This window comes from Mus musculus, chromosome 4 (assembly GCF_000001635.26).
Source record: "Mus musculus strain C57BL/6J chromosome 4, GRCm38.p6 C57BL/6J".
In the NCBI taxonomy this organism is placed as follows: Eukaryota; Metazoa; Chordata; class Mammalia; order Rodentia; family Muridae; genus Mus; species Mus musculus.
In genome coordinates, this window is record NC_000070.6 from 50,724,526 (window position 1) to 51,012,883 (window position 288,358).

The window sequence follows — 288,358 nt, forward strand, 5'->3', positions numbered from 1 at the left end:
TGGTCTTCCTTCTGGATTTTCTTGTGTTTTGGAAGTTATATCTTGACTATTCTTGGTTTTGGGGCTAATATCCACTTATCAGTGAGTGCATATCAAGTGTCTTCTTTTGTGATTGGGTTACCTCACTCAGGATGATATCCTCCAGATACATCCATTTGCCCAAGAATTCCATAAATTCATTGTTTTTAATAGCTGAGTAGTACTCCATTCTGTAAATGTACCAAATTTTCTGTATCCATTCCTTTGTTGAAGGACATCTGGGTTCTTTCCAGCTTCTGGCTATTATAAATAGGGATGCTATGAACATAGTGGAGCATGTGTCCTTATTACCAGTTGGAACATCTTTTGGGTATGTGCCGAAGAGAGATATTGCTGAATCTACTGGTAGTACTATGTCTAGTTTTCTGAGGAACTGCCAGACTGACTTCCAGAGTGGTTGGCTTGCAATCCCACCAGCAATGGAGGAGTGTTCCTCTTTCTCCACATCCTCACCAGCATCTGCTGTTGCCTGAGTTATTGATCCTAGCCATTCTGACTGGTGTGAGGTGGAATCTCAGGGTTGTTTTGATTTGCATTTCCCTGATGATTAAGGATGTTGAACATTTTTTCAAGTGCTTCTCAGCCTTTCAGTATTCCTGGTTGAGAATTCTTTATTTAGCTCTGTAGCCCATTTTTAATGGGGTTATTTGAATTCCTGGAGTTCAGCTTCTTGAGCTCTTTGTATATATTGGATATTAGTCCCCTACCAGATTTAGGATTGGTAAAAATTCTTTCCCAATCTGTTGGTGGCCTTTTTTTTCTTACTGACAGTATCTTTTGCCTTACTCAAGCTTTGGAATTTTATGAGGTCCCATTTGTTGATTCTTGATCTTACAGCACCGGCAATTGCTGTTCTGTTTAGGAATTTTTCCCCTGTGCCCATATCTTCGACAGTTTTCCCCACTTTCTCCTCTATAAATATCAGTGTCTCTGGTTTTATGTGGAAGTCTTTGATCCATTTAGACTTGAGCTTTATACAAGGAGATAAGAATGGATCAATTCACATTTTTCTACATGATAACTGTCAGTTGTGCCAGTTGAAAATCCTGTCCTTTTTCTACTGGATTGTTTTAGCTCCCTTGTCAAAGATCATTTCATTTCTGGGTCTTCAATTCTTTTCCATTGATCTACCTGTATGTCGTTGTACCAGTACCATGAAGTTTTTAATTAAAATTGCTGTGTAGTACAGCTTGAGATCAGGCATGGTGATTCCCCCAGAGGTTGTGTTATTGTTGAGAAGAGTTTTTGCTATCCTAAGTTTTTTGTTATTCCAGATGAATTTGCAAATTGCCCTTTCTAACTCAGTGAAGAATTGAGTTGGAATTTTGATGAGGATTGCATTGAATCTGTAGATTGCTTTCAGCAGGATAGCCATTTTGACTATATTAATCCTGCCAATCCATGAGCATGGGAGATCTTTCCATCTTCTGAGATCTTTAATTTCTTTCTTTAGAGACTTGAAGTTCTTGCCATACAGATCTTTCACTTCCTTAGTTAGAGTCACACCAAGGTATTTTATATTATTTGTGACTATTGTGAAGGGTGCTGTTTCCCTAATTTCGTTCTCAGCCTGTTTATCCTTTGTGTCGAGAAAGGCCACTGATTTATTTTTTTGAGTTAATTTTATATCCAGCTACTGTGCTGAAGCTGTTTATCTTGTTTAGGAGTTCTCTGGTTTAATTTTTAGGGTCACTTATATATGCTATCATAGCATCTGCAAATAGTGATATTTTGACTTCTTCCTTTCCAATTTGTATCCCCTTGATCTCCTTTTGTTGTCGAATTGCTCTAGCTAGGACTTCAAGTACTATATTGAATAGCTAGGGAGGAAGTGGGCAGCCATGTCTAATCCCTAGAAATAAATTTCTAAAGAGTCTTATAATGAAAAAAAAATAAATTTTTTTGATAATTAGTGAGAACTGTACTTGTCTGTAAGTATAAGGATGTTAGAGTGTGTCCCGTCCAGAATGACGGTTATTCCGTGGGTCGAGGAGGACCGAGGCCTGCAAGAGAAGCCGGCAGAGAAAGGGGATCGAGACCAAGCAAAGAGTTGTCAAGTTATGTTTAATGGAGGTTGGGAGCCTGATTATAAGCACACAGTGAGAGAAAATAGGGAGGGGCTGAGGGGGTATAATAAAGTACAGAGAAAGGGATGGAGATCCAGGGCGAATGCTAATTACAGGCTTCTCGTAGCTTATCTTGGAATGTAGGCCCCCTAACAGTCCAGGGCAGCCTTCAAACATTCTGCAGTTTATCTTGGAGTGCTATAAACAGTCCCAGGCACCAATGGAGACATGGAGGAGGAGGTGAAGCTGCCTTAATCTAAGCAGTTCTAGGCGCCAAGTGAAGGAGGGAGTGAAGCTGGCAGTCTCAGGTGCCAGGTGGAGGCAATGAAGGAGGGGGTGACATAATTCCCTTCAAAGGGTCAGCGGATCTTCAGGGTGAGACTTACTGAGGACCTAGTTTCCCACAGTTTGGTCTCTCACAAGAGTGCTCTTAGAAATTACATGGTTTAAGAAAATTGTAGTCATAAATTATAGAGGAATTTTATTCCAGCACCATTGCTTCTCTGGCAAGAGATCACATCCAAAGACCCATTTCTGTGTGATCTGACTGGAATGAAGGCACACACTTAGTACACAGCTTTACCTTAAAATTAGCTTTTAGGAGGAAGCAGCCATGTTTGAAAGTGACATATCAATGAGGGGCAGACAAAGTGACAAATCAGAGAACCATTTCACAGAATGAGTCAGAGATAGGATACACCCAACCCTTATAATAACAGAGATAACAGCACAGGCAAGAGAAGCTATGGAGGAGCATCAGAGGGAGGGAGGGAGGGAGGGAGGGAGGGAGGGAGGGAGGGAGGGAGGGAGGGAAGGGAGGGAAGGAGGGAAGGAAAGAGAGAGAGAGAGGTGAGAAAGGACCAAGTTCTATAGCCACAAAATTAGAACAAAATTCTAGATCTAGATTGAGGCCAAGCAGAAAAATTCATTGAGAAGCTAAGAGAATCCAGATTGAATCTTTCAGTTTAGAGGGGGATTTTCTTAAACAACTTATTCAGCAGTTAACCTCTGACACAACTAACACATTTGGTGAATAAAAGGTATTTTTACAATTTGTTCTCCTCTAAGTTCCAGAACCTCAAAAGCTAGGTTATTATTATAGTTCATAGACATCACAGATATGTAAGACTAATGGTTTCTTTCCTTCCCTAACTTTTTGAATAATATTCTTGGCTATTATTACAACTACTCCCTATTAACCATATCAGTCTTGTTTGATTCTTCCAAGACTTATGTCCAAATATGTTGTAAAAGTAACTTTTATTCAACAGATATAATTTATTATCTCAGAGATTGACTGCTGAATAATTTCAAACTTTCTAGTTCTCTCTGATCTCTGGATGTATTGTTGAACTTGGCTGTTTTTTCTCAAACTCCTCTCCAAGCTGATTGATTCAAACTAGCTTTTCTTATCTTCTGACTGAATTGCTCAGCTTGGCCTCAAATGAACTCTGGCTATCTGTTCTAATCTTCTGGCTTCTAATTCTCTAGCTCATGCTGTCTTCACCTGCAACCTATTTCTGTAAAACTACCTCCCCCCTCTTTCTTCTAGCTGTTATTGTGTGACTTTGTTTTATTTTATCTCTGATACAATTTTTTCAAATCTTACTGTGATTCATCATGTTGTCTAAAGCCCAATTATATCGTACTTTTAAATATGGCTGCTTCCTTCTAAAAACTAATTATACCTACATTGTTAAAGATCTATACTAAGACCATGTTTGCATTCTAGTCAGATCACATGTTTGGATGTGTGCCCTTGCCATCAAACCCATGTTGCTAGATTAAAATTCTTCTCCAGTATGAGGTGTCCAAGTATGTGTTCTCTTAAGTAATGAGATAACTTTCAAGTATTAGGAGTTAACCAAAGGCAGTGATAATAGCTTCCATTATTTTAGTAGCAGTTTCAACTTCCTGACCAACAACTCAAAGAGATATATGATGTACATATGAATATTTGTAAATATATTGTTAGATATACTCTTTATATTTTTAAAGTAAGCAGCCATATTTTTCCAATTTTCCCCATGTTTTGTCAAACATCCCTAGTGTTTTTCATCTCTGTTATTTCCCTTACTCTCCGTATTGGCCTTCCTCTCCTCTTTGTAGTTAAATATCCCCATCCGTTAATCTCACTTTCCATTTCATAGCATCTATATCTTCCTAAACCCCTCTCTAGAGCTCTCTCTCTTCCCCAGGCCTGGTCTCTTCTTGGATTTGGCAGTTAATCCAAACTATATATTTATACCTAAAATTTTGATACTTGGATTCACAAATAAGATAGCACATAGCATTTTTTTGTGAGTCTGAGTTACCTCATGCTATATATTACTTTCTTGTTTGATCCATTTACTCACAAATTTCATGCTCATTTCTCTTTAGAGCTTTATATCACCCCATTGTGTATATGTATCTCATTTTAATTCTCCATACATTAGCTGAAAGACATTTCTAATGTTTCTATTTACAATTATTGTGACTAGAGCTTCAATGAACACAGCTAAGCATGTGTCTGTAAAATATGCTATTAAGTTCTTGGCATTTGCCAAGTAGGGTTATAGCTGAGTCATATACAGATTTATATTTAGATTTTTGATAATTGTCCATACTAATTTCCATAATATTCCACCAGCAGGCAATACTACCAACTGGGAATATGGGTTTTCCTGTTTCCATATCCTAGCTAACATTTTTAAATTTATATTATCCATTCTACCTGGGGAATCCCTCAAATCAGATGTTGCCATTTGTAACTTCCTAGGCCTAACTTGGGACACACAGCTCCTGTACCAGCTTTTCCTTGTTTGCACAGAACAAGGCTTATTCATGACATCTCCATATTCAAAAATGTTCTTATTAGCATACCCAGTTCTATAATATTATTTCTACTATCCATGAGCATAGGAAGTCTTTCCATCTTCTAATATCCTGAATTTCTTTCTTTATGATCATAAATTTTGTTATAAATATGTGTCAGTTTATTGGGTAGGTCAATTATGAGTCAGTATATGGGTAAATAGCGATGAGATTGCTTTTTTATTTCTTGGTGTGTTTGTTATTTACACATAGGAAGGGTATGTTTGTTAGGAATGCTATACATGTTATTCCAATTTAGGAATGACTTTGTATATTAACTTTGTATCCTGGTGTGTGTGTGTGTGTGTGTGTGTGTGTGTGTGTGTGTGTGTGTATATATATATATATATATATAAGCATTTATCAGCTTTAAGAGTTTTGGGCATCGTCTATAGGATCACTCATACAGAGAGACATACATTCTTCACATGGGAAGAGCACATTGGCATCAGTTTTTCCTGTGTCACCTCAAATTAAGATATGAGCTTTTGAATCAGGAAAGAGGAAAGTATTCATTTATTGATTGTGTTATTTCAAAGTCCTGATTAAGATAAGGGTTTTCACATCAAATATTAGTCAATAAAGTAAAATAAATCCTAAAAAGCTAATCTGGAAACTCAAGCCGAAGTGGACCAATGACTTTAACATAGAACCAGATAAGTAGATCCAATAGAACAGAAAAAGTACTTTAAGCTGAGACAGTTAGCATTGAGGGATATGGATCATGAAGTGACCACTCCCTATAGTTAGACAGGATTTCCAGAGGAGAAAAGAGGACAGCAACCCACACACAAAACCGTTGACCCAAAATGTGTCCTGATGTAACATGTACAGGGAAAAAGATAGAGCAGTGATTGACGGGAGAATGGGGGGAAGAATTATGTGATGGGTAGTAGGGGAAAAGAAGGGGTGGGATGATATTGAGAAGAAAAGTGAATGTAAAAAAATCAATAAAAATTAAAAAGTAAATAATGTTCAGTTGTATTAAAACTAGAGTAAAAGTTTATAAAGAGGCACTTTGGAAGCAGAAAAAGGATTAAAGTTTCCTTCATTAGATGTTGCATGTCTCTTATTAAGTAGAATATATAAAATCATACCCAAAAAAACCCTATTAAATATAGGTTTTACTTAATCTCTCCATCATTAAGTAGTCATATGTGACATATCTCAAAACAATTGAAGAAATAATAATGGAAAAAGATTGAAAATAAAGTGATCATTTATTACTGTGTCATATTCTAATATTAATCATCATCTTTTGAGGACTAATTCTCATAAATTATTGATCATATCCATGGATTATTTTGTAATTCAAATTCTTCCTATTGCAATATTTCTCTAGCTCAATATATGGTAGCCAGAATTGTGTTTTTCATGTAAGTAAGTATATTCATCATTGGTGATTTAATTTTATGATGTAACTTGATTGGGATTTAGGATCACCATGAAAACAAAAATAGGCATGTGTGTGAAAGATTACCTAGATCAGATTAATTGAAGTGGAAAATTTCCTACATGTGAGCAATATCATTCCTTGGGCTAGATTATTAAAAGAGATGGAAAAGAGCAATGAGGTGAAGTATAAACCTTTATTGCGCTTTGCTCTTGAGCATGGGTGCAGCTACCTCCTAACACTACTACCATGCTTCTCCTGATAGAATGGACTATACCTTTGGAGACATAAGCCAAAACCAACTTTGTCTTCCGTAACATCCTTTGTGTACAGAAAGGCAAGTGACAAACACAGGGACCTTAAGCAAATGAACCATGATGTAATTTTCTGGAGCCATAAGCTAAAGATATAATCCTGGGAAGCCTAATTGACAACTGAGTATTATGTGTCAGTTCACTCACCTGAAATAAACTGGAATTATAACAACACATTTATGATTTTTATATGAACTTATCATAAAGTTGCTCTGTTTTATTTTCCTCTTTTGATTTCTACGTGCAATACAACATGCTTAGACTTCCTCAGGAAGGTTTTGTCTTTAAGAGCTTAAGCTGAATTGAAAATTCAAAGAAATGAAAAAGTCATAAAATTAACATGATCAAAGTATCTTAGATGCATACAAAATTGAATATTGTTGATCTTAGGCATTGAGAAATGTTATCAATCTGGGAAATCTATGGTTAGTAACTTCATAATGAAAAACAGTGTTCAACCTTTTTGAATTAAAAATTAACATTTTATTTGTAATATGCATCAGTTATTGGAGAGACCCATAACTGTTCAAGGTGCTAAAACTAAGTGATTCTAAAATGCGTTTACCTAAACAGAACAACTATTGACTCCTCTAGTCCTTGGAAACAGCATGAAGGAGGGGACAAAGGGACAAAAAGACTGTAAGAACTGGACCATGTGGATGAGTGGTATTAAATGTGGTATTTGGAATTGTACATGGTTGTTGCAATCATAACAACATGGCTGTTGTGCCTAACTCTACAAATCCTGCATAAAAATAAAAACTTTAAAGGAAGAAAGAGCTTAATTGGGAAGAATAAGGCTATCAGAAGTGGCAAGAGGAAACAAATAATAATGGGTTAAATAAAGCTCATACATGTACCAAAGAATTAATCGATATAAAGCTAAAAAAAAAAAAAACACACCATTTAGAACATAATACAGTTAAGTAAAGATATGTATTACTTACCGATGGGATCACACATGTTCTGAGGCGTGCATAGTAAGACAATAAGTGTTGGTCCACTCTTATAGTATATATTTCATAATCTTATATATTTAGCACATTACTAGATAATGTAATCTTATAAGATGACTAATACATATTTCACCCAGTATATATCTTGAACCTATATATGATATAAGATTGCATATTAACAATATGTATGAATCCTTATGAGTATATGCACAATGAAATATGTAAAGATAGCAAACATCAATGTCCCCCAGACAATGATAAAGTTTAAGCCAAAACTAAAAGGAAAAAAGAACTGCAAAGATAGCGTTTAGAAGCCGGTGCAGACTGAAGGGTAGAATTAAACCTCTAGTCTTTTCTGCCCCAATTCCCTAAATGGAATATGAATAACATGATTTTCTTAGTAAAGTCCTTAGAACAGTGCTGGGGCCATAATAAATGTGTAGCCACACTTCCTTCACTTTGGTGCTTATAGAATGTTTAGCTTTCTTAGTTGAAAGTAAGATGATCTCATGAAGTAATATACCAAAAGCCATGGATTCTTTGCTACACCTGTAAGATTTTGCTTTATCTTTGGATTTACTCACAGGTGCTCAAATTTACAAACAACATCAAGATTAGTTATTTTTTAAGGTTTCTCAGTTTATTAACAAAAAAGAGAGTCATGACAGTAGTTGTAGAGAGTGAGAAAAGTCCATTCAGGATGCTTATCATCAACCTACCACCTTGTCATTTCAAGGTCATCTGAGACAATGCCTACAAATAGAGAATGTACCTCCTGTCAGGTTACTATATACTTATCCAATTAAAAATATTTCAAATGCAAATACTTATTCTGTTCACTTGCGGAATAACTAACGCATACTTCTTCACACCAGCTTTTGGTTAGAATAATATCATCAGTGGTTTCTGTCTAATCACCAGATTGAGTGTAGACATTCTATTGAACTATCCTCAAATTAAATTCTATTGTGTTACTTAGGTTCTCTGAAACAATAAATAATATATGTGCACAGACAGAAATATGGAATTTACATTTGTATGAAATAAAGTTTGAATGAGACCCATACAAATAAATAATGTGGCTTTAAGTAATATATTTGTAGATACCCACTTACATTCTGAAACCCCTCACATATTTCCAAGTATTAGTAAATGTATAATTATGTAGCAGCATTAATAGGAAGTATTTAGAGTAAGTTGGATATGATTATGGGCATGGTTGTTTCATAACCTAAATTTTCATAACATTGTTTCTGAAATACACTATGTCTTATTCTGTTTTAAATACCATGTTGGGAATTTGTATTCACAGGGGCAGAGATTTATTCTCATGAATTTTGAATACAAGAGAAAATTGGAAGGAAATTTCAAATGGAACCAGACCAACTGACCAGAGCTTTATAAGATATCACTGTGAAAACAAGAGATTAGCCGGGCATGGTGGCACTCACCTTTAATCCCACTCGGGAGGCAGAGGCAGGCGGATTTCTGAGTTCGAGGCCAGCCTGGTCTACAAAGTAAGTTCCAGGACAGCCAGGGCTATAAAAGCAAGAGATTATAATGTATGGACTTCAGGAACAAGTCAAGTAAAGAGCATTATGTGGAATAAATTCTGTGTATTATTACTGTTTCTTTCCTATGCATTGTGCTCAGGTCTTCTCTTAATGAATTCTTGTTGTGTTTTAAAATAACATAAATTGCCAGGCAGTGGTGGTACACACCTTTAATCCCAGCACTTGGGAGGCAGGCAGATTTCTGAGTTCGAGGCCAGCCTGGTCTACAGAGTGAGTTCCAGGATAGCCACACAGAAAAACCCTGTCTCGAAAAACGAAAAAAAAAAAAAAAACAAAACAAAAAAAAAAACCATAAGTAATAATTCATATGAATAATCCAGAAAATGAATATAGTCATTAAAATAAAGTGATGATTTTTAGCTTTCCACTTACCATTTTGTGTTCTCAAGAGATTCAGCACAAGAACACAAAGAACACATTTTTTTAAAGAATGCTTCTCCTTTTAATCATGAACTTATCTTCTGTCTGTTTTTACAAACAAGGACTTAAAGCACTTTAAAAGCATGCAATGCACGGTAAAGTTACTATGTCAACAGAGTTCTTATAGGATTTCATTCCTAATGTCTTTTATGCTTCACATTTCATCAAAGCAAAGATCCATGTTTCATTTTCTTTGAAGAAGACAGAAGTGTGTCTGATTTTTAGTGAAATGACTTTTGGTAAAATAAGCATAACTGCATGTTCATTCTATGAGACAGTCTTTCATTGTGAGATTGCTCTGGATATAACATACCCTAAAATCATTCTTTACTTTTTGTTTGTCAATTAATGATCTCACCTCGGAGGCAGATGACATGCACTATTAGTAGCTAAAAAATACAATTTGAGACCAATTTGGAATGAATTATTTGAAATCTTAAGAAAGGTCATTGGTTCTATAAAACTATTTCCATGAAAAAAAATTGTATATTTTAGACCAGATATTAGTTTATACTTCTCTTCTGAGGAGACTTAATAATACAGATAAAATGCAGGCATGATTAAAGAAAAGAAATTTCACTCATTTATGAGGAAAACAAATCTGTTTAAAATGGTCAGGAAGTATAGCTGTAGAAATAATTTTCCTGTCATGAGTATTATTTCTTTCATGTATTCGTTTCTGGATAATATTTTTCTTGTTTGACTAAAATCATATGGAAGATGGAACATGTAAAGAATAAAATGTAACTATAAATATGCCTCATCCTTGTCTGGTTTTCAATTCAAACCCAAGATCTAATGATCAGGAACCTTCATTTGAGATGATAGATTTGGACAATAACTTTGTAAGGTTCCAGAGCAAGTAAAAGCAACAGCTTTGAACTTGACAATTATAAATAATGCATGGGAGACATGACCAAGATTAAGAAATACAAAAGTTGCGAACATAAGCTAGGATGCAGTTACAAGTAATTCATTTCTAACATATCTTTTTTCATTATTAATTTATTCACTTTATATCCCTATTCTAGCCTTGCGTTACCCATTCCTAACTCACACAGCTTCATCCCTTTCCCTGTCCCCTACTCCTATTCGATAGGAGAAGCTCTCCCCCCCCTGCATATCAACCCAATAGGGAACATCAAGTCACTGCAGAACTAAGTACCTCCTCTCCCACTAAGGCCAGACAAGGCAGCCTATTTAGGAGAACCAAATCTGCAGATAGGCAACAAATTATATGACAGTCCCTCCTCAGTTGTTAGGGGAACCTCATGATTGCCAAGCTGCACATCTGATACAAATGTACCAGGGTGCAGGTCCAGCCCATGCTTGTTCTTTGGTTGGTGATTCAGTTAATGCTAGCCCCAAAGGGTCCAGGTTAGCTGACTCTGTTGGTCTTCTTATAGACTCCCAACTCTCCTCTGGTTCCTCAGTCCTTCCCCCTACACTTTGACAAGATTCTCTGAGCTCCATCTACTGTTTGCCTGTGAGTCTCTCTATCATTGGTCACCAGCTGGATGGAGCCTCTCAGAGGAGAGTTATGCTAGGCTCCTGACTGCAAGCAAAACAGAGCATCATTCTTGCCCATGGGATGAGCCTCACGTTGGGCCAGTCATTTTTTGGCCATTCCCTCACCCTCTGCTTTTATCTTTATTCGTGCATATCTTGTATGAAGGACACACTTTGGGTTGAAGGTTTTGTGAATGGGTTGTTGGCCCTCTCCCTCCAGTGGAAGTCCTGATTGGCTACAAGGGGTGACCACTTCCAGTTCCATATTCCTCACTGCAAGGTGTCTCACTAGAGTTACCACCATAGACTACCTGTGGCTTCTAACTGTCTCAGATCTCTGGCATATCCTGGAGATGTACTCCCCAACTCCAGTGCACAGCTCATCCCCCCAACCTTCCTACTCCTGATTACTCCATGCTGTTCCCCTTCCAATGCCCTGTTCCACTCAGGTCCCTCCCTCTACCCACCTCTGATGTCTATTTTATTTCCCCTTCTGAGTAAGATTAAATCATCATTCCTTGGGTCTTTCTTGTTATTTGGCTTCTTTGAGTCTGTGGACAGTACTGTGGTAACCCTGTACTTTACAGCTAATGTCCATTTACCATCGTGAGTACATACCACCATGTCCTTTTGGGTCTGGGTTACCTCACTCAGAGTGATAGTTTTTACTGCCTTCCAATTGCCTGCATACTTCATGATGACTGATTTTTAATAGCTGAATAGTATTCCCTTGTGCAAATGGATATTTTCTTTATTGTATTTCAGTTGAGAAACATCTAGGTTGTTTACAGTTTCTGACTATTAAAAATATAGCTGTTATGCACATACTTGAGCAAGTGCCATTGTGTAATGGTAGAACATCTTTTGGGTATATGCCCAGAAGTGGTATAGCTGGGTCTTGAGGTAGAACTATTCCCAACCTTCTGAGAAACAACCACATTGATTTCCAGAGTGGTTGTATCAATTTTTACTCTCAGTAACAATGGAAGAGTGTTCTCTTTGTTCGAAATCCTTGCCAAGATGTGCTGTAGCTTAAGTGTTTGATCTTACCCATTCTGTTGGGTATAAAGTATAGTCTCATGAAATGAAAACTTAAGAGTTCTTTGGAAAGTCTGTTGAATGGTGGGTTTTTTTTTCTGGGACAAATACATGAAGGAAAAATTTGTTAAAGTGGATACAGGGATAAAAGTCTAAGGCAGAGTCATGAAGGAATGTTTCATTGAAGTAGACACACAGGAGAGGATGTTCATCTAAAACAAGCACTTAAAAGGACAATTATGAAGTATTCTTTGCTAATGGCACGTATGTATTGGTCTACCTCACATTGTGGAGTTGAGCTGCATTTCTTGAGACTCCATAGAGAGAAATGCACAAAAACTTCTGGTGGTGTGCTGTAGTTTATTGCCACTTCCTCAGACTTGGACTGATTGGCAGAGTAATCTCAGTTGATACAGACACATGTGCTGAGGAAAGACACATGGAGGACATGTGATGTTTGGAGAAAGTAAAAAAAAAAATACTCAATAGACAGTGATTGGGACTGAGCTTGGTTTGCTTATAGATCTAGCTGTGCAAAGCTTGTGGGTCTCAAGTCTTCACTGATCTTGGCTTTCCTGAGAAAGGCGCTGCCAAGAACTTCTGGCAATCCTCTGGGTCTCTTCCTACTGACTTGAGCCAAGACTGAAGCCTGGCTTTCTCTGCTAGGTAGTGCCACAGCTGCTGATTCCTGTTTGCTATCCCTATTCTACCGAACTGGACGACTGGTGTATTTGTGAAGTATGCATGCAGTTTTATATTGAGGTCTTTGATCAACTTCAATTTAAATTTTGTGTAGAGTAATTAATATGGTTCTATTTGCCTTCTTATACATCAAGACATCCAGTTACAACAATACTATTTGTTGTTGGAGATGGCTTTTTTTTTCATTGTATGGTTTTGGATTTTTTTCAAAAATCATGTGTCTTTAGGGATGTATGCATTTGTTTATGGCTCTTTAGTTCAGTTCATTGATCCACCTGTCTATTCCTATACCAATATCATGCATTCTTTTTTGTTATTATTGCTCTTTAGTACCTCTTGTGATCAGGGATGATGATACCTCTGGAAGTTCTTTTAATGTTCAGAATTGTTTTAGCTATCCTGGATTTTTTTTTTTTGTTTTTTCATATGAAGTTGAAAATTGCTCTTTCAAATTCTATAAAGAATTGTGTTGGATTTTTGATGGATATATAATCATTTTAGTCCTACCAATCCATGAGCAAGGGGGGTATTTCCATCTTCTGATATCTCCTTCAATATCTTTCTCCAGAGTTCTTGGCATACATGTCTTGCTGGGTTAGCATTACAACAAGATATTTTAAATTACTTGTGGCTATTGTCCCTATAATGTTTTTCTCAGCCCATTTATTGTTTGTATAAAGGAGGACTACTGACTTCTTTGAGTTAATATTTTTTTCCAGATACCTTTTTTGAAGGTGTTTATCAGCTGCTAGAGTTCTCTCCTAGATTTTTGGGGTCACTTATGAATACTATCATATGATCTGTGAATAGTGATACTTTGATCGCTTCCTTTCCAATTTTATCTCCTTGATGTCTTGTAGCTGTCTTATTGATCTAGCTAGAACTTCGAGTACTATATTGAAGAGAGAGGGTGAGAATGGACAGCTTTGTCTTTTCTCTAATTTTAGTAAAATTGCTTTATGTTTTGCTCTATTTAATTTGCTCTATTTGCTTTCTGTATAGTATGTTTATTGTGTTTCTGTATGTGCCTTATATTCCTGATCTCTCCAAGACTTTTATCATGAAGTGGTGTTGGATTTCATCAAAGGTGTTTTCCAACAACAAAAAATGTTTAATTCTCTAATTATCCAGAATGTAGGCAAAAGCCTAACATCTTCAATAGTTTATGTAATTTACACTGTAGATACCTAGCTTGGCAGCCTGAGTAACAAAAATCTAACAGATGTATTGTTCCTTATTTTTCCCTGTATGATTATTATTTTTCTCATTTAATGAAAGATATTTTGTAAGATTACACACATATGAGAGTCTGTTAATAATTCTTTGTGTAACTATATATTTTAGTATCTATCAATAATTTTTGTGCAACTGTAAATAACATTTGTTTTGGACCATATTTATCTTGATAGTAGTGATATCATTGCTTTGTTACCCTTATATTCCATTATTCAGTCTTTTGATAAGAATAAAAGATTATAATAACAATTTAAGTTTAGCTACAATATTGACCATGTTAGATAAGGACTAAAATAATGTTATGTCGGAGTTTTATATTCCTGAGAACATTAATTGTTCTATCAACTTTTGTGATAGTTCATCTCATATATACATGGCTATGTATATCTTAACAGATAATTTATTAAGATAGTCATCCTATATTGTATTATATAAAATATATAAATATAGATATCTATATCTTTTTATAAATGGTGTGCATTATCTCTAAATGCTCACTCTGTCTGGTATAAGGTGTACAATTGGTCTTGGACATCTGAGAGCATTCTGAAAAAGAAACATTTACAAGGCTACACATAGCAAGAGAAGACCCAATCACTACTATCATTATTTTTTTTTTAATTAAATTAGAGGCACATTGCATTTATTAAACACTATCACAGTTAACTCTCAAACCAACTTTTATTTGCTATGAGCCACTCAGCACCTGTGTCATAGAAAGATGTTGTATGGCTCCTTTGCCTCTTTCCATACCCAATAACCTCTGGAAAGCTGATTTAGGCTCTTACCCTGGCTATGAATGAGGGAGAAACAGAATGCTCCTCTAGGTTGCTATGTCTGCCACTATAACTACACTATAACTTGGCTTTAACTGCATCCAAGCTGGCTCTCAAATAGACACAGGACTAAGCTATTTATGGGAACAAATGAACCCAATAGACACACTATTTTAAATTTTAAAATTTTTCCAATTTGCTAGTATCTTCTCCATTTTGTCAATATCATGTCCCTGTAAAGCAAATAAGATCTAATACTAGAACCGTGGTTCCTGACAAATTAACATGGCACATCATATATTTCTTCTTTCTGGTCTTCCCTTTGCAATGTGTCTTTCCTATCTTGTCCCTAAGTCCCTGATATTCAGACTGTCCCCAAACCATAATGGCACATCATTCTTAGTGATTCCCATGAACTTGTCCATCAGGAACAGATTTCTTCTGTATTGCATCAAGCTATGTTGTCATTGCCTAAATGAATAATTAGTTACAGTACAGATGTTTCTCTAATTCTACTGAAATCAGGATGATCCCATCTACCCCTACATATAGCAAAGATCCCCAAGCAAGGTATTGGCAGGATTTTTATTTCTTATTTAAAATTAATCTCTAATTAAAGTAATTCAGAGTCAGAATATTGCCTTGTTGTTTATTTTCCTAACTTAGTCATTATAAATGTTCCTGTATTCATAGTGAGCCATAGATTTTTCTCATCCTATGTGTAAGAATCAGACTTGTATGATAGAAGAAAACTTCCCTAACCTAAAGAAAGAGATGCCCATGAACATACAAGAAGCCTACAAAACTCCAAATAGACTCGTCCAGAAAAGAAATTCCTCCTGTCATGTAATAGTCAAAAAACCAAATGCACTAAACACAGAAAGAATTTTTAAAGCAGTAAGGGAAAAAGGTAAAGTAACATATAAAGGCAGACCTATCAGATTTACACCAGACTTCTCACCAGAGACTATCTTGCAAACATCCTGGGCAAATGCCACACAGACCCTAAGAGAACACAAATGCCAGCCCAGGCTATGATACCCAGCAAAACTCTCAGTCACCATAGACTGAGAAAACAAGATATTCCATGACAAAACCAAATTTACACAGTATCTTTTCACAGATCCAGCCCTACAAAGGATAATAGATGGAAAATACCAACACAATGAGTGAAACTACACCCTAGAAGAAAGGCAGAAAATACTCTTTCAACAAACCCACACAAACATAATTCCATCTCTAACAAAAAAATTGACAGGAAGTAACAATCATTTTTCCTTAATATCTCTTAATATGAAAATTAATATTACCAACATATCCTAATGGACTGAAATTCAAAAAAATGAGAAATTATAAATTTGTCGGATGTCATCTCATGGTCTCTCTAATTTGGGAATAGGAGAAATAGATCCAATACTGTACAATCCATATACACTTTCTGCTTGTTTGCACATGACAGCGTCTTGCTGTGTGCCACATAATGGTCTTGAAATCATGCCTCTCCTATCTCAGCCTCTCTAGTGGTAGGATTGTTTATTGTTTGATGTTTTTACACTGTACTATGGTTTTCAGAACAGCTTACGTATGTCAAAATTATTTATACAGCCAAAAGAAATATAGACAATTAATTTCAGAGGTGGCTTGTAAGAGAACAGCAAAGAGTGAGACTGAAGGCTTTGTTTGATATTTATAATTATTATATCAATTTTGAAGAAAATGACTTTAAAAGCTACTCTTATTCTGAGATGAATGCTTTTCAAAATCATCACAGCCAATGAACCAGAATCTTACCCTCACCTAACATCTGTGCCACCCTCCAAGCAGAACCATTGTTCATTGAAAGAGTTGATGAAAGACTTCATGGATAGACCATCTTAATACACACACCATTTCTTAAATGAATGTAACTTGTTCCTTGTGGGCTGAGAATGATGACAATCACTCAAGTCAAATAGCTTTGATCATAGCAGGAACTATGTATCCAAAAATCATGCCTACAATTCATTACTGAGCAGAGCAGCACTGTCAACTCTTAGCTTATCTACTATGGAGGTAAAATCCTTTGGTGATATGAGGGACATTCAAATACAGCCTTATTACAATGAACTCAATGTCCAAAAACTGTTCTTATTTTGTGTTTGCACCACAGTAAAAGCCAAGATTTTAAGCTCTACTAAAAACAAAACAAAACAAACAAACAAAAAGACTTTATCTATTTATGTTTGTTAAAACAACTAATAGTGGTATGTTATTTTAAAACATCATATAGTTAATATATTTGGAGTTATTTAAAATTTATATTGAGGAAAACGTACATATTTTCAGTATTGCTGTACACAAATATCTACATAAGACTGTTCAATTGATTGTTGTTTTATATCAAACAACTTTTATAATACTCATTTTTATTGTTACAATATTTTATTAATTTAAAAAATATATGATTAAAAAATGAAAGGTATTGCAGGGTTTGAAGGGAGGAATACTCTGGAAGGAGTTGGGGTACAAAAGGGAAAGAAAAATGTAATATAAGTCTATTTACTCAAAATATGTTTTTAAATGCTAATGAATTTAGATAAATTGAAATTATCTAACTTTACTCATCATAATGCAATAAAATATAAATCAAAGGAAAAAACAAACTACACATACAAAAAAATTTTGAGTACCTTTAAATCAACTTCTTGTAAAATATTTGTTTTATGAACTTGGATTAATTTGTAGCATCTCATTTTATTTGCCATTTACTACTAAATACAGCTTATCAGTGGATTCTACTCAGTGGATCACGACTTTAGATGCTTTCTTTATTTTGTGATCATCTTGGACTATATTAACACAAATCAGGTTGTTCATAATATAACTAGTCACTAAATCTTTTATAATCACTTCTGCACTCATAGACTGTTATTAAATAAAACAAACTTTTACAACATTTTTATTATTGCATTAACTTTTTAAAAATATTTTCATTAGGTATTTTCCTCGTTTACATTTCCAATGCTATCCCAAAAGTCCCCCATAACCTCCCTCCCCAACCCCCTACTCACCCACTCCCACTTTTTGGCCCTGGTGTTCCCCTGTACTGGGGCATATAAAGTTTGCAAGTCCAATGGGCCTCTCTTTCCAGTGATGGCCGACAAGGCCATCTTTTGATACATACGCAGCTAGAGTCAAGAGCTCCTGGGTACTGGTTAGTTCATAATGTTGTTGCACCTATAGGGTTGCAGATCCCTTTAGCTCCTTGGGTACTTTCTCTAGCTCCTCCATTGGGGGCCGTGTGATCCATCCAATAGCTGACTGTGATCATCCACTTCTGTGTTTGCTAGGCCCCGGCATAGTCTCACAAGAGACAGCTATATCTGGATCCTTTTTGCAAAATCTTGCTAGTGTATGCAATGGTGTCAGCGTTTGGAAGCTGATTATGGGATGGATCCCCGGATACGGCAGTCTCTAGATGGTCCATCCTTTCGTCTCAGCTCCAAACTTTGTCTCTGTAACTCCTTCCATGGGTGTTTTGTTCCCATATACATTCAAAGATATAAATGACAAAGCATAAAATTAAAGTTGGTAATTATAAGATTCAGTGAACTTTGATATATTTCTTTAATATATTTACCTAATCATGATAATCTTGTCATCACTTTTTTTCAAATTTAGCTGTCGCAGGAGAATTTTAGTTGGTCTTTCACATGTGCTTTCATTCTTTTATATTTAAAACACATATGGGATTCAATAGAAAGCTCTTGAAGATTTTGTAAACTACACATAAAGCCTCTGTTAATAATTTAGCATAATATGATTACATGCTTTCAATTTTCCTTCATACATACCTTAGGATATATTTTCAAACTAATAAAGTGCTTACAATTCCATAAATAAACTCTCCAAATTATAATAGTGCCATAAGTTCATTAAATTGCATCTTATATATTTTTAAACTTTCTCATCGCCAATGCTAATGTCTATACAAATTTTAACTTGCATTTTTTTGTTGTTTTTTGTTTGTTTTTGTTTGTTTGTTTGTTTTTTGTTTTTGTTTTTGTTTTTGTTTTTGTTTTTTTCGAGACAGGGTTTCTCTGTGCAGTTCTGGCTGTCCTGGAACTCACTCTGTAGACTAGTCTGGCCTCGAACTCAGAAATTCGCCTGCCCCTGCCTCCCAAGTGCTGGGATTAAAGGCATGTGCCACCATGCCTGGCTAATTTGCATTTTCTTGATGACCAAAGATATGTAATAACTTTAAGCCTGTTGGTAATCTCTTTACTTTCAGGAATTATGTGTGGAAAAACAGTTGTTATTTTTTGAGGCTTATCATTATTATTAATTCTTCTTCTTCTTCTTCTTCTTCTTCTTCTTCTTATTATTATTATTATTATTATTATTATTATTATTATTTTAGATTTCAGCACAGAATAAGCCAGTTTTGAATTAGACTCTGCAGGTGAGAGATGTTGAGCCTGCCACAAAGAACAGTTTTCTTGTATTTGTCAAACTCTTGAAGATGAATCCAAAAGAAATGGCTAGCTAGATTTTGGAAGCTAGAGTAAAGTATGCTATAACACAAAATTGATTTAGGTAATAATTATAAGTTATTTTAAAGAATATGTGAAGGGTTATGCTTAGTCACATTGTTTTGATGTAATGAAATCTAAATACTCCCTTCAATCCTTTTATTAGGTATACAGTTTTTTTTTTTTTTACTGTTTATCTACCAATAAGTTTGAGCAATGTGTTATAAACAGTAATTGTTTGAATGTACACTTGGAATTATAAAGCCTAAATTTGATTACTCTCTGTGATATACAACTGAGTATCTGAATGTACAGTGTAAAAACGTTTGATTATTTATTAATTCACATCAAACATATAAAATATAATGATCACCAAAGGATTATAACATATATAGAAGATGCAATAATCTTCAGAAGTCAAGAACATTGATAAGTAAATTAAATAAGAAAAATTGGACCTCTGCAATAAATCAGTGTAGTCTCTTTATATAACACATGGCCAAATACATATTGTTCATACTGATTAAAGCAAATAAAACATTATATTAATAGTTGTACTCTATTGTTTATGGAATAATGATGCTAAAATATTTCCTCATTTACTATTGGTGCAATTTCTTTTCATATATTTTGATCCATGATTGCTTAACAAAATGTAATAAACAGGATTTACTTATATTTCCCAAAAAACTTTAGCATTATAAATTCGTGAAGAATTCTAATTTGTTGTATTGAATTTTAATTGCTAATATCAAAAAAAAAAACTATTGGTGAATTGTGAGATGATTTTAAATAATTTTAAATACTTGATATATTGTATCAAAAACAAATGTGAAAAATAATGAAAGTCAGAAAAAATATCACCAGCAAAAAGTTCTCTTTGTAATAGAAAAGAAAAAAAATTAAGATGCAGAGGAAAGATAAATGATATTTTACTGAAGATATATTTTATTTCTATGTTTTTATATGAAAAATCACAAAAGAACACAAAATACAAACGACAATTCAGCTTTATCATAAATAGGTTAATATAGTAAACCCTATTATAGACATAGAAATGTATCAATAGACCTGGGGGAGACATCTTGCATTCCAGATCACTCAGAGACTAGTCTGCACAGGTGAGAGTGGGGTCTACAGAAGCAACACAGCCTCTGAGACAGGCAGAAGTGACACAGATTCTGGGATAGACCCCTTTTAGGGCTCCAGATTTCAGGGCACCTTCCCCGCCAGGGGAGAGGTGTCTGCCTGGGAGGGCTCTGCCTGAGCATGTGGGGGAGCCATCTTGGGTCCCAGATCCCTCAGAGACTAGTCTGTGCAGGTGAGAGTGCAGACTACAGAAGCTACATAGCTTCTGGGGAAGGCCCTGTTTCGGACTTTTATCTTCAGCCAGGAGGTAGGACCAAATGCCAGATATCAGCATCTTTCCTGCAAGAGGAGAGCTTGCATGAAGAGAGTACTCTGAACACTGAGACTCAGGAGAGATCTAGACTCCCAGGTCTGCTGACAGAGGCTAACAGAATCAACCAGAGACAACTATAACAACCAACTCCAGAGATGACCAGATGGCAAAAGGCAAATGTAAGAATCTTACTACCAGAAACCAAGACCACTCTCCATCATCAGAAACCAGCACTCCCACCTGAGCCAGCCCTGGATACCCCAACACATATGAAAAGTAAGATTCAAATTTAAAATCATATCTCATGATGCTGGTAAAGAACATCAAGAAGGACTTTAATAACTCACTTAAAGAAATACAGGAGAACACTGCTAAAGAGGTAGACATTCTTAAAGAAATATAGGAAAATACAACCAAACAGGTGATAGAATTGAACAAAACCATCCAAGACCTAAAAAGAGAAGTAGAAACAATAAATAAAAATGAAAGTGAGACAACACTGGAGATAGAAACTCTAGGAAAGAAATCTGGACCCATAGATGCGAGCATCAGCAACAGAATACAAGAGATGGAAGAGAGAATCTCAGGTGCAGAAGATTCCATAGAGAATATGGGCACAACAATCAAAGAAAATGCAAAATGCAAAAAGATCCTAACTCAAAACATCCAGGAAGTCCAGGACAAAATGAGAAGACCAAACCTACAGATAATAGGAGTAGATGAGAATGAAGATTTTCAATTTAAAGGGCCAACAAATTATCTTCAACAAAATTATAGAAGAAAACTTCCCAAACCTAAAGAAAGAGATGCCCATGAACATACAAGAAGCCTACAGAACTCCAAATAGACTCTACCAGAAAAGAAATTCCTCCTGACACATAATAATCAGAACAACAAATGCACTAAATAAAGATAGAATATTAAAAGCAGTTAGGGGAAATGGTCAAGAAACAAATAAAGGCAGGCCTATTAGAATTACACCAGACTTCTCACCAGAGACTATGAAAGCCAGAAGATCCTGGACAGATGTTATGCAGACCCTAAGAGAACACAAATGGCAGCCCAGGCTACTATACCCAGCAAGATTCTCAATTACCACAGATGGAGAAAACAAAGTATTCCATGATAAAACCAAATTCACACAATATCTTTCCACTAATCCAGCCCTTCAGAGGATAATAAAGGGAAAACACCAACACAAGGATGGAAACTACACCCTAGAAAAAGCAAGAAAGTAATCCTTCAACAAACCTAAAAGAAGACAACCGCAAGAACAGAATCCAAACTTTAACAACAACAACAACAACAACAAAAAACAGAAAGCAACAATTACTTTTCTTTAATTTCTCTTAACATCAATGGACTCAATTCCCCAATAAAAAGACATAGACTAATAAAATGGCTACACAAACAGGACCCAACATTTTGTTGCTTATAGGAAACCCACTTCAGGGAAAAGGACAGACACTAACTTAGAGTGAAAGGCTGGAAAACAATTTTCCAAGCAAATGGTCCAAAGAAACAAGTTGGAGTAGCCATTATAATATCGAATAAAATTGACTTCCAACCCAAAGTTATCAAAAAAGACAAGGAGGGGCACTTCACACTCATCAAAGTTAAACTCTACCAAGACGAATTCTCAATTCTGAATATCTATGCTCCAAATACAAGGGCAGCCACATTCATTAAAGAAACTTTAGTAAAGATCAAAGTACACATTGTACCTCACACAATAATAGTGGGAGACTTCAACTCCCCACTCTCACCAATGGACAGATCATGGAAACAGAAACTAAATAAAGACACATGGACACTAACAGAAATTATGAAACAAATTTGTCAGAGACCATACCATGAGAAATCGAGCCCTTCACACTCTCCCACCCTGACAAGCCAAATGGCCTCGTGATAGGAGCCCGTTGTTACTCCCTCCTCCCTGTTCCTGTCCTGGCACCTGAGGCTGTAAAAGCTTAGTTATAGTCCCCTCTTCTTTATCTCTTCCTGAATTTCCATGACTTCCAAGGACATGAGTTATGCCTCAGCCTGGCCTGACACCCCAAGGCTGTTGAGGAGGATATATGTTCCGGAGATAAGAAGCAAAGTGCCCACCACCTGGAGCCTAACTTCAGCCCTCATGTCAGCAGATGCCCACTTCTTTGTTCTTTGTTAAATTCCCCCTCGACCCCTCTCCTACACCCCACAATGTGTGCTTTAAAACCAGGTGTCTCAGCCTAATAGACGGAGACCTTGATAGGCACCCTTCTTGTTCTCTGCTTCTACTTCCCTTCCTCCCATTTTCTTCCAGTTTTGCGGTCCCCCTCGGACCCACGAATAAATGAATCCCACGGGATGGGACAAATTAAATTATGGGGAAAATAAAATATGGGGTTCAGAGCTAAACAAAGAATTCTCAACTGAAGAATACCGAATGGCAGAGAAGCACATGAAAAAAATGTTCAACATCCTTAATCATCAGGGAAAAGCAAATCAAAACAACCTTGAGATTCCACCTCACACCAGTCAGAATGGCTAAGATCAAAAATTCAGGTGACAGCAGTTGCTGTTGAGGATGTGGAAAAAGAGGAACACTTCTCCACTGCTGGTGGGATTACAAGCTTGTACAACCACTGTGGAAGTCAGTCTGGAGGTTCCTCAGAAAATTGGACATAATACTACCGAAAGATCCAGCAATACCTCTCCTGGGCATATACCCAGAAGAAGTTCCAACTGGTAATAAGAACACATGCTCCACTATGTTCATAGCCTTATTTATAATAGCCAGAAGCTGAAAAGAACACAGATGCCCCTCAACAGAAGAATGGATACAGAAAATGTGGTACATTTACACAATGGAGTACTACTCAGCTATTAAAAACAATGGATTTATGAAATTCCTGGACAAATGGCTGTATCTGGAGATATCATCCTTAGTGAGGTAACCCAATCACAAAAGAAGTCATTAGATATGCACTCACTGATAAGTGGACATTAGCCCAGAAACATAGAACACCCAAGATACAATTTGCAAAACACAAGAAAATTAAGAAAAGGGAGACCAATGGGTAGATACTTCATTCTGCCTTAGAATAGGGAACAAAATACCCGAGAAAGGAGTTACAGAGACAAAATTTGGAGCTAAGACGAAAGGATGAGTATCCAGAGACTACCCCACCCAGGGATCCATCCCATAATCAGCCACCAAACCCAGACACTATTGCATACAGCAGCAAGATTTTGCTGAAGGGACCCAGTTATAGCTGTCTCATATGAGGCTATGCCAGTGCCTGGCAAATACAGATGTGGATGCTCACAGTCATCTATAAGATGGAACACAGGGCCCCCAATGGAGAAGCTAGAGAAAGCAACCAAGGAGCTGAAGGGGTCTGCAACGCTATAGGTGGAACAACAGTATGAACTAACCAGTACCCCCAGAGCTCATGTCTCTAGCTGCATATGTAGCAGAAGATGGCCTAGTCAGCCATCACTGGGAAGAGAGGCCCCTTGGTATTGCAAACTTTATATACCCTAGTACAAGAAAATGTCAGGGCCAACAAGGGGGAGTGGGTGGGTAGGGGAGCAGTGTGGAGGGAAGGTATAGGGAACTTTCAGGATAGTATTTGAAATGTATACAAAGAAAATATCAATAAAAAGAAATGTATCAATCAAATATGTATTTCAGATAATTTAAAAAGCAAATTTGTGAGTAAATGTCATTATTAGTGCATATTTTACTTGAATTTATTATTTTGTTTCAGAATGATGAAAGGTAATGAGAAGGTGTGTGAGAGATAGTCAGAGAGAGACAGAGAGACAGAGTACTTTAGAGAATGAATCTGACTGATATAACCTCAGGATAGTATCAGATTTTAACATAGATTATGATGGAAGTAGTAATATGATCCTAAATTAGATCTTGTTCTGAACAAATGACCACAACAACCAAATGATGGAAATAAAAAATACTAAGATGTTACAAACACCTCATCATTTAAGTATCTTTCTCTTTAGCAACCATTGTAGAAACATAAATGAAAAGAAAATGAAGGATAATCCATACAACAAAGATAACACAAGTCACATGTGAAGATCTATGAAATTTTAAAAAACATATTCCAGACATATCCTCAAAGTAAGAAAAATTATGATTATATTCATTGAATCAGATATATAGAGTCTAGCACTTAGTACTATATAGAATTGAAATATAAATTTATGTGAAAAATTATTAAAAATAATATTGCTGTTGAAGTGAGTTTCAGAAAATACAACAAATCCTTTCACAAGCATAGTGTTACATGCACAATGAAATATTACTGACTAATCCATAAGGTGTAGTTAAGATAGATTATTCATATACTAATTAATTTGAAATAGGTTAATAGCAATGGGAAATTCAGAAAAGTAAGACAGACAATTGAGCATGATATAAATGTTAATGATGAGTTTAAAAATTTTGAATTCCTTGTATGTATCTCTAGGTACATTGTATTATTACTGTTAAAAGATCCAAGAACAATAAATACATGTACAGACTCAAAATTTCTACCCTTAGTCAAGGCATTGGTAACTGTTAACTCCTAAAAGATGGAGAAATGTTTTTTCAAAGAGGTTGTGGTGGTTTGAGTATGCTGTGGGACATGGCATTATTAGAAGAGGTGTGGCCTCTTTACAGAAAATGTGTCACTGTCGGGATGAGCTTTGAGGATCCTATGCTGTAGCTCCATCCAGTGTGCAATTCCAGTTTACCCCTCACTGCCTAGGGAAAAGCAGTCTGCTTCTGATACCCATGGATCAAGATGTAGAACTATGAGATACTCCATCACCATGTCTGCATACACACGGCCCTGCTTCCTGCCATGATGGTAATGGACTAAACCTCTGAAACTGTAAGCCAGCCTTAATTAAATGTTGTTCTTTATAAGAGTTGCCTTGGTCATGATATCTATTTCAAGAAAAATACACAGATCCTGGTAAGTCAACCATCTTCCAATAAGACATCAAATATCCAAGTATACATAGTAGCACAATTTGACATTGAAGGATCAGATTTCTTTAAATAAAAACACAGTGTGTGGGGAATTAAATGAATATGAATAAAATGTTGCATTAAACTCTAAGAGAACTAATGTAGGTTTAAATTCATAGATAGTAATATAGCCTTTGAGTATACAATGTAATTTTATATTGTAAAATCATCTAAATTAGTAGCTAGTATATTAAACAAGTTAAGATTTTTTCCTAAGTAAAACAAAAACATGAACAAAACGTAGAGAAATAAATGAACAACAAAATATATCATACTAGAATTTTTGCTATGTTGTTACATGTTTCTTAAGGAAAGTAAATAGTCCTAAATAGCTTAATCTTACCACAAAACACTTGCTCAACCATGCTTTTTTCTGCTTAATGCATAATAGCGAGAAATTAGAAACAACCTAAATGTTCCTCAAGAGATGAATGGATAAGGAAAATATGATACATTCATATAATGGAATAAAAAATGACATCATGAAATTTGCGGGTAAATGGATAGAACTAGGAAAAAATCTTCCTGAGTAAAGTATCCCAAACCCAGAAAGACAAATATGGTATATATTTGTTTATATGTGAATGTTAGCTGTTAATTCAATGATAATCAAGCTAAAACCCATAGAGATGCAGTAGTTAGGTATAGAATAATGTACTTTGTGATATACACAGATCTCATTATGAATGAGAAAGCAAATAGTGACTTTGGCAGGCTAGTGTGAGTGGGCAAAATGGGAGGATCAAGTGGAAATGGAGAAGGAAGTTGAGGGAGGAAACATAGGCGAAAGACAGCTATAATTTCTCACCCACCTCCTGACCCTCCTTTTCCCTCCCCCTCCTCTCTCCCTCCCAGGTCCACCTGTCTCTATGTCCTGCAATTATTTTGTCCTCCCTTCTAAGTAGAACTGAAGCATCCACACTTTGGTCTCCCTTCTTGTTGAACTTCATATGGCCTGTAAGTTGTATTGTGGGTATTCCAAGTGTTTTGCCTAATACCCACTTATCAGTGAATAGATACCATGTGTGTTCTTTTATGACTGGGTTACCTCACTCAAGATGATATTTTCTACTTCCATCCATTAGACTGTGAATTTCATGAAGTCATTGCTTTTAATAGCTGAATAGCACTCCATTGTGTAAATGTGCCACATTTTCTGTATCCATTCATCTGTTGAAGAACATCTGGGTTGTTTCCAGCTTCTATCTATTATAATTAAACCTGCTATGAACATAGTGGAGCATGTGTCCTTATTATATTTTGGAGCATTTTGGGGTTATATGCTCAGGAGTGATATACCTGGGTCCTCAGGTAGTACTTTGTCCAATTTTTGAGGAACAACTGGATTGATTTGGATTGATTTGCATACTGGTAGTATCAGTTTGCAATCCCACCAACAAGAGGGTCAGGAAATTGAACAGAAGTATGTAGCAGTGGGGAACGGGGAACTGGGGTAGCCACTAGACAGTCCCAAATGGCAGCCAGGAAAGCAAGAGGACACCAGAACCCAACAGGGAGGACATTAACTCAAATACCTAACAAATGGGAGAAAGAACCTGTAGAGATCATATCCAGAGGTTAGGCATGGCCCCTGGTTGAGGGAGGGGGCCACCCACCCATCTCAAAAATATTAATCTAGAACTACTACTATCTAAAGGAAATGCAGGGAAAAAGAGTGGAGCAGAGACTGAAGAAAAGGCCATCCAGAAACTGCCCCACCTAGTGACCCATCCCATCTGCAGATACCAAACCCAGACACTATTGCTGATGCCAAGAAGTGCTTGCTGACAGGAGGTTGGTTATAGCTGTCTCCAGAGAGGCTCTGCCAGAATCTGACCAATACAGATGCAAATGCCCACAGCCAACTATTGGACTGAGCACAAGGACACCAATGGAAGAGTTAGGGGAAGTTCTAAATGAACTGAAGGGTTTTGCAATCCAGAAGGATGAACAACAATATCAACTAACCAGACTCCCCACCTCCACCTCCAGAACTCTCAAGGACTAAACCACCAATCAAAGAGTACACATGAAGGGACACATGGCTCCAGCTGCATATGTAGTAGAGGATGGCCTTATCAGGCATCAATGGGAGGGGAAGTCTTTGATATTGTGAAGTCTCAATGCCCCAGTGTAGGGGAATGCCAGGGCAGGGAAGTGGGAGTGGTTGTTTGGTGGGGAGCATAAAAGCAGGGGAAAGGGGATGGAACATAGGGCTTCTGGAGGAGAAACTGGGAAAAGGGATAACATTTGAAAAGTAAATAAATAAAATATGATTGCTTAAATTAAGGAGCATTTGAGAGGCAGCATGGAAACCTAGTACAATAGAAACTTTCTAAAATATATACATATATGAAACTAATCTAAATGAAATTAGCAAAAAACATGGGTGATCCGGAATCTCAAATGGCTATTTCTTGTTACCATACAAAGCTTCCAGTACTTGGATTGGGTTCATCTAATTGAGCCAATCAGCCAAAGGGCCCCAGTGGAAATCTCCAAACAACCCATATTGCTATTATTGTAATAGAATGCTGTCTACAAACTGATAATAAAGCTTCATTACTGAAGAGAACACCTACACTACTCTTAGAACATTGGGAAGTTGAGATGGTGCTTATATAGAGCCATCATCCCTATGTTCTATTGCCTTTGGTACACAAAGATACTCTGCATGCACCCAGAAGAAAAATGTAAACAATAAACCAGCCACAAACTCTTTGATCTGCAATAGTGTTCTGCCTGTAAGATATGCTAGGGCAATCTTGACACAAAGCTTGTGAGAGTAACCAAGCAACAATTGATTTAACTTAAGGCCTCTTTCACAAGATTCAATTCACTACTTGGGTGGCCAAAATCCAGAGATCAAAAAGTCCAGGGACCTATGGCAAAATCAAATAATACTCTTAAAAACAAACAAACAGAAGAAAATCAAAAATAAACAAATACAACATAGTGATAAAATGAAGCCTGCAAATATTTTGTTATACTCATAGATCAGTGTCTGTCTCAGCCATCATCAAAGAAATATCCTCTTGCAGCCTATGGGGACATATAGAGACCCACAGCCAGAAATTATGGAAAGTGAGAAACATTTATACAGCCACCTGTAAATGTGATATCTACATAAGTCTGCTCCTTGAGTGCTTAGAAACCCTGTAAAGAAGAGGCAGAAAAAAAAAAGATTGTAAGAACTTGAGGGGCTGGAGGATAAGAAGAAAACAAGGCCTTCTAAAGGAACATGAGCAAAACTTAAATGATCTCCCAGGGACTGAGGTACAGGGTCTGCACAGATCTGCATCAGGTCCTCTGAGTATATAAAATGGCTTCCAGTTTAGTGCATTTATGAGATTGCTGAGTGTGTAAATGAGTGAGTCTCTGATTCATGTGCCTTCCCTGGGGCTCTTTTTTCTTTTGTTGGTTTGCTTTGTCCAAGTTTGATGTGACAGTTCCTTTTTTATCTGTTTATATTTTATTTTGTTATATTTAATTATTATCTCTTAGAAACACGTTCTTTTTTATCGAGAGACATACAGAGACCGAATCCAGATGGGAGGGGAGGTAAACAGGAGCTGGGGAGAGTAGAGGAATGAGGACTCTTAGTCAAGATAGATTATGTGTGAAATGAATTCATTTTCAACAAAGAAACAAACAGAAAGAATAAAATAAATCTTAAAACACTGATTAAATACTACGAAAGAACACATTCAAACAATATTTCTTCCTCTAGTTGTAAAATGCACAGGACTTTGATATCATCCTTTACCACCTCCTTAATAATAAAAGAAGTTAAAAGGTGTATAAAATGAAAAGATTTTTTGAATATTCATCATAAAGCTTAGTGCATAATGCACATAGCTAGTCCCTGAACTTGTAAGAAATAAAAAAATATTCAATTCAGGGTTGATACTAATTATAGAAAAACATATGTCACCACTATAATAAGACTCTTTATAACAGAAGATCACAGCTAAGATCCACACTTAAATTAAAAAGTAAAAACAGTAGCAAAGATTAAAACAATTAACATGTATGAATAAATAAAAAATGAGTTTTAAAATACAAGATATAAAATACATACACACATAATAAACTAATAGCAATGATCACATGTTAAATGCAAACTATGGAGAAATATCACTGAAATACAATCTGAGCTTAGGAGGTGGCTTAGTGCCTGAGAACACAGGTTCTGTAAGAAGACAAGAGTTCAAGTTCCAGGCACAGTATCCAGTGCTGCACACTTTCCATAAATCCAACACATTCTTTCAGTTTCTAAGGACTCCTGAACACATGTGCACAGACACACTCACATTATACACACATTAAAATAAAATAACTTTTGAATGTACAAGAGACAGAGCTTTTAATACAGTGGCACAAATTGAAGAAAGAATTTTGGTAAAAAAATAGTATATTAAGAAAATTTGAATGGTTACATTGTTTTCAGACTGTAAGAAAGTAACAGTCAGGGATAAAGAGATACAGCTTATGGAAATGTTCCAGGTTCACAGAATATATAAGAATCTTTAATTTCTGCATACCTAATAATAGAAAGTCAAAATAAATGAGACACTACAGAAAGAACTGCAGGACAAATAAGCAGATCAGTTACAGCCAGCCACGAATTTGACATCCACCCACAGCTGAAAAATCCAGCAGGCAATAAATCACTGAGAATATAGTTGAAACAAGCAGCAGCATCCATCAATGAGTTCTAATTGACATTTAGAAAAGATCTATCCAAGAATCATCCAAAAGCTTCCTCTTAAGCTTACACAGGACATTCACATTCATTGTTCACATTCTGCAATATAAAACATAAAAATCATATAAAACAAGCTCATCAGAATTAAAATTGAAATACAAAAGAAAAATGAGGGGTCAGAGAGACATACCATAGGTCACCATTGTGCTTTCTACACAAGCATAGGGATGTGGGTTTAACTTCAGGGTGCAGGCTGGTAATCTCAAAGCAGGTTAGGGCTAACAAGTTCATAATTGGAGTTTGGCTACTGACATATAACTGTTGAGGTTGTTCTCTGCTCTCCACAAAGTCACATGCACACACACACACACACACACACACACACAAAAGCACACACACAAAAGCATGCACATATGCATATATACGTGCACCTCCCCACATACATGTCTATGTGCATAGCAGTGTGTGTGCATGTGTGTGTATGATATATGTGTGTGTGTGTGTGTGTGTGTGTGTGTGTCTGTATATGTGCATGGTTTCAGGTATTGGTGGGAGGGGAACAATGAAACCTAAAAATTAAATGCACAAAGGAAAAAAATAACAAAAGTTGGAGTAGAAATCATTAACTTTAAAACAGAAAAATCACAGAAAAAAATAAAAAGTTGAATTCATTGAAAATTTGTGATACATGAGGTTGATGAAATTTTAGTCAAGCTAATGATGGGAACATGACATGATGTCAGTTATTAATATCTTACACACAAAAGAAGAAATCATTACTGACTATATAGTCATTTGAAGAAATTTAAAGGGCTATTATAAGGAAAGACAGAATTTTACCTAAGGGTAATAATAATCTAGGTGAATCAGAAAAGAGTTTTTGAAAACAAACTAAAATCTCTGCAATTGGAAACAATGTCAGTAAAACATCATTGCTGCTTCTCATGCTCTTGCAGCTCTTCTCACAGTAGCCTAGATATAGACCTGACTGTCTCTCAATGGAGAGACATGATTAATGGAAATGGGATAAAATGCTGTCTTAGAAATATCTGTCATTAGTGACCATACTAAGTGAATTGTTTATCGTTGTGTTGAAGGAAAGAACCCAGGCACAATGGGACAAACAACGCATGACCTTGTTCACACAAAAAAAAAAAATAGAAAAGAAAAATTAATTTAGGAGAAATTGGAGGTAGACTAGAGGTTACCAGAAAGGAAGGAGATTTGAAGATGGGAACAGATAAAACATAATCTCAGAAATATAGAAATGATGAATTATAGAGCACTTTTAAATTAATAAACTACCATTGATACATAAAATAACTCCTAAATAAATTGATTAAAATTTCAAAAATAAATATTAAAACTTTATATAAAGGAGTAATTGGAGATTGAAAGGGATTGAAAATATTCTTGAAAATCTTGCAAAATTCATGAAATTCAAAGCTTGAATAAGTAGTATCCAGAAAACATGATTTTACTAATAGGTTTGAAAATTTAGAATATATAAAGAGACAGAAATGAAAAAAGATGAAATATTCATGAACGTTTCAGGGTTGTGCATCTAAAATAAATTACATGATAAACAAAGCAAAGCAAAAGCAGAATGCAGAAGAGAGGGCTGACATTCCTGCAGCCTGCCCCAGCCACTCCTTTGGGAATGAATGATAGTACCTGGCAGATGTCTGGAGTCTGAAAAAGTCCACCAAACTGTGTCTGAGTCATGTTGATATCTCTGTTGGAGAAGAGATCAGACTTTTTAAACATCCAGAATAATGAGCTAGCTACTGATCTCTCTATCTCCTCCTCAAACAGACATAAATTTTAAATTGTGTGGAGGGGAAAATAAAAACGTTGTTGCATTGATATGATAGAATATTTCTTGAACTATGTTCACCTGCTAATTATTTGTTAGTTTATGATTTTAAAAACTGGGTTCTCTATGCACGACAAAAATACAAAACATGATACTTTATTCATTTTATTGATAAATTATGAAATACATACATTTGGAAATTTAAATGTACTGCTTTAATTATCAAATAAGAACCTATTATTTCATATATTGAGAACTACATGAAGACAGTAATAGATTACTTAACATGAATGATTAGAAAACAGATGAATCTTCCCTCCCCAATGGCAAAACTCTGGCCTGGAGGGATGGTACTTGATGCTCTTGCAGAGAATCTTAATTCGGTTCACAGCACCCATGTTGACCAATTGATAACTGCCTATAACTCCAGCTCCAGGGGATCCAATGCCCTCTTCTGTCATCCATAGGTACCTGAACAAATGTGACAGATACTCACAGTGACATATACTCCTGCATTCAAATAGAAACAAGAAAAAGTTAAGTATTTAAAAAAATGAATATAAAATCAACCCATTACAGAAATAGAAACTCTAAAGACAACCTTATAGATAAAAACATGATAAAAATTCATCAGTAAGTATAAACATAAACTTCACAAACAAAATTAGAAACTACAAAACTACTGAATAACATCATCCATACATGCAGTTATGTAAGTTACTCATCAATTTGTAGTTAACTCAGATCACTCCTTATTTATATGTTATTGTAAAGTTGTAAATCTTAATATAAACGATATTTGCACACACACACACACACACACACACACACACACACACATCTATATATCGGAAGTGCTTTTTTCCAAGGAGGCTTAATATGTTCTCTCTGTTTTTTCTTACTTTTAAACATATTATATTGGTTAACTTTCTACATGGCTTATTCATGCCTATTTTTTCTTTTTGATTAAACTTCATCTTGTTTCTTATCTAGCAATTCAACTATGTTTGAACCATTCTCCCCTACAATTATCACTCTGTCCTTTCATAGTTCCCTCCCCTTAAAGCATTTCCCTTCAAGTAGCCACTTTGTCATTCCTTTTTGATGCCCAACAGAGATAGGTGGTAGAGCTATTGCTAAAGACATCATGCATGTTAATTACATGAAATACCAAAATTAAATTGGAAGGAAGCTCCAAGTTTCCTCCCTATGAGCTAATTTTCCTGAACAGTAATATACTATGAAGACTGCTGAGAGAGGGATAAAATATCAGTGCTCTTATCCACCTGTGACCCCTGTGAACTATGTAATCAACCATCCACATGAGATGTGGCCACTTGTGCAATTTTGGCACAATTGTTGTAAGTTACTTAAATGTACACAGTTGGAATTTGAGGATAACCTGCATAAGGGAATCCAAACCTGTGACTATAAAGCTACTCAAATGCCATTGGGTAAAGGTTTTTATGCTTATCTTAATCACCAAGTAACCACTATTAATGCCCTTCTCCTTTATAGACACATCTGTGCATTAGAAATTAAGCCTATCCAAGTGGCACACAGACATCAGCAGCCTCCAACACAAGCAAACATCCAGACTACCAGACTTTAAGGCCACAGCGACATCAGGCCAGCAATAACATGTCCATGTCTCACAAATCATCATCATTGTCTGTAACTAGTGGATAGTTTTCTGGCTTACCTTTGTAAACTCATATTATATTTATTCACATATTAACCCAGGCTAAAGGATGTCTGAATATTTTAGCAACAAGTCAACCAGCCAGCTCTCTCAGAATCGATGGATGGTCATCTGGGTGGAACTACACAATGACAGAAATATTGGTAGAGTATGACTTTGCATGTATCAGCTTTAATAATAGAGAAATCATCATCATAAAGTCAATGATCAGTGAAATTTTACAATTTTAATTCAATAGATAGGCAAAATACCAAAGTAGATGCTATTGTTAGTATGCTTTTGCCAAATGACAGAATCTAGAATCACCCTGGAGATGAGATTTTTAACTTGCCTATGAAGAATTATATTGTTTTGCTTGATTGAGGTGGGGGAGGCTCACTACTATATTCCGTGCCTCTTCATGGCTCAGATTATTGACTGTGAAAATCGAGAAAGGGAATCGAGCAGGAACATGTGTTCAGTGTTTTGTTTCTGATCATGGAGACATGGGACCAGGTGCTTCATACTCCTGGTATGTTAATTGCTTCACAATTATAAATTGCAATAAGCCCTGTTCTCCTGAATTGGCTTTATTTGGGCATATATCCAAAGAAGGAATATCAGTGGGCAACATAAACATACAAAATGCAGTTTGGGTACATGAACCTCTTTGAAAATATAAAGCAAAGCTAAAATGAGTTATTACTGGGGAGTTTATTTAAAAAAAACCCAGCTACTGCTGGTAATATTGAATACAATTTGGAACATGCCAGAAGATTTGAGACCACAAGGTTTGGAAATTACTCTGCTGTGGACTCAGATGTCACCCCTTAAATCTGTTTTTCAATTTTTTTTTAACCTCCAAATTTTGGATGTTGGTGATAGAATGTAGGAAGAGATAAAGATAGAGCTAGAGCTAGAGCTAGAGCTAGAGCTAGAGCTAGAGCTAGAGCTAGAGCTAGAGCTAGAGATAGAGATAGAGATAGAGATAGAGATAGAGATAGAGATAGAGATAGAGATAGAGATGATATAGAGATTATATATATATGTGTATATATACATATATATATATATATACACACACACACGATATAGATGATATAGATATATAGACATATATATAGATGTGTATGTGTGTGTGTGTGTTTGTAGATTACTCAAAAATTGAAGAGGGTTTCATTGAGCATTAATTAATTAATTAGTTAATCAAACATATTAAAGCTAGTGCCTAGTTTCTTTAGAATTTTCATTCCTGGGTTTGGATAGTGCTTGGCAATGGAACCTAATATTGTTTTTTGTCATATTTGAAAATTTTACTTAAATCCTTGATTAGCATGATTCAAGCATTGATGGATAAATTTAACATTATGATGATATACTTAGGAATACATCTTTTCTAAAATATGCTACAAATATATTACAAACACATTAAATAGGCATTTTACTTTTAAAGAAAAATTCAAGATTATGATGATCTGGGGAAGGAACCATTCTGAGTTTACCGAACATATCAAGGTATTTATCTGCTTTATGTTTTGAGACTTAACTTTTAAATTTTAATCACTTATTTATTTCTTTACTTTACACTCCAGATTTTATTACTCTCCTGGTCTATCCCACAACTGTTCCACATCCCATACCTACTCTCCTCTCTACCCCATAACCCCACCCCCCTTCTCCACGAGAATGTCCCCATCCCCCATCCACCACCTTAGCAGTTCTCTAAACTCCCTGGGGTCTCCAGTCTCTTGAGGGTTAGGTGCATCCTCTCTGATTAAACCCAGACTGGACAGTCCTCTGCTGTATATCTGTTGGGGTCCTCATATCAACTGCTGTAAGCTGACTGGTTGGTGGTCCACTGTCAGAGATATCTCGGGGGTCCAGGATAATTGGGACTGTTGATCCTCCTACAGGGTTGCCCTCCTTCTCAGCTTCTTCCAGCTTTTCTCTAATTCAACCACAGGAGTCAGCAGCTTCTGTCCATTGATTGGGTACAAATATCTGCATCTGACGTTTTTAGCTTCTTGTTGGGTCTTCTGGAGTAAGGTCATGCTAGGTCCCTTTTTGTAAGCATTCCATAGCCTCAGTAATAGTGTCAGAACTTGGGACCTTCCTTGAGCTGGATCCCACTTAGGACCTGTCACTGGAACTTCTTTCCTCAGTCTCTTCTCCATTTCTATCCATGAAGTTCTTTCAGACAGGAGAAATTACGGGTCAGAGTTTTGACTGTGGAATGGCAACCCCCTCACTCACTTGATGCACTGTCTTCCTGCTTGAGGTAGGCTCTATAAGTTCCCTCTCCCTTCTTTTGGGCATTTCATCTAAGGTTTCTCCCTTTGAGTCCTGAGAGTCTTTCACCTCCCAGGTCTCTGGTGCATTCTGGAGGGTCCCTCCAATCACCTACCTCCTGATGTTGCCTGTTTTCATTTTTTTCTACTGGCCCTCAGGGCTTCAGTCCTTTTCCCTCACCCAATACCAGATCATGTTCACCTCTTCGCCCCTCCCCCCATCCATTTTCTCTTCTAGGTCCCTCCATCTTTCTCCACTTGTGATTGCTTCTTCTTCTTCCCAAGTGGGACTGAGGTGTCCTCACTTGGGCTCTTCAGCTTTGACCTTTCTGAGTTCTGTGGACTGTATCTTGGGTATTCTGTACTTTTTTCCCCCTAATGTCCACTTATTAGAGAGTACATAGCATGCATGTCCTTTTGGGTCTGATTTGCCTTACTGAGGATGATATTTTCTAGTTCCATCTATTTGCCTGCAAAACTCAGGATGTCCTCGTTCTTAATAGCTGAGTAGTATTACATTGTGTAATTATACACATTGCTGTATCCATTCTTCTGTTGTGGGACATCTAGGTTGTTTCCAGCTTCTTGCTACCACGAACAAGGCTGCTATGAACATAGTGGAATACATGTCCCTGTGTCATGGTGGAGCTTTTTGGGGATATATTCCCAAGACTGGTATTGCGGGATCTTCAGGTAGATCTACCTCAAATTTTCTGAGGGACCTCCAGATTGATTTCCAGAATGACTCTGCCAGTTTTCAATCCTGCCAGCAATGGAGGAGTGTTCCTCTTTCTCCACATTCTCGCCAACATGTGTTGTCACTGGAACACTCACATTCAAAATTAGAAGTTAAGAAAAATAAATTAGAAAAACTTATGTGAGCGGTGATGTTTGTATCCACAGCGGTGTGATTATCAAAGCTTGTGTTTTCAAGTTTGTTGGTATCTCCTGTCATCATGGGAAGGTTGTAGGAGTTTTGTTTTTTGGTTTTTTTTTTGTTGTTGTTGTTTTGTTTTTGCAAGTGCAAAATAGTTATGTGAGCACACAATATTCTAAGAAACTGAAGACACTAACAGCCTTCTAAAAATATGTAGGTTTCAAGTCACTCTAGAGATTAGCCTATGGCAGCTAGTCTGTCTGACATGCCATGGTTATTAATGGCACTAATAAAAGAGAAGTGAAGCAGATTTTCTCCACAGTGGTTGAGGAGAAAGGGCAACTGAGCATGATCTCTCCTTTGACAATGAAAAGGATTTCTCACATATTGCTTCTTTCCTTCTTTCTGGGGAGAAAACTTAAAATAGATTGTATTTGTGTCTGGAAGATGGTTTTCATTGTAACAGAGCATTAGCAGGATTAAAAGAAATTGAAGATTTGCTTCCATAATAATTCTTTCATTGTTTGTCATAAGTTGTTGTTAAAAAAAAAGTATGTAACTTTGAAAAATATTAGCCCAAAACCAGGAAACCAAACTCATGCACATTTTGGTTCATGTACATAGACAGCATAGTATGTCTCTAAAATATAATAATATAATCTATCTCTCTCTCTTTCTCTCTCTCTCTCTCTCTCTCTCTCTCTCTCTCTCTCTCTCTCATAGAGATTTCAGATCCCTTATAATGAAAAGAAATTTACTTATTTTCAATTAAACAGACATTTTAAAGACTAAACTACTCTTCATGTTTTTCATTCACTATTCATTATTCAAAAAATAATATGTAAGCCAAATGAGTGAATTTTGAAATTTATTTTGGAAATTTAGATAATTTTTTTAACATTCATGAGTCTTTCTCAATTGATTTCAGAGTGTTGCCCACCAAATAAAATTCTGTTGAGTATTACACAAACAAAACTTGCTAAAATATGTCCAGTTAAAAGAAATTTTTTTACAATTACTTAAATGAAATATATGTACAGGGAGAGAAAGAGAGGCAGACTGGGAAAGGCAGGAAATGAAAAGGTGAACAAAAACAAAACCAGGATATTCCATTCTTCCTAATCACCATTTTGTGATAGGTAAGACTATGATTTCTGACATTTTTTAAACCATGAGGTTTATTTCAACAGGACTTTCTTGAAGAGGAAATAAGTCTTCTGGGTATGAAAAAAAGCAGAAGTAAACACACAAGACCTCTACTTTAATCCAAATTTATAGCATCAGTGCATGTGGTCACAGTACAAATGTTTTCCAAAGCAGGAAAATGTGTTTGAACAGCCATATCTATACGGCCTCAGAATTCCAGAAACATTTACTTGTAAGTGGTCAAATCCTGTTTAATTCCTCTATTGACACCAATATCTAACCATGAAGTTAAAGTCCAAATCAATTCCTTTCGAGAAAATGATCTCTCTAAACTTGGAATCTTTATACATCTTTGTGTAATAGAGTATAAATCAAGAACCCACAAGGAGATAAGACTGAGTTCCAATTACATCAAAGCTTTAGAAGCAAATGTTTTCCTTAGCCTAGGATAATAAAATTTCAGATGTGTTTTGAATGAAAGAACTAATTTGAATGAAAGAGCCCTGAGTCTTGCAAAGAAGAAAACAAGACATAATCTTCTCCTTCAGCTGTTTTAAAGGCAGACCAGGAGAGACAGCAGGAAACTAGAGATCTGTACTTTGTTCAGTAACAATCGGTTTCTATGGTTTCTATTCCAAGTTTTCCTTTGACAGATATTCTTTCACTTGAACACAAGTCCACTTCCATTAATTATGGCTGATATTTACCATCCAGGAGCTTTCTCAGTCTCCCTCTTGTTGTGGAAGACTAAAGTACTTAAGACCTATTTTCAGTTTGAGTCACCTCAAGCTTCAGTTTGGGAAAAAAAAAAAAGTTTCTGTGCCTTACTTAAAAAAAAAAAATTCTTTAATCGTCTTTCCTTATCTTTAATCATATTTCCTTATTTACTCTTTTTAGGAATTAACAATATCAGTGAGCCATTTGCTATATCTAAGAAATAATTTAGTTAAGTGTGGAAGTATTAGATATCAACCTGTTATATTTGTGCAGTCAAGATGTTTATTTATTGTTCCGACAGCTTGCCACAGTGTTGTTTTATCCCTGGTAATAAAAGCCTCATCACTATTTACTAGCATTCCTGAGACAGTCTATATACTATTTTATTTTTTACTTTTTAATCCTACTTTTACAGTCCAGTCATTATCCACCTCCCAGTCTGCCCTCTGGCTGTTCCTCATCCTCTCCCCACCCCCTTATCTCCAAGAGGATGTCCCTATCTCCATCCCCCACCACATCAGACCTCCTGACTCTCTGGGGCCTCAAACTCTGGAGGGTTGGCTGCTTCTTCTCTAGTGAGGCCAGACCAGTCAGTCCTCTGCTGTCTATGTGTCAGGGGTTTTAGACCAGCTCATGCGTTCTGCCTGGTTAGTGGCTCGCTATCAGACAGAGACCTTGTGGGCCCAGGTTACTTGAGACTGCTGGTCTTCCTATGGGGAGGCTCTCTTCCTCAGCGTCACCCAGCTTCTTCCTGATTCAACCACAGGGGTCCCTGGCTTCTGTCCATTGGGTGAATATAAGTGTCTGCCTTCTAAATGCATAGTCTTGTTTTGTTTGTTGTTCTTGTTAAAATTTGGGTACTAGTGAGATCGTTAAGTGATTAAAGGAGGCTCTTGCCTCCAAATTTGATGGCCTGAGTCTAGCCAGTCTCTGAAAATCACATAGTACAGAGAGAAAACTTACTCCCACAAGTTGTCTTCCAAATTCCAGGGGCATGCTGTGGCACTCTTGGACACACACACACACACACACACACACACACACACACACACACACACAGAGAGAGAGAGAGAGAGAGAGAGAGAGAGAGAGAGAGAGAGAGAGAGAATCAATAGAACAATGTTCAAGTGAAAACAACATTAATAGGTGGATTTGACTAAATTATGGATGGGGGAGTAAATAATCTGTGTTCTTAGATAGTTGAAAATGTGTCACAGTAAGGGCATACCTGTGAAATCGGAGAGGAATATTTGGAGGAATGAAAGAAGTTAAGCAGAGGTGGTAGAGGAATTGAGAAGAGCAGTGGGAGGATGGGATGAATTAGAATGAAGCATAACAGGGGCCCCAATGAAGGAGCTAGAGAAAGTACCCAAGCTGAAAGGGTTTGCAGCCCCATAAAAGGAACAACAATATGAACTAACCAGTACCCCCAGAGTTCTCTGGAACTAAACCACCAACCAAACAAAACACATGGTGGGATTCATGGTGCTAGCGGCATATGTAGAGGATGGCCTAGTCAGTCATCAATGGAAGGTTCTGTGGCCCAGTATAGGGGAATGTTAGGCCCAGGAAGCAGAAGTGGTTGTGTTGGTGAGCAGGGGTAGGAGATAGGAGATAGGGGAGAGGGGTTTCAGAGGGGAAACTAGGAAAGGGGATAACATTTGAAATGTAAATAAAGAAAATATCAATTAAAAAATAGAATGAAGCACAATCTCTCTCATACACACAGATATACACAAACACACATACATACAGACAAGCACACACACACACACACACACACACACACACACACACACACACACACCTGATATTGTACCTCTATACCACAGATGCTGACTTTAAATAAATTAAAGCATAACTGATCTTTTAAAAAAGTGAAAAAATGGGAAAAATAAAGAGCCACAGCTGCCCAAGTGATAATCTTTTCAAACACCCATACTTAGAATTGCAGAAAGAAATGTTAAGGACAAAGCAGAAATATTCAAAAGAATCATGTTTAAACAGTTTGGAAATACAATGAGATCTATTGGCTGAATGAACTGAGACACTCAGTGACTCCAAAGCAAACCATACAAAGAATGCTGCAGTCAGCTAGAGCACAGTGTAGCAAAAACACTCAACATGAAGCATGAAAGATACAGAGAAGATCTTAGAAATATTTGCTCTTTTTATTTCCTCTTGTTTCCCATGTGGCATATGGGGGAGATTGTCCAAAATCCCTTGCTCAATGTTTTGATCTTGAGGTTTTACTTTTTAACTCTTTATTCCATTAGAGATGGCCTGTAAGTTGTGATGTAGCTTTATTCACCAGCTGTGGATATCCCATTCATTCCCCAACATTTATTGAAATAATGAAATCCCTACAATGGTTTCAACCACCATAGTTGAAGGTGAGTTTTCTACTGGTGTGAGTTCCTGTCAGAGTCTCTGTTCCACTCCATGTTTCTTTTAACTCTAATACTGTGCTGTTTTGATTCCAGGGTTTATAATATGTTTTGAAATCGGGTTATATAATGTTCCTTTGTTATTCTTGCTCAAGATGACTTCAGATATGAAGGATTGTAGGATTGTATTTATTGATTTAATATAAATGGTATTTTAATAAGCTTTGAATCTTTAATATTTAGTTGTGCCTTACCTAATTTTTTGTTTTCAATTTCTTTTCTAGCTGTTTTACAATTTCCATGGTAGTGAGCCTTCACTTCTTTACTTAATTGTATCTGTGGATACTGTATGTTGTATAACTATTACTGAAAACCTTGATTGACATGTAACATTGCTACAGATTTTGTTATAATGGCTTTGAATCCTATACTTTGCTGACTTTCTTGTTAGTACTAACGTGATTCTTTCTTTTTGAAGTTTTATTTTTTTCTCTAAAGTATGCAACTTGAAACCAATAATAATCCAAATTTTATTCTAATGTGGATACTCCTTTTTTGGTTGTGCTTTTGTTGTTGTTGTTGTTGTTGTTTTTGTTTGTTTGTTTTTCTTATGTGTTGGTTGCCTGACAAGGAATTTTAGGACAATGCTGGAGAAAAGGCATGAAAGTAAGCACCCTTGTCTTCTTCCACATTTGGAAAGATGTTTGCTTTATATTTCCATAAGAACTTTGGTCTCTTGTGGTCTATTTGTTCTATAATTAATTTTAATTTTTGTTGTGATGAATTTGTAAAGCCTAACATGCATCTTTTGGAAAATGGAAATGAAAATTATTTAGCCTAGAGTCATTTGGAAAGTCCAATGACGTACTTAGTATAGACATTTAACATAGTCTCTGGAACAGGGTAACCATTTAATAATTAAATAAAATCTGTTATTACAGACTAACCTTTAATTTTTCAGAACAAATAGCAACTTGAACTTGAGATGTGTTTTAAGCCTTTGTTGCTGATATCCGCAGTATAACAATCCCTGCATACAGGCAGTAAGGAAGGCTATCTTCCATCTATATGGCTCACTTGGTTATTAGACACAATGTATTTTTACTTGGGTAGTTTTTTAAACTAACACTCATTGTATAATAATATAAAAATGTGCTAAATCACATTGATTCATAAGATGACTTGATATAAGTTGGATGTATAGAATATGTACATATGCCCATGTATTGCTTCAGAAAAAAAGACTATTTGTAAAATCCTTTTGATATGAAGAGATTTATGAATAAGAAAAAAACAGGTCAGTTTTCTTTTACTGGTAACTTTAATCATTCGAGAAATTTGGTAAGTAGCAGAGTAAAATAATCAATATGTCATTGTGTTTACACTGTCATCTTCCCTTAATTATTGTCAAGGAAAAAGAAAAGCTGTTGAAGATGACAGTTTCCTATCACCTGAGCCCTCAGCCCTAGAGAGATGGAGAGATGGAGACATGAACAGGCCAACCTGAGTCACATACTGAAACGCTATTGGAGATGGGAGAGCACTATTAATCATCACCTAAAACAAGCAAAAAGATGAAAAATGTAAGCAAGGAACTCAGATGAGAAGAATAATATTTTCCTTTAATTATTCATCAGATATTTTACTTTGAAAACAGTGACTCCACTGTTCTTACAGCTTATTAAATCTAAGCAATACAAACTTCACAATGCTAGAGCCAGAGAAACAGCACTTCCAAAAATCAATCGTTTCCCTAGATACAAATATATCTTGTTTTTTTTTTTCCTGTGAACAGATAAAACTCAAATTGTTATGTGCCTAGAAATTCACATTGGTCTTGAACAAAAGATGGAAGTGTGTGTCACAGCTAGCTTCAGGGAAGGAGAAGACACACCAGGAGCAAATTCCTCCACACTGGCAGATCCCTGCAGAGACACAAACTGCTCAGACTGAAGGGAAAACTGCCTTCAGATCAGATCAGCAGGGGCATTGTGCAGTGCCCCAACACTTCACACGTATTTTGCTGTCTATTGTATGCAATAGACTGTGCAGCCCCTTGGTTTTTTTTTTACGAGTTTATAAGGACTTTCATTTTCTAAAATCCCATGTATAAGTAATATCATACATTGTTATGTTAAAACCACACTATATTTTTAGATTTTCAAACAGCATAACTCAGAAATTTATGACTTAGAGGAATTTGATAAGAATTTAAATAAATATAATATTTTAATTTATTTTTTAATTAAAATGTAATGACATCATTTCTCTCTTCCCTTCCCTTTCCTCCCTCCACACTTCCCATAAACCTCTCTGTTCTTTTTCTGATTCAGTCTTGTCTTCTTTTTACATTAATTGTCATTACCTGCATATGTGGAAATATATATACATATATTCCTAAATTAACCTAGTCAGTCTTTATATTTTTATTTACAATGAACATTTAAAATTAAAAAGAATTCTTTGTACAATTCAGTTTTCATCCGCCAGGACTGATCAGTTCATTTTGTTGTTTTTAATCTCTTATTTTCTTCTTCCTTTGGCTTTGTTTTCTTGAGTTTTCCTTAATTTTTCAGAAATTCAAGGTTAATGAGTAGCTATGTAGCATTTTGTAACTTCGTGAGTTACAATAAGGGAGTCATTGTTTTCTTGGACACAGTGTTTCAAGAAAGATGATTGCAGTTAGTCATTTATGATTATGAAGAGAGATTGCTGCATTTACTCCACAGCAGACAAAACAATAAAGAATTATTATTATCATATAGCTTTTAATATTACATTATTTTTAAACTCCTTCAGAAAAATATACTGTCTCTTTCATTATTAATATGAGATCAATAGAAAAATATTTATTGCTGGATTTTTTTTTCTTGTCTGCCCTCACGGAAACTCTATTTTGGAAAGGCGATTTTTCTCTGTCACTAAAATTTCCCCTGCATCACTTCAGTACATTTTAGTTGCTATGTTGACTTATGGAATGAGAATGTAATACAGAAACAACAAAGGTTATAGGAATGACTGTGTCGTTGAACCATGATAATATTTGCTGTAGAACCTTTGAGCTTGATGTTGAAGTTGTGGTGATTGACACTACAAAAGTACTGTTTCTCTCCTTGTCTTTCAAGAAAGATTTGTCTGTTTCTGGAGAATTTACACCAAGGCAGGCTATATACTTACATTTATATAACATTTGAAGTGTTCTAGCCCCCATTAAGTGTACAAAAACATTAGATTCTTTAAGATACCTAATTGGCTAGAACGTGTGTGTGTGTGTATCTGTGTGTGTTCTTGAGTATATATACCAAATCATATTTGTAGAAAGCAATTAATCTGTTTCATCTTTGAATCTAAATGAATAGTCTTTCTAACCTGTAAGCAATCATGATAAATTAATTCTTTACTAGATTACAGGTTTTGTTGTCTTTGTTTGTTTGCTTTGGTTTGGATTCTTGCATTTCTTTTATTTTTATGCTAGTGCAGGAATTTTTCTTCCAGAGTTGTTTTGTATTATGCTCTTAGATTTTGGGTTGTAACCACTAGGTTTATACTGTTTTATGTAGTAAATTGTAAATACATGTCATCTATATTTAAAAGACATCAAATATTATGTTTTATAAGTTCTTCAAAGTTGCTTATTTGAATCCACTTCTCTTTCTAAACAGAATCCTTAAGTGAGACAGAGTGAATAAAAAATAAATCCTACCATACTTGAGGCTGGATATTCTAAACTTAATTTGCAAACAGGATCTGTGTCCCTGTGATGTCTGTCCATTGTTAAAACCACTAACTTCCACCATAAAACGTATCCATTGTTTTCTCAAAATTAGTATAAGTTAAGATGTTTTTAGATAGGAATCAGCATTCCCTAACTACCAATAAAACATATAGAATAGTTTTTTGTTTTCTTTTTTTTTTTGGGGGGGGGGTTTGGTTTATTTTTTTGTTTTGTTTTTTGAGACAGGGTTTCTCTGTGTAGCCCTGGCTGTCCTGGAACTCACTTTGTAGACCAGGCTGGCCTCGCACTCAGAAATCCATCTGCCTCTGCCTCCCAAGTGCTGGTATTAAAGGCATGTGCCACCACCGCCTGGCTTATTATTATTATTTTTTTTTGGTATAGTATATTTTTTTTCCATTTTTTATTAGGTATTTAACTCATTTACATTTCCAATGCTATACCAAAAGTCCCCCATATCCACCCACCCCCACTCCCCTGCCCACCCACTCCCCCTTTTTGGCCCTGGTATTCCCCTGTACTGGGGCATATAAAGTTTGCAAGTCCAATGGGCCTCTCTTTCCAGTGATGGCCGACTAGGCCATCTTTTGATATATATGCAGCTAGAGTCAAGAGCTCCGGGGTACTGGTTAGCTCATAATGTTGTTCCACCTATAGGGTTGCAGATCCCTTTAGCTCCTTGGCTACTTTCTCTAGCTCCTCCATTGGGAGCCCTATGATCCATCCATTAGCTGACTGTGAGCATCCACTTCTGTGTTTGCTGGGCCCCGGCATAGTCTCACAAGAGACAGCTACATCTGCGTCCTTTCAATAAAATCTATTTTATATTTAACCAAATTATTTATCTATCAATATGTGCTGTCATTGCTTTGATATTCCTGGGGTGTTTTTTTTTTACCTTTTTATTAAATATTTGTGAATTTCACATCATGCACCCCACCTCTACTCATCTTCTGTCCCTCCATATCTGCTCCCTGCCCTTGCCACCCTTCCTGAAAGAGAGCAAAATCAATAAACAAACAAACAACAAAACAACAACAACATCTCAATGTTAAACTGAGGTATGCTACATAGTATACTTTTATCCAACCCATTCACTCCTGCTTCTGGTCCTGGCATTCCCCTACACTGGGGCATAGAGCCTTCAGAGGACCAAGAGCCTCTCCTCCCATTGAAATTTAACTTTTCCCTGCAAAGGAACATAGTAAAGTTTTTATAGTAATAGATAAAATATTTCATTATTTTTGAGTGATGACTAAGTTTTTAACCCAACATTTAAATAATATAGACCTTTATAGAATTTAAAGTATATAAAAAAATTCTGTGCTGTATTATTTTATTAAAAAAGAAAAGAAAAAAATGAGAAAAATGTTCACAGTTCTTATTCATTAGGAAAATGAAAATCTTAAAGAATCAAATGTATTACTAGTATGAATTAAAACAGGAACAAAAAGTTGTTATTTAATGCATTTATGAACAAATTTATATACATAATATATGTACTCATAAATATTGAAGAATGCTAAATAAATTCAAACTAATTAATTTTAATTAAAAAGTCAAATTTGATCTAAAACTTCAGAATAAATCTGTTTTTGACATAACCTAGGTGACAAGAGCAGTATATAAAATACAACTACTGTTATTTTTAAATTTAATTTAATTTTTAAGATTAATATGATTTTTAATCAAAATATAAGTATACTATTTCCACTATTCCCTCCTTTCCTCACCATTTTCTATCAAAAGTATTTTCTCTTTCTTCAGACTGCGTGTAGTACTGTCTATATGTATCCATATTTATAGCTGTCTACGAGATTTGATAATGAATTAGGAGCACCATCCCTTGAGATGACTATGTCTCCCTGTCTCAGCTGTCATGTGGCTCTTACTCTAGGGTTAGGATTCTGCTCTGTCTCCCACTATCGTGTCATCTGGTTTTGTCAGTTTTAGGTCTGATGTAAGCACACATTGTAGGAAGTTCATGGATGTCATATTTAGATGATTACTACGTTTTCATCATTCCCATCATCTAGAAGCATCAGTGTGGCTTTTTAAATCTTGAATAAATATTTCTCAGTGATACTTGCAAACTGAAAGGAGTAGATCAGAATTCTTGACTTGATAAAGCTCTTTATTATCATAATTAACTCCTTTTAATTTTTATATCATGCTCTTTTTTCTTTGTACTGACCTCTCTGGCTTGGAAAAATTATTGTGACCATTGAATATATTTTGGAATGAGCAAGATTTATTGAGCACATGCCACATGGTAAGAGTAGAATTAATCATGCAGAAAACCATTATGTTTTCTTCAGCTCTCCCCAAGTCTTTAAGTCATTCATCCTCATATTACTGATATCCTTTAATATTCTATGCAAAGATGACCTTTTAATTCCTTACTATCCACACTTTTTTCAGGCCAAATGACAGTTCCCATAAATATACTTGTGGGTGTTGAGGAAAGCATAATATAAAGAGGTGTTGATTTGTATAGATGTATAACACTAAGCTTTTTAATTTAAAAATATCAAGTGAAATCCTTTTCCTCATTGGTCGACAAACTGAAAAGATCTCTAAAATCTACAAGAAAATATTTCTTCCATCTCATGGTGTTGTATCTCTCTTAATCAAAAATGGAATAAAACAACCACAGACTCTATCTCTTATAAAAATCTTAGTTAAACCCTTCCTATATTTACTCTTGATTCATTGTAGTTTTATAAAGAGAATTTTGAAATATTTTGTAGGAACAGGACATACTGGATTTTCTGATTCCAACTTATTTATGCATTCTTATAAAACTAGCAATTCAGTTAAGGAAAGTTATTGGGTAAAAGTTTCTACTTGTTTTGGTAATTGCAACTTCACTCCTGAGGATATGAACTTCCAGCTGTCATGTGCATGTGATTAATTGGATCCTTTCCCAGCCATTAAGGAAGCCCCACCATGTTTCTATGTTTCCTGGCAAAAACAGAAGTTAGCTCTACTCAACATCTTGGCAAAGATTGCTGGCATACAATAGAAAAACACTCAAATTGGCAAGAAAAAAATACCTTGTGTACAAAACTGTTTCCAAAAACAGCAGGTGCAAAGCCAAATTCACCTTACCAGGTTCTTTAATATGCACAAACTTATGTACAAAAACTTAAGTACTTGTCTAACTAATATTATTTTTTGGATCAATGTTTAAACTTCTTGTTTTCATTTTCTGAGAACAAATGTCTTTTATATTTGGTGTGCCTAATAGTTTTGTGTATAAAATACATATTTATAAGAATATCCCTAATAATTCTGTCATGAAATCAATTTATCATCTACTTATACATTTAGAAAGATATGGATATTTGCTTGTGTGTATACAACTACTATATTAATTTTATGTATCAAGTTGACTGAGTTACAAGGTGCTCAGATACTGAGGCAAGCAGATGAAGAAAAAAAATTCACACTACCTGATTGGTTTAGTTGAAACATAAAATAATTTTTTTCCAGCCTTCAGACTATCCTGAGTTACCAGATCTTCATGAGAGACCTACTTGCCTGTTTTAATACTGCAACATATCACAAGCTCTGTTCATTTTCAGAAATTCACACAAGGACTGGGGATATACCTTTGACTTAGCCAGGCATGCAGCATACTGACCATATGCTTTGATACAATTCAGCTTCTAAAATAATATAAGCCAGTTCCTTGGAGTAGTCAATTTTATAAGGCGTGAATTCAGTTGTTACATTATTTAAAAATCCCAAATTCACAGTTTATGTACGTTGATACTATATATGTATATATTATCCTATTTTTCTGTTTATTTAATAAAGAATCAAAATTTGACAATGTGGCATTGCTCCAGGAAAATGGGAATTCATCTACCTTAAGACCCAACAATACCATTCCTGTGCATATACCTAAAGGACGCTCCATCCTACAACAAGGGCACTTTATCATCTATGTTAATAGCAGCTTTATTCATGATAGTCAGAAACTGGAAACAACCTAGATATCCTTCAAGTAAATAAAAGGTAAAGAAAATATAGTTCATTTATACAATGGAGTATTACTCATGACAAAATTTGCAGGCAAATGGCAAGAAGTAGAAAATATCATCCTGAGTGAGGTAAAACACAACAGAAAGATGAACATGGTATTTCCTCACGTGTAAGTGGGTATTATTTGCAAAATAAATGATAATCATACTATAATCCACAGATACAGAGATGCTAAATAGCAAGAAATGCTCAGCCAGAGAATGGACCCATGGATCTCCCTGGAAAGGGGAAATAGAATAGAGTTGTAGGTGAACCTGGGCCAAGTAGAGATGGGACCATGAAGAAATAGGCAGGGCGTGGTTAGGAGTGGAGGGAAAGTGAACATGGAGAGACAACTAGAATTGAGGGGGTAATTTTTGGAGACACTGATGAAACCTAATGCAATTTAAAGTTCATGGAGTCTATGACTGTGACTCTAGTGAAGATTCTTAGTAATTGGGGGTATGAAACCTGAACTTTACCCAACATGGCTTCTAGTGGTGGGTGGGATTCTAGTACTGGATAGTTTTGTGTCAACTTGACACAGCTGGAGTTACCACAGAGAAAGGAGCTTCAGTTGAGGAAATGCTTCCATGAGCTCCAACTGAAAGGCATATTCTCAATTAGTGATCAAGGGGGAAAGGCCCCTTGTGGGTGGGACCATCTCTGGGGTGGTTATCTTGGTTCTATAAGAGAGCAGGCTGAGCAAGCCAGGGGAATCAAGCCAGTAAGGAACATTCCTCCATGGCCTCTGCATCAGCTCCTGCTTCCTGACTGCTTCAGTTCCAGTCCTGATTTCCTTGGTGATAAACAGCAGTATGGAATTGTAAGCTGAATAAACCTTTTCCTTCTCAACTTGCTTCTTGGTCATGATGTTTGTGCAGGAATAGAAACCCTGACTAAGACAGGTACCAATGCACACACACACACTATTCAACCTACGATTTGTCCTGCCTACACAATGTGCCAGGGTAATACTGGTTCAATTTTAGCTCATGCCATGAGATGTCATCTATACCTGACACTGCCTGGATGGCCAAACCAAAAGATAGATAGCCCAGAGACCTAGGATAGAATGAAACAGAATTTGGCAAAAAAGTCAATGAAATAGTTCCCAATGCTCTGCAGTCTTTATACCTGGAGATCAGAGCCTAGTATAACTGTCATCAGAGAGGCTTTATCCAGCAACTGATGGGTGTAGATAAGGAGACCAATAGCCAGGCAATAGTTAGTGCTCAAAAATCAAGCCATAAAGAGGGAGAAAACATTGTAGGTTCCAGAGGAATGAAGGATACTACAAGAACATGACCAAAGTTAGTTAATCAGTGATCACAGGGGCTCATAGAGACTGAAGGAACAATCAGGGAGCTTTCACTGATCTGAGCTAGGTCCTCTATGTTATATTTAAGCAGCTTGGTGTTCTTTTGGGACTCCTAACAGTGGAAGTGGGGTTGTTTCTGACTCTTGCCTGCTTCGGGGTACCCTTTTCCTCCTACTTGATTCCCTTGTCCAGCCTTGCTATGTGGGTCTGACCCTGAGTTTATTTAAATGTTATGCCATTTTTGATTCATATCCTCAGGAGGCCTGTTCTTTGATATCTAGCAACCACTAAAATGAGAATATTGTGTATTCTCATGAATGAAATATTACTTGATTTTTTTCATGTTTTGCAGGAAACATGATGTTTTGGTAAATCTTGAGACTTATTCTATCTGCAGAGTAGCTTTGGACAAGTCCTGGGAGTCATGACCTTTGTGGTTCACATATCAGGTATTTATATTACAATTAATAACAGTAGTTAAATTATACTTATGAAGTAGCAATGAAATAATTTTATTCTTGAGAGTCACCAAGAACAATATTAAATGGTCAAAGCATTAGGAAGGTTAAGAACCACTCTTCGAGAGATTCTAGGAATGAGGTGAAGTTGTCAGCATGAGAAATCTCTCTCTCTTTTTAAAGTTGGTAATTAGGGACTTGTTGGCTGAGGGTTCCCATGGGAATTCCCAAGTAATTCAAGACTGCTACAAACCATAGCTTGCATTCCACCAACTGACAGCATTGCCAAAGACAATGCCTGAAAATATTGAGTCAATGCATATCTAAGGCATTCACCTGTGTATTCCAGCATCTTTGATATAGGAAGACACTTGCAAGCTCTAAAAAGAAAAAGAAAACAACAAACAACAAAAACAACAACAACAAAACCCAATAAACCTGTCAAAAACAGTGAGAAAACTTTTACCTGTACCAGTTTATTCCTGAAAGATATACTTGCACAAGGGTCACACACACACACACACACACACACACACACACACACACACCAAAAAAAAAAAAAACTTGTAGGAGTAACCAACTAATGTCTGATTTGTCTTAGGTCTAAGCCCATGAAATGAAGCTGTACTTGACACTTTTGGAGTAATCAAGAATCTAGACTAGATATCCTAGAAATTTGAAGTAAAACCAAATAATACTGTTCAAAACAAAGAAAATAATAGTGAGAAAATGATTCCTAATGATATTTTGCTATACTTACAGATCAATGCTTTTCTCAGCCATGATAAAAGAAGCTCCTTCTTGTACTAGACTGGAAAAAACACAGAGAGCCATAGACAGACAATATAGAGAGAGTGAGAGACCTTAGAGCACTCAGCAATAAAAGGATATCTTTACCAAATTTCTGCCCTTGGAGCTCAGAAATCCACACAGAAGAGACAAAGGGTTTGAAAAACTTCTAGGAAATAAATCCATTTAAATTAGGATGAGCAAAGATCATATGAACTCAAGCAGATTGTAGCCACATGCACAAGACCTGGTAAAGTCAGTTTCAGGTTCTCAGGATGTATATTAAGGTTCCTAATTTAATATTTTATGGGACTCCTCGTGAGTGTTCAAACAAGTAGGTTTTCAATTCTTTTGCCATTTTTTGGTTCTTTTTCATTTATTACTTTGTCTTCTCCAATGTAATATAGTAGTATCTGTCTTACCTTAAATTTTTTCTTTTTAATGAATTAATAAATGAAAACCTAGCCACTAAGGTAAAAGTTAACAATGGAACTGTCTAGCATACCTGCTGGGAGAGTAAAAATCAGTTTTCTCCAACAGAGTAGCTCTGAGCATGTCCAACACTCTGGGTCAGACTGATGCCACAGGATGCCACAGTTCCAGGGGACTAATTTTCCATGAACTTTTCATCTCAGCACCACGCCCAGGCTTTTCGGCCTATCAGGCGGGTCACTACTGGAGTGGATGTAGCAATATTCTTTGGGGACACAATTTCTATGCAAGATAGGCAATAGGATATGCGGTCCTTGATGGAAATCCCAGAGTTAGAGGATCAATATACTGAATGCAACAAAGTAACACACAAGAATGTAAGACCAAGATTATCAAGAATTGTCAAGAATGAATGTAGTCAGAAGAAGCAATATCTTTTTTAAAAAGTCATTGCATTCTTGTTACATGGCTTTCTTATATAACCTCCATTACAATGTGATTATGTATGGATTTTTACAACTAAGGATATTTACCTATCCTTAGAGATACAATTTGTAAGATCAAGATTGAACTAATATCAAAGTGATTTTAAGCCCAAAGACAAGGCCACTGTCCTTTATATATTCCAAATAGTTACTGTTAGAGAACAGTTTGACAGTATGCAAATTCTTATCAAATGGGAACTAACAATGCCAAACATAAAACTGTCACGAACTGTTGTGAGCAACTACTGCACACTGTTAGCATATAATACTCATTGATCACTGTCTAGCTCAGTTATCATCAGAGAGTCTTCATCCAGAAACTGATGGGAGCTAATACAGAGGCCCACACACAAACAATAAGCAGAGCTCAGGGAACCTTATAGAAGAGGAGGAAGAAGAATTGTCAGAACCAGAGGAATTGAGGATACCATGAGAACACAGCCCACAGAATCAACTAACCAGGACTTATAGGCCCTCACAGAGACCAAAGAGACAAAACATGGAGCCTGTATGGGGCAGAGCCAGGGCGTCTGCATTTATGTTTGTTTACTTAGGTGTTCTAATGGGACTTCTAACAGTAGAAGGTGGAGCTCTTTTTGACCCTTTTGCTTGCTCTTGTGGGAACCTTTTACTCTTATTAGATTGGCTCGTCCAGCCCTGATAGGAGGGTGTGTACCTAGTCTTATTGTAATTTGTTAGGCTATGTTTGGTTGATATCCCTAAGAGGCCTGTTCTTTTCTAAAGGGAAATGGAGAAGGATCTGGGGGAGAGGAAAAGTACTGGTGGGGAACTGGGAGAAGTGGAATAAGGGGAAGCTGGGGTTGGTGTATATTATATGAATATAATAAAAATTAATAGTTAATTAAAACCAATGTAATCAAATTGATCAAAACATAAAAACATTAATAAAATGCATTGTTAACTTATAATATAATCATTAAATATTATTTTTGAAAATATTAGAAATATATAATTCTAAAAACTGTGTAAACTAAAGACAAATTGACAGAATTTTGTTGTCTTGGACCATCATTGAAAGTATTTGAAAAAGTCGCAATCAGCATAGTTACAGTTATATAAATGTAAGTGGAGAATTCAAAAGTTGTACAAAATCGTGATTGCTGTTTAATGGCATTTTCCCTTGCTTTCTCTTTGTTGACTCTTATAATCAAACAAGAAGAAGAAAATTTGAGAAATCAGAGGCAAGATAATCTTTGTTAGGCTGAGCCTAGACTGCTCTCCACTGTGAATTCCCTTCAATTAGAAACCATAGAAATAGACCCTGAAACAATACAACCAAACAGAATAATTAGCAATTAATTAAATTATCTAAGGTGATTTATTATGCCTTCAGTATTACCAGAATTGGATTCCTTGAATCTCTAACCTCAATGTTACCTGTTTCACAACCAAACTGGTATAAGTCTTTCTAGTTCTTTTTGAGCAAATTCGTTGTTTAAGGAACTGGCAAGGTTCTCTACTGAAGCATTTGCTATATGAAACAATCAAAAGCTCACATATCATAAATTTGCTTTTAGAACTAGACTAGCCATATATGACCTGAATTTTCTAATATAAATGAGAAGAAACAAAAAGAATGGATGTTAAGTATTTGAGAATAATAATGTCAGGCCATATTATTGATATTACCACACTCAGGAAAGTTATGAATTTAGAGTGATTCTCAGTAAATTGTAAAGTCTTTAGTATTCTTTACTACTTCCCTAAAGTATAAATCAAAATATTTCCTATCACTAGAACTAGGGAAAGGTAATTAAAGGTTGTTATGTAAGCTATCCTTTTCTATCCAATTATTAAACCTTCTGTGTGTTGTTGACATTTATATCATACATTTTAAATTTTGAGATATATACATATAAATCAAATAGAAACACAAAACCAGAAGCTACAGTGTATACCTAAACAACCTGTAAGATTTAAAAAAAAATGCTTTGACATAACACTATGAGACAAAACTCCAGCAAAGGTGCCAGTGATTTTGTGTTTACCATTTACTGTTGACAATGAGAATGACCTGTTTTCAAGAGAGTTTGTTTCTATATGCTATGAGACTCCCTTTGAGGAGAGAACTAGCTTTTCATTCATGAGTGTCAGATAGAAATAGGTTCTCAGTTTACATTTCTTGTGCTTTCTTTGTCCTTTTTTATTCTTTCTGTTCTGTCCTATTTTGCCTGCTTATTTTTGTCTTATAATATTTTATTATTATCCTTTAGATACATTTTTATCAAACAAGAGACAGTGTGGATTCAGATAGAAGGGAAGTAGCTAGGATCACTGAGAAGTTGTGGAAGAAGTAATTGTACAGAGAATATACTATATTAAAATCTCTTTTCAATAAGAGAGAAAATATATTAATATAATTATATAATTTTCCCTTCCCTTTCCTTCTCTCCTCTCCATCACATGTTTAGTTTGACCTTGTTGACTCACTTGTGTGTGTTCATGATCATAAATAAGAGTTTGCTTACTGGAGCCTGGCAACCTTCACAGGTACACCACTGAAGAAAACGTCTCCCATTCTCCTATAAACCATTAATTACTTATGTATCATGCCCTCTCCATAAAAGAATATTGGTGGGCTCAACTGTGTATCATTCCCATTACTGTGCTGCAAGTTCAAGGTTTCAACAACTCTGTAATACCCACAAGACAATGTCTTCCCGACTACTCCCCAGGAATCTGCTTTCTGCCCTTATTCTTCCATGCCCCCAGGTTTTAGGGAGGTGATTCAGGTGTGTCATTTATGGTGACAATAATTCTTCTCTCTACATTGTCCACTTGAGTCTCTGAAGTCATTTCTGACCATTCCACAGAAAAGCTATTCCAACCAAAGCTGGAAGCAGCATTGATCTGTTTGTTGGCTTCCTTCACCCTTCCTTGGCTCCTAGAATCTGATTTCATTCTTAGGGATGAATGAAATTGCAGTGGGTGTGTGTGGGGGGGGAGCGCAATGGGCTATGCACAGACAGGCTGGTCTCCAGTTGAGTTGAGAACCTGGTGGTGATTATTTTCACCTACATGGGACAGAAGGCGTTCCTTCATGTCTCCAGGACCCATGGCTCCTGTCTAAGTTACCACCCCCACAGCCCCCACAGCCCCCACAGGAGAGGTTCATGGCTTTTAGTTCTGTAGACAATGTTGCAAGCTTCTGAATTCCAGGCTAGACTCCTCCCAGTTACCTAGCAACAGCAAAATAACAAGCCCACTATAAGAGGGGCTGTTTGGACCCTCCTCACTCTCTTAAGCTTTTACTTTCCTTACTCTCCCTCTTACTCTCTATGCTTCTCTCTCTCTGTCTCTGTCTCTGTCTCTGTCTCTGTCTCTCTCTGTCTCTCTGTCTCTCTGTCTCTCTGTCTCTCTGTCTGTCTCTCTCTCTCTCTCTCTCTCTCTCTCTCTCTCTCTCTCTCTCTCTCTCTCTCTCTCTCTCTCTTCTCTTCTCTTCTCTCTTTCCCCCTGCCTTTCTACAATAAAGCTCTAAAACCATAGACTGTCTCTGTTCATCAAGGCCCACTGTGCTTGGACAATGGGATAGGCTTTCTCCTAAGGAGGCATGCCTAATCTCCCATCAGAAGGCCTCCTTGTGCCCCAGACATGGACCAGATTAAGGACTCTTACCTGTGTGTGAATGTCTCTCCCTATGCCCTCTTCCCTTGTCTCTGGGGCTGAGAGTATAGGGGCTATTACTGGGGGCTGCCCCTTGTCCAACCACTGCCATGTGGGGTCAGGGCTTCACACAGCCAGATGTCCATCCTGGTCTGAGTGGAAAGTGTCCAGAAGTTCTCCCATGTCCACCTGCCCAGAGCACAGGAACTCTGGAGGGACATGGGCTCTCTCCCTCCCCCCTCTTCTCCTACACCCACAGCCACATGTGTGTGAGTATGTGTGTGTGTGTGTACTACATTTTCCTTTTTTATTGGATACTTTATTTACATTTCAAATGTTATCCCCTTTCCCTTTTTCCCTCACCTCCCCCAAACCTCCTATCCCATCACTCCTCCCTCTGCTTCTCTGTATTTGGAAGGCTCTCGAAGGACCTCTTAGGAGACAGTTATATCAGGGTCCTTTCAGCATGCATTACTTGGCATCCACAATAGTGTTGGGGTTTGGTGACTGTATATGGGACAAATTCCCAGGTGGGACAGTCTCTGGATGGTCTTTCCTTAAGTCTATGCTCTACACTTTGTCTCTGTATTTGCTCCTGTAAGTATTTTGTCCCCTTTCTAAGAAGGACTAAAGTACCCACACTTTGGTGTTCCTTCTACATTAGCTTCATGTAGTCTGTGAATTATATCTTGGGTATTCAGAGCTTTTGAGATAATATGTTACATTTTTTCTATCTATTCAAATATTGATAAACATCTAGGGTGACACCTTTTCCTACATGCTATAAACAATATACAATAAATATAGATTTGTATGTATCTGTGCTATATTGTCTTAGTATATTTTATGCATATGCCTATGTCTTCTAAACTTTGTGAGAAAACTTCATGCTAATTTCCACAGTGACTATACCATTTATGCTCCAACTTACCAGCAGCTAAGAGGGTTCTTCTTTATTCTTACCCTAACAAGACTTGCTGCTCTTCATATATTCTATTGAAAGCCAATTCTATAATTTCACTATTATAAGAACTAACAAACTAGATTTATTTATATAGCTATTTCTATAGTAAACTGACTTTTCACTCTTTACCTCTCAGGCACTGTATTTCTGCATCTTCTTAATGTTCTACATTTAATTTTTCAAACAGCCTTCATATAAATTTCCATATTGGCTAAACTAATTTACATAATCACTCATGTGAATAGAGATATTTTCCCACCATCATCACCAGCATTTGGATTTGCTTAGTTCTTCATGAAAGCTATTCTGACCAGAATAAAGTAAAATATCAATAAAATTTTATTTAAGTGTTCTTGACCTTTGAGAGTGTTGAACATTTTTTTCATGTATATGGTGCCCATTTTTATTTCCTCATTCAAATAGGGTCTGTTTATTTACTTTCATATTTATTGATTAGATTGTTTTCCATTTGGTGGTTTGTATTTAAGTTATTTACATAGTCTATAGGTTTCTGCTCTATTGCGTGAATACATAGCAAAGCTTTTCTATTATTATATTTTTGGGATATTCTTTTGTTCTAATAGTTATTCTTTATTGAAAAGTTTTTACTAATTTGCAATAAAAATATTAAGTAATGGATAAATTCACACTTATTATAGTTTTGCACTCCCAAGTGAGGAATCAGCAGTGTGGTAGAAGTTGCAGCATGTATCCATTGAACAAAGCAGAAATAAATCATAGAACAATGAAAACTTTATATATAGGTGTCCAAAGATGGTTATGATTCCAGAATAGTCAAGGGCTTTGGAAACTACTTTTATTTATTGTTGTATTATGAATTTACAAAGTCCTCACTGATATAAATAATAAACCCTTATTTATAAATTTTTATACACTGACAAGAGACTCTATGTAACCTCAGTGTTCCGGGTACTAGGAGTGTCTGAGAAAAGAAGCAAGAAAACTTGTATAGTAAAATAAGATTTGAAAATAGGAAACATTCTATTAAATAAGGTTTCAGAAATGTTTGTCAATAACTTTGGCAAAACTAATATACATTTTTAAAAATTAAGAAATTCTATAGATTTAGCTTGAATAGGAGTTTCTCAATAAATATAATTGTGTGGTTGAAATTAACTAATTATAGTTTCAAAATTGAGGAATACATTTTGAGTGCCACCTAATTTTAAAGTATTTACATTTTGTCTATTTGTCAATAAGCATTTAAAAAAAGGTGTTTTGGGTTTTTTTTTCCAAATCAGGAAATCTTGGGCTTGGTTAAGAGTCTGACACTTCAGTTCTACATCACAGGTTTGTCTCAGAAATAGTATATAGCTTTGATAGAGTTGGCTAACATGTATTTATATTTATTCTTATTTATAAAACTATCCATTAGAAAATTTATTCCATGGTATTGTTATTTGCATTATATTGAATTTACAGTTAAAATGTGAATTTTGCACTCAGAAGTTCTGCTATTATAATGTTCTCAGAGTATCAACTCATCTGAGCATTCCCTTCAGTACAGCATAGAGAAAAAATAGAAGTGTTCACATAAAAAATAAAGAGTTTATAAGGTAGGTAGAGATTGTGCCATTGATAAGAACACTTGCTGTGTTTGTGTAGATTTTGGTTTTATTCTAAGTGCCTTTAAGATACCTCCCAACCACCTGTAACTACAGTTCTGGGGATGACTCTAACAACTTTTTCTGCAAGCCCAAGTCAAACACTTGTTGCATATAATCCATTCATTTATTTACATATGCACTTGAAAAATCAATTAAAAATAGTGGAACTTGTTGTGTAGGATATAAAAAGGCATGTTGTCACTAAACCATGTGAGAACTTCTTCTCTAGGGAACATGTCAAGGTTATAAGTTACTTAATCAGTGATGCAGTTTTACAAGTTCAGGTAGTGGAGTGATAATCCTGTTGTTTTTCTTGACATTATTTGGCACATTATACATTGTAAAAATGATAGTTTCATAATTATGGTGACATTTCTGATGTATTTTGAAACCCCAACCTCAGTGGTACTGCCTCAAATGCTTAATAAGATGTGACTCATAAAGCAAGGGCCCAAAAAGCAAGAAGAAGGATGTTTCTTTGTTCTTTCAAACATGTTTTGAAGTTTCTTTTCATGTGAAACAGGTACATCCAGCAGAAATGGTGAGGAAAGTGGCTTTTAGAGAAAAAAAATGACAGTCAATGCTAAAGAAAATACATATTGGAAAATGAGTTTAATTTCAGGAACTCTACTGGCTAAATATTTTTGGACTGTATACAAACTAGGTATTACTTTAAGATCCGATACTATTGCTGTTCAGTTTCACATATATCTTAAAAACAAAACTGTGATATACACCATTTTTTAAGTCCAGACTGCCTGCATACTGTCAGTGAGTTTTTAATAGCAATGAGTGCAGCTTGCTCACAACAAATAGCTGTCTTTTATGTTCTTTTAATTAGAGTACGTGTTTCTCCCTTGGTATTTCATATTATAGATAATACTTGAAGTTGGAAAGTCATAATGAATTTGCAATGACAGTTGAGAGTGTGAGATCTTGGGAGTAGATGATCTGAGCAAGGAAGACAAAATTGAGTGGCTGTAAGTAACATAATTTTACGTATTCTTCATGGTATTATTACTACCCAGCCATAAAAACCTTGTTAGAAATTCACAGTGTGTGAAAAATTTAAAAGATTTTATGGTTCTACATAACACAGTCACATTTATGTTTTATTTACATTTGCACAAGTATTTTCTAAGCACCCTTCTTCTATTGGTTTAAATTATGAATGAAATATTATGTTATCTTCATATAAGTGGCTAAGAATTAGGTGGTGCTGACAAAAAATGCTTTCTTTCTGTATTGTACCACACATAAATAAAATTTTCACAATTTAATTTTATTCCAAACTAGAAAGGAGATGCCTATTTTACTTTCACTGAGATGACTTCTGTGACTGATAAATGGGGAAAATACCTAATTCTCTCAAGGGAGACAATCCCATGATGTACACTGGTTTGCAAGTGATGAGTGATTTGCTTTCTTTAGTCAGCACTATTCTTGATTGTCCATGGTCACATGATTTAAATTCATTCACTTATTTTACTTCCCATATTTCATTTATATGACTATAAACAATATATACATTAGTTTATTTATGTAAGTACTTGATTCTATTACTTCAATGATTAAAAATGTAGTAACTTAATGGTTACATATAGTTATTAACATATGATATTCATTGAAACAGAGAATATATTTAAACAAAATTATAGTACCTGGATATCTCCTTCCATAATTCTAAAAAATATAATTATTTTTCTGTTTGTTCACATGATGACAAAGTATGGTAAGGTCAAATTTTCTGACTGCCCCCAATAAATTTCATATAAGGTTATTATGTTGTTGATTCAATGAGCATTTTTCTATTGCTAGTCATATAGCATTATTTGTTTTCAATACATACTCTCACTATGTAGGTCTGCATGCCCTCAAACTCACTATGTACAACAAACTTGCATTGAACTCACAGAGATCTGTCTACCTCTGTTTCCTAAGTACTAGAAATAAAGACACATGCCACTATACACATCTATCATATAGCATTTTCAATTGCAATTTCAATAGCAATTTACTTTTGTTTAGCAGAAATTGAGTTCCTGCAATTATTAACCATATTGTTGAAAGCATGGACATTTTTGTCCATTCACAGAAATAATGTATGCATCATGTATTAATTTTATTCAGTTAAATCTCCTTTCTAATGTGTGACTTGTATTTTGAATTCAATTACTTACTCTTACATTGTATTGTCATTTTCTTCCATTTGAAGAAATGTGTCTCGTTACATAAAAATTCTATATAAAAAATAAAATGAAAAAAATTGCAAGAGGATCATTCATGCATTCATCAATTATAGAAATGGCTCCACATCACACTCACAGATTACTAGTCTAAACCAAGAACACTATTTTTTTTAAGTCTTTAAAGAAGCTTTTGTTTATTTTTTTAGTATATGCATTACAGGAAACAAGAAAGCAAGAACAAAGTCACCCAGTCACAAGCAGCTCAGCTCGATGTGTATTAAATACTAGTTTAAAAAAGCAGTCTTGATGCTCAAGGAGAAGTAAGACCAAAGTGTGGATATTTCAGTTCTTCTTAGAAGGGGGAACAAAATGACCTTGTAAGGAGTTACAGAAGCAAAGTGAAGAGCAGAGAGTGAGGAAAAGGCCATCCGGAGGTTGCCCCCCTGGGGATCTGTCCCATGTGAAGTCACCCAACACAGACACTATTGTGCATGCCAACAAGTGCTTGCTGACAGAAGCCTGGTATATCTGTCTCTTGAGAGATTCTTCCAGTGCCTGACAGATGCAGAGGTGGATGTTCTCTGCCAAGCATTGGACTGAGCACAGGGTCCCCAGTGGAGGAGGTGGGTAGGGGGATCTGTGGAGCTGAAGATGTTTGCAGTTCATAGTAGGAACAACAATATGAACCAACCAGTACCACCAGAGCTCCCAGGGACTAAAGCACCAGCCAAAGAGTACACATGGAGGACTCATGGCTCCAGTTACATATGTAGCAGAGGATGGCCTTGTTGGTCATCAATGGGAGGAGAGGAGCTTGGTCCTGTGGGGGCTCTATGCCCCAGTGTGGAGTAATGTCATGGCTGGGAAGCAGGAGTGGGTGGGTTGGTGAGCAGGGAGAGAGTGGAATGGATGGGGGGGGGGGTTGGAGGGGAGACTGGGAAAGAGGATGTCATTTGAAATGTGAATAAAGAAACTATCTATTTAAAAAAAAAAGCAGTCTCACTTGTTGCTGACACCTCCACCGTAGCCACAATTTACCATTTTCTTAATTCTAATGTATCGAGTACAATTACTGCATGATCAATATTATACCAGCCGACTCTAAGGATAGCTATTAAAAGGTCATGTAAAGAAGACATTTTCATGAGAGGTAGCATCATCCAACCATGTGCAATTAAACCATTTCAAGGTATAATTAATATGTAATGTTTATACTATAATAAGATGTTCAAGGTTTGCGCTGTAAACATTTTATAAGTCAAAATCTCTCAAAAAGGGTTTTTACTGTAATTTCACAGTATGGAATTCTGGAGTGGTGACATACACCCCAGCAATAGTTTACTCTTTATTGTCAATGGTACTTGAAGTCATTTTTTATATGTAAAACTCACTTTTTGATAATTCAATCAATGCAACCAGACTTTTAAAGTAAATTATTCATTGCCACAAAATTGTGCACTCTGCTACCACAATCAATTTTGGGACTAAATTTTATAACGAAATATATTTTAAATTCATGTATTTATTTTATCAATTCTCTAATCTGTAGAAACTCTTTAATTATTAATTTTTCTATATGTTTGTTCTTTTAAAGAAAGTGATTCATCACACTTATGAATTGCTGGAGAGAGCAGAAACTAGTAAAGACATTTCAGAAATCGGCACGATAGTTCCAAAGAAAACTAGGAATTGATCTACCTCAAGATTCAGCAATACCATTCTTGTACATAAATACCTAAAGAATGCTTCATCCTACTATTGACACTATTAATTGCTCTATACATAATAGTCAGAAATTGAAAGCAACCTAGATTTTTGCCAGTAGATAAATTGATAAATAACATGCAGGATGTTTGCACAGCGAAATATTGCTCAGCCATCAATTTTTTTTTAAAGGATACCATAAAAATTTCAGGTAAATGGATGGAGCTGAAGCAACACAGAAAAAAAATGGTATTTATTTACTTATATGTAGATTTTAGCTGTTAAAACATTGCTAAGCAAGCTATAATAAGTAGAATAAAAAAGTGTTGATGGGAAGTCTGTGACTACAAAGAGTGGTCAAAACTTCCTAAAAAGGAGAAATAGACTGTATATGGGATGTATCCCAAGGTTGGGCATTCTCTGGATGGTCATTCCTTCAGACACTATTGTGGATGCCAACTATTGCTTGCTAACAAGAGCCTGATATGGCTGTCTCCTGAGAGGCTTTATCAGTGCCTGACATATTCAGAGGTGGATGTTCTCAGCCAACCATTGGACTGAGCAAAAGGTCCCCAGTGGAGTAGCTAGAGAAAGGACTGAAGGAGCAAAAGGGGCTTGCAGCCCCATAGGAGAAACACCGATATGAACCAAGCAGTACTCCCAGAGCTCCCAGGGTCTAAACCACCAACCAAAGAATACACATGGAGGGACCCATGGCTCCAGCTACATATGTAGAAGAGAATGGCCTTGTTGGACATCAATGGGAGGAGAGGCCCTTGGTCCTGAGAAGACTTGATGCCCCAGTGTAGGTAAATGCCAGGACAGGGAAGTAGGAGTGGGTGGGTTGGTGAGCAGGGGCAGGGGAGATGGGATAGGGGTTTTCAAAGGGGAAACCAGGAAAGGGGATAACATTTGAAATGTAAATAAAGAAAATATCTAATAAAAAAGGAGAACTAGAATTGATAGTTATATATGGATAACTATTTTGCATGACTTGAAATTGGTAGATCAAATGGAGGTGGGTAGAGAAGAGGTAAGGAAAGGAATACAGTCAGGGGTTCTCTGGAAGCATAATGGAGTAGAAATGTTTTACAATAAATGCATATATGAGGGTGATCTACACAAAATTGTCAAATAGCAAAAGAGATAGTGCCCCAACTGGACATGATTTGTCACCAACTGAATTTTACAAAACCAGAAATGGGTTGCCTCAATTGAGTTGTTGATCAGAAAGGATCCCATGGAAACTCTCAAACAGACAAGGCTGTTGGTAAGGATATTGGCTATTCTTCACAAGCTGTGGGCAAGGCACTATTTCTGGAAAACACCTCCATACCTCATTCAACACAGAGAATTTGAGATGGCACCTGTATAGAGACTTTCACATCTATAATGTCCAAAGTACTGGGAGGTGCTCCTGCTAGCAAAGGAGAAAAGTAAATACTAACCCATCTATAAACCCATTGCTTTACAATGTTGACCTTTCTGCAAGAAACAATGGTTCCACAAGCAAGCTGGAATAATCAAGCTTGGCTCGCTGGAAGCTCTGGGGTTACTGGTTAGTTCATATTGATTTGAGTCCCACTCTATGAAATAGAACCCATACTCAGCACTTCTAGAGTGGCCAAAAACCTGATCTTGATTGTTCAGAGACCCAAGGGTAATTCCAAGATTACTATTTGCTATAGGAAGATGGCAATAAAATGACTCCTAGACTCTTAACAGTATACTGTGCTCCTAGATCAGTGCCTTACTCGGTTACCATCACAGGAGCTCTTGCAGCAAATGGGAACATAACACCCACAGCCAGGCAATGCTCCAAAAGTGAGAGTCCTTGGAACTCTTAGATAAAATGGGATGGCTCCATGAAATCCCTCTCCTCACGGCTCAAGGAACCCTGCAAAAGAGGAAGCAGAAATTGTATGAAAACAGAGGGAGTGAAGAACAGTAAGACTCAAAGACTTTTAAACACAGCAGGACTGGTATTCATGTGGACTCAAGAGACTGTGACATCAGGATCAGGGCCTGCAAGGATCTGCAACAAATGATGTCATTGTTCTGAGATGAGAAGTGGACAAACTCGTTCATCCTTAACCCAAAAAAATATCTCCAATTGATAACAACTTTCAAGTGAAAATTTAGTATCCCCCAAGAAAGTCTCACTGGGGAGACAACTCCTTAGGATAGGTCCAATGTCCAGCTGTAGACAATCAGAAGATAATGAAATCAATGGAATATTGGGAGGTTCTTTGTCTCATTATGTTGTCAGGGCATTTAGAATTGTGTTTGTTTGCTTACCATACAGGATCTCTGCATATAACTAATGGCTTCTGCTTTTGTATTTTTATGAGATTTCTGTGTATGTGGAAACAGGTCTGTCTTACAGGTATGTATCTCATACTTTTTCTTTTAGGTCATTTTCTTCTCTTTGTTTTGCACTATTATGACTTGCTTGTTTTGTGTTGTTTTGTTTTGTTTGTTTTGTTTCATTCCTTAGATGTCTGCTTGTTTACTAAGAGACAGAAAGAATGTGGATCAGGATGGGAGGGGACATGGGCGGGAACTTGGAGGAGTAGGGTCAGGGGAACAGTTATAAAAATATATTTTATGAAAAAATTCATTTTTAATAAGAGAAAAGCAGTGACCCATCATTTTATATACATAGTGAGTTTTATTGCTTGATAATGCCATATAATATATCGTAATCTATCTTTTTTTCAATTCCAATTCTCTCCCTATCCATCCTACTTTACCCTCCAGAGTTTAAGATTTTTATCTTTAATGTATCTTTAATTGACCTATGTTGTGGCATGTATATATTTATACTTAGCTAAACATGTGGATTAGTTTTTATTTCACTTTTATTAAAAAAATGTTTCTTAGATATATTTTAAGTACATATACTATGTATGTCCCTCAGTTTTAGACTTGGGAGTGTTCCTGATATTGTAGTGACTCTAGTTTGAAATTTTCAAGAAATAAAACAAAAAAACAAACAAACAAACAAACAAAAAAAAACAAGACACAACTTTCCAAATTAACTGGCCCATTTATCTCCCACATGCTTATCAATGTTATAACCTCAGTTTTTGACTGTTGCCATCCTAGGGGGTGTTAATTCTGTGTCATCATGGTTTTGGTTTGCGTTAAACAGGTGATTGCTGACTTACTTTTGGCATATTTTTTTTTTGTCTTTGCTTGTTGGGCATTCATTTGAGAATGTCTTATTATTCTCTGCTGAATTTTAGAATGTAGGAATTTTCTTATTTGGCTATTATTCTAATTTAGCTATTATTCTATTTTCTTATTTAGTTATTACTCTAAACACAGTCCCCTAGTTACTTAATTTGTAAATATTTCTCATGTTCTGTATGTTATAATTTTCAGTTGTATAATATCTATTCAAAGTTTAATCTGTTATATTACACTATATGTGTGTGTGTGTGTGTGTGTGTTTATAGTATTTGGAGATTTGGCCTAACTCATGATAATAAAGGAATACTCATAATGTTTTTTTTTTAGGAGCTTTGTCTTTTATTTCTTTCATTTGAGTTCTTTTATCTAGTATATATTTTGGCTGTGACATAAACCAAGGGTCATATGTTATCTGTTGGTGTTATAATATCCAGTATAACATTTCCATCTATTAGATTATTTCCAGTTAATTGATAAAAATCAAATTATTATTATTCTATAGCTCTACTTTATTTTTGCATATCTGTATGGTCAATTTGCAATGTGCATGTGTCAGTGGAGGCGAAAAGGTGATGTTAAATATCCCGGAGCTATAACTACAGGTGTTTGTCAGCTACCATTTATGAGAGCAGAACACTGAACTTAGTTTCTCTGCAAGAGCACTATTTATATTTAACTGCCTTTCTAATGTATCGCTCTAGCCAATACTGTATAGATGGGAGCATTTATTTTACAATCTTCAATTTCATTTTATTTATCCAAATGATTGACTTTAGACATTATATCACAATTTTTATCAGTACTATTTTTTTCCATTTTTATTAGGTATTTAGCTCATTTACATTTCCAATGCTATACCAAAAGTCCCCCATAGCCACCCACCCCCACTCCCCTCCCACCCACTCCCCTTTTTTGGCCCTGGCATTCCCCTGTACTGGGGCATATAAAGTTTGTGTGTCCAATGGGCCTCTCTTTCCAGTGATGGCCGCCTAGGCCATCTTTTGATACGTATGCAGCTAGAGTCAAGAGCTCCGGGGTACTGGTTAGTTCATAATGTTGTTCCACCTATAGAGTTGCAGATCCCTTTAGCTTCTTGGGTACTTTCTCTAGCTCCTTCATTGGGGGCCATGTGATCCATCCAATAGCCGACTGTGAGCATCCACTTCTATGTTTGCTAGGCCCAGGCATACTCTGACAAGAGACAGCTATATCAGGGTCCTTTCAGCATAATCTTGCTAGTGTATGCATGGTGTCAGCATTTGGAAGCTGATTATGGGATGGATCCCCGGATATGGCAGTCTCTACATGGTCCATCTTTTTATCTCAGCTCCAAACTTTGTCTCTGTACCTCCTTCCAAGGGTGTTTTGTTCCCACTTCTAAGGAGGGGCATAGTGTCCACACTTCAGTCGTCATTTTTCTTGAGTTTCATGTGTTTAGGAAATTGTATCTTATATCTTGGATATCCTAGATTTTGGGCTAATATCCACTTATCAGTGAGTACATATTGTGTGAGTTCCTTTGTGAATGTGTTACCTCACTCAGGATGATGCCCTCCAGGTCCATCCATTTGGCTAGGAATTTCATAAATTCATTCATTTTAATAGCTGAGTAGTACTCCATTGTGTAGATGTACCACATTTTCTGTATCCATTCCTCTGTTGAGGGGCATCTGGGTTCCTTCCAGCTTCTGGCTATTATAAATAAGGCTGCTATGAACATAGTGGAGCATGTGTCCTTCTTACCAGTTGGGGCATCTTCTGGATATATGCCCAGGAGAGGTATTGCTGGATCCTCCGGTAGTACTATATCCAGTTTTCTGAGGAACCGCCAGACTGATTTCCAGAGTGGTTGTACAAGCCTGCAATCCCACCAACAATGGAGGAGTGTTCCTCTTTCTCCACATCCTCACCAGCATCTGCTGTCACCTGAATTTTTGATCTTAGCCATTCTGACTGGTGTGAGGTGGAATCTCAGGGTTGTTTTGATTTGCATTTCCCTGATGATTAAGGATGTTGAACATTTTTATCAGTACTATTTTATAATAACTTATAGAACTGTAATACATTTAGTATTACAATTTTATCTTCTCTTTTCAAGATTGCCTTAGCTCTTCTTGATCCTTTGAATTTCAAGTGAATTTTACAATTTGGCTTGCCAATTTCTGCAAAATATTAGATGATACTTCCTTATAATCTGTGTTAATTTTATACCAATTTAAAGGATATTGTGCAGTTTTAACAATACTGAGTCTGGATTTATGAACATGAGTGAGGTATTTTTATTCAAGTTTTCATAACTTATTTTAAATTATTTTGTCATTTTCGGGGATATGTTTTGTCTACATTTCATTCCATTTATTCTTCACCACATTCTTAAATTAGTATCACGGAAACAGAATTGCTTACTTTTAATTTTAGATACTTCATTGTTATTGTATCCAGAAGAGTTTTGTACATTGGTACCTTGGCTTGCAACCTCATTCAGCTCATTTCTTAGACTTTGTAACCTTCAGTGAATTCTTTAGGATTTTCTACATATACAGGTTTCAATGATTCATGGAGAGGAAACATGAATAGAATTTTCATAACAATGTTTTCTACACAGAAGTTGTTCTTATTAATAACAGTATAAACCACTGCCATTAAATCATTTTCTGGATGTGTTGTAACAATATTCAAAAGTCTGCTGTGAGATGATATACTTTTTAGATTCTATAGTTGAAAAATACCTGACAATTTGAATGTGAGTTTTAAATATAAAATGGTAAAAATACATCCTGTCACATGAACAAAGACTTCAGTCAAGAAATGAAAATAAAATCTCTTATTGCAGGCTGTTTTTAAATCTTTCGCTATACCTTTAATGAGAAACCTATAATCAGTGTTTGTAAATGCATGTGCATTCTTTCCTTAATTTATGTGATTGTGTATATTACACTGCTATAATTTCACTTACTTAAAATTTCAAAATTAAAGCATTACAACATATACCATACTTACTATTATATAAGCAGTTTTCTAGTTGAACAATTTAAACCTAAATCCATAGACTAATTTTATTTACAGCTTTCCAAACATATCAATTTTCCTGATAAAATTTATCTTAAATCCAATAACAATTAGAATTTGGTACATGATAGGAACAAGTTTACAATACTTTCAAAATATGAGAAACTATCAAAACAGTATTTTTAGTATAAAAATTTTAAATTGATTGTAAAACAAAAATATTTTCAAATATATAAATATTAATATAGAAATTTTTCTCTCAAAGTAATACCAATATTCTGTTTTACCCAGAAGAAAACAAATTTTTAAAAAGCTCAAATAAAAGGAATGAAGTGGATAATATGCTATTGATCTCATTTTAAAAACATATATATTTGTGACCATGGCAGTGAATTTGATACTACTACTACTACTACCAACAACAACAATAAAGAGGACAACTTGTATTGTTTGCATCCAAAGGGAGACCTTATGAGCTCATAGCAACAATCATTTAATGTTTTTTTTTTTAATTAGATGTTTACTTTATTTACATTTCAAATGTTGTCCGCTTTCCTGGTTTCCCCTCCGAAACCCCATGATCCCCTTGTGCCTCCCCCTACTCACCAACCCACCCACCCACACTTCCTAGCCCTAGCATTTCCCTACACTCAGACACAGAGCCTTCACAGGACCAAGGGCTTCTCCTCCCATTAATGACCAACTAGTCCATCCTCTGTTACATATGCAGTTGGAGCCATGAGTTCCACCATGTGTACTCTTTGGTTGGTGATTTAGTCTCTGGGAGCTCTGGGGCTACTGGTTAGTTCATATTGTTGTTCCTCCTATGGGGCAGCTAACCCCTTCAGCTCCTTGGGTCCTTTCTCTAGCTTCTTCACTGGGTAACTTGTCCTCAGTCCAATGGTTGGCTGTGAGGATCCACCTCTGTATTTGTTAGGCACTGGTGGAGCCTCTCTGGAGATGGCTATTACTAGCTTCTGTCAGTAAACACTTGGCATCCACAAAAGTGTCTAGGTCTAGATTTGGTGATTGTATATGGGATGGATCCCCGGAATACCCAAGGTACAATTCGCAAACCACATGAAACTCAAGAAGAAGGAAGATCAATGTGTGGATACTTCGATCCTTCTTAGAAGGGGGAACAAAATACCCATGGAAGGAGTTACAGAGACAAAGTTTGGAGCAGAGAGACAAAGTTTGGAGCAGAGTGTGAAGGAATGACCATTTAATGTTTTTTAATGTTAAGGCTTGAAAACAGGTGCGTTTAAAAATGCATACAAGATTGTATTAAATTCCTGATGAACAAGAAACTATAGTAACCCATATTGGGAAATCCTGTAATAAAAGTAAATCACTTTATTTAATAAATAATTATAATTTTAACTAAAGCATTTTTCAAGATTAAAATCATTGAAGGCTAAAACAATCTAATGTAACTTCATGACACATTTGATTCACGTTTTGAACTCAATAATACAAGGCAGGTAAGTGAGTGATGTCACTGGAAATATGTAGGATGATATTTTTGTATTTCAGAGAGAAATACTTATCTCCTCAGTCTGTGAACTCCAACTTGTTTATATGTTTGTATACTCACCCACTCATTCCAGTATTTATAGTACCATACTATTTAACTTATAGAATTAAATGTCTATGGTTTGCCTTATTCTTAGGGGCTGATGCTCCCAGCCAACCACTGGACTGAGCACGGAGTCCCTGATTGAGGAATTGAAGAAGGGACTAGAGGCTAAGGGGGTTTGCAGCCCCATGGGGGGACCAATCGTGTCAACTGGCCAGACTCCCCTCCCCATGGAGCTCCCGGGGACTGGACCACCAACCAAAGAGTACACATGGAAGGACACATGGCTCTGGCTGCATATGTGGCAGAGGATGGCCTTGTTGGACATCAGCATTCCCCTACACTGGGGCTCAATGCTGATGCCCAATGCCCCAGTGTAGGGGAATGCTGGGGCACAGGAAAACTGGAGTGGTTGGGTGGGTGGGGGAGGACCCACATAGAGGCAAGGGAAGAGAGGTAAGGAAAGACCTGGAAGGGTAAACATTTAAAATATAAATCAAGAAAATTTCCAATAAAAAAGGAAAAAGTAAAGGAAAAAAACCCAAAAACCAAAAACCAAAACATCCTATAGATGACTGTGAGCACTCACTTCTGTATTTGCCAGACACTGGCATAGCCTCATACAAGACAGCTATATCAGGGTCCCTTCAGCAAAATCTTCCTGGTATATGCAATAGTGTCTGCATTTGGTGGCTGATTATGGGATGGATCCCCGGTTGGGCTTCCAATGGAGAAGCTAGAGAAAGCACCCAAGGAGCTGAAGGTGTCTGCAACCCTATAGGTGGAATAACAATATGAGCTAACCAGTACCCCCCAGAGCTCATGTCTCTAGCTGTATGTGTAGCAGAAGATGGCTTAGTCGGCCATCATTGGGAAGAGAGACCCCTTGGTATTGCAAACTTTATATGCCTCAGTACAGGGGAATGCCAGGGCCAAGAAGTGGGAGTGGGTGGGTAGGGGAGCAGGGCAGGGGGAGGGTATAGGGGACTTTCAGGATAGCATTTGAAATGTAAATAATGAAAATATCTAATAATAATGATAATAAAACTTATTCTTAGACCTAACCTTTCAATATTTGGACACTTGTTAAATATTGGTGAGCACTTTATGAAAGTCATCAGATTTTCTCACAAGATGTTGACAGAGATTGTTAATAAATCTCCTGATGATGATTAATTAAGGAAGTTATTACTTCAATGTTCTCAGAAAACCTGGCTTTAAATGGGGAAAAAAAAAACTCAGGACAGAAAATGAGTAAGCAGAGACTGAGCCAGATGCACAGTTCACAACCATTCTTGTCTCTATCTCTCCCCAAAGGACTCACCATCAACTTCAGCCATAGGATTTCATGAGTCAACCATTTGTCCTCATAGACATCTGTGCTTTTGAATTTCTAAGTGTGCAAACCCCTTTTAGTTAGTGACAACTTCTATCGTCTACGTCACCATTTTATAAATGAATAATTCTCAAATCAATAGTTTTTAGGAAAATGCTTCCTAAATGCTCTACACTGTGATGTGATGAAAGAAGATTAAAAAAAAAATTCCCATTATTTAGAATTCTAACCAAGTTTGTAAAAGGTAAAATATTCTCAGAGTAAAACATAATCTTTCTGATAAACCATCTTCATTAGGTTTTAATAATTAGACTGTTCTGAGTGGATGGATGCTCAATTTCAAAGAGTTGGTATATTTTCTTTCTGGCTTGCTTTACATCCTTTGATTCGGCATGATTAATAACAGTGTCACTAAGTTCCACAGACATAGAGGGGCAAAATTAACCAGAGGATATCTGTGAGATTCTTTGAACTGGCACACAGAATAAATCATGTTGGCGCTTAGGCAGTAGTGAAAATTGTCTGCTTACAAGAGTACTTTGTGGAGAGAAAGTAAAACATGAAGACAGTCTAAACTTCACTCTGGGAAGTAATAGAAGGCTTCTGCTTGCTTTTGTCAGACATTTGTTATTTAAATATAATTTCTTTCATTGGCATTTAAGAAAATTTCTATTTTTTAGAACATATTTAAAAGTACTGATTTCCAAGGTATGTAACGTGGAATGATGTTTAGACATAACCTAAACCATCACCTTCTTCAAAAGTGGAGAGTTATTTTTTTCATATCACAGAAATTACAAATGCATTTAGAATTTAGACATTTTAATACCACAAATAGCATGAACTACCACTAATCAGTTAGTAGATAAACCATGCTTTTCAATTTAATACATCTTAATCCCTTGGATAGTTTCTGAATTTACCAGGAGTACTAAACATGGCCATTATTTTCCAGGGTACAAAAGTAGCTATAGAGACTTAGAGACTCAAATCTCATAGGCAAAACCCTGTTACCCAGAGAGATATCAACAGCAAACTCCCATAGGCAACCTAGTAATTAAATAGAAAGCTCACAATGGCTGGAGCTTCAGAGGGCACGTTCATGAAAGGAACTCTTGGCTATGCTTTAGGGTTTATTTTGTGATTTGCACAGTTGAAAAGGAAAAGCATAGCCTCAATAGTTGGTACTTGAATGGGTACATCTCTGGTGATACTGGAATTCTCTTCAGTAAACTCTCCACATTATCTGTTTCTCTACATAAATATCTATGTAGCTTAGGGTTTCAATTACTGTGAAGACACACCATGACCAAATTATCTCTTATGAAGGACAGCATTTAGTTGGAGTTGCCTTATACTTTCAGAGATTGACTCCATTATCATCATGACAGGAAGCATAACAGCATCTAGGCTAGCAGACATGAAGTTGGAGGATCCCAGAGTTCTACATCTTCCTTCCTTCCTTCCTTCCTTCCTTCCTTCCTTCCTTCCTTCCTTCCTTCCTTCCTTCCTTTCTTCCTTCCTTCCTTCCTTCCTTCCTTCTTTCCTTCCTTCCTTCCTTCCTTCCTTCCTTCCTTCCTTCCTTCCTTCCTTCCTTTCTTTCTTTCTTTCTTTCTTTCTTTCTTTCTTTCTTTCTTTCTTTCTTTCTTTCTTTCTTTCTTTCTTTCTTTCTTCCTCTTCCTTCCATTATTTATTTTGGAATTAATTTATGTATTTATTCTTTAATTTTTTGTTTACAGTCCTCCTGGTCCACCCTCTGACTGTTCTACATGCCATACCTTTCCTCCATCTCCAAGAGGATATCCACACCTCCCAACCCCCACACATATACCAGACCTACCCATTACCTGGGGCCTCAAGTCTCTTGAGGGTTAGGTGCATCTTCTCTATTGAATTCAGACCAAGCAGTCATTTTCTGGATATGTGTTTGGAGCCTCATATCAGCTGGTATATGCTACCTGGTTGGTGGCTCAGTGTCTGAGAGATCTTGGGGTCCTGGTTAGTCGAGTCTGCTGGTCTTCCTATGGGGTCACCCTATTCCTCCTCTTCTTCTAGATTTTCCCTAATTCAACCACAGGGGGCACCAGACTCTTTTCATTGGTTGGATGTAAATATCTACATCTGACTCTTTCAGCTGCTTGTTGGATCTTTCAGAGGGCAGTTATAATAGGCCCCTTTTATGAGAACACCATAGCATTTGTAATAGTGTCAGCCCTTGGGGCCTCCGCTTGAGCTGGATCCAAATTTGGGGCTGTCACTTGACCTCATTTTCCTCAGTCTCTTCCCTATCCCACAGTCAAAACCTCTGATCCAGAATTGTCCCTGTCTGAAAGAACTGCAGGGACAAAAATGGAGAGTTCTCCATCTTGATCAGAAGGCAATCTCTAACAGATTGACTTATAGTCATCTAGAAGGAGGATTGCTTTCAAACTGAATAGAACTTCAAAGTCCACACCCACAGTGATGCAATTCCTTGCACAAAACCACATCTCCTAATAGTGTCCCTTCCTCTAGGCCAAGCATATTCAAATCACTACAATATGCAAGTGTGAATCTTTGTATCTATCTACTTGAAAGAAATATTAAAAAGAGTGATTTGATTTTAATATGCTTTTACATAACATATTTGAGGGGAAATGATTAAATATGACTTTTGCAATAATTGAAGTTAGTAACAGGAAAATTCCCCTTCACATTATGATTCTTTGCTTCTAATCTCACACTTGTAGAAATATGGTATACACAAATGATGCACAGGTACCAACACATCATAATAACCAAGAAAAATAAAAGCAGAGTAGGTTGAAGAGATAAAAGTTACCAATGTACTTTTTGATGCAAATTAAACATCATATTTATTGTTATTATTATTATTATCTGAAATTAGATTCTTCTCTCACACAGTACATCCTAACCACAGTTTTGCCTCTCTCTACTCCTCCTAGTTCTTTAGGACCTCCCCTCTCTCTGAGAGCCACTCTCTTTCAGTTACATCTTCAGAAAAACAAAGGCTTCCAAGAGACAACAGCTAAATAAGACCAAATGAGACACAATAAGACTAGGCAAGATCTTTCATTTCAAAGGTGAACCAGTAACCTGATTAAAGAAAAGGAATATCAAGGGTTGACAAAAGAGTCAGAGACACGTCCATTCCCACTGTTAGTCATCCCACAAAAACATCAACCTAGCATTCATGGCATACATGCAGAAGACTTTGTGCAGACCCATGCAAACACTGTGGTTGCCATTTCAGTATATATGAGCCCATATGTACCCAGTTTCATTTATCCTGTGGGGCATGTCCTCCTGGTAACCCCCATTTTCTCTGACTCCTAAAGTCTTTCTCTACAACTTCAGTTGGGTTCTCCAATCTCCTATAAGAGAGACCCTAGGGGAGAGCCCTAATAGAGATCTCTTATTTAGACCTTCTCGAAGGAAAGGGCATCCAGACCTTGCCCCATGTGGGGATCCATTCCACATATAGTCACCAAATCCAGACACTACTGTGGATGCCAAGAAGTGCTTGCTGACAGGAGCCTGATATAGCTGTCTTCTGAGAGGCTCTGCCAGACCCTGACAAATACAGAGGCTCACAGACAACCATTGGACTGAACACAAGGTTCCCAAAGAGGGAGTTAGAGAAAAGACTGAAGGAGCTGAAGGGGTTTGAAACCTCAAAGGAAGAGCAATAATATCAACCAACCAGACACGTCTGAGCCCCCAGGGACTAAACTACCAACCAAGGAGTATACATTGAGGGACCCATGGCTCTAGCCACATATGTAGGAGGTGATGGCCCTTGTTGGTCATCAATGGGAGGAGAGAACCTTGGTCCTATAAAGGCTCTGTGCCCCAGTGTAGGGAAATGACAGGGTGGGGAAGCAGAAGTGTGTGGATGGAAGGGGGAGCACCCTCATAGAAGAAGGGGAAAGGGGAAAAGGATAGGGGCTGTAGGGAGTGGGGAAGGGGATAACATTTGGAATGTAAATAAAGAAAATATCCAATAAAAAAGAGAAATGTAAATAAAGAAATAGACCTTCTCTCTTCCTATTGTCTTGCTGTGGTATCTGCCCCTGATCACATTTACCACTAGAGAAATGCTCTCTAATGACAACTGAACAATACATCTATCAGTATAAAAGAGTAACATTACAAATTATTTCATGTCATTATTTTGTTGTTGTTTCGCTTTTGTTGTTTGTTTATTTGTTGGGTTGGTTGGTTGGTAGGTTTAGTTTTATTTTGTGGTTCTGTCTTAGGGTTCTCAAGTCCCTGGTTTTTGGCGAACCAGGCAGTGTATGGCATGGGCTCCCTCTAGTGTCATTGGTGTTAGTTAAGCCAAACATTGGTTAACTAATTCCACAAATTCTGCACCACTATTGGATCAGCATATACCCTGCACCAAATTTAAATCCAAGTGGATCAAAGACTTCAACTTAGAATCAAACACGTTATACCTGAATGGAGAGAGGGTTGGGAACAGCCTTGAGTGCATTTGCACAAGAGAGAACATCCTGAACAGAACATAGAATGTTGATCTTGGCCCAGGTACTAAGATCAAAAATTAATAAATGAGAAAGTATGGAACTGAAAAGCTTCTATAATGGGAAGGAAATTGTAAATTTTACAAAAAGGTAGACTATAAAATTGGAAAATATTTTCTTCCCAACTTCACATCGGTGAGAGGTCTAATTTCCAAAATATTTTAAAAAACTAAAGAAAGCAAATATTTAAGAATTACAAATAATCCAGTTAAAAAATAGGGTTTAGATCCAAACATTATTCTCAATCAAGGAATCTCAAATGTATGAGAAACATTTAAAACTGTTGAACATCCTTAGCCATCAGTGAACTCAAATCTACATTGACATTCAATCCATTCCAACTGTCAGAATAAAATCAAAAACACAAGAGACAACTCATATTTTTGAGGATGTGGAGCAAAGGCAACACCACTCTATTACTGGTGGGAGTCAAACTTGTATAACCACTATAGAAATCAGTGTGGTGATTCCTCAGAACATCATATTACTCTTTAAATGTATGTTTTCTCTTAAGGTTTTCATTAAGTGTCCTTATTTCTTGATTCACATTCCACAAGTTAAATTAAACCATAATTCATTAAGTCTGTGAAATTCTTAAGACACAAAATAAAGTTAATAGGGACTAATTATTTTTTCTGACTCCCTACTCCTGTATTGACTTTACCACTCATTGAGTTGAGAGCTAACAGTCACATCTAGGGTACAGTGTCAGATTTTTTTTGGGTGGGGGGAGAGGTCATAACATTTGATACTGGTCATGCCCAAGTTTATAAGGACAATGTCCACTAGGACACATAATGTTTCCATATATTGTCAGTATTTAGTGAAAATATTACTATGATCACCTATTTCCCACATTTCTTGGACAGCCAAGTAGCTTAGCCTACAGTTTGAATGTTGACAGTACCGAAGCTCATACATCCGATTGCAGTTTCTTTGGATGCAACATATCCTATTAATACTACTTCCAAGTCCAACTACCTGCAGTGTTCATTTTACATTTGTTCCCTAATTGTTCCTGGATAGTTAAACTATCTATGGACACACCAGACTGCTTTTTTGAAAAACATTTTTAAAATATTTCATTAGTTCTTTGAGACGATGTATGATGTTTTTGATCATATTTATTCTCTTCCCCAACTCTACCCAAACCTATCACAACCCATTCCTATTCAACTTCATGACTTTTTTTTAACATATGAAGATCAGTTTGTGCTATACAAATATTCACGGATGTATGAAGTCCTCCCATTGTGTCATAACTTGTTATGCACTTATAGAAAAATTACCCTTCATTTACCAGTAGCTAGCAATTGACACTACCAGTTTACTTAGAGGTGAAACTTGATATTCAAATATATCCTCCATATTAAGATTTGGTCTGGTTTGGGCTTAAACAGGTCTTATGAATGCTGCCATAATTGTTGTGTGTTTATATGTGAGGCTACCCTACTGTGTTCAGAAGACACTGTTTCCTTGCATACATCCACGAATTTCGGACCATAAACCCTTTCTGCCCCTCCTTTCACAACGATTACTGCTTTTGGAGAATAAGATGCAGTATATATGTTCTGTTTACTGATTAACATTCTGTAGTCTCTTATTCTCTACACTTTGGCTATTTATTTATCTTTGTGTTGCGTTGATTATCATCATCTACATTCTATTCTTGTGAAATATACTTGAGTGCATGTTGATTAGCATCGTCTATATTCTATTCTTGTGAAATATACTTGAGTGCATGTATATGCATTACGTCAAGTGTCCATGGACCAGAAGTGAGCATTAGATCCACTGGAATTGGAAGGTAGAAGAATAATTGTGAGCCAGTCTGTATAGATACTAGGAACTGAAGCTAAGTCCTACTCAAGAGCGAGCAAACACTCTTAACTGCTGAGCCATCCCACCAGCCAACAAATGTGTTTTATGATGAGCAACCTTATTAAGAATAACTTGGTTCAAGTTAGGGGCAATGGGTCATTTGGGAAAATGTTTACCTTCCAAGCACAACAACCTGAGCTTAATTCCCATAACACAGAGATAAAACTTGGGAGTGGTAATGTTCTTCTGAAGTCATCTCTAGCAAGAATAAGGCGGATGATTCCCTTGGGGCACTGACCAAAAATATCTATCTGAATGGGTGATATTCAAGCCAGTAAAAGAGCAGTATCAAACAAAAACAATCAAAACCAAAAGGAAACAAGCAAGCAAGCAAACAAACAAAGGAAATAAAACAAACAAAAATTAGGTGAATAGTTCCTGAGGAATGACACCTGAAATTGCTTTCTCACTTCTAATGTATGTATAAATGCATAGCATCACACTTATACACACACACACACACACACACACACACACATCTTTCTTGAGCTCCAGCAGTTTATATAATGGGGTGGGTATCTAAGAATGAGATGGATAGTTTTTTTGATGAATAATCTTAAAAACATGAAAATGAATGAAATGAATCTTTTCAAATTAAAAAGTTCACATCAGCTTTATGGGCATGTATTTACTGGAATTAAGGCTTTTACTCCTTTGAATTGATTAATAAGATATAAAAAAGTAATTTTTGAAATAAAATGGTAAAAAGTCATTATGAGTAACACATAAGTCTACATTGACATCTTCCATCTATTAAGCATGATATACTGAGTATTCATCTAATGTTTTAAACCAAATATTGATACTAGTTTTATTAGTAACTAATAGAATGCTTGAAAATCAGAATATTTATAAATGAAGATGAAGATACACCTTAAAACACTGGTTGATTTTACACACGGCTGCAGCAGCATCTTGTAGATTTCAATTAAAATAATGTATTTTTTGTTTGATTTGGAGTTATGTGAGACATGGTCTCTCTATGTTGCCCTGGCTGTTCAATTGTCCTGGAACTTTCTATGTAGCCCAGGCTGGTTTCACACTCACAGGGATGTGCCTGAGTCTGTTTCCAGAAAGCTAGAATTTAAACTGTGCCCATCACCCAAAGCAAAGGATAGGCATTTAAAGGGAATTCTAATTTTAATGTTGTACAATTTATTTCTGCTAGGTTCTATTAGACAAGGTACACTCTCCGTGAGTTAAAGATAAAGAGCCTTTTAATTTGGTAAATTTTTGGTTTCCTCTTCCCTTTCAAGGGGATGCCTTCTGGGATTGAAGATATATTCTACCATTGCTTCCCCACTCTCCTTTGTGCTTCTTAATTATGCATAATGTCTTATACCTATTTTCATTGTAGAAATATAAAACTCAGTTTCTGAGGAAGATTTACTTAAAAATTATCAAAGCATAATATGAAATTTTCCTTTTCACCAAGCTTTTCTGAGCTCTGACACTTCATGGTGCATTCAAACAAACCAAGTGAAAAAACATTTTTGGTTTCTCATTTAATTATTCTTAAAAGTGCGTCTGCGTACATGTTATAAAGTTTGAGGAAATAAATAAAAAGTCGAGATTATTCATTACTATATTTTACATAACAAAAAGTTCTTCCTATATAACTTCTATTCTTATCTGAGAAATACAAAGAGTATAACCTCATTAAAATCATAAAATGCTGGTTACTTATAAATGTGTCACCGTAATAGCAGATATTACCATGAACATCATTAGCACTTATAAACTGGAATTATACATGCTATTAAATTAAAGATCTCTCTCTCTTTCTCTCTCCCCCCTCCTCTCTCTCTCTCTCTCTCTCTTTCTCTCTCTCTCTCTCTCACACACACACACACACACACACACACACACACACACTGGCCTCGCTTATTTGTCCTTCCTTCATTATTTCCTATTTGCCTGCTATTTGGCATATGTAACTAATTTTGTTGCAAAGAATGTTGACTTGATTGAAAGGGATGCTGGGTAACCTGACAAACTTACATTGTCTTAGACACAGACATATTTATTGCTCCTGTATTCTACAGAGTACACCCAACTATTTATTTATTTTTTCCCTTCTGTGACTAACTTTCATTTTGTTTCTTTAGTCTGCTCAGTATAGAATCATAGTACTATGGATGTTAATAATATACAAAGGGCTCTTTTATGGACAATTTTATGTTAATTGTGGTTTTATTGATTTCATAAATAATAACAAACTAATAATTATTTAATGTCTACTGTGTGCTTGTATATGTGATGGTTAAATAATAAATTTAAAGTTTTAGTATTAAAGTTTCACTCTCTCTCTCTAATGACATATATATATATATATAATTTCCATAAAGTATTCTACTTCTAAATAAAATTTCTATTTGCATATGTCAATGCTTTTTTATTATAATAAGTATTTGCTCTTTACGTAGGGATACATTCACTAGAATTGGCAGATAAATTGTTTCCTCATTCCATAATTCCTTATCTTTATAGAAGTACTTTACAATTAGAAGCATCTTACAGCACACTTTCCTCTTAAACATAAAGTGAATTAAAACATCATCCCAGTTACATACCTTTTTTTTAGAAATTTTATTATTTCGGTTTTCTAGCAGATGGGCAACCATTTAAAGTGAGGTAACCCAGAATTAGAAAGGCAAACATCATATTTTCTGTCATATGTAGCTGCTTTCTAGTAAAGTTTACTTATAATTTTTTTCAAATGATGTCAAAGGATGTTTGATATTACGTGGTATAAAGTAGGACAAGGAAATACTGGAGTAAGGAATTAAGGAAGAGCTGTGGAGATTGTAAAGACAGGATAGAGGACGGTTTGTGAGAGGATGATTATCAGTAACAATGTATGAAAAAGACACAGGAAACCTGTTACCTTAGAAGACTTATAATGTATATGCATATATAAAACAATTTATATTGACTTACCCTCTAAATAAAATTATAAACTATGCCTTCCTATACACCATAACCTATTAAATAATAGTTCAGTGCCAGAACTGAAACAATCCAATGTCTTTAATATTCTACCAGTGCCAGGGGCCTCAAACTGGTCTGTGTAAGCTCCTGATTGGTGGCTCAGTATCTGGGAACTCCCTAGGGTCTGGGTAAGTTGAGACTGCTAGTCTTCCTATGGGGTCACTCTCCTCTTCAGCTTCTTCAATCCTTCCATTATTTCAACCATAGGGGTGCCTGACTTCAGTTCAATGGTTGGGTGTAAGTATCTGCTTCTGTCTCAGTCAGATGCTCTTAGCACCTCACAGGGGACAGTCATGCCAGGCTCCTGTCTCTAAGCACATCATAACATCAGTAATAGTGTCAGACCTTGGTGCCCTCCCATAAGATGGATCCCAAGTTGGGCCAGGTCATTTCCTTCAGCTGCTTCCCGATTTTCATCCCTGCAGTATTTTTAGACAGAAGAGTTCTGGGTCAGAAATTTTGACAGAGGGTTAGTAATCCTATCTCTCTGCTTGAGGCCCTGTCTGTCTATTGGAGGTGACCACTTTGAGTTCCTTCTTCTCAATGTTGGGCATTTTGGCTAAGGTCTTCCCCACTGAGTCCTTAGAGTCCCTCACCTCTCATGTCTCTGGTACTTCCTAGAGGGTCCCCCTCACTCCCCTCCCCATGTTGTTTATCTCCATTCAATATCCTGGGCCTTGGGACTTCTCTCCTGCCCCACTCCATACCTGATCCTTTTTCCCCTTTCCCTTCCCACTCCCCCCTCTCACCCAGATCCCTTCCTCCCTCTGCCTCCCAATATTATTTCCTTCCCCCTGCTAAGTGGAGTTGAAACTTCCTCCCTTGGACCAGTAGTTCCTCATACCATGAGGTTGGATGTCTCAACTCTTCTCCAGTACATGCTCTAATTCCAAAATTGTAGGCTCTAATGCCAGTGAAGGAATGCACTTGCTAATGAGGTGAGAGCAAGCAGGCAAAGAGCAAAAGTTTCCTTATTCCATGTCCTTATACAGGCTTCCAGTAGGAAGTGTGGACAACATTAAATAGAATAAAGGTGTGTTTTCCTAACTCAAAGGTCTGGATTAAATGTAGATCTTCCTGTTGCAGATTAGACCCCTTACAGGTACGCCTTTTTATCTTAGAGGTTTGATTGATTCCAGAAGTAATCAAGTTGACAATTGAGAATATTCATTATATTTCTATAGCCATTCACCTACTCTTACACATGGTTATTCTTTTGACATTTGTACATACAATGAACCTATACTAAATATTAAGAAAGAAAAAATAAGAAAATATGCATTACACATAAAGGATAAGTAAATAAAGGAATTCATAGAGCTTTTTAAATACAATATTTGTTGTTTAGGCTTGTGGAGGGGAGAGGTGGAAGGGGGTAACATTGGAAATGTAAATAAGTAAAATAACCAATATAAAAGAAGAAGAGGCAAAAAGAATTTCTTACAATACATTTTGATCCTACTGTACTGGCAAGTATTATGTCAATTTGACACAAAGACTAGAGTTATCTGAGAGGAGGGAATCTCAACAGAAAAAAAAATGCCTTCATGAAATCTGGTTATAGACAAGCTGTAATGTATTTTCTTAGTGAATTTTGGGGGAGCACTCAGCACAGTGTTTATGGTGCCACCCATGTGCTGGTGTTTTGTGTTTTATAAAAATGCATGCTCAACAATCCATTTTTATCATTTCTTAACACTTATTTTCTGTATTCTGATCTGTTGTAAATTCCCGAATTAGCTGCAATTAACTGCACATAGAAACTTCTTTAATGATTACTCCATGATACATCATTCTTTGTGCATAAAGATAGGAATTTAGAAAGCAGTTTGAAATGAGCCTCACTTAGGAAAATGCTTGTAGTAAGGTTCTCACCTGGGGCCAGGGAGCATCCTAGCCATGAGTTATTGGCCAGGTTTATAGTACTAAAACTGTATTTCCTCTCATGGAGGAAATCTAATTTTCAATTAGAAAGTAATTAGTTTCCCATATAACATTCAAGCTACCCCTGTATCCATAGGCATATCTTGCCACACCAGACAATTCAAAGATACAATTCTTATTAAATTTATTGATGGCATTCAACCCCAACAGCCTACATAGCACCTTTCACTACTCTGAAACTCTAGAACTATAAATCTACTGATTTCTCCAAGCCATATTACCAAATTACATGTTGTCTTCAGCAACATCCTTAGTGTCAAATTCAGATGAGCAACCCAGAGAAGTGACTAAAACCTGTAAATGGGGTGTGTGGGGGTGTGCCTCCAAAAACGATATGCCTACTTTATGATAATCTTACTTCTGACACTGGGATCTTTATTTAGCAATCTAAGGGTTCTGAGAGGGATAATAACTCCTGTATTGGGTAATTTCAAATACTAACTTTTAACTTATCTATGTAAAGTTAGGGAGTTGACACATGAGTTGATATCTCTATGAATTTCCCAAACATTCCTATTTTTAACTGCCTCTCCCCCACCCAGTCTTTTTTGTCATCCTCTCATCTCTCTCTGCAGATAAACCTCCCTCCCCTTGTCATTTTCTCATTCATTATATTCTGTGTTCTACTACCCACTATCACTGAAATCCTCTCCTCCTTTCACACTAATAGTTCCTTTCTTGTTTCCTGGATTCTTCAGTATTTCAAGTTAAGCACACAAATATAAACATTTATAACTAACATCTGATATCAGCGAGAATATTCAATGTTTGTTTTTCTAAGTATAAATGTATTTGTGTTTCATTCTTTTATCTGCAATTCCATAATTTGATTTTTTTTCAAAGTTAAATAAAATTCTATTATGTATTGAGTTCTTTAAAAGAGTTTTCTGGTATGAATTCAGCTAGCCATCTGCTTTTTATACATGTTAATTCTAAACACTTTATTAGATGATGATTATATTAATCATTAGATAAGTCTTACTGAAATTTCATTTGGGATTAAAAACTAATTAAAAGGATAATTAAAACTACATATATACAGTAATTACATAATTCATGCTTGCAAAAATGCATTATTTACTGGAAAAGATAAGATAAGGGTCTTTAATATTACTTCACTATACAATACATCTCACCCTGTTGTCAAATCTGTGATGTCTGAAATAGCACACTAAAAGTCTCAATCTTCTTTGACAGTGGCAGAAAATAAAATGCCCAACTGTGAAGTTACACCAAATTTTGGGATCTGTGACTAACAATACTTCTAAAGAAATATCTTATTTTTGAATTAAAATTTTATTTTTGTTAGATGACATGTGGGTATTATGAATTTCCCTGGAGGACTTCCAACTTAAAATATCTATGAATATTCTCTTCAAATATCCAGAAGATTAACTAAAATGAGTGTGGGTGACTACTATATAGAAGGAATTAAAACTGGGAAGTCACACTGAAGTTCATGTAAGATTTATTTTCTTGAAAATGATATTTCATAATTAGTCCATTTTATTCTGTCCATTATTTTCTTTCATAAACTTGGCAAATTTGTAGGATAGTTTTACATTAAATGATTTCAATTTATCTAATAAGATTTTTCAGTTAGGTAGTCACCTTTATCATAGATTATTTAATTCAGTATGTGATCAATTGTCTCTTGTGAACCAACGAAGTTACTCAGTTCCCAAGTACAACAGTGGAGTTTCAATACGTGTAAATAAGTTCACCTGAAAGTAATTGACAACTGTGTAGGAATGAAGTATTTCTATGAGAGGCAAAACAAACAAACAAACAAACAAACAAACAAACAGCTCAGTGCAACTGACTATCCTACTGAACATCCTAGTAGATGTTGAAACCTCATGTCTCAGGGATATTAGTTATACAATGTAACTGCTTAACACTTTATACAGTGTTTGGATGTATTCAATAGTTATTATATTGTGAATGTTATCTATAAAAGTAAAAGCAAGAGGCTGATATTGACATTACCATTCAGATAGTGGGGGGACCCTTTAGAATGTATCAGAGACCTGGGAGATAAGAGACTCTTCAAGATTCAAAGTGTGGGACCTTAGATGAAATGGCCTACAGTGGGGAGAGGGAACTCGTAGAGTCCACCTCCAGTAGAAAGACAGGGCATCAAGTGGAAGGATGGGATTGCCATCCCACAGTCAAAAACTCTGACCCAGAATTGTTTCTGTCTGAATGAACTGCAGGGTTAAAATGGAGAAGAGCCTGAGGGGAAGGAGGTCCAGTTACAGGCCCAAATTGGGATCCATCTCAAGGGGAGGTCTGAGTCCTTACACTATTTCCCATACTATGGTGTTTTTACATACAGAAACCTAGCATGACTGCCCTCTGCAGCTAAAAGAGTCAGATGCAGATATTTACACCCAACCAATGGACAGAATCTGGTGACCCCTGCCCTGTGGTTGAAGCATTGAAAAGCTTGAAGAAGCTGAGGAGGAGGGTGGTCTTATAGGAAGACCAATATTCTCAACTAACCTGGACCTTGGAGATGTCTCTGACACTGATCCACCAACAGACAGCATACACCAGCTGATATGAGGCCACCAAGACATATACTGTGGAGGACTCCTGGGTCTTGACTCAATGAGAGAAGATGCACCTAACCCTCAAGAGACTTGAGGCCCCAGGGAGTGGGGAAGTCTAGTGAGGTTGAAGTTGTGGGGTGGGTATATCCTCTCTCTTTGAGACAGGGGTGGGTGGGGGTGGGGAGGAGGTATGAGATCTGGAATAGTCAGAGGGCAGACCAGGAAGACTGGACAGACTGGACCGTAATAAAAGATTAAAAAATTTAAAAAAAATTAAAAATCTTAAGAATTTAAGTTAATAAAAATATTATGAAAAATTTCATGTTTTAATCCTATGTATATGTGCATATGTATATATACACTTACATTTACACATACTCATACACACATATACACACACACTTTTGTATGTATGTATGTTGTATGTATGTATAAAGAAAAAGTCTGGTAGATTAGATTCCATGTCCTGGTTAGGAGTCTACTCGGTGAGGTCACAAGTAGCATAAGTATTACATGTCTGAGCCGACTAAAACTTGCTCTTCCTATATAGATTTTTATCAAATTGAAGTCTTCCAGATAAATTGTGACTCATGAAGTGCATATTATTATTATAATAATATACTATTGAATAAAATTTTTAGTGTTCAATGGTCAATGATGAATTCTATATTTTTACATATATATGAGAATTTTAATTTAACTTTGAATAAGATAATTTAAAAGCCCAGTGCAGATTCTTGACTATGATGCACTGTTAATTACTAGGTGTTTTAAAGTCTGTTTGTAAGGATGACATTAGTGTAATATACAGCCCCAAGGAAATGTAAGTATATTAACATTTTAAAAGCTCAATGAAATCACCAATGACAAGTTGAAAAGCATAATTGAAACAGTAAAGTTCCACATGTGAAATTAAAAGGATATGCCCTTCCATTTGATTATCTTTAAGATTCTATTCATACATATGCAGCTAGAGCCATGAGTCCCTCCATGAGTTTTCTTTGATTGGAGGTTTAGTCCCAGGGAGCTCTGGGGACACTGGTTAGTTCATATTGTTTTTCCTCCTATGGGGCTGCAAAACCCTTCAGCAGAGGATGGCCTAGTCAGTCATCAATAGAAGGAGAGGCCCTTGGTTCTGTGAAGATTCTTTGCCCCACTATAGGGGAATGTCTGGGCCAGGAAGCAGGAGTGGGTGGATTGGGGAGCAGGGAGACGGGGGAAGAAATAGGGGATTTTCAGGGGGGAAACTAGGAAAGGGATAACTTTTGAAATATAAATAAAGAAAATATCTAATAAAAAATTGCTCCATGTTTGGAGATGCTAAAATAAATAAATTAAATTAAATTGCAATGATTTATATATAGAAAATCATCATTTATAATCAGCCAGAACCTAAGTAAATTGCAAAAAGCCACTTCACATAAAGTGATTAATGTAGAGTCAAACTGGCCAGAAGCAAAACTTAAACCAGAAGACAGTGAATTTTAGCGGGTGTGGTAGCACACAACTGCACTCTCAGAAATTAAGAGGAAAAACAGAAATGAGTTGAAGGCAAACCTGGGTTATAAAGTAAATCTGAGACCAGCTTTATCTTCTACATTTATATCTCTTTATTAAAAAATGTTCCAAACATTAAATAAAACATTTGATAAAAAATTCTATTTTTAAATGACATGCAACTAAAAAGAATGATGCTCAAGCCATGTCTAAAATTATGACTGGTAAAATAAATATTTAAGAGTTAAAAACTATTAACTATCAGGAATTTTAGTTAAATATAATATCAAGAATTTAATACTTTATTTCTATAATTTCAAATAAAATTAGAGCTTAATTTTCTACAAAAAAATGAAAAAAAGCAGTAGCATATATATTCTTCACAGAAGGATAGATTTTTTAAAAATATTTTTAATTAGGTATTTTCTTCATTTACATTTAAAATGTTATCCCTAAAGTCCCCCATACCTACCCCCCCACCGACTCCCATACCACACACTCCCACTTCTTGGCCCTGGTGTTCCCCTGTACTGAAGCATATAAAGTTTGCAAGACCAAGGGGCCTCTCTTCCCAATGATGGCCGACTAGGCCATCTTCTGCTACATATGCAGCTAGAGACACGAACTCTGGGGGGCACTGGTTAGTTCATATTGTTGTTCCACCTATAGGGTTGCAGACCCCTTTAGTTCTTTGGGTACTTTCTCTAGCTCCTCCATTGGGGGCCCTGTGTTCCATCCAATAGCTGACTGTGAACATCCACTTCTGTGTTTGCCAGGCACCGACATAGCCTCACAAGAGAAAGCTATATCAGGGTTCTTTCAGCAAAATCTTGCTGGCATATGCGATGGTGTCTGTGTTTGGAGGCTGATTATGGGATGGATCCCCAGGTGAGGCAGTCTCCAGATGGTCTATCCTTTCCTCTCAGCTCCAAACTTTGTCTCTGTCACTCCTTTCATCGGTGTTTTATTCCCAATTCTAAGGGGCACTTTGGCCTTCATTCTTCTTAAGTTTCATGTGTTTTGCAAATTGTAACTTGGGTATTCTGAGTTTCTGGGCTAATATCCACTTATCAGTGAGTACATATCATTTGAGTTCTTTTGTGATTGGGTTACCTCGCTCAGGATGATACCCTCCAGGTCCGTACATTTGCCTAGGTATTTCATAAATTCATTCTTTTTAATAGCTAAGTAGTACTCCATTGTGTAAATGTACCCCATTTTCTGTATCCATTCCTCTGTTGAGGGGCATATGGATTCTTTCCAGCTTCTGGCTATTATAAATAAGGCTGCTATGAACATAGTGGAGCATGTGTCTTTCTTACCAGTTGGAACATCTTCTGGATATATGCCCAGGAGAGGTATTGCGGGATCCTCCAGTAGTACTATGTCCAATTTTCTGAGGAATTGCCCGACTGATTTCCAGAGTGGTTGTACAAGTCCTTTGTTGGTTGAAATCCCACCAACAATGGAGGAGTGTTCCTCTTTCTTCACATCCTTGCCAGCATCTGCTGACATGTGAATTTTTGACCTTAGCCATTCTGACTGGTGTGAGGTGGAATCTCAGGGTTGTTTTGATTTGCATTTCCCTGATGATTAAGGATGCTGAACATTTTTTCAGGTGCTTCTCAGCCATTCAGTATTCCTCAGGTGAGAATTCTTTGTTTAGTTTTGAGACCCATAGTTTTGAGACCCATTTTTTAATGGGGTTATTTGATTTTCTCTAGTGTTAACCTCAGTCCACTACACAAAGACCTTTCTCTGATGAGTTGTGAGAGCTGCACTAATCTACAACTAGGAGGAAACAAATTGAGAAGACAGTTTCATACTAAGTTCATTTAGTAAAAGTATCAGCACAGATTCATCTCTGGGAAAGTTCTTTCTTTAATGTTCTGAGAAACCTCCGTATTGACTTTCTTAATATCTGAACTAATTTGTATCCTACCAAGACTATAAAGTTCATTTTTCTTTTGTACTCCGTCCAATATCTGCTGAATTTCTTTTTGTGTTGATAGACATTATCATTTTGGTGAGATGGTATCAGCTTTCATCATGAGTACAGTGCAAATATACAATACAAGTCCCTCTAGATTTAAAAGAGCTAATTTTGCACATCACAACATAATAGAAGGAACTGTTTCAAAGATAATGTTTGTGTTTCTACTTGCATGTTGCCAATTCTTGCATTGATTGACAGTTTCATTTTATTTATATATTTATTTGCTCATACTAACCTTATCACATTTCTTCAAATCTACCTTTCTTATTAGAAATTACTTCCTTGTACTTTATTCTTTCTGGTCAAAAGGTGATATGCTCTTGCTGACCAAGTGAAGTATAAAGCAAATTTAAAAAAATGTTTCTAGTAGGAAAGTTTAAAATTTACAAATTACTGGACAAAAGTACTGAAATATGACCTAAATCCATGACAAGTGATGTCCATCTATTAGACTGGAGCTAATGTAATACTCATGGAAATTTTCAACAGTAGAAGTCATATCCACTGTCATATTCAAACAAGTAAGTCTATTAAGTGAACTCAAAAAATTTAACTTGACAAGAGTTTAAGCATTTATGTAAAGATTACTTGATAATCTGGGTCAGAGAAAGGAAATGAAACAATTGGAAAATATATCATTTTCACTCTGACCTATCTCCCCCCACTTAAGGTCTCCCCTAGAAAACTTGTCCTGTCCATTTATAAATCATTACTAGCTATCGTTCTCTTTAAATCTCATGTGAGTTGGAATTTTGGAGAGAAAATTATAGTTATGATTGGTTTTTGGCTTTTTGAGATGATATTTTCTTCACTTACTCCATTTTTCTCAACTTGGGGTACTCAAGTTTTGAAATTTCTCCCATCATCCTAGGCTCTCTATGATAAATTGGGCCACTGTTTCTCACTACTTTTTGTTTTCGGATCTACTAGTATGCATTTGCAAATTTACAAATTCTAGTTGTTTAAACCCATATATTCTTATTTTTAAATATATCATAGAATACAAGTATATTATATATTCAATAGTTCTTCCTATACATGTGTGTATGTATTGTAGAAATATCTGTATTGAATACAATTTTATATAAATATAAAATAATATGTTTCTTCATTTAGATTGTTTCTAGTTCTAAGTTATGGTAAACAGGGAAGCATAAACATAGCTGAGCAAGTATCTGTGGTGTAGGATATCTTATCCTTTGAGCATATGCCAAGATTTGTATAGCTGGGTCATGTAGTAGCTTTATTTTTAGGTTTTTAAAGACTCTCCATCAGCTCCTTGGGTCCTTTCTCTAGCTCCTCTATTGGGGACCCTGTGCTCAGTCCAATGGTTGGCTAATGGAGGATCTGTAAAAAGGAGGAGCAACAATATGAACCGACCAGTACCTACAGAGCTCCCAGAGACTAAACCATCAACCAAAGAGAGGAGAGACTCATGACTTCAACTGCATATATAGCAGAGGATGGCCTTGTTGTTCATCAATGTGAGGAGAGGCCCTTGGTCCTGTGAAGGCTCTATGCCCCAGTATAGGGTGATGCCAGGGCCAGAAGTGGGAGTGGGTGGGTTGGTAAATAGGTGGATGGGAAAGGGGACAGGGGATAACATTTGAAATGTAAATAAAGAAATATAATAAAAATAAATATAAATAAATAAAGATTCTCCACACTATTATCAGTGTGAAGCTGAATCAACTACATTTTCATCTACAGTGAACATATACTCCTTGTTTCCTTCAACTTTGCCAACAGTTTTTGGTCTGTTTTGTTGACTGGCATGGCTAAGAATAATGATAAGGCTAGTCCAAATTATTCTCAAACAATATGTATTATCAATGTAGCTCTTAGTTGCCATTTAGAGGTTGGAGTGGACCCCTAATACTGATGAAACCGTGTGTGTGTGTGTGTGTGTGTGTGTGTGTGTGTGTGTGTGTGTTTGAGTCAACCTAATAGAGTCACTTGTTTGAACACGACAGTGGATATGACTCCCACTGTAGAAAATTGCCATGAGCATTATATTAACTCCAGTCTAATAGATGGATATCACTTCTCATGGATTTATTTCATATAGTGTGTGTGTGCATGTGTGTGTGCGTGTGTGTGTGTGTGTGTGTGTGTGCGTGTGTGTGTGCGTGTTTGTGTGTGTGTGTGTCTGTGTGTGTGTGTGTTTGTGTGTGTGTGTGTGTGTGTGTGTGTGTGTGTGTGTGTGTATGACAAATAATTGAGATGATTCAAGCTGGATCTGACCTGAAAGTTTCTTTCCTGCAGTCTAGATTATATTGTTCCAGAAACAATATAATTGTTTATAATATTGTCAGGAGAAGGGAGCAAGTAAATAATCTTTTCCAGCTCCAATGCCTATGAACCATGACAAATAAAGACATGGCAAGATATTCATAAAGGTGGAATAAATAACAGTCATGTGTTGGTGGCAAACAAGAGCTTTCTAATTGGAATTAAAAATCTTCTACTCAATAAAAGGGAAATGCCCAGTACTGGAAAATAAGCTAGCTTCCAAGGGATACTGAGATAATGAACCCTAGAAAAATTTCTGAAGACCCACGTATATCACCCCTGGGCATATACCCAAAAAATGCTTGACCATAACACAAGAACTTGTGCTCCAGTATGTTCATAGCAGCCTTATTCATAAAAGCCAGAATCTGGAAAACACACAGATGTCCCTCATCTGAAGAATAGATACAGAAAATGTGGTTCATTACAATAGTTTTACGCAATACTATTCAGCTATTGAAAATGAGGCTATCATGTGCTTTGCAGGCAATTGGATGGAACTAGAAAATATCACTCTGAGACAGGTAACCCAAAACCAAAAGGACATGCATGTTATCTAGTCACTGATAAGTAGATATTAGACAAAAAAGTACAGAATACCCATGATACAACTCACAGACCATAAGAGATTTAACAAAAGGAAGGCCCAAGTGAGGATGCTTCAATCCCACTTGCAATGGGGAAGAAAATAATCACTGCAGGCAATTGACAGGGAGGGACCTGGGTGGGGAGGAGAGAGGAAGGGGAAAGGGGGGGCAGGAGAAGGTATGGGAGAAGACAGGAGAGAAGCCAATAGGGCCAGGAGAATGAATGGATTTATCTTGGGTCAGGGCCTGGGAGGATCCTCTAGAAAGTCCCAGAGACCTAGTGTAAGAGACTCTCAGGACTTGATGGGGGGGTGACCTTAGCTGAAATACTCAACAGTCAGAAGATAGAACCCAAAGAGACCACCTCCATGGATAGACAAGGCCCCAAGTCGAGGGATGGGTACACCCAAGTACCTTCAAAAATTTTGATCCAGAATTGGTCCTGTGTAAAGGAAATGCAGGGACAAAAATGGAGCAAAGTTTAAGGAAAGGAGATCCAGTGACTGCCCCAACCTGGGATCCATCCCATGGGCAGGCATCAAACTTACACTATTACTGATGCCATGTTGTGATTGCAAACAGGGGTTAGCATAGATGTCCTCTGAGAGGCTGTAATAGCTGATGACTAAGACAGATCCGGATACTAATAGCCAACAATTGGACTGAGGTAAGAGAACACTATGGAAGAGCTAGCAAAAGGATTGAAGGAGTTGAAGGGATTGGTAACCCCATAGGAAGAACAAGAGCATCAACTAACCCAGATACCTGAGAGCTGTCAGGGACTAAGCCACCAACCCAAGAGCATACATTTGCTAGTCTGTGGCCCCTGGCACATATGTAGCAGAAGACTGCCTTGTCTGGCCTCAGTGGGAGAGTGTGCTTAATTCTGTAGAGTCTTGATGCCCCAGGGAAGGGGGACACTGGTGGGAGTGGAGAGGGTAGAGGATGCAGGTGAGGGTGGTGGGGAGGTGGGTGAGCACTCTCTCAGACCCAAATCAGAGGAGTTTGGGATGAAGAACTCTAGGAGGGGGAGCAGGAAAGAGGGCAGCATTTGGAAAAAAATAAATAAAATAATTTAATACAAATAATAAATATGAAAAAATTATATACTACATTTACTTTGCTTGCCCAGCATAATTCCTCAATGAATTCTAAATCTAATCCTTATATGCACACATGTCAATGTAGCCATCATTCCTGATTAAAAGAAGCCTCTCTTCAAAGCAAATGGAGACCACCACAAAAACAAGCAAGCAAACAAACAAAAACAAAAACAAAAACAAAAACAAAACACCCTAAATGAACTGAAGGAAGAGATTCACTGATGTAGGGAGCCCAGTATCAATGGATGAATCTACACCATAGATTTTTGTATCTATGTCTCAGGGAACATTGGGGAAGTGGTGGTAAATACTTGTAAGTGTAAGAATATAAGGAGTTTGCTGTAAAACAGTCTCTTAGAAATTGATGCATTAACAAGGATGAAACAATAGCGATCATGGACATGTTAACATGGAAAGAAACACTATTATTATTATCATTATTATTATTAATTATTATTATTATTTCTTCTTCTTCTTCTTCTTCTTCTTCTTCTTCTTCTTCTTCTTCTTCTTCCTCTTCTTTTTCTTTTTGGGTGGTTTTTTTGTTGTAGATTTATTCTCTCACATATAACATCCCTACCACAGTTTTCCCCTCCCTCTGTAAAGCATCTCCTCCACCTCTCCACTACCTCCCCATACCCCCATCCACTCCTTCTCCATCTCCTTTCAGTAAATGGCTTGCTTCTGAGGGATCAGGGAAGTGGCATAGGTGTTTTGTGGGACTCCTAAGAAAGGAAGCAGGGGCTGTCTCTGATCCTTTTACCTGCTTTGGAGGTCCTTGTCCTCCTGCTGGGTTGCCTTGTCTACTCTTAATATGAGGAGAGGTATCTAATCTTATTGTAGCTTGATATGCCATGGGAAGAGAAAAGTTTTGTGGGATCATACTCCTACATAAAGAACTATAGGCAACTAGTGACTGCAGAGAAACTAAAACTTAGCATGTTGATGGGAGTTGGTCTGTTATTCTATATGCAAATGTTAAATTCTGAACCCAAAGACCTGCATGGCCTCAGACAAGAGAATTTACACATAAGCCAGCCCTTTTTATGTAAACATTGTTCCTCAATTTAAAGTTAATTAATTAATAAAATACTCGAGCTTTCAATTGGGTGATTGGGCAATAGAAAGAGAAAGGTGGGCATTGAGGATCAAGTGATGGATCTCAGGAGAAAAAAAGAGGAGAAAGAAAAGTGATCAAGAGGTCATTTTTAGACATGATGGACCAGGAGCAAGTATCCAAGTGAAATGCACCCCCTGGACAGACTGCTGTAGTAGAAGTAACCCAAGTGAGATTCAAACATCAAGCAACTGTAGTGTAGCTGGGAAGTAGACAGTCTAGCATTTAGAAAAATATGTACTGCTCTTTCAGAGAACTTAAGTTCAGTCCCCAGCACCAACACTGTTCAGCTAACAAGTGACTTTAACTCCAATTCTAAGATATGTGCTATTCTCTTTCTTTTAGTCTTAACAGAATATCATTTATACAGAAATTTTAAAAAATTAAATCAAATATATATGTATATATAAAACTTACACATATGATTTAATATATATGCAATTATTTATAGATGACAATAAATTGGATAAAAGGTGGGCATATACATCTAGTCTAATTTTAATTCTAAATAAAATAAAGTCCAGTGATCATATATATTAAATAAATCCTTGGTATTATGTGTTTTCTGATTGTCTTAAACTTTATTTATATCTACTTACTCTAGAAATTGTTGGAAATATCTCCAGGCTGGATTTGAACATTAACACCTGCTCTTTCAGAACTTCATTGTAATATGAGTCAGACTCCAATTTAATTGCTCCTTTTTTTGTTTGTTTTACTTTTTATTTTTATTTAATTAAAAGCAAGGCCCAACCATATATCCAAAGGTAATTTGAAATGTATAGCCTAAAGATTGCGGTTGTACGATACCATAGCAAACTTCATGTCTCAACTTCCCAAATGGTTGGATTATGGATGTACATCAACATACCCGGCTCATGATTTTCTCTTATTCACAATGTTCTAATTTTCTTTCCTTTAAAATTAATCATCTTCTTGGAGACATGGGGGAGGAGGAACAGGATGAGGAGCAATCAGGGGTCAGATCTGGAGGGGATAATAACAGGACTGTAAAAAAAGATCAATGATAATTATTAAAATAATAATAAATAAATGTGTAATATATATTAATTATGATAACTTAGATACTTTAAAAATTTATTTGTCTATCTGATATCTATCTATGTATCTACTTATGTATCTATCTAATTATTTACATACCAAATGTTTCCCCTCTCTTGGTAACTTCTCCCTTCACTTTTGAGAAGGCAGCCTGCACTCCCTGTAATTGCCCCACCCTGGTGCATCAAGTCTCTGCAGGATTAGCCTCAGCCTCCCCTACGGAGGCCAGACATGACACCCTCTGCTACAGGTGTCAGGGGCCTCAGACTAGCTGATGTATGTACTTTGGTTGGTGGCTCAATCTCCAGGAGCTCCCAGGAGTTCAGGTTACTTGATGCTGTTTGTTTTCCTGAAATGTTGCCATCTCTTGAGGGTCTTAAACCTTTCCACCTAATTCACCCTTCTCCTGCAATGTCTTTCTGTGGGTATCTGCATCTGTCTCAGTCAGCTGCTTGGTAGAGCCTCTCAGAGGTTTGCTATGCTAGGCTCTTGGCTATAAGCAAAACATGCCATCATTTTTTAAAAAATGTTTTTATTAACTATTTTCCTTATTTATATTTGAAATGTTATACCCTTTTGTCATTTCCCCTCCATAAAGACCTTATTCTATTCCCTCTCCTCCTGCTCACCAACCATCCCATTCCCACTTCCCTGTCCTGGCATTCCCCTATACTGGGGCATCAAACCTTCACAGGACCAAGGGCCTCTACTTGCATTGATGTCTGACAAGACAATCCTCTGCTACATATGTAGCTGGAGCCAGGAGTCCCTCCATGTGTACTCTTTGGTTGGTGGTTTAGTCTGTGGGAACTCTGGGGGTTACTGGTTGGTTCATATTATTGTTCCTCCTATGAGACAGCAAATCCCTTCAGCTCCTTGGGTTCTTTCTCTAGCTCCTTCTTTGGGGACCCTGTGCTTTGGTTAGTGGTTTAGTCCATGGGAACTCTGGGGGTACTAGTTGATTCATATTATTATTGTTCCTCCTATGGGACAGCAAATCCCTTCAGCTCCTTGGGTCCTTTCTCTAGTTCCTTCATTGGGGACCCTGTGCTCACTCTAATGGGTGCCTTAGAGCATCCACCTCTGTATTTGTCAGGCACTGGGAGAGCCTCTCAGGAGACAGCTATATCAGGCTCCTGTCAGCAAGCACTTGTTGGCATCTGCCATAGTGTCTGGGTTTGGTAACTCTATATGGGATAGATCACATCCTGAGTTAGGTAACCCAATCACAACAGAACACACATGATACATACTCACTGATAAGTGGATATTAGCACAGAAGCTCAGAATTCCCAAGATACAATTCACAGACCACATAAAACTCAAGAAGGAAGACCAAAATGTGGATATTTTGGTCCTCTTAGAAGGGGAACAAAGTACCCATGGGAGGAAATACAGAGACAAAGTGTGGAGCAGAGACTGAAGGAAAAACATGGCATCATTAATAGTGTGAGGAATTGGTGCCTTCGCATGGGATTGGTCTTCAAATGGGCCGATCACTGGTCAGTCAGTCCTTCAGTCTGCTCCATTTTGCTCCTGTATTTCTTTTAGATAGGAGAAATTCAAGATTGTGGGCAAGTACAGACATGGGTAGAGACAGAATAGAGTCCCAGGGGGCCAGAAGAATAAATGGAAAAATGCAGCTGTCATGGGTCAGAGATAAGAGCACTCGGGAGGCAGAGGCAGATGGATTTCTGAGTTTGAGGCCAGCCTGGTCTACAAAGTGAGTTCTAGGACAATCAGGGCTATACAGAGAAAACCTGTCTTGAAAAACCAGGGGGGGGGGATCTCTAGAAGTCCTAGAGACCTGGGATGAGGGAGACTCCCAGGAGTCAATGCAGGTGACTTTAGCAGAAATGCTGATCTGTTGGGATATGGAACCTGAAGAGATCACCTCCAGTAGCCAGACCCCAGTGGAGGGATGGGGGTACAAACCACTTAAAAAACTTTGAAACCAAAATTGCTATGGTCACAGAGTATTTTCTACTTTCTCAGCTTACATTGTATTTATCAGTACAGAGAAAGAAAATGCCTGTAATGATGGAACACACCTCCATCTCTATTCTTTATTCCACGAGGAATGTCCAACACAGAGGATGGAGTAGTCATAGTTATGGTGAGTATATGAAAATACCCTCAGAAATATATCCAGAGCTGTGACTTATTAATCTCAAAGTGCTTGTTAGTGGAGTCAGGTCAATGAGGCATAACTATCATGCAACCATGTCTTAATAAAGCCATTTCTCCAAGTAATACATTTGTGAATTGTACTTCTAAAGTGTATCTCAAAAGCTTCTAGAAGAAATGATTCACCTTGATTATATTAATTTTTAAAATATATTTTATTCTCTTCTTTCTAACAATAAACAGTACTAAGCTGGAAAATCACCAGTTTTATATAAAATAGTTTTGAAATAAAAAGAAAACATGGATGCCTATATTGTCTCTTTATAGAAGAAAATTCAGAAGGTACCAGTTGTCTCACAAGTCCAAACAGATGATTGAAATAACAAATTTGTTCATTTTACTAAATGTATAATTGGGCATAATGGTAAAAGTAACTTTTATTTGCTAGATATGTCATCTTGGAGGGTTACTGCTGAATATGCTCGCCCTTTCTAGTTCTTTCTGCACTCTGGCTGGCTGGTTCAGCACAGCCGATCTGGCTCAGACTCTTCTCCATGGTAACTGAACTCAACTGCACTCAGTTGAATTGAACTGAACTGAACTGATTGGATCTCACTGAACTCCACTGCATGGACTCAATGAACAGAATTCAAACTGGACTCAACTGATGAACTGACTCTTGACCCTGAAATCTCTCTTTGCTGTATTTAAATAGTTTTTCTTTCCTCTCCTTGTGAGAGTTGGGCATAACCTATCTCTAATACATTCTATCAAATCTTTTTCTGATTTGTCACTCTGTCTAACCCTCTATTAGATAACATTGTTTGGGAATAAAGGTGTAATAAGGGCATGTATGTATTCCAGCAAGAGCGTACAGACCTAGGTTTTCAGATGTAATTTCTTCCCCAAAAAGCCATATTGATAGATTAAATTTCCTCTACCCATACCTCCTGTTATTTTTGGCCATGACTGTGTAATAATAATAATTCCTGCATTATTTCTTTTTCAAATATCTGTTAATATTGTACATCCATTTTTTTTGTTTGTTTACAGGTTCCATAAGTAAACTGACCACACCTATTAAAAACCTATTTGAACCTATTTTTTCTAAGTTTAAGGAAATATATCAATTACCTGTTTAATAAAGTGTAGGTATTGTTAGGATCTAGAGATGGAACGTATTAAGCTAATTTAAGTACTATTCAGCTTTATCACAGATAAACAGATGAAATTGCCATTAAAAAATTACTTCCATTTAAACTTACATTTCATTTGATGTTTTTCAGCTTTGTCAGTGATAGAAAATACTTCCTAAGAGACAATATTTCCTGTTGACAATAGGCTAGGCTTTTTTACCTTTCAGCTCTTAGCACCAGTCCAATTGGTGTGTAAATAGAGAAAATGGGAAGTTTGGATATCTTACTTTGCTTTCCATGCTAAAGTAGATGTAATTACTATGTTCCACGAACGTAACCAAAGTTATTTTCCTTAACATACAGAATTTGTTTTTCTTGTATTCTACTATAATATTGCCCAGGAAGCTATTTGTCTAGTACCTAATAGGCCATTAGTTATTGTTATGGTATGACTGTCTTCCTCACTAGCTGGCTGGCTCGAAGATGGATGGATAGCTAAATAAGAAATAATGAACATTCATTCAACATGTTGAAAGTGTGCATATTTCCCTACAACCATGAACACTTTCCTCAAATTCTTATTTCATTTCCAACCTCTCCATATTTCATATCTTATTTTTTTGAACCTTCATTAATACTATTTTCATTTTCCATTTTTTCTTTTTGGTACTTTCGTTTTAGGGAAAAATCATAACTATTTCCATGTATTTCAGATAAGTAGAAAATAAAAATTAACTATTTATAAGATAGATATAGCATGCTGAACACACAAAAAAATATTTTGGCAATGTTAGACTGTAATAAACCTCAGGAGATAATGATGAATATAAATACCCTATGTTGTTACTTCTATCACCTTTTTATGAATTGAAGATTAATATCAGATAAAATAAGTTGTTAGTTGCATTCATTGTTTTTCCATGTCATTATATTTTACGCAAATGTAGCTCAGTGGTGAAGAAATTTACTGTACTCTACATAAGGAGACATATATCCTTTAATCAACACTCTTTTATGTAAACTACCTTCATGTATATATCTAAGTATAGGTGTATTTATATAAAATAAATACTTAGTGAATATGTTCAGTAAGTGATATAATTTACGTAGAGCATTTTACTATGGGTACTACTCAATTTCTGTGACTTTTAATTATGTGTACATTCTTATAGGTCTTGGGAGATATTTTTCAACATTTATAGCAAGTGAAATTGCTAACTCATAAGACAAATACAAGAGTAGTTGAGATAATTAATTTTGATAAACTTATGGCAGGCTGAATTTTATCTGCTTGTACTTTTGGAGTAAATTGGAGATTTCTTTATCCATACCTACTTTACAAAGCTTGCTGGTGTACTCTGATGTAACATTTCTTGTACTAGAATATAATAAGTTCTGCTTCTTTTCAGACTTGATGAACAATACATTCCTTTGTTTTAAGCCATTAAGAGCTGTGTTGATTACTAAAGAATATCCTGGTCTTTTTGATTCAAGGTCTCTTCATGATTTTATTGTGAAATACTTTGAGCTGCACCAGTTTGGTCTCTGAGCTTGTGGAGCTCAATTTTATTTTGGCAATTTTAACACATAAAACCACTTTGTATAATTCCACCTTGTCAGCACCATGGGCCGATAAGTAAAATATGTGATGGAGTAGAGTACCAAAGAATTATGAATGTAAAATATCTAATATTCTATGGAATCTTTAAAATTATTTATCACAAATACCAATTTGGGAATTGTTCAACTATGGGTTTTTTAATACATGTTTCTTTAATTCTTCAGTAAAGCAGAATTTTTTCCTGCATAGATTTTGCATAAAATGATCAGTTTTTGCTTTTGTAATGGCTGATTTAGGTACACAGAAAGCTTGATTAGGAGAACAGCAATCAAAGCAATGGTCATTGCAAAAATAAAATTACCATCATCTTAGGTAGCTGCATAAATAGTTGCAATCCACTTTATTCTGCCACTTGTAATTTAATCAGAGAGGAATAAGCTGTCACAATTTTAATTAATCATGCCCTTAATTAAGCATAGCAATGGAAGAACTACATACTTAAAATAATTAAGATGGATGATAATCAGTGCACTAGAAACAATACAAGGCAATTTATTTGCTGGCCAAAAAAGAAAGAAAAAATACTGAGATTTTGGGGAGGGATATATTTTATTCTTTACAATAAAAATTGTGTAAAATATAATTTCATGATCTCTAGTCTCCCATTGATAGAGAGATACTGACTGACACTTCTTGGATTCCTCACTGGGACAACAGGCATTATAAATACCCATGTTATATACAGTTGTGAAGTAATAATATTACTATGTATTGGTATTCAGGACTCTCTATTGATTATAGAACACAGATACCTAAATAAACATGCCATTAAATATCAAAAGGATTGTTTTAGAATTAAACTTAATATATAGGAAAATGAAGATGTTGTGATACTTGGAATAAAAATTTGAAAACCAGTAGACCTTTCCTTTTTGTGAGTTTTCTTCTTAAGATATTTACTAGGTCACTAAGGACTGGAAAAGGGACAATTAGTTTGCTTTTGTAGAATCCAGATATTAAGAACATTCTAGAAAGGAGGTATCACTCATTATATAATGGATAAAATCTTAAACAGGCCATGGGAACCTGATCTCAAAGGAAAGCAAGGAAAAAATCTAGGAAATCAGCTATTCTCAAAACTAAAAGAAAACAGTTACTTGGGAATCACATAGTTAAAATAAATACTGTAACCCTATAGGAGGAACAACAATATGAACTAACCAGTAACCCTGCCCCCCCCCCCCCCGCGTAGAACTTGTGCCTCTAGTTGCATGTGTAGAAGAGGATGGCCTAGTAGGCCATCAATGGGAGGAGAGGCCCTTCGTCTTGAGAAGCTTTAATTAAATGCTAAGCATTCTAACAATCAAATGTAATATAGAGTCTTTATAAGAAAGAATACCAGGTAGGATAGAGGTAAAGCTAGAATACTGTGCATTTTAAGAATTTTAGTAAAATATTTCAAACCAAACTGAAGCAAGAAAAAGGAAAATGAAAATGAAAGCACACATCAAAATCATTTGAGGACTGTAGCTTAGGTCAACACATTCAATCCATGAATAGTTCCAGGAATAGCAACGATAATGGGAGGAAGAAAGCCTTTAGGAGATAAAAGTTACTTTCTCCCAAAGAAGATAAAAGATATCTAACAAGGAAGCCAATCTTGATGACTACAAAGACAATTTAACTGCATTAGAGATGCGGGAAAGCAGAGTTATAGAGAATATTTAAATCTACAGCAGAAAAGAGAAAAGAAAAGAAAGAAACATTTGACTTAAAGGAATGAAATGTAATTCATAGTAAATATCAAATCAAAGACTTTTGGAAAGAAAGACAATAGCATGATGCCAACAAAGTATTTGAAAGAAAGACAATACGAAAAAAACTGACTTTCTTTTTAACTAAATGAAAAGTTTATATACATATATACTTTTATAATATATACTTTTATAATATATATATATACATATATATATGAATCTGAAGATGCTATTGCTGTCAGACATACATAGTGCACAATATAGAATAGTGTCTTTCAATTAGAAAAAAATAAAAACAAATTAAAATAGGTACTTGTGTGAAGAAACAAGGATTACCAGAAAAAATAAAATCTGTCCCTGTTACTTATGTATGATTTTCAAATTACCTTTTGGAAGACCACAGTGTGGAAACTTCAGTGCTTCTTAGAAGGGGATCAAAATACCCACAGGAGGAGATACAGAGGCAAAGTTTGGAGCAGAACCTGAAGGAAACGTAATCCAGTGACTGTCCCACATGGGGATCCATCTCACACAGTCACCAAATCCAGACACTATTGTGGATGCCAACAAGAGCTTGCTGACAGGAGCCTGATATAGCTGTCTCCTGAGAGGCTCTGCCAGTACATGACAAATACAGAAGTGTAGGCTCACAGTCATAAATTGGAGTGAATCCAGGGTCCCCAATGGAGGAGCTAGAGAAAGAACCCAAAGAGGCTGAAGGAGATTGCAGCTCCATAGGAGGAACAACAATATGAACCAGCCAGTATACCCAGAACTTCAGGGACTAAACTACCAACCAAAGAGTACACATGGAAGGACCCAAGGCTCCAGCTGCATATGTAGCAGAGGATGGCCTTGTGTGACATCAGTGAGAGGAGAGACCCTTGGCCTTGTGAAGGCTTGATGCCCCAGTGTAGGGGAATGCCAGGGAAGGGAAGCAGGAGTGTGTGGGTTAGCCAGCAGGGGGAGGGGGATAGGATAGCAGGTTTTCAGAGGTGAAATGAGAAAAAGAATAAAAATTGAAATGTAAATAAGGAAAATATCTAATAAAAATAAAGAAAAATGTAATAATGATATTACATGTCAAATATGGAAAAAAGGAAGATAAACTATTCCAAAAGCTGTTAACCAACTAAAGGATCAAAAATATTTTAAAATACATCACCAGATCTAGGGAGATTACTCAGTAAGTAAGAATCTTGGTGGGCAAACATAAAGACCCAAGTTTATATCCTAGCATGTGAGTGACAAATGCTGGAAGCTGCAGTGAGCCTTTAGCCATGCACTGCAGGTGCAGAGTGTTTTGCAGAGAATATTGCAAGAGTTTAGCAGCCACGAGGCTAGTTTCTGTTTCAGAGAGAGATCATCATACCTGAGGTATTTCTCTGGCATCTGTATACACATATATACCATAAATTCAGGTGCATACACAAATGCACACAATCACACACACACATGAGAGAGAGAGAGAGAGAGAGAGAGAGAGAGAGAGAGAGAGAGAGAGAGAGAGAGAGAGCAGATTCAATTCAACAGCTCTCCAAATTTAAATCAATTGATTTGTCATGCAAGATGCCCCCCCACAGTACAATGGAGAAAGTTTTTGAATATATATGGTAGAAATAGTAATCCTGACTTCTTAGTTATATATTCAGTATGACATTCAATCATAGAAACTGAATGATATAATTATATATAAATATTTTATTATATGTTTATAATTATGTATGTATATGTGTATAAACAGTTTAAGGATTAAAAAGTTACAACAATTTATGTATGATCATTGAATAACCAAACCTTTCATATACAGAGTGAAAAGTCCAAATTCTGAGTGAAAAGTTAAAAGAGGGTATAAAAAGGCAACTCAGCAAAAAAATCACTGGATAATAAAACAAAAATGCAATTTTCACAGATTGAAAAAATTAGTATGCATTATGGAAGAAGATTTTTATATAAATATAGAGAAAATTTCAATGAATGGGCAATAAGTTAAATGGCCCAATTAGAAGTGAGCTAAACACTCTAGCAGACCCTTCACAAAAAATTCACATAAGCTTTATGGTAGAGCTATGGGAAATGTTCCTAGAATTTCACATTGACTTCAGATCATCTGTTTCTTATCATTGGTTTCAATGAAGCATTTTGTGTTTGAAGGAACACTTCTATGACCATACCAAAAAAAAAAAAAAAAAAAAAAAAAGAAAAAGGCAGATGAATAATTGGAAGTCGAAACAGTTTTTTATAACATTTTTTATACTCCATATGTTAGTCCCATACTGCCCCCTCCCCGATCCACCCTCAGACTGTTTCATATCCCATACATCCTCCCCACCCCCTGTCTCTGTGGATGCCTACACCTCCCACCCCACCTGACCTCTAAACTCCCTGGGGCCTCCAGTCTCTTGAGGGTTAGGTGCCTCATCTCTGAATGAACACAGACCCGGAAGTCCTCTGCTGAATGTGTGTTGAGGACCTCCTATCAGCTGGTGTATGCTGTCTGTTTGGTGGTCCAGTGTTTGAGAGATCTCATGGGTTCAAATTAAATGAGTCTGCTGGTCCTCCTACAGGATCACCCTTCTCCTCAGCTTCTTTCAGCCTTCCCTAATTCAACAACAGGGGTCATCTACTTCTGTCCATTGGTTGGGTACAAATATCTGCACCTGACTCTTTTAGCTACTTGTTGGGTCTTTTGGAGGGCAGTCCTGATAGGTCCCTTTTTTGTGTGTGTGTTATTGAGATATAATTTTTATTACCCACAATTTACCCCTTTAAAATAAACAATGTAATGTCTTGTTATTCATGGGCATCCATTACTACACTCAATCTTGGACTGTTCTTATTACTAACACTTCAAACACAACATCATTTCACATATCCATCCCTCTTTAAGAGTCCCATCACTCCAGCCTTAAGAGACCTCAAGCATATGTCTTATCACTCTATATTCCCATGCTGTTGACATTTTATGTGGATGAAGGATATAGCTTGTCCCTGTGATCACCTTCTGTAAACACACTTTTTCTTTCAGTTGCCAAATAAAACTCCAATTGCTTGTGGGTACCTCATTCTTCCATCTATTTATCACCTGATAAAAACTTTGGTTGCTTCCAATTTCTTTTGCCATTAGAACATGTCCCGAAAACTGATGTTTGGTGAGTATGTATGTATGTAAACACACACACACACACACACACACACACACACACACACACACACACACACAATCTTTATTATTTTTAATCTCTTTAGATATTTTTTATTTACATTTCAAATGTTATACCCTTTCCTAGTTTTGCCTCCAAAATCCTCTATCTCCTCCTTACTCCCCCTGCTCTGTGAGCACTCCATAGTCTCAGTAATAGTGTCAGAACTTGGGACCTCCCCTTGATCTGGATCCAACTTTTGGCCTGTCAGTGGACCTTCTTTTCCTCAGGCTCCTCTCCATTTTCATCCCTGTAATTCTTTCAGACAGGAAAAATTATTATTCAGAAATGTGACTGTGGTATGGTAACCCCATCCCTCACTTGATGTCCTGTCTTCCTGCTAGAGGTGAGCTCTATAATTTTCCTCTTCCTACTGTTGGGCATTTTAAAAACATTGTGTGTGTAAATGTGCAGATATCTTTGTTTTTATTTTGGCAATCTTTATTTTTAAATTGATAGTCCCCAGGTAGCAAACTATTTATAAAAGCATGGGAAATATTATGTATCCTTACTATTGTATTATGAAACATGCTAGATTAGAAAGAATATAAAAACAAACATATGTGCATAAAATTACTTATGCTTCTTCCTTGACCTCCAGAACAAAATACACAGCAGATATTAACATTCTTGAGGGTGCTTGTTTGTGATAACTTAGTTTCCTTTCTCACTTCCCGCTTTTATTTGTTCAATTATAACAAAATTATAATTCTCTGACATTTATAAGCAGTACATAATAGATAAGTTTATTTTTATTAACACAGAAAAGTATATAATTTGTCAATGGGACCCAGAAATTTAAAAATTCAGATTTATTACTCTGTGAAACGGTGAGAAATTAGTTTATATTATTGGCAAAAATTGGAATGTTCTGCCTGGACCTCATAAGAAAAAAGTCAATAAATATGACCATTTTCTGATAGATAAGAAGAAGGATGGGGGTTAGAAACAACTGTCTTTGGACATGTGTGATTTCTTACCAGAAGAGACATGTTACTGGATTAAAACTCTTCTGTACCTCTTCTTGCAGCTCTCTCCCTTTCATTTTCTTCCCCCTTCTCTTTTTCCTATTGTGATGATGAACTATTTATTCTGTTAGGTATGGAAGAACAGACTCAAGAATACCTTGTGGAAAGAAGTCACTGCAAAAGGGAGATATGAAATCAAACTGAAAATGATGTATGTCATAAGAACATTTCAGTCATTGCAATAAAAATCAAAGAAATTCTTGAGTTCATATGGTATTTGATTAAGACAAAGCCATTTCATTTTTAAAAAATATCTAATCAAATCCAAGAGAAAGTAAGGAAATGTCTAGCTGCATTAGTATGACATAACAAAAATTATGATATATTTCTCAATCTTAGTTTTATAAATTGACATATAGATTTATATATTTTTAAATGCTCCAACAGATAATTTCAATATGCCAAATAAAGTTTGTGGTAATTTTGTATGCTTATTTTTGTTGTTATGATACTTTATTTTACATTAATAAATTTATTTATTTTTAGAGTGAAAAGCTGTCAGCCATATTACAAATTTAGTGAGCTGTTTCGAAAGTTGTATTCATTATTATAAATGGAGGGTTGTTTTTTGTTTCTTTGTTTTTTGGTTTTGTGTGTATGTTTTTTGTTTTCTTGGATTTTTTTGTTTTTTTTGTTTTTTTTTTTTTTTATTTTTGTAATTCTCATGTCAGAATATAACAGTGTAAAAAAGTAATGTGGGTATATGGCAGAGTACTTTCCTAGCATGTGCGAGACTTATGCTAGTCCTAAACTCAGTCTGGAACCAAAGAAAACCTTTAATTTTCCATCTTTCTGCCTCAACTTCTGAAGAGTTAGGATTATAAGCATACCACTACAGACATGGGAATATTGATGTTGTTATTTTTCTCTCTTTTGGATAAGATTATGTTGCTGATGTACAGGTATTAAGAATCATCTTCAAAGCCAAACTGAAAGCCTACAAGTTTTGGTAGTAAAATGTAAACTAAAAGATTAACAAGACTTTGTTTAGAGTATTCCATTAAGGAAGTGTAGCTTGTTTTCTGTCTTTACATTTTTTTAAAAGACTCTGAAAGAAAGTGTATTTATATCATTTGCATACAGTCTGTTTATATTTTTAATGAAAAATAATAATGAGCTTCTAGTGGTGAGAAAAGAGCTCAGTAGAAATTACATTAAAATCTGGTGATGTTATACTCTTAACAATTAAGAGTCATGTTCCATAACTGAATGTGATCACTTCATTATAATAGAACTTTAGCCTTGGAGATTAATCAGTGACTTGTTTCTGTGATGTTTATTATTAAAGATCTTCTATTTGTATGTGGCTGAACCCTGTTGGGAGATCTGAGATATTGTACTTTTGAAGAAAAAGTAGCCATGTGCTAATGAGGACAAGTACCATGGAGACAGAGAGAGAGAGAGAACAAATCCTCTGCTGGGTTTTGTGATGCACACAGTAGATTTTACATTGCAAAAGGCTGAGAAATAGTTACCTTTTCCTCTCTCTAAAGACATACAGAAATCATTAGGATTTGACCTTTTGCACTGCTTACTTGAAGCTCACACAATTAAAAGTCAACACATCTCTTCTCTTACTTTGAGTCTTCTTATCTAATGACACTGACTAAAACTCCAATCTACTTTAAAGTTAAATCACATCAAATTTTTCCTTGCTCTACTCTTTCTTTCTCATTTTTTACCACATTTCTTTCTCATTTTTACCACACTTTTAGCATACATTTTATGTGAGAATAGGTTAATTCTGATAGTTTAATAAATTTGCAGAAAGTTTTGTTGTCATCCATCTTTGTAACTAACTATCACCTTTCTATTTCTGTGTGTGTGTGTGTGTGTGTGTGTGTGTGTGTAAATGTGTGAGTACATGTGTGTGCAAGTATGAGACTCTGTATATGAATGTATGAGTGTGTGAAATATATGTGTGTGTGTAAATGAAAATGTGAGAGTTTGTATGATTGTGTGTGAATGGGTTCATGTGTGTGTGTGTCCAGGAAGTTTGTGTGTTCAAGAGTCTGTGTTCCTTTATGTGAGAATATGTCTGTAATTGTGTGGTTGTATAATTGTTTGTATAGGTGTATATGAGTGTATGTGGATGTATGTGGATGTGAATATGTGAGTCTGTAAGTATGTGTGCATGAGTGTGTGTGTATGAATATGTGTGAGTGTGTATGTATATGTGTGTGTGAGTGTGTGTGTGTGTGTGTGTGTGTGTGTGTGTGTGTGTGTTTAACTGAGTTTCATTAGTATTGTTTATAGCAGCATTACTGTGTGGTTGTTTACAGGAGCATGGCACTTTACCAGTTTCTACAAAACAAAGGAAAATATTCCTTCCATTGTTTGTAATCAAATACATATCCTAGGTGATGTGGAAACCCACGAAGTTCTCCACATCCCATAACAGGATGTTGCTTAGCTAAGACTTATAAAGACCTTAAACAGATTCTTTGAGTTAGAACACAATAGCCATGTCATGTCAGAAAAACAGGATTCCACAACATGCCACCCCATAATCCACCAAAATTCTTTTCTCTGTCGCCTCTGTGATATTGTTTGAGGATTACAAGGTTAAAATTAAATGCCCGGGTTATGACTGAGCATCAACAATTACTTATTCTCAGTATATCCCAGGTATGACCTTGCAGCTCTCCTTGCCAATTGCAACAACTATTATTATTGTTATTTTTATTATTATTATTATTACTTTGATGACCAGTGAACAGCACTAATTGCTACAAAGATAAATATTGAGAATTAACTGGATGCAAATAATGTACATTCAGTCAAACAACATCAGCAGCTTCCACACTAGGTCCTTTGTTGTCCTCAGAGACAGGTTTTTGGCCAAGTGCACATGCTCCATGTGAGCATCTAATGCACTTGGGTGTATTCACAGTATATTTCCATGCTCTTCTCCTCTTCTCCCTCCCTTCCAGTCGTCCACTGCCTCCACATAGACAGTTTAACTTCTACTTTCAAGTTTTATACATACATTTTAATGGTTCATTGTAAAGCATAGGATGCACAGATGAAAGAAACTGTACAATATATATCTCTCTGCACCTAAATTATTTTGATTATTCAGATGATCACTACTTGAATCTACTTTTTGCAAATGGCATGTTTGATTCTTTCTATCTGTAAAAATGCCATAGTACTGTAAAAAGTACTTATTACCTAATCTCATATCAAGATGAGCAAATTAGAATAACATAAAATTTTATTGTTGCTATCTTTCAAATTATTGTTGAAACACGGGCACACTTGTCCTTTCTTTTAAAAGACTATGCTTCTCCATAGCAAATGTGCTTTATTCTTACCTATATTGATTGAACCATAGGTTGTCTGTAACTTAGTTCTTGTGAACAGTGTTGCAATTTATATGGGCATGCTACTGTTGTGTAATGTGCTGACTTCAAGTCATTAGGTAAATGCACAGGAGTGGTCATACTGTATTTCTGTGTTTCTGGACCACACAATAGACAATAGGTCTAATATTTATCATCAATACTTTTCGGTGTCACTCATAGCTAGTTGTTGGTGGTTTTTTTTTTTTTGCCTGAATCCTGAAATGATCATCAGTTTAAAGTCTGAATTTTATCTAAGTATTATATTATAATCTTCTAAACTAACTATCTTAAGCATCTGTATGCTCCAAGTATTTCTTTGCATTAAGAACTTTGCAATACCACCAAGAAGGGGAAACAAAATAATCATTAGAGGCAGAGAGAGGGCAGAACTTGGGTGGGAGGAGGGAGGGGAAAAGGGGGGGAGTGTCAGGATTAGGTATGGGACAAGACAGAAGAGAAGCCCAGAGGGCCAGGAGAATGAATTTAAATACACAGCAGCAGGGGGTGGGGGGAGGTGGGGGTAACTTCTAGAAAGTCTCTGAGACCTGATCTCCCATGACTCAATGGGGCTCACTTTACCAGAAATGCCCAACAGTGGGGAGATGGTAACCTGAAGAGACCTCCTCCAGTAAATAGATATGGCCCCCAGTTAAGGCTGGGGGCCACCTACTCATCTTCAAAATTTTTGTTCCAGAATTATTCCTGTCTAAAGGAAATGCAGGGATAAAACTGGAGCAGAGATTGAAAGAAAAGTCACCCAGAGACAGACCCAACTTGGGATCTATCCAATGGGCACACACCAAACCCTGACACTATTACTGATGCCATGTTGTGTATGCAAATAGGAGCGGAGCATGACTATCCATGCTCTACCACCTGCTGACTGAGACTGATGCAGATACTTACAGCTAACCATTGGACTGAAGTCTGGGGCCTCTAGGGAAGATTTAGTGGAAGGATTGAAGGAAATAAAGAGGATTGCAACCCCATACAAAGAACAACAGTATCAATTAACCCAGATCCCCTCAGACCTCCCAGAGACTAAGCCACCAACCAAAGATGCATACATGGGCTGGTCATGGCCCCTGGCATACATGTAGCAGAGGACTGCCTTGTCTGGGGTTCAAGAGAGAGGATGTGCCTAATCCTGTACAAATTTGATATGCCAGGGAAGGAGGATGCTGATAGGGTGAGATAGGGGTGGGGTGAGCACCTTCTCAGAAGCAAAGGGGAGGAAGAATGAGGTAAAGAACTTGAGAAGGGGAGAGTAGGAAGGGAGCAACATTTGGTATGTAAATAAATACAATAATTTAATTTAAAAACCTTAATAAAAAGACTTCTCTCTAATAACTTTTCTCCTTCAAGCTGCTAGAAAATCTGTGCCCCTTCTTTCCAGTTATTCTTGTTATCATTTCTCTTTGATGGCACTCATCTCATGGTTTCCAGCACTGTCTTGTTTGGATACTTGTATATTGATAGTGAATCACCAATGCTATTTGATTCCTTCCATCTTCCTTATTTACTTTCCCACAGAACATTTGAAAATTCTTGGAGAAAAACATCTGGTTTGAATAGCTTATATCAGTAACTTTTAAGTGAAGTGAACATCAAAGCTATGCAGCTATCCTAGTATTAAATTTCTATAAAACAATTATTTTCTAATTCCATATGAAGACAATCAAATTAGAATTAACTAATAAAATTATATTGTTACTAGCCTTCAGATTCTCATTGGAACACAGAATACATGTGCTCACTTCATGATTTTTAAGTTGCTTTGCCAACGCTATGATCATGATTCTCCATAGCAACCTATTTACTTATTTATTTATTAGGTATTTATTTATTCATTATGTGCATTGCTTCTCTCAGTTACGCCAGTTGAGAAGGCATAAGATATGCCATCTGCAAGCTCAAGATCCAAAATGTCAAATTTGTTTTTGTTTTTCTTTAAGATTGGGATTTTAAAGTGAAGAGAATATGAGTAACTCTACTGTTATATTTACTGTACGTAAAAATCCAGTGGAAGATAGATTTAGTGTCATTTTATGGATCTATAGGTTTCATTCAGTTAACAATTGGCAGTACTAAACATTTCTCCCATCTCTTTCTATATATTGTAGTCATTTTAAAAGTCAGTACATTTACACAATACATAAGAAAATAAAGGAAAGTCTAAAGAGAGAGACTGAATCTAAAATATAACTATATTGTTGTTGTAGGAACACAGGGCCCATAATGAAGGAGCTAGAGAAAGTATCCAAGGAGCTAAAGGGGTCTGCAACCCTATAGGAGGAACAACAATTTGAACTAACCAGTACCCCTCAGAGCATGTGTCTCTAGTTGCATATGTAGCAGAGGATGGCCTAGTCGGCCATCAATGGGAGAAGAGACCCTTGGTCTTGCAAAGATCATATGCCCCAGTACAGGGGAATTCCAGGGCCAGGAAGCAGGAGTGGGTGGGTTGGGGAGCAGGGCGGGGGGAGGGTATAGGGGGTTTTGGGGATAGCATTTGAAATGTAAATGAAGAAAATATCTAATAAAAAATCCAAAATAAAAAAAATTAAACAGAACCTTGTCCCCCCTCTCCCCAAAAAAGGAAGAGAAAGCACATTGAAAAGTCATATTTGAATGTGTAATTTCCACATTCACATTCCACAGATTTATATATTTGAACACTTGATTTTCTTTGGAAGGCAGCAGATGATTTAGTGAGAGGCTATAAGTCACTGTGGCAAATGTAGCCTATTAGGGTGTGGGTTTGAAGGTTATTGCAGCTTTGGATTGAACTGTTGCTTACAAGGTCATCAGTATATGAACAGAGCATACCACTAGAACCAGGCTCCTTTATTCTCTATGTTAACTTTATGGCTTGAAACAATGAGCCAAAATACTCTTCTCCTCCTCCAAGTTGTTCATGACAGTTATTTCATAATAAGAACATGAAAGTAGAAGTGGGACTGGGAGCAGGGGGAGGGGGAGGGGAAAGGGGGTTTCAAAGGGCAAACCAGGAAAGGCAAAACTTTTCAAATGTAAAGAAAATATATAATAAAAAAGTACCACAGTAACTTTCTCTCTCTTCTCTCTCTCTCTTTCTCTCTCTCTCTTTCTCTCTCTCTCTCATTTCCATTTAAGATTGAACTTTGACTTTATAAATAACCCCATTATTTAGCTTATTATTGTCATTTACTATGAGAAAGTGTGCAGACATTCACTTTGAAGAATAAAATAATCACTTTAATTTTTTTATTTGTCTCTCTTGAACTAAAAAGTTCCTTGTGCCTATCACAGTGTGAGATTTCTATCATTCTCTTAATGATTATCTTTAACTTTTTTGGTAAGCATCTTCTCTGCATGTTCCTCCTCATCATCAGTAGTAGCTGATGAGCTAAGAGTAAGTTGTAAAGAGGTAGCAGTAATAATTAAAAGAGACATTTTCAGGAAGCAAGTGTGTTAATTCAAAGCGAAGAATTTTAATTGAATGGGCTTCTCCAGTGGAGTTGTGAGTGTGACTCACCAGCAACTCGTGCTTGGTGCTAACATGGAATATTGAATTTAACAAGACCTCGACCCCATAAAAATAATGAAGCAACTTGAAATTTTATAACATCATATAATTTTACATAGTATTTCTGCATACATTTTATTAAATTCAAGAGCATTATAATAGGGTTATTTGTAATAGTCAAAGTTCAATCTTAAATGGAAATAATTCCCCCTGATAGTAATAACTGTTATAATTATTATTACTATAATGATAACTGGACTTTATTGAATTCAAATGGATCAGGCATAATTTCATTCACCATATACTACACAGGAAGTTTTTTAGTCCTTAAAAAATTGCACAAAGTGGAAATGTTCTTTTAATCTTCCCATTTTACAGATGTGGAAAGCATATGTCGTTATTTATCTAATAACACAGTGAATGAGAGGAAATTTTTTTGGGTTTCTACAAAATGTCTGGCGATGTCGTCTACTGTGTCTAAATAAAATGAACCTCTAATTTTCAATCTAGAATAGTAATTCAAGTTTAATATAACTGCAACTTAATTAAAACAATAGTTCTACCGGGAACACTGAGGGCTCATTTTTACTCTTGGCATTTACAAGGTTTTTACATTATGCTTTGGTCAGGTTAATTGGTGACGGCCCCAAAGTTATTTAGTTTCAGAAAATAATGTAAATATATGTTTTATGACTACGAACCTTTTGCCTTGAATAGATATTACATGTCTTTTGATTATGTTTTTGAAACAACAGAGTGTTCTGTGGCTGTTTTCAAGATAGACATGGCAGACCAGTTATTTATTCCCTGTCTTTGAAAACAAATGTATATGCGTACTCCTTTGAGTTTGCTTTTATTTTCTTAGAATGGATTACATTAAATCAGAGTTTGGTACAAGACTGAGATAGTAATTCAATACATTTTGTTAGTAATTTCAATTAAGATATTGGAGATGCTTACAAAATAATATGAAAAATTATTTTTAAAATAACATTTGAAGCTAACAAGTAATGAGAAATAAAAATTATGATTAAATTGATACATGCAACATTTGCTAGGGACTTTCTGAATATTTCTTTTTGATCTGAGAAACTTAAATTAAATTTGAACCCAACTTTAATTTAATGAGGATATCGTGAAGTTAGTCATATCTCTATCTGAACTTTTAGAAATGCAATTTTCAGCTCTATTGACATTGAATGCTTCTTCTAAAAGTCCCAAAAGTATTTCAGCTCTGTTTAAAATCAGGATCTCAAGTACCTATGGTTAATATAATTTTGGGCATGATGTATGCTGCAGTACTTCTGAAAGAAAAAGAAAGCATAACATATTTTACAGAAGGTTTCAAATTTAAGAAACTACATTTCTTTGGTGCTGACTGAATGGGTCCCAGAAGCATGTAATTGGCAGACAATTCTGCTAGTCTTCTCATCCTTGATTATCATGAAGTAAAGAGATTCCTGAAAAGTGGGCTAAGTGAATCTCCACCTGACATATATGTTCTATAAAAATATTGAAGACCTAATACTAAAGTGTGTTTCAGTTACGAAGGAATAAAATGTTAATGTACTACAGAAAATTCAAGAATACTACTCTAGCACACTTATTTCATACATGTACATCCAGTAGCAGGCATTCTTTTGTAGATATCTAATAACTCACATTTCAAAGCAATATATATTTTGTTATATAAAAGTAAGTGAAATTATGATACTTGATGTATAGAGTAAAAAACTCAAGGCAAAGAAATGTTGTTAAAGCACACATAATACACACATGTACCACACACACACACACACACGCGCACACACACACACACACACACACACACACACACACACACACAGGGTGTGGTGGCAAATGCCTTTAATCGCAGCACTCAGGAAGCAGAGGCAGGTGACATTCTCTGTGCTTGAGGTCTACAGAACAACTCCAGGACAGAGAGGATACATAGAGAAATTCTATTACAAAAAGAAACCAAAAACAAACAAACAAAGACTTAACTAAGAGTAGAATATTTAAACATAACAACTTTTCTTTTTTTATTTCCTATATAATTGATATGCCAACATTGTTATGCAAAGTTTTACTAAATTACATAAAAGGTTTGTCATCACTAAAATTATACAAAATGTTTTCCCAAAAATGTGTCAAAAATGAAATATCACTGTTATTGACATACATAAAGTGATTTGGGAGGTTAAAATTATATCATGTAAATGCATTCAATATTTAATTTAAATTATTTCATGTATTATCTCTATGTAATTTATTTTATCTATTGTTTACTACATAATACACTATGTGTATAAATGAATGTTAATAGTTATTTATGTTCATATATTAGTTTGTTAACAATTAATAGTTTGTTAATCATATATATTATATATTACATTATATAATATGTAATATGCAACATGTAATATGTAATGTGCAATGTCTAATATGCAATATATAATATGTAATATATAATATGTAATATAAAATATGTAACATATAATATGTAATATGTAATTCATAATGCATACTGTATAATGTATACTGTATAATGTAATGCATGATGTATGGTGTATAATGTATAATATAATATATGATGTATTATGTATGATGTATGACGTACGACATACGACATATGACGTATGACATATGACATATGACATATAACATAAATAGTTTGTTAATACAAATATAAAATATTCAAAAATTAATTGAAAACAGTTAATTAATTGCAAATAGTTGCCTGATTTTGTCTGAGTTAAGTCTTGTCATAAGTACAACAAGGAAACATCAGTTTGTATATCTCTAATTTGGTTTTGAACAATTGGATTCATATTACTTAGAAGGAATTTTTGAGATACTTTTATAATAATATCACATGAGTAGAATCCATTTTTCATGTTTAAATACTTCTGCCATATATTTTCTCATATTTTAAGAGACTTCACAGTAGAAATCATAAATCAATTGAAAGATCCTTTTGTTTAACAGATCTTTCACTTGTCTAAATGAATGGTTAAAATATTATTGCTCCAAAAGTAGACAACTATTATTTACTCTTCAATAAAGCACTAACTACTGACAATTTTTATTAACAGACCAACATTCTAGCAATTATTTACTAGTGTATATAATTAAAATCCAATGATTTCTGTCATATTGAAACCATTAGTTGTCACTTCAACAGAACATTATACTCAGTCATCGTGTGCCACTTACAAGTAGAAATATTGAGATAGGTAAATCAGATTTTTGTAGTAGCATGGGGATTACATACATCTTAACAATTAAGAACTTCATTTCTGAGAGGTGAGGTTCCATGCTTCATTATCCTATTAAAGGTCTATTGAATGTCCATGAGAACTTGCCTTTTAATTTCTAAGTTTTTCTTTTGAGTCATTTTTGTTTTTGCAGACATTTATCCTACTGGATAATTTAGACAACAACATCTAGTGTGCGAAGGAACACAGACCTGCAACTTCAGATGGCATTGCCCAGGATTATATCCTTGCATCAGACTCTTCAGCAGAGAATTCCCTGCTAAAATATCTTGGTCTCACAGGATGTTTTCCACAAAAATGGAGCGTTTCTATAACCACACCTCTGTCTATCTTGTATATCTATAAAATGAGTATGCGTAAGACTGTATGTTCTAAAATAGAGCATAGGGCCTTTTGATCATGACCACAGTGATCTCTGAAATACTACATAAGTGAAGCATGGTATATATTTTCCTAGGGACCACATTTTGCTAAGCTTTATTTTATAAAAAAACAAAAAACAAACAAAAAAAACAAACAAACAAAAAAAAAAACAAAGCACAACTAGAACACCTTCCCTTTTCAGAGACTCTCCAAATAAACTGGAATTTTTTATACCATGGAACCTTGACTGCATGAGTTTTTACCTTCAAATCAACTTTACTATTTTCCATTGTAACATTTGTGGCACCATTAATGGTGCTGATTTCTTTAAATTCTCCAGTGGTGATGTCTGCATCGACTTTGTCTGCAACTCTGAATTAATCATGTTTTTCACCTTGTCACACTGCACACATTTATAGTTTCCTGTTCTCTCTCATTGCCACTCTGGTGAAAACCAGCTGGCAGTACACATGTTACAACCTGGTTGATGCATTCTCACTAAATATTTCTGTCCATTAAACTTGATTCAGACTTAGTCAAAATTTCTAGTAATGGGAAAAGCATAACACTTTTTGTCAGAATGTTAACAATATTTAACATTGTTAAAAAATGTTAACAATGCTGCAAGTAGTCTCTTGCAAACTTCTGATGAGTCCTTATTCATATTTGAAACCTTATAAATAAATGTATCTCTATTCTCTAGATTTCTATTGACACTATGGTTATAAGAACTCTTTACATAGTGGCCAACTAACCTCTTCTCAAAGCATTCTAGGATCCCTGCAAACCAGAGCTCTTCAAAATTCCTTTCAACAGGCACATGTAAGTCCCATTGACCACATGATAGTTCTTGCCACAGAACTGACCTCAATTCTCAGTACCAATTTTTCTGTATGTGTTGCTTTTCACATCGCAGTAACAAAATCTTTGACTGAAATGGGTTTAGAAGGAAAGATGTATGGTCATGGGAGCATATATGTGACACTCCTATTGATGAATGGAGAAACGTAAACTTAGAGGTAAAATCATCCCTTAACTTTTATGTCTGCCTCTGTGGACTTATGTCTGTCACTAAGCTCGATTTCGGAAAGTTCCAAAACTAAACAGTCAAAGAACAAGTGTTTATATACAGGCATATCAGCTTGCAGGTGACATTTCACACTTAAGAATAACATCTATCCCAGTAATAATTAAAGTGTTATGGACAAGAATGAGATTTGTGGGAAGAGGAGGAGGGAAATAATATCAATATAACACTCACATATAAAAGTTTCAAAAATAAGGTGAAGATAATTTCCACCTGTTTTTCCCCTAGCTAAAACCCAGAGTGCATCCAACTATTGTTTATCAATTTGGGTATTTAAATAGAGAATATTACTGATAAATTTAAGATGACAAATACTCATAACATGAATCATATTAATTACTCCAGTTAACTTCATACATCATGATTACATAATAAAAGTGTCTTCCACATACAAACCCTCTCAAGGATTCCAGTAATTACCAACTACTCAGTGTAATCCAGGAAATCTTAAAGATGTTCTGTTCTGTTCACCTCTCTGAATCCTTAATGCCCCTCCAAAGACAGAAAGTAAATGATGAAGGAAGGAATACTAGAAGAAACTATTCACAAGAACTGTAAAGTGCCCATAGCAAGTATAAGTTCTAGACTAGGTATAAAATTTCTGTCTCCTTAGAAGCATAACTATGCCATATATTTCAACTTCTCTTCCTTCTTTCCTTCCCTTCTCTTTCCTTTCCTTCTTTCTTTCTTTTTTTCTTTTTTCATTTTTCTTTTCTTTTTTCTTTTTTTTTTCTTTTTTTTTTTTTTTTTTTTTTTTTTGAGACAGGGTTTCTCTGTGTAGTCCTGGCTGTCCTGGAACTCACTTTGTAGACCAGGCTGGCCTCAAACTCATAAATCCGCCTGCCTTTGCCTCCCAAGTGCTGTCATTAAAGGCGTGTGCCACCATTGCCCGGTCTTTCCTTCCCTTTCATTCCCTTTCCTTCTCTTCTCTTCTCTTCTCTTCTCTTCTCTTCTCTTCTCTTCTCTTCCTTCCTTCCTTCCTTCCTTCCTTCCTTCCTTCCTTCCTTTTACTTGCAAAGAATGGTCTCATGTAACTTAGACTTGCTTTAGATTTGCCATGAAGCTGACCATGAACTTGAATTTCCTATCCTTTTTCTTCAACCCCCTAAAAGGGTAGAATTGTACTACACCTAACACTGGATTTCAGGTAATTCTGGGCTGTGTATCAATCTAGGGGGTAGGCAAACATCTACCAACTGAGATAAATCCCCAGGTCCAGGCTTTCACAATGATCATTTATAATATCACGGAAACCTAGATATCTCCTTAGTCAATCAGCATTGCAAAATGAGATGGGCATGTGCTGAATGTTCTTACATATGGAAGCTAGCAAAAGTGATTTCATAGCAAAGCAGAGCACAGAATAACATTTGAGAGTTTCTGAAAGTTATCAGAAATAGGAGCTGTTATTGTTAATGTGCTAAGTTATTGTCAGAAGAAAGTATGACTTCTAATGGTCTATAGAATGGGAAAGTAACTTGATTATTATCCATTTAAAAATGTCATGTGGAAAGAATTTGAGGGCTCTGAAATGCAGTGAGATCAACAATGTTGGTGGTCATAGAGTTATTTATCTTCTATTATCATTATTATAAAAATATACAAGCTTTGAAATACCATGTTGTCCCCATGAACTTGTATAACTAATATGCAACAATTAAAATAAAAGCATGTACTTGAAAATACTTATGATTACACAGCACAGTCTTATAGTATATTGTTGTGTATTCTGTTGAATATGTTGCTATAGTTACTGGAATAATCAGAGATATAGACTCTTTGCAGATGAACAATATGGACCTTGCCTCTTCAATAACCCCCTTTGCATTCAAGCCCGTTAGATCTCCCAATGAAACATTTTTTGCACCTGGTTGGCAGGATTATGTAGCTTCTTCAGCCTGTGCCATTCTCATGGTTTTTCTGATAGATGCTCTTGACATTACTATAATATTGCTAAAACAGATATCTTCAATTAAATTATTTAGAGAATCTATTATCAATAATTAGTGTGTAGATTTTTAGCTTAGAGTTTAAATTTAAACTCTAAAATTGAGGTAGTTCTTTTTTAATATAGTCCTCATAATCCTACATATTTGCATGTATGATTATGACAGTGGGTTAGAATTATTTTTACCTTTAGTAAATTGGATATAGTATAAGTGGATTGAGAGACTGAGTGAGAACTATCTAACTATCTAGCTGCATTCAACTGTTCATCTATAACTTTCTGACTTTTTCAGTCTCAGATTCTACATGGGATAATAAGTTTTTGTTTTTGTTTTTTTATACATTGGAGGTACCAAGTTGAGGGTCAAATAACCAGGAATAAGCAACTGATTAAAGTAATTAATCAAAATCATAAAAGTTAAATTGTTTTATAAATAGAAAGAGAGACTATTTATATTTAAATGGGCCAGATATATTTCTAGGTACAAATGCATTTTAGGAAATATTGTACACTATCATGTTGATATTTCATTTTACTGATCATTTTGCTATGTCTTTCATCTTAGTTTATCTAGACATGGCATTATTGTAATCAAGCTTTGGATCTTGATATGTGCAGGAATCAGAAAGTAACCAGAAATAAGATTGCACTTTCTATAATCTTGCAGCAATGGAATCTTGCCACCTCTAAAGACATATCCTGTGTCCCTTAGTGAAAACAGCAGAGCAAGCATAGCTGGCTTGGAATTTAAGCTGTCTCACCAGTCATTTATATGTCCAAAAGCAATGTATTCTGTCATTTTTGATCATCAAAGCTGAGATTTCAACTGAAAGATTCTAATTCAGTTAATAATTATAAAAAATAATACATTTTAAGATACATTATTTCTACTAGTGAATATGATACAATCAAACATGAAATTATTTTTTAAACTTTTTCTTTTAATTTTTGACATCACAGTATTTCTCGCTTCCTTTTCTTGTTCCAAAAGTTCCCATACATCTGCTTAGCTCTCTTTCAAATGTGTAGTCTGGTTTATTTTTACTGTTAGTACACACGTATGTTTATACATGTGTACATATATCCCTAAATGTAACCTGCTCAGACTATATAGTTTTATTTATGTATGTTTTTAGGCTTACCATAACATTTTTTTTGGATTTGTGTTGGTGTATCAAATGTATGCATGTCAGTGTATGTGTATAAATGACAAAGGTCAACCTTGGGTTTTGTAGTCAGGTAAAATTTGTCTTGTTTTTATAAAATAGTTTCTAATTGGCTTGGAGCTTATCAATTAGGCTTGACTTCCTGGCTAGTGAACCCTGAAATCCTCTGTTTATTTCATTAACATATTGAGATTACAAATTAAAGCCAGATCTTCCTACCTTTGTTCTTACCTTCCTTCCCTTCTTTCTCCCCACCCCTCCCCTCCCCCTCCCTCTCTTCTTTATTTTGCTTTCTCTCCTTTTATGTGAGTTCTAACATTGATTTGAAGCCCCATGTTTCATATATATAAATTTACCTCCTTTGCACAGAATTAATTATAAAAAGGCTCCAGTCATGATGTAAAACTTGGAACAACCTTCACTTCACTTCTAACTAGAAAATGCTCTGGTAGCTGCAAGTTCTTGTGTCCAGGAGAGTTAACTTTCAAAATTGCATGATTAGAAGCATATACTTCTCATAACTTCCATTTCCTGTATTCTGCCTTTCAGTTTCACATAGCAAAGAAGATTTCTTCAAGATGGAAACTTGACATGAGTATCACAGTTGCCTGAAGGTCTGCCAGGAAGCATCTAGAAAAGCTAAAGACATACAAGTGGCATTCTGGAAATGACACATCATATTGTATGTTCTGTGATGGATAATTCTAAATTGCAAGACTTTTAGAAACCTCATCTCAGGTTGTTGCAAGTAATATGCATTTCCTGTCTTTATAAAATTAACCTAAAAATCTCTGGGTATTAGTCCACTCTATTGGGCAAATTTTCTGCAGATCAAATTTTCTATAAGATCCTGACTTATAGTTATATTATGTACACAAATAGATGGTTTCTTAATTCCTGAAATTTCTATAGAATTCCTAAATTTATACTAGTAATTTTTGAGCCCTTTATAGGGAGGGCAATTAGGACTCTGCAAACATTCATGTGTCACAAGATAATTGCACTAAGACAGAAAGCAGGTATGAAGCAGATATATCACCAAGGAAAACATTCCTTTCAGGTTAGCTGTAAAACCATTATTCTGTTAACTAAGGTCATAAACTGAGAATGAACAATTTAATGTATGTGCAAGGGCAAAAGATAAATTATTGACTGGATTTATCTATACAAAATTTCAATATTAACGAGACACTAAACAGATGATTTGCCTCTTGACAAAACCGTGCTGACTTAGACATAAGAAGCTGAGGAGAAGGGCGATCCTGTAGGAGGACCAGCAGTATCAATTAATCTAGATCCCTGAAAACTCTCAAACACTGGACCACCAAACAGGCAGCATACACCAACTGATATGAGGCCCCCAACGCACATACAGTAGAGGACTTCTGAGTCTGTGTTCATTCAGAGATGATGCACCTAACCCTTAAGAGACTGGAGGCCCTAGAGTGTTTACAGGTCAGGTATGGTGGGGGTGGGGTCATCCACATGGAGACAGGGGGAGGGGATGAGGTGTGGGATGTGGATGGTGGAAGGGGGGTGAGGTGAATGGAATATGGAGTGTAAAAATAAATTAATTAAAAAAGTCTTTGAATGAACATGTGGAGCTAGTGGTGGATAATGAGGGTTTAGTTCAATAACTATTCTTAATGGAAACACAGGTAAATATTATTTTCTAAATTTGTAATGGACCTGTTGAACCTGTGGCAGATAACTATTCTTAATGGAAACACATGTAAATATCTATATTTTAACTCCTTATTCAATTTATGATTTACATTTATGCTTGAACTTGTTATGAACTGTGGAAAAGCATTTTGGGAATGCCATGTAACCATGTATCTTGAGAACATACAAGAACTAGGAACAATGACAATAAGAGAGCAAAGATAAAGGACAATGGAAGCTGAATAAGGGGCAGAGCCTGCAGAAGAGATCAGGGAAGAGCAGAGCAGATCTGAGCAGAGCTGAGCAGATCTGGGCAAAATTTGGCAGAGCAGAAAGAGTAGAGAGAGAAGTCAGGTTTTCTCTTACCATGAGATGGCAGCTGACTCAGACAGATGCAGACACCCATAGCCAAACAGTGGGAGGAGTTTGGGAATTCTTATGGAGGAATAGGAGGAAAGATTGGGGGCACCAAAGGGGACAGGAACTCCACAGGAAGTCCAGCCGAGCCAACTAACCGGGGAAACAGGCTTTCTATTAACAGCAAGTTTGTTTTACAGACAAGGGCATGGCTTTTTTATACTCATTAATAAGGTGTGTGTTTTTCTTTCTCTAAGCAATAAATGTTAGAATGTAGTTTTTATTTAGAATGAGTGAGTTATTTCCATGCTGGCACTTGCACTATGAAATGTACTTGTGCAAGCTTTTGCTCCATCCACCAAATATACATACATACATGCATATATATGCATATATATGCACTTGTAAGTATAGGTGTGTGTGTGTGTGTGTGTGTGTGTGTGTGTGTGTGTGTGTGTGTGTGTGTGTGTACAGGCATGCACTCCTGTGTATGCATGTTTGTAATTTGACAGATGGTTGGGGCCAACAAAAATGTCAGTGTGTATGTGTATGTATGTGTGTGGCCGTAAGTGTATCTATGCATATTTTCTTGTGTAAAAGTTTTATTTCTGAGAACATGTCTTTTTTTTATTTATTTATTTTTTTACTGGTTCAATAGAAACTAATTGCTCCAAACCTTCCTCTTGCCTGGCCAACTAGAGGTGAAGCTTCCAGAAGAAGGAAAGGACTTCTAGCAATAAATCCTTTACCTAATCCCCTGCTGGTAAACAACAGGTGTTAAATCTTTCAAAATCATTGGCTTCTGGACCCAGAATCAAGGAAAGTCAATATTCATAAGAGCCAACCTTTTCTCTTGCCACACCGAATTTTGCCCCCAGAATCACCAACTCTGACCCCAATGGCTTATTTCCAGAGAGCCTGTGCTTGGACAGGGTCCAGGTAGAGGTTTTTCTTTTCTCTTTGTTACAGACATGTCCTTGTCCACTGACAAACATTCAAACTGGAGAAATTTCTCAAAGTCAAAGAAAAAAAGTGTAATTGCTCTTTCTATGTAAACTATCAAGTATTTGGCAGATGTCTGGGACCCGGGGTTTTTGTAGGTATTTTTTTAAGCTTTTATTCTTTTGTTTTTGTTGTTGTTGCTGAAAGAGTGTCTTCAGAATAAATTCAAAGTGATTTAGACAGGATATTAATGACCTCAGTGCAAAATCTAGCAGCATTATTATAAAGGAAAACGTGCAAACTAATGTTAACACATAACACATGTATTACATATATGTATTAGAATTAAAGGAATTAGAGAGACAAAATTTGGAGCTGTGACAAAAGGATGGACCATCTAGTGATTGCCATATGCAGGGATCCATCCCATAATCAGCTTCCAAATGCTGACACCATTGCATACACTAGCAAGATTTTGCTGAAAGGACCCAGATATAGCTCTCTCTTGTGAGACTATGCCGGGACCTAGCAAACACAGAAGTGGATGATCACAGTCAGCTATTGGATGGGTCACACAGCCCCCAATGGAGGAGCTAGAGAAATTACCCAAGGAGCTAAAGGGAACTGCAACCCTATAAGTGGAACAACAATATGAACTAACCCGTACCCCGGAGCTCTTGTCTCTAGCTGCATATGTACCAAAAGATGGCTTAGTCGGCCATCACTGTAAAGAGAGGCCCATTGGACTTGCAAACTTTATATGCCCCAGTACAGGGGAACGCCAGGGCCAAAAAGGGGGAGTGGGTGGGTAGGGGATTGGGGGGGTGGGTATGGGGGACCTTTGGGATAGCATTGAAAATGTAAATGAGGAAAATACCTAATTAAAAAAAGGAATTAAAACGTATAGTTTTTAGAATTATCTCTCTTTCAACCTTCTTGGCTGCTTTCTACCAAGAAAAATATTTTTAAATTGAAATAAGTCCATTTAATTCTTGTGTTGAGTATATAAAATTAACTACTAAATGTTCTGAAAATATTTCTGTTTACATGTCTCTAAATAAAAAATATAAAAATAAAAATGTAGCAGTCAACGAAAAAGGGAACCCCTTGATTAAAAGAAAGGGAGAGGAGATTGTATGCTAAAAAGATACAAAATGTAGAAAGTTATATCATTTTCTCCGGGAGCAAAAGCATAACAAATCTGCTACCAAAGGGAATGATAGTTCCGTCACTACGGCATATTATTGTGTTGTGTCTAACTAGCATATGTCACTACAGCACTTCCCTGTTTCATAGCCTTGGGGATGATAAACATTGATGACTTTAACAGAAGCCCTGGCATTGTTCATACATCTGGAGTAAGCCAGCATTAGCACACTGCTCTATAAAGTACTGAGGAACCATAATCTCTCCCTATAAACACAAAACCTTGTTTTCTAAAGAGTAGAGGCTAATATTTTGTATAAATTTACACCAGAATCACAACAAAAAAAAGTTACTAGAGTCTTTTACTTTGTTCTTAACCATAGGACTTATGGATTACTAATGAAAAAGATCTTTACAGGTTCATTGTAGTTTGATATTTTTTTATTTTTTATTTATATTTTTATTTTCTCTTTCTAAATGGCCTAGGGTTCCCCAATATGTCCCCTGTCCTAAACTCAACTTTGTTTCTACTTATTTAGAAATTTTATATCCTAGTTAGTGCTCCCCATAGGTCTTTAAGTGTGGGGTCATCTATCCCCTGGAACATAAGCAACTTATCTGTGGCTAGCCACACAAATGTACACTCCCTTCTCCCCGGCAACAATCAGCTACTAACAGCTCCTCATATAAGGATTAGGTCTTGTGAACTACTCTATACTCACAATGAAATGTATTTGAGCCTGAGGATGTATAAGTTTTGTGTAGGTAACTATGTTGCTATGAATTTATGAGTGCAATATTTATGTAATTTCTATAAGATAGCATGTTATCATATTTCTCTCCAATTGCAAGGGCAGCCACATTCATTAAGGACACTTTAGTAAAGCTCAAAGCACACATTGCACCTCACACAATAATAGTGGGAGACTTCAACACACCACTTTCATCAATGGACAGATCGTGGAAACAGAAGCTAAACAGGGACACAGTGAAACTAGCAGAAGTTATTAAAGACATGGACTTAACAGATATCTACAGAACATTTTATCCTAAAACAAAAGGATATACCTTCTTCTCAGCACCTCAGGGAACCTTCTCCAAAACTGACCACATAATTGGTCACAAAACAGGCCTCAACAGATACGAAATTATTGAAATTGTCCCATGCATTCTATCAGATCACCATGGACTAAGGCTGATCTTTAATAACAACATAAAAATGGAAAGCCAACATTCACTTGGAAACTGAACAACACTCTTCTCAATGATACCTTGGTCAAGGAAGGAATAAAAAAAGAAATTAAAGACTTTTTAGAGTTTAATGAAAATGAAGCCACAACGTACCCAAACCTATGGGACACAATGAAAGCATTTCTAAGAGGGAAACTCATAGCTCTGAGTGCCTCCAAAAATAAACTGGAGAGAGCACACACTAGCAGCTTGACAACACATCTAAAAGCTCTAGAAAAAAAGGAAGAAAATTCACCCAAGAGGAGTAGATGGCAGGAAATAATCAAACTCAGGGGTGAAATCAACAAAGTGGAAACAAGAAGAACTATTCAAAGTATTAACCAAGCGAGGAGCTGGTTCTTTGAGAAAATCAACAAGATAGATAAACCCTTAGCCAGACTCACTAGAGGTCACAGAGAAAGCATTCTAATTAACAAAATCAGAAATGAAAAGGGAGACATAACAACAGATCCTGAAGAAATCCAAAACAACATCAGATCCTTCTACAAAAGGCTATACTCAACAAAACTGGAGAACCTGGATGAAGTGGAGAAGTTTCTAGACAGATACCAGGTACCAAAGTTGAATCAAGATCAGGTTAATGGTCTAAACAGCCCTATATCCCCCAAAGAAATAGAAGCACAGTTCTATCAGACCTTCAAAGAAGATCTAATTCCAGTTCTGCACAAACTATTCCACAAAGTAGAAACAGAAGGTACTCTACCCAACTCATTCTATGAAGCCACAATTACTCTGATATGTAAACCACAAAAAGACCCAAAATAGATAGAGAACTTCAGACCAATATCCCTTATGAATATTGATGCAAAAATCCTCAATAAACTTCTTGCTAACCGAATCCAAGAACACATCAAAACAATCATCTATCCTGACCAAGTAGGTTTCATCCCAGGGATGCAGGGATGGTTCAATATACGAAAATCCATCAACGTAATCCAGTATATAAACAAACTCAAAGACAAAAACCACATGATCATCTGGTTAGATGCAGAGAAAGCATTTGACAAAATCCAACACCCATTCCTGATAAAAGTCTTGGAGATATCAGGAATTCAAGGCCCATACCTAAACATGATAAAAGCAATCTACAGCAAACCAGTAGCCAACATCAAGGTAAATGGTAAGAAGCTGGAATCAATCCCACTAAAATCAGGGACTAGACAAGGCTGTCTAATCTCTCCCTACCTATTCAACATTGTACTTGAAGTCCTAGCCAGAGCAATTAGACAACAAAAGGAGATCAAGGGGATACAAATTGGAAAGGAAGAAGTCAAAATATCACTTTTTGCAGATGATATGGTAGTATATATAAGTGACCCTAAAAATTCCACTGGAGAAGTCCTAAGCCTATTAAAAAGCTTCAATGAAGTAGCTGGGTATAAAATTAACTCAAACAAGTCAATGGCATTTCTGTACACAAAGGATAAACAGGCTGAGAAAGAAATTAGGGAAACAACACTGTTTCGATAGTCACAAATAATATAAAATAATATAAAATACCTTGGTGTGACTCTAACTAAGGAAGTGAAAGATCTGTATGGTAAGAACTTCATTTCTCTGAAGAAAGAAATTAAAGAAGATCTCAGAAGATGGAAAGATCTCCCATGCTAATGGATTGGCAGGATCAATATAGTAAAAATGGCTATCTTGCCAAAAGCAATTTACAGATTCAATGAAATCCCCATCAAAATTCCAACTCAATTCTTCAACAAATTAGAAAGGGCAATCGGTAGATTCATCTGGAATAACAAAAAAACCTAGGATAGCAAAAACTCTTCTCAAGGATAAAGGAACCTCTGGTGGAATCACTATACCTGACCTAAAACTGTACTACAGAGCAATTTTGATAAAAACTGCATTGTACTGGTATAGTGACAGACAAGTTGACCAATGGAACAGAATTGAAGACCCAGAAAAGAACCCACACACCTATGGTCACTTGATCTTTGACAAGGGAGCTAAAACCATCCAGTGGAAAAAAAACAGCATTTTCAACAAATGGTGCTGGCACAACTGGCTGTTATCATGTAGAAGATTGAGAATTGGTCCATTTCTATCTCCTTGTTCTCAGGTCATATCTAAGTGGATCAAGGAACTTCACATAAAATCAGAGACACTGAAACTTATAGAGGAGAAAGTAGGGAAAAACCTTGAAGATATGGGCACAGGGCAAAAATTCCTAAATAGAACAGCAATGGCTTGTGCTGTAAGATCGAGAATTTACAAATGGGACCTCATGAAACTTCAAAGCTTCTGCAAGGCAAAAGAAACAGTCAATAAGACAAAAAGACCACCAACAGATTGGGAAAGGATCTTTACCTATCCTAAATCACATAGGGGACTAATATCCAATATATATAAAGAACTGAAGAAGGTGGACTCCAGAAAATCAAATAACCCCATTAAAAAATGGGGCTCAGAACTGAACAAAGAATTCTCACCTGAGGAATACCGAATGGCAGAGAAGCACCTGAAAAAATGTTCAACATCCTTAATCATCAGGGAAATGCAAATCAAAACAACCCTGAGATTCCACCTCACACCAGTCAGAATGGCTAAGATCAAAAATTCAGGTGACAACAGATGCTGGTGAGGATGTGGAGAAAGAGGAACACTCCACCATTTTTGGTGGGATTGCAAGCTTGTACACCCACTCTGGAAATCAGTCTGACGGTTCCTTAGAAAATTGGGCATAGTACTACTGGAGGATCTAGCAATACCTCACCTGGGCATATATCCAGAAGATGTCCCAACTGGTAAGAAGGACACATGCTCCACTATGTTCATAGCAGCCTTATTTATAATAGCCAGAAGCTGGAAAGAACCCAGATGCCCTTCAACAGAGGAATGGATACAGAAAATGTGGTACATTTACACAATGGAGTACTACTAAGCTATTAAAAAGGATGAATTTATGAAATTCCTAGCCAAATTGTTGGACCTGGAGGGCATCATCCTGAGTGAGGTAACACAATCACAAAGGAACTCACACAATATGTACTCACTGATAAGTGGATATTAGCCCAAAACTTATGATACCCAAGATATAAGATACAATTTGCTAAACGCATGAAACCCAAGAAGAATGAAGACCAAAGTATAGACACTGTACCCCTTCTTAGAATTGGGAACACAACTCCCATGGAAGGAATTACAAAGTTTGGAGCTGTGACAATAGGATGGACCATCTATAGACTGCCATATCCAGGGATCCACCCCATAATCAGCTTCCGAACGCTAACACCATTGCATACACTAGCAAGATTTTCCTGAAAGGACCCAGATATAGCTGTCTCATGTGAGACTAGCAAACACAGAAGTGGATGCTCACAATCAGCTATTGTTTGGATCACAGGGCTCCCAATGGAGGAGCTAAAGAAAGTACCCAAGGAGCTAAAGGGATCTGCAACCCTATAGGTGGAACAACATTATGAACTCACCAGTACCCAGGAGCTCTTGACTGTAGCTGCATATGTATCAAACGATGGCCTAGTCAGCCATCACTGGAAAGATAGGCCCATTGGACTTGCAAACTCTATATGCCCCAGTACAGGGAAATGCCAGGGCCAAAAAAAAAATGGGAATGGGTGTGTAGGGAAGTGTGGGAGGGAGGGTATGGGGGACTTTTGGGAGAGCATTGGAAATGTAATTGAGGAAAATACGTAATAAAAAATGCTATCTGTGAAAACAAACAAACAAACAAACAAACAAAAAGAACCTTAGTAGAAATGCTCAAAAAAAAAAAAAAAAAAAAAAAAAGAAAGAAAGAAAGAAAAGAAAAGAAAAGGAAACTGGCACTATTACTGAGGCTATGGAGCACTCACAAAAAGGGACCGATCATGACTGCCCCTGAAAGATTTAACAAGCAGCTGAAAGAGTCAGATGCAGATATTTACACCCAACCAATGGACAGAAGCTGCTGACCCCTGTGGTTGAATTTGGAAAAAGCTGAAAGAAGCTGAGGAGGAGGGCAACCCTGTAGAAGGACCAACAGTCTCAATTAAACTGGACCCTGAGATCTCTCAGACATTAGACCACCAGCCAGGCAGCATACACCAGCTGATATGAGGTCCTTAACATGTAAACAGCAGAGGATTGCAGGGTCTGAGTTCAGTCAGAGAAGATTTACCTAACCCTCAAGAGAATGGAGACACCAAGGGAGTTTATAGGTCTGGTGGGGGTGGGGGTGGGGGGGAGGGAGGGAGGGAGGGAGGGAACATCCTAGTGGAGACAGAGACAGGGGTAGGGAGGAGGTATGGGATATGAAACAGTCAGAGGGTGGACCAGGAAGGGAATAAAATCTGGAGTGTAAAGGAAAAGATTAAATAAATTTTTTTTTTTTCAAAGTGAAACTTTTAGTCAAACAATTCTGCCCAACTACTGAATAAACATGTAATCAATTGCTTTGGAATATTGTATCATATTAATTCATAGCTGTTATTTTTCATTTTTGGTGCTTTTCTGCTGAGTACTATTTAGCATTGTCTTCATAATACAGATAAAAATAGACTTTAATGTTTCTGAAATGGAGTCAGGACAGAAATATACATAACAAATTGAACTCTCATAGAATTCCAGGGGAAAGCTTAACATTTGGAAAGATATCACAAAGAGAATAGTTTTACAATGGACAGAAACTTTTTTTTTTTTTTTTTGCTTCTAATTTTTTATTAGGTATTTAACTCATTTACATTTCCAATGCTATACCAAAAGTCCCCCATATCCACCCACCCCCACTCCCCTGCCCACCCACTCCCCCTTTTTGGCCCTGGTATTCCCCTGTACTGGGGCATATAAAGTTTGCAAGTCCAATGGGCCTCTCTTTCCAGTGATGGCCGACTAGGCCATCTTTTGATATATATGCAGCTAGAGTCAAGAGCTCCGGGGTACTGGTTAGCTCATAATGTTGTTCCACCTATAGGGTTGCAGATCCCTTTAGCTCCTTGGCTACTTTCTCTAGCTCCTCCATTGGGAGCCCTATGATCCATCCATTAGCTGACTGTGAGCATCCACTTCTGTGTTTGCTGGGCCCCGGCAAAGTCTCACAAGAGACAGCTACATCTGCGTCCTTTCAATAAAATCTTGCTAGTGTATGCAATGGTGTCAGCGTTTGGATGCTGATTATGGGGTGGATCCCTGGCTATGGCAGTCTCTACATGGTCCATCCTTTCATCTCAGCTCCAAACTCCGTCTCTGTAACTCCTTCCATGGGTGTTTTGTTCCCAAATCTAAGGAGGGGCATAGTGTCCACACTTCAGTCTTCATTCTCCTTGAGTTTCATGTGTTTAGCAAATTATATCTTATATCTTGGATATCCTAGGTTTGGGGCTAATATCCACTTATCAGTGAATACATATTGTGTGAGTTTCTTTGTGAATGTGTTACCTCACTCAGGATGATGCCCTCCAGGTCCATCCATTTGGCTAGGAATTTCATAAATTCATTCTTTTTAATAGCTGAGTAGTACTCCATTGTGTAGATGTACCACATTTTCTGTATCCATTCCTCTGTTGAGGGGCATCTAGGTTCTTTCCAGCTTCTGGCTATTATAAATAAGGCTGCTATGAACATAGTGGAGCATGTGTCCTTCTTACCTGTTGGGGCATCTTCTGGATATATGCCCAGGAGAGGTATTGCTGGATCCTCCGGTAGTACTATGTCCAGTTTTCTGAGGAACCGCCAGACTGATTTCCAGAGTGGTTGTACAAGCCTGCACTCCCACCAACAATGGAGGAGTGTTCCTCTTTCTCCACATCCTCGCCAGCATCTGCTGTCACCTGAATTTTTGATCTTAGCCATTCTGACTGGTGTGAGGTGGAATCTCAGGGTTGTTTTGATTTGCATTTCCCTGATGATTAAGGATGTTGAACATTTTTTCAAGTGCTTCTCTGCCATTCGGTATTCCTCAGGTGAGAATTCTTTGTTCAGTTCTGAGCCCCATTTTTTAATGGGGTTATTTGATTTTCTGAAGTCCACCTTCTTGAGTTCTTTATATATGTTGGATATTAGTCCCCTATGTGATTTAGGATAGGTAAAGATCCTTTCCCAATCTGTTGGTGGTCTTTTTGTCTTATTGACGGTGTCTTTTGCCTTGCAGAAACTTTGGAGTTTCATTAGGTCCCATTTGTCGATTCTCGATCTTACAGCACAAGCCATTGCTGTTCTGTTCAGGAATTTTTCCCCTGTGCCCATATCTTCAAGGCTTTTCCCCACTTTCTCCTCTATAAGTTTCAGTGTCTCTGGTTTTATGTGAAGTTCCTTGATCCACTTAGATTTGACCTTAGTACAAGGAGATAAGTATGGATCGATTCGCATTCTTCTACACGATAACAACCAGTTGTGCCAGCACCAATTGTTGAAAATGCTGTCTTTCTTCCACTGGATGGTTTTAGCTCCCTTGTCGAAGATCAAGTGACCATAGGTGTGTGGGTTCATTTCTGGATCTTCAATTCTATTCCATTGGTCTACTTGTCTGTCTCTATACCAGTACCATGCAGTTTTTATCACAATTGCTCTGTAGTAAAGCTTTAGGTCTGGCATGGTGATTCCGCCAGAAGTTCTTTTATCCTTGAGAAGACTTTTTGCTATCCTAGGTTTTTTGTTATTCCAGACAAATTTGCAAATTGCTCCTTCCAATTCGTTGAAGAATTGAGTTGGAATTTTGATGGGGATTGCATTGAATCTGTAGATTGCTTTTGGCAAGATAGCCATTTTTACAATGTTGATCCTGCCAATCCATGAGCATGGGAGATCTTTCCATCTTCTGAGATCTTCTTTAATTTCTTTCTTCAGAGATTTGAAGTTTTTATCATACAGATCTTTCACCTCCTTAGTTAGAGTCACGCCAAGATATTTTATATTATTTGTGACTATTGAGAAGGGTGTTGTTTCCCTAATTTCTTTCTCAGCCTGTTTATTCTTTGTATAGAGAAAGGCCATTGACTTGTTTGAGTTTATTTTATATCCAGCTACTTCACCGAAGCTGTTTATCAGGTTTAGGAGTTCTCTGGTAGAATTTTTAGGGTCACTTATATATACTATCATATCATCTGCAAAAAGTGATATTTTGACTTCCTCTTTTCCAATTTGTATCCCCTTGATCTCCTTTTGTTGTCGAATTGCTCTGGCTAATACTTCAAGTACTATGTTGAAAAGGTAGGGAGAAAGTGGGCAGCCTTGTCTAGTCCCTGATTTTAGTGGGATTGCTTCCAGCTTCTCTCCATTTACTTTGATGTTGGCTACTGGTTTGCTGTAGATTGCTTTTATCATGTTTAGGTATGGGCCTTGAATTCCTGATCTTTCCAAAACTTTTATCATGAATGGGTGTTGGATCTTGTCAAATGCTTTTTCTGCGTCTAACGAGATGATCATGTGGTTTTTGTCTTTGAGTTTGTTTATATAATGGATTACATTGATGGATTTTCGTATATTAAACCATCCCTGCATCCCTGGAATAAAACCTACTTGGTCAGGATGGATGATTGCTTTAATGTGTTCTTGGATTCGGTTAGCGAGAATTTTATTGAGGATTTTTGCATCGATATTCATAAGAGAAATTGGTCTGAAGTTCTCTATCTTTGTTGGATCTTTCTGTGGTTTAGGTATCAGAGTAATAGTGGCTTCATAAAATAAGTTGGGTAGAGTACCTTCTACTTCTATTTTGTGAAATAGTTTGTGCAGAATTGGAATTAGATCTTCTTTGAAGGTCTGATAGAACTCTGCACTAAACCCATCTGGTCCTGGGCTTTTTTTGGTTGGGAGACTATTAATAACTGCTTCTATTTCTTTAGGTGATATGGGACTGTTTAGATGGTCAACTTGATCCTGATTCAACTTTGGTACCTGGTATCTGTCCAGAAATTTGTCCATTTCGTCCAGGTTTTCCAGTTTTGTTGAGTATAGCCTTTTGTAGAAGGATCTGATGGTGTTTTGGATTTCTTCAGGATCTGTTGTTATGTCTCCCTTTTCATTTCTGATTTTGTTAATTAGGATTTTGTCCCTGTGCCCTTTAGTGAGTCTAGCTAAGGGTTTATCTATCTTGTTGATTTTCTCAAAGAACCAACTCCTCGTTTGGTTAATTCTTTGAATAGTTCTTCTTGTTTCCACTTGGTTGATTTCACCCCCGAGTTTGATTATTTCCTGCCGTCTACTCCTCTTGGGTGAATTTGCTTCCTTTTTTTCTAGGGCTTTTAGATGTGTTGTCAAGCTGCTAGTATGTGCTGTCTCCCGTTTCTTCTTGGAGGCACTCAGCGCTATGAGTTTCCCTCTTAGAAATGCTTTCATTGTGTCCCATAGGTTTGGGTACGTTGTGGCTTCATTTTCATTAAACTCTAAAAAGTCTTTAATTTCTTTCTTTATTCCTTCCTTGACCAAGGTATCATTGAGAAGAGTGTTATTCAGTTTCCACGTGAATGTTGGCTTTCCATTATTTATGTTGTTATTGAAGATCAGTCTTAGGCCATGGTGGTCTGATAGGATACATGGGACAATTTCAATATTTTTGTATCTATTGAGGCCTGTTTTGTGACCAATTATATGGTCAATTTTGGAGAAGGTCCCGTGAGGTGCTGAGAAGAAGGTATATCCTTTTGTTTTAGGATAAAATGTTCTGTAGATATCTGTCAGGTCCATTTGTTTCATAACTTCTGTTAGTTTCACTGTGTCCCTGTTTAGTTTCTGTTTCCACAATCTGTCCTTTGAAGAAAGTGGTGTGTTGAAGTCTCCCACTATTATTGTGTGAGGTGCAATGTATGCTTTGAGCTTTACTAAAGTGTCTCTAATGAATGTGGCTGCCCTTGCATTTGGTGCGTAGATATTCAGAATTGAGAGTTCCTCTTGGAGGATTTTACCTTTGATGAGTATGAAGTGTCCCTCCTTGTCTTTTTTGATAACTTTGGGTTGGAAGTCGATTTTATCCGATATTAAAATGGCTACTCCAGCTTGTTTCTTCAGTCCATTTGCTTGGAAAATTGTTTTCCAGCCTTTCACTCTGAGGTAGTGTCTGTCTTTTTCCCTGAGATGGGTTTCCTGTAAGCAGCAGAATGTTGGGTCCTGTTTGTGTAGCCAGTCTGTTAGTCTATGTCTTTTTATTGGGGAATTGAGTCCATTGATATTAAGAGATATTAAGGAAAAGTAATTGTTGCTCCCTTTTATTTTTGTTGTTAGAGTTGGCATTCTGTTCTTGTGGCTGTCTTCTTTTTGGTTTGTTGAATGATTACTTTCTTGGTTGTTCTAGGGCGTGATTTCCGTCCTTGTATTGCTTCTTTTCTGTTATTATCCTTTGAAGGGCTGGATTCGTGGAAAGATATTGTGTGAACTTGGTTTTGTCGTGGAATACTTTGGTTTCTCCATCTATGGTAATTGAGAGTTTGGCCGGGTATAGTAGCCTGGGCTGGCATTTGTGTTCTCTTAGTGTCTGTATAACATCTGTCCATGCTCTTCTGGCTTTCATAGTCTCTGGTGAAAAGTCTGGTGTAATTCTGATAGGCCTTCCTTTATATGTTACTTGACCTTTCTCCCTTACTGCTTTTAATATTCTATCTTTATTTAGTGCATTTGTTGTTCTGATTATTATGTGTCGGGAGGAATTTCTTTTCTGGTCCAGTCTATTTGGAGTTCTGTATGCTTCTTGTATGATCATGGGCATCTCTTTTTTTATGTTTGGGAAGTTTTCTTCTATTATTTTGTTGAAGATATTAGCTGGCCCTTTAAGTTGAAAATCTTCATTCTCATCAATTCCTATTATCCGTAGGTTTGGTCTTCTCATTGTGTCCTGGATTACCTGGATGTTTTGAGTTAGGATCCTTTTGCATTTTGTATTTTCTTTGACTGTTGTGTCGATGTTCTCTATGGAATCTTCTGCACCTGAGATTCTCTCTTCCATTTCTTGTATTCTGTTGCTGATGCTCGCATCTATGGTTCCAGATCTCTTTCCTAGGGTTTCTATCTCCAGCGTTGCCTCGCTTTGGGTTTTCTTTATTGTGTCTACTTCCCCTTTTAGTTCTAGTATGGTTTTGTTCATTTCCATCACCTGTTTGGCTGTGTTTTCCTGCTTTTCTTTAAGAGCCTGTAACTCTTTAGCAGTGCTCTCCTGTAAATCTTTAAGTGACTTATGAAAGTCCTTCTTGATGTCCTCTATCATCATCATGAGAAATGTTTTTAAATCTGGGTCTAGATTTTCGGTTGTGTTGGGGTGCCCAGGACTAGGTGGGGTGGGAGTGCTGCGTTCTGATGATGGTGAGTGGTCTTGATTTCTGTTAGTAGGATTCTTACGTTTGCCTTTCGCCATCTGGTAATCTCTGAAGCTAGCTGTTTTAGTTGTCACTGTTAAGAGCTTGTTCTTCAGGTGACTCTGTTAGCCTCTATGAGCAGACCTGGAGGGTAGCACTCTCCTTAGTTTCAGTGGGCAGAGTATTCTCTGCAGGCAAGCTCTCTTCTTGCAAGGCAGGTACCCAGATATCTGGTGTTCGAACCAGACTCCTGGCAGAAGTTGTGTTCCACTCACTAGAGGTCTTAGGATCACGTGTGGAATCCTGTGTGGGTCCTTGCGGGTGTCAGGCGACTCAGCTGGCAAGGTAGCCGGGGCTCGAGTGGAGTGGAAGGGGTTTGTGCCCCAGATCAAGCCCGGGTAGCCTGCTTCCCTATGTACCGCAGTCTCAAGTTCCACGCGATTGGATTGGGGTAGGCGCTGTGTTCCACTCACCAGAGGTCTTAGGGTCCCGTGGGGAGTCCCGTGTGGGCCCTTGCGGGTGTTGGGCAAGACTCTGCTGGCAAGGTAGCCCGGGGCTCGAGTCTCGAGTCGAGCGGAAGGGACTTGTGCCCCAGATCAGGCCCGGGTAGCCTGCTTCCCTATGTACCGCAGTCTCAAGTTCCGCGCGATTGGATTGGGGCAGGCACTGTGATCCACTCACCAGAGGTCTTAGGGTCCCGTGGGGAGTCCCGTGTGGACCCTTGCGGGTGTTGGGCAAGACTCTGCTGGCAAGGTAGCCCGGGGCTCGAGTCTCGAGTCGAGCGGAAGGGACTTGTGCCCCAGATCAGGCCCGGGTAGCCTGCTTCCCTATGTACCGCAGTCTCAAGTTCGGCGCGATTGGATTGGGGCAGGCACTGTGATCCACTCACCAGAGGTCTTAGGGTCCCGTGGGGAGTCCCGTGTGGACCCTTGCGGGTGTTGGGCAAGACTCTGCTGGCAAGGTAGCCCGGGGCTCGAGTCTCGAGTCGAGCGGAAGGGACTTGTGCCCCAGATCAGGCCCGGGTAGCCTGCTTCCCTATGTACCGCAGTCTCAAGTTCCGCGCGATTGGATTGGGGCAGGCACTGTGGTCCACTCACCAGAGGTCTTAGGGTCCCGTGGGGAGTCCCGTGTGGACCCTTGCGGGTGTTGGGCAAGACTCTGCTGGCAAGGTAGCCCGGGGCTCGAGTCTCGAGTGGAGCGGAAGGGACTTGTGCCCCAGATCAGGCCCGGGTAGCCTGCTTCCCTATGTACCGCAGTCTCAAGTTCTGCGCGATTGGATTGGGGCAGGCACTGTGATCCACTCACCAGAGGTCTTAGGGTCCCGTGGGGAGTCCCGTGTGGACCCTTGCGGGTGTTGGGCAAGACTCTGCTGGCAAGGTAGCCCGGGGCTCGAGTCACGAGTTGAGCGGAAGGGACTTGTGCCCCAGATCAGGCCCGGGTAGCCTGCTTCCCTATGTACCGCAGTCTCAAGTTCCGCGCGATTGGATTGGGGCAGGCACTGTGGTCCACTTACCAGAGGTCTTAGGGTCCCGTGGTGAGTCCCGTGTGGACCCTTGCGGGTGTTGGGCAAGACTCTCTAAATAAAATTTAAAAAGAAAGAAAGAAAAGAAAACAGACATCACAGAGAAATTGAGGGCTTAATTTAGAACAGGAAATTTGTTCTCATACACATGATACAAATGATGAGAAAAGGAAGGATTGCAAAATAGGTACTTAAAACAGGACAATGTCCCAGAGATAATCATATACTAATCTTGGCCATCTAAGAACATGTTTCCTTACATGTATAAAAGAACTTCGAAGATATTATTGGAGTAAGAATTTTGCCAAGGGGAATTTTTAGGTTTAACTGGGTGGGTCCAGTGGATTTTAAAATTATTTTCATTCAAAGTTGGATGCAAGCAGGCTGGAGTCAGAGACAGTTATCAAGATAACTTTGATGGCTTTGAAGATGGTAGAAAAACCCACAAGAACAAAAGCCAGGTACCAGCTTTTCCCTAAGAAGTGCAGAGGGCTCATCTCTCCCAACAGTGTTATTTCAGGACATTAAGGCTCATTTTTGGTAGTGTACTTAGTGTTCAGACTTTATGACGAAATTAAAGAATAAAACTATTCCAGACTCTCTTGAAACACAAGACAAACACTGAAAATCTGATAATATTATTTCTTTATTTATTTACATCCCATTGTTCCCCCAGCTTTATATTAAAAACATTAATAAATTTAAAATGTGCTCCATAAATATACACACATAAGTGTAGATAGAAGGAAAAAGACAGAGAGATAGAAAAAATTTACATACAGAAAATTCTACTTAATGAGGCCCAATGCAGTAAAGAAACACATTAAATTATGATGTCACATGTCACATGCCAGTTCTAGATACTCAGTTACTTAAATTATCTGGAGTATCTAAGGTAATCTAAATAGATGCCATTTTACTATAGTATTTACATGATTACATAAATACTTCATTATAAAACATTTGCTAGTGTTGCATCAATTTAAGAAATTATAAAAACAGAATTTATAAAACAACCCTTTATTGTCTATAGTTAATGTAAATAAGTCTATGTTTATTGGCAGACTAAGAGTAGTAAAAATTCTCCAGATAGTTCCTTCTAACTCTAAACAATGCTGTCTTTATCTAAGAGTGTGACAACTGTGTGTGAACTGTTCCACAAGTGCTGCTTCAGAGAAATGTGGCATAGGTGTTATGTTGAAGGTTTCTGAATTCACCATCTAAAGGTTGTAATAGTTTAGCATTCTCATTGATATTCTCTGGCATTGTAGACTTAGATTATTAGAAACACCTTCTCTAGTCCAGTGGTCTGCATGTTGCAATACTGCATCTATGGCAGTAAAGCCTCCATAGATTTAGATTTCTTCTCTCTCATTGCACAGGCTGAATTTACATAGCACAGGAAAAACATCACAAAACATAGCATGAACAACACTATGTATGTGACTTTTTCTTGCAGTGCTAAAACACCTTGACCAAGGTAACCTATAAAATTATTCAATTAGGCCGTTACTTCTAGAGATATGAAGGAATGATGGCTGGAACAGCTGAGCGCTCACATCCTAGCCACAAGTAGGAAGCACTGAAAATAGTAGGATTCATTTGAGATCTCATCCCCTCATGACACACCTCCTCCAAAACTACCACAGCTCCTAATCCTCCAAACTGGAGAACAAACATAAAAAAAATGGACCTATGGACATCATTTTCATCCAAATCTCCATACTATTTGTTTTCTACATCCAACTGGATTCTCCTTATGTTCCATTCTACTAGAAGGCATTGACCTAACAAATCATCACCCATACTTGTGACGGTAACATTTACAGCAATACCTCTGGCTATCAAATGACTATCGGCATGTGTTTCATAAAAGCTTATAATTTCTAATTTTAGTGGTGAGAAAATATGATTCTTCAAAGGAGTGAAATCTTAGAATTGGGAGAAGTGACAGAGTTCAAAAAGCCACATGAGAAATCAGAACTGATGAAATAATAATTCTTTTTTAAAAATATTTTTATTAGATATTTTCTTCATTTACATTTCAAATACTATCACAAAAGTCCCCTATACCCACTCCCCCACCCTGCTCCCCAACCCACCCACTCCTGCTTCCTGGACCTGGCATTCCTCTGTACTAGGGCATATGATCTTCACAAGTCCAAGGCCTCTCCTCCCATTGATGGCCGACTAGGCAAAGCTCTGCTACATGAGACACTGGGCTTTTGAAGTTGACATTGATTGGTGCAGTCTGTGTACATGGTATCTAAAGACCATGAATACTGAGGTTCTTAAAATGTGCCAGACAATGTTACAATTTTAAAGGGTATAAAGCAACTAACATTTGCCTACATGTATGAGAGGAAATCATGACTGATGACCAAGACTGGATGAAAAGATATTTTGTCATCAGAAAGGGAACATAAAGTTTGCTGAAGAGAGGCAGACCAAAGGAAGTTCCAGTTGGTACACTGGACAGAAATAAAAATGAAGAGTTTAGAAATAAGTTGTAGACACTGTATTCCTGAGTAGGCCACAGCCTAGCAGATTGATGAAGACAAGCTTCTTTTTTCTCAAAACCTATATCCACTACATAGATTCTTATTCAATCATTTTGATAAGAGTAAGTGACAGATAATGATTGGGAAGTTTAAAACACCCCCCCCCCTGCAACTGAACCATTTCTTTCTTGTTTAAAAACCAAATTTCCTTAGTTGCAGGCAGCCTAGTTCTTAGAGACAGTTAGAGATAACAGATTGTGTAATTCAAAAATGTCTCCATGTCTACCATGGCAAGAGGCTGAACAAACCAGAAATGATGTCTGTCTTTGGTTATTGTAACTGTTTTTTCCATTACTTTGTCCTTAAAGATCTATCAGTTTCCTTAAAAGTAACTAAGGGTATGACTTAAATATTAGAGTGCCTAACACCTGGAATGGTAGATAGACTCAGCAGCTAATTCCTTCTTTCCTTTTCCCATAGACTAATGTGTTATGAATCCTGAAGCCTCAAGGCTGACAGGTACTCCTGATATACAAGACAGTTGCTCCCCTATCGTCTTACCTTCTTTTTCTTCTCTCTCTCTTTCTCCCTTTCACTCTCTTTCCTGAGTGCCTACTTACCCACCTATGGATCTATAATAGACTGTATATATTATATACGCAGTGGCACTATAATACTGTGCCTCGAACGCTCATCTCTCCTTTATCTCTCCATCCTCTAAATCCTTACTAAGTGGTCCTCTGTGGTCTCGTGGACCATGAATTACATTCTTCAAATTTTTTAGTTTAACTTTAGTGGCTGTGGAATTTGGGGGTGTTATCTCCTAAAAACATCCTCATCATTCTCAAAGATACCTCATTATTCCCATATCATTTCTGTCTTCATATAATCCTATGATGGTTGAAGAAAATGCTGACCTTTTCCAAATTGCCATTGGGAAACTGCCTAATACTTTCAACACCAAGGGGGAAATACTATGAATAATAGATAAAATGAGCAATATTAAGCTTTTCCTATCTTTGTTCATTTTTCTCTGTTCTAATTTCTTTCGTGATTAGTGAAACCCAGGTCACCATCATCTAAGAAAAAAGTTTAATAATTTTCTTCATTACAACTGAAAATTGTAGATTGAATTATAGATTGAGGACATATCAATGGGGAGAAACGTGTTGTCTTTTGACTGTTGAAATGACTGCTAAAAGATGTGTTGGACAACCCTGCTTTACTGAGGTCAAGCAATCCACTGTGTCCAGAGAGCTCTGTGAGCTCATCACAAAATGGAGGACACCCTTCCTCATCAGAGCTTCTCTTTCTCTGCCTAATCTTGCTTGCAAAGTATATCTGAGCAGTGATCTTATCTGAAAAAAATCTCCCTGTCCATGATTCAGCACACGAGTCTCATTCTAGCTACCAATCCTTATGATAATTGGGTACCATATTGTGTTATTAGCAATCAGTCCTATCCAACCATACCCTACCCCTGGAGAATAAAATAGACTGGTCTCACTGAAACTGTCACCAGAAGTTCTTCTGACATACTCATGGCCATCTAAACCCTGCTCGCAGCTTTTGCTCCCTGCACTCTCATGGGTTGGTGGCAATGACCCCTGAGGAGAGGAGATACCCACACAGATGCATTGCTTTGGAAAGTTTTATCATTTTCTCCCAAAGTTTGGGATGAAGAGGTGTGTTCACATTTGGGTAGTCAGTCTTTCCAATCTTAACTCTGAGCTCTTCTTGGAACTTCCATGTTTCCTTTTTATCATATTTAGGAATATTTAATTTTAAAAGCTTTTTAATGATTTCACAAATTTGTAGAATATATATCTATACATACATTTATATGTGTGGGTATATATATATATATATATATACACACACACACACACACACACATATATGTGTATATATGTAAATGTGTGTGTGTGTGTTCGTGCACAGAGCAGCTTCATAGGTTATCAAATCCCCCATAAACTCTTAGTATTCATTCCTTTCTTACCTAATTCACAACAATCTCTGATCATTACAGGATAGCTCACTGAATCTGGCTCTTCTTACACTGCATCTAATGGCCAGTCTTGTTTTTGATGTGTCTCAAGTTTATTTCATTTTTATTGTGAAATAGTGCTTTATTATGGAAAAGTGGTGTGATATATTTATCATGGCTACTTAAATGTTTTTTTTGGATCATGGCATATATTTGGGCATCTATGAATAATTACTCTATATGCATTTGCTAGCAAGTTTCTATGAGTAAAATGTTGGTATTTACAAAAGGGTTATGTAGGAGTAGGATCTATGGGCATTTGGTTTGCACATGGTTAACTGTAAAGATGTGTTAAATCAGTTGGATTTAATGTGTTGGCTTTTACAATCTGTGTAAAATGTACACCTTTGCAAACACAAATAATTCAAACATTGTATTTTGAAATGTATAATAGTATCTTATTTTGGTTTTGTCTTATGCTGTTGATTAATAACTTCGAGCTAATTTTTCACCCCACAGTTATTGTTTTATGTTGTTGTGCTATGTTGCTACTGATGGGAATATCCAAGAACTGCTTCCAGCAATTTCTGAGTACAGAACACTTCATCATGATGTTCTAAATAGGTCTCTAGAATCTATTCATCTTCTATAGCTGAAACTTAGTGCCTTTAACCAAAGAATGTTGAATTCATCATTTTAACACTTCTAGTGATCTTTGCTACTAGCTCCCCCTAATGAATTAACATCCGCATGAGGATTTTTGTTTTCAAAAAACTCATTACATTTTATTTATGTATTGTGTGTGTGCAAGTGTCATGGCATGATAATATATATGTGGAAGTCATAGAACAACTTCCAGTGCCTTCTTCTCTCTTCCAACCATATATGATCTAATAATCTAAGCCAGTCTATTGCCTCTGATGGTGAATGCCTTTTTTCACAAACTGTCTTGCTGGTCTCTGCTTGGTATTTCGAGCATGATTATAGGGTGAGTTTGGTGACGATAGAGTTACTGAGATTTTTGTTTATTTTTTAAATACAATTATTTTATTTAGTAACAGATTGCTCCTGGAAGAAACAGTACACCCTGTATGTAAATCTAACTAAGTTATTTCATATGGATACTACCTGAATATGAAATTTACTTAATGGAATCTATATGGCTTTTTCAAACATACTAAGACCTAGTTGTCCCTCCTACACATTATTATTGCTCTACTATCCCATCCTCATTCCTATTTAAACCTCCAGAAACACCCAAACAATATAGATTATTGTAATTTCTCTTTGTTTCCCACCAGAAATAAATGCTAAGATCTTACTATTGAAAGCAGCTCACGTTTTGGTTCAGGATATGTAGAAATCAATTTCATACTGTACAGTAAGCTTATTTCCTGTTGACTAGTTTTCATAGTACCTGAAGGTGCTATGGACAATGTGGGTGGAAAGTATTTAATCCTCTTATCCAGCTGTGAAATCTATGGAGTATGGAGTACATTAGTGATTTGAATGATAATATATATATGGAGAGAGAGAGAGTTTATATACATACATAAAACACATGTATTGTTTTATAAAGTGCAGAGTATAAGTGTCCATACTGTACTTAACCCTGAATAGGACAGGTATATTGCACTTCCTTCCCCAAGGGTTTGAAACCATCCTGGAAGAGGGGACAAAAGATTATCAAGATGCAAAAGTGAGGGATCTAGGTTGTCATAGCTTGTGAAAATACATTGGGTTATAACTTACCTTTATTCACCTAAAAGAAAATGGTCTGAGATCAATGAATAAAAGTGGGCTGTCAAAAATTGAGGGCAGAAACTTAAGAAATGTTTTTGTGTCAGAACACAGGCTGATCCTCCAGAGGACCATGGTTCAATTCTAAGTAGCCTCATGTTAGCTCATAATTGTTTGCAAGCCCATTTCCAAGGGATCAGATATTTTTTTCCAGTCTCCTTGAACACAGTGTGTACATTGTGTACAGACAGATATGCAGACAAAGCACTCCCCCCCCCACACACAAAATACAAATGTAAACTAATTAAATTAAAGGAGCAGAATTCTACATGGGGCCTCTAACTGGTAAAGATAAAGTTGGATGTCTCAGGGAACTGGCCTAAAGTCAGGAAAGAAAAAGGCATGGAGATAATTAGGAATCTATTTATAATCTTGGCTTCAAACCCTTGGATGATAAGACTATGACCTAGCAGGCTATGACAAGAACAAAGACTATTACTCTTTGTTCTTGATCTGAATTTATGAGTTAATATTAGAAAAAATTCTGACATGTAAAATGGAATTGTTATACCATGAGTTAACAAAGTTCTCCAGACAGCTGTTAACTTCTAAGCCACAAGAGCATATGGCTTCAATTTTGCTAAAATAAAATATCTTTCTGAATTAATTAGCACCTCTTAATACACCAGTGCAATAGAAATTGGTCAAACAAGTCACAAAGTTAATAATTTGGGCTCATAAAAGTACCAAACAAATGTAAGAGATGGAATCCATGTTTTCAGAGCAAAAACTTAAAGCTTTTTTTCCCTTTGTACAACTAACACATTTTCCTGCCAATATTAGGAAGATGTGTGAACAGCATGTCTCTTGGTGGGAAGTGTGATGGGAACTCTTTGCACTCTGAGATAAACTGAAAATAACAGTATATTTTAAATTCCCAAAGTAAACTAATTTCTCAGCAATTCCAGTAAAGTTATTGACTCTCCAAAAAAGTACTTCTACCACTGACTTTTTAAAAAAATGATGATATTAAAACATATTTCATAGGCATTGTAAATAACACAGGACTTTTTTCCAAACCTGAAAATATCGAGTAATATCAATAAAATACTGAGTAAATGATATGAGTAATACCGTGCTTTTCCTTTAAAATGCCTCTTACATATCCTGTTTCGTTATACAGTCATTGTAAATCTGAAAATCCTGCAGTTGTAGTGAGAAAACTTCTAATTTCTGTTATTTCTGAGACATTAGTCTGTGCCATTTCATCTATATTTCCTGGAATCTCAAAAAGAAACAAATGGGAGAATCATTCTCACAAAGGCCATGAAGTTGGGAATGTGTGGATGAGAAGTGGAATCCAAGGTTCCCATACTTTATAACCTGTCAAGATTAGAGCAGTTCCATCCAATCTCAGGCTTATTTTCACCCGTTCTATATCAAATATGGTCATCTAGACTGTTTTGTCTTAATCCAGTTCATGTATATCATTGTCTTACTCCTGATAATACATCAACAGTCAAAGAGGAAGGATTATTACATACCAACTATAGGGAATATTCTGAGTTGAAAGCTGCAGTGGAGGTTGGGGTGATACATAAATAGTACTTATATCCAGTGTCAGTCACTGAAGAAAAACAAGCAAGGAAGAACATATAAAAGCACTTAAATCACCTTCCCTAGGGTTAGAGGTGAGCTGCTGATGAACGTATGAGTACTTTTGAAATACAAGCTTTCTGTCTGACGTAAAACATTTACTTCACTTGTAGGTCTCTAGACCAAGCAGCAATTTGTTTAACCATGACAGACTTGGTGTGCGAGCCACAATTCTAAGCGGCAGGACAGATTATTAAGTTTACTTTTTATTTGGTGACAATCATATCTGGAATAAAGATGATGACTGAGTAGGCTAGGTCCCATACAGATATAATTAATTTGGGGGAGGGGGCAGAATCCTAATTTCTCTGCATTGCTTTGTGCTTTAGTTTTAATCCTCTGTTGATAATTTTTTAATACTGTACTTGGGAACACCAGATTAACATCCACAGTATGTGTGTTAATTACAACTTCTTTTCTAACTCTTACACTATTTATAGTGATTTACTTTAAGGTTCATTAATTTAGTTTGCACTTTGACTAGGCCCTAAATTAGCCACTGGGAGCATGTGATAGCCTTAAGTCCTGTTACTATTGATTTGCCTACCTTATTTTTAGTAGATGGATTTTCACTATTTTTAATTTGGCTAAGATTTTCCCCGTCTCATTGAATTGATTCTCCTAGTTGTTTATTGCAGGGAGGGACATGGGGACATAATTTTAGTTTGCCTGTAATTTTCTTAAGTCCACGTTAGTCAGCTTTTCCCTGAAGATTTCCAATCATTGTCAATGACAATTGAAAGCACAGCTATCAATTTAATATCAGAGGTTAATAGCAATCTGAGAGATTACTCAATGACTTGTATAGGTAAAACAGATTGTACCCAGGAATTTATTAAAATATAGTCCTTGTCGTTCTTTTATAATAACAATGATAAGACCATTTGATATAAATATAATGCATCAATTCCGTCTTTCCTACCATAAAGAAATAAAATATTTCTTAGTTTTTAATTTGATTCATACATTAAATATATCCCCAAATTTTCTTACTAACATTGAATTTTTTAGAAAGAAAACAGAAGGGCTAAAAACCCACTCAACTGGTGAGAGGTTGGCTTTTAGATATGGCTTGACTCCAGAATCTTGGAATGTTCCTCTTTAGGGAGGACAGTAGTGGAAACAACTTAGCAGGGACAAAGGAAAGATATTGAACGTGGGAGTCTGGGAGCTGATTAGTTAATGAGTCTTGCATATCTTACAAAGTAAACTAGAAGCAATAGCTGTGTGCTTTGATATAAATGCCATTAGGGATGTTATTATTGCCTCATTACAATACAACACTAGAGAGTTTGATATTGTACCATAAGAATTCATAATGTAGTACAGCAGGTTTCCAATTGTAAAATGGTTAATCCTTGATGCTTTTCCTATTGATTTCCTACCAAAGTTCTCTTTTACACAAGGCTGGCCTTGCATTTGCTTTGGAGCTCAGGCTGGTCTTGAACTCCTTTCTTCCCATGTCGCTACTGTTAGTGCTGGGATTACAGGAGGGCATCACCATGCTGAGTTTTAGTTAATTTTCCCAACTAAGGAAATTCTTGTTAATCACCTTATATACTTATTATGAGCTGGCATTTTGTCTGGCTTAATTGTTTTGAATTAGTGTAATAAGATTAAAAATTTGATTGATTGTATATATGTATACATCCAAATATAATTATTACAGGGAGTAAGCTCCAAATATTCCAAATGGGTTTGTCCAGCAGTGCTTCATTAATAGAAGACAAATATGCTTGTATATTCTCTGTTTTATAAAAAGAAGATTAACCGGGTGTGGTGGTGCACACCTTTAATCCCAGCACTCGGGATGCAGAGGCAGGAGGATTTCTGAGTTCAAGGCAAGCCTGATCTACAGAGTGAGTTCCAGGTCAGCCAGGGCTACACAGAGAAACCCTGTCTCAAAAAACAAAAAAACAAAAACAACAACAACAACAAAAAAAAACCAACAACAACAAAAAAGAAGATTAACCCAGGTTTCTTGTAATTTTATCTGATCTAGGATCTATTCCCCATGTAACATAATTTGTGTTAATTGGTAGAGGTTGTGTGAATGTCCTTGGTATTTGCAAGTTTTGTGGTTTGTGTTTGATAAGAGACTGATCTTGGCTCACAGTTTCTCATAGGCATTATATTTGTGAATTTTATTAAAGAAATTGCACCTATACATGAGTGTCAAACTTTTAAAGTGTTTTCATAGGTCTGATTCTACATTGGATGATACAAGTATGATTTCACTTTCTTTTTGACTCTAATGAAGCTGTGGTAATTTTGCCATCTTTAAGTGGACATGAGTGATGGATGATCACTTTCACTTTTGCTTCTAATGTGTCTCACATTCAGATATAGTTACACCTGGTTATTAACCAAGAAGACGTCTTATGTTAAGAATAATATAAATTTCAGGGTATCAATAAAAAGTTTGTACTGAGTTCCATTATATAATTTTTGTTGTATTTGATTTTCTGTATACGTATATGTTAACAACCCCATTCCTCTATCTATTTATTAGAAGTCAGAAAACTTTATTTCCTAGGACAAGTTTAAGTTAAAAAAAAAAAAAAAAGACCAACCAACCAAACAAACAAAAATCCTAATCAGGAAACACAGATTTTCCTCTCAGTCTAAGGATTTCCCATATCATCAATATCAACGTCAGACTTTAATGTGACATAATTGAAGCAGTTTTGGATCTTGTATTGATTGTTACTAATGACTGAAGCCTACTGTTTATGTTGAAGTTTACTGTGTTGTATAGTTCTATATTATTTAACAAATGCATTATTGATGCCTGAGATTTGGGGTTTTCAGGTATAAGTGGGAAACAAAGTTTAGGTGATTGCCATTAAAGGGCTGGTTTAATAGTTATAGATCCTAGAGGATTAAGTACCATGCAGGTCCCTAGAGAAATCACGAAGGTCATTGACAGGTAAGAAAGGAGAGTATGTGTATTGTCAGCAAAACTTTAACTCGTGTGAAGAATTGAGTCAAGCAGTATAAATGTGACATCAACTTTTAAGATTATATGAATCTCAAAATATTAATGTAACTTTTATATTAAGAAAAATTTGGCTATTAGTAATAATTTGTTTAGAAAATGGTATGTACAGGATTTTCCTAGTGGTCTGATTTCTGAAACAATTAGAGAAGGGAGTTGTGCCACAAATGTTAGTGCCTGATGAAAACACAGAGTCTGAATGTACTGGCTTGGAAGCAGTTACTATGCAGAGGAATGCTAACCAATCAGCAGAGTCATTACCTCCCATATTTCTTTATTTTTAATTTTCGTATTAGATATTTTCTTCATTTACATTTCCAATGCTATCCCAAAAGTCCCCCATACCATCCCACCCCCACTCCCCTACCCACCCACTCCCACTTCTTGACCCTGGCGTTCCTCTGTACTGAGGCATATAAAGTTTGCAAGACCAATGGGCCTCTCTTTCTTAAGAAGCAATAATATAGAGCTTGGTTAGGCCCAAGCAAAGCCTTGATTCTAATCCTACTACTGGGGAATGTGACTGGGAGAAGTGTGTTCACCTGGGAAGGTCTGTGGCTCTCTCCTGTCAAAATACCAGTCAGTTAAATTACTGTGTATATTTGCATTACAATACTTACAGTGTACCTCAACACTAAAGTTCTGCTTTCTTACACATTCCTCTCTCCTAACTGACTACTGCTCTCTGCCTGTGGGACATTATCCCTTTCAGAGAACTGCAGAGCTAGAACCCAGTGCTCAGAGCAATATGCATTTAAAACCCTCCATGCTTTGAGAGCTTATTTCCTTCAGTGCTCAATTACATTCCACCACTTGCTTATACTGTAGTTAATTTACCAACTCCCATATAGAAGTTCATCTCAGATGCTGGCAGTTTTTGCCCATAAACTGTAACAGCCCTTCCATGTAAGATATGTTTGTGTGAAGAAAAGTTGTCATTTACTTAAGTAAAACTGTGACAATGATTTGTAGCTCATTGGGTAAATATATTTATTCCATAAAGACCTTCCCAATTTCTTTGCAAAGTAGATGTGTCATCCTTGTTCCAGCTAACAATATATTAGAATTGCTGCGGCTTCAGTTCTACTTGTTATTTAGTAGCAAATGTTTTGATTTTCGATATATTAAGAGGTCATGAATGCATTCATGATTTATAATATTGTGTGGGTTTTTCATCTATTTATCTGCCATCTGTCTCTCTTTTGTGATGATATGTCTGCTCCTGTGTTTTGTCTACGTAGTAACAGGGTTAAAAAGAGTATCTTGCCTGGGTCTACAGGCAGTACTCTATGTAGGTGCAGCATCTATAAGCTCAGAAATATATCAGCATGTTATAAGGCTTCCTGTGGCTGTCTTAATCCCTAGGCATTCATTTAGAACACTTCACTTTAGCACCTTGTTAACTCCAATGGTTATTAACATCTCAGATTCAATGCTGCAACAATTAGAGCTGATTGGCTTTTACAAATGTATTGAAGATAAGGTTGTTTGCATAGAGCAACAGTCTAATTTGACTCAAATCACAGTAATTCCTCTTGGAGAAGAGAGCATTTCCAGAGAACTAACATTGGTCAGACAATGGCAGGTATCTGCACACAGTCCATTTATCTAATCCGAAATATTTTGATCTTCTGACAGGCTACGTATTTCTCACAACTACTCCTGTTAGTTTTTTAATATGACATAAAAGTTGATGGTATTGTGGTAAATTAAAACATCATAAGGCTCACGTTTCAGACAAATCTCCTGCCCTGGCCCACTTTGGAGCATGACAAAGAAACATTTATTTTTAAGTTCTACAAGAAGCATTTTTTTGGCTTAGTGATAAAATTGGAACACAACTGTCATTGAGTTAATAGAATAGCCCATTTTAAATTATCTTCAATCTCCACAACATAAACTACTCTTAATGCCTCTTTATGGAATAAAGGATTCCTTTAAAAGCATTCTATTATCTTCCTTGCCCTGTGTTACAGTTATCTGAAGTTCTTGCTGACCACAAGGATCACCAGTGACTTTGTTTCACTTCTGTGACTTCTTGATAATTTTATGTAAATTGTCTTCTTTCTCCATACCAATTTTTAGAATATGAATTAAATAGAGAATATTTTAAAATCCACATTTTATAAATTCCTCACAAATATCTTCATATGCTGTTTTTGTCCTAGAAAATGTAGTGAAGAATCCTCTTTTTCAACCAGGAACATCAGCATGAATCATGCTTCTCCTTAGAAGGCTCTGTCCATCTATCTCCATGTTCCTTCTGTTTCCACTACAATTCATTTAACCTTTTCAAATAACTTTTTATTTTCATTGTCAACTTTGCCCATGTTTTGGCCTCACATCATCATTTTATAGCTTGGTGTAAAAATAAGAAATATGCTTTCAGAAGCCATGGAGCTAAATAAGCTCAAACTAAGTATTTGATGTTTTTCCTTTTTCGGGTTCATTTCATTCCATCTTAGCAGGTTTCTGATAGCTTTAGACTTTCAGATTTACAAACGCATATGGAAAGCAGGATTCTTGCTAAAGAACTCAATTTCTTTTCTATTCATACCAGAATCAGTTTGATTTCTCGGAAAGCCATCACTAGTTTGAGAATTCCGGAGAGGAGGAGTAGGGAATGCTGAATGTTCTCTCTCCCTGCATGAGGAGTGTCCTGCTCCTCCTGACTTTTTTTGTTGGCTGACTTCAGTGTCTCGCAAAGTAAAATTAGCGAGATGCATTCGTCATGTGCCCCTTTCTTTTCAGGGAGATCTTATCTGGATTGAGATCATATTTGCCTATTCATAAACCACATATATTTTCTTCCACTTGATTTTCATGCTTGTATGCATCTGCTAGTTTTGAAGTGCTTGAAACCCTTTTTTTTGACAATTAAGTAGTAAATATATACCATTGGAGCAATGTATGTAATGATTTATCTGTGATCTACAAATGCTATTTTTGAATTTACATATAACTATTATGGAATCTGAAGTACTAGCATTTTCCCCTTGTTTTTGTCCATTTCTCCCTCCATCAAGCTTTTTTATTGACATGGTAGATGTATGCTGGTGCGCACATGTTCTAAAATATGAGTAAATTTTAGTGTTCATGGACTTTCTGTCTGTAGAAGCTTTTTACAGGGTATGGTGGTGTTATTATTACTCACTTTGTGACTGTAATATGTATTTAAGTACACAGAAATGTTGAAAAGATGCTTCTCTTCAACACACACACATATATATATATATACATATACATATATTACAAATTTATGAAGAATGCTTTTGGTTGGAGTTAAGATACTAAGGATATGAATATTGGTTAAAATCATCACAAACCAAATTATTGTTATTATTTCATATATATGTGAAAATACAGAAACTTTTCTAAGGCAAGACCAGCAATGACTACATCAAAATTAAGGCTGCTGTATGATAAAACATCATTCAGAGAAAGTTTGGTTTGTATTTTGTTTTCACATATACATACAGTAAAGGGATTGTCTATGACATAATTACATATTTATTATGAACAGGAGCGTTTCCATATTCTCCATTCTATTATTGTACTTAAAAATGTATCAAATTCCTTCACCTGAGTCAAAGATGTTAATCCATTTCTTTGCCTTTATGTAGTACAAGAAATTCCCTTTAGATCTATAACTATCAAAATAGTTATACTGATATATTTCTGAAAATGTCAAAATACTTTATGAAAAATTTTACTTTCCTTCAGATAACTTGTCAATCTGATGTGACAATTTATATGTTACACAAAAAGCATGGATTTCTTTCAAGAGCAGTAAATGTCACATATTCAAGACAATGTACTAAAGTCTGTGGCTTCCTGTGCGAGTGTTCAATTGCTTAAGTGTATATATTTTAAGAAAAATCTATGATTTACGTTATCTGTTTTATTTCCTATTCGAGTTTGTTGTCTGACACTGACATATAAATTAAATAACTGTTGATTAACTAATAATCTAATTTTTCATGCACCTCATCTTTTTGGCTGTCTCTTCATTGAAAGTATTTGCTTACCTTGAATCACAGATTGCAGTGATTTATCATGCATAAATATTCTGAGAGTCACTCTTGTCTAGTCATGTGAAGTTGGTCAATTTTCTATTTCTTAGGCTTATCTATCATTAAAACTGAAGAAAATGACATTTTTCTACACAGAAAATATTCTGTAACACATTTTAAATAGATATTTAAACTATTTTACAATTTTATGAAGAACACTTTTGGTTGGAGTTAAGATACTAAGGATATGAATATTGGTTAAAATCATCACTAACCCAATTATTGTTTGTCAAATGACAATTTTATTGAGTGTCTTGATACTTCAATTTCTCCTAAATATAAAAAAGAAACTATCTTTTAATTTTTCCAAACTTTGAGACATCTAAACTAAACATATTTAATGTTGCTACTATGCCTAGCATTCAAAAATATTTTAATAAATATTTCTTTAGGCTAAATATGAATGTTTTGTTCAAGTCAGTTCCATAAAGATAGGCATTTTATTTTATTTCTTCTTTCATTTTTACTTGAAAATAGATTTTTTATATACAATATATTCTGACTATGGTTTCCTCCCACCATCTCCTCCCTGATCCTTCACACCTCACTTTTCACTTAAGTTCACACCTTTTCTTGCTCTCTCTCATTAGAAAGCAAGCAAATATCTAAAAATAATAATAAAATAAAAATAGGAAAGGACAAAACAAACAGAAGGACAGCAAAAAAAAAAAGAAAAGAAAAGAAAAAGAAAAAGAAAAAAGAAAAAAAAAGGCAGAGGCATATAAGTTCTCTCACGCAGAAATCCCACAAAACCACAACTAGAAGTCATAATATACATTCCAAACATCTATAAGATAAAACAAAATAAAAAACCAAAAATATGTCCACACAAAATATTTTGAGTCAAACAAACACATAAACAAACATCCTCCAAACCCCTAAAACAAAAAGAGAAAACAATATCAAAAATTAAAAAAAAAATCTATAAAAATACCATTGAGTTACTTTTGTGTTGACCGCCAGTCCTTAAGGGCTTAACGCCAGACCTTGAGAATAATTTCTTTCCCCAGTAAGCCTTCTTTGGGGAAAACTAATTTTTCTTTCTAATCTCATACCCTGTGGGCACTGTTAAGAGGTGTGGCCTTTTTGGAATGTGCATGGTCTTGTAAATATAATGTGTCACTGGATCTGGGCTTTGAGGTCTCAGATGCTCAAGTCAGCCACAGCATCTCACTTTCTTCCTGCTATTCATATGATTTAGATGTAGAACTTTCAGCTAGTTTTGCAGTGTCATGTCTGTCAGTTTGCTTCCATGCTTCCCAATGTGATCACAATGGACTAAACCTCTGAACTATAAGCGAGGCTCAATTAAATACTTTCCTTTATACGAGTTTCTGGGGCATGTGATCTTTGCAAGACCAAGGGCCTCTCCTCCCATTGATGGCAAAGAAGAGTTTCTGTGGTTATGGTGTCTCTTCACAGCAATAGAAAATGTAACTAAAACAAGCATTTAAGCTGTTTCCGGATTCCAACTATTGTGAATAAAACAGCAATAACTATGCTTAAGAAAGTGTTTCTGCCATAGAATATAGAGACCATTGAGAATATGTTCAAGAGTACTATAGCTGGACCTTGAGATAGATACAATCCCAGCTTCCTGAGGAACCTCCATATGGATTTCCACAGTGGCTCTATAAGTTTGAAATTCTACCTACAATGAATCGTTGTCTCCCTTATTCCATATCTTTACTAGTATAAGCTATGATTTGTTTTATTGATCTTTCTCATTCTAGTGGAGAGATATTTTCTTGCCTGTTATTGATTGCATCACTATAATGTTGTCCAGGCATCTGAGTTTGACATAATTTTTATTCTAGATGGTGAAATCTGGCTTTGTAATTTGTTCAGTGTACCATTTCTTGGGTTCTGTTGCCCTGTCTTGAGCTTAGAAGAGGATAGTTGCTGAACTATTTCCATAGCTGCTTTATTCATATCCAGAAACTGGAAACAACCCAGATGATCCTCAACTGAAGAATGGATAAAGAAAATGTGGCACATCTACATAATTAAAAACAAAGATACTATGCAATGTTCAGGAAAATGGACAGAACTAGAAAATATCATCCTGTGTGAAAGAACTCAAACACAGAGAGACACAAATGGCACATACTCACAAGTGAACATTAGTCAGACAGTACAGGATAGCCATGCTACAATCCAGAGACCAAAAGATACTAAAATAGGAGGGTCCAAGGGAGCAAGTGTGAATCTTACTCAGAAGAAGACATAAAATAGACATCTCAGGTGGAGGGAGGGAGGGAAATATGTGGGCTTGGTGTGAGCAGAGGAACGGGGATCAGTTGTGGGGAGAGTGGGCACAGAAGTAGGCTGGGAGAGAGAACTAAAATCAGTGGGGGCACCTCTGGGCATAGCACTCAAGGAGTTTATGAGGTGATCCTAGCTGAGACGCCTAAAAGGGGGGATACGGAAACTGAGGTGGCCACCTCCTCTATCCAGGTGAAATTTTTAGAGGAGATAGGGTGACATCAACCCACCCACAAATCCTTCCGCCCCAAATTTGTCCTGCCTACAAGATATAAAGAGATAAAGATGAAGTAGAGATTGAGGGAAAGGCTAACCAATCATTGACCCAACTTGAGACCCCTCCCATATGAACAAGCCAACCCATGACACTATTAATGATACTCTGCTATGCTTGCAGATAGGAAACTAACATAAGTATCTCCTGAGAGGCTTCATCCATCAGCAGATAGAAACAGATACAGAGACTCACAGCCAAACATCAAGTTGATCTCTGGGAGTCTTATGGATAAGAGAGATGAAAGATTGAGAACACTAGAGAGACTAAGGACATTACAAGGAGAGCAACAGAGTCAACAAACCTGGGTCCATGGGAATCACAGAGTCTGAACCACTAACCAAAGGACATGCAGGAACTGATCCTAGGTCCCCACCCCCATCATTCATTTGTAGCATATATGCAGCTTGTTCTTCCTGTGGGTTCTCTATTAATGGGAGCAGGGTTTGTCTCTGGCTCTGTTGCCTGCCATTGTTTCTCCTTCTCCTAGATGGACTGCCTGGTCTGGACTCAGTAGGAGAGAATGTACTTAGTTCTCTTGATACTTGATGTCTCAGGGCTAGCTGGTAACCAAGGGGGCTTGACATGCTCTGAGGAGAAGGGGAAGTGGTATTTGCATAATTAATTTGTGAAGATGTGATTTGGAGGAGACGAGAAGAAAAGGGCTGTGACCAAGATGTAAAATAAATAAATTAATTAATAGAAAAAAAAACCAGTAATTTTGACCAACCAGTCTAACTGTAGTCAGGGTAGATTATCTGTCAAGTCTGTATTTCTTTTTATGATTTTATGATATTATGGCTGATAGCTGAATACTGGACAGATTTTTATTGCTTAAGCACATTATTATGCTAAGATAAGTTCATAAACATTATGAATACCAATTATTATTAACTCATATAAGACCAAAATTTCCCATAGAGTTCTTTTTGTTTTTATTGTTGTGCCTTAGTCTTTGTAGACTATGAGCAGAATATGCTGCATGAAGGCACACAATTTCTTCTCATAGTTTCAGTTAATGTCCAGAACAAGAACAATGTGTTATAGTAAGCAATATTTGAGTATTCTAAAATATTTCCAGTGAGTACAATAAACAGCAATTCTTGAAGACATACCATTTTTCATTTTTTCTTTTATACACAGTATGTTAATTAATTAATTAAATTAATTTAATTAATTCAAATTTTCAAAATGGCTTGATAGAACATCTATATGTAGATATAAAATGTTCTGGTAAGAACATGTGGCAGAGGATAACTGCATACCTCATGATAATCTCAAAACAAGAAAAAGTTCAGGGTCCAAAAGAAACTTCAGTGGTCTATTCCCACAATTCCATAAATCATATTTTATGGAACATACATAAAGGTAATATGACTAGCCCAAATAAACTCATGATAACTAAAAATATTTTCCAAATCATTTCTCCTTCTATACTAGAATTTTCTACCATTATGTAATTACAATAAGAGTTTGTCATCATAAACATGTATTTGAACACTCTATCCTTTAATATGAAATTTTATAATATTCTGACCAACATAAAATATAAAGCAAAGGGAGTATAAAGAAATTTATTTCACAGATCACTAAAAGTCCAATGGGAAGATCAGCTTCAGGGTTACATAAATGAAACAAAATTTGTTGTGGTTCATTTCTTTATGGTTCGTCCACCTAATAGACAAGAAAGCATTTCACGTTTCTGGACAATTGTGTTCAATCACCAGAAAAAGCATATAGTCTCTGCTTGGAGTGAAAACAAGATAATAAAATATCAAGGACTCTAGAAACCTACTGATTCACTCATAAGTGAATGTCTATCACAAGACAATGCTGTGCAATCAACTGTTGACTTAGGTCTGTGGCCCTGAAACATAAAGGTATGATCAGCTTAGGTGAGTGACAGGTGATACCATTTCAGAACTTACTCAAATTCTAACAGAGAGGGATGGCACTATGCAAAACTGTGAACTGTGTTTACTACTTTTTTATATTCATCACAAATACTGACATATTAAAATTAATTTAAATTACTGTAATATGAGTAAACTACATGACTACAGTGTGCTATTTTATAGGAAGATGTAAATTACAAAAATTTTGGATTATTCAAATTAATCTTGTCATTTAACAAAATAGTTATAGAAAGTAGTAATTAAATATTAATATTCTCAATGGGATTTCCACCTCTGAAAATGTTAGCTGAACTATGTTATATATGTGGCAAAATTTTTAGAAATCATTTATCATTTGGTAAGTGTATATTATGAAATTTGTATAGGGGTCAAAATACAGACAAACAATGATCTGACTCAAACTAGATGAATTTGCAATTATTTGATCATGGCCAGTTAGCAAGTTGGTAGCAAGTCCTGTAACATTAGTTAGAAATCATCTGTCATTAAATCTATTCAACTTCAATAGCTCAAATAATATTTTTTGATTTATTTTCTTTAATATAAGAAAATACAATCAACTACTGAAGGAGAAAATGCCTATTCAGTATTAATTCTATTCTAAACATCTAAATCTGTGTCAAGGCACTAATTTTAGAAAGAAAAATGTGCCCAAACTGGTGATGTCATTAACGTAGATAGGTGAGAGTCACACAGCATTTCTGCACATTATGTGAGTTGGTACAGTAATCTATATAAAGTTTAATTTGTCATCACTTTGACTTCTGTTCTTAAAATGTAAACAAATTCTAAAATAAAGCTAAATAAGGGTTATAAAAAGCAGATCACTCAATGAGTTCTAGATCTGGTGCTAATAGTGTTCCTTGAACAAAACAGGATTTTTAACTCTCTGTACAGCTGTCAGGGTGATTAAAACCTCATCTGAAACTCGAGGTAGGGGAGATCCTGGTGCTTTTCACCCACATTTGCTGAGAATTTATAAATAGAGTTCAAGTATAATGATAGTAAGAAAATGAAGTCAAAACAGATTATTGATTATACATTATAAATTCTCATAATAATCCTACACAGCTGTTGTCATTCTCTGTCCAATGCTTAATGAACCAAAAGTTTTGTAACTTACTATAGTAACCTGATTTCTATACCACTAACAACATACCTGATGCAAGTTAATTAAAAAGAGGATAGTGTTATTTTGGCTCATGGTTTCAGATGCTGGAGAGTATGGGTTAGTGATGTCCAATGTTTCTGAGAACATCTATATGTAGTTACAGAATGTCCTGGTGAGAACACATGGAAGAGGATTAATGTGTACCTCATGATAATCTCAAAACAAAAGTTCAGGATCCAAAAGAAACTTCAGAGGTCTATTCCAGCAACCACATTCTTCCAGGTGTCCTTCCCTAAAGTGCTCAGCCATTCTGGGTGTCATTGAAGTAAAAGGACAGGATTTTAAAACATGAGACTTTGAGCCACTTTCAAGATCTAAATTATGCCAGAAACTTTATATTGAAATATTACAGGAAATTTTTGCTCACATATGAAATCTTGGGTCCATAATAATGTCATTCTGCATTGAAATTGTTTGTAACATCCCAATTAAATGCCAAATATTCTTGAGGAATCAAATTCATCTCTGTGATCACTGCCGACCAATGTCTATTACAGAAATGAGGAAGAAATTATGCAGGGTTGTTTTGAAAATGTGAGCGATGAATAAAGGCATGAAAAAATAAAAAAAAATAGTTATTATGTGTGAGAGAAAATGAGATGCAATGTAAGTACGGAAAATGTGATTCATATGAAAACTGACAATATCATTTTCAGAAATTTAAGTCAAATCAGTGTTCTGTGCCAACCAAAATTGCAGGTTTGAATGAGGCTCTTCCAGATTCTGTCTCATTACATCACAAGGATTCTTGGCCAAAATGGAGTTTCCCTCTGACAGAAAATCTATTTCACATTTCCACTCTAACAACACAGGCTGAATCCCACATGTTTCAATAGACACTAATGGACATTCAGAGAAAGGAGGCTATTTGAGTAGTTTACATATCTGCATTGTCTCTAGTGGTGGTTCATTTGCATATAGAAATAATGGGAAATTGACCCAAATACAGGTTATGAAGCATGGTTGCAGAGATATGATATTCTTAGAAAGCACTTGATACAAACCTCATATTAGAGAAAAAAGAACTAAAGAGAATGACCACAGTTCTACTAGTAAGTTCTTCTACTATGGCAGAGACCCTTGAATACTGAGACTCTTTACTACAATCTTAACCTGATACCTAAGTCTAACTAGTTTGTACCACCAGCATTATTCTGTCAGTATTGCTGTATTAAACAGGCACAATGTGAACTAGAAAATCACATTGGTCTGTATGTAACTAGTGATCCTGAATGTCATTTTAGGAGATGCTTATACATGCTAGGTAGGGTTCTATTGTTGTGAAGCCACACCGTGACCATGGCAGCTCTTATAAAGGAATGAATTTAGTTGTGGCTGACTTAAAGTTCAGATATTTAGCTCATAGTCACCATGTCAGGAACCATCACAGCAAGCAAGCAGACTTCTGTGGTTCCATGGAGAGAGATGAGAGTTCTACATCTGGTTTGGCAGAGAGAAAAGTCTTGGAAAAGACTGAGACACTGACCTGTCTTGAACATCTAAACCTCAAAGCCCACCCACCAAGTGACATACTTCCTCCAACAAGGCCACACCTACTCCAACAAGTCCAAACCTATAATAATTCCACTTCCTATGAGGGTGTGGTGGTCATTTACTTTCAAACCACCACATTAAGTAGAGGGTAAACATAAAAGATAGGACAATGGTACTTCTATTGAATTCAATTTTGTTTTATGTAGAAAAAAATGTACTGGTTTTATTTATTGGGTTGAAAGAAATGATTGGGATAATGGGAAATTCTGTGTCCTACCATGGGTTCTCTAAATGGAGACACCAGGAAAGAAAAAAATGGTGATTGAGACAATGCTTATGATCACCAAAATGTGAAGAAGAGGTAAGCAAGAAGCAGCACCTTTAGTCTTTGGTGTGTGCTTAGTAACAGAAACAAACAATACAACAGCAACAACAAAAAGAAAGTCAGGAGAAGGGGGGAGAAAGAACCTGGAGCTGGAACACACATCAAAATGTTGCCTTTAATAAAACTAGCAGCCTCAATCAGTCCCATATTACGATCAAAGCATTCCAGCACAGCACAAAAAACATGAGCTCCTCCTAGGCTTGTACACAGGAAGAACACAAACTCAGAGCAGTAATGTAGTGTTGAGCTATGGGGATTGAGGACAGCTCTCTGTCTCTTGTAACAGGCTTCAGAGGAATAGCTGAGGAGCACATATGTCCCTGGGTGGACCTTTGTGAAGACACTCTGTCTCTTTTATTCTAGTGACATTTGGTCATTGATTATCTAAGTCATTTACAGTTTTACTTGACATTTGAAATTGTGTAAATTTGCATGATTCTAATGAGAAAAGTTTTTTTTTTTTATTTTTGAGGCAAGTTCACGTGGTGAGAACACTGCTGTTGTATTAACAAACTTAATCCTCAGTCTTCATACTGATTTATTTTAAAAACTGCTTCCTTAATATGGTAAATCAAAGGACAACTTTCATGATGTTAGTTTTAGTGTAGCAAAGTTAGTGTAAAATAGAAATTTCTTTACAATTTAAATGGACCTGAAAACAATAAAACAACTATACCTATTGTTTGTTTTCTTTGAATCTTAGCATTTGTGTGTATATATGTGAGTATATATTTGTATGTATATATTTTTGTTATTTACTTTGAATTTTTTTCTTGAAATTAATCATTAATGTTAATATATCACAGATTTAGTTTTATGTGTAAACAGTACAAATAGAATTATATATTATATATTTTATTATATATTATTGATATATATATAATGTATATTATATATAATATTTATATATATAATGGATCATATTAGAGAGGTTATTGATATTTTAAAAAAATTGTAATGGAAATATTCACTTATCAGTGTTGAAGTTATACTTTTCAGAATGCATATATCAGTGTTTGGAGTATTCATAGAAAAGTATGTCAGAACAATCCATAAATGGGGTACATTCAAGCTTCTATATCATCTTCATTTATTAACATTAATAAATACTGTTTTATTTTTTCATCCAAACATTTTATGATTGTCAAAATTTCTCCATTGCATATAGTCATCCACATTTCCATGGATATAGAGGTGGCTGATTTTTAATACAGTAAATAAACAAAATCTGGTGTTCTAGATTAGTTATTGCCCATTCTGAGCTCAAGACTAATTATTTTTGTTGTTCTTACTGTTTGCCAGCCAACAGACTTTATTTGCATGTTTGAGAGCTTCCTTTCTTCTTTTCTATTTTTTTTTTAACAGAAAAATATTTGTGATTCATTTTTGCCCACGTTTGCCTTGCTATTTACATAACTAGAAATGTTCAGCTCCAACCACATCTCAAAGAAGAAAAAAATAAGACAAACATAGAAAAACAAGAAAACAGATCTTTCTTCTTTAAGATTCAGTTGAGATTTCCCAGATACACATGCAACATGAGGTTTCTATGTATGGATGTTCAGTGTTACTCTTCCATTGATTTTAGCTATTGTGGTAACTTATGTTTAGTAAAATAATTTTTAATAGTATGTATGCAAAGAAAGGGTTGTTTTAATGATGATCCACATTTCAAAAAATGTCAGGTAACTAGCTTCTTGGAGTAATATTGAAAGAGAATGCAAATTACATTAGAGTTAGAATCTTAAAGGAATTTGATCTGTGTGTTCAGCTACTGCAACATCTACTTAAAATGCATAAGGTGCATAAAATATAATTGGTACTTGAGTGGACAATCAGAGCCTTTGAGAATTTCTTCATCGGTTATGTCAAGTAGCCTAAATGAATGAATGCTCCAGTTTCGGTGAGAATGTTATAAGAATAGAATGGAGAAAATAGTAACAGTGGATGTAATTACAATTACAACATAAGTGTAAGGATGAATCCAGAGACCTTAAATGGTGAAGACAACATTTTCATTCCTACTAAATTCATGTACATGCCTTTGTTTCCAGATCTACATATGGAATATAAGCAGAGTGTTCTTCATTTTATGCTATAATATTGCCTTGGTTACTACTGTGTTTACAGTCTAAAGAATCATTTATACATAACTTTTGTCTGTCATACCTAACCCATTCTGCTGTTATATCTAGGTAGCCCAACTGTCTTTCTGTTTCTTTTGCAGACCACAGAGTTGATCTCTTATCTTTCTCTTAGTATAGGGGTACTGAGGACAACATAGTTCTTGTCTAAAAAAACAACCAAAATATTGGAGAGGAGTTGAAGCTTCAGTAGTCCTTATATGTTTAGGTTTTAATTCGCTAGATACAGTCTTTTCTTTTCCCTAGTGGACTGTTCCATGTTGTAGTTGTTATGGATTTTGAAGGACATACTATAGCCTTTACCTATCTACTTGAGTTTCTCAGCTGCTTCTTTGTAAAACCATCTTGCATAGGCTATCCTGTCTTTTGACATCATTTCCTTTGTCCTTTACAACACTCCTTAAAATTTACATTTTCTTGGAGGTGTTCAATGGAAACCCATATTTAGATTATGAAACTTGAGAGATTTAAGTCTCCAAAATTAAAGAAGCAGTAACCTTCCTCTTTGTAGTGGAAATCAGCCACTGTTTCCTGGGAATGGAGCATTAAATCTCCCTCAGGCCAGAGTTTGATCATACTAGGCGGATACTTCTTGGCATATATTCTCACTGTCCTTTGGGTCCTAGAATTCAATAACAGAAATGGACATCTGCATACTTTATGAACTACCAAATGATTTGCAACAATCAGTGCACATACAATTGATTATAAGAGAGGATATCAACTTGAAACAGAGCAAGACATAGGACATACAGGAGTCATTAGAGGGAGGGAAGAAAGGTAGACAACAAAATTATCATACTTTCAAAGATATTTTTTAAGAAATGGATTTGAGGGGAGAATCTAGTCAAAAATGCTAGAAAAGAGAAGATTAATAGTTTATGTATATGATATCTTAGCTCCCATATGCCTTGAGTAGAGAAATTAAAATTTCCAAAATCATGGAACAATGTTGAAAGGAGATGACAAAGGATAGACATGCGAGTGAAACTTGACCAGTTCAGCTTGGCAGTATGTGTAATCTCATTATATGGATGTGTTTATGATAACAGCATCAATGTCATTAAAGTAGTAGGAAAAGTCCTGATGGAAGGGGCTTTAAAAATTTCCCAAGCTTAATAGGAGCTGTCTTGAGGATGAAGATCAAGGATGAAAGCTGATCAACTAGAAATAGCATTTGAAATATCAATGAAGAAAATTATCTAATAAAAAAAGGGTCTACATTTTTTCCTTTCTATGTATCTTGAATAAAATGCAAGCCTAATCTATAAGTAATAGCTCAGTACACTCCTGAAGAGCACATAGCAGAAATTTTAGACACATGTACATACACGCATGCACACACACATGTGTGTGTCTAAAATTTCATATATATGTGTGTGTGTGTCTAAAATTTCCAATGTGTGTGTGTGTGTGTGTGTGTGTGTGTGTGTGTGTGTGTGTGTTATTTATAAAGATCATGAAAATAAAGAATAGTTAGACACTGATGAATGTCAGCAGTCAGAGCTGAGGGTACTCCTGAATAAAATTATTTGAATACTCACTGTATGTTGTTCTCATTAAGAGAACAATAAGAATGAGGGACAGCAGTGATGAAAATAACTGAAGGGAAGGAGGCAGAAGTTCATTCCATAAAGTGTGAATGAACCTAAAACGCTTTGTGTTTTATTTTGCCTATTCCTGATAATGTAAGTAGAAATGACTAGAGTAAGCAGTTGTAAGTAGATTTTTATATTTAATTATAACATGCAAATGTATATAGTAATATTTGATTTTCATAGGATATTATATTTGCCATCACTTAAAATTATCTGCATTATAATAACCATGTTTTCTTACCATTTATTCACCAGCTAGAAAAATTGGTAAAACCATTACTTTGCAATAAAACGTATTACTTGGTACCATTATTTTTGCTTTACTAATGAAAAAATCAATGTACAGAGGCAAATTATGCTATAAACCTTGAAGCCAAATTCTAATTTTCAAACTTTGCACCTTTATAATCATTATACAGACCAGACATATTGTTACCACATTTCCTGAATAAATATTATTGTGATTTATGATTAAAATACCATCATAATTGGAAAAAAGAATAAAAACATGAAAATAAGAGGAAATCAATTATGTATGGCATTTCATGGTTAAAACCTGAGAGGAAAGAACAATATCAACATTAATAGAAAGTGCATGGAGAAGCTCAAAGATGCCATCTTAGGCATGTTTTTCTCATTGGTCACAGGTGTCTCTTTGTTTAGAGTTAAATATTTAACATGCTCTAAGTAAAATATCAAGGAAAATGTAACAGAGCAATGCAAGAGCAAAGAAATGCTTCCTTTTATTTTAACTTAATATCACTCTGACAGCTGAAAATAAAATGATATGTTCTCTTAGAAATGGCATGTATCAAGTGTCAGGCTACCATCTGGAATGATAGATAATCTATAGAATATCTATAGACTCAAACTAACTTCTAATTTCTTTCTTTATATATAGAGTATATATCATCTGAATATGAGACCAATTTAAGTTTTTAAATACATGAATGTATGTACAGGAATTATCTGTGTAGCCATTCATATCATTCAATATATTTACATGAATAAGTAGCTGTTGTGTAATGGTTTCCTCCAAGATTGAAAGAATCATTCTTGTGGCAAGCTCCTTAAGCCATAGAGTAAACAACTCAAAATACCATCAGGAAGTCCCTGAAACTCACCAGATTCACTAGATTCCTTCCCTCTGTGACAGGAGTAAATAATAAAGATTGATAAAGGGATTCTGAAGCAAGCCATGTGGCCATAAAACCTTCCAAATAAGCAAAGTGCAAAAACTCTATGAGAACAGATGAGCTTATACAAAAGAAGCAGAAACCAGGTGAGCTGTATGGAATAGATTCAGACCAAGTAAATCACTTGGGAAGGGCATTCTCCAAACTGTTTAGTGGTTTAGTGGCCTATATGCTCCATGTTCACAGAATTTGTGAATTGTCATTTTTGCGGGGGGTGGGGGGGCTTGGGTGATGCAGGGATCTTTCACTTATTTATACTTCTATTAGTAACCCTTCATAGATATTCCCATACGTATTGCCCCAAAACACCAAGTTAGATTTTGATGATATCTGTACTTTTGTTTGGCACTGGCTCCCTATTTGGAGAAAGTACAGTGTGAGTGGTTATCTCCCCAGGAAAAAAAAATGCTTTGTCACACAACAGTAGGGGTGTTATTAATGCCTTCTACACATTCTCTATATAAATACCATCCTGGTTCTTTCCACCATTCATGTTAGGTTGTGTGTTGTTGTTGAGCTTGTTGAGTTCATGTTTAAGAAGCTGTGTTGGTAAGACTTTATAAATGTACCTTTGAATATCTGAGTAGACATAGATGCAGCAAATTTTGAAAAGATGGCCTATGTGATGGGAGAAAAAAAGCACAGCTGTTAACCATTTGATACGGAGTTCCTATTGAAAATGTATAATACTCAGGTAAAACTCAATATCAAAGAACGACAAAATTAACCAATTGTAAATTGAGGCAAGAACATTAAATAGGCATTTCTCTGAAGAAGGTATATCAAATATGTAACAGATAAAAGAATTTCAGCACCACCAGAGAAGAAGCATCAGAGACCATCAAGTAAGAAGCACAATGGACTGTCCCTTTATACCTGTCAGGATGGCTGCTAACAGAACAGGCACAGAAAACAAAACAAGAAGAAAAGAAATGAAAAGGAAGGGACACTAAGATGATACTTGGGAATGTACATTTGTATGAATGTAGAATGTGGGGAGGCAGTACAAAAACTATATGGAAATATCACAAAAACTGAAAAATACCCTCATATCTTCGAATAAATTCACTTTTAATTATATGTCCAAAAATATTGAAACCAAGATCTTCAAATTACATCAACAATCCTTTGTACTTTCTAACATTATTCACAAAATCACAGATACAAATTTGAGATTTGAGTCAAATTTTTATCTATCTATTCTCTCTCCCTCTCCCTCTCCCTCTCCCTCTCCCTCTCCCTCTCCCTCTCCCTCTCCCTCTCCCTCTCCCTCTCCCTCTCCCTCTCCCTCTCCCTCTCCCTCTCCCTCTCCCTCTCCCTCTCCCTCTCCCTCTCCCTCTCCCTCTCCCTCTCCCTCTAATATGGTATAGGTGTACCTATGTCTATCACATATATGTGAAATAAAATGTTACTTGATCTTCAAAATGGAAACCTTTTTTTTTAATTAGGTATTTTCTTCATTTACATTTCCAGTGCTATCCCAAAAGTCCCCCATACCCTCCCACCCCACTCCCCTACCCACCCACTCCCTCTTCTTGGCCCTGGCATTCCCCTATACTGAGGCATATAATGTTTGCACGATCAATGGGCCTCTCTTTCAAATGATGGCCAACTAGGTCATCTTCTGATACATATACAGCTAGAGACATGAGCTCCTGGGGGTACTGGTTAGTTCATATTGTTGTTCCACCTATAGGGTTGCAGATCCCTTTATGTCTTTGGGTACTTTCTCTAGCTCCACCATTGGGGGCCCTGTGATCCATCCAATAGCTAACTGTGAGTATCCACTTCTGTGTTTGCTAGGCCCCGGCATAGTCTCACAAGAGACAGCTATATCAGGGTCCTTTCAGCAAAATTTTGCTAGTGTATGCAATGGTGTCAGTGTTTGGAGGCTGATTATGGGATGGATCCCTGGATATGGCAGTCTCTAGATGGTCCGTCCTTTTGATTCAGCTCCAAACTTTGTCTCTGTAACTCCTTCCATGGGTGTTTTGTTCCCAATTCTAAGAAGGAGCAAAGTGTCCACACTTTGGTCTTCATTCTTCTTGAGTTTCATGAGTTTCACAACTTGTCTTATATCTTGGGTATTGTAAGTATCTGGGCTAATATCCACTTATCAGTGAGTACTCCTAAACCTGATAAACAGCTTCAGTGAAGTAGCAGGAAACCCCTTTTTAAAAACATTGATAAGAGTAGATATCAGGACTATTGAAATAATCTGGTGAACCAAGATCAAAATTGTATTAAATAGTTGTGTTAAATAATTTTATTAAATAATTCTCATGTTTTGAGTGAAAATTATGTCCCATATGCTTATGCATTTAAAATGTTGGTCACCAGTTACTGTAGTAACACTTTTGTGTATTTTTGTTTGTTTATTTTATATTTTTTCTTTTGCTTTATTTTTGAGGAATGTGTGTGTGTGTGTGTGTGTGTGTGTGTGTGTGTGTGTGTGTGTGTGTGTGTGCTGGCATATGAAATTGGAGACACTTTAGACATGGGCTATAGCTAGCAGAAATAGGACTACAGGGAAAACGGCAAGTTTGTAGATAGTCAGATTCAGAGCTGAGCTCTTTTTAACTCCTATGCAATTGTGGGCAAGCCTCTTTATGATTCCATCTACATGTAAAAGAGGCATTCCCACCTCTATGAGAGCCAGCCTAATTTTTCTTCTATAAAATTAAACAATACTGAACCTTATTTTCACCCTGATATGAGACGCAACTAATATAATGACCATAGGAAAACAGATAGGAATGAAGGGTGCTGACTGACTTCCAGAAGTGAGGGTTGAGAGAAATAGAAAATGGAAATGCTGATCCATGGGTATGTATAGATTTCAGTAATACAAGATGACTATTCCATTAAAATATGGTTCTATTTATAAGCAAAATTATACATTACTGTTTAAAGTTATATAAGAAAATAGATACCATAATTATCCACAAAACAGAAAGCACTCCCCTAATTTCCAACAAACACACACACACACACACACACACACGCACACGCACACGCACACGCACATGCACATGCGCTCTCATACACACATAGAAGGAGAAATACATAGACTATGAAAAAATATTTGTAAATAATAAGTATTGTACATAGGTTGATTTTAGTAAAGTATCTTGCCTACATATATATGTGAAAAATGTATAATGACACATATGCAATTTGTATATATTCAATATGACTCAATAAAATTTAACACTTAGTATTCACATAATACTCTCCAATAATTACATAGTTATTTTTGGTGCAAATTAAACAAATGATACTTCTGCAGAAATTACCTTCCTGGAGTCAAAGGTGGAATGTACAAATAAACCTATTCATTTGAAAAATTTTATTTGAATATGCTAATTAATGAGTTATTGATCAACATGTACAACTAACTTTGAAAGAGCAAAATAGATCAATGAAATGAACTCTCTGAAAGGATTGATATGGAGAACAAATTACGCTTTTTCTTATAAATGTATTTTTATTTTATTCATTTTTCTGGATATACGAGCAAATGTTGATAATATTTAGTTAGTTTAGTCTAGGTAAAATAAAACATTAGAAATGCTTAATGGATATATTATATGTATCTTTAAAGTAATATCCCCAACTAGGTGGTATATACTCATAAATTCATTGGTGAATTAGAATCATTAGAAATAAATCATGCATTGCATATGTGATCTTTTGTGATTGGGTTACCTCATTCAGGATGATATTTTCTAGTTCCATTCATATGCCTACGAATTTCATGAATTCATTGTTTTAATATCTGAGTAGTACTCCATTGTGTAAATGTACCACATTTTCAGTATCCATTCCTCTGTTGAGGGACATCTGGGTAATTTCCAGCTTCTGGCTATTATAAATAAGGCTGCTATGAATATGGTGGAGCATATGTCCTTATTACATGTTGGAGGGTCTTCTGGGTATGTGCCCAAGAGTGGTATTGCTGGGTTCTCAGTTAGTACTATGTTCGATTTTCTGAAGAACAGCCAAAATGATTTCCAGAGTGGTTATAACAGTTTGCAATCCCACCAGTAATGGAGGAATGTTCCTGTTTCTCCACAACCTCGCCAGCATACGCTGTCACCTGAGTTTTTGATCTCAGCCATTTTTACTGGTGTGAGGTAGAATCTCAGGGTTGTTTTGATTTGCATTCCCCTGAAGACTAAAGATATTGAACATTTCTTTTAGAGTTTCTCAGCCATTCGGTATTCCTCGGTTGAGAATTCTTTGTTTAGCTCTGTACCTCATTTTTAATAGGGTTATTTGGTTCTCTGAAATCTAACTTCTTGAGTTCTTTGTATATATCGGATATTAGCCCTCTATCAGAAGTAGGATTGGTGAAGATCTTTCCCCAACCTGTTGATTGCTATTTTGTCTTATTGACAGTGTCCTTTGCCTTACAGAAGCTTTGCAATTTTATGAGGTTCCATTGGTCATTTCTTGATCTTAGAGCATAAGCTATTGGTGTTTTTTTTTTTTTTGCTTCTGCCTTCCTTTATTACAAATTATGGTATTTCTGTGGTATGCAGCATAATTTCTTGATATCTATACAGACTGTAAAATGATTACAGTGGTTAAGCTTATGAATGTATAAAACCATGTACTTTTTTGTTTTAATTGAATTTTTTGCTGTATATGGTCTGTTAAGACCTACTATCTTATATCCAGAAGATGTCCCAACCGGTAAGAAGGACACATGCTCCACTATGTTCATAGCAGCCTTATTTATAATAGCCAGAAGCTGGAAAGAACCCAAATGCCCCTCAAGAGAGGAACGGATACAAAAAATGTGGTACATTTACACAATGGAGTACTACTCAGCTATTAAAAAGAATGAATTTATGAAATTCGTAGGCAAATGGATGGACCTGGAGGGCATCATCCTGAGTGAGCTATTTGTGTTCTTTTCAGCCATTAGTGAAATTTTCCCCTGCATGTATGTGCTATAGGCGCTACCCCACTTTCTTTTCTATTAGTTTCAGTATATCTGGTTACATGTGGAGTTCCTTGATCCATTTGGACTTGAGTTTTGTGTAAGGAGATGAGAGTGGATCGATTTGCATTCTACATGCTAACCACCCATTGAGCCAGCATCATTTGTTGAAAATGCTGTCTTTTTTCCACTGGATGGGTGGATATTACCCCAGAAGCTTGGAATACCCAAGATAAAATTCACAAATCACATGAAACTCAAGAGGAAGGAAGACTAGAGTAGATACTTTTGTCTTTCTTAGAAGGGGGAAAAATACCTATGGAATGAGTTACATAGTATGAAGCAGAGACTAAAGGAATGACCAACCAGAGACTGCCCTACCTGTTGATCCATCCCATATGCATTCACCAAACTCAGACCCTTTAGTGGGTGCCAACAAGTGCTTGCTGACAGAAGCCTGTTATAGCTGTCTCCTGAGAGGCTCTACCAGTGCCTGACAAATACAGAGTTGGATCCTCACTGTCTACCATTGGCCTGAGCACAGGATCGCCAATGAAGGAGCTAGATAAAGGACCCAAGGAACTGAAGGGATTTGTAGCTCCATAGGAGGAAAAACAATTTGAACTAACCAGTACCCACAGAACTCTCAGGGACTAAACCACCAACCAAAGAGTACACATGGTGGGACTCATGGCTCCAGCTGCATATGCAGCTGAAGATGGCCTTGTTGGTCATCAGTGGGAGGAGAGGCCCTTGGTCCTGTAAAAGCTCTATGCCTCAGTGTAGAGGAATGTTAGGGCCAAGAAGCAAGAGTGGGTAGGTTGGTGAGTAGGGGGGAAGGGGAGGGATAGGGGATTTTCAGAAGGAAAACCAGGAAAGAGGATAACATTTGAAATATAAATAAAGAAAATATCTAATAAAAAATTAAAAAATATAAGGAAAGTAGAATAAAAATCATGTTATAGTTAATAACTTGGTGACTTTACTATATAAAGTAGTATAAAAAGTTTTACTACTCTTCTTTCCAGATACTTATCTTATGCAGTCATGTCTTCTATGTTTTCTTTCTTTCTCAAAATGCAAAAAATGAAACAATCAAAAAAGCCAACAAGACAAAAACATACCAAAACAAAACAAAATGTCAATAAACATAAAGTCAACTTTGTATTGGCTTACTACATTTGATCATGGCTCCTGGCATGTCATGCAGTTGATATACTCAGTTTTACTCCATTAGAGAATGTTCTACTTCCCTTTCTCAGGTATGCAGATAGCTTCTTGTTTGGGAATAGAACAGTGTGCTTAGTTCCCCTTCTCAGTGCTAGGATTTTTTTTTTTTTTTTTTTTTTTTGCTTTTTTGCGTTTTTAACCCGTATAGGTTTTGTGCATGCTGTCACAGTGTCGATGAGTTCGTATGTGTTTCATACCTGTTGTTTAAGGAACATACTACTTGCTCGGGGTCATCTACCACCTCTGGCTCCTACAGTCTTTCTGAGTTCTTTTCTGAGTTTTAAATGGAGTACTTTGATAAAGACATCCAATTTAGGAATAAGTCTTACAATGTATTTCACTCTCTGCCTACTGTTTAATTACAGATCTCTGTGTTAATTGCCCTCTACAGTAAGAAGCTTCCGTAATGGCTACTGTGTAATGTTCAGACCTATAGTTACAGCAGTGTGTCATGAGGACACCTTTTCTAATTCTGCTTTTGACAGCTATTGCTATATAAAGATCACAGGATTTTCAGGCTAATAGAATTTAACATATATATATATATATATATATATATATATATATATATATATATATATATCCCCATCCTCGATTGTGTGACATTTCTACCTTAAACGAACTTTTTGAGAAACAGTTTTCCCCACTAACATTTTTAATGCAAAAATGAACATAATTAGAGTATCATAAATATTTCACCACAAGTTATCCAATTTAATCATTTCAAAAATATGAATGGTATTTCCTTTGTTATCCAGAGGAGACTGAGAGTCAGCAGAGATAAACAACTTTTTGCATGTGCATGCCTATATGAGTAGTGTATATTGTATATGTTTCGGTATAAGTGCATGTATACAGGTGTAAATCTACTGTCTGTCTGTCTATCTATCTATCTATCTATCTATCTATCTATCTATCTATCTATCTATCTATCTATCTATCTATCTGCTAGAGATTGATGTTGAGTAGCTTCCTCAGCATTAAGTTTTAAGACTGTATCTATAACTGAGTTGGAAACTCATTGATTTGGTGACACTGGCTACCCAGCAAACACCAGAGACCCTCCTATCTCTATCTTCCCAGTCCTGGGATTAAAATTATACACAACTTTAGCTTGATATGCTTATTAATCAATTATTTTTAATTAAATTGTGATCCTAAATCAGGCCTTATGCTTGCTTGGGAAAAAATTTTATAGACTGAGCCAAGTTTTCTAAGATATTTGACAATTCTCAGATTTGAACTGATTGTGTGCTGATTTTACTGTGGCTAGATTAATAAAATAATACTGTAGATTGGTTGGTACCAAAGTATAATTTTATTTCTGAGAGTTCTGGTGGTATTAAATCCATTACTAAGTTTTTAGCAGGCTTCGTTTCTTTGTTAACTGTAACTTTAGCTACAGGATATTTTCCTCTTCGGAAAACCCATTTCTGAGAGACTCTTTAGAGAAAGAAGATGCTTTGCTCATAGACAATGATGAATTAAAAAGCCATAAGTCAGTGTTAAGTTTTTACAGCACCATGACAGGATAGCTATTAGGTGGGAATAGTGAGAGAGAGAGACAAACCAGTACATATGAAATATTGATATTAGTCTTGGAAAAAGATGGAGAACTTTCAGGAACTGGAGATTATTGGTACTCCCCACCATGGATACTTGGAGGTTTCTTTGGGTTTGAAATATTGAAATAAAAGAAAGAAGAAGAGAATGAAACAAAAAAAAAAGGAGCAACTAGTAAATCTATATCAAGACTCTCTTGTTTTATTAAATAAAGCATATCTCAAAGAATCCATAGAGTTACATCAGAGCTACTTACACCCCGACTAACATGTCAAGGAAACAAAAAGTGAGGCCAGAGATACCAAGCCCTTTCATCCCTGTGGATATCATAAGCTTTCAGGGAGAGACAATGACTTTTGAAAAAAAAATACTTTCACTTTTCTGAAAAGTAACATAACTACTGTCATCATAACCCAAAGGGCAGAGACATTATCTATAACCAAACTATTAGAAAAGGAGTAATTTATTTATTGATTGTGTACCTTCAAATGTGGTGATTTGTACATCAACTGTGATATGGTAGAACGACCTATACTTAGTTTTTCCCTAGTAATACCTATACAGCTATTTTTATTACAAAGTCAGTGACTCTGTTCAGATTGTCTGATGGCTGAGGTGACTTTAGATTTACCCAAGGCATCTCACAGCACAAAGCATTCCTTCTGTGAGAATTTCTCTCAAGCCCTACCTTTGATTCACAATGTCTACGAACAAGCTGAGTCACCTTTTGACATTTTACCAATGTCCCTGACAACCATCTGTATCTGCCAACACTCTTCACACAAGGCATCAGCTTGGTAGAGCAGCTTCCTTTAATGTTTGCTTCTGTCAATACTTGAAGCCTTGCCTCAGGCCCAAAGGCATAGAATCAAATCACCATGAGCTGACTTTTCTTAGTATTGATCAAAATATTCTCTCCTCACTTTTAGCTGATTTCCTTCAGATATTTCACAGCTGTGGGAAGCTGAAATGGCAAATCATATATATATATATATATATACACACATATATATATATATACACATATATATACTATATATGTATATATATGTATACACACACACACACACACACACACACACACACACACACACACATATATATATATATATATATATATATGTATATACATCAGAGAAACGAGATCCATACTTGGATGACTGTGGACCGTAATGCTCTTAGTAAATGTATTTATAGATCGGAAGAACAAATTTTAGAAATATTCATTATTCTTCACAAGAGAAAGGTTATGGATTCTAATGTATGAATCCAAGAGGCTGACGTCAAAGTCTATACTATTTTATTTGAGAAGGGAGTTAATTAAAAATTTTGTTAAATTTCTGATCATTTGTCTTCTTGGAATTTGATCCAGGAATATATATCCAGTATCAGTGGATGTCTAGATTCAGTTTATACAACATCGTGTGGGTTTCTTTTTCTGGCTTTCTCTTTCTCTTCTCTCCTTTCTCTCTCTCTCTCTCTCTCTCTCTCTCTCTCTCTCTCTCTCTCTCTCTCTCTCTCTCTCTCTCTCTCTCTTTCTTTCTGCCTGTCTTTCTTTCTGCCTTTCTTTCTTTCTTCCTTCCTTTCTTTCTTTCTTTCTTTCTTTCTTTCTTTCTTTCTTTCTTTCTTTCTTTCTTTCTTTCTTTCTTTCTCTCTCTCTCTTTCTTTCTTTCTTCTTTCTTTCCTTCCCTCCCTCCCTCCTTCTTTCCTTCCTTCCTTCCTTTTTCTGAATTTTCTTACATAAGTATTAATAGTTATCATTTTTCTTGGACTGAAGCCATCAGAACTATAAATTTATCTCTGACTGTTTCCTCTATGGAACATTGAGGGACTTATTCTTAGACTAAATACTGGGACGTTGTTGCTGTTAGTTTCCAATATACAGTTCCCCACAGCTCCCACTAGCTTTTTAAATTCAATTTTCAGTCCCTTCACATAACCTTTTTTGTTTTGATAGTTGTAAAGAATTTATGGTTACTACCCAAGGGATATTTGATATAATCAGATCAGATCACCTCAAGAAACGTACAGTAGCCATATTGTCTTTATAAGATGATATTTGTATCTTTAGTGCTGAGAAAAACATAAGAGTTAAAAGGATTTGAATCTTAAAAATTTATATAGTTACTAATATATCCCATTGAAAAAGTGTATCCATGAACCATATTTGAAACATAAATGAATTTAGCATGAGTCATGTATCTTTAGGTCAAGAAATAAAATTTACCTCAACCAGTGTTCTTATTACTTTCCCACTCCTGTATATTGTGGGATGCCACTGTTTTAATATTTGATTACTATGCTTGTAAGGAGCTAGAGGGAATAAAAGGTTCAGATAGAACCATTTTTTTTCTTTTCTTTTATTGAATATTTTCTTTATTTACATTTTAAATGTTATGCCTTTCCCCAGTTCTCCCTCCAGACACCACCTATCCCACCCCACCTCTAAACCAGCTTCTATTAGGGTGTCCCCACCCATCCACACCTGCCTCCCTGCCCTGTCATTCCCTGTCATGGGAATCGAACCTCACATGACCAAGGGTCTCTCCTCCCACTGATGTCCAACAAGGCCATCCTCTGCTACATATGCAGCTAGAGCCATGGGTGGCTCCATGTGTACTCTTTGGTTGGTGGTTTAGTCCCTGGATTGGTGGGGGGAGGGTGTCAGGTTGGTTGATATTGCTTTTCTTCCTATGGAGTTGTAAACCCCTTAAACTCCTTCAGTTCTTTCTCTAACTCCTCTATGGAGGTCCAATGGTTGGCTGCAAGCATCTACCTTTGTATTTGTCAGGCACTGGTAGAGCCTCTCAGGAGACAGCTACATCAGGCTCCTGTTCGCAAGCATTTCTTAGTATCCACCATAGTGTCTGGGTTTGATGACTTAGTATGGGATGGATCCCCAGGTGGGGCAGTCTCCTCCGTATTTCCCACCATTAGTATTTTGTTCCCCACTTCTAAGAAGGACTGAAACATCCACACTTTGGTCTTCCTTCTTTTTGAGCTTAATGTGGTCTGTTAATTGTATCTTGGATATTCCTACCTTTTGGATTAATATCCACTTATCAGTGAGTTCTTTGTGTTCTTTTGTGACTGGGTTAACACATTCAGGATGATATTTTCTAGTTTCATCTGCCTGCCTAAGAATTTCATGAATTCATTGTTTTTAATAGCTGAATAGTAGTCCATTGTGTAAATGTACCACATTTTCTATATCTACCATCCCAGAAACCTCAAGTCTCTAGAGGATTAGTTGTACCTTCTAAAGCTGAGGACAGACCAGGCAGTCCTCTGCTATGTATGTGCCAGGGGCCTCTAACCATCCTGCATACAGTGCCTGGTTAGCTGCTCATAACCTGAGTGCTACCAGGGGTCTGGGTTAGTTGAGACTGCAGGTCTTCCTATGAGGTTTCCCCTGCCTTCCTGTAATTCCACCATAGGGGTCTCTGACTTCAGTCCAATGATTGTGCATAAGTATTTACATTGGTCTCAATCAACTGCTGGTAGGGCCTCTCAGAGATTAGCCATGCTAGACTCCTGGGTTTTTTTGTTTTTGTTTTTTGGTTTTGTTTTTTTTGTTTGTTTGTTTGTTCTTTTGTTTTTTTTTTAATATTGTTTATTAGGTATTTGCCTCATTTACATTTCCAATGCTATCCCAAAAGTCCCCCATACCCCCCCCCACTCCCCTACCCACCCACACCCACACTGCCCTGGCGTTCCCCTGTACTGGGGCATATAAAGTTTGCAAGTCCAATGGGCCTCTCTTTCCAGTGATGGCTGACTAGGCCATCTTTTGATACATATGCAACTAGAGTCAGAAGCTCGGGGGTACTGGTTAGTTCATATTGTTGTTCCACCTATAGAGTTCTAGATCCCTTTAGCTCCTTGGGTACTTTCTCTAGCTCCTCCATTGGGGGTCCTGTGATCCATCCAATAGCTGACTGTGAGCATCCACTTCTGTGTTTGCTAGGCCCCAGCATAGTCTCACAAGAGACAGCTATATCTGTGTCCTTTCAGCAAAATCTTGCTAGTGTATGCAATGGTGTCAGTGTTTGGAGGCGGATTATGGAATGGATCTCTGGATATGGCAGTCTCTAGATGGTCCATCCTTTCGTCACAGCTCCAAACATTGTCTCTGTAACTCCTTCCATGGGTGTTTTGTTCCCAATTCTAAGAAGGGGCAAAGTGTCCATACTTTAGTCATCATTCTTCTTGAGTTTCATGCATTTAGCAAATTGTATCTTATATCTTGGGTATCCTAAGTTTCTGGGCTAATATGCACTTATCAGTGAGTACATATTGTGTGAGTTCCTTTGTGATTGGGTTACCTCACTCAGGATGATGCCCTCCAAGTAGACTCCTGTTTGTAGGCACACCATTTCATCAGTAGTAGTGTCTGGCCTTGTTGCATGCCACCCCTCCCCCCGTGAGATGGATCGCAAGTTGGGCTGCACACTGGACAGCCTTTCATTCAGTCTCTTCTCCATTTTGTTCCTGTAGTTCTTTTAGATAGGAATAATCCTGGGTCAGAAATTTTAACTGTGGGTTGGTAACCCTGTCCCTACACTTTATGCCCTGTCTTTTTACTGAAGGTAGATTCTATGAGTTTTCTTTCCCTACTGTTGGACCTTTTGTCCAAGGATATGCCCATTGAGTCCTGGAAGTCTCTCACCTCCCAGGTTTCTGGAACTTTATAGAGGGCCTATTATGTCCTACCCCCCATCTTAAGAAGATGTACACATTTAGATTCTGCCCTGCTTTTAGCCTGTAGTGTCACGTTGTGTAATAAGAAGCTAATATTTGGTCTTTTATATTGTTAATTTGTTATATATAATTGTATTTGGAATACATATCAAATTTGAGCCTATTTAGATAATTATAGAATTTTAGCTTGTAGATACATACATAACATGTAGAAGGATTGCAGATTCTCAGCAAGTTTGAGAATGCTTTTACTTTAGCTAGATATTAAATTGCTGAAAAGTATTCTGTTTAAATGTGGTAGGGATTAGATCTAACAATTATGCTGATGTCATTGTTTCTTTTTTTTTTTTTTTTTTTTTTTTTTGGTTTTTCGAGACAAGGTTTCTCTGTATAGCCCTGGCTGTCCTGGAACTCACTTTGTAGACCAGGCTGGCCTCAAACTCAAAAATCCACCTGCCTCTGCCTCCCAAGTGCTGGGAATAAAGGTATGTACCACCACTGCCCAGCATTTCTTATTCTTAGGCTATTGTGTTTTATTATTAAAACAATTTACTTTGTTATTATAGATGCATATAAACATTTAAAAGAACATGAGAATGGTTAAATGTTATCATAAATTTCATGCATGAAGAATATAAAATGTGAATTTAATACTTTATTTTAAAAATAAATATATTTCTTCCTTTTATACAACTTCCCTGGCCTCAGTTACTGTATGTGAGGTGTACAATAAAATTATTATAAGATGAGATTCAGAGCTGGAATAGGTTTACTATGAAATATCAGAAAAGACTTTTATGTTAATTAGTTTATTCTTCTCCCAATTTAATATTCATATAGAATGTATGTTGATTTTTTTCTCTTCACCAATTTTTGGGCCACAATATTTTTTTTCTGTAAATTCTGTTTCATCCTTACAAATCTAGTAACCATATCAAGAATTTTAAAGTTGTTCTGTGAATTGTTGAGTTTAACCTGGGATGTTGTATGACCCTGTATTTGGAAGTAAGTATTGTTTTTCGGTTTTCTGAGCAATAAAATGTTCATTTGTTACCTATCTAGGTTGTTATATGCCAAAATTAGATTGTCTTGTCATGAAACTTTATTAGCATTAAGAAAGGAATTGAAAGGGTGTGATATTAAAGTGCTGTGAAATTGTGTCTCCTAGGAATGTTAGACGTTGTGCCCAGAAAATGTACCTATATGCCTACCTGAACATGAGCTGAAAAGGAGCAACAACACTAGGCATGACAATACAGATGGGAAAGCTCGTAAGCCTTAACCTTGCACAGAGAACTACAGGTAGTTAAGGAATGCCGAGAGCCTGCTCTCTTTCTGCACGTTATCTGAAACCAAATAAGCATTCTGAATATCTATACGAAAGTAGCACTACATTAACTGAGCATGTTGTATTTATACATTTAGAATGTATATGTATACATAGATATGTATTTAACAACAATTAATGAAAGAAGAGGCCATAGATTTGAAAGAGGAAGTAGGGTTGTATGGTAGAGTTAGTATAGGGAGGAAATGTCATTTTATTGTAAGCTAACAAAGTAAAATATATAATTAAAACTTCTATGGAATCCATAATAATTTTTGGTAGAAATGTATGTTATAAATGAAATAATAGATAATAAATTTGAAATATAACATGTCTGTTTTGACCTTGCATGTTTTTAATGCTAATGAGAGGACAATAAATCCTTGGAATTCAGATACAGTGTTTTAATGGCTGGTCTTGGTTGATTTAGGAAGAAAGTTTTTTGTTTGTTTGTGTGTGTGTGTGTGTGTGTGTGTGTGTGTGTGTGTGTGTGTTTGTGTACATTTTAAGCCAAGTATACAAATTAAAGTACCATGGCAATCCCAATAGCTACTATTTTCATTGTTACATTTCTACTGCTTTGGAACAATAAGAAAAACATTGCTTAATGTGACTCCCAAGGAGCAAATAAGATGATGTTATTGCCAAAATTTTATTTTACATTACCTTAATTAGTTTTTTAAAAATTGGATATTTTTATTATTTACATTTCAAATGCTATCCCCTTTCCTGGTCTCCCTCCCTCTTGGGAACAGCCCATCACATTCTCCCTTCCCTTGCTTCTATAAGTGTTCTTCCAGACACTCACACACTCCCACCTCCCCATCCTCGATTTTACACTGGGGCATATATTGAGCCTTCATAGGACCAAGGAGCACTCCTCCTATTCATGCATGACAAGGTCATCCTCTGCTACATATGCAGCTGGAGCCACGTGTACTCCCTTTTTTGGTGGCTTAGTCCCTGGGAGTTCTGATGGGTCTGATTGGTTGATGTTGTTCTTCCTATGGGGTTGCAAATCCCTTCGACTCTTTTGGTCCTTTCTCTAACTCCACTTTTGGGGACCCTGTGCTCATTCCAGTGGTTGGCTGCAAACCATTTTTTTCTGCCTCTCTGTTTGTAAGGCTCTGGCAGGGCCTCTCAGGAGATAGTCATATCAGGCTCTTTTCAACATGCACTTCTTGGCATCCACAATAGTGTCTGAGTTTGGTAACTGTATATGGAATAATCCCAATCACAAAAGAACACACATGGTATGCACTCTATGATAAGTGTATATAACTCCAAAACTCCAAATAACCAGGATACAATTTACAGACTACATGAAGATCAATAAGAAGGACGACCGAAGTGTGGGTGTTTTGGTCCTTCTTAAAAGGAGAAAAAAATACTCACAAAATAAGTATGGAGATAAAGTTAAGCAGAGACTGAAGGAAAGGCCATGCAGAGACTGTCCCTAAAAATTTCTTGTATCCAAACTCAGAATGATGGGTTATGTAGTAGAGCTGTAGGCTGAAGCTGGTACAATGACTAACATAGAGTGGATTTTATATTCACTAAATTTGTGTGTAGTAAAAAGATTGTTAATTATACATATAAAAACAGAAGAATATTATGTGATCAAAAAAGCTTCTTTTACATTCCTTTCTATTTATCACCTCTACCTACAATTATCACCACTGTTTGTATGTCCTCCATTATAGGCTGTCCTGAAATACTTTTCAACTTAAGTGTACAGCATTATAATATATGCTTTCTATATTGGTCTTGCTTTATTCAATGCTTAGTTTATATCCACTTTGTTATAAATGACATTACAACTTGCATTTTAATTTATGGGGATTACCACAACTTTGTCAATGCTTATTAATTTATTTGTCATTTTTATTATTGGTGATCATATGGTTTCTGACTACCTTTTGTCTATTAGAAAATTGTTATTATTGATCATTTAATCATCATCTTTGATCAATATTTAGGCACATAGTTGTTGAGTGTCTTATTAATACTGGATGTTTCCTTTTTTGATTATTTCCTCTGTTTCTGTTTCTGTTTCTGTTTCTGTTTCTGTCTCTGTCTCTGTCTCTGTCTCTGTCTCTCTCTGTCTCTCTCTCTCTCTCTGTCTCTGTCTCTGTCTCTCTCTCTCTCTGTAACTCTTTCTGCCTCTGTCCTGTTTTTGTCTCTCGAAGTATAGAACAATTTCTCCTTCTATTAGCCTTAAATGAGAGTTTTTAATGTTCTCCACTGTTATCAACCTTTATGTAGGCGTCAGTGCATACGTGCTGCAGTCATGTTTAGGAATGAACATTAACATTGTTTTCAGAGTTTTAACATCAGTTTAGGAAAAACAGCTTGAGGCTGAGGTTTGACCCACCTTTGCTTTATATGTTATCCTTCCCAAGGGATCAAGACTTTACATAATGAGTCAAGAATTCAGAAGGGAAGCACTGAAAAAATTCTGATGCTTCCTATGTCTTTTATGCAGAATTGGCTCAGTGCCACATTGTGCACATTCTGCTACCAAAAACAAATTGGTTGAGAAATACAAACCTCAGCTGCCTGTGAAATATGAAAGAAGTTACAAATGTATGATGCTATGATATAAATAATAGAATGATTTAAAATCTTCCATTGTAGTGAGTAGAAACAAAACATACTTGCATCTTGACTGGCTTAAGATGCAGTTTATTCATAAGTATCCACTGTTATTGTCATCTCAATTCTTATTTGACATTTGGATAACTTCTGTTCAGAACTGATTGCTGAAAAAATTGCCATTTTCTCAATATATCTATTTTGTTTATAATTCATTCAATATGCTCTGATATCTTCTTTTCAGAATATGACTTATTGTCAACTATTTATTTTAAACATTTCTGTTGTGGGAAGTATTAAAAAGAGCTCCCAAGTTTCCTTGGCGGATTGTTGCCAAGTGAACCCCACTCACCAACTGTCTACCCAAGTGGTCAGCCACCATAGCATCTAACAACTTGGTAGGAAAAAAAAAAAAAAAAACTCTAGAAACTAATAATTAACAAATCAGACTTATACATCAATAAATTCTCAATTCACAAGATAACAATACAATAATTTCCAAAACAATTGATAATGATAAAAGCTGCCCACCTAGATTAGACAAATTATCCCAAATATTCTATCTTTTATGATATCATAGCTACTTGTGGCTATTAAAACCACGCTGGATCTGGCTCTTATTCCTGTCCATCCATCTCCATCTTGACTCTTCACCTTTTCCCCAGATGCACTCTATCTCTGCAACTCGTAGCTCCACCTCCCTTTTCCCTGGCCAATCACAGACCTCCTGCGCACTAAAATTTTAATGTAATTGGACAGGAAACTACTGCTTCTCATTTCCCCCACCATATAATTTATATATGTGTCCTATTAAATGCTATAGTTTTATGTTCATGAAAACAATTTCATACAGTTTGTTTACTTTTTACTGTTTTGAATGATTTTTTTTTTTATGAAAAGTTGTTCAGCCATTAAGTCAAAAATATGGAACTGGATTTGCACATGACTGAGTGTTTCAGATGTATTATTTTCTGATACAATCAAATTGGTTAGAAGCATGCATCAGTAAACTTTTGTTGTTTCAGTGAATTTCTTGCCAGTACTTTCAAGCTCAAGGGTTTACATATTAGCATACACATTACTTGCCTCTCTGTTGTACATGACTGCTTCATTTATGTGACTCAGTCCAAATGCCAGTGTTCTAATTTTACTGTTTTGATACTAAATCTTGATATCTGTTGCTATAAAACCAATAGTTCTATTTCCCTTGTGGTTAACTTGGATCTTCAAAGCATTTTGCCTTTAGGTAGAAAGTTTTAAATTAGCTTACCAATATTCACAAAATACTACTGGAGGCTCCAGATTATAGTAAAACAATGAATCAAGTTGGAGGAAATTAGTAACATGGAAATAAAAATACCATCGTGATGTGCAAAACAGAAAAACTAGGAACCATTCTCAACAAGAATAACATATACTGTCTCTGTACATACTATATTATAGATATTTGCACATTAATAACCTCTATTGAAAGAGTAAAAATGAAGAGAATCCTTTCATGTATTACAAATATCAATTAAAATTAACTATGATCATATAAACTTAATACAATCCAAAAGAGATTTAGAAAGTAATTTGGGCACTTTATACTATTAGAAGATAAAAATAAAATTAAATTTTTATATTTATGTTATATATAAAATAGAATATGCCAGAGGGCAAATATGGAAGTGAGAGGATAATTTGAGGAAGCCAGGAGTCAGTTCTTTCCTTCCACTATGTTTGATCCAGGAATCAAACTAAAGTTATGAAACGTGACAGCAAGAGCACTTACCAATTGGGCAATGTCACTGCATACTAATCATACTGATGGATAATAGCTTTCTGAAGCTAAATGATTAAATAAGTATATACCTCTGAGATCATAGAAGGTAAAATTCAGACTGTCATGGCAAGATACATTAATTGAAAATAAATATATGTATGTGTGTGAATAATCTTTCTTTTATTTGATATATCTAAGTAGCTCTTTTAAATAGGTCTCATAATAAATATGCAATAATGAGCAATACATTTTAAATAACTTTTAGATAATTTATTTTTATGATTTGAGTGGCTTAAATTAAAAAAAAATCACCCATTATGTCATACATTTGAACCTGTGGTTTCCAGTTGGTGACACTGTCTGGTGAAGCTCAGATGGTGCTACCTTGCTGGAGAACATTTGTCACTGGGATGGCCTTTGAAAGTCGTCTTGTTCTACCTCAAGTTATTTCTTCTCTGCTTACTATTTATGTTTGAAGTATGAAATATCATCTCCTTACCAAAACTTCCACACTTAATACTTGTTACCCTGACTTCCCAAAGTCATGACCTCATCCCATTTCCACTGGAAGCCTAATGAACTTCTCTTTCTCTCATCAGATGCCTTGGTCAGGGTGTCTTATCATAGCAACAGAAGAGTAACTAAAGTAATTACTTATTAACTCTGCATATGTTAGATCATCTCTCCCACATAAATTAGAAAAAATATAGTTATTTTTAATTTACTCTTAAGTGGCAGAAAGACAGGGTTATAAAGTGAGAATAATTTCTTGATTCTTATATTTAAATATTATTACCACAATTAGCACATTGTCATCCTCAGACTGATGTGAGCTCATTGTCATTGTCTACTATGGCAGAATGACTTTTAAATGTTGACTCCTGGCTCTCTAGCTCCATGGCACCTACATGTGCACAATGTAGAATCTTTCTCTGGACATTATCTATCAGAGCTTTAAAAACTAAGACAAAATAAATGGCTTGCGTTCTCTACCAGTATCTCTTTTCTATCTCAGGGAACTTGAGCTCCTGTAAGGGAAGTGTGTGGCTAAAGCTTACTAAGGAATACAACTTAGCAAGAATTAATCCTCTACTGTGTACTAAGGCTTTGCTTCACATCCACACTTATTCATGTAAAATCTATTTTCAGTTTTCTCTGTGGATAATCCAGTGTACTATAGAGAAGCATTTCTCTTACTCCATCTTTGGAGTATTTACACTCAAATTGGACACTGACACACTTAGTAGTTTTCAAAATTATACTTTTTGATAGAGAATACATAAATTCTGTAGGATAATGAAATACACATATTAAAACTAAAGTATGAAAAATTCTATGTCTCAGAAACTGATGAATAAATTAAAAAACATGTAATTCAACATAGCAAATAGATATCATATATATTTATGATTCGAGGGATAATAATCTAAAACAGTTCATAATATGGTATAGCATGTTTGAATTAGTTTCATGAGAACTTTCTATCTTAAATAGTATTCTTTACTCATATTATTAATATTATTCTTACACAAAGTAAGTATGTTAGTATTTGCCATGTGATGTTTCATTGTTAGATACAAGAATGTTTTCCAAAGGCCTACAAAATATAGCTCAATTATTTCTCTCATCATTTTTATTCATCCTCTAGCCTTGAAATCTCCACTTTAGAAATATAGTATCGCCACTTGAGACTTTCCTTTTATATAGTAATTTTGAGATAGCATGTGTCCATTTTAGAAAAACAAACATAGAAATATTCAATAAGCCTGACCCTCAATCCTAAGATTATCAAAAACTAAAATATAAATAATATATTTACGATATATTCATAATTTAATTTGTCTTTTAAGTCCTCAAATATAGGATTTCAATTGTTAAATAGGAGTAGTATTAATAGACATGTAATTCACAACAACATTTGGAGGATACAAATAAGATTAAACTTTTAGAAACATATCTATAATATCTTTGGATCAATGGTAGTGACAATGAAATATAAATGAAATTACTCTTCCTAGATGCTTAATTTTTAAGTAATCATACCATCTATTCAAAAACAACAATTTTGAAAAAAGTGGAATGTTCTAAAAAATTGTTCCACAATTGTCATAAATATATTTGTATTGACAAGATAATATTACTGATGTTTTTACAGGCCTTGAAAGAGACAACATTCAATATCATATGGAAAAATAAAAAACCCAGACATCTACCATAGAAAAACCACATGAAAGAAGTAAAGAAGAAGAAGAAGATGAAGAAGATGAAGAAGAAGAAGAAGAAGAAGAAGAAGAAGAAGAAGAAGAAGAAGAAGAAGAAGAAGAAGAAGAAGAAGAAGAAGAAGAAGAAGAAGAAGAAGAAGAAGAAGAAGAAGAAGAAGAAGAAGCAGCAGCAGCAGCAGCAACAGCTTTGACAAAGCATTATTATTCAGAGAATCTTTAAAATGACATAGAGTTTATTTTGTGTTGGCCATAACAAAGGCAACTCTTATAAAAAACAACATTTATTATCATTTAATTGGGGCTGACTTACAGATTCAGACTTTCAGTCTATCATTTTCAAGGTAGGAGCATGGCAGCTTCCAGGGAGGCAATGCAAAGGAATACCTGAGAGTTTTGTATCTCAATCAGAATGCAATCAGAAGACTAGCTTCCAAGCAGCTAGGATGAGGGTCTTAAAGCCCATGTCCACAGTGACAGATTTCCTCCAACAAGGCCACACCTACTCTAACTTGCCACACATCCTAATAGTGCCACTTCCTAGGCCAAGCATAATTCAAACCATCACATTCCTCCTATGGGGCTAATTCAAACACATGAGTCTATGGGATGCCGTACTTAGCCATAGAATATTGCAAAATACATTTAATCCAACTTCAAAAGTCCAAATAGCATATAGCAGCCTCCAAAATGTTAAAAATCCAAAGTTTAAAATCTTTTCTGAGATTCATGCAGTCTCTTAACTGTAATCCTGTACAAAGTAAAAAACAAACAAACAAACAATGTCAACAATAACAACAACAGCAATGAAAAACTGGACAACAGCAAGGCAAAAACAAGCTGGGAAAACTGCAAACCCCATGTTTCCATGTCTGATGACAAAGCATTCTTCATGTCTCAAACTCCATTCATACCTGTTGACTGCTGTTGACAGATCAGGCATTCAGCAGCAAGAAACTTCATTCTTTTAGTCTTGTACCACTCCTTGTTAGCTGCTTGCCCTAGCAGTTATCCCATAGTTCTGGCACCTTTAACATCCTGGGTTCTCCAACTTTAGTTCAACTTCACAGCTTCTTTTTCCAGTATGTAGGATTCACACATGATCTTCTGGGGTCCTCCAAACAGCTTGCATCCCTTCCCCAGGTCTGCCCTCTGTAGCACTCTAAGCACAGGTTTACTCCACTGTACTGCTGTTGCTGTTCATGATGGTTATGCCATGGTACTGTCATCTTCAATACACTGGGATCTTCCTTGGCAACTAGGCTTCAAACACCCTTTAATAGGCTCTCGTCCTGTTGTCAAGCCTCAACTTCTTTGTGTGCCCTGGGCTGTCAACTGCAACTGAGGCTGCACCTCTACTAATGGCCTTCCATGGCATTTTATAATGCTCTTCATGAACCCTTCATGCCTTCAAAACCAGTACCACCTGTATGACTCTTATACATTGCCAAGTATAGCTGCAGCAGGAGGTATAACCTTGGCTATCTCTGGAACACAGCTTCTATGTGCTCTCAGAACACATTTCCCAGAAGATTTCATCTCAGTGATGATGGTCTGTTCTTAATCTCCATTAATTTCTTAGGTCTAGCTAACCAACATCAATTGTCCAAGTAGTCCCTTCCATTTTTGACTCTATAGCAAAAGACACATGACCCTGTTCTGCACACATTCTGCAGTTCTCCTGCTTTTTAAAGCTGGAACATGGAACCTTGTTCTACTACATTATCAACAGCTTTCTGTTTTCCAACTACTTCGTGGTGTAAGTTTGGCTGTCCTGGATCTTGCTTTGTAGATTGATCTTAAACTCAGAAATCTGCATGTCTCTGTCTACGGAATGTTGGATGGCATCAAAGGCTTGTACCACCATGCCAGAATTTAAGCTTTTCTCTACTTGGACAGGACTGGTCTTGAACTCAGTGATCTGCTTGCCTCTGTCTGCTGGGATTAAAGTTGTGTACCACAATGTTTCAACCTAAATTTAGCTGGGTGGCATCTTGTCCCACTCCCTTAATCTGATATCTCCTTGAACATAGAAATCAACTCCGTTTCACTTCCTGGTGCTCTGTTCCTTTATTACTTGAACCAAATAGTTTATACTCTTTCTTTCTTTTCATTAAAACACTCTTTGTAAGAGTGAACTTTAGTAACCACACCACAGAATTTATACCAGGCTGTTTGAGACTTCCTTTGTCAGTGCAATTAATTTATGTCTCTTCATCTTAGCCTCAGGCAGACTTTTTGACAATGGCAAAAAGCAGTCATGTTCTGCACCAAAATATCACCAAACGGTCTTCCGGCCACATACTAACATTCTTCTCTATTGAAACATCTCACGCCAGCAGACCTACACAATTCAAGGCACCCTCAGAACTACAACATTCCATATTTCTATTAGGATGGCCCTTTAAGCTCCACTTAAAGCATTCCATGGGTTCCCAAAACCAAAGTCTCAGAACCCACATTCTTCAGAACATTAGCATAGTCAGGTCAAGGACAGCAATATCTCAGCCCTGGTACTAATTTCTGTCTTAGTTTGGGTTTTGCTGTTGTGAACAAGTACCATGACCAATGCAACTCTTATAAAGGACAACATTTAATTGGGGCTGGCTTATGGGTTCAGAGTTCAGTCCACTCTTATCAAGGCAGGAGCATGGCAGCTTCCAGGAGCCACTGAGAGTTCTGCATCTGGATCTGAATGCAAATAGAATACTAGCTTCAGGTTGCTAAGACAAGGGTCTTAAAGCCGGAGCCCACAGTGAAACATTTCCTCCAAAAAGGCCACAGCTACTTCAATAAGACCACACCTACTCCAACAAGGCCACACCCCCTAATAGTGCCACTCACTGGACCAAGCATATTCAAATCATCACAGCCACCTAATACAAAGTTCATTTCTATATCCTATCCCTTCACTATAAGATCTATCATCCAAGGAGTACCATTATCACTCCTTAGAAATAACATGTTAAAAATAAGATAATATAGGAAGCATAGCACCCTGGGGGAAATTATGAAATTTCACTAAACCTCCACTGTCACTAGCTTTAAGACTTACCATGATTTTATAAATAAAAAGTCCAAGCATTTCTAAACAATCAGAAATGTCTATTCTATTACTTCATTTTTCAATTTTAATCTTTTTAAACAAATTCACTCTGGAAGATTTTACACACAGATATTAATTATGTTGTTGCTGCCATAGTTCAAAAATCTCCCTTTATAAGACTGATGTTTAGGTTTGTAATATTTTTAAGGTATTTTAAACAATAAACAAATTTCTGTTTTTCTCCCAATCAACTTCTGTTAATTCCTATAGAGTTAACTATATAATTAAACAACTTAATAATGTATGTGATATCAATTATGTCACAATAACTAGCAGTGAGCATGTTCACATGAGTAAGAAATGAAGATCATATTACTGATTAGCAAACCCTAGGTGTAAAATGGTGTTGATTGTAATGTAAATTTCAATCTGAGTTTATAAATTGTGGAAAAAAAAACACTTCTTTGAATTAATGCAATAAACCAATTTTCTGATTTTTATCTCCTGACCCTCCATATCAGAAGCATTTATCATTTATTTCTTACCCATTCTTTCCTGACAGGATTTAAAGAAAATGTTAAAAGGCTGAGAAACACGCAATCCCTTCCGCAGCATGAGCTTTTTTTTCCTTTGAACAGCATTAAAATGTATTTAAATGCCTAGCATTTGCCAAGACTATAATGGATTCTTAGTTCTCAGAACATGTTTTTTTTTTTTTTTTTCCTGACAAGACACATATATTATGCCATGTCTTTTCTAAACTAATGTTTGAATTCTAAAACCTACAGGAAAGGGTCATTTTAAAAAAAATCTGACAGTGCATTTCCACAATGTTGTGTTAGTGAATATTTTCATTTTATCACAAGCAATTTTCCTCTCCAATTTCTGTATTAAAACTAATTCAATTTTGCTCCTCTGAGCATGTCTGGCAGTCACCCACCTTTCAGCTAAGGCTTTGCTGCTTAGAAAACGTTAAAACATCCTCTGTTATTTACTATACTATTATCACTATAGTAATATAAGAATTATCATATGTCCTATATAATGAGAGATTCATGCTCTTTTCAGGATTGTATTTGGCTACCTCACTGAAATTTGTGCCTTTGACAGTATTCCTAACACATGTAGTCCAAACACATGCAGCATTTGTTCACTTGGAAATAAAATATGCCTAAATTCATATGTTAAGAGGATGCAAGTAAATTAGATTAAGGATGAAACATGAGTATATTATACTTGGTTTTGACTATTAATAAATTATCATTTATATAGGTTCTTTTTTTCTTGTAAGCTTTGTTATTACATGTCAGACAAATGTAAATGTCTATAATAATTATATAAAATATCTGTTAGTAGAATTCAAGAAAAGTATATTTGCAAACAGTTTTGAGCATTATATTTATGCAAACATCCAATGCTTTATATATTACACTAAAATATAAATTGGATATTAATCTAGACAGTAGTTGAATATTAATTCTTAGAGAAATCTGAAATGGCTTTTACATTGCCAGTAAGAAGATCAGAAAACTTTAGTCTGAGAAGAAAAAAGTGAAAATATGTATATGTAGGCAGAATATATCTATACGTATATATAACCTCCAGACAATTTCTCATTGTTTCCTTGGGTTTATGATGTCAACTGTTTTGAGAAGAACTGGTGACATTTTTATAGAATATCTTTCAATTAAAATTTGAGGCATATTTTTCTCACGATCAGACCGTAGTTATGGATTTTGGGTAGAAGCCCAGAAAAGCAATAGAGTACTGTTTTTATATCATCCTCAAGGCTATACACTATGAACATAATTTCTTCATATTGATACAACATCTGGAATATCTGCACTTCTTGTTGAAATGTAGACATACTGCACTGCCTAATAAGTACTGAGTCTTTGATATAAAATTTTATGTTAATTTTTCTAGATCTTGTCTGTGCCTTATATTTGTTGTGGATACTGTTATAAAAGACATCTGATACTTTGTGCTGCTTGAAAAGATGATGCATGCCCATATTACCAGTATTTAGGGGACCATTATAGAATAATAATAAAAACAACAATGGCTACATTGCCATGTGCTTTAGAAACAACAAAAACAACAACTAAACAACAACAATTTATTTTAGCATAGTCATCATGTTTCAAAGTTTTGTTTTATTCTTCCTCAATGACTTTGGGCTTTTCTATGTGAGTTTGTCATGTTGTGCAATGGAGGAGGGGCATTCTATAATTTTTCCAGTTACATACCTTTTGTATCATGGGCTAGATATTTGAAATTTTCTTCCAATGATGAGCACATTCTCCCACTGATGCTTACTTGTTTATTTGACTATATTATATCACCTTTTTGCTAACAGATTGACACTGTAGTGGTGTTAGAATAAAAGAAAAGTCTTTTTCTCAAAATGCAGTAAGATGTGAGGTTGTGTGAAGGTAGTTTTACACTGGACAACATCATAATAAGAAAATGTGCTCAGTCCCAGTGTGGTGGCACACACCTTTAATCCCAGCATGTGGGAGGCAGGGGCAGGCTAATTTCTGAGTTCAAGGCCAGCCTGTTCTACAGAATTCCAGGAGAGCCAAGGCTACACAGAGAAATCTTGTCTAGAAAAAAAAAAAAACAACAACAACAACAAAAACAACAAAAAAGAAAAACACCCCCCCCCAAAAAAAAAACAAAAAAAGAAAAAAAAACAAAAAACAAAACCAAAACACAAAACAAAGAAAATGTGCTCAATGATGAGATTAAGCACAGCTGCAATAAATTAATAAAAAAGTCTCTGGCATGAACTCCAAACTGTATGTCTTCTAAGGTGATCTCTATGCCTCTGTCTCTATATGCTATTGAAGTTAGCAGGAGTGTGGTGTGGGCCAGGAGTAGAATTTTGAAGAAGAAAATATTAGATAATTCTGTTCACTACACATCAGTTTTCTTCTATTCCCCAGAAAGAACTATCAGTTTACCTTTCTCAATTACTGTAAAATCAGGGTCAGATTCTTGGCCGAATTTGCCAAAATACACCATTGCTACACTGCCTTGCTATAATTCATTATATTTCCCAGGTGAGTGTTTTCCCAATATAGCTCCTGAAGTCTTTGTAAGTTGTTGACTATGGCTTCTGCTCCATTAGACAGAATGTTCCTGTTTCTTGAGATTTGAGAATTTAGACGTAAATTGTATTATTTCATGGGCATAAGAAAATGTCTTTGTAACTTTCTGGTTTACTCTTGTAATGTTGTAGTAATTATTTCCAGAATATTTACACGAAAAGACTAAACCTAGAACTCTTAAGTGTTGTTCAGTAATATAGCAAAGTAATCAAAAAAAGATTTCAATGAAGCCAAAATCATTCATAGTATTATCCATGAAAAATGTCTTCAGTTGGATATGGGGAGTGTGCTCTGTGGTGAAATCATTTTCTGCCATAAGTCCTGGGGTGTTTGAGAGCTGACTTATATGCTTAGTGGTTGGAAGGCAAAGCCATCAGATCCTCTGAGGAATATCGGTTAGCAAGGCTAGCTCAATAGGCCTCTGTGGATCCAGTTGTGCACATCTCTTCATCATGCATATCTCACAACATACATGCAAGCCACACAAATATATGCATGTGAGAGGAAAAGTGTGAGTTCAGCTCTACTAAAATATCACATGAAAATGAAAGAGATCCCAAAAGGAAACAAAAGAGTGCTAATGCTTGTGATATCCTTGTTTAGGTCTGTTCATTTCTTGTTTTCAAGATTTTTATAAATAATATGCACTAAAGAAAATCGAACGGCAATGCACACTGGAAGATTGAGTGTAATAGTTCTGAGCACAACTAAAGAGTTTAACTATTTGTCAATAAAGTGAGAGAAAGCTATTATCTATCACACATTGATCACATACTTTCTGGTTTCCTGAAATTGAAGGTGATAGCCTGTGTGAGAAAGTTTCCCAGTGCAGTGCAAAGACATGTCCTTAGCTCTCAGTGGTTTATCAAGCATGTCTGCAGCATCTCACATGTACACTGCAGGCTGATTTCACTCAGTTGTTGGCTTTCTTAATGTCAAGGTAGCATGATGTCATAGGACCTAAGATGGTATTATTAAAATAGGTACCATGAGAGTAACTACATAGCTGTCTTTGTTGTTTATCTTGTTAACATTTGCTCTCTTATTCTCATTTTCTAATTTTTGGGGGATTTTTTTTTGCTGGGTATAAGCTAACAGGCAATTTTTCAAGGCTTAAAGTTTCTCTCTCTTTTTCATTCTCTGCTCTTTTTCTCCCTCATTCATTCATTTACAGTTTGAAGCTGCACACATTCTGCATTCTCCTGGGCATTCTGCTTTTCTCCTATGTACTTTTCTTTTCTTGAACTCTCATACTCATACACACCTCTGTGCATTCCCCTTTCACTCTCTCCCACACACTGTTCTTCATATACACCTTACACACACCTCACAAATGCACTCTCCATAACACCTCACATTCTCTCTTCACTAACTCTTCACATGTTCTTCTCATGCCTCTCTCACCCTTTTCATGCCTCAGTCTTTTATTGATATCCCAAAACAGATTAAAAGCAAGAGAGATATACATTATATAATCATTGCCAAATCAAATTCAAAAGAATAACCACATCCCACAAAGAATTAAGAATTACAGTTGTTCCCCAAAGTTTCAAGAGTTCCCTATTCCCAAGCCTGTATCCAAAATAATAATAACTGCAAACTTTCAAACTTCCACTTCTTGACATAAATGTAAAAGGACACAGTGCATGCATGTACTAGGACTTTAATTTTTGAATCTTCATAAATATTGACCATACTGACAGGAGTCCACAATAATTATGGAAATTTATGACTGTAGTCTCTTCTTTACTGGGATATATTTTGATTTACGATGTATTCATGCATCAAAAAGAGAGATGCTATACATGTGCTTCAATACCCAAACCAACTGTCATCCCCTGAATTTCCCTCATCAGCAGGCCATTGGACAGAGCTCTAGAGTTTTACAATGATTCACCCATTAACTTGTATCTGATCTTATACAAATTAACATTTTCACTACCATGTTCTTTCCTTTCCAGTTAAAACATGATATTTCTTTCTGATACTTCACAATCTTATTCTGTATTTCCATGTCTTGTACCTCCTATTATAATCAGGTATACATGACTTTTTTCTTTATCTACATTCTTTACAAGTGGAATCACACTGTATATATCATATATTGAAATCTTCTTAAAATCCACACAAAACATTGTATTAATTATTAGTATATATATATCAGGTTCACTGAGCATATAAACCCTAATCCCTATTCATTGAAACACTTTTATTTTTGGTTATAAAGGGCATTAGAATATGAGTGAATCAGGGCCTGAAGGAAAAGTGGCATAAATGAAGGGAGTTTTGAAAGACTATGTAGACGCTGGTTACTTCACAACACAACTTGAAGAAAATTCTTAATGCATAGTGGAGCATATTTCAACTAAAAGATGAGAGAGTGTACTTACTTCAGTTAAAACCTGAGTGATAATAAGAGAGAGGAGGAGGTAGTATGAGGCTTAGCTAAAACTAAGAGTTATTTAAAAAGGAAAAAAACCTTGTGGAAAAAGTTACTAGATAGCTATCAAATTTCAAAATACAACTTAATACAACCAGGGATGATAGATGAATAGGATAGAGCAAGGCATGAGATACTTGCCTATGAGTTACAAGGCCCAAAGATCACCAAAACTATAGGCTATTGTCATTTACCTGATTTACCCATCATAATAATATTGTGTTAAACACTAAAATGCTATACTCCTTGGCTGCAGACATCATTCAAAGCATCTATGTCAAAGCAAGAAGAAATTTACTCCCTGCTGATGACATTTCATCATACTAGAAGGAAGAGTTGTTGACTACTCAGGAAAAAAAAGATATCAATCTCTTTACTCAGGACTGATCTGTAGAAGAATTTTAATACAGCTCTTGGCTGCTAAGGAAAGGAATTACATCTAAATACCTTCCAGGTCTGCACATTCAGACAGCTGAATGCAAATATATCCTGGATTATAATATGATCTGGTTGGAATAGTCAAATCCTTAGTACACAACTTTAATTTCTAACAATGAAGGTAAGGTTTATTTACAGAAATAAGTAGCCATCTTTGAATGTGACATATAACTGAGAGGCAGACAAAGTGCAGAATCAGAGAAATACTTGACAGAACAAGTCAGAGCAGGGAGTGAGACAGAGACAGAGTCATAGAAAGACAGAGACAGAAAGAGACATATAGAGGGCAGAGACAGAGAGGAGGGAAGGAGAGGGAGAGGTTGGTGTGTGTGTGTGTGTGTGTGTGTGTGTGTGTGTGTGTGTGTGTGTGTGTATGACAATTTTACAGGGAGAGGTAGCAGGAAGAACAAGCCAGACACAAGTGAAGACAGAACAAGCCAGAGAATGAGAAAGAGCTAGAAGATTAGAATGTATTGCCAAAGTTAGTATGAGGTCAAACAGTAATTCAGTCAGAAGTTTACAGAATCCTGATTGAACCAGTCCATTTGGAAGATTAGATGGCACAGAGGTTAGTAGATTCCAGGTCTAGACCTAGGAATAGTTAGAACAGACAAAGAAATACTCTATATTTAACTCAAACCATGCATTTGCACAGGTTGGGTATGGCTCTCAACTAAACCTATCATTTGAGTAAATAAAAACGACATGTACACTGGTCACTACATGCTGGAACATGTCATCCTAGGAAAGAAGTGCCCACTAGTCCAATCATGACACAATGGTTGTGGGGAACGAGTTCCTCATTGTATTTGAAGCCTTCTCCACAGGTGACTGGGGATATGCCTGTTACTGTGAATCTGTTAAAAGCCAAAAACTGGAGAAGTTATATGACAGGCTAGAACATGTTATTGTTAGTTTGGTAAATGGTCATGCTATCAAATTACTTCCAAATTTTATGGTTTTATCTATACACTTGTGTATCTCTCAACACTAGTCAGAGAGTTCTCTCTTTGCAATGAGAAACATTAAATTCAGAAAGATGCATAACTCAGCAAAGTGCAAAGAATAAGATGTAGAACATTTGGCTCTAACTGGGACATAGAGTTTTGCTCCCTTACAACCAGAGCTCAGGGATCATCTCAAAAGGAAAGGATGAATATAGGATATAGAGAATGGCTAGAAGTCAAAGGAAATGTGGCCTGCTACACATGACATGGCTATTTCATATGATAAAGCTATTACACAGAACATGGCTATTGCATATGTGATCTCACAGAGATGTAGTTATCTGTACAAAATCTTTCATAAAATCAATAATCCAAGTTCTGGCATACATGGGCTAGATGATATTAGATTGCTACCTAATACTATGGAGCTAAAGGTGATGAATATTTGCTAGAGTCAAAATATAGGAAGAAAGCATTTGGAAGTAAACATGGGAAAGTTGAAGGGAAAAAAGGTGAGTACATATGATCACTTTCCATTGTATATTCAACTACCAAAAATACAGAATATTTATAAAATCCGATATGAATATTTTCAAAGAACTACATTTAAAACATACACTTTTTTGTGATATTCAAAGTTGCTAACATATTCTCATAACCCCATCACTCCGGAACTTGAAACTGACATATCTTAAGTTCAAGGGAAGTTGTAGATACAATAGCAGTTTTTGTTTTCAAGAATAAAACTAAGAAGAACTTGGGGAATATAAGAAAGGATAGAAGAGCAGAGGGGAAGAGACAAGGGAAGAAAGGAGAGAGGGAGAGAGTAAGGGATAGAGAGGATCCTTAAAGCCAAAATACTCACAAGGGCACGTATTTTAATATTTGGTATAAAATATTGAGAGCATCATTGCTGGGAGAGATGGAGGAAAATATGTTAAATTATTTTAAACTGACAAATAATTGGTCAAATTACAAGTGTTATTTTATATTCTCAGAAACAATTAATGATCTGTGGGAGGGGCTTTGTACGATCTATTACTTGATATTCTCAGTTTTATAGTGGCAATTATATAGGTGCTTAATAAACAATGTTAAACCAACAATTTCACTATTTGTGTTATTGCTAATAACATGAATTCTTTAGAACATGATCATGTACTATTTATATATGTTTTGTTGTATGTTAAAATAATTTGATCACAGTAGGATTTTTAAAAAAATACTTAGTTGTATACTTGTGTCATTGCTCGCTGACACCATTGCATACACTAGCAAGATTTTATTGAAAGGACCCAGATGTAGCTGTCTCTTGTGAGACTAAGCCGGGGCCTAGCAAACACAGAAGTGGATGCTCACAGTCAGCTAATGGATGGATCATAGGGCTCCCAATGGAGGAACTAGAGAAAGTAGCCAAGGAGCTAAAGGGATCTGCAACCCTATAGGTGGAACAACATTATGAACTAACCAGTACCCCGGAGCTCTTGACTCTAGCTGCATATATATCAAAAGATGGCCTAGTCGGCCATCACTGGAAAGAGAGGCCCATTGGACTTGCAAACTTTATATGCCCCAGTACAGGGGAACACCAGGGCCAAAAAGGGGGAGTGGGTGGGCAGGGGAGTGGGGGTGGGTGGATATGGGGGACTTTTGGTATAGCATTGGAAATGTAAATGAGCTAAATACCTAATAAAAAATGGAAAAAAAAGTGTATTAAGTCTAAAAATAGCATAAAATGTATTTTCTCTCTTTGAAACTTAGATTTTACCTTCACAACAGTATTTTATGAAAAAGTTCTTAATAATAAAGATGTCATTGTTTTTCAATTGTGTTTCATTTTAATGGCTACATATAATATGTCTAGGGATAAGAATTAGAATGATTAAAAATGCCCTTTGTTTCTTTTTTCTTTTCTCTCCTCTCCTCTCCTCTCCTCTCCTCTCCTCTCCTCTCCTCTCCTCTCCTCTCCTCTCCTCTCCTCTCCTCTCCTCTCCTCTCCTCTTATCTTATCTTATCTTTCCTCCTCCTCTTCCTCCTCCTATTCTTCTTCTTCTTCTTCTTCTTCTTCTTCTTCTTCTTCTTCTTCTTCTTCTTCTTCTTCTTCTTCTTCTTCTTCCTCCTCCTCCTCCTCCTCCTCCTCCTCCTCCTCCTCCTCCTCCTCCTCCTCCTCCTCCTCCTCCTCCTCTTCTTCTTCTTCTTCTTCTTCTTCTTCTTCTTCTTCTTCTTCTTCTTCTTCTTCTTCTTCTTTAGAAAATATTTAAAAATTTGTTTTATATTGTATGGTCCGTATACATGTTTTTGAAATTTGTTTTGGATAAATTACAAGTTAGATTTCTCTTAGTAGAGTCTAAACCATGAACATTTGGAGAATGGCAGGCAAAATTTGCACAGCTCTGTCAGGAACCCACAGAAATTGCAACCCTGCAATTCCCCATAGATACTTTATGTCATATTGTTTGCAATTAGGGGCTTATGAGCCAAATCCTCTGGACAGAGGTAATATTTGAACAGTGTTATCCTTTCTTCAAGGAAGGTTTAAGTACAATTCTTTGTTAGCAGATACCAACTCAGTACAGAATTTTGGGAGACAATGATTAGTTATATGCAAACTGAACAGATAATCAGTTGCTCATGGTTCAATGTTTATGTATCCCAAAATTCTGTGCCAACCCATCTCTCCAGATCTCAGCAAAGTTATCTTTCAAAAACTACTTTCTTACCTATTTCTTTACACATTATTTTCAGGGTTATAATTTAACAATTTCTATCCAATCACAGGAGAAAGTTAGACCGATATTTAAAAGCTAGAAATCATTTCTGAATTTTACTGTTTTTTAAAGAAGTTAAAAGGAATTTGATAAACCAATAGAAATTATGTGTGCTTCTTCCGATACTATTTTACATTTTCTAAGATTACCTATGGAATGATGACTATGGAATAATTCTCCCAAAGGCCATTGTTATAGTGAAAGACTGATTCAAGAACTTACTGAATTTAATGTGGCATTTTTCTTTACCAACCTTACTAGTGTTATTTTTGCATTTGTAACTTTGATCATCCAAAGTGGGGTTATGAGTCATGTAGAACTAAACAGAATAATTCTTCCAACTAAAGACTGGCAGAGAAGCACCTGAAAAAATGTTCAACATCCTTAATCATCAGGGAAATGCAAATCAAAACAACCCTGAGATTCCACCTCACACCAGTCAGAATGGCTAAGAACAAAAATTCAGGTGACAGCAGATGCTGGCGAGGAAGTGGAGAAAGAGGAACACTCCTCCATTGTTGGTGGGATTGCAAGCTTGTACAACCACTCTGGAAATCAGTCTGGCGGTTCCTCAGAAAATTGGACATAGTACTACCAGAAGATCCAGCAATACCTCTTCTGGGCATATATCCAGAAGATGCCCCAACTGGTAAGAAGGACACATGCTCCACTATGTTCATAGCAGCCTTATTTATAATAGCCAGAAGCTGGAAAGAACCCAGATGCCCCTCAACAGAGGAATGGATACAGAAAATGTGATACATTTACACAATGGAGTACTACTCAGATATTAAAAATAATGAACTTATGAAATTCCTAGGCAAATGGATGGACCTGGAGGGCATCATCCTGAGTGAGGTAACCCAATCACAAAGGAACTCTCACAATATGTACTCACTGATAAGTGGATATTAGCCCAGAAACTTAGGATACCCAAGATATAAGATACAATTTGCTAAACACATTAAACTCAAGAGAACGCAGACCAAAGTGTGGACACTTTGCCCCTTCTTAGAATAGGAAACAAAACACCCATGGAAGGAGTTAGAGACAAAATTTGGAAGTGTGACAAAAGGATGGACCATCTAGTGATTGCCATATCCAGAGATCCATCACATGATCAGCTTCCAAATGCTGACACCATTGCATACACTAGCAAGATTTTGCTGAAAGGACCCAGATATAGCTGTCTCTTGTGAGACTATGCCAGGGCCTAGCAAACAAAAAAGTGGATGCTCACAGTCAGCTATTGAATGGACCACAAGGCCCCCAATGGAAGAAGTAGAGAAAGCACGCAAGGAACTAAAGGGAACTGCAACCCTATAGGTGGAACAACAATATGAACTAAGCAGTACCCGGAGCTCTTGTCTCTAGCTGCATATGTATCAAAAGATGGCCTAGTCGGCCATCACTGCAAAGAGAGGCCCATTGGACTTGCAAACTTTATATGCCCCAGTACAGGGGAACACCAGGACCAAAAAGGGGGAGTGGGTGGGTAGGGGAGTGGGGGTGGGTGGGTATGGGGAACTTTTGGTATAGCATTGGAAATGTAAATGACCTAAATACCTAATTAAAAATGGAAAAAAAAAGAATTTGCTTTTACTTATAATTTGAATGACACTAATATAATATATACATTTGTTTATTTGCTTCAAGACGAATAAAACAGCAAGTCAGGTGTGAAAAATGACAACCAATTCTTTTCACAGAAACTAAAAATATATTCAAGCAATTATCAATATCTATAGCAAAATTATCATCTATTTTGCTGATTATGTGGATAAAAATTCAAAATTACCTCTTGTATGCAACTTTTTGATTCTTTTTATTGAATGTCTCAACTTGTAAAGTATTAACTTAAATATGTATAATATATAAAAATTCAAATTAAGATTAATTTAACATTCATTTCTACCTCTAAATATTTAAAATACAGATTAGTTGAAATTATACTTTATTGTATTAGCTGTTGTTATAATTTCTGGCTTCTTTTGCAAGTAACCGAACAGAACCACCCATATCCATTTTATCCAAAATGCTCACCATTCAGAGACAATGTTGGAAACTAAGCTTATTAGCCATGTCATGGTATATATTGAACCTTACAGAGTCTTAAATCTTAAGGATTAAATCTTATCAAATAAAAATTACTGCTAACTATTCACCCTCCATAGGTAGCAGATTCTCTCAGAATCAGGTAGAGTAAAAATTACAGTCATAAATTGCATTCTACCTCTATTTGAGCAATTTCCTTTGAACATATATGTGGTACAATCCCTCACTCACCTATCTTCCAGCAAAGCTTTCTTGGTATTTGTCTTTCATCTGCATGTCAACAAATTCCTGATGCAAGCACCTCATTAAATTCTGACAATACTTTGCACTTGGTTGGGAATCCTATTTATTTCCTGGAAGACAGGTAGGAAATTGGCTGTCCTCTTGGTGAAGGCTTCAACTTTCAATGTACTTACTATCTGTGACAAAGAGTGCTCTTCAGTGTAGTTACTGTAACAGTGTAGTTACTATGTTTTAACAAACAGCACCCTTCAGTGGCCCCCCCTTTTTTTTCTCCCACATGAATATTATCCATCATGTATTCTCCAAATCTTTGTATCTACTTATTCTATATACAGGGTAAGGAGGATACTTTTAAGTAAACAAAATATTCTCCCTACATTCATTTCACATATATGATTTTAACAACTATATAATTTATTGTTCTTTTACTAGATTCAGTCACCTAACTTATGCTCTTTTGAGCTTTCAGAGAAATCTGACTAGGGATGGATTCATGTGTTTCTTTTTTTGTCAGATGACAATGATTTTCTTTTTAGTATTTTAACCCTGCATATTAATCATCCATTACACAGCCTGGGAAAGCCAGAAATAGGATTTTATTGAAGACAAATAATGTAGATGAATGGTGATCATTTTAAAGTTGTTCTCAGGACCCAACTGCAAACATGTCACGAGGCTATAGGGGATCATTAGGAAGATTCTTATGAACTCAGAGTAGCTTTGTAGGCTCTTAGCTTGGATGTATAATTTGATAGGGAAGCATTTCAAGCTTCATGTATAAGCTTACACTTTTGTGTATAATAGTTTTTAATTTCATTTGATGTTTTAGAATGCAGGTAAAGATTAGGAATAATAAACCCCATGACTCCACATCAAAAATTAATAAGCCTAAGATTTGTACATTTTAATATATTTTAAGTAACAAATATAGTGTGTAAAAGATGATTTTGTTCTGATTTTTATACTATGATTCCAATATTCTTTATAATATTGTCAATCATACAAATCATTGACCACAATATTTCAAAGAATTTAGCTTCAGTCACTCTGTCCCTTAGTTAGAGTTCATGAAGGAACATGGAATCTGGTATGGTTTAGATAAACCAAAGAACCTAAGCACAGTATCTAAAATTGATTAAAGTTTAGTTGAATATGTTGTGGAAATAAATAGGACTAAAAACCTCAACGTGGCTTCTCAAAAGTCATAAAATAACTCACAACATAAAATTAGTTTGTCAGAGGAGACACAATTGCTTCTTAATATAACCCACAGACTACTTTCTTTTTCAAGCTATCCAAATTAGATATGCAGATAAATGTATTCAATTTAATCTATGACTCTATATCAAGATGATATTCAGAGGAAACTCATTTGGTATGAGAATAAAATATAAGAAAGGATGTTTTCTACTTACTATAGATAGTTCAATCTATTTTGTTAAAAAGTAGATTTTGCAAGAAATTTTAGGTTCAGAAATTAATGACAATATATGCAATCACCTCTCTCCATCTTTACCTGCTTCAATCTTGTATTCTCAAAGTGACCACCCTGCTTTGTAGAAATTACTATTATCTTCCTCTTCATCTCATTTCCTGTCACCACCTTGGTAGATTACCATAAATACTCTACTTTATGCTTCCATAGTTTCTTATAGATTAACAATTGGTATCTGATTCCCCAAAAGTCTGCATTTGAGGACATTGTGATAAACTACAATCTCACATGCGCTATTGTCTCGCCAGCAAGAACACATGGGTGAGAAACCGGATCCTTCTGCAGCAACTTTATTACACCAGTTTCAACATGAAGAGGAAGACCCCAAGCACCAAAGAGGCACTGCTTATATACACCTTAGTGTGGCGTGTCCACACCTGATTGACTGCTCTCCCAGAGCCTCATCACCACGCCCCGGGATGGGCCATGACTTGGCACAAAAACACTCTCGCACATGCGCACATTGCTTGTTTACCAATTAGGCCACACAGGCACAGCGGAAACCGCTTCCCACACTACAACACCAACTCATTGCCAAAGTCTTACAGTTCTTTCTACCCATTTAACTTCAAGTTCTTTCTCTCTCTGCCTCTCTGTTTCTTTCTCTCTGTCTGTCTGTCTGTCTCTCTCTCTCTCAAAAACAAACCAATAACACCCTCAAATAAAAGTCAAGACAAACACACAAACAAGCAAAAGTAAAATGGGTAAGACTCAAAATATACCAACAAATTTCTTTCCTGGTATTACTGAATGTTTGCATGTACAAGAATGCAAATAGATCAATATATCACCATACACAAAACTCCAGCCCTAGTGGATAAAAGATTACAACATAAAACCAGATAAGAGAAATCGGGGGATTAGCCATGAAATTATTGACAGAGGAGACACTTTCCTGAACAGAATACCAATGGTGCAGCATTAAGGTTGACAATTAATAGATAGGATTTCATGAAACTGAAAAGCTTCTACAGAAGTCAAATGACACTGTCAATAGGACAAAATGTCATGTACAGAATGGGAAAATATCTTTACTCCCACATCTGACAGAGGGCTAATTTCCAAAATATATGAAGAACTCAAGAGACTAGACATAAACAGACCAAAAAAAAAAAATCTTAAAATGGGGTAGATATCTAAATAGATATCTCAACAGAGAAATCTCAAATGAAAGACAAACCCTTAAAGAAATGTTCAACAGCCTTATCTATCAGGGAAATGCATACCAATACTACTTGAGGTTTCACCTCATATTTGTCAGAATGGCTAAGGTCAAAAACTCAAGTGAAAGCTCATACTGGTGAAAATGTGGAGCAAGATACCTCTACTGATGGTAGGAGTTCAAAATTGTACAGCAATAGTGGAAATTAATATGGAAGTTTCTCAGAAAATTGAGAATAAATCTATCTTAAGACAAAGCTATCCCATTCCTTGGCATATATTCAAAGGATGCACCATCCTACCACAAGAACATTTGCTCAAGAGTTTTATTTGTAATGGTCAGAAACTGGAAACAAACTAGTTTTCCTTCACCAATGAATGGATAAAGACACAGGGTACATACCCACAAGGGACTATTTATTACTCAGCTATTAAAATAACAACAGTGGAAAATTTGTAGACAAATGGATGGAACTAGAAAATATCATACTGAGTGAGGTAACCCAGATCCAGAAGCTGAACATGGCATGCAATCACTTATAACTTGATGTTAGCTATAAAATAAAAGATAATCATACTACAACCAACAGACCCAGTGAGGCTAAGTAACAAGGAGATCTCATGGGGGTGGGGCGCATGCATCTCCTTGCAAAGGGAAAAAAAAAGAATAAATATCACAGGTGTATTTGAGGTCCTTGGGAGTGGGAGCAGGAGAGGTCAAGTGAAGGGAAGATGGAGTGAGAAAGTACTGGGAGAGCAACTTGTATTTTAGTGCATTTCAGGGCAAGATAGAAATCTAGTGAATGAAAACTCCCAGGGATCTATGAGGTTGAACTTTGATAAGACTCCTAGTAATGGAGATATGGAGCCTAGACCAGTCGTCTCCTGAAACTATGCAAGACTTCAAGTGGAAGGATCAGGATAACAATCCAGCCACAAATCTCTCAACCTACAAATTGTCCTGCCTGAAAGATACCCTGTCATAAATGTGGCACAGAACTTGTGGACATGGTCAAACATTGCCTAGCTTGAAACCCTTGCCACTAGAAGAAGACCACCCCTGACACTGCCAGGAAGGACAGGAACTAGAGGCTGGATAGCTCAGCAACCTACTATAGGAACAACACTACAGGCATAAAAAACAAAACAAAATTTAAAAAACAAAAACAAAAAACCCAACCCAACCCAACAAAACAAACAACAAAAACAGTCAATGAAGTTATTTCTACTGATACTCTGCAATACTCACAGACTGGGTGCCTAGCATAATTATCATCAGAGAGGCTTCATCCAGAAACCTATGGAAACATGCAGAGATCTGAAACCAAGCATCAGGAAGAGCTCACCTAATCTTGCAGAACAGGGGGAGGAATGATTGTAGGAGCCAGAGGGGTCAAGAACACCACAAGAAAACCAACAGAATCAATTAACTTGGATTCATAGGGCCTCAAAGAGTATTAACCAACAACCAAGGAGTCTGGCCTCCACGGGTCTCTTTTAGACCCTCTGTATGATTTGTAGCTTGGTGTTCTTGAGGGACTCCTAACAGTGGGAAGAGGGGCTATTTCTGACACTTTTGCCTATATTTGGGATCTCTTTCCTACTGGGTTGCCTTGTCTAGCCTTGATTTGAGGGTTTGTGCATAATCTTAATGCAACTTGTTATACCATATTTGGTTGAGAACTCTGGGATGTCTATCCCTTTCTGAAGGGTGATGGAGAAGTGGATATGGGAGAGATAGTAGGTGGGAGGGAGGGACTGATGGAAAGAAGGGATGTAAAACTGGTGAGAATGTTATATGTGAGAGAAAAATAAATAAAATGAAGAATATGAGAGAACATAGAGAAACACAGTGACCAAAAATATACCACAGAAAGACAAATAAGCTTCTGCATTTAAAAATAACACTTCTAGGAACAACAACAAAAATGTTTAATGACGCAATTGTGGCTTTTAAATAGAAAACAATGAAATAACAGGATTCCACATCAAATGTGGCAGTTGGATTGTCTCACCTAATTGTACAGTCTAGTTTTCCCCATTATTAACTCCTTCCTTTTTGCCTATTCACAGCTTGTAGAAACACTAAGGATTCTGATCATCTTTATATTTTCCATTCAAATGAGATAGATTGGAAGCTTACACACTTGTAAATTGTTAAGTATTGTCAAGAACATTATTTCATTTTATTTTTCATGTCAAACAAGGAGAGAGAATGACTCCCATTTTGCTTGATGAATCAATACTTTAATGCTTAAAGAAATTAAATCATGCACAAAAATTATGACCAGAACTTGCTAGCCATATGTTGCACTGTACTAAATATTTATTGTGTATTTTAGTACTTAGTTACATAACCATTTTGCTCTTTAATATATATTATACAGAACAGATTTGTTTTTAGCTAAAGCCATTAAGAAATAATTTAGAATATACAAAATAAAAATGGATTTATTTTTCCTTGTATAGAAAAATTTAATATAATATATCCTTACTACCATATTTCCTTTTTCTACTCCTCTCATTCCTCCCACCTCCCCTCCCATCCAAATATACCTCCTTTATGTTTCTCATGAGAAACCAAGTAGGCTTCCAATTCAGAACAAAAAGAATGAACAGAAGAAAAAGTTCAAGAAATGGCACAAGAAGAACTCATTCATAGAACCCACTCATTCTTATACTACTGAATCCCATAAAACACAACATATATACAAAAGAAAGAGTATACATATATATATATATATATATATATATATATATATATATATATATATATATAGAGAGAGAGAGAGAGAGAGAGAGAAATGTTCTTTAAAATGGGCATTTTCTTTGATAGTGTCTGGGTTTGGCAACTCTATATGGGATGGATCTCCAGGTGTGGCAGTCTCTGCATTGCCTTTCCATCAGTCTCTTCTCCACACTTTGTCTCTGCATTTTCTCTTGTATTTTGTTACCCCTTCTAAGAAGAACCGAAGTATCCACACTTTGTTCTTCCACCTTCTTGAGCTTCATGAGGTCTGTGAATTGTATATTGAGTATTTGGAGATTTTGGGTTAATATCCACTTATCAGTGAGTGGATACCCTGTGTGTTCTTTTGTGACTGAGTTACCTCATTCAGGATATCTTCTAGTTCCATCCATTTGCTTAAGGATTTCGCGAAGTCATTGTTTTTAATAGCTGAGTAGTATTCCATTGTGTAAATGTACCAAGTTTCTCTATCCATTTCTCTGTTGAAGGACATTTGGGTTGTTTCTACATTTAGGCTATTATAAATAAAGCTGCTATGAACATAGTGGATCATGTCTCCTTGTTCCATGTTGGAGCATCTTTTGGGTATATGACCAGAAGTGGTATAGCTTGGTCCTCAGGTAATACTATATCTAATGTATTGGGGAAACACCAGATTGATTTCCAGAGTGGTTGTACCAGTTTGCAATCCCACCAACAATGGAGGAGTGTTCCTCTTTCTCCACATCCTCACCAGCATCTGCTGTCACCTGAATTTTTGATTTTAGCCATCATGACTGGTATGAGGTTAATTCTCAGTGTTGTTTTGATTTGCATTTTCCTGATGACTAACAATGTTGAACGTTCATAGATGAGGCGAGGAAGTTAGGCCAATGAGCGAATATCCTAAAAGAAAATATTGAATTTTGTCTCTTTCTTATGTTTCTCTTCAACTCTCCATGGATCATATGACATCTTTCATTCTGTGCTATTTACCATCAAATGCTATCTAGACACAATCCCAGAAACACCAGAACCAAACATCCCTGGAGTGATAATTTCAAAACCATCTACCAAAATAACCTTTTCCTTTTTTTTATTAAAAAACAATTTCATTACATATTTCCTTCATTTTCAATTCTAATGCTATCCCAAAAGTCCCTTACACCTTACCACCCCCCCACACCCTGCTCCCCAACCCACCCAGTCCTGCTTCCTGGCCCTGGTATTCCCCTGTATTGGGGCATATAATCTTTGCAAGACCAAGGGCAATTATCTCTAGGGATACCCCTAGTATTTTTATCACAGGCATGGAAATTTGACTAACACCATTCAAGATAGGTTTTGGAATAATCAGGAATTCAAAGTGGATTTATAGATTATTTTATACATTTGCTTTTATAATTATGAATTAACTAGTTATGTTTGGATAATGACTCAGTGCACAAACTTTAAGAATTGAATTTGTTGATCTTTCTTCTGAGCCCAGTGGCTAAGGGCTCCAGAGTGCTCTCCACTCTGCAGAACCTCTGGATCACCTCAGGATCACAGGTGAGTGGAAAGCAACATCAGCTCCAAACAATTGTGGAGAGTCTTGTGCTGTCCAGAGGCTGGGATCCATTCAGGTCGGGGCCAGCCATGCCATCTACTGTGTGAACCCTGCCATGGGCATCTAGAGCACCAGAGGACTCTCCACACCACAGGACCCCTAGCAGACCCAGGACCTTCTGATCAACTGAGAGCACTTGGGCCATAGAAGCAACAAAGATTCTTGGTCAGGGTTCCATTGGGCCTTCATCCTCAGCCAGGAGGTGGAGCTGAGAGCCAGATCCCTGGGCACATTCCTTGAAAGAGGAGAGTCAAACTACAGGGGAAGTTCTAGCCCCAGAACTCAGGAGGTAGATCAGAGCTGCAGACTGCTGGACACCTGCCCAGAAAGAGGAGAGTTTGCCTGCAGAGAGTGTTCTGAACACTGGAACTCAGGTGAGAGTTGGACTCCCAGGAGTGCTGACAGAGGCTAATAGAATCACAGGAGGATCAAGCTCCAACCAGAGACAGCTTGAGCATTAACACCAGAGATTTCCAGATGGCAAAAGGCAAACGTAAGAATCTTACTAACAGAAACCAAGAACACTGGGCATCATCAGAACCCAGTATGCCCAACACAACAAGTCCTGGAAACCCCAACACACCCGAAAAGTAAGACACAGATTTAACATCATATCTCATGATTGTAGTAGAAGATTTTAAGAAGGGCATCAATAGCTCACTTAAAGAAATACAGGAGAACACTGCTAAACAAGTAGAAGTCCTTAAAGAGGAAACAAAAAAATTCCTCAAGCAATTAAAGGAGAACACTGCTAAACATGTAGAAGTCCTCAAAGAACTACAGGCAAACACTTCTAAACAGGTAAAAGAAACACAAAAATCCCTTAAATAATTACAGGAAAACACAACCAAACAGGCAATGGAATTGAACAAAACCATACATTATCTAAAAATGGAAGTAGAAATAATGAAGGAAACCCAAAGGAAGACAACGCTGGAGATAAAAACCGTAGGAAAGAAATCAGGAACCATAGATGTGAGCATCAGCAACAGAAAAGAAGAGATGGAAGAGAGAATCTCAGGTACAGAACATTCCATAGAGAACATGGACACAACAATCAAAGAAAATGCAAAATGCAAAAAGATCCTAACTCAAAACATCCAGGAAATCCAGGATACAATGAGAAGACCAAAGCTATGGATAATAGAAGTAGATGAGAATAAAGATTTACAACTTAAAGGGCCAGCAAATATCTTCAACAGAATTATAGAAGAAAACATACCATACCTAAAGAAAGGGATGCTCATGAACATACAAGAAGCTTACAGAACTGCAAATAGACTGGACCAGTAAAGAAATTCCTCCCGACACATAATAATCAGAACAAAGAATGCACTAAATTAAGACAGAATATTAAAAGCAGTAAGGGAAAAAGGTCAAGTAACATATAAAGGCAGACCTATTAGAATGACTCCAGACTTCTCACCAGAGACTATGAAAGCAAGCAGATCCTGGAGAGATGTTATACAGACACAAAGAGAACAGAAATGCCAGCCCAGGCTACTGTACCCAGCCAAACTCTCAATTACCATAGAGGGAGAAACCAAAGTATTCCAGAGAAGTGGAGCAGAGAGACAGACAGACAGAAAGACACAGAAAGAGAATGGATGACAAATCTACCTAGGAGGGGAGGAGATGAGATGTATTTATGACCCTAGAACTTGTTTGATCTAACTAGAAATATATTAAAAGGATGCAAACAATCAAACGACTTTATCTTCCCAAATATTTGTCACCTTGAATGTCCTAATAAATCATGACAAATCCAGGAAAGAGGAATAAAACTAATAAGTTTTTTAGAATATTTAAACTTCATAAATAAATTATATGTAATCTCAAAGAGCATCTTTAATAAGTGTAAGATATAAAAAATCATACTGACAATTTTAAAAACTGAAGCATGGATTTGGATGTCAGTACAGGAATAAGTTGAAAGATGTTTCATGTAATTTTGCATGGCATATGAGAGAATGGAATAATCATGTTTGTTATATCATTGCTGAAAACATAGCATAGATGCAATCAAATGAATCATCAGGTAAACATGAATGAAGGAACAATTTGTAAATATACTGTGATTTCTGCAAATTAAAAAATTAAATTAGAATGAATTAAAATGAAAATAAAAGGTCATGCATCTAAATCATAGAGGTAATTTTCAAATTTGATATTAATGTGTCTTCATACTTCATTGTTGGACCATATATATATGTATAATATATATATATATATATATATATATATATATTATATTTGTCTTTCCTGTTTCCTATGTTTCTTTCTCCAGTGTTCAAAGAATACTATGGTGATTCAGATTATAAGTTATTAAATGGTCAGCAATTTATGTCCAAATGGTTCAAGAAAAATACTCTTTTTACATTATTTATTAAATTTCCATAGGTATATGGCTTTTTTAATGTAAAAATATTTAAGAAAATAAAAACAATATTGTAGGACATAGTTCAATAGTAGAGCACTTATGCAATATTCACAAGCCCTCGATGTGACCCTCCAAACTGCAAAAGCAATTAGGCATTGAGTTAAATATATTTTAATATTTAGAGTAATTTTAGTCAAAGGTTAACATTAAACATAACTAGTATTTATTTTAATGAGCATTGCTCAGACAATTTAATGAGCATTGTATTCCTAAATATATCACTCAATATTCTGCTTATATATACTTAAATTAATTAGAGAGTTAATGAGTTTTTCTCATACATACTGAATAATATTTATTAATTATTGTCAAAAAATATTTTGTTAAATACTTAACTCATATGCAATTAATTCAGACCAGGCACTTATATATGCATTCAATTCATTTCAGAAGAAAAAAACACACTGATTGATTAAAATTATTACAAGAAAGAAAATTAATTTCAGATTTTTTATTATAAATATGATAAAACTAATTAATTCCTGTAGTTTGGCCTCTTCTTTAGGCAACTCAAAATCAATTATGAAAAAGAGTAATACATCAAGAAAATGTTACATATTTAGAATTAATTTTTTCAATGATTCTGAGCTGAATTTAAAAGAAGAGGACTGGATGAAACTCGTAAGTTTGAAGAAAAACGTTTCTTCCTTTCTATTTCTACCATACTCCAATAATATGAAATGGATTTTACTCATGTTTTCTTCTCGTGTTTTTTTTTTATCTATTGCCATCTGCTCCTTTTTATTTCCATAGGAGTATCATCAATTAAACTTCAAGAGAGTTTAATATAAAGACAGGAAAATGAAGGGAAAGAAATGCCCCAAATTTAGAGGAATGCTTGCATTCTGAGACTTCCAGGATGGATCGTCCAATTCTTAGAAAGAGACAAGCATGTTACACTGCAGGATTGGAAAAGCATTTTGTTCCTGAGCTTATTAGCTCCCTGCCTGTGCTCTCTTACACATTACAGAAAATGTACTTGCTGTTTGCTGACTCTGAAACTTTAATAACTTTCTGTTTTGTGTCTTAGTCTGCTTTTAATTGCTCCAGTGACTTCAGCACTAGTAGAGTTAAAATGAGACTTTTCTGTGGGAACCATTAAAAACATAGAAAACATCATGAATCTTAAAGTGGAAGGAGATTCTCAGACAGTAATGACAGAAAAATTTCATGACAGGAATCTGAAAAGAAGCATTTAGCCACAGAGACACTGAGTCCCAAGGGACTTGACAGGCAAATAATTCTCCAGAGAGTCTCAGGTATGTTTTCTATATATGATATCATGAGAAAACTTGCAAGATTTACTACAGGAACTGTTAGCTACAATGATGCATGAGAATCCAGATTTCATAAGATTATGAAAACTGAAGAAAAAAAAACCCAGCATATACCACTATAAGAAGAAAAAGAAGTTGTATATATATGTTAAAATAAATTGCATCTAATGTGCTGCAGGTGATGCACACTTTGTCAGGATTACTTTGGCTTTTGAGTAGGGATTTGGCTAACTAACTGTGATGGTCTTTAAAGATTCCTGTATCACTAGGTGGTGAGATTGGGGGAGAAGGTGTAAGAATGGGAGTAGAAGGAGAGGGGCGTCTGTGATCAGGATATACAATGAATAAATAAATACATACATACATGCATGCATACATACATACATACATACATACATACATACATATAAAAGTAAGGTTCTTGTCTCAGCCTGCACAGCACTGAAATTATTTCAGACAAGTCATAGATGCCTATTTCTAACCCAATAGTAACTTCTGAGTCTATATCACACTACAAAAGATGTGGTATTCCATACACTGTTTAGATCATGGGAATGTCATCATGGGCACTTACTTCCATCAAGACTCAAAGGAGTTAATTTGAATGTTTTTCAAGCATGTCAAGTGGCAGTTCTCTTCCATCCCTGCCTAATCTAAGAAGAGCCAACTAATGGCTTGTTGCTCTGAAGACCTGAGGATATTGTTAGTCATATTGCATTCATCCCATATATTGAATAAATGGGTAAACGAACCACCATGAAACATAGTCACTTTCCTTGTGAAACTTAAAGAAAATTGTCTATTGTAGTACACTCCTAAAACTGCTGTAAATATTGCTGTACCATTTTGAGACCATTTTGGGTAAGGAAAGTCATGATCCAAAAAACCCACACAGTCAAAGACTGAAAACTTGTTTACTATAAAAAGAATAATTCAGGTCCTTTCCTATGGGTTATGACACAAGGTTTCTTTCTGGAAATTTTTACAGCAGCCTCTGGTTGCCTTCACTCCCATCTGTCACTGAGTGTAATAAAGCAGATCCAATTCACAGTGTAGATTAGCTGTAGTGAGTCAAAATTATTAGTAGTTATATTGATCCCCAGCCTTCCTTTTAGAAAATGACAGTGCTGCTACAAGTGAACATGGCTGACAGTGAAAAATCATAAGTCAGAGTACAAGCTCGCTGATTACAGTTGGTGTTGACAAGGTGGATGGATACAAAGGAGATATATTGATTTTTTCCCTAATTGCTTCTTGAACAATCAAATGAGAAAAGTCATAGTCAGTGCAACACATCACGCCCAGACCTGTAGCACTGAAACAGTCATTATTGTGGATGTGGCACTGTACAGAACAGTAGACCATAGGAGTCTTCCCAGGGCTTTACATCTGCAGCTGCTGTGGAAGGCTGTGTGAAGACATTCTCTATCAGCTTTTCAACTATACCACAGAAACTGGTGTAAACCATGCCTGCCTTGCATGTTTATTATTGCCATAAGTATAGTACGTCTCAAATGTTGGGGAGAAATCACCCCTAGGTTATATAAAATGTTGAATATATTTCTTCAGAAGAGTCAATGTTCTTTCTATTTCAGTTTTGTTATTTGTTAAAAAGGGTCTCTGTCATATCAAATGGAAACTACTTTCTCCAGTTATTTAGCTTTCCCTGTATGTAATTGGCTGAAAAGCCACAATCACCACAGTTTGTTCTATAATTGGAAATGTACTTATTCAAAGAAATGCTTATTAGGGAAGATCTTTAAGCAATAGATAATAATATCATCTAAAAATGAGAGAATATATTAACAAACAAAATATTAAAATGATTTTATGCAATCAGATGGCCATTTAAAATTAACTTTGGATTTTGGCATACATGATTTCATGTGATTTTTAATTGTGTGTGTGTGTGTGTATTGTTTAGAAGAAGAAAAAGACACTACTGTAATACGTACTTGTTGAATATATAAGAACATGCAAATTCTCTCCAGAGTGATAGATTTATAAACATTAATTTGTAGGCCTGTTCTCAATAATATAAAAGTTCTCTAACTAGATGAATAAGACATTGTCTAGTGTGATGAATTTTAGCTTTCCTTGAAAATTCAGTACAAGATATGTCACATGGAATTTGAATAACATGACAAACTATATAGGATTCCTGCAAAAAGTAGTATTTCCAACAGATAGTAGAAGAAAAGAAGCAGCAAATATGTCACCCACAAGAAATCTTTTAAGAATTAGCATAGTATGATCTTGTGTATACTCATATACACGGTTATCTCTAAATATTTAATTACATACAAGTTATTTAAATAGACTTATATTACTGGCTCCTCGAGTAAAAGTGACATGGTCTCTGTTCTAATATTTACTATGTCAAATATACTGTTAAGAAATGCAAGAAGAGAGAGAAGGTTAGACAGTAATACACTGTGTGCCAAATTTAAAATAACGGGAAAAGAAGTGACTGGCAAAATGGCTTCAGATTGTTTCTTTAGAAGGTTTTTGGAGGTGTTGGGCAGTATATTCATGCATCATATTTTCAGAATGCCCAAGGGAGCATTGAAAATGAAAGGATACCCTGTGTGGTTTCCTGAGGTCACTCATCTTCAGAGCATTGCTGAAGACATTCATGCATGTGCTGCTCCATCTACAGCATATGCCTATTAGATTTTCTTTGGTCTAAATGTCATTTAGGCCTAATCAAACTATTCTTATAGGAATATTGAGTCCATGGTCGCATTAACACCTGAACCTCTGCTGTGTCTTCAGAACAATCTTTAACTTCCACTCATTCCAATACAATCTTCTGTAAACACACTTCGAATGCTGAACATCACCATATCACTTATGTGTCCCATGTAAATTTTCTTTAATAGTGGTGCTACTGATTGTTCTACTCCATGCCAGTGCATAATCACACACCCAGAGATGATAGAAGAATACAAGGTGTCATATTTGTGACACAGCATGTCAGGATCACATATGAGTTCACAATAATAGTCATAGCATGCTCAAAGCTTGCACAGATTCAAGCTAAACTGACTCCAAGCCTGAAGTGAAACGTTGGATACACCTTTCTATGTCTCTCCACAAAGACATCAGCAATTGTTAACTGCTGGAGAAGGAAGAGTCAGGTGTTTACATTTTATCTGTGGGCTTGCTTTCCTATCCTTTTCTGTATTCATTCTGCTAGAGAATACACAGTCTTGTCAACTTTATCTGTAAAACTTGAAAGGCAAAAATGATATTTAATATTAATGCTGTTATTATTAAGACAACCATTCATATTTCAATTTTAGAAAAAAATCATAAGGATATTCATTATACTAATCTATTTGGAATATAATTCTTTATTATTAATATTGGTGTCTTGTTCATTGATTCTTTATTAACAAAACATGTCAGTTGGGTGAGTCTTTTTCCAGTTTCACATAGGACATTTTTGCAATCCCAGGATTTTGAAAAGTAAAACAATGTAGAGCTATAAATCATACACTCTTGCTTCCTAGCTCTAATCCGCTACTTTCAACTTGGGAACCTTTGGCAAGTGACATAAACTCTCTTAGCCTTAACTTCCTTATATGCAAAGGAATAAGGATAGCAGGCTATGGAAGGACCCCAGCCACAAAACCCTCAACTTACAATATTTTCTTCCTGGAAGAAAACCTGAGGAAATGGTATACAGAAAGTGTAGGAGTGGCCAACAAATATCAGATTTAATTTTTGGCCCATGCCATGAGAGAAGCTCAGATCCTACACTGCCGGGATGGCCAGAAACCAGAGAAAATATGGACCAGAGACCTAGGGTAGAAGCAAACACAATTGAACTACCCCCCCCAAAAAAAAGGAAGGAAGGAAGAAAGAAAGAAAGAAAGAAAGAAAGAAAGAAAGAAAGAAAGAAAGGAAGGAAGGAAGGGAGGGAGGAACAAAGAAAGAAGGAAGGAAGGAAGGAAGGAAGGAAGGAAGGAAGGAAGGAAGGAAGGAAGGAAGGAAAGAGGGAGGGAGGGAGGGAGGGAGGGAAAGAAAGAAAGAAAGAAAGAAAGAAAGAAAGAAAGAAAGAAAGAAAGGGAAAGGAAAACAGAAAGAAAGAAGAAATAATTCCTAAACTAATTCTATTATTTTATACTTATAACTCAGTGCTTTCTCCAGTCTTCTTCAGAATGACTTCCTCTGGCTGCAGATAGAAACAGGGGCAGAGATTCTCTGCTAGGTATGCAAAGAGAAATTCCTAACTAGGGGGTCTCTATTAGGTTTCTCTCCTCAGAGCTTGGAGAATCATGTAGAAGAAGAGGAATTATTATAGAAGTCCAAGTGGGTAGAAAATACCAGGTGAACATTTTCCACTAAATTAACTAAATAAGGCTCATATGAGCCATGGAGACTGAAGCAGCAAAAACAATACCAGTAAGGGTCAGTATCAGGTCCACTGAGTATATGTCATGGCTGTTAACATGATGTTTTTGTGAGAGTCTTAACAGAGGAGGTGGTTTTTTACCTCCTCTTGTGAAATCATTTCCTACTATTGCCTTGCCTGACCTCAATATGATGGTGTTTGGCTTGTTTTATGGTATATTATTAGTTGTGATTTTTTTGTTTTCTATTGAACACCTTTTCTTTTCAGCAATGGAGGGGCTCGTTGAGGGTGACCTGGGAAGTGGAAAAGGAGAAAGTTGTCTGGATATATTGTATGTGAAACGAATCTATTTTCAACACACACACACACACACACACACACACACACACACACACACACACACACACACAATTAACATTCATTGTTATAAAATTCAAAATGATGACACTTGTTTCAACTTTTTATGGCATATTTTGGAAATTTTACAGTAAAAACAGTATGTTTATACCTTTAAAATGTATCTACATCTTTGGATTATAAACCACATGGTTGGCCCCTGCATAAATATGATGTCAACAGACATGCTAACAGGAAAGAAAGTAGTCTATCTTGACCTTAACCTTATATAAGGAGCTATAACCAGCTAAGAAATGCTAGGAGTAAGAAAACACTGTCTTCCCTGGGGAAAAAATGACCCCATTTGTTATCCAATACCAAGTGGTCATCTTTGAAGTCAATAATAAACATACAAGTAACATTATATAGACTGAGCAGTGTCTATGTTTATATTTAGAATATATATTCCAGAAGTCATTAATTGTAGAGAAGGGCATTGTAGTATATGGTAGGCATTGGAAAGAGAAAGTGAATATTATGAAGTGATGCAATCATATTTTACTTTTCAAAGAATGTCCAATATTCTTCTCTGATACATATGAGCCTTCCCATGGAATTGAAAATAGGGAAATGGTCATGTGTGCAAATTATTGAAGAATAATTACAAGAAAATAGTCATAATGAAATGTATTATCATAGTTATGCAATTAATATGTAAATAAAAATCTTTAAAAATGGTGCCTCAGTGTCTAATTTCTCCACAAATATAACTTTCATAGGAAGCCTCTCTAGGCTACTAACGGATCAGATATTAGGCTAATGTCCTGAATGACCTCATTAATCAGATTGAAGGTTTTACCCCATGAGGCTAATGACATTTGTGACTTCACAGATAGAAAACTTTTTAACAGAAACAAATGCTAGAGGGTACTTTCTGAGAAAAAGTGATGCTTGAAAGTAAGGTGCTGGAGTGCTCTTTGTGTAGAAGGCCCCCTACAGCCTGATTAATGGGATCGTGTGCTCATAGAACTATGCTGATTCTTTCCTTTTTACTATGTGAGCTCTGGTACATAGTAATTGAAACAATAGTTCTCATTTGTGTTCTTATATTGCCAGGCTGAAATAGATGAATGCCTTTGTAACTGACATTATAAGGAAGAAGTATTAGCAATATCATGATGGAGTTATTATACAATCATTCATACTTTTCCACAGGCAGATACACTTCCACTTAAATTCTTTTAAGTAATACAAGATCAGTAGACTCCTTATTATGTATGAATTTTAGTAGGTAGCTGTTCAATGTATTCATGATTTTATAATATTCAACATCAACAGACCAATAAAGTTTGTGCAATTCAATTTACTTAAGATTTTGTTTTCTTTTTCTTTTTCTTTTTGAGCAAGTTCTTATTAAGTTGCCTTCACTGAACTGGACATTCTGATATAAAACAGGCTAAACTGAAACTCTTAGAGATCTTCCTGCCTATTTTTCCTATGTGTGGTGATTAAAGATATATGCCAAAAGGCTATTGCAGGTAAGATTTTTAAAAATTAGAGAATTTTATTTCTAAAGCCTTTCTTGATTAACCAGTATTTAATTATATGCAAAATATACATATATAGAAGTAAGCTTCTATTATGTCTTTCTTTATAATATTGTTCAAAACACTACCCAATTTCTTCCTGAAAAAGAAGAAATCATATACAAATAGAACATAACAGGATGTATCAGGATTGGAGTCTTTATGGGAGCAGACCAACTGGGGGGTCCACCCCAGCAGCAAGGACCAGGCAGAGGGGTGGGAGGGATAGAAGGAAGGGGAGTAGGACTTGGGACGAGGACGGGGGGGGGGTTGGTGGGTGATGGGTCCAAGTCCACCAGGCTCCCAGCAGCAGCTCTGGGACTGGGTGAGGAAAAAGGTCTGAAGCCCTGAGGGTCAGCAGAAAGAATGTAAACAGGCAACCTCAAGAAATAGGAGGTTGGAGGGACACACCAAAATGCACCAGAGATCTGGAAGGTGAGAGACTCTCAGAACTCAAAGGGAGGGAACTTAGATGAAATACCCTAGAGTGAGGAGAGGGAATTTGTAGAGCCCACCTCCAGCAGGAAGATAGGACATCAAAGGAGGTATAGGGTTGCCATCCCACAGTCACATCTCTGACCCATAATTGTTCCTGTCTGAAAGAATTGCAGGGATGGAAATGGAGGTCCAGAGACAGGCCCAAAGTGGGATCTAGGTCAAGGGAAGTTTCAAGATCATTACTGAGGCTATGGAACACTCACAAAAAGGCATCTATCAGGACTGCACTGCAAAAGACCCAACAAGCAGGTGAAAAAGTCAGATGCAGATATTTGTACCCAACCAATGGACAAAAGAAGCTGACCCCTGTGGTTGAGTTAGGGAAGGCTGAAAGAAGCTGAGGAGAAGGGTGATCCTGTAGGAGGACCAGCAGTCTCAATTAATCGGGATCCCCAAGATCTCTCAAACACTGGACCACCAAACAGGCAGCATACACCAGCTGATATGAGGCCCCCAGCACACATACAATAGAGGACTTCATTGTCTGTGTTCATTCAGAGATGATGCACCTAACCCTCAAGAAACTGGAGGTCCAAGGGAGTTTAGAGGTCAGGTGGGGTGGGCAGTGAGAGCATCCATGTAGAGACATGGTGGGGTGTGATGGAGGTGTGGGATGTGGAGCAGTCAGAGGGTGGGTGGGGAATAATGAGGGGTGATGGGGAATGGATTATGGAGTGTAAAAAATAAATTAAAAATAAAATTTTAAAAATTAAGTTTTAAAATCTAAAAAAAAAAAAAAATCCAATTAGAGGATAATAGACAACACAGCAAGTAATGATTAAACACTTCCTCCTTGAGTTTTACAAGTATTAAAAACAAAAATCCAGGGGCTGAAGAATAGTCTCTGGGTCAGGTTACCAGCACATTAATGAATGGTATTTGACTGAATAATTTTAATTCCCAAACATTCTAACATTTGTCAAAAAAAACAAACAAACAAACAAACAAACAAACAAAACATGTCTGACTAACAAAGAGAGGCCCATTGGACACGCAAACTGTATATGCCCCAGTACAGGGGAAGGCCAGGGCCAAAAAAATGGGAATGGGTGGGTAGGGAAGTGGGGTGGAGGGTATGGGGAACTTTTGGGATAGCATTGGAAATGTAATTGAGGAAAATATGTAATAAAAAATATTTTAAAAAAAGAAAAGAAAAGAAAAATAAATAAATAAATCTTACTCACTTCCAGCCCACAACTGCCCAGGACAGAGGCAGTGCTTCAGATACTTTCCTAAACCCAGACACAGCCTGACTCCGTAGAGTTACATCATAAACAGGCTTACAGGTGAGCCCCCTTTCCCCTGACCCAATACCTGCCCTAATTGGGACCACTGCAGGGCCCAGATGAAGCAGTGTGTATCTTCCCTGCCTAAGACACATAATCCTTCTAGTTCACAAATGCACAAGGGGGCATATCAAGTGGTCCAGCACCCCACTCCCCACTCTCACATCCAGGGACAGCTTGACTCCCAGGAGGCCCTTCACAACCAGGCTCACAGGCTCACTGGAAGGACGGGCTCCAGTTAGAGACAAAAAGGCCAGGTAACACCAGAAATAATGAGATGTTAAGAGTTAAGCATAGGAACAGAAGCAGCAGAAAGCAATGTCACTTGACATCAATAGAATCAATAATTCTCCCACCACAAGAAGCCCTGGATACCCTAATCACCTAAAATGCAAGATTCTGACACAAAATGATCATCTCATTAAGATCATAGAGAACTTTAAGTAGGACATAATAACTCCCTTAAAGAAACACAGGAGGACACAATAAACAGGTAGAAGCCCTTAAAAAGGAAACTCATGAATCCCTTAAAGAAATACAGGAAAGTACAATCAAACAGATGAAGGAATTGAACAAAAACATCCAGGATCTGAAAATGGAATTAGAAACAATAAAAAAATCACAAACAGAGGCAACCCCAGATATGGAAAATTGGAAAATATATCAGGAGTTACAAATAAAGCATCATCAACAAAATACAAGAGTAGAAGAGAGAATCTCAGGCATGGAAGGTACCACAGAAGATATTGACAGAGCAGTCAAAGAAAATAAAGAGTTCAAAAATCTCCTAACTCAAAATATACAGGAGATTCACAACACAATGAAAGGACCAAACCTAAGAATAATAGGAATAGAAAAGAATGAAGGTTCCTCACTCAAAGGGCAAGAAAACATCTTCAACAAATCATATAAGAAAACTCCCCCATGTCAAAGAAAGAAATGACAAAAAATATACAAGAAGTCTACAGAATACCAAATAGATTGGACCAAAAAAAAAAAAACTCTTCCCATAACATTATAAACAAAACACTATACACAGAACAAAGAAAGAATATTAAAAGCAGTAAGGGGAAAAGGGCAAGTAACATTTAAAGGCAAATTTATCAAATTATACCAGATTTCTTAACAGAGACTCTAAAACTCAGAACATTCTGGACAGATGTCATGCAGACCCTAAGAGAACATAACTGTCAGCCCAGGCTTCTACACTCAGCAAAACTCTCATTCACCATAGAGGGATAAACCAATATATTCCATGACAAAACCAAATTTAAACAACATCTCTACTAATCCAGTCCTACAGAGGATAAAAAGAGGAACACTCCAACAGAAGGTGAAAAGCTACACCCAAGGAGAACCAAGAAATTCATCTTCTCTCAACAAACCCAAAAGAAGAGAACCAAAAAATATAATTCCACCTCTAACAACAAAAATAACAGGAAGCAACACTCATTGGTCCTTAGTATCTTTCAACATCAATGGACTCAATTACTCAATAAAAAGACATAGGCTAACAGACTGAAATATGTAAAAATTGTTGCTTCATAAAGGAAACACACTTCAGTGACAGACACTACCTCAGACTAAAACACTAGAAAATCATTTTATTCAAGCAAATGGTCCCAAGAGAAAAGCTAGAGTAGCTATTCTAATATCCAATAAAATAGACTTCCAACAAAGAGTTATCAAAAGAGATGGGGAAGGACACTTCATGCTCAAAGAGGAAAAAAAAAAAAAAAAACAGAACACCAAGACTTACGCTCAACTCAGATCATCTACACTCCAAAATGCAAGGCTACTCACATTTATAAAAGAAATGTTACTAAAACTCAACACACACGGAGACTAGTTTGTGCAGGTAAGAGTGTGGACTATAGAAACTGACAGCTTCTGGGACAGGCCCTGTTTCAGGCATTCATCTTCTGCCATGAAGCAGGTCCGAACACCAGATATCTGTGCACCTTCCCTGCAAGAGGAGAGCTTGCCTGCAGAGAGTTCTCTAACCACTGAAACTCAGGAGAGATCTAGTCCCCCAGGTCTGCTGATAGAGGCTAACAGAATCATGAGGGGAACAAGCTCTAACCAGAGACAACTACAACTAACTCTAGAGATTACCAGATAGTGAAAGGCAAACATAAGAATTTTACTAAGAGAAACCAAGACCACTCACCATTAACAGAACCCAGTACTCCCACCTCAGCCAGTCCTGGGAACCCCAACACACCCGAAAAGCTAGACCGGGATTAAAAAGCATGTCTCATGATGATGGGAGAGGACATCAAGAAGGACTTTAATAACTCACTTAAAGAAACGCAGGAGAACACTGCTAAGGAGTTATAAGTCCTTAAAGAAAAACAGGAAAACACATCCAAACAAGTGATGGAAATGAACAAAACCATACTAGACCTAAAAAGGAAAGTAGACACAATAAAGAAAACCCAAAGTGAGGCAAAACTGGAGATAGAAACGCTGGGAAAGAAATCTGGAACCATAGATTCGAGCATCAGCAACAGAATACAAGAGATGGAAGAGAGAATCTCAGGTGCAAAAGATTCCATAGAGAACATGGGTACAAACAATCAAAGAAAATGCAAATGCACAAAGATCCTAACTCAAAACACCCAGGAAATCCAGGACACAATGAGAAGACCAAAACTAAAGATAATAGGAGTAGATGAGAATGAAGATTTTCAACTTAAAGGGCCAGCAAATATCTTCAACAATATTTAGAAAAACATTTCTCAAACCTAAAGAAAGAGATGCCTATGAAAATACAAGAAGCTCTTGACTCTAGCTGCATATGTATCAAAAGATGGCCTACTCTGCCATCACTGGAAAGAGAGGACCATTGGACACGCAAACTGTATATGCCCCAGTACAGGGGAACGCCAGGGCCAAAAAAAATGGGAATGGGTGGATAGGGAAGTGGGGGGGAGGGTATGGGGGACTTTTGGGATAGCATTGGAAATGTAATTGAGGAAAATATGTAATAAAAAATATTTAAAAAAAAAGAAAATACAAGAAGCCTACAGAACTCCAAATATACTGAACCAGAAAAGAAATTGCTCCCAACACATAATAATCAGAACAACAGATGCACTGAATAAAGAAAGAATATTAAAAGCAGTAAGGGAAAAAGGTCAAGTAACATATAAAGGCAGGCCTATCAGAATTACACCAGATTTTTCACCAGAGACTACGAAAGCCAGAAGATCCTGGACAGATGTTATACAAACACTAAGAGAACCCAAATGCCAGCCCAGGCTACTATACACAGTCAAACTTTCAATTATCATAGATGGAGAAACCAAAGTATTCCATGACAGAAACAAATTCACACATTATCTTTCCACAAATCCAGCCCTTCAAAGGATAATAATAGAAAAAAAACAAAAACAAAAAAAAAACAAAAAAAAAAACAATACAAGGACAGAAACCACATCCTAGAAAAAGCAAGAAAGTAATCCTTCAACAAACCTAAATGAAGACAGCCCCAAGAACAGAATGCCAACAATAACAACACAAATAATAGGAAGCAACAATTACTTTTCCTTATTATCTCTTAATATCAATGGACTCAATTCCCCAAGAAAAATACATAGACTAACAGACTGGCTACACAAAAAGAACCCAACATTTTGCTGCTTACAGAAAACCCATCTCAGATAAAAAGACAGATACTACCTCAGAATGAAAGGCTGGAAAATAGATTTCCAAGCAAATGGTCTGAAGAAACAACCTGGAGTAGCCATTCTAATATCTAATAAAATTGACTTCCAACCCAAAGTTATCAAAAAAAGACAAGAGTGGCTCTTCATACTCATCAAAGGTAAAATCTTCCAAGAGAAACTCTCAATTCTGAATATCTACGCTCCAAATACAAGGGCAGCCACATTCATTACAGAAACTTTAGTAAAGCTCACAGCACATATTGCACCTCACACAATCATAGTGGGAGACTTCAACACCCCACTCTCATCAATGGACAGATCCTGCAAACAGAAACTAAACAGGGACACAGTCAAACTAACAGAAGTTATGAAACAAATGAACCTAACAGATATCTACAGAACACTTTATCCTAAAACAAAAGGATATACCTTCTTCTCAGCACCTCATGGTACCTTCTCCAAAATTGACCATATAATTGGTCACAAAACAGGCCTCAACAGATAGAAAAATATTGAAATTGTCCCATGCATCCTAACAGATCACCATGGACTGAGTCTGATCTCTAATAACAACATAAATAATACAAAGCTAACATTCTCATGGAAACTGAACAACACTCTTCTCAATAATACGTTGGTCAAGGAAGGAATAAAGAAAGAAATTAAAGACTTTTTAGAGTTTAATGAAAATGAAGCCACAACATACCCAAAATTATGGGACACAATAAAAGCATTTCTAAGAGGAAAACTCATAGGTCTGAGTGCCTCCAAAAAGAAGCTAGAGAGAGCACATACTAGCAGCTTGACAACACACCTAAAAGCTCTAGAAAAAAAAGGAAGCAAATTCACCCAAGAGGAGTGGACAGCAGGAAATAATCAAACTCAGGGGCAAAATCAACCAAGTGAAAACAAGAAGAACTATTCAAAGAATCAACCAAACAATGAGCTGGTTTTTGAAAAAAATCAACAAGACAGATAAACACTTAGCCAGACTCACTAGAGGGCACAGGGACAGCATCCTATTAACAAAATCAGAAATGAAAAGGGAGACATAACAACAGATCCTGAAGAAATCCAAAACACCATCATATCCTTCTACAAAAGGCTATACTCAACAAAACTGGAAAACCTGGATAAAATGAACAAATTTCTAGACAGATACCAGGTAACAAAGTTAAATCAGGATCAGGTAAATGACCTAAACAGTCCTATATGCCCTAAAAAAATAGAAACAGTCATTAATAGTCTCCCAAACAAAAAAGCCCATGACCAGATGGATTTAGTGCAGAGTTCTATCAGACCTTCAAAGAAGATCTAATTCCAGTTCTTCACAAACTATTCCACAAAATAGAAGCAGAAGGTACTCTACTCAATTAATTCTATGAAGCCACATTTACTATGATACCTAAACCACAGAAAGACCCAACAAAGATAGAGAACTTCAGACCAATTTTCCTTATGAATATTGAGGCAAAAATACTCAATAAAATTCAAGAACACATCAAAACAATCATCCATCCTGACCAAGTTGGTTTCATCCCAGAGATGCAGGGGTGGTATAATATATGGAAATACATCAACATAATCCATTATATAAACAAACTCAAAGACAAAAACCACATGATCATCTCTTTAGATGCAGAGAAGGCATTTGACAAAATCCAACACCCATTCATGATAAAAGTCTTGGAAAGATCAGGAATTCAAGGCCCATACCTAAACATGATAAAAGCAATCTACAGCAAACCAGTAGCCAACATCATAGTAAATGTTGAGAAGCTGGAAGAAATTCCACTAAAATCAGGGACTAGACAAAGTTGCCCACTTTCTCTCTACCTAGTCAACACTGTACTTGAAGTCCTAGCCGGAGAAATTCGACAACAAAAGGAGATCAAAGGGATACATATTGGCAAGGAAGAAGTCAAAATATCACTTTTTGCAGATGATATGATAGTATATAAAAGTGACCTTAAAAATTCCACCAGAGAACTCCTAGACCTGTTAAATAGCTTCAGTGAAGTACCTGGATATAAAATTAACTCAAACAAGTCAATGGCCTTTCTCTACACAAAGGATAAACAGAATGAGAAAGAAATTAGAGAAAAAATACCCTTCTCAATAGTCACAAATAATATAAAATAGCTTTGTGTGACTCTAACTAAGGAGGTGAAAGATCTGTATGATAAGAACTTCAAGTCTCTGAAGAAAGAAATTAAAGAAGATCTCAGAAGATAAAAGATCTCCCATGCTCATGGATTGGCAGGATCAATATAGTAAAAATGGCTATCTTGCCAAAAGCAATCTACTGATTCAATGCAACTCCCATCAAAATTCCAATTCAATTCTTCAACGAATTAGAAAGAGCAATCTACAAATTCACCTGGAATAACAAAAAAATCTGGGATAGCAAAAACTCTTCTAAAGGATAAAAGAACCTCTGGTGGAATCACCATGGCTGACCTAATGCTGTACTACAGAGCAATTGTGATAAAAACTGAATGGTACTGATATAGTTAAAGACAAGTGAACCAATGGAATAGAATTTAAGACCCAGAAATGAATTCACATACCTATGGACACGTTTTCTTCAACAAGGGAGCTAAAACCAACCAGTGGAAAAAAGACAGCTTTTTCAACAAATGGTGCTGGCACAACTGGCAGTTATCATGTAGAAGAATAACAATTGATCCATTCCTATCTCCTTGTACTAAGGTCAAATCTAAGTGTATCAAGGTACTCCACACAAAGCAGAGACAGTGAAACTTATAGAGGAGAAAGTTGGGGAAAAGCCTGGAAGATTTTTGGGCACAAGGGAAAATTCCCTGAATAGAACAACAATGGCTTGTGCGATAAGATCGAGAATTGACAAATGGGACCTCATAAAATTGCAAAGCTTCTGTAAGGCAAAAGACACAATCAATAAGACAAAAAGGCCACCAACAGATTGGGAAAGGATCTTTAGCTATCCTAAATCAGGTAGGGGACTAACATTCAATATATAAAGAACTCAAGAAAGTTGACTCCAGAAAATCAAATAACTCCATTAAAAAATGGGGCTCAGAGCTAAACAAAGAATCCTCACCTGAGGAATACCGAATGGCTGAGAAGCACCTGAAAAAATGTTTGCCATCCTTAATTATCAGGGAAATGCAAATCAAAACAACCCTGAGATTCCACCTCACACCAGTCAGAATGGCTAAGATCAAAAATTCAGGTGATAGCAGATGCTGGCGATGATGTGGAGAAAGAGGAACAATCCTGTTGTTGGTGGGATTGCAAGCTTGTACAACCACTCTGGAAATCAGTCTGGCATTTCGTCAGATAATTAGACATAGTTCTACTGGAGGATCCCGCAATACCTCTCCTGGGCATATAATCAGATGATGTTCTAAGCAGTAAGAAGGACACATGCTCCACTATGTTCATAGCAGCCTTATTTATAATAATAGCCAGCAGCTGGAAAAAAAAAAAACTAGATGCTCTTCAACAGAGGAATGGATACAGAAAATGTGGTACATTTACACAATGGAGAACTACTCAGCTATTAAAAAGAATGAATTTATGATAGTCCTCGGCAAATGGATGGACCTGGAGGGCATCATCATACAGTGAGGGTATGCAGGGGCCTAGCAAACACAGAAATGGATGCTCACAGTCAGCTATTAGATGGATCACAGAGCTCCTAATGGAGGAGCTAGAGAAAGTACCCAAGGAGCTAAAGGGGTCTGCAACCCTATAGGTGGAACAACAATATGAACTAACCAGTACCTCCAGAGCTTGTGTCTCTAGCTGCATATGTATCAGAAGCTGGCCTAGTCAGCCATCATTGGAAAGAGAGACCCATTGGTTTTGCAAACTTTATATGCATCAGTACAGTGGAATGTCAGGGCCAAGAAGTGGGAGTGGGTGGATAAGGGAGTGGGTGGGGGAGGGCATGGGGGACTTTTGGGATAGCATTGTAAATGTAAATGAAGAAAATACCTAAAAAAATACCTCAACACACAAACTGTTCCTCACATAATAATAGTGTATGACAAGAACCTCAAATCTCTAAAGAAAGAAAAGGAAGACATCATAAGAGGGAAAGATCTCCCATGGTCTTGGATTTCTATTTGTTGTTGTTCATGTTTCTTTTTGTTTGTTTGTTTGTTTTGTTTTGTTTTTCGAGACAGGGTTTCTCTATGTAGCTTTGGCTGTCCTGAAACTCACTCTAGGCTGACCTCGAAATCAGAAATCTGCCTGTCTCTACCTCTGGAGTGCTGGGATTAAAGAAGTGTGCCACCTTGCCTGGCTGATTTCTATTATTAACATAATAAAAACTCAATTCTTCAACTAAGTTCTTCACAGAGATAAAAAAAAAATACAATCCTCAATTTCATTTGGAATAACAAAAAAAAAAAAACAAAAAAAAAAAACAAAACAAACAACAACAACAACAACAACAACAAAAAAAACCTAGAACGGCTAAAACAATTCTAATGAAGAACTTCTGGGGAATTCACCATTCCTGACCTCAAGCTATACTAAGAGCAATAATGATAAAAATCTCATGGTATTGGTTCAGAGACAGACAGGTAAATCAATGGAATAGAATTGAAGACCAGAAACAAACCCACACACCTATGGACACATGATCTTTGACAAAGAAAACAAAACCATACAGTGAATAGATTTTCAATATTTGGTGTTGGTCTGCAATACTTGGTGCTGTCATTCTGCATGTAGAACAATGCAAATTGATCCATTTTTATCTCCTTGTACAAATCTCAAGCTCAAGTGGAATAGGGATTTCCACATAAAACCAGATATGCTTAATCTAATAAAAGAGAAATTGGGAAATAACCTCAAACATGTCTGCACAGGAAAAAAAAATTCATGAACAGATAACCAATGGCTCAGGCTCTAAGATCTACAATTGACAAATGGGATCTCATAAAGCTGAAAGCTTTTGTAAAGTAAAGGAAACTGTCAGGACAAAAGAGAAACCTACTTATTGGAAAAAGTTCTTTACAAACCTTACATCTGAGGACAATGCCAGAAGTCTTGAACACTCCCAAGTATTTTTTTCCCAAATAGAAGGAGAATCGAACTAAGGAGCTTCTGTCCATCATCAGCCCCATCAAAGCACCATATTGATGACTCAGGAAATGACATGTTTAATGTGAAAGCCTGTGGACGTGCATTCGATCCCCAGAAGCTAAAAAAAAAGAAAAACAAACAAACAAAAATACCCTTACATCTGATAGTGGGTTAATATCCAAAATATACAAAAAACAAAGCAAAGCAAAGCAAAATAAAACAAGAAACCCAAAAGCCTCAAGAAGTTAGACTCAAGAAAATCAAATAACCCAGTTAAAAACTTGGGTACAGAGCTAAGCAAAGATTTCTCAACTGAGGAATATCGAATGGTAGAGAAGCACCCAAAGAATCATTCAACATCCTTAGTCATCAGGAAAATGACAGTCAAAATGACTCTGAGATTCTGCCTCACACCAATCAGAATGGCTAGATAAAAACTCCAACAATAGCAGATGTTGAGGAGGAGGAGGTCATCAAGAAACATGAACACTCCTCCATTGCTAGTGGGATTGCCTGCTAGTAAAACCACTTTGGAAATCAATCTGGCAGTAGAGAAGTCCAGGGGACCAGGAGAATGACTAAAAATAAGTGGTGGTGGGAAGTGGGCAATAGGGGGAACCATTAGAAAGTCCCTATGCAAGTGATATGAGAGCCTCCCAGGACCCAATGTGGATGATATTAGTTGAAATACCCAACAGCTGGGAGATAGAACCTGTAGAGACCACCTTCAGTAGATAAACATGGCTCCCAGTGGATGCATGGGTCCACTCACCAATCTCAAAATATTAATTTATTTATTTTTACACTCCTTATTTTATTCCCCCTCTGTTCACCTTCTGACTGACTGTTCCTCATCCCATACCTCCTCTCCATTTGCTTGTCTCCAAGTGGATGTCCCCACTCCTCCACCCCACCTGACCTCTAAACACACTGGGGCCTTCTGTCTCTTGAAGGTTAGGTGCATCATCTCTGAATGAACAGAGACCCTGGAGTCCTCTACTGTATCTGTGTTTGGGGCCTCATATCAGCTGTTGTATGCTGCCTGTTTGGAGGTCCAGTGTTTGATAGCTCTTGGGGGTCCACATTAATTCTTCTGGTCCTCCTACAAGATTGCCCTTCTCCTCAGCTTCTTTCAGCCTTCCCTAATTCAACAACAGGGGGCAGCTGCTTCTGTCCATTGATTGGGTGCAAATATCTTAATCTAACTCTTTCAGCTGCTTGTTGGGTCTCCCTGAGTGTGGTCATATTAGGTCTCTTTTTGTGAGCACTCCATAACCATCAGGCATTGGGACCTCTGAGCCATCTCTCCAGTGATCTCAATTTTTTTCTTAGATATTTTCTTTATTTACATTTCAAATGTTATCCACTTTCCTGGTTTCCCCTGCAAAAAAAACCCCTAATCCCCTCTCCTGTACCCCTGCTCCCCAACCCAACCACTCCTGTTACCTGGCCCTGGCATTTCCCTATACTAGGGCATAGAACTTTCCCAGAACCAAGGGCCTCTAATCCCATTGATGACCAACTAGCCCATTCTCTGCTACATATGCAACTAGAGCCATGAGTCCCACCATGTGTTTTCTTTGATACTCCCAGGGAGCTCTGAGGGTACTGGTTACTTGGGTCCCAAATGAAGGAGCTAGAGAAAGTACCCAAGGATCTGAAGGGGTTTGCAGCCCCATAAGAGGAACAACAATATAATCCCAAAAAATTTAACCCAGAATTTTTCCTGCTTAAAGGAAATACAGGGAAAAAATGGAGCAGAGACTGAAGTAAATCCCATCCAGGGACCACCCCACCTTGGCATCCATCCCATCTGCAGACATCAAACCCTGGCAATTTTGCTGATGCCAAGATGTTCTTGAAGAGGAGACTGGTATGTCTGATCCTTGAAAGGTTCTGCCAGCACCTAAGACAGATGTAGATTCAGCCCACCATTGGAATGAGCCTGGAGACCCCAGTGGAAGAATTAGTGGAAGGACTGAAGGAGCTAAAGGGGATTGCATCCCCATAGGAAGAATAACAATATCAACTAACAGGATGCCACAGAGCTCCCAGGAACTAAACCACCAACCAGTGTACATGGACAATCCCATGGCTCCTGTTTCATATGTAGCAGAGAACTGTCTCATCTGGCATCAGTGGGAGAGAAGTCACTTTGTCCTATGGAGGCTTGTTGCCCCAGCCAAGGGGGATGCTGGAGGGGTGAGGAGGGAATGAGTGAGTGGGTAGGTACCATATTAGAGGCAAAGGAGAGGGCGGCAGCAGTTTGCTGTGGGGTGGGGCTGGTAGGAGGACAACATTTGAAATATAAGTAAAATAATTTTAAAAATATAAAAATTAAATTTTACTCTTAACATTGTTACCTACATTTACAGCACATCTCTGTTTTTTGTTTGTTTGTTTGTTTGTTTGTTTGTTTTCTAGTAACTTCTGTCTCATTTCTGAGTTATTTTCACGTCTCCCTGTTTAATTCTTGGGACATTTTTTCAAAGTCCTGTTTAGAGTTTCTCTTTCATCATTTTTGTCCATGACTCTCCCTTTTCTTCCTGAAAGTCCAGGCACCTTTCTCTTCTCACTTCTCCACCCTAGAATCAGCTTTTGCTGTTATCACTTCCCAGCAACCTGATGTGACATGTGCATGTGACCATAAGTTACTGTACATATTCCCGCTGCTCTTGCATTTCAACTGGCCTCCATGTAATTTACTGTCTCCTGTCTTGTCACATTCCCCTTATCCTCTAAAACAGTAAAGGCCCGTGGTTTTATTATTTTGATCACAGTTTCTTCTCATTTGCCTTTAGGAGTCTGCTACCTCAAAGCCAAGCTTTTGCCTTTTTAAAATACTTTTACTCTTCATTGATCTAATGACAATGACTTTGGTTGATAGCTACATGTACAACACATTCAGACTTGTATTATTGGCCTAGATCTCCACTATGTGTCTGAGACTGAATACATAACTACCCAGAAAATCTCTACTTAGGTAGAGAGGAGACTTGAATACATTTTCCCATTATGAAAATCATTATTAAATAAAATATTTCTCACATTTTATAATAAAATTTCCAACTTGCTAACTTCAGTCAACCAATTGGGTAGCAAACTATTGTGTTTGATTTTAAAATATTCTCTTTTGCCTGTGACCTAGAGTAAAGAGAACTTCTTATAGAATAAGCTCCCACTGTATTAATGTGGCTAGTGGGGGAGTGTCACTATTGTATGCAATGCTCAGATTATCCCAGGGAAGCAGAAGAGAGGAGAACTGATCTACTGTCACATTCTAATGTTTGTGTTTAGTCCACACAGGCCCAATGGCATTACTACTTAACATAGTTTGTACTTCACTTATGCTGAAGTTATCTTGTAGCTAATCTCATGGTTTCTTTCACGGTTTCTTTACAGTAGGTGAAAGTGGGTGACTTCCTAACGACTGATTTTGTATTTTACATAAATAAAAGGAAATTTAGTCCTAGACATTATTCTTCTTTCAGTGTATTATTAAATCTCAGTCAAACTAAGGTAGGCAACAATAGGACTATTTGCCAAATCTTATATTGCAGTTTGCCTTTATGCCCAAATTGTTTGGCCCAAAAGAGTTTAGATAAGGTTCCTTTGGGTATTAGATGTTTCAGTAGATAAAGTACTTACTGAGGAAGTTTGAGAACAGGAGTTTGGATCCACATCAACCATATAAAAGCTGGGCATGCCCCGTATCAATAATTCTAACACTCAGAAAAGGAGATTGGTAATTCCCAAGGAAAGCTGGCTGGCTTGACTAATTAAATTAGGGGTCAGTGAAAAAACAGGAATTAATAAGTAAAGTGGGCAATGATCAATGAAAACTTCCAACATGGAACCTGGAACACTATATATGTGCATACACATAACTGTGCACTGTGACACATATGAATGTACAGCAACCACATATGTACACAGAAGTAATTAATAATGATAATAATTATAATATCAACATCACCATCATCTTTGTGGACTTTATTTGCCTGTACATAAAATTTTCTCAAATTTTCAAGTTCTATAATGTTAACAGAGTGAGACAGGCATGATACTTGAATGGTACAACCTGTGTTGTATATATATGCATTCTCGGTAAATGTTTACTCTTTCATTGTAGGCACTTAAATGAGGGCCTCCTCATTGAAGACTGTAGCCAAATGATGCTTCAAGAATTCTACTGACAGGACTGTTTAGATCACCTTACAAAGATTATATTGAATAAGAGTTTATTTTAGGCAGAAGACTAGGTAGTTTGACCACAGATCTTTTCTGTTTTGTCTGTTAGCCCAGAAGACCCAATGACTCAAATTTGCTACAACAAAACTCTAGCTTCAAATCACCTTTTGACTTGTCTAGACCTCCTGTGGATTCTACAGACTAACCTGACCTCCCAAAAGTCAACAGCTAGACCTATAATCACCCAATAATCTGCTGGCCCAGATGCCAGCAGAAATACATAATCATTAGCAGCTGGAACAACATATCTCCAATAGAGCAGAGCAAGCCATAAATATTTCAACATAGCTTATAAACACCTTAAAATTACCTACATGAAGATGATAGAGGTCCTCATGCTGAGTGAGGTAACCCAGACCCAGAAAGACAAATATGGTATGTACTCACTTATAAATGAATATTAGACATTATTTAAATGCTAGTCAAGCTACAATATATAAATCCAAAAAGGTTAGGTAAAAGAGAACAGGTCCAGGGGAGAATGCATGGAAACAGAATGGATTTTGAGGTGGACTTCATTTGAGTGGGACAGGCACAGAAGGAATCAGGTTGGGAGATGGATGTAATAGAAGGAGATAATTCATGGAGAGATGGCTGGAGTTGTGGAACATTTGTAGGGCAGTGTAGGAACCTACTGCAATGGGAACTTCCTAGAACCTATTAGTGTGGTCTTACTGCAAACTCCTGGTAATGGGGGATATGGAATCTCTACTGGCCATTGTGTTATACAGACTAGTTACCCAGTGTCAGGAGTTGTTAACAAAAGAGGTCCTGTGTTGATTTCCAAACAACTCAGCAACTCAGGATGATGTGAGAACCTGTGGTTGCTTTCTGCAAACTGACAGCAAGACTTTTTTGTTTTCTTTTTCTTTCCTTTTTCCCTTTTACTCCTTTCTTTTCTATTCTTTCCTTTACTTTCTTTATTTTCTTTGTTCTTTTTTTTCTTTTACCACAATCACATCATTCATTGAACAACGAAATGTAAAAATAGTGACTGTATGGAGTATTTTCCCCCACATTCTGTTCTCTTTGATGATAAAAATTATTCTGTAGGGTCTAGAGAGATGGCTCAGTGGATAAGAGCACTGACTGCTCTTACAGAGGTGCTGAGTTCAATTCCCAGCAACCACATGGTGGCTCACAACCATCTACAATGGGATCCGATGTCCTCTTCTGGTGTGTCTGAAGACAGCAACAGTGTACTCATGTAAATAAAATAAATAAATCTGTAAAAAAAAAACATATTCTACAGGCTATGTATGGAAAGACAAACCTGGACACTATCTTAGTCACAAAACTTTTGCCCCACAATCTGTCTTACCTGCTGAATGTTATGGAGCAATGATGGCCCAGAATTTGCAGGAATGCTAGAACAATGACTGATTTAACTTGAGGGTCCATGACAGATAATGCTTAGATGGTCCAAAACCAGAGATTTGTTAGCCCAGAGACCTAGGATAGAATCAAATACTACTGGTCAAAAACAAACAAACCAAAAAACAACAACAAATAATCAAAACAACAACAACAATGAAATGATTCCTAATGGTATTCTGCTCTACTCACATGTGGGAGCACAAAAGGCAATCTGTGTTCTGGTCAAGAGAGTCTTCCTCTGGAGATCCAGTAGAAAATTCTACAAGAGACAGAACAGTAAGATATGTCCCCTGACACAAACACCTGACACCACTAGCCCTTAACTCCATCATTCTGTGGCCATCAGTCACATAGGCTGTCCAGACTCCAGCCTCACAGTTACCTTGCAAGAGCCAGGTATGCTCCTCCCCACAGTTACCTTGAAACAGCAAGGTAGTCCAGCCCACTATAAAAGGGGGTGCTTGGTCTTTCCTCCCTCTCTTGCCTCTCTTAATTCTCTTGCTTCTTTTGCTTCTCTTACTTTCTCTCTATCCCTCTTGCTCCCTCTCTCCCCCTCCCTTATACCCTCTCCACATGTGGCCATGGCCAGTCTCTACTTCTCTACCTTTTCTCTTTCTCTCTTTCCTACAATAAAGCTCTAAGACTATAGACTGTCTCCTATCATCTAGACTCACAATGCTAGAGCGAAGGAATAGGCCTTCCTGTAAAGAGCTGTGTCTAACCTTCCACAAGAAGGCCTCTCAGTGTTTCCAGCCGACAGGCCAGACCAAAGACTCACCCATATGGGAACCACCCAGTGCCTTCTGCCCCTGCTCATTTTCCCTTCAGCCCTATGCAGACCACTGCCCTGGGAACCCACACCCATTCTCAGCTAGAAAAGCTAGAGTCTGTTGTCCCTGGCTCCCATGAGGCCGAAGGATTCTGGACTGCTCCCTTTCCACCCCCACAGACTGGAGTTTCATGGCTTCCCAAAGCCAGATGCCCAACTGGCAGTTCCCTGCATCTGCCTACCTAGAGCCCCAGAGCTCTGGTGCGACATGTGTCATTTCTCCCATTCCGTTTATTTCCCTACGCCTGGCACCCTACACTCATGGATTAGTGCCTTGGGCAATTGTCTTCAGAGAGATTTCCTCTGGCAGCAGATGAGAGCAGATACAGAGAACCACAGCCAGGCCCTAGGAGAGAAGGTCTCCATCTGGGCCTTCCTTTCAGAGCCCCAGAACCCTACAGCAGAGGGAGAAGAAAGATTGTAGGAATCAGAGAAGATGGAAGACACCAGAAGAATCAAGCCCCACTGAATCAACTAAGCTGGGCACATATGGCTCAAAAGGACTAATGCAACAATCATAGGACCTGAAAGAGTCTCTACCAGTTTCTCTGAGTGTATTTTGTGGTTGTTAGCTTGGTGTTTCTGTGACTCCTGACCATGGGAGTAGATGTATCTTTGACTCCATTCTCTGTCTGGTTTTGGGACTCTTTCTCCTGTTGGGTTGCCTTGTCTAACCTTGGTGTGAGGGATTTGCCTTATCTTGCTGTATTTTGTTTTGTCATATTTCGTTGCTTTTTTTTTTTTTTTGGAAGTCTGTTCTTTTCTGAAGAGAGATGGAAGAATAGTGGATCTAGGAGTAAGTGGAAGTTGGTTGGGTTTCTGGGAAGAATGGAAAAAGAAAAAATGTGGTCAGGATATACTGTTTGATAAAAGAATCTATTTTAAATAAAAAAGGAAAGGATAAAAAGATTAAAATAACCCCTCAAAAGAATTTCTTTCAGAAAAGATCCCATGACTCAATGGACCAGATGAATCTGTGAGAATATTAGCCTGTTGAACAAGGAGAGAACATCAATAGATACCATCTATAATACATAAAGACAATCACAGTGGCCGCCTTTCATTTTATATCTGGGATGATGTGTTTATTTTGATGCCTCTAATGTGCAGTTTATGGTGTTCTTAATGGTATTTCTAATGTTCTGTAATATAAAAACCCTTCCTTCTGGCTTTCCTAAGAGTTTGCTTGTTGAAAAGGAATTCAATACGTTTGACAGGGAGGAGTGCATAGAGAGTAATGGCATAAATCTAATCAAATTGCACTGTGCACCTGTATGAAATCATGGAAACACATTTTATACATGTCAACTTTTGTCAAGATTTTTATAGGAGACTGCACTTGATGTTTTGGTTTATTCATATATCTCTTTTTCATTTTATTAAAAAACGTGGAAAGAAATAAAAACACCACACAGTTAAGAAAAAGAAATCAGTATTATTGTTGCCATTGTTGAATTGAAACAACTGGATTTGTGGTTGCTTCTTAATAATTTTTCAAAAGTTCATTTTTATTATCTTTGGCTTAATGTGTGCTGAATATTCCTTTCTAATTTGAAGTTTGGGAGAATATATTTTTTGAGTTTCTTGAATCTGTAGAATTAGATGATCTGTCCTACTTTTTTCTGGTGACTGTAACACTGTCTTGTGCTTACGTAGACCCAGTCTCAATCAAAAACAGTGGTGGGTTACTTTGTATGAGTTATTAGTCAGGGAGTATTCAGAGACAATACTAACACTTGCCATTTCTCTTGGTTTCCCACCACAGCTAGATGACACTAACCTATTGCTGACGACACCATAGATATTGGTTACAAGATACAGACAGAACTATATGGACGTACACTAAAGCTTCCACTCTACTTGCTAGCTTTTAAATTTCTGCAACTGTGTACAGAAGTTTGAAGAATGAAAGACTTCAAGGGTGCATCCTAGAACACAAGGCGATATGGACACATGCGACTGTGGCCTGACTATGATGGGGTAGCCAACCTCTCTGATTGCATTTCAGAACAGCTGCACAGGGCATGTGGATGCCACTGTAGTCAAATACCTAGAGAAAAGCTATAGCTCTGTAGATCCTAGCTGAAAATGACCACTGTTATTTGGGTAAATTATCAGAGTGTGTGACTTTTTTTCTACATATGATTATGTCAATAGACACTTGCTACTCTGTCTTAATCAGCACAGTCTATGTTTGCAGGGTATGTTGGTGAATGCAGAGACTATCAAGTTTCTGAGAATACAAGATGGTTAAATACTGAGCTCTAAACAAGACATTTGAGCCACCATATGTAAGGAACAGGAAAAACTGAGCAACAGCAAACTGGAAGAATCCAATAGCTGTATGATATAAAGGGGACTGAAATTGTCTTCTTATAGGCATGACTTAACTATTTCAATATTGAACTCATAGCATCTAGTGGATTTTGTACTGAGGCTACAGAATCCTACTCAAATATCAATGAGAGAGTTACGGTGTTCTATCCTGCCATGCAGATCTATTGGGAATTGAAAGATTACATGATAAAGGGAATTGCTATCTTCAGTTGTGTACCTACTCGTGAACCCATCACATTCCAGTATAGCTTTAGACTACTAGGTACATGTGCCACCTTGTTAAATTTCAGTAAATCCCAACACAAGATGACAATATGAAATTTTAGGAAATAGATTTGTAAGCAGGGTATTTAACAGGGATGTGAGGTGGGAGTAATTAGAACAGAAGAAAGAGACATATGCAGCATTGTGGGGTGGGAAGTGGGGTGGTGGGTAAATCACTAGAAAGTCCCAGACACCAGAGATGCAAGAGGCTCCCAGGATCCAATGGAGATTATATTAGCTGAAATGTCCAAAAGCAGGGAGATAAAACCTGAAGAGACTACCTCCAGTAGATAGACATGGCCTACAGTGGAAGGCTGGGGCCACCTACACATCTCAAAATTTGTTACCCAGAGTAGTTCCTTCTCAAGGAAATATAGGGACAAAAAATGGGGCAGAGATGGAAGGAAAGGACACCCAGAGAACATCCCCACCTTGGGATCCATGCCATCTGCAGACACCAAATACCTACACTATTGATGATGCCAAGATATGCTTGTAGACAAGAGCCTGGCATGGCTGTTGTCTGAGATTCTGCTAGCACCTGAGTAAAACAGGTGCAGGTACTTACAGCCAACCATTGGAATGAACCCAGGGACCCCAATAGAAGAGTTGGTGGAAAAACTGAAGGAATTGAAAGGGATTACAACCCCATAGAAGGAACCACAGTATCAACTAACTGGATCCCTCAGAGATCCCAAGGACTAAGCCACTATCACAAAGCATACATGGTCTGATTCTTGGCGCCCTGCTACATAGGTAGCAGAGGACAGCGCAATTTGGCTTCAGTGGGAGGGGATGTGTTTGGGCCTGTGGAGGCTTGATGCTGCAGAAAAGAGTGATTCTAGGGGGCTGAGGTAGGAATGAATGGATGGGTGAAGGAGCACCCTCTTAGAGGCAATGAGAAGGGGAAAGGGGTGGGATGTTCATGGAGGGGGGACCAAGAAGGAGGGCAATATTTGAAATGTAAATAAATAAAATAATTGTTAAACAAATAAAAATCAAACAACCTATTTAGTTAATTCAAAACCAACTTTTTATAGGTTACTGTACTATTATCTAAAAGAAAGCCTCCTCCATGGATTGTCATGTGTCATCCATGTGCCATAGTATGTCAGAATTAGTGTCAAATGGTTCTATATATCACGAGAGTGTTGAAAGCTTATATTCAGCCCTTGATAAATTTGTTCTATTAGGGCTTACAATTCCACCACCTTGCATGTTTAACTTCCTTACCTGCTTTGACTTTGACATAATTTATTAGAATTTTCAGGCAAAGTACACTTTGTTTCTCCTATTACTGACCTGAGTCAGGTTTTGTAGACACAAGAATAACCTCTTTGGTCTGCTTACACTGAGACACATTTCAGTAGGAGGATGCCTTTCTGATGCTACTTGGACTCTTACTTCCATGAACAGTCTGGACTGCTCTGTACCATGCTAGGTGTATTCTCCTCCATATGGATGTACTTGGCTTTCTCAAATCACACCATTTCTCAGTGTGGACTCATCATCACTCCCCTTTCACATCCCAAATAAGATACTTCCAATAAGGGAGTCTAATAAGCTCTAATAAATTTTAGGGCCATTCACAAATGGAAATGTGGTGAAAATCAGAGGTGGGAGAAAAGAGGAAAGGGAGAATACATGAGTATTTTATAAAGTAAAATTAAAGCATAGTAGGCAAGTCTGGATTGATAAAGTTGATTTAATGATCACTGTATAGTTAATTAGACCCCTCTTAATTACAAATTCAAATATTTTCAGGAAAAAAAACCCATATTTGTAATAGTAAGGCAAAAACATATCATAAAAAGAGGAGATTTGTGGACATTAGGAACAGTTTCTTCTATTATAACTGAATTTTATTTACACTTATGGACAATTGTAGTTATTTCAGTGAAGAAATTCAGAGTTATTTAGAGTAAATGATTATAACATTTCTACCATTACCTATTCTCCAAAAACTGTGCAATAAAAATTCTATATATTCAGTTTAAATTCAAGCAATTGAGTGTACTTGAGAAAATATATTGATTGAAGCTCACTATGCTGGAACAGATGGAAAGTCAATGGCAGTTTCTTTCACACTAACAACAACCACAACTAATAAAAAAGGAAAAAGTATAGATTGTTTTTAATACATATTTGTAAAAAAATAATAAACAGTTTGCAGAGCAAACTAAAATGGTACAACCAGTGTGAAGATAAATAGAATTTTAAAGAGCATCGCAGGAAATGTGGGAATAGAGATGTCATGTAAATCTGCTGATTATTTTTCTTCTGAGTACATATCAGGAAGTGGGATTGCTGAACCATACATATAACAATCTGAGTTTCAGTTTCTCCAGGAAATTTCATAGTGTACTGCACAATACCTCTTCTAATTTACATTATCATCAACAATGCAGATGAATTCCCCTTTTCTACATTTTGGAGAAGCTTTGTTAATCTTTTGCTTTTTGAAAATAGTCATGTCTTACTTGGGTGAAGCCAGAATATACTTGCTAATTAAAAGCTCCCCTCCACATTAAATAAACTCACATAGGAAATGCGGGATGAAACACACTTTCTAAAAGCATTTGGTAATAAAATGTACCAACTCCTGTCATTTGTGACAATACTGATGGACTTAGCGCTATAAGTGATGTTAGTCACGCTTGATTTGACACAAGTAGTGGTAAGAACAATTATTATTAGAAAGTAAAGAGAGAAGCAGTAAATGAAGGATATAGCAGAGACTGGTCAGCAACTATACTGTTGTAGTCGTGATAGACAATTGCTTGTGTTCCGTGGTACCATAGATTGATTGTTAAGAACATTGCATCTGCATATTTAGAAAGAATAACTCCAATTAGCATTTATCATAATGAAATGTTATATTATAAAGTGACCAAAAACTAATATATCTAGACATTTCAATGAACATATCATGAGGCCTGGAAATCTTCAAATAATATCATCAGTAACAAGGCATATTGCCAGCGTCAAAGTGCAGAGGAATGAATGAAATTTTACATATTAATGCAGAGGAGATAACTCACCCATAATACGTGTAAAGGACTAAAACATATCTGTTCTGTGGAAGTGGGTTGCACAATTAACATTATCCCATGGGCCATTGGAAAATCATCTCAGTTATGTAAACCATTTTGCTTTTTCTTTTCATTTTTTTTCTTCCTATGACTAAACATGAAAGTCTTTCTCTCCTGGAAGGTCGTCTCTTCTGAATTTTGTGCCTTCAGAAAATAAATGAACTGTCACAAAATAGATGATAAAATGACAAGTTCTTGTTTCCATAAAGTGGTGGTATCAGTAATATTGGAAGACAATGACCTTATCTCATTTGAACTTTAGTTCTGAATGGTTCTATGATAGACATGTACTCTGTGTTCAGTAACACAGAACTGAGGCCTGGTCTGAAATGATGGAGTTAATATTGTTAGTTGTTGATCAGTAGCTAAGGATAACAAGGTGATTGATGAGGAGGGATTTTATAGGCACAGCCTGGTCTTCACAGGAACTTGCTGGAAATTAGGCTTAAAAATAGAAGCAACTATATGTAGCAAAGGATGGACTAGTCAGACATCAATGGGAGGAGAAGCCCTTGGTCTTGCAAAGATCATATGTCCCAGTACAGGGGAATGCCAGGGCCAGGAAGTAGGAGTGGGTGGGTTGGGAAACAGGGTGGGGGGGAGGGCATAGGGGGCCTTGGGGATAGCATTTGAAATGAAAATGAAGAAAACATCTAATTAAAAAAATAAATAAATGGAAGCAACTTTAACCCTCATTACTTTATGAATCATATTTAAAATATAATTTGAATGTTGTGAACTATTTATAGATCCATTCTTTTTCTCTGCTGGAATTGAAAATAATTTTAGCTTAACTAAGAGAGATCAAAATTAACATTTGCTATCATAATATGCATTCATATAAGTATGTATATTCATTTATATAGAGCTTTACATATATAGATGCATTTTCACAGGTTATAAACCATCAAAATGATGTGCACAAATGGTAGATAAGAAATATTAACATAGATATAGGGTTCACTTCAAAAATCTACTATTTTTCTATCTACCTATATTTTGTTTTAATATAAAGTTTTTATATTTGTGGAGAATCTTTTTAGCCTGAATGCATCATTTCTACCACCACTCTTTTGACTTCTCCCATGTTGCCTCCACTCTTTCTAAACTTTGTTACATTTATTTCTTTAATTATAATTACTATATGTACATACACTACTGAATCCATTGAATTGTTGTCTTTATGGATATGTGTTTACTGCTTGGGGTCAACTAACCTATTAGGGATTTCACCTCTAGAGAAAATAGACGCTCCCTTTAAGTTAAATATTATAAAAGCCAGAGAGCCAGCATGCCTGTTGTAAGACAGCATCTTTTAGACATGACATGGAAACTGTACACATCCAATCTCAAAACTGTGATTGCCTAAATTGGACCTGCAGATTTACAAAACCAGTTAAGAAGCCAAAGTAAACTTCCCTAGATAAGAGCTACTGGTGATAATATTTAATCTCCTTAAACCCTTTCTACTAATTTGTTTCCTAAGCCATAATTGTAGGGGTTGCATTGTAGATACCCCAGTGGGGTTGGGTACTCCATGATCACTTATTCTTTAAATTTTGATCAGTTGTGGATCTATGTAATGATCTACAACTGATAGGGGAAAAAGTTTCCTTGATGAAAGAATTGAAACTACATTATCTGCAGTTATAAGGTTAAGTGTGTAAAGTGTAGTTAAGAATTATGTTGCTTTAGGAAGAGGACAGTAGTAGGTTCTCCTATAGAGTGGATGATCTCTGTAGTTACTGGTAGTTGGCTATTTTTGATGTACTAGATATGAGTTACTTCCTATTTTGTGTGTCTTAAATATTAGTAGAGTTTTTGATATACATGCTACCAGTGCAAAATTTGAAATACGTATATACACACATTCACACAAATTTTAAAATTTAATTGAGAACTGAACCATTGATCTGAAAAGAGAGCTCTCAAAAAAAAGAATAAAAATTGCTAAGAAATATATTTAAGATGGTTCAAAATCCTTAGGATTTGGGGAAATGGAAATAAAAACAAATTTGAAATTTCATCTAATTTCAGGCAGAATGGTATAATTAGAAAAACAAACAAACAAACTAACTAACTAACTCAGTGATTATTGATGACAATGCAGAGAAAAGAGAAACCTAATTTACTATTGGTGGGAAGTAAACTGCTACTATGGAAACCAGTGTAGAGTTCCTCTAAGCATAGTTATATTTGCCATGTGTCTCATCAATATCATCCCATGTCAAAAGACATAATATGCCCCAAAAGAAATATTTTCTCCACCTTGTTCATTGCTGCTCTTTTCATAATATGCAAGAAATGGAAACCAATTAGTTGTCCTTTGACTGATGAAAGGGTAATAAACATGTGGCCCATCATGTGTTATACAATGTCATATTTATTATTCAGCTATAAAGAGAGTATGGAAGCATTTACGGGTCTAAGCCAGATGTGGGTCCTAGTGCTGTGATGGGAAATAGATACAAGCCTCTATACCTAATTCAGAAAATGTCTCCAATTGAGTATCACTGGGTATTCAAATGTCACATAAGGATTGATCTCAATTGAAGCTGTAGAAAGAAAACACAAAATAAATTCAACGATATATTTTAGAGATTGTTTTTCTTTCATAATTCATGGTATGGGCCTCTTTTATTGGATATTTTATTTATTTACATTTCAAATGCTCTCCCCTTTACCAGTTTCCCCTCAACAAACCTTCATCCCATTGTCCTTCCACTTGCTTCTTTGAGGGTGCTCCCCCACCCAACCAACTACTCCAATCTCACCACCTTGACATTCCCCTAAACTGGGGCATTAAGCCTTCACAGGACCAAAGGCGTCTCCTCCCACCGATGTCAGATAAGGCCATCCTAAGCTACATGTGCGGCTGGAGCCATGTGTCCCTTCATGTGTACTCTTTGGTTGGTGGTTTAGTCCCTGGGAGCTGGGAGATCTGCTTAGTTGATATTGTTCTTCCTCTGGGATTTTGAATCCTTTCAGATCCTTAAGTCTTTCCCTAAAACCTCCCTTGGGTCTTTTAATTGTGTGTTTGCTTGGCTTTTACCTTAAAGTTCTTTTACTTATTTACTATGGTTTTCCAATTTTGTTTTTATGGATTTTGTATGGGTGGAAATGTGTGTTTCTTTGTCTCTATGTATTTCTTGTATTTTTATTTGACTTTTCCTTCTTGGCTTGTTTGTTTACATCATTTGTTAAATGCTGCTGTGTTTTTATTTTATCTCTGTCTTACTCTTTGTAGAACAAATCTGTTAGTTTTCTAATAAGGGAGAAAGAAGGGATCTAGATTCAGATGGAAGGGTGTATAGACAGGATTAGAGATGAGTTGGGGGCAGAAATCACAGGATATATTGAATGAAAATTAATCTGTACTCATAAAAATGAAAAAGACAATTCAAATACAATTAAATGGTTGGAAAAATACTATACAGAGTATTATAACTTAAATCCAGAAAAAAAAAACTGCATGCTATTTTCCATTTATGGTTCTTAGTTCTAAATATTTAAATTTGGGTATATACCCCAAAATAATTGAGGAAGACATTGAGTAGAGAAGGGTTGTGTTAGAGGACTCTGTAGAAACAGAAAGAGTAGGACCCAGGTGCTATGAAAGGGAATTGGTAAACAGGGTTGGAAAGAGAGATGACTAATACCAAGGGTGTTTGAAATGGCCACGGGGAAAATATTATTTTATAAACTTATTTAAAATGTATGTATGTGCACAGGAAGTAGGAGAAGTTAAAGGGGAAAAATGGCAGTCTGGATGCCATGTATGAGAGAAGGATACATTTTAGAAAATGCACATATCTAGGCTGAATGAAGAAGAAAGGCACTAATCAACATACCAAAGAGGACAAGGAAAAACTCATGAGCCCTCAATCTTACAAAAAGAATTTTAGACAACCAAGGAAAGCTGGGACCTGGATAGAATCATCCCCAGTGAAGAGCACACCACATGCTTGGCCCTGTCAAATGATCATCCTTGCAAACAGGCACACAAGAATTATTAAATTGACTCAATAGGTTATATTTAAAATATACTATATTAAATACATATTATTAAGTATATATCAAATTTACATATATATTAAATTTAGTTATATTTAATATAGTATGTTCAATATGTAGCAAATATTTAATAATATTAATATTTGTTAAAATTAATAGTATAGTAAATCTAATATGGTTATATTTAAACTATAAATATATATTAAATTTCATACATATTTATATATACACACACACGGAAAGACAACTGATGAAAAATGATAATTTGAAAGAGAGCTGATTGGATATATGGAAGGGTTTGAAGGAGGAAAGAAATATTGAAATTATATAAATATCATAATTATATTATAATCTCGGATTTTTTTCTTGAACGTTTAGATGAAACCTTTTCAACTTAAGGAGCATATATGCTTTAATCCTTCTGGCCCAAAACATTGCACTTACTTAAACACATCTATATTTTAAGTACTTATATTTAATAGTTATTAATCCCCATATTTATTACAGGCTTTTCCATTCTGCAGCAATCATGCAACTCTTTTGTGTGACCACTGTTTATACATTAAAATGTCACACTGTCTCTTTTCATCAGTCTCATGAAATACTTTAAAATCATGCCGATTTCCTTTAATTTTTAGAACCTGATATTGAATAAGTCATTTAAGGAAATATTATATCTGTATTTACCTCCATCTAGAAAACATGTAACTGGTCATATATATATTTATTAACTCTTTCAAGTACCTCCTAAGTAGTAGTATCTGACAGAAGAAGCATTTGTGGGGTCTACAGATGGTATAAAATCACGTTTTTATAACTTATTTGGAAGATTAGAAGTCTGGCAATATCATTAATTATGTTTACTTTGTGATTCTATGAAAATGATGAAATCATGAGTAATTAATAAATATTAGCTCCTTCATCTACAAGGAGCATGAATAACTATTGTAACTTATGTAAACAGATGTTTAAAGCTGATGTAGGTGAGTGAGTAATTTGTAGCAATATTCTGACAAGAATTCCTCTTAGAGATTCAATACACTGTTCACCAATAACAATAAAATGGTTACATTGTTCAATAGAGAACCATTAAGGTCAAACACCATATAATAAAGATACTCAAATAGTTCTTTTTAAACTTCTGCTCCTTTTGAGATTTTTATTTGTGCTTGGAGTTTGAAATCAAAAACCAATTATAATAAAATAAAATCCAATTTTATGGGCCATGGAGACCATGCAATTTCATTTATCATTACAGAGTCTCTCCCACTTGGATTTCTTTTGAACATTTCATAGGGAATATCTTTTTTTTTTCTAACTGCATCAGCAAACTAAAGACACAACATTGTTCAATTTTTCTTGTATGTGCTTTGTTCTCACCTAGGATCAGCTCAAGTCTGTTGTCAATCTTAAAGATGCAACGAGAAGCAATTCTTTCTGTGCCGAATGTCTCGACACAGTTATTGTACTGCCACTGAGAGATTTCTCCAGAGGACCTTAAAAGAAAAAAAAGAAAAAAAGAAATCTTGAAAATGTAACCCTTTCAAGATCCTTGTTTTTTAAGTATCAACAAGATTTCTCTACAAAATATACACATGACTCTTCTTATCTTAAAAGAAAAAAAGAGTAATGTGAACATGAGGCTGTGTAGAGACTTAATATAAGTAACATAATACTAGCTATTTTAGTATGAAAAACACACATTTTCATATAATTAATTCCATATTTGATAATGGTTATAATTTTGAGGCCAAACATAATTGGGATAAATATACTGAATTATAGTTATAAAAATTCTTAAAATAATAAATAAATAAAAATCACATGATAGATACATGTGCAGATATACACAAATGTATTTAGGAAATTTTATATTTTATATTTGATTCTTTAAAAACTTTTATCACCTTTGCCAAAGTCAACACTGCAGAGACACTTGCACGCCCATGTTTATTGCTGTGATATTCACTTCTATACCTGAGATATGGAACTGTTCTAGGTGTCCATCCAAAGAGGAATAGTGATGAGACTCTGCATCCCTCCTGGGACTTGATCTAACTGAGCCAGTGAGGGAACGAGGAAAAGGGAGACAGACAAATAGACAGACAGACAGACTGATGTGCACACACACACACACACACACACACACACACACACACACAGACAGAGACAGAGAAAGAGAGACAGAGAGAGATGGGATAGGTTGGACTGGGCTCTTTGATGGAGAAACCTCAGTGTATTAATTATCTAGAGTTGAACAAAGAGGTGAGGTGGTTGAATATCTTTGGGTGGAAAGGCCCCTTGGTCTTGCAAACTTTATATGCCTCAGTAAAGGGGAACATCAGGGCCAAGAAATGGGAGTGGGTGGGTAGGGGAGTGGGGGGGTATGGGGGACTTTTGGGATAGTATTTGAAATGTAAAATAAGAAAATATCTAATTTTTTTTAAAAAGAAGAAGAATAAAGAGCCTGGGTTATTGCATACAGATAAACTAGGAGGTGGGTTTATCCCATATAGCTAATATTGGTAGGCACATTCTCTGTAGGGGAGCTATATTCAGGTCACAAATATCTGGGAGAAGAAAGCCATCATGGGCAGTTTTTTTCACACACAGTCAGCACCCAGACATGAAGCAAGGTGCCACTCCTCTGAGTCTCCCAATGGGAAACTTTTCCATTCCACCGTAGTCTGAGGGTCTGGGTTCCTTGACATAGTTGTGCCCAGGCCAACAACACACTCCGGGCTTCCTCTTTTCCCTAAAAATACATGCAAAGGAAGCCTACTATACATGAACAATGGCATGTTTTTAAGCTATGAAGAATTAAATTATATTGCAAGATCCCAGAGGGGAATAGAGGGTAGACAGCTGTTCAGATGAATATCATGGTAAGGAAAGAGTCCAGAAGATATGACAATGACACAGCAGAAGGGTCAGGTTACACATGAGGTTCTTTCTTGAAGAGTCTGAGAAGACAGCCTATCAGGCTCTTCTAATTAAACTAAGGGCCATGTAACCAGTGAAGTGGCCATTATATATGATTTGGTCTACAATTGTTGGAAAAATTCCACAAGAGGATCTCCCTGGAAGCTAGCAGGGTTTTTTTTTTTTTTGGCTAATACTTAGCTAGGCAGCCATTGAAGTCAGAGCAACAGTCAGATCTTTGAGTTCAAGGCCAGCCTGGTCTACATCGAGAAACTGGTTTCATTTTGGAAAATTGAAATACTTAACACTCAAATCGTTCAATAAAGACTTTGGAAAGTGTCTAATAAAAAAAATATAGTGAGTGCAACTAGAGATGATTGCATCAAGGGAATAAAGTCATTCTCAGATATTGTATTTCTTCTGTCATTTGTGGACTCCAGATTTCACAATGATAAATAAAATTGTAGATGTATGTACAGTACATTTTTATATGTACAGTAATATTTCTTTTTAAAAAATCAGGTTTGTTGGCATTGAAATGTGATCTATACCCATGAGGTAGCATGTCATGTAGGTAGGCAAAAGGAATGTTGAGCCTGTCCTCCACCACCACCCCCATGGCTGTGGGTTGTGGTCATCTCATCATTTTCTGATTGTTCACGTTATTTTCATAGTCACCTGGGTGAGAAAAAAAGTAGTCCTTCATAGCTAATGAATTTAAAATTTTTTATTGATTTTTTATCATGGTTTAAAAATAAGACATAGTTACCCTCCCCGTAGAATGATTTATACTTTCTGTACATCTTCAAGACCATATTTAATGATAGAAGGACAGCAAACAAGTGGCTTCATTGCAGGAATGACAAATGCATTCATGGTATTTTGTTTGACCCTTTGCTTGCTTTGTAGTCTGTTGGTAAATATTAATACATATTGAACACCGCACCAAAAAGACATTTAGTGCAACTGAATAAAAGCAGCTTCTATCTCGGTTGATTAAAGACCTTAGGAAATAATTCTCACTGTGGGCTTTTGACACTGCTATTGAAACCTGACACCCGAGGAGTAGACTTTGTCCATGTGCATTATGGGATGGGTTTCTTAAATTTTTTTAATATTTATTAAAAAGTGTTATCTCTGTATTTGCTCCTGTGAGTATTTTGTTAACCCCTCCTAAGAAAAACCAAAGCACCCACACTTTGGTCTTCCTTCTTCTTGAGCTTCATGTGGTCTGTCTATTGTATCTTGGGTATTCTGAGCATGTGGGCTAATATCCACTTATCAATGAGTGCATAGCACCTATGTTCCTTTGTGAATGAGCTACTTCACTCAGGATGATATTTTCTAGTTCCTTCCATTTGCCTAACAATTTCATAAAATCAATGTTTTTAATAGCTGTGAAGTACTCCATTATGTAAATGTATCATATTTTCTGTATCCATTCCTCTGTTGAAGGCCATCTGGGTTCTTTTCAGCTACTGGCTATTATAAATAAGACTTCTATGAACATAGTAGAATATGTGTCCTTGTTATATGTTGGGGCATCTCTTGGGTAAATGCCCAGTAGTGGTGTAGCTGGCTCGTCAGGCAATACTTTGTCCAATTTTAAGAGGAACAGCCAAACTGATTTCCAGAGTAGTGGTACCAGCTTGCAGTCCCACCAACAATGGAGGAGTGTTTCTCTTTCTCCACATCCTTGCCAGCATCTGCTGTCATCTGAATATTTGGTCTTAGTCATTCTTACTGTTGTGAGGTGGAATCTCAGGGTTGTTTTGATTTGCATTTCCCTGATGAATAAGGCTGTTGAACATTTCTTTTAGTGTTTCTCAGCCATTCAGTATTCCTCACTTGAGAATTCTTTGTTTAACTCTGTACCCCAATTTTATTTTATTTTTTTTTGTATGTGTCCCAGACCACTTTTGTCTTTTTTTTTTCATTTTTTATTAGGTATTTAACTCATTTACATTTCCAATGCTATACCAAAAGTCCCCCATATCCACCCACCCCCACCCCCCTGCCCACCCACTCCCCCTTTTTGGCCCTGGTGTTCCCCTGTACTGGGGCATATAAAGTTTGCAAGTCCAATGGGCCTCTCTTTCCAGTGATGGCCGACTAGGCCATCTTTTGATATATATGCAGCTAGAGTCAAGAGCTCCGGGGTACTGGTTAGTTCATAATGTTGTTCCCCCTATAGGGTTGCAGATCCCTTTAGCTCCTTGGCTACTTTCTCTAGCTCCTCCATTGGGAGCCCTATGATCCATCCATTAGCTGACTGTGAGCATCCACTTCTGTGTTTGCTAGGCCCCGGCATAGTCTCACAAGAGACAGCTACATCTGGGTCCTTTCAATAAAATCTTGCTAGTGTATGCAGTGGTGTCAGCGTTTGGATGCTGATTATGGGGTGGATCCCTGAATATGGCAGTCTCTACATGGTCCATCCTTTCATCTCAGCTCCAAACTTTGGCTCTGTAACTCCTTCCATGGGTGTTTTGTTCCCAAATCTAAGGAGGGGCATAGTGTCCACACTTCAGTCTTCATTCTTCTTGAGTTTCATGTGTTTAACAAATTATATCTTATATCTTGGGTATCCTAGGTTTGGGGCTAATATCCACTTATCAGTGAATACATATTGTACCCCAATTTTAATAGAGCTATTTGATTGTCAGGAGTCTAATTACTTGAGTTCTTTATACATATTGGATATTGGCCCTCTATTTGATGTAGGATTGGTAAAGACCTTTTATCTAATCTGTTGGTTGCTGTTTTTTCCTATTAACAGTGTCCTTTGCCTTACAGAATCTTGGAAATTTTATAAGGACCCATTTGTCAATTCTTGATCTTAGAGCATTAGTCATTGGTGTTCTGTTAAGGAAAAATTTCCCCTATTTCCATGTATTCGGGTTCTTCTCCACTTTCTCTTCTATTAGTTTCAGTGTATCTGGTTTTATCTGGAAGTCCTTGATCCACTTGGACTTGAGCTTCTTACAAGGAGATAAGAATGGATTTATTTGCATTCATCGCTAATGAATATAAAAATTTTTATTGATTTTTTATCATGTCAGTTTCTGACATTCAGTTGAAACAGCATCGTATTTTGAAAATGCTGTCTTTTTTCCACTGGATGATTTTTAACTCCTTTGTCAAAGATCAAGTAACTATAGGTATTTGGGTTCATTTCTGGATCTTCAATTCTATTCCATTGATCTTCCTGCCTGTCTCTGTACCAACGTATGGAAGAGACTGAAGGAAATACCATCCAGAGTCTCCCCCACCTGGGATTCCATCCTATATACATTCACCAAATGCAGACACTATTGTGAATGCCAATAAGTACATGCTGACAAGAGCATTATATAGCTGTCTCCTGGGAGGCTCTGCCAGAGCCTGACATATACAGAGGCAGATTCTTGAGGCCAACCATTCAAATGATCATGGAGTTCCCAATGGAGGAGTTAGAGAAAGGACTGAAGGAGCTGAAGGGGTTTGCATCCCCATAGGAAGAACAACAATATCAACCAACCAGAGCTCCCAGGGTCTAAACCAGTAACAAAGGAGTACACAAAGAGGGACATATGGCTCCAGCTGCATATGTAGTAGAGGATAGCCTTGTTGGACATCAATGGGAAAAGTGGCCCTTGGTCATGTGAAGGTTAGATAGCCCAGTGTAGGGGAATAAGAGGGTGGAGGATGGATGGTTGGGGCTACACCCTCATAGAAGCTGGGGGAGGGGATGGGATAGGGGGTTTCCTGGGTAGGGATCAGGAAAGGGGATAACATTTGAAAAACAAAGAAAATATCAAATAAAAAAGGTGTTTAATTAGATTGACTTAAAGACTGTGGTTTAGTTCAATAATTTGCCATTTCCCAATAGAGATGCTAGATGTCTCAGTAGTGCCAATATGGTGCTAGAACCCTGCAGGATCCTGGAGAAATAGCTTTCAAACTCTGTTGGATCCTTGCAGAAATTGTGGATAGATGAACTTGCCAGAAAGAGTGAGGGCAAGCAAGTAAAAAACAAAGGCTTCTTCTTTTACATTCCTTTATCTGGCATAACAGCAGAATATGCTATCCAGATTTAGGGTGGGATTTCCAGTTAAAATGGTCTTTATGAAAAGCTATGAATTTAGTAAAATACAGTGAGTTAAGATAGGGGAAAGTAAAGAAGAGCCCAGACTATGTCACCTTTTGATGTGGAACAAGGTATTCAACAATGCCTGAACTCTGCAATCCAAGCATGTAAAGCAGAAATGTTGTGCTTCAGGATGGTGCAGTGGAACTTGGACACGAAGAGACGATTCCTTTCGCTGTGGATACTGCCATGGATCCAATGGGTTTCTTAATTAAGGACTCAAATATGATGGCTTTCCTAAATGTGTTGAATGCTACAAGTTTGTTTTCTCAATACTATTTGTATTTTATAATAGTTTCATTGACAGAGAATTTAAAATTCCATCAAGACTCCTGGCTCTCCAACATCTCTCATTTATACTTTTTAAATTTTTTAATGGGCAATTAATAATTACACATATGTGATGCAGTTTGATGTTTTGATCTTTGCATGCACTATAAACAGTCAGTTGAGTTATGTGTATATTACCTCCAGATTTACTTTTATGTGGTTAGGAGGATAAAATTTCATTCTTCATCAACTTTGCATGGTATAATTAGCACACAGTATATTGTGACTTGTGAACATTTTCTGTGTTACAGGGTACTGAAACTTGTTCTTCTGATTTATCTGAAATTTTGTATCCTTTGGTCAATATCTTGTTTTCTCCTCATCCTCCCCTTCCTTAGCACTATCTGGGAAGCATCTCTGGCTGTTTCTATCTGAACAACTTCTGTAAATTCCACATATGGGATTAGAAGGCATTTTTCTGTAATTGGCTTATTTCACTTATTAGGATACCACCTCACAAATTACCAAATTTACTTATCTTTAATGTCAACAAGAGCCCAAAACAAGTAGTATTCCACCAGTGTTATATGTAAATGCACTATGCTTTTAAAAACCACTCTACTATTGACTGATTCCATATCATTCCATATCATTGCTTTTGTAGTTGATGCTGAAAGTTAAATAGACTCATGCAGAAGATTAAAATTTAGATACAGATACTTTCTTATAGCATATACAAAATCATTTGAAAATGAATTAAAGTTTAGATAAAAGACATTTAACTATAAAAATATTTAAAAAGAAAAAACCCTAGGAAGAAAGATATATATTATTAATCATGTCCATATTTTATTATTGTTTGTTTAATTATTATTCTGTGGACATTTAGAAGCAAAAGAAGCAGAAGCAAAGAGAAACAAGAGAAATCATCACAGTGTAAAGGCTTCTACACAGACAAGCACACAGAGTTAAGAAACATCTCAGGAACTAGCAAATTTGCAAATGGGACATTTGACAGAGAGCCAGTCTCCCAACTCAAGAGAACAAAACAAATGACCTTGGCTATGTAGCAAGTTCAGGCTAGCTTGAGCTACATGAGACTGTGTCTCAAATCAAGAGAGAGAATGGAGAGAGAAAGGAGAGGGAGAGGGAAAGAAAGGAAAAAAGAAAGAAAGAAAGAAAGAAAGAAAGAAAGAAAGGAAGGAAGGAAGGAAGGAAGGAAGGAAGGAAGGAAGGAAGGAAAGAAGGAGGAAGGAAGGAAGGAAACAGGAAAGGGAGGAAGGAAGGAAGGAAGGAAGGAAGGAAGGAAGGAAGGAAGGAAGGAAGGAAAAAACGAAGGAAGACAGGAAGAGATAAATGATAGATCTAGATAGATGATGCATAGATAAATAATAATAGATGATAGATTATACATAGCTAGCTAGCTAGATAATAGATAGCTAGATGATATATAGATAGATAGATAGATAGATAGATAGATAGATAGATAGATAGATAGATAGATAGATGTTAGATAGATAGATGATAGAGACTGTTAACAGGTAAACAGAACGTGTTTAGTGTCTATTAATTATCAAAAATGAAAATTAAAGCTATGAGATGACAAAAATAGTTTTATTTTATTTTTTATTTTTTATTAGATATTTTCTTCATTTACATTTCAAATGCTATCTCCGTTCGTAGATTCCTCTCCGAAAGTCCCCTTTATCCTCCCCAAGGCGCTCAAATGGCCTTTAATTTTAGTTGGTTCTACCTGTATTTCCTATGTCATCCTCCATTTCTCTCTACCTCCTTGCTTGCTTTCTAAGTCTGATACCACCATGCCTCTTCCACGACTATATATCATTTTCTACTTCCTAGTGAAACCTATCCATTCCCCCAAAACTTACCCTATTCTCTGTAGTTCTATGGATTAAAATTTAGTAACAATGTACCTAATGTCTAATATGTATATATAAATGCACATATTCCATATTTGTCATCTAGGTCTGGGATGCCTCAATCAACATAATTTTTTTCTAGTTCCATTCATTTACCTGCATATTTCATGATGTTTTTTTAATTAATTAATTAATTAATTAATTAATTTGGATTTAGGTAGTAACCATTGTGTAAATTTGTCGTATTTTCTTTATCCATTCATCTGTTGATGAAGTCTAGGTTATTTCTAATTTTTGTCTATTATGAATAGAGCAAAATGATCATGATTGAGTAAGCATCTCTTTGGTAGAATGTAACTTCTTTTGAGTCTATGCCTAACAATGGTATAGTTAGATCTTGAAGTGGATTTATTCCTATCTTCCTCAGGAATAACCACAATGATTTCCATAGTGGCTATAAATACACATACACATACACATACACATACACATACACATACACATACACATACACATACACATACACATACACATATACCTACCAGCAATAGATGAGTATTTCCCTTACTCTAATTCTGCCAGCGTGAGTTGTATTACTACTACTACTACTACTACTACTACTACTACTACTACTACTACTACTTCTACTACTACTACTACAATTATTTTCATTATTAATCTTAGTTATCTTGAGGGGTGTAAGATGAAATCTCAAAGTACTCTTTATTTGTATTTTTCTGATGAGGAAGATGTTCGACATTTCTTTATGTGTTTACCAGCCACTTTAATTTCCCTTTTTGTGAATTCTGTTGAGATATGAATCCCATTTTTTATCTAGAGTGTTTGTTTATTTATGTACATTTTTTTAACTTCTTGAAATATTTTGGATGTTAGGCCAAGAGGTAAAAATCAAAAAAGTTATCTGTTTCTTTTAGATTTTTTAGTTTGATGGAACATAGACTATTAAAGTGGAATTAAATTATTATAATTCTTGGAATTTCATGTTGTCTGTTTACTCCCTTTTCCTTTCATGTCTAATTTTGTCTATTTCAAACCTTTCTTTCTGCTTTTTGGTTGATCTGGCTAAGGGACAGTAAATTTTATTCATGCATTTTCTCAAAGATTAAACTCTTTCCTCCTTCTTCCTTCTTTTCCTCCTCCTCTTCTTCCTCTTCCTTCTTCTCCTTCTTCCTTCTTTTTTCTCTTTCCCTCCCACTTCCTCTTTTTCTAGGGCTTCCAGGTATTTTGTTAAGTTCCCATCATAAGTTTTTTTTTTTTTTTTAATTTAAGCTCTATTGCTATGCTTTTAGAACTGCCTTCATTGTGTCATCAAAGTTTGGGTATATTTTATTTTCACATTAATTCAGTAATAGAAAGTTTCAATTTCTTTCTTAATTTATGTGTTGATCCACTTTTCATTCAATAGTGAATTTTTCAGTTTCCATGAAATTTTAAGCTTTCTGTTGTTTATGTTGTACTTGCTATCCAGCTTTAATACATGTGGTTATATATGGTATAGATGCAAATTTTCTTCTTTTGTTTGAGAATTTCTATATGTCTGAATATGCAATAAATTTTGGAGAAAGGTTTATGCTGTGCTGTGAAAACAATATATTTTTGTATCTGGTTAAAATGTTCTGTAAATATCTTTTGGGGTTTTGAAGTCAGCTAGCTTCAGCATTTCCCTGTCTGGATAACTTGTCTATTGGTAAAAGTAGGGTAGCTAAGATTCATACTACCAGTGAGTGAGGGTCAATAAGTGATTTCTACATTAGTGTTACTTTTATGAACTTAGGAACTCTTACGTTTGGTACATAAATGTAAAAAACTTCAATGTCTTGTTGGTGGATTTTTTTCCTTTGATAAATACACCCTTTTCTTGTCTACCTCTTCTCATTGGTTTTGATTACAAATCTATTTTGTAATACATTAAAAAGGCTACACCTGAAGAAAACATCTAATAAAAAAATAAATCTGAAAAGAAAGAAAGCATTAAAGAAAAAAAAAAAAAGGCTACACCATCTTGTTTCTGAGATTCTTTTTCAGAGAATAAATTTTTACAACCCTTTACCCTGAGAGATGTCTATCTGTCATGTTAAAGTGAGTTTCTTGGATACAGCAGATGTATGGATCCTGTTTTCACATCCATTTTCTTAGTCTGTATAGTTTTACTGGGAATTTACTACTGATGTAGAGACTTGCCAATGAAAAATTTGTTGAATCAAGATATTTTGTTGTTGTTATGTGTGTCACCTCCCCCTTTGATTTGTTTGTCTGAGATTATTTGTTCTATGTGTTCTCTTTGGTTTGGGTAACCCCTTCAGGGTAAAATTTCACTTTTAAGGTCTTCTATAGGTATAGATTTACAGTTAGATATCAGTTAAATTTATTTTTATTATGGAATGTTCTATTTTCTCCATCAATTATGATTGAATATTTTGCTTGATATAGTAATCTGGCCTTGCCTGTGTGGTCTCTAAGGGTTCGTAGAACATTTATCCAAGATTTTCTTGCTTTATAACCTTTAATATTTTTGGCATGTTTTGCATTTTGATTATTACATGTTGTAGAAGATTTATTTATTTATTTATTTATTTATTTATTTATTTATTTATATTCCAGTTTACTATGTGGGCTGTATATTTGCTGTTCCTTGATAGGCATTCCTTCTTTAGATTATAGAGGTGTTTTCCTACTAAAAATATTTTCTGTGATTTTGATCTGTATTTCTGCTCCTTTAAGTAATATGTTTATTATTCTTAGATTTCATCATTTGATACTATCTCAGCTTACCTGTATGTTTTGTATCTACAAGTTATTTTTTAATTTAATATTTTCTTTGACTTAGGTAGCTATTTCTTCTATCTTGTCTTCAATACCTAAAATTCTTTCATTCATATCCTGTATTCTGTTAAAGAGGCTTGTGTCTGAGGTTCCTGTTGAAGGTTCTAAATTTTTCATTTCCATATTTTCCTTACTTTGTACGTTCTTTATTGTTTATCTTTAGAATTCCCATCTACTGTTTGCGTTTTCATAGCTTTCTTTAATGGATTCATTCATTTCCTCTTTAGGGACTTCTAATACATCCATAAAGCCTACTTTAACATACTTCTTTGTGCTTAATCTATTTTGCACTTTTCAGGGTCTACTGTAGTGTAGTTGCTGAGCCATAGTAGAGACATTGTTCTAAGTGGTGTTTCTGTTTTTATGCAGGCACCAATGAATTTGGATTGAGGATGATATTAATTCTTCTACTATCTGCTCTTGACTTTCTTGGTTGAGTGTTTTCTCTTTGGTTTTGTTTCCCTCTATGGTTCTTGAAAGTATGAGGCCTGAGTCTTTCTTGTTACTGAATGTTTCTTAGATTTTGCCAGGTATGGCCATTGGGATCTCCAGGTGTAAAATATTTTTAGGTTTACAGAACTGATATGTACAAATGCAAATAAGCAAGATGGGCAGGGTGATATGTCTACAGGAGGTCTACAGGAGGGAGAAAAGCAGGGTATTTACCCAGGACCAACTTACCCATGTGCAAATGGAGTCAGAGAATAAGAAGAGAGCATAGCAGGTAACCACCTATAGATCTGCAGGTAAGGGTAGGGGATTAGAGTTGAAAGATAAGGGGGAGAGTTTATATCTCAAACTTGCCCACTTGCTTTTCTGTTCAGATTGACCTGTAGGTTTTCCAGGAATGCCTGAGAAAGTTGGAGACTGGGACAATGGAGTGACTGAGGTGAAGGTTGAACGATCTGTGTGATCCACTGAAGATGGAGACAGAGAAGAAGGAAAACAAGGATGTGGTCTGCTACAGAGCAGGGGAGTTAAAGTTGGATTTGGATTGGATTGGATTTGAGGAGAGAAGGGACAGGTGAAGATCTTCAGTTAACCTCCCTGATACCCTGGAAAAAGTGGCCTGAATATTCCCAAGATTTGCCTGCTAGAGTTGAAGGATAAGATAAGGGATAAGTAGGGAGAAAGTTGGAGGATATCTGTGTGATCAGCAGAGAGGGTATTCTGGCCTTCTGGGATGCCTATTTAGTATATTTTAAGAGAAAACATAAAATAAGAAAATGTAAATACCTAAAACTATAATCATTCATTTCTTCAACACACACACAAATATATGCATATATAATTTACATACATATATCATATATATATGTATATAACTATAAGATTATATAATACATGTATATAATTTTGAAAATATATGCATGTATTGAGCCTCTTGCCTAAAATATATACAAAAGCTTAAGACATAAACCTTGTAAACTACGCTTTATTTTCAGAAAGTATTATCTTAATTCTAAAAATGTAAATAGATAAAACTTATGGACCTAGGAAAAGTAGTTGTTCAAAATAGACAAATATAAATTGATAGGGATGATTATAAGTTATCAGGTGAAAATATATCATAAGGGGTGCATTGTGAATCCTGTTTGAAATATTGGATCAAGCCTAAAAAACAAGATTTCAACTTGATGTGAACAAATGAATGAAATTCTCTTCTTTCACTGGGAGTTCACACTTTTGTTTTCTATGCATTTAACTGTACAGTGGTAAGTTAACAGTAACTTATTAAACAGAATATGAAATGAAGTAACTTGATACATATTTTGCAAATAAGAAGTTTAATGTTTTTAAGCACACACACACACACACACACACACACATATATTCATACTTTTGTACCTATAGAATATTTATAAATCTTTCATATATATAAAACAGATCTTTTAAAGTAGTCCTTAGTCCTTTCTTACACAATTCTGCTAATGCTAACTTGTCCATGACTTTCTTTGTCAAAATTCATTTTTTTAATAAAAGTACACTATAGTATACATATTATTTATGTATAAAGAATTCATAGTGAAATTTACTATCATGTTTAATTAATATGTGATAATAAAAATATATGCTTAAAGCTATATCAATATTCTGTAGACCATCATTTCACTGTTTCTGTGATATGTATCAGTTCTTTCACCTCAATGGTGCTTTCTTTCCTTTATTTTTTTATTCCTTTTTTTTTTTTTTGATCTGTCTCTGTGTACTCTCTGGCCCCCTACATTTTTTCTGTGTTTCTTTCTTTCTCCAATTCTTCCTCTCCTATTTCCTACTTCCCTTTTTGCTTCTCCCTTCCCTTCTCTTCCTCTATTTTATGCCATACTTATTTTTCGTAATTATTTAAAATATCAATCTGTAGTACTTGTGATTTGAAACTCCCCTGTTCCTAAACAAAATCAATTGAATTTAAATAGGTGAATGACGATTTTCTGAAAGTTTTAAATGTAATTTTGACAATTAAGACAGAAGAATTATTTTTGTTCCACCTATAAGGTTGCAGACTCCTTCAGCCTCTTGGGTATTTTCTCTAGCTCCTCCATTGGGGGCCCTGTATTCCACCCAATAGTTGACTGTGAGCTGAGCATCCACTTCTGTGTTTGCCAGGCACTGGCATAGCCTCACAACAGACAGCTATAACAGGGTCCTTTCAGCAAAATCTTTATGGCATATGCAATAGTGTCTGCGTTTGGTGATTGATTATGGGATGGATCCCCGGGTGGGGCAGACTCTGGATGGTCCATTCTCTCATCTCAGCTCCAAACTTTGTCTCCGTAAATCATTCCATGGGTGTTTTGTTCCCAATTATATGAAGGAGCGAAGTGTCCACACTTTGGTCTTTGTTCTTCTTGAGTTTCATGTATTTTGCAAAATGTATCTTGGGTAGTCTAAGTTTCTGGGCTAATATCCACTTAGCAGTGAGTACATATCATGTGAGTTCTTTTATGATTGGGTTACCTCACTGAGGATGATATCCTCCAGGTCCATCCATTTGCTTAGGAATTTCATAAATTCATTCTTTTTAATAGCTGAGTAGTACTCCATTGTGTAAATGTACCACATTTTCTGTATCCATTCCTCTGTTGAGGGACATCTGGGTTTTTTCCAGCTTCGGGTTATTATAAATAAGGCTGTTACGAACATAACCAGTACCCCCCAGAGCCCGTGTCTCTAGCTGCATATGTAGCAGAAGATGGCCTAGTCGGCCATCACTGGGAAGAGAGGCCCCTTGGTCTTGCAAACTTTATATGCCCCAGTACAGGGGAACACCAGTGCCAAGAAGTAGGTATGGGAGCAGGGGCCAGGCTGTATAGTGGACTTTCGGGATAACATTTGTAATGTAATGAAAGAAATACCTAATAAAATATTGGAAAAAGAGAAAAAAAGGAAGAATTATATTGATGAACATTTAAACTTCACTTATCAAGTACCTCTCTCTTCTGGAAAAATAAATAATCATAGCACCTGGCTGTAAACTTTGTCATATTGCTGCTTCTTTGTTGTTATGTGGACTTTCCTTCTAGAACTTTTATGCATTTTTTTGAAATGTATTTCTTGTATTGCAAAAAGGTTAGTTCAAATCTCTTTAGCATCTTTTAATATTGGGGCATTAAAGTAAACAGTTTTCTCATAAATATAGTCCAACCAATGGAGAAGATACAAATATTATAAAATATTATCTGAAATATCTTACACTGTGGTAGAAATAATACCTGGCTTGGAATTGTAAGCTATGGACTCACTGCTTAATATTAAGCTGTAGAATCATTGTAGATGGCTCTATCCTAATCCTTGAACCTCTGAATATGTTACTAAATGGAAAATTTGATTGTTTGCTTTGTTAGGGTTGTTTGTTTTGTTTTGTCTTGCTTTTTTAGGTGTAATATAAGTATATTATTTGGCTTCCATGCCTGAACTATGTGTGCAGGAGCAAAAACTTGTATGTGTCTCAAAGAAACCTTCCTTAATTAAAGTGAGAGAAATATATGATTGCAGATGAAAATGAGGGTATGATGTCACTGCCTTAGGAGATGCCAGGCTAGGCCTTTTGAAGAGCATTTCAAGCATAGGAGTTCTAATTTCCTTTATTTGCCTTTTGCCATCTGTTTTACATGGAGGAAATAAGAAAGTTATTATCAGACACTGTGCTTTGATCAACTCTCTCAGCTCCTGTTTCCCACATATTATAATTTGAGGTATACTGTTATAACAGCATGAAATAGACAAAGACTGTCAGATTTTGAAATATAAGCTATCCCAACACATTCTAGAAGTGATTTCTGAGCTAAGTAAACTTCCATGGGTTTTTTATTCTCAGAACATACCATGTAAAGACTTTATTGACTAAATGTCTGAGTGTGATTTTTCACAGTGTTTTAGTTCTAAATTGGACCTGAACCACCTCACTTATATCTCAATATCATACAGTTATTTCTCGGTATGAGTTAGTATAGATTTCAATATGAAAGAAACAAGGAGTGGATTTTTGAGGCATGATAGAGTTGCCCACACTAGGAGAAATGTCTCATTGGGTTGACACTTCTCAGGCTCATAAAAAATCTTTGTGATTATTATCAAAGTTTCTTGTTAGTATTATGCATAAAGGAACTCCATTTCTTCAATCTATCTGAGAATTCACGTGCTGTTTGGGCTAGCTTTCAAGATATTTATAATACGTATCTCTCTTGCTTTTATAGTTCACTGAAGAAGGTAATTTTCAAAAAGCCTTTACCCACCATAAAAGAACTCATATCCCTGAAGGTTGCAAGTAGGATGCACTTCTTCTCAGCCTGCTGCTGATGCACACATTTTCAACAGGTGCAATATAGTTCAAATGTTGTGTGCACTACAGAATGCAATCTTCATGGCAATAACATGCTAATCACTTCTGCAGGTTAAATAAATATCAAGGTACACTGTAAGATGAATAACAAGTTCTGTATTTTTAAAAACATTTGGACTTAGCAGTCTGGACATAATTCAGTGAAATCTCAATAAGCAAATTATACCTACGAAGAGGATTTAAGTAAAAATTTGAGCTCAGTTTGTATTCAAATTGGCAGAAGATCATCATTCTAAAAGCTAGGCTGTAAGCTAAGCTGTTAGGCATTTGTGTTGTTATGCTTGTTTCCTTTCTTCTTTCCTTCCTTCCTTCCTTCCTTCCTTCCTTCCTTCCTTCCTTCCTTCCTTCCTTTCTTTCTTTCTTTCTTTCTTTTTCTCCTCTTCTTCTTCTTCCTCCTCCTCCCATCTCTCCTCATTCTTTTTTTTTTTTTTTTTTTGGCTTTTTTTGAGACAGGGTTTCTCTGTATAGCCCTGGCAGTCCTGAAACTCACTCTGTAGACCAGACTGGCCTCAAACTCAGTAATCCACCTGCCTCTGCCTCCCAAGTGCTGGGTTTAAAGGCATGTGCCACCACCATCCATCTTCCCTCGTCATTCTTTTCAGCAAATTCACATAAGGCATTATCACCTAGGAAGAGAAAACCTCGATTAAGAGAATGCCTCTATCAGAATGATTTGCCGGCAACTGTGTGGATCAGTTTATTGATTGTGGAAGTGGCAAGGTCCAGCCCATTGTAGGCATTGCCACCAATTGTGAAGGAATCCTGCAATGACAGGTTGCTGAACTTGAGCCTAGAGAGAAAGTCAGTAAGCAGTATTTTCTCCTGTGCTCTGTTTCAGTTTTTTACTTCCAGGATCTGCTTGTGCTCTTGATTTGACTTACTTCTATGATAGACTGTGATGGGGATGTGCAAGTCACATAAAGTCTATCTGCCACAAAATTCTCTTTGTATTTGTAAAATCCAACTGGCATTTATCACAGCAACAGAAAGCAAATTAGGGCAACATTGGTATTTATTAACACCCCAAGAACTGAGTTATTCCCATTAACTTCATTTGTGCTAAGCATTGTAGGCACAGTATACACAAAACGTAAAAGGCTTATATTCTGTAGAATTGGTTACTTAGATCAGACTTAGTGTGTCAGATGTATTTTTACTTGATGTAGTATCTATACCTGTCTTTTAAGAGGATACTCCTAAATGAAACTCCATTAGATATATCAAAGACCTTCTGCATGGAAGATGTCTTAACTTAGTTGGTAGTTAACTCATAACTGAGCTTGCAGATTTAACTAGACTGACTGATCATCTACTAGCATCTCTCTGGCTCCTCCAGCTCACTACTGGAATTATGGGTGTCTCTTGCTACAGTTTATTTATATGTGTGCTGAGAATTGAACTGAGGTCCACATGTTTGAATCGTATATACTCTATTAAGAGAGCAATCTGGCCCTGTATGTTAGCCTTTCTCACCTCATCATATCCAGCCCAAACCCCCAAGCCCCCACCCCCAAGAATCACTCTGGTCTTTCACTGTTTTCACATTGAGAAGAACCAATGTAGTTTCAGAGAAAAACCTTAAATAAAGGGGGTGTTGAAAAGTCCCCTTGTGCCTGTGACTCCCAATGATTTGGCAAATTCATCCAAGCTGGATTTGTAACTTTTCTGTGTAGTGACTGAACATCTAGCAAAAACCTTTTTAAAATAAAAACTTTGATTTGGTTTACAGTTTGGAGCTTTAAAACATGAGAAACGCTCCTAATGTTAGCATGATAGGGAGGTGAGTAATCTCACTGTGTCTACTTTTAGAAACCAAACTGAGACTAATGCACACGTGCTTGACTGACTCGGGCTCTCTCTCTCTCTCTCCCCTCTCTGATACCCAAACAATAGAAATATGCTAATCATATCAATTTTTGGTGTTCTCATTTTTAATTTTTCTGTAAGTTTCTCAAAGACATTCTTAGGAATGTTTCTCCAAAACAATTATAAATCCATTCTAAAGGACAATGAAATTTAACCATCACAGCAGAGATTCAGCATTTAGATATGTTTTTAATAAATTTATCTAAATTTTCCTTCCCCTTCAATCTCAGATAAGTCAGAATTTTTCATGTCCCTATGTCCCTGGAGGCAATGGCTTTTCTTCATTGCAGAAGCTGCCCTTTGACTTCAATTTTCTGATGGGAAACTATATATATATATATATATATATATATATATATATATATATATATATATCATCTTGTCTTTTTCTGTTTGTCATTTTAGAGTAAGCACTCTTTCAAGCTTTTAGCATCCTAAACAGAAAGCCCTCATCATCTCTATTTTTTCCCTTAGAGCAAAAATAATCTACAAATGTATAGAAAGTGTAATGCAACTGTGCATTAGAGCCAACATGCTCTGTACTTAGAGCAAATTGAAAAAATACCAAATGTTAGCTGTCAGAAAATTGAAAATGTGTAGTATAATAGTTTATCCCAACATCCTCATATTCAGCAAAATCCCTTCTAGAAATGTACCTGAGAAGTTATGCATTCCAAAATCCAAATAAAATAAGTATGCTGTTATTTTGTATATTGTTGTAAGTATGCAGTATTCATGCTAGGAACTGATTATTATTTTTTTTAATTTAAATCCTGTACAGTTTTTATCACTTTTGCTGCAGCCACACCATGGAGTATTAAATAGCCCTACAGTTTAAGGAAGTTCTTTACAAAATTAGATTAACAAATATATTTAAGGCAAGGTAAAGTTATATAAGTTAACTCATTTGTTTTTAATTCAGAGGAAAATTGAACGTGTGTGTACTTATTTTACAAAAGAAATGAGGGCATAGATATCATGGGAAAATCTATCTCTCTCTCGTTACATTTAAGGACCATTCTACCAGTTGTAAGTCATGCTGCTGCTGAGACAAGAACCTGTGACTTAATAGGTAATAGATCCTAAAAAAGAATCTGCACTTCTTATTTTACTAAATGCCTACAATAACAAACCACCCTCAAAATATGTATGTATGATATCCATTGATTAGTCTATGTCTCAGACCTCATCTGAGAAGTTTCTCTGCACAGCAGATGGTGGTTAATGACAAAATTCACAGCTGGTGAAAGTTCAGACAGTAAGAATCTATGGAGAACTTAGCCACAAATGGAACATCTCTCTCTGTATTTTCTGTCTCTATGACTCCTTGAGACATTATGTAAAGACATACATAGGAAAACCATTATGTACTGGAACCTACAGGGATTGGATTAATGAACTCATAGTGTCAGTGGTGGTCAGCACAAAGCTTGTGTAAAATTAAACCAGCTAAATTTCCAGCGTGGACTGGGGATAAACTTTATGAAGATTTGTCTCATCTATGGACCTATTGTCAAATATTGAGGAAGGGTAAGTTAGTTATTTTCAGGGATATGGCCAAGGTAGGTTGCCTAAGATTTAATGGAAGCTTTTACATACATGCAAATACCAGCATCATTGATCAGAATCAGTAGTTAAAACAAAATAGCACATAAAGTTATGAGATAAATCTTGTGGAGAGGTCTGTGAGGAAGATAGCGGGAGATAACAAGAGGTAGATTTTGTCTAGTACATGAATATACATACACAGACACATACACACACGTAGCGTAAAATAGTATTTTTTAAAAGAAAATACAAGTGAACTAAATGATAAGCAGATTCTTTTTTTTTCCCCATAGGTTGTGGCAGGAAAGCAAAAAAAATGTTCTATCAGTTGATCAAAGGTTGTTTTGTTTTCCTTCTGGAAGTCTTGAATTTTGTGCCATACATTTATGTTTGACAAACATAAAACTAAATAAGAAGGGTTAGATGTAAAATATCACCATTTAAAATAAATGCAAATCAATACAGGCATTCTTTTATGAATTCTTACTTAAATTATCAAGTAAAAAGAGATCACAAATTATTCTCGAAGAATAGAGACTGAAGAATTCAAAAATAGAATATGATGTAGCAAGAAATGATCAAGCTACAGTTTATACATTGTCAAATTATTCACACAACTGAGAAGAAACGTGACACATAGAGGAACATATTCCAGTATGATGCCTTAGAATAGGTATCTGCAATGTCTTATCACAGGAAGCACATGGGCATCCTTCAGACCTAGGGTTACTGGGAGTGACAGAAGCATTGTGAATGTCCTGTATTCTTTCTTGACATAAAATATGCTGGAAGTGGGTGATCTGACTTTGTCTACTTTCAGAAACCAGACTGAGACGAATTCAGATGCTAGACACAGGGTTAGCTAAGCTGTATGTTTAGAATCTGTGTGTTTTGTTTTATGCAACTTACAGTTCAACTCGTTGAATAAAAAGAAAAATCAAGTGGACATATAGTCAAATGCACCAATTTGTTGAGAAATCACAATTTAAAAAAAATAAAGTCATTTTTCAACAAGATTGCAAGAATCAAAAATTACAAAATAAGTTCCAAAATTAAATGTTAAATACATTTTAAAAAGGAATTAAAACTATAGGTAACTTTGTCACTATTTTTGATATTATGGAAATTTGTGGACTCTACAAATTTCACATCATTTAAGGGATTTAGTCAATATTTGTGTGTTATGGATATTTTCAAATAATACAACATGGAGTTAATAGAAACAGTTCATTATTCTGAAAGACAATTATCTCAACACAAACTGTAGCTATAGCTTCATATAAACTATCTTCTAAAATAATTTTGACACCTCTGCCTTCAAATAAAACTAATTTGAATCAATGAATGCAAATTTGCCATCACATAGATATGGAAATAATATTTTTACTATATAGCAAAAGATATAATGAAAGAAAGCAAGAAATATATTAACTGGCATAAATCCTTGCCACACTGCAAATATAACCCTTCAGATATTCATAGACAATTTTTAATATTTAAAAGGTTAAATAAATATAAAATCTTCCATGAGTCACTGTCCTTCACTGCTGTAGAAAATCAACTGAATAATACACAACCCTTTCATTATTTATATTTTTCCTCTGCTCCTGTTTCATAACATAAACTTTGGAAACTAAACTCAGTAACTGAATTTTGATACCTCTGGCTTCTTAAAGTGTTCTGTGAATCTCTGAAAGCAGGACTTCCTTCTGAGAGGGCAACCTTACTTTGACTATGAAATGATGGCTTTGTAACATGTTTTTGTTTTTCTTTTTGGCTTTAAGGATGTTAAGAGCCTGCACATCCATTGTTGGAACATCATAATGTGGAGACTAAATCAAGGAACATGGTTTTGTTCCCTGAAATACAAAAGTTGAATAAATGCCTACCTTCTTTTGTGAAATTATTTTTTCATAATAATGTGACAAAAATGGCCAAAAATGGTTGCATTTCACCACATGTTGGTAATTTCACTGTGCATTGGATTGTATTGCTCTTACAGTCCCCCCCCCTTTTTTTTATTGGTTTTGTTACAAGTTCACCAGAAGTACTTCAAATATTCTATTTGATGGTCCATTTTCTCACCCCCATACAGTCTTTGATCATAAAGTGCCTGGTTATGATCTCAATAATTTCCTCCCTCTGAATCCAATAAATAAAGCAAATCAGAGAGGGATACACTCTTAAAATACCCTTGGAATCACATCCTCATGTTGTAGGGAAGACTTTAGGACACAAATACAAACTCTTTGAAAAGCATTCTAATAGCTTAAGTAACATTAAAGTGAACTTTCCATAAGGATATTATAAAATGAGCAAATTTTTGTAAAGCAGTGAAGATACAACACAGAATTGGAATATTTTTATAATTAAATCTCAAATCTTTACTATAAAAAAGTAACTAACCTAACTAATAACTGGGGGATGAACTGGATAGATGTTACTAAGAGGAAATAAAAGTGTCCCATGAGATCATGAAACATATCCAACACTTTAGCTATTACAAAAATGTTCAGTCAAGACATGCTGACATATGGTCTTATATCAATTAAAATTGTTATCATTAATAATTTTCCCTGCCGAGCAGCACCGGGTAGCTAGGGCGCACAGTCGTCTGACTACCGCCAGCTACCCACAACACCCGCCAAGGAGCTAGAGAAAGTATCCAAGGAGCTAAAGAGATCTGCAACCCTATCGGAGGAACAACATTATGAACTAACCCGTACCCCAGAGTTCTTGACTCTAGCTGCATATGTATCAAAAGATGACCTAGTCGGCCATCACTGGAAAGAGAGGCCCATTGGTCAGGCAAACGTTATATGCCCCAGTACAGGGGAATGCCAGGGCCAAAAAATGGGAATGGGTGGGTAGGGGAGTGTGTGTGTGTGGGGGGGGACTTTTGGGATAGCATTGGAAATATAATTGAAGAAAATACGTAATAAAAAAAATTAAAATTAAAAAAAAATCCCTTTTTTATTATTTCTAGTTGTGTGTGTGTGTGTGTATGTGCATGTGTGCAAGATACATATATATAGAGTCAGAGATAGAGACAGAGAGACAGAGACAGACAGGGAGACAGAGACAGACAGAGACAGAGTTTTAATATTCAGGTTTCTTTTGAAAGCAGGAGCATTGGATTCCCCTGAAACTGGAGTACCAGGTATCTGTAATCAGCCAGACATGAGTGCTAGATATCAAAACTCTACTTCTCTGGAAAATCACTATCAGTTCTTAACTTTTGACCCATCTCTCCAGCCCCATCATAAGGTGCGTGCACCACCACTCCCAGCTAATAATTCTGTTTTTTTCCAACCATCCTAGCAATTTTTTAATGAAACTATGGTATGGTAAGAAAGAAGGTTTTAAAGATATAATTTCCATTCTTTAAATAGTTTTATGATCTAGAATATAGCATATTGTTATGCCCATGTGAGTATAAAATGTGTATTCTGAAGTCCTCAGGTACAGTAGCTCATAAATAATGAATTTCAGATGACTGATGATACTTTAAATTTCTACCTTCTGATTGTGCCCATGAGGTGGTAGAAGATGCATAGTAATTCACAATGATTTGTAGGTCCGTAAATTTTGGCTCCACAGATTTGGTAGCTCTGCTCTTAGTAGGGATTATATTTAACTTCTAATAGAAACCTCCATCTACTCAACCACAGTCAATATAATACACCTGTGGAATACCCCAGACTTTACTTTTCCTTATTTTGAATTAATTATTGGCTTCGTAAAATGGAATTTATCTTGGCATTTTTTGAGCTTTGTAGATTTATGTTTTTGTACCAGATATTGACCTGGGGAAACTTCTGATCAGTTTCACCTCACATTTTCCTCTCATTTCATTTCATTTTTTTTCCTTTTTCCCCTTTTTCTTCTCCTTTTCATGCTGCTTCTACTTACATTATGTAATTTTTTTAACCTCCACCTAAAAGCACATATATTTTCTATTTCCTTGGCTTACTTTTTACTCAGGAATTTTATCCTTGGGAATTTATACTGATATATTCTCAAACTCGGAGATTCCTTCCTTACCTCCGGAGTGTACTAATGAGCAACGTAAAACCTTTTGCTTTTGTTCTTTTTCATGTCTAGTATCTTAATTCTTATTTCTAAAGTTTTACTTTTCTGCTTATATCTATCCAAGCATGTTATTTATTTATTCCATTTTAAGCATATTACTCATTACTATTTTAAATTCATGATCTCTTAAATTGAGCATTCCTAATTTCAATATGGTCCTTGTTTTGTTCCATCAAAGACATTCGCAATCTTCCTTGGAGAGTACCTTATATGTTTTTATAAGATGGAAAACTGTCATATCACAACTATCATGGTGTTATATGAACACATAACAGAAGTCTTCTGAAGTCCCAGCCAGGAAGGCCAGAGAGAAGCTTAGTTCATTCTCTTTAATATACACTTTAGGCTCTGATGCTCCCAAAAGTTTATTCCTGGTAAAATGTACTTTCTATTAAATAATACTTTGGTAAAAATAGAAAATTCTGAGTCAACTACAGGGGTAAAGTTTATCCTTCTCTTTCTAGAAACGTGTGTGCTTAATTTATTTCCAAGAGACTTGTAATTGAGAGTAGACTCTTTTCTCTCCTTACTGGTTCTGGCTAAGTGTCTGCTCTTCGGTTGATGCTCCATTCTATTGTGATCTGGGTTTACTTCAAAGCTGCCTGACTTTCAAGTTTTAAGTACAATAGTTTATTCTGTATATATACTTTCTGCTAAATAAAGAAAAAATGTTGCCATTGTTTTTCTTTTTTCTTTTGTTAACTGTTATGATGAAGTATCTGTTAGAATGATTAAAACCTCTGTAATTGGGGGAGGGGATATAAATATGTCTTGATGGTAGATTGCTTGCTTAGAAAGCTCAAGGTTCAATCTTCAGCTCATGTAAGTGCTCCTTTGTGTGTGTGTGTGTGTGTGTGTGTGTGTGTGTGTGTGTGTATACACACATATGTATATGCACAAATAAACACAGAGAGAGAGAAAACACACGCAGAAACACACACACATATACACCCAGGAACACACACACACACACACACACACACACACATACACACACACACGTCTTTAATTGCTAGAACAGAGAATAGAAGTAGATCTTGTTTACTGATCTTCAAATGTAGAGTTCTCAAACTGAAATATGTAGATAAGTGTGAAAGAATTAAGACCTGGAAAAGTGAGCTCAAGATATCTTCTGTTTTATTAACATATGTTAATGTGTATTAAGCATACAACCACAATCAGTTCCATCCCTGAACTACAAACACGATACCTTTAAGATTCATTTACCACATAACAGTCAAAACATCTACTACCATTCTTTTTCAGCAGTTCAGATATTTTTTATCCAGAATTTTCTGAGGAAAATTAATGCCACCAAAGGTACTTAAAATGCAGGTAATTGAATGGAAACCTAACTGATTAGAAGAAAAGAGAAAATTGAGAGGATCGTTACAAGAGACCCAAAGTACAAGTGCTAAGACTTTTGAGGCAAACAAAAAATTGGAGGAGGGTAATTGAGTCCAGAATTTGTAGCTGTGTTCTGATACTTGGGAGCTTGTGCTGATGGATCTCCTTTTCTTCCCATTATTATTCACTAGCATTTAAAATGAAGTAAGCTAGATAGTGCTTCTTACTTACATTAAACAATATAGAAGCTGCAAAAACTTCACTGAGAAGTGCAGTCAGTAGAGACTGGATCCTGTGCTGGATCAAGGCAATTAAGGGCAGTAGGGAGTATGAGGGCAACTGTCTGAAAAAGTGAAATATGAGTATTTTAAGGAAAGAAAGATGTTTACATGTTAATACTTTTCTGTGTTAATAAGCACTGAAGAAAACCTCTGGATAGTGTGTATTCTATAAAATGAACACATCTTCCAAGGTTTACAGTGATGATCAAAACTGAAGCATGGAATACTGAGATACTTGTCTACATGTGATTCTTTCCTAAATTATTTGCCTCAAAAACAGCATTCTGGCATACTGCATATATTGGAAAAAGTATAAAAACAGTACCCTCTCTCACCTTTCCTCTCTGTGTGTCATATGATTATCCTAAATTATCATGCTATTTCATAATTTAGAATGGTCATATATCTATAGTTTCCCAATGAGTTTTAAGTGGAAATTTTGTAAAGATAATGTATAGGTTGTGTTATTATGTTATTATAAAATGTAGCTCATTGCTGACGAACCAGAGTTAAACTGTGTCATATCTTTTCTTCACTGTCTTACAGTTCAGCCTTTCAGCTGCATCCACTGATGATAGTCATGAAGTTGAGATGAACCTTGGAGCTTCCACACTATTTAATAGTGTAAATGCCATGAGGTTGATTATATGAGTCTCCATGTTGCTCTGTAATATTATTTTAGGAAAGAAATTTTGGCATTTTAAGACAAAGGTACAAATAAAATCTATGCTAATTATTAAGGAATGATAACTTTTCTAAAGCTTACAGTGGCAAATGCCCTGTGTAGAGCTGATTGGTTTTACACAAATAACTAAGGCATAACCGTCACTCAGCATTTATTAAGCCGTTCCCTCCTAGAACCATCAGGACTGTGATAGACTTCATGCCCATCTGTCATAATCAATTGAATCTTTTCAGCTGACAGACTGAAGTACATGAGGGGATTCCTGGATGATAGCATGGTCAGCTCTCCCTTCTGTCAGGAAATTACAAGGTAGATTGAACACAAATTCATTTTACCTATGACAAGCAACTTCATTCTGATGCCTCACAGCTACAGAATTTTCTGCCCTTATCTGTCGTTCTGTCATGTGAAGGAATTTTCACATTTTATTTACTAATCTGGCATTTTTTTTCTGTCCATCACATCAGGTATGTTTGTAACATTGGCTAATCATAACCACTTTGAGTCAGTACCAGGAAAAGGATATTCACAATTATTTTTTCTCATTTCAGACAATAATATATTAATATTCCATATACTTTAAAATGTTAAGATTTATTGTCATATGCTTGAATATAAATGAGGGTGAATTGTCTATATGAGTACATGTGCACAAAAAGGACAGAAATAGGCATTGGATCACTGGAAGATGAAGGTACAGATGCTTGTGGGATGTTTATCTTGTTACATGATTGCTGAGCAATCTTCTGTCTTCATGTTTACTTGACATGTTTTTGTAATCTGTCAGTTATATCGCCAACCTCTGAACTTCAAAGCTTTTATTTTAATAAGATTACAATCAGATAAAAGATGGAAATATATAAACAAGTTATTTTAGGTCATAGAGTATATGAAAAAATTGTCTCTGGAAAAAAGTTAACATTAAATAACATGTAAGACAAGCCCCACTAGTGTAAAAAATATAGTTTAGCAGAGGGTGAGTTTCAATTTGAGCCAACTCTAAGGATTTTTATCACGTGCCTAAGGCTAGGGTATCCATTAACTGACAAATTCACAATAAGATACCACCTGGATTTAAGGCTGTATTTTAAGTAAGAATGCCAGGGCACTACATTATAATTCAGCCAGCATCTGATCTTGCCTTTGTTTCAATATTCAGCACCTAAGAAAAGACATACTAAATAAATTCTATTTTTTTTAACCTTTAACACCAACTATTTTTAATCCACATGCAAATGGAGAGACACTATGCCAAATATACATCTTATGAAACATTTTTAGTCAGCTTATATTATATATGAAGATAATTTTCTAAAATTACAGTACTATGGGAATGTATTCTCAAATTGCAAGTATGATTTTTTACATGTTGACTCTTCCCATTTCTTAATAAAAATAAGGTTTCTATGGCACGAGGTAAATACAAACAATCTCTCAGTTGTTTGCATGGAAAACTTGCTGTTGGGCAATGAAAATCTCTGCAAAGCTCAGAGGAAGCACTGAGAAGAGTTTATTGTGCTAGAATTCATGTTTCATACAGTTTTAATCTCTCCTTATGACTTCATTTTAAATTATAATAACAGTACTTTTTTTTTGCTTAATTCCATGCAAATATTGATTGGAACATAATTTCATATTGAGAAGAAGATTTGTTGTTATCTGTTTATTCCCTCTAACATGGCCTAGTCGGCCATCAGTGGAAAGAGAGGCCCATTGGACACACAAACTTTATATGCCCCAGTTCAGAGGAATGCCAGGGCCAAAAAATGGGAGTGGGTGGGTAGGGGAGTAGGGGGGGGTATGGGGGACTTTTGGGATGGCATCAGAAATGTAAATGAAGAAAATACCTACTGAAACTTATAGAGGAGAAAGTGGGGAAAAGCCTTGAAGATATGGCTACAGGGGATAAATTCCTCAATAGAACAGCAATGGTTTGTGCTGTATGATTGAGAATTGATAAATGGGACCTCATAAAGTTGCAAAGCTTCTGCAAGGCAAAAGACACCGTCAACAAGACAAAATGACTGGGAAAAACAGATTGGGAAAGGATCTTTACTTATCTTAAATCAGATAGGGGACTAATATCCAATATATATAAAGAAATCAAGAAGGTGGACTCCAGAAAATCAAATAACCCCATTAAAAATGGGGCTCAGAGCTGAACAAAGAATTCTCACCTAAGGAATGTAAAATGGCAGAGAAGCATCTGAAAAAATGTTCAACATCCTTAATCATCAGGGAAATGCCAATCAAAACAACCCTGAGATTCCACCTCGAACCAGTCAGAATGGCTAAGATCAAAAATTCAGGTGACAGCAGATGCTGGCTTGGATGTGGAGAAAGAGGAACACTCCTCCATTGTTGGTGGGATTGCAAGCATGTACAACCACTCTGGAAATCAGTCTGGAGGTTCCTCAGAAAATTGGACTTAATATGACCGGAGGATCCAGCAATACCTCTCCTGGGCATATACCCAGAAGAGGTAAGAAGGACACATGCTCCACTATGTGCATAGCAGTCTTATTCATAATAGCCAGAACCTGGAATGAACCCAGATGCCCCTCAACATTGAATGGATACAGAAAATGTGGTACATTTACACAATGGAGTACTACTCAGCTATTAAAAAGAATGAATTTGTGAAATTCCTAGGCAAATGGATGGACCTGGAGACATCATCCTGAGCGAGGTAACCCAATCACAAAGGAACTCACACAATATGTAGTCCCTGATAAGTGGATATTAGCCCAGAAACTTAGGATTCCCAAGATATAAGATACAATTTGCTAAACGCATGAAACTCAAGAAGACTATAGACCAAAGTGTGGACACTTTGCCCCTCCTTAGAATTGGGAACAAAGCACCCATGGAAGGAGTTACAGAGACAAATTCTGGAGCTGTGACGAAAGGATGGACCATCTAGAGACTGCCATATCCAGGGATCCACCCCATAATCAGCTTCAAAACGCTGACACCATTGCATACACTAGCAATATTTTGCTGAAAGGACCCAGATATAGCTTTCTTTTGTGAGACTATGCTGGGGCCTAGCAAACACAGAAGTGGATGCTCACAGTCAGCTATTGGATAGATCACAGGGCCCCCAATGGAGGAGCTAGAAAAAGTACCCAAGGAGCTAAAGGGATCTGCAACCCTATAGGTGGAACAACATTATGAACTAAACAGTATCCCGGAGCTCTTGACTCTAGCTGCATTCGTATCAAAAGATGGCCTAGTCAGCCATCACTGGAAAGAGAGGCCCATTGGGCTTGCAAACTTTATATGCCCCAGTACAGGCGAATGCCAGGGCCAAAAAGTTTGAATGGGTGGGTAGGGGAGTGGGGGGGGGAGTGTATGGGTGACTTTTGGGATAGCATTGGAAATGTAAATGAGGAAAATACCTAATAAAAATATTTAAAAAATAAAAATAAATAAATAAATAATAATAAAAATCAAAAGGCTCATAGGCTTTACTCTCTAAATTTCTTTACCTGAGCACATGGTCTTTCTCCATGTGTTTTCAAAGCATTCTTCCATTGCCAGGACAAGCACTTGACATTGTACAGCTATTTCTAGAAGAAACTATCAGCACAGTGCAAGCCTGAGAAGTGTTTTCTCAGAGACCAGCAAGCTTCTAATTATGTACTTTTAATAACAGAAGATTTCATCAGCAATTTATTTCAGTTCTTGTATGAATTGTTTATGCAATTATTTTTATGTAATAAAAATCCTCATAACTATTTGCATCTATGGCTGTATTCTCCATTGTTTTCCTCTGACTTGCTCATCTAATAATTTATGCTAATGTCCCACTTCTTTAAAATTCTAATTAACATTTTTAATATCTTGGCAAAGCAATTAAGCTTATGATTTCTGAATAATGTAAACATTTTCATTGGTTATACTGACATGCAATTTGAGATCATTTCCAATATCCAATGTACCCACACACAACTGTATTAAAATAAACATTGCACAAAAGTGAAAATATATTTGAAAAGGGCCAGCAAAATTGTTCTACTGAAAAATTTACTTGTTGCACAACCCAGATACGTAGATTTCAACTAAACCGATGGTGTACAGAAAGAACCTACATGCAAAATACAAAACATCAAAAACTAAAACCAACTTCTGACTTCATAAGTGGCATTTTGACACCCAGTCACACACATCCATATACTCGCCCCCCCACACATGATAATAATAATTAAAGGGCTCGAGATAGCTTAGTTGTTCATGATTACCACATATTCAGAGGATACCAGTTCACATTGTAGCATCCAAATGGTGACTCACAGTGGTTTGTAACTCCAGTTCCATGGAAGCTGATGTCCTCTTCTTTCTTCCATTGGCCTCTGCATTCATATGCTACACTTAAATACATACAGGCACATGTAATTCATTAATTAGCTAGCCAACTAGTTAAATATTAAAAGCTTTATAAGTAGCAATAAAAATTGAAAATAGATTAAATCTATGCATTTGTTAGAATTGTGATATATAATACTAAAACTTCATAACTCAATGTAACAGTGGCATATTTTATGATTTCTTCTGAACATAAATGTAAGACCAGGTATACTTTTGAAGTAAGCAATAAGGAAATTGATTCTCAATGGAGAGTTTTAAAATAACAATACCATTAATGTTAATTAGAGGTCAGAATGCTTTTAATAATTATTTTAAAATATTTATAATCTATATCAGTACAATTGTTCTCCATTATGACTTCCTGTCTCCACAGATGTCATTCAAATGTGAAGAGAAATTATATTACCTTCTGACATTTAAGCAATCTTCATATTTAATTAATAAGCAAATTTATATGTATTTGTTATTTATAACAGAGTATTTTGATATCTGAATACACTTAAGAATGACTCAGTGATTATTACCTAACATAAATATTTTGTTCATATTCTTTCTTGTGGTTTAAAACATTCAAAATATAATCCCTTAGAAATTATGTACACACAGTTGGAAATATATCTACCTGAATACCCAGTTATACCACTCTTGGAAATATGCCCCAAAGGTAGTCCACCATACCACATAGAAACATGTTCCACTAGGTTCATAGTGGCCTTACTTGTGATAACCAGAAACTGGAAACAACCTACATGTCCCATGACAGAAGAATGGATATAGAAAATGTGGTTCATTTACACAATGGAATATTTACTAGTTAGCTATTAAGAATGAGGACATCCTGAGATTTGCAGGCAAATGAATGGAACCAGAAAATAGCCTCAGTGAGGTAACTCAGACTCAAAAGGACTGTGTTGTATAAGTGAATATTAGCTAAAAACCACCACCACCACCACCACCACCACCAACAACAACAACAACAACAACAACAAAACCATACAGAATACTTGAGAAAATACAGTGCACAGAATTCAAAAGGCTCAACAAGCTGAAGCACCCAAGTGAGGAGGACTCCTCATTCCCACTTGGGGGTGAGAAGAAAGGAATCATGAGTGGGGATGGAGGGAGGAACTTGGAAAGGAAAGTGGATGGGAAGAGGGAACCTGATCTGTAATTGGGTGAGGGAAAAGGACCGAAGCCCTGAGGACCTGCAGAAAGAAAGAAAACAGGCAAACTCAGGAAATAGGAGTTTGGGGGGGGACCCCCTTCTCCCAGAGTGCACCAGAGACCTGGGATATGAGAAATTCCCAGGACTCACAGGGAGGGACCTGTGAGGGAGAGGGAACTTATAGAACCCACTTCCAGCAGGAAGACAGGACATCAAGTGAGGGATGGGGTTGCCATCCCACAGTTATACCTCTTACCCATAATTGTTTCTGTCTGAAAGAATTACAGGGATCAAAATGGAGAGAAGCCTAAGGAAAAGAGTGTCCAGTGACAGACCCAAAGTGGAATCCAGGTCAAAGGGAGGTCCCAAAGTCTGACACTATTACTGAGGCTATGAAATGCTCACAAAATGGGATCTATCATGACTGTCCTCTGAAAAACCCAACAAGCAGATGAGAGAGTCAGATGCAGATATTTGCAGCCAACTAACAGACAGAAGCAGCTGACCCCTGTTGTTGAATTAGAGAGGGCTGAAAGATTTTGAGGAGAAGGGCTATCCTGTAGGAGGACCAGCAGTCTCAATTAATCTGGACCCCTGAGATCTTTTAACTCTCGACCACCAAACAGACAGCATATACCAGCTTATATGAGACCCCCAACACACATACAGTAGAGGATTTCCATGTTTATGTTCATTCAGAGATGGTACACCTAACCCTCAAGAGACTGGAGGCCCCAGAAAGTTTAGAGGTCAGATGGGGTGGAGGGTGGGGGCATCCATGTGGAGATAGAGTGTGATGGGGAGGAGGTATTGGATGTGGAGCAGTTGCAGGGTGGGAGGGTAGGGGCAGGCAATGGGATATGGAGTTTAAAAAATGAATTACAAATAAAAATATATTTAAAAAATAAAGAAATGAAGTACACAATGTGTCCTCAGCTGAGGCCATCATGATGTACATTTCCTGAGCTTAGCTATGTGATTTAACTCATTCCTGTAACAAATACCTTCACACTCTAGCTTATTCCATCTCTTGATCACTCCTATTTTGCTTTATTTTCTAATGAGTATAACAATATTTTCTGCTGCACACTGAAGTGAAGAATTCAGCATTGTCTTTAAAAGCATTAAAAATTGTTATATATGTCTGTGACTTTCAGGCATATTGTTGTAATTGCCGAATTACCTTTATTATTATTTTTTTTAACCAAAGGCTGGATAGAGGCAATACTTTCTATTTATTCATGGAAACTTACTTTTCCTCTCCATTGTAAATTACTCAGCAGTGAACATAAAATACAAGCAGCAATTTAATAAACCATTTCCATTCTCAAAAACATACTTCAGAGTGCAATTGCTTGGTGATATAATTCAATTGCTTGGTGATATAATTTTACCTTAATTAATATAGAAATATCCATAGTTCATAAAGCTGGTACAAATTACCATAATCTCCTCTGATAGTGTAAAGAATATGCCTTTACCTGGTAATCTCATTAACACTTTTGTTTTTTATCCTAACATGTCATATCTATTGTGGATTTAAGTAACATTTTCCTGCATATAATGATATTTGGACAGTTTGATATTTATTTGTTTATTTTCATTAAAGAAATTCATAACGAATTGCACTGACAGTGTTTTAGATCGACGGGTTTGCTTTACTGTGAGTTACTTGATTTCTTTTCGTAATTTGAGTGTTCATCTCTGTTCATTGAAAGATTCAAAATCTATCCTCTTCCTTTAGTGAGTAATATTTTCACACTGTTCTATTTCCTTTTCATTTCAGATTACTAGTTTCAAGTCAGCCAATTTAACATTTTGGTTCTATTGTATGTGTTTCTATAATTTTATCTGTAAAATTTTTCATTTAGACTATAACCATGGATATATAAAATTTTGCCAGAAACATGCAATGGGTAAGTGTCAGGTGTTGAAAATGCTGCTGAGAAAAATGAATATATTTAGGTAACTGAAATCAAACATTTAATTTACGTTATATCACTCCCTAGGGCCTCCAGTCTGTTGAGGGTTAGGTGTATCTTCTCTGACTGAACCCAGACCCAGCAGTCTTTTCCTGTATATGTGTTGGGGGCCTCATATCAGCTGCTGTATGCTGCCTGTTTCGTGGTCAAGTGTCTGAGAGATCTCCAGGATCCAGGTTAGTTGAGACTGCTGGTCCTCCTACAGGGTAGCCCTCCTCCTGAGCTTCTTCCATCTTTCCCTAGTTCAAACACAGTGGCCAGCAACTTCTGTCCATTGGTTGGGTGTAAATATCTGCATCTGACTCTCTCAGCTGCATGTTGGGTCTTTTGGAGGGGTCATGATAGGCCCCATTTTGTGAGCACTCCATAGCCTCAGTAATAGTGTCAGGTCTTAGGACCTCCCATTGAGCTGGATCCTACTTTGGGTCTGTCACTGGACCTCCTTTTCGTTAGGCTCTTTTCCATTTTTGTCCTTGCAGTTCTTTCAAACAGGAAAAATTATTGTTCAGAGGTTTTGACTGTGGCATGGCAACCCCATCTCTTACTTGATACCCCGTCTTTCTGTTGGAGGTAGGCTCTATAAGTTCCTTCTCTCTACTATAGGGCATTTTCATCTAAGGTCCCTATCTTTGAGTCCCGAGAGTCTCTTAACTCCCAGGTCCCTGGTACATTCTGGGAGGTTCTCCCACCTTCTACTTCCTGAGGTTTCCTGTTTCAATCCCATCTCTTGGCCCTCAGGGATTCAGTCCCTTTCCCCAACCCAATACCTGGTCGTGTTACCCTCTTCCCCTCCCTGTCCCCATTCCCACCCAGGTCTCTCCTGTTATTGCTTTCTTGACCCTCCTAAGTGGAATTGATGCATCCTCACTTGGACCCTTTGGCTTGTTACCTTTTGGAGTTCTGAGGACTGTATCTCGGGTATTCTGTACTTTTATTTTGGATAATATCCACTTATTAGTGAGTATATACCATTAGACCTGACTGGCCTTGAACTCAGAGATCTACCTATGTCTGCTTTCTGAGTTATGGGATTAAAAGGATACATTAGAACAGCCTGGTATATTTCCTAAATTGATAAATTTTAGATTTTTTTCAGTTATGGTCTTTATAATTTGGAATACGCCTTTTATTTTCTTTTAATTGATTATTGTTATATTTTTTTAAAAAATAAAATCTCATTTCTTAACAAAATAAATAATAAATTAATGTACAATTTAATCAACATACCATCAACAAGATTCAAAATTTGCAACCAATTCATTTAGGAAAATTGTTATTAATAATATCTTATTTTAATTAATAATTTATATCAGTGCAATTATTTCCTTTATAAAAAGACAATATGAGGAGGAACTTTTTCATTCTGCTGCAAATAAATATCCAGATGAGCATCAAGGCACAAGCCTGCCATCCCTATGTGAAGAGGAAGTAGGCAAATTCTTATTTTCAGGTCAACTTGTGTTATGTTGGAATCTCAAAATCAATCAAATACACATTAAGACCCTGTGAGAAAAACATAGGAATGAAACAAATAAAACAATACAATGATTTTATTGCATCAAAACTTTTCCACCAGTATCTTTCATGGTATTTATATCTATGAAGCTTTCTGATAAATTTATTATTTTTTAAATGTATGTCCTCAGTTGAGAATTATGGAAATTTTAAGTATCTTCTTGGAAGCAATGCCACAAGCCTTTATAATATACTGTTATATAGATTATTTGGTTAAATTTACAAATACATTTTGTTATTCTCTTTGATAAGTGACTTTGGTTAAATCTAGTCAAATCTCATTCATCTTTTATACACACGGAGAGGGGCATGTGGATATTGAGGTAGAGTTTGAAGTTCTCCAGTAGAAGCTAAATAATGCCAAGTAACACACACACACACACACACACACAAACACACACACACACACACACACACACACACACACACACACACACACACACTCCTCAGCTCAAACAAGCAAATTAATTTCAGAGAAACCACTATGAAAATGGAATAGACAAAAGAGGCTAGTCTTTCAGTTTGGAAAGGTAGAACATGACTGTACTATCACCTTGAGTTTGGGATTCTGAGTTCCATAACTGTACAGCCATTCACTACATTTTAAGAGACATTTGTTGTTGGCACTGCATCATAGCCATCGCAGAAAACTAATACATTCACCTAAAACAACTATACCTCATAGTTCACCAGTTATTAAGGTTCAATATATTGCTGTCTTTAAACTTGGGTGCTCAAATTTCAAAAACTTGATACATATTGGTATATTGTTTTAATTAGGATAGTAAGTGAACAATCTTCATCATACATAAGATTTATATTTTTCTGTACAAATGATAGGTTATAAAGATATCCTTGCTACAATTATAGTAATTTAGTTATGATCACACTCAAGAATATATTTCAAACTTTCAAACTCAGAAATTATGGCTGAGTGTGTTCTATATGCCTGTAACTCCAGCAATTGAACTGGCATAATGTGACTGTGACTTTGGGGTTATCCAGGACTAAACTCTGCCTCAAAACACACACACACACACACACACACATACACACACACACACACACACACACACACACACACACGTTGTGAAAGATTTTAATAAACATACATACTCATCAAAGAAATAAATACCCAAACACATTTCTACAGTAGTATATCCATATTACGACACTCATTTTCTTTCATTAATTCTACCACTGTGGTTTTGCATTATTAAATTAAATATCTTATAAAATTGACAGAATTTTATCTTTCTGGGAAGTTTTTTTTTTCTTATTCATTATTCATATATGTATAAAATGGTGGTATTTTATCAATTTCAAAACTTAAAAGTTATACATGCCAACAACTCTCACTTTTGTGAGCTAATTATTATTTGACATAGTGGAGTTTTGTTTTGTTCCACTTTTTTGTTTTTGTTTTTGTTTTCTGTTTTTCAAGACAGGGTTTCTCTCTAGCCCTGGCTGTCTTAGAACTTACTTTGTAGACCAGGCTGGCCTTGAACTCAGAAATCTGCCTGACTCTGACTCCCAAGTGCTGGGATTAAAAGCGTGTGCCACCACTGCCCAGTTCTTGTTCTACTTTTATTACTTTGGTTTGGTTATATGATTATATTTCATTTCCCCAGCCCAATACCTGGTCATGTTACCCTCTTCCCCTCCCTGTCCCCATTCCCACCCAGGTCTCTCCTGTTATTGCTTTCTTGCCCCTCCTAAGTGGGATTGATGCATCCTCACTTGGACCCTTTGGCTTGTTAACCTTTTGGAGTTCTGAGGACTGTATCTCGGGTATTCTGTACTTTTATTTTGGCTAATATCCACTTATTAGTGAGTTTATACCATTAGACCTGACTGGCCTTGAACTCAGAGATCTACCTATGTCTTCTTTCTGAGTTATGAGATTAAAAGGACACATTAGAACAGCCTGGTATATTTCCTAAATTGATAAATTTTAGAATTTTTTCAGTTATGGTCTTTATAATTTGGAATATGCCTTTTGTTTTCTTTTAATTGATTATTATTATATTTTTTTTAAAAAATAAAATCTCATTTCTTAACAAAATAAATAATAAATAATGTCCAATTTAATCAACATACCATCAATAAGATTCAAAGTTTGCAACCAATTCATTTAGGAAAATTATTATTAATAATATCTTACTTTGTAGACCAGGCTGGCCTTGAACTCAGAAATCTGCCTGCCTCTGACTCCCAAGTGCTGGGATTAAAGGTGTGTGCCACCACTGCCCGGTTCTTGTTCTACTTTTATTACTTGGGTTTGACTATATGATTTTATTTTATTTCTATCTATGTCTATAGTTATTTGGGTACAGGCAATCTGATCTGACCATAACACTGTGATATGCATATCATAGTGTTAGTGTGTGTATATGTGTGGTGTGTACAGATTTTCAGTTTGTGTAATTTTTCTGTTACTCTAAAAATACATATTCTCATACTTTCCCAATGACTAATTACATTTGTGACAGAGGTAGAAAAAGTAAAAAATAGCAAACAAATACAAAATAAATAATAGAAAACAACAAATTCAGTAGATATCAAAATGCAGTTTTCAGTACTGGAGAGATGGCTTAGTGGCTAAGAGCATTGACTGTTCTTTCAGAGTTCCTGAGTTCAATTCCCAGCACCTACATGGTGGCTCACAACCATCTGTAATGGAATCTGATGCCTTCTTTTGCTGTGTTGAAAGATCCTGGCAGAATGTAAAAGGACACAGAAGCCCTGAAATTGGCAAGATAGACGTCAGTGTTAGCAGAAGTAGCTTCATTGATTTAGAAAAATAGATGTGCACAATGCTCTGGCCATGCCTTGAACCTGTGTGTCTGCCAATGTTCTGACCAGGTGTGTGCCCATTGCTGCACCTTCATTAGACTCTTTCCTTGTACCCCTCCCATACCCATTTCTTGAGAATAGACATTGTTTAGATCTGAAAATCCCCTACTCTCCCCCTTCTCCTTTCCCCCCTGAGGGCCTATAAAAACTGGGACCTCTTTCCCCTCGAGGTCGACTCCTCTACCCCTGCGTGGGATATGAGTCATCCCCAGAGCTCTGGCTTTCCCCGAATAAAGCCTCATGTGGTTTGCAACAAGCTCGGTCTGTCGTGAGTTCTTGGGTGTCCGCTATTGTCCTGAGGCCTGAGCAAGGCACTCCTCTCGGACTCTTTCAGTGTCTGAAGACAACTACAGTGTGTATATATATATATACATATATATATAATTTTAAAATAATATTTGAAAAATGCAGTGATTAATGATCATGTTAGATTGAAATAGTCTAAATATAGACAATAAAAACCCAAATGTGGAAGCAAAGCTATGGTTCAGTTGGTAAAGAACCAAGGGAAGTGAGTGTGCTCAAGAAAGTATACACGTATTGACTGAGGACTGAGTACCTTGACAAAGACATGGTCTGTTTGTCTGAAAATAGTTCATTTCTGATATAAAATAAATATGCTACATAGAAAGATAAATTTACATCATGATAACACTTGATCATAAATTAGCTCAGGGTACCAGCAAGATGGCTCACTTGTAAGGGTTCTTGCTAGCTAGACTGACAGTTACACATTTTGATCCTGACTATGCACTTAACAGTAGAAAGAGAGAACCAAATTGCACAAGTTGTCCTTTGACCTGATATAAGATGTGGCAAACATACACATACATTAAACACTAAATTGTTCTGTGTGTGTTTTTTTTTATTTCAGTAACTGCTATCAAACAAAGATACAGAATAACTTTTATACTGATCAAATATTAAAACAAAATGACCACAGTGAAGCTATAATGAATGTGAATGTATGTAGCTTATCACAGAAACTCTAGATATCTGAAGTAAGAAGTGGCTTAAATGCAATAAGAAATAGAACAATCTACTCGTAGAGACTTCAAAACGTTCCTATCAGAATTTGACATCCAGGAGTCAGAAAATCAACAATGACACAATTTAACTGATAGCGCTGTTAATCATTGACATTTAGTTAAAATCTATATAATAATTTATATGAGTGCAGACCACAAATATTCCAAAACATAGGTAAAAATATTCTCCACAAACACAACTATCTTATTTTAAGTCTTCATATGCTTTTAATTAAACTAAAATGATAGCGCTTACAAAATGGTTCCAGTTTACATATTGATTATTAAGGTCATAATCAACTAATAACATTAAGTTGTTATAAAAACAGCTCAACCAGCTACAAGTGAAAAGTATTCTTCATGTACACCTGCTTTATACCTGTAATCTTAAAAGCCAAACCTAGCAGATCCTAGAGGAAAAAATATCAATAGGAAAGTGGAAATATCAGTAGAAACATGTCTTTAAAAATAATTTCCACCAAAATTAATTGCTGAACTAGTTAACATTTTAGCAAATATATAAAAATAGAGTTATACATTATCTACTATATGAAAAATTAGAAGACTATTCAATCTCCATTGTGCATCAAATGTATTGTGTTCTAAAGCTACTCTGGTGCAGTGTCAGTGAATAAGTAGCTCCATGGGATGCCCTTTTATTTTGGCTGGCTAGCTCGTCTTATCATTTGTGTATTGCCATCAGGAAGGGCCACGGATGTACCCTTTCTTCATTCCACCACAGCTCCCTAACTTTCTCTAGGTGATTTCAATTCCTCTCACACCACTCTTGTATTGTAATTAGATTTATAATGGGACAACAATTATCAATCATCGGAAGAAATTGTAGTCAGAAGAAAATCTCTGACTAAGTAGAGCTCTAGAAACCCTTGCTTTCACAATGCCATAGTACGTTCTACTCATAGGTTAATAGGTGAAAGATTGATTAATGAATAAATGTGCAAATGAGATAATAAATCATGTAATAAATTTATATAATAAAGACTCATTTTTCTTCACTCCTACATAAGATCACTACATAACATGTTGTATAATTTATCTAAATTTATGATGGTAATGCGCACATAAATAGAAGAATCCTTCCATTCAGTACCTTTGCATTAATATTACAAATTTCACATTAATGACGTAAATCTAGAACTAAATTTGACTGGTTCCAGCAGGATGTCTAATCAGGCTTTTAAGGGAGATGTTCTATTATGTTCAGTGTATCTGGTTTTATGTGGAGGTCCTTGATCCACTTGGACTTGAGCTTTGTACAGGGAGATAAGATTGGATCAATTTGAAGTTTTCTACATGTTGACCACCAGTTAAACCAGCACCATTTGTTGAAAATGTTGTCTTTTCTCCACTGGATGGTTTTAGCTACTTTGTCAAAGATCAACTGACCATAGTTGTGTGGGTTTATTTCTGGATCTTCAATTCTATTCCACTGATCAACATGTCTGTCTCTGTACCAGTATCATGCAGTTCTTATCACTATTGTTCTGCAGTAAAACTTGAAGTCAGGAATGGTGATTCCCCCAGCCTTTCTTTTATTGTTAAGAATTGTTTCACTCTTCTGTGTTTTTTACCTTTCCAGATGAATTTGATAATTGCTCTTTCCATGTCTTTAAAGAATTGTTTTGGGATTTTGATGGGGATTGCATTGAATCTCCAGGTTGCCTTTGCTAGGATGACCATTTTTACTATGTAATTCTGCCAATCTATGAGTAAGGGGGATCTCTCCATTTTTTGTGATCATTGATTTCTTTCTTGAGGGACTTAAATTTATTGTCATAGAGCTCTTTCACTTGTTTGGTTAGAGTTACCCCCAGATATTTTATATTATTTGTGGCTATGTGAAGGGATTTGATTCCCTAATTTCTTTTTCAGCCTGTTCATCATTTGTATAAAGGAAGGCAACTGATTTATTTGAGTTAATTTTATATTCAGCCACTTGGCTAAAGTTCTTTATCAGGTAGAGAAGTTCTCTGGTAGAATTTTTGGGGTTGATTATGTATACTACCATATCAACTGCAAATAGTGATACCCTTATTTCTTCTTTGTCAATTTCTATCCCCTTGATCTCTTTTTGTTGTCTTATTGTTCTAGTTAGTACTTCAAATACTATATTGAGCAGATATGAGGAGAGTGGGCAGCCTTGTCTAGTCCTCAGTTTCCAGTGGGATTGCTTCAAGTAGGTCTCCATTTATTTTGATGTTGGCTAATGGTTTGCTGTAGATTGCGTTTACTAAGTTTAGGTATGGGTCTTGAATTCCTGATCTTTTCAAGACTTTTACCCTGAAGGGATGCTGGAATTTGCCAAATGCTTTATCAGCATCTAATGAGATGATCATATGGTTCTTTTCTTTGACTTTATTTATGTAGTGGATTACGTTGATGGATTTTCATATATTGAACTATCCCTGCATCCCTGGGACAAAGCCTACTTGATCTTGGTTAATGATTATTTTGAGCTGTTTTGGGATTCAGTTGGTGAGAGTTTAATTGAATAGTTTTGCATCAATTACTTAAGGGAAATTGGTCTGAAGTTCTGTTTCTTTGTTGGGTCTTTGTGTGGTTTTGGTAACAGTGTATCTGTGGCTTCATAGAACAAATTGGGTAGTGTTCCTTCTCTTTATATTTTGTGGAATAGTTGGAAGAGTATTGTTATTAGGTCTTCTTTGAAGCTCTGCTAGAATTCTGCACTAAACCCTTCTATTCTTGGGCTTTTTTTGACTGTGAGATATTATCAACTGCTTCTATTTATCTAGGGGTTATGGGATTGTTTAGATGGTTTATCTGATCCTGATTTAACTTTGATATTTGGTATCTGCCTAGAAAATTGTCCATTTAATCCAGATTTTTCAGTTTTGTTGAATATAGGCTTTTGTAGCAGGATCTGTTGATTTTTTTGAATGTCCTTGATTTCAGTTGTTATTCCTCCCTTTTTTATTTCTGATTTTGTTAACTAGGATACTGTCTCTAAACCTAATAGAAAAGAAAGTGAGGAAAAGCCTCAAATACATGGTCACAGGGGAAATTCCTGAAAAGAACACCAATGGCCTATGCTCTAAGATCAAGAATTGGCAAATTTGAACTCAAAATTGCAAAGCTTCTGTAAGGAAAAGGACATTTTCAATACGACAAAGTGTCAACAAAAAAAAAGATACTGGGAAAAGATCTTTACCAATACCACATCTGATAAAGGCCTAATATCCAATATATATAAAGAACTCAAGAAGGTAGACTCCAGAGAAACAAATAACTCACTTGAAAAATGGGGAGCAGAACTAAACAGAGACTTCTCTACTGAAGAAACATGAATGGCCGAGAAACACCTAAAGAAATATTCAACACCTTCTGAGCCTTGCTGCTCCAATTTTAGGATGGACTAAGTTTCTTCATACAGCAATTGAAAATGAGTATCAGCAGCAAAGATGATTTTAGCTTTGAAGTACTTTTTAATTATCATAATTACTGGAAGTTGTTGGTTTGATCTTAGAAATAACAATTGTAGATTCAGATAATATATTCTTTTTATTTGTTTTGTTTTGTTTTTTTTTCCATTTTTTATTAGGTATTTAACTCATTTACATTTCCAATGCTATACCAAAAGTCCCCCATATCCACCCACCCCCACTCCCCTGCCCACCCACTCCCCCTTTTTGGCCCTGGTGTTCCCCTGTACTGGGGCATATAAAGTTTGCAAGTCCAATGGGCCTCTCTTTCCAGTGATGGCCGACTAGGCCATCTTTTGATATATATGCAGCTAGAGTCAAGAGCTCCGGGGTACTGGTTAGTTCATAATGTTGTTCCACCTATAGGGTTGCAGATCCCTTTAGCTCCTTGGCTACTTTCTCTAGCTCCTCCATTGGGAGCCCTATGATCCATCCATTAGCTGACTGTGAGCATCCACTTCTGTGTTTGCTAGGCCCCGGCATAGTCTCACAAGAGACAGCTACATCTGGGTCCTTTCAATAAAATCTTGCTAGTGTATGCAATGGTGCCAGCGTTTGGATGCTGATTATGGGGTGGATCCCTGGATATGGCAGTCTCTACATAGTCCATCCTTTCATCTCAGCTCCAAACTTTGTCTCTGTAACTCCTTCCATGGGTGTTTCGTTCCCAAATCTAAGGAGGGG

At 36.3% G+C, this 288,358-nt stretch overlaps 2 long non-coding RNA genes across 4 annotated transcripts; one reads left to right on the top strand and one right to left on the bottom strand.

The window, feature by feature from the left end:
• Positions 1-63,701: 63,701 nt before the first annotated feature.
• Positions 63,702-102,476, bottom strand: Gm42288. The gene is made up of 3 exons (XR_881276.1): positions 102,450-102,476; positions 95,292-95,428; positions 63,702-64,691 (listed from the first exon to the last, which is right to left on the bottom strand). It is a non-coding gene; the product is annotated as a predicted gene, 42288 (long non-coding RNA).
• Positions 65,099-179,201, top strand: Gm42287. 3 transcript variants are annotated; one of them, XR_881275.1, is made up of 3 exons: positions 65,099-65,180; positions 97,497-97,598; positions 179,112-179,201. It is a non-coding gene; the product is annotated as a predicted gene, 42287 (long non-coding RNA). The 3 variants fall into 3 exon arrangements; XR_881274.1 differs by lacking the exon at positions 179,112-179,201 and adding an exon at positions 121,541-121,638; XR_881273.1 differs by lacking the exon at positions 179,112-179,201 and adding an exon at positions 106,366-106,441.
• The last annotated feature ends 109,157 nt before the right edge of the window (positions 179,202-288,358 follow it).